Genomic DNA, 288,358 nt, shown 5'->3' with positions numbered 1-288,358 from the left:
ATAATTGCGCAAAACGTTTTCACACATCATGCAAAACCCACCATTAAAGTAGTCACAAAGAAGCCTTAACACACATCTTTTTTACTTTCGGGACTTCAGCAACAATGCATTTCTGATATCACTTGATTTGTGCAACCGCATGTGATGATCATTCACGCAATCACTTGCCATTTTCGCTTTATTTGCAGGATGCTTTAAATGCACTTTAATTGCCCTTGAATGCCAAAATTAGCCCCGGTGTGATAAACTGCATAGCTTGGAGTATCAGTATGTTAGTCTGGAATAGCAGTATGCCAATGGACCTGGTAGCCCCTTTGAGCACTCAATGAGCAAAAGAAGTTGCACAGTCGGCCCTCCACATTTGTGGCTTTGGCTTTTGCAGATTTTATGATTTGGCATTTTGAGTAACATGTCCTCCCTAGGAATTTCTAGTTCCTCCAGCACAACCAAGAGTTGATTATAGATTTATGCTGGATGAACTAGAAGTCCCTAGAGAAAACCCTTCTTTAGGCATTTGTAGGTCCTCCAGCATAATTCTATGGTCAACCTCTGGCAGATGCTGACCACAGAGTTGCACTGGAGGACCTGGAGAGTCCTCGAGGTAAAAATAATAGGGTTTTATTATTTATGGTTTTCCCACATTCATGGGGGTCCTTCACCTCTAACCCCAGTGAATGTGGAGGGACCATTGTAGTAGAAGCTTTCATAAACTTGGTCTGCTTCCTCAGATGCATAGAGTGCATCAGATGGCCAAGCAGAGAATCGAACCCTGGTCCCCAGAGTTGTAGTCCGATCATCAAACCAGTACACTACGTTGGCAATGCCCTCATTTTGCCTCCTCCCATAGCCACACATCCTGGTGGGGGATTCTGGGAGGTGTAATCCATAATCCCCCCCCCCCCCCCCCCCGTTCTTGGCTGACCCAGAGTCTTTGCTTTCCTGCAGTTCATCAGAATCGGAGGTTGGAAGAAGGGAAAGAACCGACACAAAGGTTTGGCGGTCCATCCTCAGGCCATGCGCTCTTTCCCCAGAACCTCTCCGCATTCCACAAACATCTGCTCCCTGCAGGTGTTGCACGATGGTGGAGTGGAGCCCCGTCAATCATCTTGCTGGTGGCGGTGAAAACCTGAAAGCTTTTCCATGCCTTTCTACCCTGCCCTGACAGCCTCATTTTCTGCAGCTGATGAAGAGAAGCCGGAAAGAAACGGTACACATCCCCAAATGTGTTGGAGCCCAAGCATCCATCAACTGATTCCCTGCAACACCTGGGCTCCGGTAAAGTGTTGGTCTGACTCCAAAACCTGCTTTTTTTCAGGAAGAAGAACTCTTAAGGATGTAAATCATGGGCCGCATTCCCACTTACAAATTAATTGCTTTGCGATATGAATTGATGGATCACTTCGGCGGCAGAGCATGGTTCGCACTACATTTGCCCCGATTGTATGTCCTTGCTGCAAAATGAAATAAAATAACCCACTTGTGGTTCACATTGACGAATGAATCCATTCAAAATGGACCTGCTGCAGCCAGCCAAAGGGCAAATTTAAATCGATTCTGACCCGCATCTGGTTATTTGCACGGAATTGATTTATCCAAAAGAACACAGAAAAAAAAATCAGCGCCAAAAAGATGTGGGTTAAATGAGTCTGGTGCATGCCCCCCTCCCCAAATCACTTCAGAGATTTGGTTCAAGTGCAAACCATGGTCATTTAAAGTGGTTCAAACTGATTTATGATCTGATTTAAACGGTAGTCAGAATGAGGCCATGGGTAAATTTCCTTCTGAGCAAGAATGAAATACCCTAAGTTGCCTAAACATCCTACATCCTGACTGATCTTAGAAGCTAAACAGAGTCAGCCCTGGTTAGTACTTGGATGGGAGTCCACCAACAAAGACCAGGTGCTGTAGGTTGTATTTCAGAGGAAGGAACTAGCAAAACCGCTTCTATTTCTTGCCTAAGAAAACCCTCTGAAATTCATGGGGTTGCCATAAGTCAACAGGCAACTTGAAGACACACACACACACACACACATATATATACACACACAAAATTACCCAAAGCCTAAGTGCACCAAAAGCACGATCAGTTGTAGTTGGCACTTGGATGGAAGTCCACCAATGAATCCCAGGTCCTGGAGGCTATGTTTCAGAGAAAAGAACTGGCCAAATCACCTCTGCGGATTCCTTTCAAAAAGAAACCCTATTAAATCCATGGGGTCACAATAAATGGAAAGGCTATTTGAAGGCACATGCACAAGGCACACATTGCAAAGCACACGATCCCATCGGATCTTAGAAGCTAAGCAAGGTCAGCCCTGGTTAGCACTTGGATGGGAGATTGCCGACAAAGACCAGATGCTGTAGGTTCGATTTCAGAGGAAGGAACCTTGCAAAACCAGCTCTGAAGATGCCTTGCTTAGAGAAACCTATGGAATTCATGGGGTCAGATCCAAAGCTGACTTGAAGGCTTGCAGGAAGCCAAAGTGGTGGAACTTATTTCCATGCGCCTGTCCTTTCATAGCTTTTCCTTGTGATACATGAATTCCTTTGCTGATGGAAGGCACCTCCAGGTGACAACCTCAGTGATGCACAAAGACCCAAGTTGTCATGTTTGGAGTCCATCATCCACAGCCGCTGGCAGACCTTGACATGCCTAGCGACTGGCTCAGGGCAGAGAGAAAAAAGCCATGGGGCAAAGGGAACGGCCAAAGTGGATTCCGCGAAGAAGGAAAGTGCAGAACCTTAAGCCAGGTATAAATGGGTGGAAGAGGGCAGGGACCGAAGGCGAATCCAACCTGGCATCCACTGACCTCTTAGTGAACCATTTCGAGGGAAAGAAGGGGGAGCAAAACCGCAGAGCTGCTATCTAACCTGTCATCGCCATAAACAGCAAGCTGCAAGGAGCGCTTGACAGGCTTCACCTCACCGCTTTGCAAAACTGTCAGTCTTCTAAATCTTTCTATTTTCAACTATCTTTTTTTAATTGAACAGCAGGACAAAAAAAGATATTCAAGAGAACAGGCGATGCTTCTCTCTCTTTCACTTGCAAGATTTAAACCTCAGAGATTTGGACACTCTTCCTCCTCATCTCAAATCAATCGAGAGTTTTATTGTGGTCAGTGACCACATCCCAAAATTCATATATGTATGTGAAAGACAGACACCTACCAACATTATTAAAGTATAATAATAATAATAAGTATTATTATTAGTTATATCAACAGCACAAATACATCAAGAATATACAAAACACATACATAACCAACACTGCAAAATCCCCGATCCTCCTTCCTTAAAACAAATCCAGCCACATTATCAATGTAAATGCAAATATAAGTCATACAAAATATGAAATATAACAAATGCATAAACTTATAATAAAAGCCTAAGCATTTACTAAGACCTTGTCGAGAAAACCCCGCAATAGCTTCTCCTTGTAACCCGCCTTGATTCCTTCGGGAAAAGGTGGGCTATAAATAAAGTATATTATTATTATTACTATTATTATTATTCTCCTTACGGTCGCCATGTGTTGGAAACGACTTGAAGGCACATAACACACACATACACAATGAGGAAGGATATTTTTAACATACATTAACAGAAAAATTGCACGGTCAAAGAGAGGGATAACTAAATTCCCATTGTTCTTCTCCGTGGAAAGAAAGAACTAGAGAGCATCGCATTGACTTGGCTTTTAAGACAACAGTTCAATTGTCTGTCAATAGAAGAGCCTTGCCCAGCCAAAACATTTTGACAGGCTCTCCCATTAATCCGTCCATGTCCCAAATATCTCAAACTTCGTGACCCAAAACAGCTCAGTTGTCCTGACAACTACCTGAAATTTTGGGGCGTCTGAGCCTTCTATTTTGAGGCCGGCCAAAATAGAACGGGATCTCGGTGGAAGTGGTTCGGATGCTACAATAACAGAAGGAGCAATGTTGAACGCACACGGGTTTTGATATAGAAAACAGCAATTTCTGCATAGGAAACAGTAATTTGTATAGAAATTTTTATTTGCTGAACATGCACCGCACAGAAAAAAAGGCAGGCAAATTTTGTGCGCTATCCGCTATACGTCTTGCAATGCTTTTCAAAAACTTCAGTTTCAGTTTCTATTGTGGTCACCTTGGTGTCTTCTTTCATTTTGTTATTTGTGCCTGATTTGTGGCACCATTTTTTGCAATGAAGTACAACTGCGACATCGGCCCATCCAATGTGCACAAGCAAAGCATTGCTGGGGCTTTTCGGTGCTACTGGTCCTTCGATTAAAAGTTTCCTCTTTGCAGCTTTTGCATTAAGTGTTTCCTTTCCAAGCCTACCTTTCTAAGGACTGGGAACCTGATTTTTTTTTTCCAAATGAAAAATTAAACCAGATGACCTCAAGTGTGTATTTTGTCTTCTTGCCACAAAAGGCCAAAACTCGCAGAATCCTCAATCCAAGCTTTCCTTGACATTGTATAGCAATCTGCTTTTCATTTATTTTTCTAAACACCCCACTCCTATCATTTGATCTTGCTGAAATTTGTTTGGCTGGTTTCTTTCTCCCTCTTCTCCATTTAAAACGGGGCTTCGGCTCCCCGAAAACCGAATCTTTAAAGCCTTTATTCTGATGTTAACGGACTTGATGGCAATTTTTTAAAGAGCAAAAACGGAAAGCCCTAACCTCTCCCAAGCCAAGAGCGGATAAGTTTCGAGACGGAGGCAACAGTACTCTTGGAACAAACACCTTCCTTCTCACTTTCAGGGACAAACTGTGAGAAGGTCTGGAAGCGGAAATGAACTTCCCTATGTTTAAATGAAAGTTTTGCTACCAAAGCAAACAGCAGCACAAAGTCGATCAGATAAGAACTCCGTCAGGCTACAAAGGAGCCATAAAGGACAGACATGTTTTTAAAAGGTGAAATGGCAGCTAAAGATATAAGCAGAAAGTCTGTGCTGTGGTCCATGCAATGGTGGCCACCATGGACTTTCAGCCGAGTTTCAAGATTTCATTGTTTAGTCACAGGATCACTGAGTTGTAAGCGACCCCAAGGAACATCTACTCCAACTTTCTGCCATGCAAGAATACATGAGTAAAGCACTCTGGAAACAGGAACATCCGACCTCCAGCCTCATTCCCACTGCCTTTTAAACTGGATTGTGAATTGGTTTGAACCCTGGTTCAAACAATCCTGGTTCCCTCTTAATCCAAATCACTGAAGCGATTCTGAGAGGGGAACCATGCTGTAGATCCATTTAACATGTGTCTTTCTGACACTGATTTTTTTCTGCATCTTTTTCAATAAATCGATTCTGCGCAAGTGTGAATCACTTGCGGATCAGAATCGATTTAAATATGCCCTTCAGACGGTTGGAGGGGGCCCATTTTGAATTGATTCATGCATGAATGTGAACCACAAGTGGGTGATTTTGGAGGGGGAAATGCAACCAGTGCAAATATAGTGGGAGCCATGCTCCGCTGCCAAAACGATCCATCGATTTGGATTGCACACCGATTTATCTGTAAGTGGGAATGAGGTCTCTGACAACCTCCAAAGAAGAAGATCGTCTCATCCTCTGAGGTGCTCCATTCTCCTGTCCAACAGCAGCTCTTGCAGTAAGGAAGAACCTCCTAATGTTCAGGTGTATCTCTTTTCTTGTCATCTGCCTGGCCCACAAAACTTGGAGATTTGGGACCAGCGATCTGGCAACCTTCTCCTACACCAAGGTGGCCAACTGTTAGAGGCTAGAAGGCCACATTTAGTCCCTCGAAACACCTTGGAGGACCACCACCACCCCATGAACACTCTGCAAAATAAACCATTTCCCCCCAAAATACCTTCTAATCGGGGTGGGGGAATTTTGCTATATTTTGGAGTGGGTATTTTAGGTCCCCAAAAGGCCCCCTTTTTTACAACAGGACATTTCTATTCACTTTCTGATTATTTTTAAGGCCTCTCTTGAGTGTGCTAAAACATGACATAAATTTCCCCTAAGCACTCTTTAGAGAGTTTTGGGGTGGCATTTGGGCACATATTTTGACCGCTTTGGGACCATCAGGGTGGCCAAAAATTGGTCTCACGGGCCACATGTGGCCTTCAGGCTACCTTTGCCTACTCCGTTCTATCAAACACAATTGCTTTGTAAAGGTTTGCACTGGTGTCATAGGGCTGGAGTAGGACACCACCTTTGCACAGTCTAAAGTGCAACTGTTTGCAGTGTTTACACACCAGTGTAAGCTCCCAGTTTTAATTTTGGCCAGTTTTGGGGAAGGAGGGGATTTCCTCGTAGATTTTCAAGATGAGGGGGTTGGAGAGCAAACCATTGTTTTGCAGCGGCATTGAACCATGAAAAAGGTGGTGGGGGGAATCATTACAAGGGCCACATTCTGCAAGCCATAACAAAGCAACAACTTTGATGCAAAGCAACAACTAGATTAGAAGAGCAAAGTTTTTTCTCGCCTCTAGTTACACCCGAACGCACCCAGACTACTTGATTGCGTCTCCTGAGTAATAAAAACAAAACCAGTCAACACATTGGGAGTTTCCGATCCTAGCACTTCCATTTCCACTTCACCCGGCGAATGTAGTCAATTAACTCTGAGGTTGCGCCGAGTTCAGGGTTGTAACCGAAGGATAACTGGCGATGAGCTAGCAGTTAACAATTTCGTCACTTTTGCTCCTCAGAGGACACACATCATGAAAAGGTATCCGGCTTCATCAAAACTTGGCACGGTTTCGACCGAAGACCGTATATGCATTCTTGCTCATTCCAGCCAGAAGCTGAGAAGGAAAGTGGTGCTATGATGGATAGAGCAGCCGATTGGATTTTCGCTCCGGTTGCGGCAGTCGTCAGACAAGGGCAAAAACATTCAGGCTCAAACTGAAAGAGAGAAGCCTCAATTCTTTTTGACAGCCCAAAGTTTAGTTTCCAGACCACTGGACGCCCGTTCTGTCATTGCCAATAGGAAGATGTCTCCAGTCAACCAAAACTGGGCTCCTCAGTTGGACCAACAGGTGATTCGTGAAGACTTTTCAATTAAGTAAAGCCCCAGGAGGTAAAGATTGGAAGCGGGGGGAAGATAGCAGGGGAAGCAGGTGGACTCCATCTCAGGCATCTATTTGGAGAAGAAACGGACTGTCTTGCAGTCTCTCCGGGGCAAAATGGGAGATTTGGGATTCCAGGAATGCTCAGGTCTGCAAGTGAGTTCAAATTTCAGGTCAATTGTTCTATCAGATGCTACAATGGTGCAATTGACAGTTGCGTATTTGACACTTACTGTCTGTTGTTTTGGCTAATTTTAATAACAAATTAATTTTAATCATTCTTGTTTGTTTGTTTATCTTGGTTAAGACAAGCATGGCGCAACTTTTCAAAGAATTAAAGAAAAGATGACACAGTATACACACACACACACACACCTCTTTCCCAGGAAAGCATTCTCTGAAGATGCCAGCCACAGATACCAGCGAAAGATCAAGAAGAAACTCTTCTAGAACATGGCCATATAGCCCGAAAAACCCACTTAAAATTAACAAAGGAAGAATAATTTAAAGTTCTAGGCTGGAATTCATGAACAAAGTTAGGAAGGCATAAGGTAGAGTTACACATCTGGAATTGATCCAGATTCATGATCCCTATGTATTCACATTTGTGGAAATAGTTTGGGGGATAAATATAGGATGGGGGATACCTGGCTGAATGAAACTACATGTGAAAGGGATCTAGGAGTCCAAGTAGACCACAAGTTGAACATGAGTGAACAGTATGATGCAGCAGCTAAAAAGGCCAATGTGACTTTAGTCTGCATCAATAGAAGTACAAAGTCTAGATCAGGGGAAGTAATAGTGCCAGTATATTCTGCTCTGGTTAGGCCCCACCTGGAATACTGTGTCCAGTTCTGGGCCCCACAATTCAAAAAGGATGTGGAGAAACTGGAGCCATCTGTCCAAAGAGGGGCAACTAAAATGGTGAAGGGTCTGGAAACCATGAAGCCCTATGAGGAAGGACTTAGGGAGCTGGGGATGTTTAGCCTGGAGAAGAGAAGGGTAAGAGGTGATATGATAGCCCTGTTTAAATACTTGAAGGATGTCATATTGAGGAGGGAGCAAGCTTGTTTTCTGCTGCTCCAGAGACTAGAACGTGGAACAATGGATGCAAGCTCCGCCTCAACATTAGGAGGAACTTCCTGAGAGTAAGGGCTGTTCGACAGTGGAATACACTCCTTCCTCAGAGATTATGGTGGAGTCTCCTTCCTTGAAGGTCTGTAAGCAGAGGCTGGATGGCTATCTGTCGGGGATGCTTTGATTTAGATTTCCTGCATGGCAAAATGGGGTTGGACTGGATGGCCCTTGTGGTCTCTTCCAACTCTACGATTCTAAGATTCTATGGCTATCATGTCAGCTCTTAACCTTCTCTTTTCCAGGCTAAACATACCCAGATCCCTAAGTTGCTCCACATAGGGTTTCTAAACCTTTCACCATTTTGGTTGCCCTCCTCTGGACATGCTCCATCTTGTCAACATCCTTTTTGGATATAGTTTTCTACCATGCTCTGCTGGGATCCTCCAGAAATCTTGCCAGAGGATGTCATTCGTCTGTGTCTGGCTATGAGGGCATGCATCTCTGATCCCCATTGCTCTCTGCCTCCCATTGAATTACTATGGGGAAGCTATCATAACTAACCAGTTTTGTATCATAACTAATCAGACTTTTGGTTGTTGCAGAGAATACTAACCTCCACAATGAGTAGAAAAAATGGCACATGTTGGACGTATGCTTGCTTATGTCGGTAATAAAATGCCAGTCGTGTTGTGTCCATTCTTCCTTTCATTTTAGGGCACATTTCTGTTGCAATTGCACACAGATGCCCGAGCTTGGAAAGAATTCGTTAAAATTAATGCATTATCTATTAATTCATTGAAACGTCCTGTTAGGATTCTAAAACAGTGATTTTTAAAATATATTTCAAAATCATAACGACAATTTGCCCTTGTAACAGATGGAATTTGGGAGCTGAGCACATCATTCCCAATCTTGAAGCAGTGCGCCATCCCAAACTCCGAGGGGATTCTGGGAGTCATAGTCCCCAAAAAGTAACTTCTTCAAGATCTGAATGGGAGAAAGGCAAATTAGTTTTGTTTGCTTCCAAAAAGGCAGACAAAATGAAGTTCTCTGCCATGCCTGCCAGAGGCCAAAAGCATTGCAAGAAAAATCTCCGTCTTGAGTGTGCAGGATTGTTAACTTTGGGTTGCATCAAAAAGTGTGTGCGTATCTTTATGAAAGAGGGAATTAGAGCCTCTGTAATCATGTTCATCTCAAATGAGAATGATTTGATTCCAGTATCATTAAAGTTAATCCATAATCATGTAAACAGCTACATTACCATCCGTCTTTGTATGACTCACAAAGCTTGCAAACCACAACCTAATCCTCTGCTCTCCAGGAGATCTTCCACATACATTAAGGCCTCGGGATCATAAATCTGCCTCATTTAGGGCCCAGGCTCTTAAGACAATCCTGAAGACCCTCGAGTTTTTATTGGAAAAACATGGAAGGATCAGCCTCAGGCGGCAAACAACTGATTAAGCCACCAAATAGTTTGGCTTGCAACGCAAATCATGAACAGTTTGGTAGTACCTCCAACCAGATGTTCATCTTCTAATCTCAGTCTTAATATACTCAAGTACGTTAACATCCAAAATCCACAAAATAGTGATACTTTTATTGGGACAACTGAAATGCACAAAATGTATATTGCAAGTTTTCGAAGCTCCGTTGGCTTCTTCATCAGGCAAAGGTGTTAAAAATCATGCAGGAGGGGGGAAATGTGGCAATGTTTTAACATGAAGAAGTCAACAGAGCTTCAAAAGCTTGCAAGGTGTAGTCCATATGAAAATGTACCCAAAAGCTTGCAAGATGTAGTCCATATGAAGATGTACCCAAAAGCTTGCAAGATGTAGTGCATATGAAAATGTACCCGAAAGCTTGCAAGATGTAGTGCATATGAAAATGTACCCAAAAGCTTGCAAGATATAGTGCATATGAAGATGTACCCAAAAGCGTGCAAGATGTAGTCCATATGAAGATGTACCCAAAAGCTTGCAAGATGTAGTGCATATGAAAATGTACCCAAAAGCTTGCAAGATGTAGTGCATATGAAGATGTATCCAAAAGCGTGCAAGATGTAGTCCATATGAAGATGTACCCGAAAGCTTGCAAGATGTAGTGCATATGAAAATGTACCCGAAAGCTTGCAAGATGTAGTGCATATGAAAATGTACCCAAAAGCTTGCAAGATGTAGTCCATATGAAGATGTACCCAAAAGCTTGCAAGATGTAGCGCATATGAAAATGTACCCGAAAGCTTGCAAGATGTAGTGCATATGAAAATGTACCCAAAAGCTTGCAAGATGTAGTGCATATGAAGATGTACCCAAAAGCGTGCAAGATGTAGTCCATATGAAAATAACCCAACCAATAGTAGTGAAAGCCACTCGCAGACACAGCTATGACTGCCAAAAGTGGCACAAACATCAGCACCTCCAGTTCCTTTATATTTTGTTACAATCTTTATTTTTCTGAGCTCTGGCATCTACTCTAGAGAAAGCAGGCGGGGGTAGTTCAGAAACCCCTTCCAGCTCCAACGGCTGGAAATAGGCCTTGGAGAGACTACGGGGGTTCTCCTCAATCGATCGCTTCAAATCCTTAAATTACATATCTTGACAGTCATTTCCTGAGGTCCTTGCCACAAAAGAACATAACAGGGATTTTTCCACATGATGCTGTTTTGGGGTTTGTTTGGTCTGAGGTGTCGGTTATTTAAAGGGGAAATCTGAGACGTTTGCTAACCCGAAAGAGCCAGGAACGCTGGCCTTCTCATGGATCCAGAATCGGCCTTCCAAGAGCCGCATTCCTCACAAGATATATGGGCTTAGGTATCCGACACTAATATCCAAAGATTTCAACTGAAATCCCCATTAAATTATGGGAAATGAGCATGACATCGCACTTAATGATTGTATTCTGGAGGTCATTTGTTCATGTCCTCTTCTGAGCATCGATAATACAGTGTGGTTCCATATCTACTGAACCCAAGCTTGACTCAGGCTTGGTCTTATCACCAACATCAAAAGCAGAGATAGTATGTGATGTCTTCAAATGGGGGGAAAAATCAGAGCAATTGAAGATGGCTGATATAGGAAGTTTTGACTTGGGGACAATGGTGGGCCCAACATGGACAATTTCCCTTTTGAACTACAGCTTCTAGAACCCTTAACTTTGGGAACCCATAGTCCAGAAGAAATAGCGCATACCTTCCAAATGTCCCAGTTGGGCAGGGACAGACCCGATTAACCCTCTGCTGTCCCACTTTCCCAGCTGCTTTTAAAATGTCCCAGTTTCTCTCTCCTCCTCCCACTTTCCCCTTTTGTCTTCAGTTGCTGCAAATTAAGCTCAAAGGGCAAAAGTCGTTTGCATTGAGTTACAGTAACTCAGCAAGATGGTAGCAAGGAGAGAGTGGATTGTTGCCCTTCCCAAACAGCTCAGGCAAAAGCAAACTGTTGCAGCCTCTCCTCTGTTCGTCCTCATTAATAGGGTTTGCTATTTGACCACAGGCTAATGTTGCTTGGCCACGTGTGTCCTGTTTTATATATGTAAAATGTTGCAGGGTATGGTACTATGCCAGGATGGCATAATGGTTTGAGCGTTGGACTACAATTCTGGAGACTGGGGTTTGATTTCTCACTCAGCCATGGAAACCAACACCCTCTCAGCCCCAGAAAACCTCATTATTGTTTGCTTTAGGGTCACCACAAGTCATAATCATACATGCCATTGTATTCCCTATTACATGGATTGATGTGAGAGCTGGACAGTCAAGAAAGAAAACAGGAGGAAAATCAACTCCTTGGAGATGTGTTGCTGCAGAAGAGTGCTGAGGATCCCATGGACAGCGAAAAGGACAAACAAATGGATCCTAGAGAAGATCAAGCCAGAAACCTCCCTGGAAGAAGCCAAGATGACAAAACTTCGATTGTCATACTTTGGACCCATCATGAGAAGACATGAATCATTGGGAAAGATAATAACGTTAGGAAAGGTAGGAGAAGAGGAAGGCCACATGCAAGATGGTTAGACTTTATTAAAGAGACCACAAATGTGAGTTTGCAGGAGCTGGGCAGAGCAGTAAAAGACTGTGGCCAGGAGATGTCTCATCCATAGGTTCGCCATGGGTCAAGATTGACGCAAAGGCAGTTAACAACAACAACATCATAGTGTTGAAGGCACACAACAACAACATGGTACTACCCTACCCTAAGCTCTGTTGGAAATACATAAGCTGCTTCTTGTGATGATGTATCCAACTTTGATTTGAAGGGATCTGCAAGAAGTGTAGTGTGGTGTAGTGGTTTGAGCATTGGACTATGACACTGGAGACCAGGGTTCAAGTCCTACTCAGCCATGAAACCCGCTGAGTTGGACAAGTCACAACACAATGGCAAAAACCTCCTTTGAACAAATCTTTCCAAGGAAACCCCATGATAAGTTTGCCTTGGAGACACACAATAACAACAGTGAGCAAGAAGCACAAGTTTCCTTCACATCCTCTGGGCAAAAAAGTGTGGCTTGGAACCACCAAGAACTGGACTTCAGTGGAGAGAGGATAATAATAGGCCCAAAGGAGAGGTCTTGACTTTTGCCCAAGGATGGTGGTCCGAGGCTTGGTTCTTTGGCTATTATACAGAAGAAAAGCAGCCAGGTTTTCTTACTGACTCAGTGGCTGATGCAAATTGCCACAGCAAAGTCACTTGCCAACAACTTTCCATACACCGAATAATGAATGCATAGACCACTCTGATGGCGGGTGGATGGCCAGATGCCATGGTCTCATCTTGACCAAACTCTCCACAGTGACATTGTTCCAGAATGGCATAAGCCTTTGAGTGACGCCACAGCATTCTTGGACGGCCAACAAAAACCCAACGCATGCAAGACCTAATGCTAGTGTACAGTTTACACTCGCTTTTCCTATGACTCATTTTCCATCCTTCCTGTCTGTCTCGGTAATATTTTTTTTTGTTATAGAAGTGTTTGTTTATCGGTTGAGGAGTCCTTCAATGCCGTTATTGACTGCAGGCAGCAAGGCCCTGAAACACACTACACACACACACACTATCACACAAACACCGGATCAGAATCTTCATCCTTAAACATATCCATCTGCTCCGGTGAAATTGGAAAGCATCTATAAAAAGAAGGAGAATCACGCATTCCCAAAAGGGGCCCAGGCTTAACTTGTTTTATACAAATGAAATTTTGGAAACCAGGCCAGGTGGGCACCGGGTGGCATGGCTAGAACCTGGGCAAAACCCACCCCAGCTGGGCATATAGCAACTCTACCTTAATCCTCCAATTTACTTTACATTACATGTTAAAAGTCAGCTGAAAACCAAAGAAAGCCAGCAGTGAAAAGCAGAGGTATTTTTGAACTCTTACAAAGCTTTCTGAATTTGGGGTTGTTGTTTTTCCCCATTGACTTACAACTGGCATGGTGTAGTGGTTTGAGCATTGGATGACAACTCTGAAGACCAGGGTTTGAATCTTTGCTCAGCCATGGAAAACCACTAGGAGACTGTGGGCAAGTCACAATCTCCCAGCCTCAAATTTGCCTTATGTTCCATCATGGTATAGTGGTTTGAGCGTTGGATTACGACTCTGGAGACTAGCATTTGATTCCTACTCTGCCATGGATCCCATTGGACAACCTTGGGCAAGAAGTCACACTCTCTCAGCCTCAGAGGAAGGCAATGGCAAAATCTCTGAACAAATCTTGCCAAGAAAACTCTACGATAAGCTCAACTTAGGGTCACCATAAGTCAGAATGGACTTGAAGACACACAACGCACACAAACACCCAACACAACTACTCTTGGATTTACAAGTTCTATTCAAGCGCTTCTAGTCAGAGGCAGCGAGTGTCGCCTTTCACCCTACTTAGCGGTTCAAAGGAAATTAAATGTAAAAATCCATCTGTCAAGGCAACATTAGGCTCTGCAAATCGCAGCCATAAATCAAAATCAGTCTGCGTAAATCAAAGATCTCTGGCATCTCCTGCTTTTCGAGACGTCTTTCCTTTTCAAGAGATGGAGCCAAGAATGGATGGTCCTACCTGCAGGAGCGGCAGCGTCTTCCTTGTTGCCGTTCCCTGGGGATATTTGCATTGGCTTCTGGTTTGCATGACATGAGAGTACAAGACTGGCACCAGCAGATGAGGCAAAGGGAAGAAATGGAAAAATGCAAGCGATGTCATAGCCGCTTTAGTTTTCTATACTCTCTGCAGCCTAGAAAAGCTTCATTCTTTGCACTCCCAGCATTTAACACCCAGAAAGCAACTTGGGGATCAGAATCTTAAACCAAAGTAAGACTTTTGTGCATCTGGGCATTTGTTGCAGTTTTAGTGTAGACCTAAAGTTAGGACAAGACCACTTTGAGCCTTGGACTATGACTACGGAGACCAGGGTCTGAATCATCATCAGCCTTTATTGTGGGTAACAAACCATAAGGCAAAAACAAATGCATTAAAATACATTGCAAAACACATTATACATCATTAAAGCAAAATTACATGGCTTTACGGAAAATCTTGCTCAGTCCTTTTTTTTTTATCAGAGTCTTCTGATAAAGACTCTCATGGGGTGACCTTGGGCAAAGTCACAATCTCTCAGCCTCAGACGAAAGCAAAGGCAAACCTCCTCCAAACAAACTTTGCCAGGAAAACCCCCATGATAAACTTCGCCTTAGGGTTGCCATAAGTCAGAAACGCATTGAAGGCACATAGCAACAAAAAATGAGAGGAGGGATGATACAATGTTCACAAGGTGGTTGGGGAAAGAGAAATGGGCAACTACCTTTGTACAGTCAGCCCTCCATATCCGCAAATTCTTTATCCACGGATTCAACCATCCATGGCTTGAAAATATTCCCAAAATGTATGCATTCCAAAAAGCAAGCCTTGATTTTGCTATTTTATATCAGGGACACCATTTTGCTATGCCATTGTATTTAGTAGGACTTGAGCATCCACAGATTTTGGTATCCACAGGGGGATCCTCAGCGGATACCAAGGATTCACTGTACTAGTGTAGCAAGCATTGGAAAGCCCATTGCCAAGGGTTGGCCTTTAAGACTGGAAACCCAGTTAATGGGCTGAGAACACTGCCTTCAATGTCTCCACAGACACCAGGGTTCCCATTGCATCTGCTTCCCATACATTTTCACACATTCTTGGAGGGCAATGTGCTTTCCGAAAAGGCCCCTGTTGTGCTCCAGACTCATCCCAGACTCTTTTCTCTCCACTCATTATTTTACTGGCGCATCCTCAAACAATTCAGCCTCGATGGCATCCTTTCCTCCAGCCTCCAGCTTCTTCTGCCCATGAGACAAGGACTGTCCCAACAGTCCTATATAAATCAATGTGTTGAAATGTCTATAGTAGGGCAATAATTCCCATTAAAGATCAGAGAGGATGGGCAAGTCCTCAGAGAAACAAAGGGGCTTTGTGGAGCGCTGTGGTTGTTGCTCCGGTTACATATGTGTGTGTGTGGGTTTGAATAGCATAACCAAATGTCTTCATTTGGCTGAATTCATTAATAATCTCATTATTTACAGGGCCCATGTGCTCCGTATTAGGCTCCATTTTCCGATATTGAAGAGACATCTGAGGATGGTTAGGCTGTTTGTATAAGGGTCCATCTTCAGTTTCGTGGAATTTCCTGGCTGGCATTCAGCCTTCGCTGGCACTCCGTCCTGAAAGCAATCCTTAAGCACCAAATTTTCATAGCAATCAGCTCTCTCTCTATATATATACCTCTTCTGGAAGGAGGAAAGTGTTCTGGGAGATCATTTTGGCTTATGAGAAAACCCCAGGGCTCCTTGGCTATCCTACAGAGCATTTGTCGGAGATAAGGATGGAAAGAACCTCATTTTTGGATTTGATCGTCTAAGATGAAAATAGAATTGCCACACTTCCCAAGACTTGTTGCAAGGAAATGGGTGCATTCCACCGCAAGAGTTTGTGCACTGATGAGGCTGAGCATGACCTTTATGAAAAATAAAGGCTAGGGTCCTCTTTGTGGCATGCATTGTTGGCGCTAAGTACACTTACAGCAGCTCTGCACATTTTTAGGTGCAGAGTCGCACCCAGATCACAATTGCAAAACCAGGTTTCTTCTGGTGTAATTGTTGGAAAAATGATAGAGATGGAAATATTGTATTTTAAGGGGGTGGGTGGAATTGGGGGGTATGTTATAGAATGTATATTTTAATGTTGTAATAAAATTTATTATTATTTATTATTGTTATAATGTTCACTGTTATTGATCACCCGGCTGAAACATTGGTTTTCTGACAATGGGAGAATCTAGGTTGCGTCTGTACTAGAGAAATAATGCAATCTGACAACACTTCAATTACCAGGGATTCTTGCTACTGAATTCTGGAATTTGTAGTTTCTTCTGGTACCAGAGCTCTCTATTTTAGAAAGCGGAAATAACTCACAAAACTACAAGTCCCAGAGTTCCATAGCATTGAGCCATGGCAGTTAAAGTGGTGTCAAATTGTGTTATTTCTACAGCGCAGGCGCAGACCTATCCAGAAATGACACATACATGAAAATTTTGCATCTTTTGTCTGGCACTTGCACATCCTGAAGTGTTTCAGGAAATGTACTTCCTTCCACAGCAGAGAAAGCAAAGTACAGAAATAATTCGTCCTTGCATGCAAGGATGAAATAGTTGAAGACATTACATTCCTAGTGAATAGTTGCACTTTCAGAGCATCGATTAACTAAACGCCTGCGACACATTTTGATTGTGCATTTATTAACTGTTGTCATTATGTTTTTTAAGGCACTGTGCAAGGTCTGCATCCTGATCATGGTAGCACAAGTAGGGCTCCTGAGGTGTAATTGTTGTGTGACTTGTGCAGTTCAAAGTTGTGTAAGTATACCTCCTATCACCCATTGACAGGTAACCTCCTTACCATTGGGACTATGCACTGGTATGGTGCAAGTCACACAGTGGGATCTGCAGTGGTGTTCCCAGTCTATGGGCAGAGCCAGGCATGCGTGGCATAGCCAAGACATTTCAACTTTAAGCCACACAATTCCTTTAGTAGGTCTTGGCCAACATACGCACAAAAAAGTGTGTATATTTTAAAATGGGTGTCAAGGTGGAAACTCCTTGAAGGCACACAACAACAACAACAACAACAACAACAACAACCACCTTGAGTCCCTGTATTGGGATAAAGGCGGGATATAAAAAAATAAAACAACAACAAGGGAGAAAGAAGAAGCTTTACTTCTTCCTCCGTGAGCATGTCCAAAACCACTGGAGACTTATTCATCACTATAGTGAAGCATCCTCCTCTTTATTAACAGCACAACCTTGTGGACAGTCTTGCCAGACTCACATCTTGTGTTTCCCAGTTATATTTTCAAGTTTTGTGCTTCTTTGTATGATGATTATAGCTGGAAAACACAAGATGTGAGTCCTTAAATCTGAGCCGTCCTGAATTTTAGCTCAAGGGTGAATACTTTTGCACGCCGTTGTTTGCAACCGTCTCCATCACGGCTGCAGCCATCTCCATCAGCACATGTTTAAGTTAGAAAAACTTACTCCTGTGATCATACCATTTTAATCTCATAATAGCCAAAGAAATGCTAATATACTTTTGCATGGGAAGGCGAGGTTTTAGTCTCTCTCCATTTTGCATCTGCTTCTTAAATTCACGGATGGTATTGGTGTACTAACATGGTTTAAAATGTTACAATGCCGTACAACTTTGTTTTCCACTTACCTTTAGAGGAGTCCATGGTTAGCATGAGAGGTTTAATCTTCTAGGTCTATATATGTTCTGGAGCACCTGTAAAAAAATACAATTATATTAATTTGAAAGAGGAATCATGGGTGGTGTGTACATTGTTATCCCATATTCTCAATGAATGAACAGATATTTCAGGGTTTTGCATTGCTGAAGCTTACAGAATCGGTTTAATCAGCAGTAAAAGTAGGACAGAGCCAGCATGGTGTAGTATGTTGAGTCTTGGACTACAAGTTTGGAGACCAGGGTTTGAATCCAGGCTCAGCCATGGAGTGTGACAAGTCACACTCTCTCAGCCTCAGAAGAAAGCCATGAACGAACCTTGCCAAGAAAACCCCGCGATAGCTTCACCTTTGGATTGCCATAAGTCAGAAACAACGTGAAGGCACGCAACAACAGCAGCAGCGACAACAACCTGATGCCTTCATGGGTTCAACGTTTCTTTTGTCCCTATTCAGCAGATGATTCTTAGAAGGATCCACATTTCTAATTTAAAAAAGGAAGGCTTCATGGGGATAAAAACTCCATTCAAACTCTGCCTTCTAGACTAAAGGATTCAAACTGGGATTCTTCCAGAGATAGATTTGGCCACATAATGACTTTGAATGGGAGTCCCAGCTCTTGTCCTTAGATGTCTCTCCTGAGTTTCTCCTCTCTTTCTCTCTCTCCTATCTACTAACGCTTTGCAGATTTCCCTCTTTTTGTCAGGAGCCAAGGATGCTGGAGTCAGGCAGTGACTGGGAGGGCCCTTTGTTCTGCCTCATGCATCATGCGCAGAGCCTCCTGGCCAAATCTGGAGTCCAGATTGAGACTCCTATTGCCAGGGCTGGATGGAGCATAGAAGCCATAAGTGGACTCGGGAATGCAACCAGGGTTGCCAGACCCAACTGGCAAAGTCAGGAACATCTCCTGCTGCCTCGTAAACCCAAAGGTGATGGAAGTCAATGACAAAGGCAGCAAGGTGCCCCCGTGCCAAAAGGAGTCAATGCACACTCTTGATCCAGTTCCAGGCTTTGCAGCTGAAACATCTTGTAGATGAAATAGAGGAAAAGAAGCAAACAACCTCCGGACGCCAGACTATCAGACTTGCTGAATACCCACCAGTCTTGTAAAGATGCCACTCGCTGTCTTTCATGGCTTGCAGGAATCTTCCTGTTCCCTCCCAGTCCCCAGATGTGGAAACTATGGACAGAGATGGTTCAGTTGCATGCACTCTTCAAGAGTGCCTTCCAAGTTTGTTCTTCTCAAGACAGACACTTCCCAGAAAAGGTCTATCTACATCAGTCATTTCCAAACTTTGGTCCTCCAGATGTTTTGGACTTCAGCTCCCAGAATTCCTGACGGTTGGTCAAGCTGCCTAGAGCTTCTGGATGCTGAAGTCCAAAATACTTGGAGGACCAAAGTCCAGGAATCACTGATCTACATATTCTGCAATATCAGGCCTCCAGTGATGGACGGTACTGAATGAGAGGAGCCACCATATGTTCCAACTGTCCCATTTTGGCAAGGAGAGTCCCAGTTGATCCCTTGCCATGCCACTTTTCAGCTGCATTTAGCAAGTCCCACTTTCTTTGCCCTCCTCCCACTTTCCCACTTTTGTCTTCAGCTTACTTCAATTGCTGCAAATTGCATCCAAAGTGCAAAAGTAGTTTGTACTCGGTTGGCTCAGCAAAGGAAAGAAGAGAGAAAGTGGTGGGATGCTGCCCTTCCCAAGAGTCTCAGGCAAAAGCAAGCTGCTGCAGCCTCTGCTGCCTTGTGCATTTTTTCCATTGATAAAATGTGCAGTCTTGACCATATTCTGAAGTTGCATAGCCACACGTCTCCTGGTTGTAATGTGTAATATTGATGGGCATGAGCCATGTGCTTCTCAGCCAATACTCCCAAGCAGCATAGCAAGGAGAATTACCATCCAGACCTTTGCAAGTTTACTTGTTCACACTATAACTCCCAGAATCCCCTAATGGACATGCTAACAGGGGATTCTGGGGGTTATTGTTATTATTAAAGATATTATTAGGAGGGAGTTGGGGCAGGGGATTAATTAGAAATGTGAATTTTAATTGTATATTGTATTTTATTATTATTCTGTTTGTCGTAACTCGCCTCAATCTGCAGGGAGAGGCAGGCTATACATAAAATATTATTATTGTGAGCCACTTTGGGTTCCCTTCCAGGAGGAAGATGCCATAGAAATAAAATGAATTAAAATACTAAGAAGACCCTGTAATAGGTTTGCCTTAGGGTCACCGTAAAAGAGAAACGTCTTGAAGGCACACAATGACAAAAACAACATGAAGCCATTGTCCGTTTGTACCTCTGCCAGTAGATCCTCCTTGTAGTTTCTAGGAGTAGGACTTTCTTCCCACTCCTTCTCGCCCTCTACTCACCCCATAACTGCATCTGCAACAAGGTGTTAAAGCAAAGCTTCCAGAAAGGGCTTGGAAAAGGCAAGACCACAAAGCCTGATAAGTCCATCATCGCTTCGTATCTGGAAACACAGCTGGCTGGCCAAAGGAATGGGGGAAACCGAGGCCATGGCCGCTGAGGAATTCATCTAGCATTGAAAGATTGCCTCCTCCCAGCCGCAAGCCAACCTAGCAGTGACCTATAACTTCCCAAATATAGGATCTGTTGAATTTTGTAGCTACCTAGTTTCAACAAGATAAGTCTCGCTTTGGAGAGCATCCCAAGCATGCGATACCCTTCACCATCCCGACCCACTGATTCTCCATCCATGGATGCAAACACCCACAGATTGAAAATAGAGCGGAGAGGGGAATATAAATTCTCAAAAGCAAACCTTAATTTTGCCATTTTATATAAGGGATACCATTTTACTACACCGTTGTATTTAATGGGACTTGAACGTCCGCGGATTTTGGCATCCACAGGGCGTCCTGGAACCAAACCAAAGCAGATACCAAGGGCCCACTGTGTATGTTTCTCAACCCCCCACACAACACTTTTGTGCATTTCATTGCTTTGAAAATGTGTTTTATGAGGCATGCCTGAGGTTGCATCTGCACTGCAGAATTAATGCAGTTTTGACACCACTTTAACTGCCATGGCTCAGTGCTATGGAAATCTGGGATGTGTAGCTAGATATTTAGCCTTCTCTTTCAGAGAGCTCTGGTGCCACAACAAACTACAAATCCCAGGATCCCATAGGATGAGGCCGTGGCAATTAAAGTGGTGTCAACCTGGATTATTTCGACAGTGTAGATGCAAAAGGCGGGTGCATGCATCCCCTTGCTCGCTCTTTCTCTCTGTGAAACAGTTGTCTGGCTTAACACAAGCCCAGGTTTCTCTCTCCAAAGTGGAGCAACTGGCCTGGAAGGTAGGAACAGCTGCCTAAAATCTGAGTCACACGAAAGGCCCATTTAGCTGAGTTCTGTCATTTTTATTTCCCCCAACAAGTCTCACCCATCGACAAGCCAGAGCCGCCTGCTCCATTCCAAAATTCAGCAATGATCGATGTCCAATGAACGCCCCAGCGGCCCCTTTCACAACTCTAAGAACCCAAGCTTGGAAATACTATTTGCGGGGACTGCAGTTCCACAAATCCCCCAGCTGTTGGTCTTGTAGTCCAAAAACAACAACAACAACCGAAGGACTGTTGCCGGTGTTCCCGAAACTATTTAGCGTTTTCACAACAATAACTATAGATGAAAAATGGAAGAATTATGCGCAACACATAACAAGTTTTGAAAAACAGATTCATTCATTCCATGGCCCCTTCATTCATACATACTCAACTTGCAATGAAACCATACTAAGATAAAGTATTTAAAAGCAAAAAAAGTATAAAATAGCATTAAAGTGGAAGACATTGCAAAGAAAAGAGGAGATTCTAAAATCAAGAAGTGGCATCAATGGCTGGAAGTTTGGCAAAACTATATTGGTTTTGGAAGAGCAAGGGAACCACGCAGGTGTTGTTGTGTGTGTTCAAGTCATCATCTCTGACTTATGGCAACCTTAAGGTGAAACTATGCAATAGAAACACACTGGGTAACCTTGGGCAAGTCACATACTCTCAGTCTTAGAGGAAGGCAAAAGTAAACCCCCTCTGAGCAAATGTTGCCAAGAAAAACCTAAAGGTCACCATAAGTGGGAACCATTTGAAAGCACACAACAACAACAAGGCAAACTTGTTTGAATCAATATTTTGTTTTAATCCATGTTGCAAGACGCTTTGGATTCCCCATTGGGAGAAAGGCAAAGTATAAATTAAATGCAGAAAGAGAAAGAAGGCCGATGTGCGTCTTTAGACTGGTGGTCCTACTAATTCCGCAAACACGCTAACAAGATATTCAAAGTCGGTTGCTCCGACCTCGGCGCATCTGGAGTCCCAGTTGCTAAACAATCCTCGGCATCAAAAAGATTGTGTTTGGCGTTTCGTCTTCAGCGAGGGCAGAGGGAAAACGTCGGCAGCCAAGAACCTGTCCAAAACAAACGATCAACAAATCCAGGCTGCAAAACTGACGGTATTGCAATTGTCAGAAAACTAACATGACTGCTAATAGGTTTATTTTGCATAGCCACACATTACCATAAAACGGTGCTTAAGGTTTCTGCTTTGAATTATAATCAAAAATTGACTTCCTTCCTCTTACCCTGTTTGTCTTTGTCCTAATTTTTTTTGGTATCTAAGATTTGGGCTTTTAGGGAGAACGCAGAATCTCTATTTGAGCCATTTGGGGGAGATTAAATAAATCCAATGATAGTCCCAAGTACAGCAGAGCTATTGGAATGAACCCAGCATGGGTTCCATTGATCTCAATGGGTCTGCTCCACTTGGAACAGACATTGGAGTTAATTTGGGGAAAGGCAAAGTGCGCCCTCCAAATGTTATTGGACTGCATCTCCCAGCATTGGAGATGCTGCCTTGGAAGGATGAAAGTTGTCATCCAACAACATCTGGAACACCAGGCTATTCCAAGTCTTAATTTAGCCCAATAATGGTCAGAAAATCAGGATTTATAAAAAGTACAGTAAATAGATAAATGTTAAACTGAGTCAGGACACAAACCACAAAGACAATGAGTGGACACACTCCAGTTTCTCAATATCCTTTTTGAATTGTGGTGCCCAGAACTGGACACAGTGTTGCAGAATAGAGTGGCACTATTACTTTCCTTGATCTAGACACTATACTTCTATTGATGCAGCTTAGAATCGCATTGGCCTTTTTAGCTGCCACATCACACTATTGGATCATGTTTAGCCTGTGGTCTTCTAAGACACCTAGGTCCCTTTTGCATGTACTGTTGTCAAGCCAGGTGTCACCCATCCTATATTTGTGCATTTCTCTTTTTCTGCTCAAGTGCCGTATCCTCCATTTCTCTCTGTTGAAATTCATTTTGTTCATAGTGCAACGAAGGGATTTATGCAAAGCATGGAGCCTACCCCACAGATATGACTGTCTCTAAGAAAGCATCCCATGCCAGTGGAGTGGTACATCCATTCCCTGTTTTCACATTTTTTTCAATGAGCTTTCCATGGTGCTGGACCTGTTTGAGAATACCTTGGAAAGCTAATTGAAAACCTGGATTTAAACTTGGTTTAATGCCTCACTGACACAAACCACCACTGCTTTAGAAACCTGTCATGCCTTGAGTGTACATTTATTCCAAGGAGAACATGGAAGGAAAAACAAGTGTATATGGTTTGGGATATTAGCAGCTCTCTCTTGCCGTCCAGCCAAAGCTGATGGAGCCTCTCCATCCCTTAAAGAGGAGGCTTCAGTGAGAATCCAAGAACAAAACAGCCAAGGTTGCAATATCCAAAAGGGAAGCAAGATGATGCCAAAGATCTTCCTTTGGCAAAAGGCTGTCATAATCACATGCGAACTAAGGTTCTGTTTTGGGGTTGTTAGTTGTTTTTAAGCAACGAGAGCCAGCTCCATAAATAAACCAAGATTAGGGACCGCAGCTCCCCCATCTCTCTCATTTGGGGGAATAATAATACTAACCAGACCCGGCTGCAAGAGGGGAGTTCTGCAGTCCATTAGCATCCTCCAAAGCGCCAGCTATAAACAACCATGAGTCACCCGCAGAAGAAGATGTGCCGGACTCTCCATCCCACGCTGGACGCAGGGCCACTCCAAGTGACCTTGCTGACCAGGCTTCTTCAGCCAGTGCCAAGGTCAGGAGGAGGAAATTTCATGGGATCAGTACCACCTCCCTCAGGTTTGGGATCCTGAAAGACCCCAAAATAACAAATGGCCATATAGTAAATCAAAACACCAAACAGCAATACCTTTACTGGTCAACCAAAATTCACAATTACATGTTGCACGCTTTCAAAGCTCCACTGGCTTCTTCATCAAGCAAGGTGTTCTCAGTTCTTTGCAACCCAACATCTTTTTTGTTTTGCATCTTTTTTATGTTTTGCAAATGGATGCTAAATTTCCTGGACTTTGAGAATCTCCCATTATCCACATCATGCCCGGAAGAAGGAGATGCCAGCCTGCAAGAAATACCTCTCCATACCATCTGAACTGAGAACAGAAACAGCAAAATGCAGACCAATGACTAACATCTTCAACGATGTGGTTTTTAACGCCTTGCCTGATGAAGAAGCCAGTGGAGTTTCAAATGCATGTAACATGTAAGTGTGCATTTTGGTCGGCCCAGTAAAGGTATCATTGGCGTGGGACAGACCATCCAAAAAGGATGGTTTCCCGGCACCTTGTTTTGCTCCGCAGGGAATCCACAGCCTCCGCAGGGAATCTGCAGTGGGTTCTTCTTGCGGTACGATTATGATGCTGCAATGCGCCAGTGGTGCACTCACAATGTCATAATGGTGCTGTGACATGTGGACACTACACATCCGGCACGTAATGATGGTGGCACCCATCTGTACAGGGCACCACCGTTTTGATGCCCTCGTCATGTGCGATGGGCGAGGTGCATCTAGAAGCACCGCCCCTCGCACATGACGAGGGCGTTCTATAGTGCTCATCTGTCCCGCGCCAGTGTTTGGTGGATTTTTATCTCGAATGTCAGCAAAGCTATGCAAAGCCATAAGATCTTCAGGAGAGGACTTTCGCCTGCTCCCATTGCCTTTAACAGCATACCATAGGAGAAGGCCATTTCTCCAGCATCTGTGGCTGGTACCTTCAGAGAATGCATTCTCTGAAGATGCCAGCCACAGATGCTGGTGAAATATCAGGAGCAAACTCTTCTAGAACATGGCCACATAGCCCAAAAAGCCAAAAAACCCACAAAAAAACTATGGATGCTGGCCATAAAAGCCTTCGATTTCACAGTCACAGATTTACTTCCCTATCTATACAGCCCAGGCAACTAGAAAATGCACAGTAGAAAATCTTAATTTATTAGCTACTCCAGGGATATGCTTTCTTTGACCTTCTTAGGATTCGACAATGGGCTGCCTTGTGTGGCCAAAGGCCCGCATTAAATATTCATTTTGCTCCTGTATGTAAACAAGGATGCAAGGAAATTGCATATCGTATAATTCCCTCCTTTGTACGTCTAATTGTTGCTGTGTCTTTCTCCTGCCTCCCTCATGCTTCAAGTGAAATCTCCCCAGATTCGGTCATTGTTGTGTCTACCTTTGACCAAACTGAAAAGTCAAAATTAACTGCAGAACGTCCCGGTATTAATGCACCAGACAGAAAAGAGGTTGAAAAGGGCCCAGGAGGATAAACATTTTGCTTGCACTTTACATGATGGAAGAACGAATTGTGTGACTATTTGGTGACAGAGCTAACCCGGTGCAATACAATGACCTAGATCCTATTGTTAGATAGCTGCAACTAGAGTTGACCCATTGAAACAATGGAATTTACCTACATGTTAACACATCATGCGTCAGTGGGATCGACTCTAGTGAGGACCAACCAAGAGGATTCAGAATGTAATATGTGGACAAGGAGATGTTTTAGGGTCATATTTCAAAGCAGGTGATCTTGGAATTAACACAGTAGTATAATAGAATGGGGACTTGTAGGGTGAAAAATCCAGGACTTTTTTATTACAGGATCGTGACGCAACCTATCACCCCCAAACTCTGCTTTGATTCTAGCTGTGATCCACACAGTAAATGGAGCGACACTCCCAGGGACAATGCCTTTTTATGAGCTATCCCTGTTGCAATCTGAAGTATTTTAGGATTTAGGCTGCATTTTAAGGGGGAAAGACTCATTAGATTTACAAAAGACTTGATTCTGATAGAGACAAAAAATGTTAAGAAATGATTGGGGATCAATCAATCGATCTATAAATAGATGATACATAGATAGATATGATAGATAGATAGATCTAGCTTGTTTCTATGAAGCGTTTCTCTCTGTTCTATCATGATATCTGGTCTGTCTGTACTATGAGATATGAATTGTAGATAACCAAATGGTTTACCCATTATATGACAGTGTTGTAAAGAGGGTATAGAAAAGTTACATTTCAAAAGCAAGTGAGGACCACATTACTTTATTGGTATAACGAGTGCCGTTTTCTGATTACTTTTGCAAACAGGTCAGTTCCTTAATGGAAGACAAGCTTCCTCTCTGGAAAGGAGCAGGATCTCTTCAAGTTCTCCATGACTATACAATACTGCCTTGAATTATTTAATTTCTAAGCTCTGCAAAGTGCTACTGGAGAACCACGAAGATTTGAGAGGAAGGAAGGAAGTTACTACCAACTTCCCAGCAGATTCCCAATGTTATATTAAAAATCTGAGCCAACAGGCAAACTAGAAGCAAGCAGGCAATAGAAGAGCAGACAGCTCCTTTGGAATAATGAATCCAGCCAAGTGCAAAAGAAGGAGACAGCAGACCAGGGTTCCCTCCATCCATGCCCACCTTGGCAATCGCTAAATAGGAGCCCGACAGCAATGCTAAAACCCAGTGGTTTTCTTTGTTGCTCCTAAGCATACCTTTAAAGAACTAGCATGGTCTCCATAACCAAGTTGTTGAATATTCAGAGCCCCTTGAATGCAAGGAAACGCCTGGCCTTGCTCTGACCCTGTGGCTCTGCATTATCCAGACCCTCTTTCTTTCCTTCCATTGCACCTTCCAGCAGCAGCCTCTCAGGAAGAGTTATTGACTTCATTAAAAACGAGAAAGCACTCTTTACGTGTCGGAAGCCCATCTTGAAACTGTTCAAAAAGCTCCTTTCTTTTCCCTTTCATTTCTCTCCCCCTCCTTTTGCTAGAAAGCCTGGGACCTCCGGGGAGAGCATTTACTTCTTGGACAAGTCAATTTTTCTGGAAAGATACGGAACCGAGAGTGCACTCGTGGCGCGAGAGCATATTTAGAAGGTGAATGCATGAGGGATATTGCGCTGAGTTCATTACTGGAAGAGCCAAGGAACGGATATTAGATCAAGATGAGGCTTGCGCGCATAGAGGACAGATGCGCCAGCTGGGTCCAGGAAGCAGCCTTCCCCATAGGAGAGCTTGCGGACAATTAGGTGCATTATGGAAAGCTTACATGTTCCTCTGACGTGAACAACATCATCCGCAAGCTGGATCAGAGAGACATTCTCTATCTCTTCCATGGCATCGTTGATGTCCTAACTCCACAGTGATAAGAAGGATAGGGAAGCCTGACCATCCTCTGGAGCGTTTCCTTGAGGGACCTTCTCTCCATGCCAGCCGTGCCTCCAGAGTTTGTTGCCATCAAGTCATTTCCAACATACGGTGACCTTAAGGCAAACCTGTTATGGAGTCTTCTGGGGCTGAGAGTCTGTGACTAGCCCAAGTGTGTTTCCATGGCCGAGCATGGAAGTGAACCCTAATGTCCAGCATCATAGTCCAAGCTCAAACCACTGCATCATTCCCTGAATTAAACAGTCCCTAAAATGTCCCTAAAATCATGCCCTAATTTTCTTCTCAAAGGAAGTCATGGGTCATTTTAGCAAGCTTCTTCCCACTGTGAGAAGAATGTGCCATTTTCAAATACACTTATCCCTCCATATTTGTGGCTTTGATATTTGCAGCTTTGATTATTCACAAATTTGATTAATATGTTCTCTCTAGGAATATCTAGGTCCTCCTCCAGTGCAACTCTATGGTCAAACTTTAACTAAAAGTCACACTGAAGGACCTAGAGATTCCTAGAGAGAACACTCTACTAGGTCTTTGCAGCTCCTCCAGCGCAGGTCTGTGGTCAGTGTCTGTCAGACATTGACCACAGAGTTGCACTGGAGGACCTAGAGATTCCTAGAGAGGTGTCCTCTCGGGTAAGAACACAGTGTTTTTTGTTATTTGTGGTTTTTCCATATTCATGGGGGTCTTGTGCCCCTAACCCTAGCGAATATGGAGGGACAAGTGTATTATGCACCTTTCAAGATGTGTCCAAAGTCTTTGCTCTGGGGCAAAATTCAAAGGCAAAATATTCAGCTGAATGGCAGAGGTGCTATGAAAACCTGCTAGTGAATTGTGAAGATCTGTTGGAAATTTGGCAATGTCCAATATGCATTGGTGTCTGATATACATTGGTCCCATTGTGCATCAATTCCATTTTACAGCGGTCACATTGCTGGCTCTTCTACATAGTAACATAACAGCTGCCCACTACTGGATACGGACATTATGGAACTTTCCCATTCTAATTCTTGCATCCACAAGTCTGCTTACAAAGACATAATTTCCAAACAGGATTCTGGGCTTATTTATTTAGTAATTTCATACACTTTTTCTTTTTTAAATAGAGTGAAATGGAGAAAGGATGAGCACCAAAACGGTGATTAAGAATTGACAGATTAGCTTTTTAAGCCCTTGAGATGGAAGTTCAGGGGCCCACCCTAGTTGCACACACATATTTCAGCGAAAATTATTCAGATCATGACAATTTAAGTTATTTTTCACGTGGCTAGAGGAGAAGGGAGGCATATTTTGCAAACGCTCCAACATTTCACAGACGAAAACCAAGAGATGCGAGGCTAAGCACTGTCCACAGTTACTGGGAGATACTGGGAGTTACAGACCTCCAAAAAGCTTACTTCTCCAAGTTCTACTTCCATTCCAACAATGATATCCTGTCTCATATTTTTAAAATATGGAAACATTTCTCCCGAAACCATTCAGCACCCAAACAAAACACATTGTTGGAACAAACACATCTTTTCTTTTTTCCTTTCTTTGGTCGACTTCCTGGCTGGAAACAGCACCAAGTCTGGTTCTCCATAAATTTCGATTCTGAGCACCGGAAGCTCCAGATGCTTCCAAACCGTCTGTACATCTTTCATTCACAACAAAGACATCCAGAGCTGCAGATATCAGTAAAAAAAACCAAAAATGCTTCTGGGATAAGTAGAAGTGTGTGCGTGTTTGTGTGCAAGAGAGAAAAAAACTAGGCATACGCACATGTTGTTGTTTCTGATATATGGCGACCCTAAGGCAAACCTATCATGGGTTTTTCTTGGCAAGATTTGTTCAGAGGGGTTTGCCATTGCAGAAACTGTGACTTGACTAAGGTCACCCAGTGGGTTTTTGTGGCTAAGTCAGGATTTGAACCCTGGTTGCCTTTTAAACCAGATCACAGTTCAGTTTGAACCGGTTCAAATGACCCCGGTTCCCACTTGAACTGAATCGCTCAAATGATTTGGAAAGGGGAACCACATGCTAGATCCATTTAACCCACGTCTTTTTTGATAAATCGATTCCGCACAAGTGTGAACAAGATGCGGTATGAAAACGATTTAAATTTGCCCTTTGGCTGGCTGGAGTGGGTACATTTTGAATCGATTCATTCATCAATGTGAACCACATTGTGCAGTGCACCCGTGTCATACGTGGATGTGTTTTACACGGCTTTCAGCTTACTCTGAAAGCCACGTGGGGAGGAAGGGGTGGCGTGTCCCATGGGGATGAATGGGGCGTGTGCCCATGGCGTGCACATGCACCACCGCACCACCACCACGCCGCCGTGTGCATGAGCCCCATTCATTTAAATGGGGATCAAGCATATGCGTTATTTGCTTTACGCGGGGGAGTCCAGAATGGATCCTTTACGTAAAGAAAGGGCGCACTGTGGGTTATTTTATTTTGCAGCAAGAAAATGCGATCGGAGCAAATTGATTTATAGCAAAAGACACAGGATAAATGTGTCAAAAAGATGCATGTTAAATGGGTCTAGCACAGGGCCTCCTTCGCCAAACCGCTTCAGTGATTCGGCTCAAGTGTGAATATGGGTCATTTAAATCACTTTAAACCAGTTTGTAAAGTTGTTTATAACACTGGAAATGAGGCCCTGGTATTCGTTGGCGGTCTCCCATCCAGATACTAAACAGGGCTGACTCTGTTTAGCTTCTAAGACCAGACAGGATCTGGTGCTTTGCACATGTGCGTATATGTGCCTTCAAACTGCCTGTCGATGTATGGCAATTCAAAGATTTCCATAGGGTTTTCTTAGCCAAGGAATCCTCAGAGGTGGTTTAGCCAGTCCCTTCCTCTGAAAAATCACCTACAGAACCAGGTATTCCCATCCAAGTACTAACCAGGGCTGAGCCTGCTTCACTTCCAAGATCAGAGGGGATTGGGTGCCTTGAGGGTCTTTCGGCCCCACTATTAACTCTACACCTAGCGCAAATTTTGCTCACCGCTAAGAATCCCCTCCATCTGCAACATCTCAGAGCGTCGCCAGAGAGGCCTCCAAGTTGGACCACAGTGAGACATTCCCAAGCAAAACCACCTCTTTCCGAGTTGAGTGCAAGAGATAAGCTCTCTGGGAGGTCATTGGCACTGCATCCCGGTTTGCTCCAAGCCTGGTTCCAGGATCCATCTCAAGGCTTTCCCCTTTGCAAACCTTTCCCCCCACCTCCGGGCTCCTCTGGCCAAACACGCCTGTTCATTGGCAGCCCCGAGATCCCAGCAGATCCATAAATAATTCAGCAGCTTGCTGAGCATGGCAATCCATCACATTCTATGGTCCTGAAGCGCACAGCCAGAGAAGGGCGAGGAGAAAGGCAAGGGGGAGGAAAAAGTCAGGAACCTTCTGAGCACCAGGGATGAGTCGGAGGCAAACCAAGAGGATGCGATTTGGAAAAAGAGAGAGAAGAGAAAGGCTCCTTGGGGACTCTAAGTAGTAAGGCTGAGTGGGAGGAAAGCCCTTGCAAGACATATGTAAGTTCTCCTTATTCCAGACAAGGGTCTTTCCAAAGCCAGGGGTTCCAACTGGTGTAAGAGGATTGTACAACATCAAGTATGGTATATATATTAAATATATATATTTAAAAGGGGGGGGGGGGGGACACAATAGGCAGATTGGGTTTTTTTTAATTGGCAAATCTGAGATGACCACAAATACATCTACCCTTCTTTAATCTCTCTTTAATGCCAAAATTAGCCCCAGTGTGATAAACTCCCTAGACTTGGTGGAGCTGAGTACTCAAACCCTTCTGTGGATAGACAAAAATGATCCGTTCCACCTTCTCTTGCATTTGACATTTTTCAAAACTTGCAAGGAACTTTTGAGAAAGTCTGGACACCGCTTTGACTCCAGCGTCCGTTCCCATTTGCTGTGCCAACAACAGGGCAAAGTTCAGCCTCCTTTTTTCCTTTTCACAGACACCATCCCAATCTCTCAAGCGGCGGGAACCCCATAACAGCTTGGGACCTTGCCCAGGTTGCTAAGGTTCTGTTTTGTTTTCACTTTCTTCCTTTCCCTGGCTGCTTTGCTGGACGGATTTTGTGAGAAGGGGCTCCAAAGAGGGGAGGGGGTCTAGCATTACAAGAAAGCCGGGTGCCAAAATTCCTAATCTCATTAGTCACCCATGTTACCGAACGGCCTCTTCCATAAACATGGCAAGCCGTGTGATTCTGTTGCACCGCAGACCCAAAGAAGAGTGCAAACCGAAGACCAGAAGAAAATTCCCAATATGCAATGCTGTCATATACATATATACACACTCCAAACATGACCCTAAGAGATCGCGCCAGCTACATATTTCCAGCAACACTAGATCGGCAACTCCTCCTCGCTTCCAAATTTCCAGGGGAGGAAAACACTGCACCAGCCATTGGAGTGACAGAACATTTGTCCTAAAACTTTCTCCATAAAAGCAATTGGTTCATTCCAAGATGTTTTGGCAGCTGAAGTTGAGTGTGTGTTTTGTATTGTGTGCCTTCAAGGCATTTCTGACTTATGGCAACCCTAAGGCAAAGCTATCCTGGGGTTTCCTTTGCAATATTTGTTCGGAGAGGTTATACCAAGGCCTTCCTCTGAGGCTGAGAGTATGTGACTTGCCAAAGGCCACCCAGTGGGTTTCATGGCCAGGCAGGAATCGAACCCTGGTCTCAAGAGTCACAGTCCAACACTCAAAACATTGGACCAGACCTTGGAGTGAGAGAATATTTGTCCTAAAAGTGTCTCAGAAACAGACCACCAATTTATACCAAACCAACTCCTTGTTGGGTTGGCATTAAGCAGCTGTACAGACCAGCACTTTTGTGCTGGCCTGTGCGTGGGGTGAGGGTTGATCGTCCGCATGCTCCAAGCCCTAACAATGACACCTAGGCGCCATTGTGGTGCGCACCGGTCTACATGGTGCGCGCCATGATGATGCACCTCTGGTGCAGTGCCCAAATGGCGCAGCGTGGAAGGGGCATCATCATGGTGCACCACCGCATCTATGAAACCCCTTTGAGGGAGCAAAACAAACCCACTTTTTGTGGCTTCTTTTTCCTCCCTGTGGTTTCCATAGCCTCAATCCAGGACGAAAAGGGGCAGCGTCCCGTCGCCCATCTGTCCAGCCCCAAAATATCTTACAAACTCCAATGGACATTTCAAAAACCCAAATGTTTGTGTTTTGTGACATTACAATACCATCAATCACTGTTGCAATTTCTTGAAAAGTCCTTCGCATATATCGCTGGTCTAAATTGTGTAGAAGAGACAACATGTGGAGACAACAAAACCTAAAACTCTCTCCACAAAAGCAATTGGTTCCTTCCAAGGTATTTTGGCATCTGGAGTTACCAAAGAATAAAATATGTGGCAGCTAAGTAATTAATACAGAGTACTTCTTGGCACCATAAAATCTTTTACAACTGATGTTTCCTATCCCATATCGCTTTCAGTTTATTCCCATGATGGAACTCCCAGCAATTCCAGAAGTAGGCAGTCTTACGCATTAAGGGAAAACCAATGATATCATGATCAATTTTGCAGTCCAGACACTCAAAATCTGAACCATGGTCTTAAGGAGATTCCAAGAACAGGTGGCTGTATTGATCCCTCCCAACAAAGCAGCCCACATCTCCAGCAAGAGCGGGCCTTTTGCAAAGCTAATGGCTCATGATGTTGCATCCAAGACCAAGCAGTGATCCTTGAATTAATGCACAAACCGGCCACATCCTACTGACGAAAACGCCATCCCATCCATCCCTCTCCCAGACCTGCTGTTGCTTTGCTTTCTTTCCTCCGCCTGCAATTTTCTCTTGGCTGCTCTCATCCATTTGCATTAGCGGCGTGACAAAAACAATAAACACAGGCTATGGCTTTCTTATGTGAGTTATTAAGGGGCCTTTTTTTTATGGGGTTGCTCTCAAAACAAGGGTCCCGTAAAAGGCGAGAGGAATCTCACAAGGAAGGAAGGAAGCTTAGCAAAATAAAGTAAAATAAAATAAAAGGGGAAACGGCATCACCTGCCAAACTGACTCAGCTAATCAGCTTTTGGGGTGTCTGGGTGCGATGTGGGCGTTGAATCGAAGAAGAGATGAGCAGTGCAGGTTGCAAGAGAGAAGGGAAAAAATAACACCAAATTAAAGCATTTCCTTGAGGCCTCTGATATCATCCTTCATCTCCTTTCTCGCCTCCCGGCAGAAAAGAACAGAAGCCAGCAACTCAGCGCCAGAGGAAGGTCGCTTTGTCTTTTCTCGCCAAAGTCCCAAAAACTTCTTTCAAGCGCCTGCCAAATGTGACGGAAAACCTGCACAGAAGCAACCTGAGATCCTCGCAGGCTTGGCTTGGAGTTTGCATTACATGATCTCCCCATCCCCAGATAAAAGTCCTTCATCAGATGTTTCCCTTCTATATTGCTCCCAGTGGGATGCCATATATACATCACACACACATATACAAATGTAGGTGATTTCTTGCTTCCAGTGAGGAAACGGCCTCTTTGAATTTATGACTTATGGGACCTGAAGTGCCAACGGTTTATTGATTTAACTTATTTAAAAATAATCATAGAGTTGGAAGGGAGCACAAGAGCCAACCAGTCCAACCTTTGGCCATGCAGAACTAGACAAGATATTTTCTTGAGCTCCTATAGTCGCCTTGAGTCTCTATATTGGGAGAAAGGCAAGATATAAATTGGATCTCAAAGGATACAAACTGGATATTAAGGGCAGTAGCTTTTAGTTTTGCTAAAGGAATTTAAAGTGTATTTCCTGGACTTTAAGAATGGCCAAGACTCTCATGGCCAGGAGGAGGAACGACCCACCTGCATGAATATCAGTATCAATAATAATAATAATAATAATAATAATAATAATAATAATAATACTATCGAGTAAAACACAGTATAAAATACTGTCAATCAATCAATTATCTATCTATCATCTTTCTTTCTTCCATATGATTTTTTTAACACCTTTGCCTGATGAAGAAGCCAGTTGGGCTTCAAATGCTTGCAACATGTATAATGTGCATTTTGGTTGGCCCAATAAAAGTATCACTTTGTGGGTTTGGGATGATACTGTACATTTATCCTTATTATCATTACTATCATTCTATCTCCCAATGTGCATTAGAAATGCCCAGTGCCCATCAGAGATCGCATTCCCACTTACAAATAAATCGCTTTGCGATCCAAATTGATGGTTCAGCTCGGCAGCAGAGTGTGGTTCACACTACATTTGCCCCAATCTCATTTTCTTGCTGAAAAATAAAATAAAAGAACCCACTTGTGGTTCTCATTGACAAATGAATCAGTTCAAAATGGACCTGCTCCAGCTGGCCGAAGGGCAAATTTAAATCAATTCCAATCCGCATCTGGTTCACACTTGCGCAGAATCAATTTATCCAAAAAGACGCTGAAAAAAATCAGCGTCAAACAGGCATGGGTTAAATGGGTCTAGCGCATGCCCCTCCGAATCGCTTCTGCAGTTCAGTTCAAGTGCGAACCAGAGTCATTTACACTGGTTCAAACCGATTTGCAGTCTGATTTAAAAGGTAGTGGGAATGAGGCCAGAAATGTCCATTGTGCATTGAAGCATCCTTACTGGTGCCTTTGATATATGCATCTTCGCAATTCCGTAACAGATTTTCAATGCGCCTCTGCAACAGAGCTAAGGATTCATAACATTGCACAACACTGTGCAAAATCTCAGCCCACATCAAAAGAATTCAAATGAGTGCACATACTAAGAAACATGAATGTTTCTTAGTTTGCACTCATGAAAGACAAACCAAGATGGCATTTCTTTTGGGGAAACCCCTTCCATCTGAGCAAATGTTGCTGAAGCTGCAAATTAATTAACATACATGTGCCTCATTTGTCAAGTTTAACAAATTTAGCATCTGCACGAAGCTTTCATGTCATCAAGAAAAAGGGAGGGTGGCTGGGCAGGAATGAATCAATTTCCTCCCGATTTTAAAAGACGACAAACCAAAAATAGTCACACAAGCAAGTTAGGCCTTGCTTAGCAAACAAGAAAAGGTAATAAATATGATCCTGATTTCATGAGATAGGCAAGCTGCAGATGCTTTCCCCCTTTGTTTTCTTTGGGAGGGAGACGCATGACGGGCGCATGATTGATTTCTAATATAGTTTGGTATCTAGCTGAGGTTCGCTTAAAGAGAGACAGAGTGGAAGTCGAGGGAGGGATCAGATGAAAGCTTCGGCTTTAATCATTCTCTCGGCTTCACTGATATACGATTGATCATCTCACTAACATAATTGCTTCCCCAAATCTATTTTTCAGTTCAGCATAAAGGTTTGGATCCTTGTTGCTATTCTGGCCCATTGCGCCAGCTTCAACTTATGGTGACCCTATGAACAAAGGACCTCCAAGAGACCCTTGTTATAAATAGCCATGGTCCAGTCTCATCCATTAATGGCCACAGCGTCCCTGTTTGAATCTGTCCATCTGCGACATGGACTTTTCTCTCTTCCTATTGCCTTTCACTTCAATGTGCGTTGTCGAGTTTTCCAATGAGTAATGGAAAGAGCAGCTATGAAATATCTAGGAAAGATCCTGAAGATTAAAGCTATACAACTGAGCACCAAAGTTAGAAATGAAGGCTTTCATGGACAGCATCCATAGTTTTTTGTGGGTTTTTTGGGCTATGGGGCCATGTTCTAAAAGAGTTTCTTCCTGATGTTTTGCCAGCATCTGTGGCTGGCATGTTCAGAGAATGCTGGCATGGAAGAGAGAGAGAGAGAGAGAGAGTGTGTGTGTAGTGTGACCCTGGGTCGGGAAGAGTGGTTTACATGTTAATCTGTGTATTGTTGAATGGTAGGATATACAAGGAGGATTTGTGTCTGTTTAATTGGTGATCCATTGTCTGCTGGGAAAAATCCTGATCCTGGGTGGTTTTCATTTGCATTTTGCTGGGTCTTAACTTTAGTCCTGAAAAATACCAAAATTAAGACCCAGCAAAATACAAATAAAAACCATCCAGGGTCAGGTTTTTCCCCAGCAGACAATGGATCACTAAATAAAGAGACACAAATCTTCCTTGCCTATCCTCCCACCCTGAGGCCTTGCCATTCGACAACAGAACAATACACAGATGAACATATAAGTCACTCTTCCCAACCTAGGATCACACTCTCACTCTCACTATATATATATGCCCCACTCTCTTCCATGACAGCATTCTCTGAAGATGCCAGCCACAGATGCTGGCAAAACGTCAGGAATAAACTCTTCTAGAACACAGCCACGTGGCCCGAAAAACCCACAAAAAACTAGAGTTAGAATCATCCAAGCCATCTTATTCCCCTTCACTATCTACAGGTGTAAGAGCTGGACAGTGGAGATGGCAGATAAGAAGAAAATAAACTCATTTGAGGTGCGTTGCTGGAGAAGAGTGCTGAGGATACAGTGGACATCCAAAAGGACAAACAAATGGGTCTTGGAACAGAACGACCCAGAGGTTTGCTTAGAAGACAAGATGATCAAACTGAGGCTGTCGTACTTTGACCACATTGTGAAAAGGCATGGATCATTGGAAAAGACAATAATGCTAGGAAAGGTGGAGGGTAAGAGAAAGAGAGGAAGAGCATAGGCCAGATGGATGGACTCAACCAGGGTGGAAAAAAGCATGAGTTTACAGGACCTAAGTGGTAGAAGATAGGGGTATTTGGAGATGTCTCATCCATAGCATCACCAGGAGTAGAAATAGACTTGAGGGTAACTAACAACAACAGCAGCAACAACAACAACAATGGCATCTCATGCTATATTCAAAGTAAAACAGCCTCCATTTAGTCATCTTCACTAAGGGGGAGTTCAGACATGAGTTGGTCTAGGACCCATTTGTTTGCCTTTTTGCAGTCCATAGTATCTGCAGAACTCTCTTCCAGCGCCACACTTTAAATGATTTAATTCTCTTCCCATCCGTTTTCTTTACTGTCAAGTATCTGAAACCATACATAGAGAAATCAGAAACTCAGTGCCACGGATGTCAAAATGAATAATGACTCCCTACAGATGTTGACTTCCAACCTCAAAAACAGGGAGATTGTCGCTGTTGGAAATGGCGCCCCGGAGGACCATTACCAACCAGACTGGGCCAAATGGACCATCAAAAGGGCAGCTTCCAGCATTCCTAGATCCCCAGATCTTTTGCACAAGGATCCAGGTTATGGAATCTGACTCTCTCCTTGGCACCCGAAAACGTCAGTCGACTCCAGTTATGGCGTTCAGGCTAGATCAGCCAAATGTTTACAGATTTTTGTAATTCAAAAATGACGACATTTCAGAAACCCGTTTCTCCCCAGAGCCGGAGCTGCTGAAAGCTCTCATGGAAAGAAGACAAATGTCAAAAACTCAGACCCAAAACAAAAACTGAGCTGGCATGCCAAAGCAAGATGTTTCTCCATCTTGATATTCTTAAAAGTTGCTTACAAAGAAGGGAAAGAGAGGAATTCGCAATTTATGAGGGGCTGCTCATAACGGAAGGTTTTTTCCCCCAACAGTAATAATGAAGGAATGTCTTCATTGGATCACATCTAGGGCCCAGCCATCTGTCTTCAATGGTGGCCAGCCAAATGCTGTTGAACATCACAACAGAGAACAACATCTCTTGTATCTACCTCCATGGTGTAGTGGTTAGTAGGTTGGACTCAAGCTTGGGAGACCCAGTTTCTAATCCTTACATAAACCTCTGAAACTCACCAAGTGACCATGAACTAATAGTTCGCTCTCAGCGTAACCTAATTCACAGCAGAGATGGAAGGAATATTCACAGCTATTGAAAAACGATTGACAAATGTGTTCCTCTAGTGTTGGGAAATCCAGATTCAGAGAACCATGGACTGATGAGAATCTAGGACCGGCACAACATTTGCATGCATTTGTTCTGCGGAGGGAAATGCAGAGGAAATTTTCTGTGCAAAGAAGAGCAGAAAAAATTATTTCTCTGCAGAAATAGGGATCTCTAGGCTGCTTCTCTGCAAACGTCCACATGTGAATTTTGCACCAAGTAAGTCTCCAACTGCAGCATTCTTTGCAATGGAAGAAGTATTTTTGGTACACAAAGTAACTTCGCTACACAGAAATATTATTTTCTACATTAAAAATGTCATTTCCATCGTGGGGAAAAGAAATTGCTGCTTCCCGACCAAAACAACCACATGACTCTTGCACAAAATTTTGCAAGCATTGAAAAACTGCCCCTGAACTTAGAAACCCATAAAATGCACAAATGAAGCAGATCTTTGTTGATCTGAAGCCATCATGGTGTAACGGATTCAAGTGGAGGACTAGGATTGTGGGAGACCAGGGTTTGAATGCTTGCTTAGCCATGGAAGCCCTTGGGTCAGTCACAGTCTCTCAACCTCAGAGGAAGGCCATGGGAAACCTCCTGTGAAAGATCGTTTCCAAGAAAATCCTAGGATAGGGCCGTCGTAAATCAGAGTCAACTTGAAGGCCCACAACAGCAAATGCAAGATTTCTCCCATGGCTACATACTATGTATTTTATTTGATTTTGATTGGAATAGTCAGTATATAACACAGCCTGGAGCTAAGTGTATACACACATCCTAAACAGATCAAGGCCCGAATCCATCCAGTTTAACCAAGCAATTTGCTTGGGTCACCGAAAAGTTCCCACACATTTCGTGTTGCGGCAAAAAAACAAATGAGCTGAAAGCAAGAGGGTTTGCTTTGGAAGCGCATCAAGGAAAGGGTCGAAGTTCATTAGGAATTTTAGTTGCGGCTGCTTCTTTGAAACATGCAAAATAAAAAAAGAACAGAAAAGCTATCCAAACAGCAATGGGGAATAATACGTATTTAAGGATGATAAATGGTATCCCAAATCCAAAAGAAAAACCCAGCCCTTGTGGTCGCTCAGCACTTTCAGTGGAACACTAATTGATCAATTGAGCCCTGATGGGAAAGTTGGCAACATTCCTTTGTTTGTGGATGACAGTCTCCAAATCCCAGCCAGCATTGACTATACTCACAAGGGGACAATGGGAATTACGGTCCAAAAAAGCCTCGCTGGAACACTTACTTCTGCTTTGCTAAGTCATCTGCATTGCATAAATTATGTGGTTTGACACCACTTCAACTGTCGTGACTCCACACTATGGAATCCTGGGATTTGTAATTTGGAGAGATAGTTAACCTTCTCTGTCAGAGAGCTCTGGTATTACAAATCCCAGGATTTCATAGTTAAAGACGTGTCAAGCTGCATTAATTCTGCAGCCTGAGTTAGCAAGGCAAAAATAAGCGTTTCCCTATATCAGAGTGGGGAAATTTGACTTTTAGGGGCCTGCAATTTGCATTGCAAAAGCAGTGTCAACCTGCATTACTTCTGCAGTGCAGATGCAGCCTCAGTTCTTTCTTTCTGCAAAAGAAGCACATCTCATTCAGCTTCTCCGTCTCTCAGATTCCTTCCAAGCAGCAGAGGGAAATCAGAGACTCTAAAAACCATGGAGTGGATTTATGGATGTCAACCTCTAAGTAGCTTCACATGACAGTTTCCATCTTTCAGGGAGTGATTTCCCCTTATTCCTGGCCCCAGTCACTTTCACAGTAAGCTCCACCGGGAACCAGGACCGGCTGCTGCGTAAGATGACAAATCCAAGACAAATACAACTCAATACTCCATCGAGGGTCATTGGGATGGAGTCAATTGACCAGGCAGGCTCTTGTCCTGGTGCAGGTGGAATAACATGTTGTGTCTGGGCTTGGATTGCTTTTTTGGATGCTACGCCGCATGACCTTGCATGACGGATGGGGTTTTAATGCAATGTAACTTGGACTGTTGAGCTCTTGCTGGGTCAAAGACTTGGCTTGCATGTTTTCCACTGTTTTGCAAAGCGTTGGGATACGGACATTAATCAACTGCACACCCGCCGACTAGCATCCTACACTCGTTTGCTCTGTACATTTGCTGCGGGCGACTGGAGGGAACCAATTTCACCCCCTCTCCAACATTATTCTCATTGATAGTTAATCCAAGATCTTCATCATATTCAGTTTTTTGTTTTTCAAAGAATCATCCAAAGTGGCTTACAAGATATAAAAATCATTTTAAAAATCAAGTAGTATCAATGAAAAGCTGGAGGTGGCAGCAAAGAGAAAAGCACAAAAAGCGAAATTTTACAATGGGTTCTTGGTGTGGTTTGGTTCCAAAACCTGCTGTGAGTAACAAAATCCATGGATGCTCAAGTCCTATTATAGACAATGTTTCCAGAACCACACTCTGGATTCCAAAACCCATAGATGCTCAAGTCCCATTAGATACAATGGCATAGTAAAACGGTGTCCCTTATATCAAATGGCAAAATCAAGGTTTGTTTTTGGGAATATTTTCAAGCCGTGAATGGTGGAATCTTTGGATGCAGAATCCATGGATAAGGAAGGCCGACTGCACCAGTCAATAAACCTAAGCCGCAACATGGAAAATGGATTATTTAGAGCAATAGTTATCGAGACTTTGGTCATTCACGTATCTGGGATTTGATTTCCCATAATTCTTTACCATGAGCCATGTTGGCTGAGGAATCTGGGAGCTGAAATATCTGGACCAGAGTTTGAGAAAACATTGCTTTAGAGAGAAATTAGTTGAATTGGTTAACTTCTTGAGACAGGGAGCTCCATAGATCTTGTGGAAATGACTTGTTTTGAACTACTGTCCATCAGACCAGGGTCATCCGGAAACATCCACTCCAAGTTCTCTTCCAGACTTTAAAAATACTACTATCCGCGTTGCTGAACCCTATCCCCTTAAAATGGATTTAGCACCTTGGATGACTCTTTTAAAGTTGGGAACCAAACCTAGAACAGATTTATTGGATCACAATATAGACAATGGCTAGAATATATCAAAACGTCGACACTCTCAGGACAGATCATCTTCTTCCTCCTTGCATTTGTTAAAAATAAAATTTGAAAATTAATACTGGAGACGAACCAAAAACCCTCTTATCCAGCCAATGATATTGGCAATGCTCAACATTGTTCCTTCTGGTCTCAGCAATGCCCCATTCTCATCCGAATAACATGAGTCCCACACTTCCCAGTCTTCACTAGGGAAACTGAACAATTTACACGCGGTGTAAATCTCAGAGCTTGAAGCTATTTTGGATGGGAAGTTTTTTTACAAACCCGGGTGGTTCACACCAAGCATTTTTTGGGTCCTTGGAGCAAACCCAGCGTGCAGCTGGGAGCTAGTTCCCATCTGGTTCTGAGCTTCCAGCGAGTTCAAGAACTGGGCTCTTGGTGCCATTCCACGTCCAAAAATTTTACAGCCTCACAATCACAATTTGACTCCCGGGATTAGGTGGATGCGTCCCATCTCATCTTCGGTCCTGTCTGCACAAACTGGAAATCAGTGGAAACACAATTTTATGCTCAATCCAGAATTGGGTTCCATGAAAGTCACGGTGAGTTATGGCAACCAAGCCTTGCCAAGAGAATCAGTGGACACAATAACATCGATCTGGGCCAAACCAGGAAAAAATAATCTTAATGTGCTTCCCATCCTTTGCCTGTTTTTGCCAGCAGCTATTTTATTTTATTTTACTGCCTTGCAAAAGTCGTACTCTTCTTCCTCCTCTTCTTTCCCCCTTCCAGGACGAAAGATGCACAGTTATTCTCTCTTTCGTATCCAAATGGCACTTTCCCTCCCACCCCACTTGGCAGCCGCTGGCCGTCCATCTGCACAGTTTTGTGCAAAACGGAGCAAGCGGTTGTGTTTTGATAGCTGGGAATTGGCAGCTTCCAGCCAGGTAACCCGCTGTGTGTTGGCAGCTTCTGATTTACAGCTCTTTCTGGGTTGAACCACATTTCTGAGGACACAAGTTCACAGGTAGAGAGATGTGCGTGAGCTAAAATATATTAAAATGCCAACACCCCTCTGGGTAGATCGTCTTTTCCCTCCTTGCATTTGTTTAAAAAAAGTAGAAATAGAAAAGCAATATTGAATAAGAGCCAAAAACCCTCTTAACTGCAAGGAGCAGAATCAACTATGCAGAATTCTTGCTGCACCCTGATCCAATAAAAAATGCATTCTTCCAAGTCAAGTTTTATTCTGATTCAGGCCCGTGATCTTCCCTGATTGAATCTATCCATCTGCCATACAGTCTTCCTTTCTTTCTGCTACCTTCTACCTTTCCTAGCATTAATGTCTTCAATGAGTCATGATGGGGTCAAAGTATCAGCCTCAAGTTGGTCATCTTGGCTTCCAGGGAGATTTCAGGCTTGATCTGTTCTAGGACCCATTTGTCTCTTTGGCTGTCCATGGGATCCTCAGCACACTTCTCCAGCATCACAGCTCCAAAGCATTGATTATCTTCTTATCTCCTTTCTTCACTGTCCAACTTTTGCATCTGTACATGGTGATGGGGAACACCAAGACTTGTTGATGTTCCTTCCTCTTGTTTTCCCTCCTCCTTCTTCTGAGTCCAGACCTGCTCTTAGCTATAATTTCAGCCAACTCCCAAGAGCACCCCATTCCAAGATATGAGACAAGATCATGGATGGGAATCATCTCCACCTTCCAGATGTTGTTGGACGACAATGTCCAACCTTCCTCCCCATCACTGCGGCATCTGGAAGGCCTCACGATTCTCACCCCGAAGATGGATGAAAATATCAATGACTGGATCTAAAACAAGCAAAGTCATTTTTTGCAGGGCCTGTTCTTTAGAGAAGGGCATCCAGTGACTCACTGACACCTTGCTCTCCAAGTTATTGTTTTGAGAGGAAGCTGCTTCAAGAGGAGGAGGGGAAAAAGGAGCGCAGTTTGGAGCCTTAAAAATATGAACTCTCCAGTGATCCCACATTAGTCAAGCATTGGACTGCATTTCTCCAGAAATCTGAATCCGTTCATCTTGAGCTTAACTCCCTAAGTGAAGCAAACCTTATGTGTGATATATAGATATATATATATATATATATATATATATATATATATATAGAGAGAGAGAGAGAGAGAGAGAGAGAGAGAGAGAGAGAGAGACTGATGCTGACCATATGGATGAGAGACCCATATTTAAGAATCCCAGCCATCAACTGTCCTGATCAGATCTTGCAAACTCAGGGCAGCCATGATTAAAGCTGCACATCTGCACTGTAGAAATAATGCAATTCAACAGCACTTTAACTGCCATGGTTCCATCCTATGGAGTCCTGGGATCTGTAGTTTGGTGAGACACCAGCACTCTGGCAGAGAAGGCTAAAGATCTCATAAAACTATAAATTCCAGGATTCTATAGGATGAAGTTACAGCACTTAAAGTGATGTCAAAAAGCATTATTTCTACAGTGAAGGTGTACCAGGTTAGGGTCCAAGGGAAGGCCTGGTGGGTCCTTTAAATGCAACATCTTAGGAATCACAAAGCCCTCAAGTGGACCAGATGTTCATTCGGGCATAATGCACATCAGGAATTCATTGTCACCAAAAGTGTTCAAGCCAAGGACTAGATTTCTCCATGTCCTGGTTCAGCAAACACCCAAACAGACTGGCTGGGAGGGAACCCAGCCTCCCCCCCCCCCAATCCTGTGGATTTTGCAGACTACAAACCCCATCATCCCCAGATAGGACCTAGTTTAGTGTATACTTTAGTATATAATTTCTAAAAACACACAACAGAGATTTCAGGAACTGCGTATACAGTGGCCCCTTGTGGGGTTTGGTTCCAGGACGCCCCTGTGGATAACAAAATCCATGGATGCTCAAGTCCCATACAATCCAATGTCATCACAAAATGGTGTCGCTTATATAAAATGGAAAATCAAGATTTGCTATTTGGAATTTAGGCATTTTCTGAATATTTTCAAGCCATGAATGCTTGAATCCATGGATAAAAAAAATCCATGGATAAGGAGGGCCGTCTGTAAGTCAAAACCAGCATAGCATAGGTCCGATTCCCGGCTCAGCCATGAAACCCACTGGATAATCTTGGGAAAGTCACACTTTCTCAGTCTCAAGGCAATGGCAAACCTCCGCTGAACAAATCTGGCAAAGAAAACCCCATGGTAGTTTCGCCTTATGGTTGCCATAATTCGGAAATGACTTGAAGGCACACAACAAGAAAACCATATAAGTCCAAACACAAATGCCAATGGAACTGGGGTTTTGGTCAGAAGATTCCTTTGGGGGCCCTGGAAGCATTAAGAAAAACCACAAATAAATTCCTCTTAAAAGGCTTTGTGCCTGAGAAAAGATTTTGGTGGCCCAGACCCACATGTTCTCCAGCTGTGTTTAGTCACCCTGTGGTCACAACCCATGGGTGCTTGTACCATTCCTTCCCAGGCGTTCTGTGAAAACTCAACAGGTCTCCTTTGTGTAACAAGAGATGGAGACAATAAACCCAGCAACCCAGACTAAAATGACTCATGGAAGAGAAGGATGCAATCTGACGGAACCAAAAACCCATCTTTTTCAACAGTTAAGAAATGGGTTTTAGTCATCCCCGACACTCGGATTCATCGACAAATCCCAAGGGTGTGTTTCAAACCATTCAGGGCAGAGTTTTGCATTTTGATTCACATCTTATTCATCACAGAGGAAAACAAGAAATGACAAAGGTTATACTGTACAAAAGGGTCCAGACTATAAGGAAAAAAAGTATAACCCCAAACTCTGGATGCTCTCAGATCTTTTCCAAAATTACTATCCTGTTGATCTTAAAAAGTGAACTTCAAATGATGTCTTTCATCTCGCAAAGCATTGGTGCACAAGAATATCACCCTGCCAAAGCCCTTCTGCAGGAACGCAACAAGTCAATCTCTCTGCAGAAGTTGTGGCAGGGGAGAGAACAGAGGGATTCGGTAGCTTCCAAACATATGTAATCTTCCAAAGTAGACATTTATAGGGTTTCACACATAACTTCATGACACACTTAACTGATTGGCAGCGGCGTTCGGAACAAGACACAAGGAAGGAAGTCGGCACAAAGTGCAAGACTTGAAGTGCCTTTGGGGGATTTGCTAGAAGGAATTGCAACCATTGATGGTTTTTCCAGTAGGGAGAGGAAGGCCTGATTCCCACTACCTTTTAAACTGGATCGCAAATCAGTTTAAACCGGTTCAAATGACCCTGGTTCCCACTTGAACTGAATTGTTGAATCAATTCGGAGAGGGGGGCCATGCATTAGACCCATTTAACCCACGCCTTTTTGACGCTGATGTTTTCCACGTCTTTTTAGATAAATCGATTCTGCGCAAGTGTGAACCAGATGTGGACTGGAATCTATTTAAATTTGCCCTTCGGCCGGCTGGAGCGGGACCATTTTGAACCTATTAGTTCATGAATGTGAACCACAAGTGGCTTATTTTACAGGGAAAAAAATGCAATCAGGGCAAATGCACTGTGAACCACGTTCTGCTGTTGAATCGATCCATCGATTTGGATCACAAACGGATTTATTTGTAAGTGGGAATGAGGCCAAAAGGTTGTACATGGAGAAAGGTGAGGAAAGTGTGCCCACATGTGCCCCTAGAACCCTTCGGTGCCCTTTCCCAAATGGGAAAATTTTTAAAATACCCCCAAATGGAGCAAAACAAATACATGCATTTGGCAATAATTTTGCTACCTGAAGTTAAACCTATGTAGCATTTTTGCCATCTATGCAGCATCATATGTCTTGTTGCGCCTTTTAAACATCTACTTATCTTTACCTGTACCTAGTAGCTTCTTGCTGCATGGCAGAGACAACTTTATGTGGCTTAGATGTGCTTGTGACATTACCAATATTAATAATTTTATGGCAGGTCAGTTGATACCTGAGGTCCAAATATCCCAATGGAACTGGTCCGGTTTGATCTTGGAAGCTAAGCAGAGTCAGATCTGGTTAGTACATGGATGGTACATAAAATTATTAGTAGATAAAAAAATATTTTTAAAGAATTCCATCATCATCATCATCATCATCATCATCATCATCAGATAAGACTTTCTGTTTCACAAAACAGGGTTTCATGCATATGAATGCAAAGCAACTAAGTTGACAAAGAAAGCTGTTAGCAAAGAGGTTGAAAAGCAGGAGAGGAGAACAAGGTGTTCCTTCTTCAAACTGATTTCTGTTCCTGTTCCCAGTAAGCATAAACGACTTTTGGTGTGAAACTGGCAAACCTCGAACCTAGGACTCATCCGTTTTTTTGCAGGAGACCATGAGAAAAGGAAGTGTTTTGATTTCTTGGGAGGAAAGCACAGACCACCAAAAGTTTATAGGCAAAATCCCAGCTCCTTTTGCAGAGTGAAAAATAATTAAGAGGGGGGAAAGGAGAAAACAATCCCAGCAAGTGGCCAAGAGTTCTCCCATCTCCCACTCATGTTCCTCTCCCTCCAGACCAAGCGCGAAGATTAGGCTGGCCGGCAGAAAGGGAGCTGTGACCCTGTTGGCATGGCTCCCTTCTCCCATGGTTTCAAGGGACTGGGTGGGATGCTGAAAGAGGAGAGGAAGCAGGAAGGATGCCGGCTCCAGGATGCTTTTTGCATGCCTTTTGAGCATGGAGTCCAGCTCCTTGGTTTTTGTTAACTGCCCTCGAGTCGATCTGGACCCATGGGACCCTATGGATGAGACATCTCCAAGACCCTCGGTCCTCCATTGTTCAGCTCAACTCCTGCAAACTCAGACTCAAAGTGATCTCTTTAATAGAGTCCATCCGTCTTGCATGCGGCCTTCCTCTCTTTCTACCTCCCTCTACCTTTCCTAACATTATTGTTTTTTCCAATGATTCATGCCATCTCATGTCCAAAGTATGACAACTTGAGTTTTGTCATCTAGGCTTCCAGAGATATTTCTGGCTTGATCTACTCCAGGACCCATTTGTTGGTCTTTTTGGCTCTTCTCCACATTTTGAATGAGTTGATTTTCCTCCTATCCTCATCCTTAACTGTCCAGCTCTCAGATCCATCCATGGCAATAGGGAAAGCAATGGCTTGTACCATTCTAACTTTTGTGCTCAGTTGTATCTCCTTGCATTTTATGATCTTCTTTACTTCTTTCATAGCTGTCCTTCCCATTCTTAATCTTCCAATTTCCTGACTGCAGTCCTTGTTTCTATTAATGTTTGATCTCAGGTATGGGAATTCTTTTACTATTTCTATTACTTCGTTGTCTAATTCAAATTTGTTTAGGTTCTCTGTGGTCATTATTTTTAGTGCACAGCTGCAACTCAGACTGATGCAGGTTGAGCATCAATGGCACAGATGTGTGGCATGCCTAGTCCTACACAGAAATGTAGTTACTGAGCGGGGGGCAAAATGAAGGCCTTGTCCTGACCCCCAATAATCCTTCTGCACCCCTCAAAGACATTTTCTTGGGGGGTCCTCAAATTTCTTAGCATTGTAAAAATTTAATACTTCAGTCGAGCGTCGAGAGAAATTGTGCATCCAAAGAAAAAGGGGCAAGCAGAGTGGATAAGGGAAAGCAAACACAGCAAAGAGATGATCTCTGCGTCTAAATACCCTAAGGGCACCAGATCCTGTATGATCTTAGATGCTAAGCAGAGCCAGTTCTGGTTAGTACTTGGATGGGAGACTGCCAAGGGCTTTAGGCTGTATTTCTATTCTGCATTTCTGTAGGCTGTAACTTTCCCAAGCTCAGCCCTTAATATAGCCATGCCAAGGGCCTGCCATTCATTTCGCACATCTGGCCCTCCCTCTTTATCAGGCTCACATCTCCTGGAAGGAATTAAGAATGTATTAATAGATTTCCAGCGCAGAGCCCCTTGTTTATCCCTCCTACGCCACCTCCAACGGTCCTGGCAACTGAAAAAGCCCCAATCAGCTCAGCGTTTTATCTGATTGGAAAGCGGATTTAATTACCACCGCGGAGGGCTTGCAAACAGCTTCATCTGTGGATGCAAAATGTAAGCATCCCGGGTTGCTGATTCCTAGGAAACCTTTAAAAGGGAAGGAAGCCTTTAAAAAAACAACACACACATACACATTCTTCAAAGGCCAGGAACCACAAAAGAAAACCACACATGCAGCTGTATTCGGCAAACAATGCTCCCTCTTCCATTTTGTGGAATGGCCCTTATCCATGATGGATGTATGTTTAATATAAGAGACAGTACACTGGGAACACAAGGAGAAGCTATTGCATGTATGCCTTGGTGAGAATTTTCATGGGGTTTTTTGCCTCTTTGGAAAGGTGTTTGGATATGTGAGCATGTATGCCCAGCGTGGACATGACATTGTTCACTATGGGGACAGGACACTGGACTACAGACCTTCAGTCTCATCCAGCTTCCAGCCATTGGCACCTGGTGGCTCCCAGGTTTAACCCAAAGTTATATACCTAGATAGGTAGATGATAGATAGAACACATCAAGCCTGAACTCTCTCGAAGCAAGGATGAGCAAACGGAGAGGGTTGTACTTTGGCCACATTTTGAGAAGGCACGATCCATTAGAAAAGACAATGATGATGGGATGAAAAAAGGTAGAAAGATGTAGAAAGAGAAGAAGACCACATGGAAGATGGGTAGACTTGATCAAGAAGGTCACAGACCTGAATTTATGGGATCTAAGCAAAGCAGTGGAGGACCCATGATAGGGTCACCTTGGGTTGCCAAAGCTGGAAATAACTTGAAGGCACACACACATAAAGAAGGTACTAGGGAGCCAACATGTTTTAGTGGTTTGAGTGGAGGACCAAGGCTCAAGAAGACCAGGGTTCAAATCCCTGTCTGGACATGGAAGCCCAATGGGTAACCTTAGGCTGGTCACAGTCCATCAGCCTCAGAGGAAGGCAATGGCAAACCTCTTCTGAACAATTCTTTCTGAGAAAACCTTGTGACAAGGTCACCATAAGTCACAGTCAACTTGAAGGCGCATAACAACAAACCACTGAATACAGCATGTTCTCAGATATAATGCGGTGTTGGCTGTACCGATTTGGAAAGCATCTAGAAGGGGATTTGACACATTCATGGAGGATAAAGATGTCAACGGTTATTAGTGGTGATGAATATTGTTCTTATGTTAGCTGGGAGTTTTACTTATACAGAATACTCTAATTCTCCAACCCACAAGGGCATGTTGGCTGAAGAAATCTTGGCACTATGCTCTCCAAAAGGGCATTTTTCCAAGCTCTGAAATGCTCCAGGACCAGAGGTGATATGACTCTTAATATATCCATTGCTGGAAATGCGAGGGGTGTTACTGTCTTCACAACCCATTTGTCAGCTTTGCATTAGTGGCTGGTTGGCCTCCAGAATAGCATACCCTCCAACATTTTACAAATGACACTAGGACATACGTGGCCAAGCAACAGCAGAGTATGGTCAAGATGGCAAAAGTTATTGATAAGAAAGAACACACAAGTTTGGACAGGCTGCAGTAGTTTGCTTTTGCCTGAGAGCACCATTGCTGAATTAACTGAGTCCAAGGTTCGAGTCCCTGTTCAACCACAGGAAGCTACTAGCTAACCTTGAGTAAGTTGCAGGCCCAGTACATACCTTTGAAAAGGGCTGGACTTGACGCAGCCTGTTTTCCCGCGAAGTCGCAGCAGCCAAACTGCCTGGCGTCCCTCCATCCCAAAAAGAACCCAGAAAAAATGGGTTCTTTTTGGCTCATTGAGCCGACGTCACGAGGGCACCAATGCATGTCACTTACGTCAAGATGGTGGCGGCCATGTAGACGGGACACCGCCATGATGCCGCCACTGTGCCATTTGGGTTAGGGACCATGCGGCTGGTGCGCAGTCCCTAACCCTAGTATCACTGGCGGCACGCCACTTCGGGACCATCTGTCCCAGACCGTAGTCTCTCCGCCTGCAAAGAAGGCAATACATACCTCCTCTGGATAAATCTTGCCAAGGAAACCCTAGGAGATGGTCACCATAAGTCTGAGTTGACCTGAAGGCACATAACAGTAACAACAAATTTAGAGCAGGTGCACAATTACAAATTATTTTCATGACTTTTAGAGTTCCTTGATGGAGGCAAACTGTGACTGCGTGACGCGTTCCTGCTGAACCTTCTGTCGAAGCTGCTAACTTCTGTACTGATTTCCATCTCTCCATAAGGTTCTTTCTCTTTGCACTAGAAAGCCTTCTCATTTTGGACGAGAAAGTCTATACTGTATTGGGAAGAGGACACCTTCCAAACAAAGGACTGCACTCAGTAAAAGAAAACGCATAGCTACCCTGGCCAAAATATTCCATCACAGCGCATCTAGGACATTATTGTTATGAAATGAATAAAAATGATATTAAGTGTACATATATATATTCCACCGCAGCCCATCCTGGACATTCTGCGAAGGCGGCTGAATCCTTCAGAAAGCAAGATCCAAGCCGCAGATCAAAAGAGCCACTTGTGCAATAAATTTAAATAACTCGCCCCATCTGCAAGGATGTTATTTCCTCCAGCAATACCCAGAAACTCATTTGACCAACACACTCTTTGGCAGCAGCCGGCAGCACGTAATCTTAATTTGTTTCTGCTATCCAAGATGGATCTCTTGATTCCTCCTCGGAATTAGAATTTTAATTGAAAACGGCTCTTTGAGAGAGACTTGCTGCTCGGGGAAGTCAGAATCACCAAAAAACAGTTTACCACTGACCTTTCCACCAAGATCTTAGGAAGTTCAGGGCTTTGCAGTGACTATTTGGGGTTTGCGTGAACTTTTGCAGCTCTTCCTCTACAACAAAACAGTGGGGAAGAGTTTCAATGGGTACCCTGTGAGTCAACAGTGGCTCCGTTCACAGATCAGATGAACTCAAGAGAAAGGAACTCAGGGCCAGATTACCTCTTAGGTTAATACTCCAGAGATAAAAAGCCTTATTCAAAGAGCAAGAACCCTATGGACAGATGGAGATCAGGATGGATGTCCATCATCCACAGATGTTAGCAGCTTTGACAGAAGGTTCAGCAGGAGCGCAAGTCATACAGTCACAATTTGCCTCCAACAAGGAACTCTAAAAGTCATGAAAATATCGTCAAATATGGGATGATGGGGATGATGGAGAAGTTGTTCCCAATTATTTGGAATCGTCTCTTATGAGGGTAAAAAGAGGACACCACACCAAATGTTCTCCTTGTTGTGAGTCTTTGGCCCCATACAGACATGCCAAAATAAAGCTGCTTCAGGTCACTTTGGATGTATGCTGTTTAAATGAAGCATGAATCCTAAGAGTCCAGAAGCCACACCAAAGCTGCGCTCCAGTCCTTAGAACTGGATCGTGGCTTTGGTGTGGCTTCCGGACTCTTAGGATTCAGGCATCATTTAAACAGCATACCTCCAAAGTGACCTGAAGCAGCTTTATTTTGGCCTGTCTGTATGGGGCCTTTAAGTCCTTTCTCACTTACGGCGATCCTAAGGCGAACCAATGATGAGGTTTTCTTGGCAGGGTTTGTTCAGAGGAGGTTTGCCTTTGCCTCCCTCTGAGGCTGAGAGAGTGTGACTTGCCCAAAACCACCCAGCGTTTGGGGATTTGAACCCTGGATCCTAAGCTTCACTTTATGGATGCTGTACGTCGGAAACACAACGACAACAACATCTTGGAAGAAGCAACTTTTTGAGAGTATAATCCCCCTAAATCCTTCAGATATCGTGGCCAAACGCTGACTAAGAGTTCTGGGATTCTCTGGAAAAGCCTCCCAAAGTCTGACAAGAAGTCTAGAAAGTGGAGTTGATGAGTCTGTTTCGCCTCCAAATTATGATTCAGGGTAATCTCCCAAATCCTCCACTTTGGCCAGAGGGCATTATTGGCAACCTCCTGCTGCTGAAATTTATGGGCCAACCATGGTCACAGACACAAGGGATAGAGTTACACACAGTTTATCCTTGGTGTTTCCATTCCAAAACAGCTTGCTAAAGGGAGCCAAATAACATGCCCACGGTTGGACCAGGATTGCTCATCTTTTATAATGACAACTGCTTCGTTGTTTTGGAGGCTGAGATTTCGCTCTTGTAACCGGATCGGCATTTAGAGCTTTGAGGTCCTTTCGCACCCCCATTTTGGGGAAGGATTTAAAGTAGCATCTTTCTTGCCAAGGGTAGATGCTCATACTTAATATTGCAACCCCATAAAAGAAGTTCCATGGAGTACAAGTCGTGGGGTGTGCGCACACATTTTTTTTCTTTAAAAGCCACAGAGTTTTGTTGGCTGCGTTCCTGGAGAGGTTTTCGGTGTCTCAATTACACCGAATGCAATTACCGACATGCGATCACTATGTTGTGAATAAATATGTTATTAATTCGGGCACCTTATGGGAAAAGCGATACCACTCTGTGCGCACATATATGTGAGAGTGCGTTTTAAGAGGATCTGTTCTTGATCTTTAGGAGGAAATATAACAGGGTCGGAGGAGGATCAGCCACTTGTCCAAAGCCTATGTGTTGAGTTCTAGCTACCCATGCTCATAGCAGTAAACATAATGTGCAAGATAAGTTCACATATCCTCATGCTTTCCAGTCATCCAAAGCTGGAAATGTTACTCCTTCTCAGCTAAGACTCCCATAACCTTGGCCGCTGTAGTTCTCAAGAGCAGCTTTTCTTCTAGCACCGCAAAGAAATTACAGTGCACCCTTGCCTTCCGTGGGGGAATCCATTCTGGACTCTCCTGCGCATAAGACAAATTCCGCACATACTGAAGCCCCATTCGCATTAATGGGGCTCAAGCATGCAGTGGCGCGGCAGCACACACGCGCCACAAGTGCACACCCCATTTGTGTGAATGGGATGCACCACCCCTTGCGCCCAGCGCACTCCCTCCCAGCTTTGAGCATATGCTCAAAGCTGCATATGACGCGGGCGCACTGTACTTGGGACTTGGGACTTTATCACACACCAGGCTTGAAAAGTGGATTTAGGAGCAGGATAGGAGCATCTGTAGTTGCACCTTATCACACAACATTGTGTCTGTTCAGCAACTGGTCTGCAGTCCATCCGCTGCTGGAGTGTCCCTTTTCATTGATGGGCAAAACCTGTCAATGCCTCCCAATCATGCTGGTTTTTCACTATTGAGAAAGTGTGACCAGTTCCTTCCGAAGCAGTTCTGATATTCAGGCAGTTTCATGGTGTGAGTGGCCATGTTTCTGCTCCTCTCCTTCTGTCCCTCTTTGCAGGCTGTTTTTCTTCAGTTTCTTTTCTTTATCTGTACCTAATGGATTGCCACGATCGTGCAATTGTGCTAAAATTAAATACAAAACAAATACACACTCAAAGGCATGCCGGAAAGGGGTAAGGGCAGGGAGGCAGGTTATAGACATTGGGTTATAGGCAGAGTGGATTATTGCATGGGAAAAGAAAGCTGGGATGGAGCAGGAGAGTAGTGGCTTTCTCTGTGCCTCTCTGCAAGCCATTATAGCACTTCTGTGATTTTCCTGAAGAAGGCAGTCATAAAAGTGAGCCTTTTGTCATGCTGGAAAAATCCGTTTGACAAAAGGCATCCTTTTACAACCGTAAAGAAAGAATGGAACTCTTCTGTTCCTTTTTAGCTTTCTTTTCTCATGCAATTAGGCTCAGAGGCAGGGACAGAAGTAGCACCATTGCACACTGAAGAGCGGCGCAATAATAATGGTCCCCAACTCGATACGTTTGCACTGACTAGACTAATGTGATGGAGGCACATTACAAGCCCGGTGTGATAAAGTCCTGGGCTGGTAGGACATCCTTCATTGCTGCTGTTTTTGCAGCCAAGTTGAATATGTCTAGAAATGATTGATTCTACTTACTTTTGGGGAAATCAGGAAGTTCTAACTATAACTGTAACTATTTCGATTTGGGTGCCTTGGGATGAAGGGACCCCCGGCTTCCCATCGTTCTGCTGTCATTTTAATCATTGGTTATCATTTTATCCTTGAATTGTTTATTTGTGAACTTTAAGTTACTGTGATGGAGGGAGGGATAATGGGTTTCATTCTGCATTTTATCTTATTCTTTAATACGTATTTTATTCATATTGTAAGCCGCCTCAATCCATTTGGAGAGGTGGGATATAAATAAATAAATTGTTGTTGTTGTTGTTGTTGTTGTTGTTATTATTATTATTATTATTATTATTATTATTATCCCGCCTCTCCAAATGGATCGAAGTGGCTTACAATATGAATTATTATTATTATTATTATTATTATTATTATTATTAAGTATTTTTCAACTAATTCCCTTTTTAACTATCCATCAAACCATTTCAGCCAATAGCAAAGATGCATATTGAGAGGCTGACCAGGGTAAAGCATTCTGGGAAGAGAAAGAAATTAAAGCATGAGTAAGATGCTCTTATAGCCCAGGTCTTGTGGCCAAACAAAGGATCCTTCAGTTGCAGGGATGACATTCGTAGACATAGAAATTTCCACTCTGTGTACAAAAATAACAGTTGCACAAAAGCGCTCCCATTTTCGGTTTAATTCAGCTGACACTTGACTTCTGGACACATCTGGAGCCCCGACCGTCGGGAACAAAACCACAGCTGGGTCAGGAAACGAAGGAAGGAAGGGAAAAGAGAAAAGATGCAGAATGTTAATACTGCGCTGGGATCTTTTTGTGCCTTTTGTGAACATGTCTTCTTTCCGGAACACAGATAAAAACGGGGCAGAGAGACGAAAAGCGTAGCATTGTCTGCAGCCCTCCAGAGACAAAAAATCTCCCGTCTTATCAAAGGAGAAGACTTGCAAACACGCTGCCCCTCGAAAACAATGAGGGATGACAGGAAAAGATGAGACAGTGGGTTCAGTGGTGCATTGCAGGCCCAGTGAATGATGGCCATGGACGCATCATGCGTTGCGCATGTGTTTGTGCCAAAATCGGCATTAAAAGTCAAACCTCAGGAAAGAGGAGAAGCCACAGATCATGTCCCGTTCCCCCAAAAATGCTACAACAGCAGCAATGGAAGCCCCTTTAGATGCCAACTGGCGAGAGATGAATGGGAAGGCAGGCCCACTTTGGACACCCCTTGGTTCTTCCCTTCTACAATTGTCAATCTCGTCTGGAGGAGAAAGGATTTCTTTCCTCCCAAGACAAGGTTCTTTCAAATGCAAAATAAAAACTAATCAAGATGAAGAGCATTTTGGGGCTGCTTTGCTGTTCAGTCCAGACCAAAGGTCCCAGGCCCCAATTCCGGTGCAAACTCTCCAGACCAGGAGTCCTCAAACTCTGGCCCTCCAGATGTTTTGGACTTCAGCTCCCAGAACACCAGATCATTGGCCAAGCTGTCAGGGAGGGCATTATGAAGTAGGAAGGAAATTTGCATGCTGGCAGTGATTGGCTGAGGGACTAAGAGGAAGGAGGAGCCTTTGGGGGGGCTCCGAAGTCTCTTCAGATTGGCTGTGGAATCCTGAGGGAGGAAGGAAATTTGCATGTGGGCTTTGATTGGCTGAGGGACTAAGAGGAAGGAGGAGCCTTTGGGGGGCTCCGAAGTCTCTTCAGATTGGCTGTGGAATCCTGAGGGAGGAAGGAAATTTGCATGTGGGCTTTGATTGGCTGAGGGACTAAGAGGAAGGAGGAGCCTTTGGGGGGCTCCGAAGTCTCTTCAGATTGGCTGTGGAATCCTGAGGGAGGAAGGAAATTTGCATGTGGGCGGTGATTGGCTGAGGGACTAAGAGAAAGGAGGAGCCTTTGGGGGGCTCCGAAGTCTCTTCAGATTGGCTGTGGAATCCTGAGGGAAGAAGGAAATTTGCATGTGGGCTTTGATTGGCTGAGGGACTAAGAGGAAGGAGGAGCCTTTGGGGGGCTCCGAAGTCTCTTCAGATTGGCTGTGGAATCCTGAGGGAGGAAGGAAATTTGCATGTGGGCTTTGATTGGCTGAGGGACTAAGAGGAAGGAGGAGCCTTTGGGGGGGCTCCGAAGTCTCTTCAGATTGGCTGTGGAATCCTGAGGGAAGAAGGAAATTTGCATGTGGGCTTTGATTGGCTGAGGGACTAAGAGGAAGGAGGAGCCTTTGGGGGGCTCCGAAGTCTCTTCAGATTGGCTGTGGAATCCTGAGGGAAGAAGGAAATTTGCATGTGGGCTTTGATTGGCTGAGGGACTAAGAGGAAGGAGGAGCCTTTGGGGGGCTCCGAAGTCTCTTCAGATTGGCTGTGGAATCCTGAGGGAGGGAGGAAATTTGCATGTGGGCGGTGATTGGCTGAGGGACTAAGAGGAAGGAGGAGCCTTTGGGGGGCTCCGAAGTCTCTTCAGATTGGCTGTGGAATCCTGAGGGAGGAAGGAAATTTGCATGTGGGCTTTGATTGGCTGAGGGACTAAGAGGAAGGAGGAGCCTTTGGGGGGCTCCGAAGTCTCTTCAGATTGGCTGTGGAATCCTGAGGGAGGAAGGAAATTTGCATGTGGGCTTTGATTGGCTGAGGGACTAAGAGGAAGGAAGAGCCTTTGGGGGGCTCAGAAGTCTCTTCAGATTGGCTGTGGAATCCTGAGGGAGGGAGGAAATTTGCATGTGGGCTTTGATTGGCTGAGGGACTAAGAGGAAGGAGGAGCCTTTGGGGGGGCTCCGAAGTCTCTTCAGATTGGCTGTGGAATCCTGAGGGAGGAAGGAAATTTGCATGTGGGCTTTGATTGGCTGAGGGACTAAGAGGAAGGAGGAGCCTTTGGGGGGCTCCGAAGTCTCTTCAGATTGGCTGTGGAATCCTGAGGGAGGAAGGAAATTTGCATGTGGGCTTTGATTGGCTGAGGGACTAAGAGGAAGGAAGAGCCTTTGGGGGGCTCAGAAGTCTCTTCAGATTGGCTGTGGAATCCTGAGGGAGGGAGGAAATTTGCATGTGGGCTTTGATTGGCTGAGGGACTAAGAGGAAGGAGGAGCCTTTGGGGGGGCTCCGAAGTCTCTTCAGATTGGCTGTGGAATCCTGAGGGAGGAAGGAAATTTGCATGTGGGCTTTGATTGGCTGAGGGACTAAGAGGAAGGAGGAGCCTTTGGGGGGCTCCGAAGTCTCTTCAGATTGGCTGTGGAATCCTGAGGGAGGAAGGAAATTTGCATGTGGGCTTTGATTGGCTGAGGGACTAAGAGGAAGGAGGAGCCTTTGGGGGGGCTCCGAAGTCTCTTCAGATTGGCTGTGGAATCCTGAGGGAGGAAGGAAATTTGCATGTGGGCTTTGATTGGCTGAGGGACTAAGAGGAAGGAGGAGCCTTTGGGGGGGCTCCGAAGTCTCTTCAGATTGGCTGTGGAATCCTGAGGGAGGAAGGAAATTTGCATGTGGGCTTTGATTGGCTGAGGGACTAAGAGGAAGGAGGAGCCTTTGGGGGGCTCCGAAGTCTCTTCAGATTGGCTGTGGAATCCTGAGGGAGGAAGGAAATTTGCATGTGGGCTTTGATTGGCTGAGGGACTAAGAGGAAGGAGGAGCCTTTGGGGGGCCCCGAAGTCTCTTCAGATTGGCTGTGGAATCCTGAGGGAGGAAGGAAATTTGCATGTGGGCGGTGATTGGCTGAGGCTTCTGGGAGGAGAAGTCAAAAACATCTGGAGGGCCTGAGTTTGAGGACCCCTGGCCCAGATGATGTACAGCAATTTAGGCACTGAACCCACAATACACCTTCCTTAACACAGATTGTTCACATGTTGCTCTGGAGTGATGCCAGGTGGCTGTGTGCAATGCGTCCCACTGCGCTGTCCACCATTGGCTCAAGTGGCTCCCTCGACAGTCAAAATGGGGTGCTCTGCTGTGGGATGAACACCAGGCACCTCAACCTTAGCCTCAAAGGGAGTGACTCGCAGTGGGCAATACAATGGGATGTGTGTGCAAACCCATTGCCTTGCCTTCATGCAGTGGGTCCTTGGTATCCACTGGGGTTTGGTTCTAGAACCCCCCCCCCTCACCCAATGGATGCCAAAATCCATGGATATTCAAGTCCCAGTAAATCCAGTGGCATAGCAAAATGCTGTCCCTTATATAAAATGGCAATATAAAGGTTTGATTATTGGGATTTATATATTTTAATAACATTTTCAAGCCGTAGATGCTTGAATCCATGGATAATAAATCCATGGATAAGGAGAGCCAACTGTATTTGGACTAGAAAGCCCAGGAATAAAAGATGTTCTTCCATAACATGGTGGGCAACTCTGGAGGCCTTATCTTTTATCCCCAGATCCCACACTGGATCATTTTTATTGGGGCGCTGGGGGAGATTCCAACCTTTTTCATGTATTATGTTTGCTTTGCGGGGAGCGAAGAGTCCTTCTCCACGTCTGAGGAGATTAACTTTGGAGATAGTAACTTATACATTTGGGTTGTTGTTGTTGTTGTTGTTGTTGTTTTATCCCAGCTGGAAAATCTGAGAGCTGTAAGGATCTTTTGGAGAATTGGCCAAAATTGGGTTGGAGCCATAGAATAATAACAACAATAATAATTTATACCCTGCTCTTTAGCCCAAATGCTATCGGAGCGGCTTAGAAATGGTTAATTAGGCATTTCCCTGCCCTCAGGCTTACAATCAGGGCTCATAGCGGAGTCTGCAAGGATTGTATATGAGTAATCCTAGAAGTATGTCAGGTGTTCTACCACTGAACTATGGCTGTCCCTCTAGTAAGTGTGGTTGTGGTTGGTGTTGTGTGCTTTCAGGGTTTTTTTCTACGTATGGTGACCCTAAGACAACATTTGGCAAGATCTGTTCAGAGAAGGTTTGCCGCTGCCTTCCACTGAGGCTGAGAGCGCATGACTTGCCCAACGTCAGCCACTGGGTTTCATGGCCAAGTGAGGATTCAAACCCTGGTGTCCAAAGTTATCATCCAGCACTCAAACCACTTCGTCACACTGACTTGTTAAAGTCCAACCAATTCCAACATTTCCACTTCTTCCACAGAAGGGTCCAGTCTTTCTACCTTACCTTGTTAGGACAGCATTGCAGGGACCACAAGCATCTTTCCACTGGGCTGCAACAGATGGGAAATGAAACTGGATGCCCTTTCTCTTGGCTTGGCCGCTGAAGAGCCACATTAATTCAAGCATTGGCCGATGCGTGGCCAAGCCAGAGAAATGTCTATCATCCATGATGTGGCCTACAATTATTCAAACATGATGACTATTATTATTATGTTCAAAGCTGCTCAACTGCTGTGCGCAGATGGTACATGGGACTTCAAACTGTCAAGGCTGGGATTGATGTGGCCGGGGAGAGAATTTGCTGAATGCTTTCTCTGGATTATGGACAAGAAGTAATATTAATAATGGACACCTACAACCCTTTGTTTTTCTTTCCGTTTAGACCTCTCCTCTTTCTATACCTTTGCAAGCATTGAGGTTCTCAATACTTGTCTGCTTGGGCTACTTAAAGCACACTTTGGCCATTCCTTTAGATAAAACACTGCCAAACTGATGCAGTTCGGTAACGCTTTAATTGCCACGGCTCAATGCTATGGAATCCTGGGATTTGTACTTCATTGTGCCTCCAAAATCTGGTTGCCCAACTAAGACACTACAGCCTCCATCCCAAACATGTCAACTTCTAGCGATGATAAGACAACAGTTCACAAGATATGATCTTGAGATAAGCGCCTGCGTGAACAACACTGTTAAGGCTGCAAGGTGAAAGACAAAGAAAGAAAGAAAGAAAGAAAGAAAGAAAGAGGAACAGAGAGGGTGAAAGCAAAGATAACGCATGAGTCTGAAATGCACATTAGCGATATGCAATCTGTCAGTTATTGGAACCGACTCCTGTTACGTCATCCGAGGCCCTTCTTCTTGCGACTCCATCGGGTTTCTCTTCTCAGGCTTTGAACGATCCTGCGCCATCCAAGTTCCTTTGGCTGAAATCCCTGGTTATTTATCCTTGGTTTACAAGAGAATTCACATAAATGGGTTCTCTGTATGCAAAGTTATACGCCAATTTATCTTATCAGCCTTTTATATCATCTGAGAAGTGGATCCAAAGGGTGTTTTCCCAACTGCGCTTGTTGTTTGCACTCTCTGATCCCTCCACCGCCAGAAGTGAAAAATGACAGTTCAAGTTGCAGTTCTCATCGAAAACATTTTGGCTTAATACTGTTTAAGCAACTAGCCTTAAGGTCGGATGAGATTATATCCTTAGTTTGCAGTGATAAAAGGTGTTTGTCCCAGCATGAGTTTATCCCAGCTACTATAGTCTTGCAAATTAGCTTGTTTTTGGTTTGCAAAATAGGTAAATAAGAGCTAGAGTTTAATCCCAGAGAAGTCCATTGCTGGGATAAAAATGTGCTAAATGCACCAAATATTCCCTTAAAATGTCTACTTTGATCTTCAGTCTTTCATATCCAATGGATTTTGGGTGGGAAAAGGGAATTTAGGGTGCAAAGCTACCAATGCTGAACCTACATACGTCATTTATCTGTTTCGATATCACCAGATTAGTGGTTTCTCTGGTACAGACAATCTGTCATTCCCTTGCTTTCTTCCCAGTTCTTTTCCAGATTTCGCAACTGATCGGCTCACATCTGAGTCCACAAACCACTTTCCAAATTCCAAAAGATATCAGTGACTTGCCCAAATACCAACAGCGTCAGCCAGAGATATAGAACAAAGCATGGAAAAGTTGCATTTTTTAAAGACAAAAACTTCCCAGGCTCTTCTCAGGCTGGACGCTTCATCCAAAACAATCCCTTTCTCAGGCTCCGGTGATGTAGTTACAGGCTAAAAGCATACTTACTCTGCAAGAATTGAGAGGCAGAGCCATGTTAGTCTGGAATATCAGTATGCAAAGGGGTCTTGCAAGCATCTGAGGAAGGAGCAGACCAAGCCTATGAAAGCTAATGCTACAACTTCTTTCGCTCAAGTTATTCTGCAAGCGGAGTCTCCTTATGCTGACAATGAATGGGAATGTTCAGCAAGCCTCGGAAACCTTAAGGTTTGAACAAGCACCAAAAAAGAAAACTTTAAGGTGGGACTCTAGACCCCAAAGCATGAGAACTGAGTGTGTTCAGTTCATAGAGATGGCTAACTGTCAATAGCCTCCGGTGGCATCTGTGTGTTAGATGGATGCAAATCTGGTTAGGGTTTCGGGTTGAACTTTAAAGGAGTGATCCAAAGTGCTTAAGGTCCTTGAGAGAGATAAGGCTCAACATCTCGAACAGTTCCTTTAAAATTCGGGCTGAATCCCGGAGCGGATTTACTACCCTACTGACCTGGACCCAACCAGCCCATACTGGTAAATGTTGGGGAAGTGGTTGGAAAACCAGAGAGAGATGTAATGATGGATCAGAGTATCTAGAAAGAAGACAAAGCCAGCTGGGACTTCAGACAGCACCCTCCATTATGGGTCTCATGTATAATTCCCTTTTCTAGGGCTGCATCTGCACTGCAGAATTAATGCAGTTTGACATCGCTTTAACTGCCAGGGCTCAAGGCTATGGAAATCTGGGATTTATAGTTTTGTGGTACATTCAGCCTTCTCTGTCAGAGAGCTCTGGTGCCACAACAAACTGTAGTTGACCCTCCTTTTTCACAGGTGATCTGTTCAGGTGATCACCAAAATGGAGTTTTGTCTATATTCAAGCCCCATTGGTCTGAATATGGGCATGGGTGTACGAGTGCGCAGCCCATTCATTCTTCCTCCGTTCGTCCCTCACGCATAAGCAAGGATCCGAAGACTGCGAGAATGGAGGGAGGACTGCACATGTCCCTGGATTCTATGGCATAGTTGGACACATAATGTCCAACTGCATTGTTTCTGCCGCATAGATGCATTTGCTTCCACACCACACACTTATAACGCTCTGGTTCTACTTGAACTGCCTTGGCTCCATTCCATGGAATCCTGGGATTTGTATTTTTGGGTGACACTTGGAATTCTTGGCCAAAGAGCCCTATTGCCTCCGCAGTCTACAAATCTATTGGATGGAGCTATAAATATCTAGTGTGGAAGAGCCCTAAAAATTCTTCCTAGCCGACTCCAAGACAAGCAAACACACCACTGCACTGATGCAACACACACACAAAACACACAAACCTAATATAATCAGGTGGCGAATCAAAGAGTTGAGTCAGATTCTTTCCTTCCCTCTCCATTGTGGTTTTGTGGTTAGATATCTGGATATTTTCTTTAAAATTTTAAACGCCTTCGAATTTTTTTCCAGCTCTCTTTCTCTCTTCAAGCCAGGAAGTTTCCAGTAAATTTTACCATGTAATCCGGGCAAAGAAGGCACATTCCCTCCTTGCAAATGGACCACTTCGCTTCTAGCAGCCCTAATCCCAGGAAAACGATCCGCTTCTTTTAAGCCCCGCACTCTCAGTCGTGTTTTTTAAAGAACCTGGGACACTTTGAACGTTATAAATAATAAGAATTGGCGCGCGCCGAGGTTATTTTGGAAAAGGGCAGCATCGCACACTCCAGGTCCTGAGATTCTCAGCGTCTCGCCTGCCAGTCCCGAAAGTGGAAACTCCGCTAATGCAATGAGCAAAGAATATTACAGTCTCTTTCTCTGTCCTCCTTCCATACATACACACACTCTTCCAATATTGCTTCACATAACATACAGATCCAGTTTTTGGAGTGACACTGAGAAGCTGCAGAAGCTGTTCTGTTTTGGAGCTCCCTCGCAGGCCCTTGTGCAAAGGCTGCGCAGAAGGTGATCCAGGAAAATCAAAACGCTTTAACTTCATCCCACTTTCCAAGGTTGCTGACATGCTTGGATTGTGACTCTTTGCTTCTATCTTCTTTCCAGATGCCCACCTTTGAGACCCAAAGTCATGGGTTGGACATGTATGGACTCCAACTGGTTCTCTCTCAACTTATCCCAAGAGGCATCCTGTCTATTTTTGGGACTGTTTTAAGGATGGAGGGGGTGTCTCAACATTGGCAGGCCCCTTGTTATTCACGTTGTCTATTTGCAGGTACTTTTGGACGCAAGGAGGCAAGTTATTTCTCCCATCGTTAACCCATCCTTAAGTATGAAGACTGTCCCAAGCGCAATATGTATTCAGAAACAACCTCCCTGCATTCATTGCGCCTTATTCCCAACTAAGAGGTTTATCACACAGAGGAGATCGGGAGTTTATCCTGTGAATAACCAGGAAAAACCGTGTTATTACGCGAAACAATTTCACACGTCGTCGCACAAAACCCGCCATTAAAGTGGTCACAAAGAAGCATTAATGTGCATCTTTTTACTTTCAGGATTTCAGCAACTAATGCATTTCCAGTATCTTTATTCACGCCATTACAAGATGTGCAATTTTGTCTTTGCAAGATCGGTAGCCAGACCAGGGCCTCATTCCTACTATATTATAAACCAGTTTGCTAATTGGTTTAAAGTGGTTTAAATTACCCTTGTTCGCACTTGAGCCGAATTGCTGAAGCAGCTTGGCAAGGGTGGGCCCTGCGCTAGACCCATTTAACATGTGTCTTTTTGACACTCATTTATCCTGTGTCTTTTGCAATAAATGGATTCAGCGCAAGTGTGAACGAGATGCGGATCCGAATCGATTTCCTACGACGTGATCAGCGATCAGCGACCTGCTGAAGAGAGTGCATTTTGAATCAATTCATCAGTCAATGTGAACGACGAGTGGGTTATTTTACAAGAAAATGCAACCAGGACAAATGTAGTGTGAACCATGCTCCACTGTCAAACCGATCCATCCATTTGGATCACAAACTGATTTATTTGTAATTGGGAATGAGGCCCAGGAAACATCCCTTCCCTACTCCCATGTGAAGGAGCATTGCTACCAAGACTTAGGACACATGCTTTCTTGCAGTACATGTTCTCCACTACTATCAGTTGGTACAACAACATTTCTGCTGCACTCAGCAAATCACACACATAAACACACACATACACACACCCTGTAATCTGCCTGTGACAAACAAAGAAACCCAATTCCCCTCGCATGGCTTGCGGATCTAAGTTTCTAACGCTGCTGGCGATGGTGGCGGCGGAGAGCATGTGGTTTCGCTCCAGATGTGTTCTTGCTGGGATGATCCCAGGCAGCTTTTGTGTACAATGCTTTCTGATGGCTGGTGGCTTTTCAAGCTATGAAGCATCTGGTGAGGGAGATGAAGGATAGAAGACAGAGGCCCAAACATTTGGCTAGCCACAGCTCTGTGTGGCTTCGGTTCCCCACATCTCCTCCCTTTGCCAAAAAGACAAAAGACCCAACCATTCATATCTTCGCCTAGGCTCACCTCCCAGCATCAGCTGCATGCCTGCTTCCAAAAAGTAATGGGGACCATCTGCACCATTAAGTTATATAGCAGTTTGGTCCCACTTGAACTGTCATGGCTCCATCTAATGGAATCCTTGGATTTGTAGTTTGGATGGGAGCCTCATACTTCTCATCGTTGTTGTTGTGTGCCTTCAAGTTGTGCATGATTTACAGTGATCCAAAGGAGACCCTAGCACAGGGTTTTCCTGGCAAGATTTGTTCAGAGGGGTTTGGGATTGCCTTCTTCTGAGGCTAGGACTGCATCTGCACTGCAGAAATAATGCAGCTTGACACTGCTTCAACTGCCATGGCTCACTGCTATGGAATCCTGGGATTGTGGGACCGGAGCTCTCTGACAAAGAAGGCCACGTATCTCACAAAACTACAAATTCCAGGATTCTGCAGCATGGAGCCATGGGAATTAAAGTGGTGTCAACCTGGATTATTTCTGCAGTATGGACGCAGCCTAGGTCTTTTTTCATTCCCACCTCCTAAAACCTGGACATTATTTCAAGGGTTCCTCCAAGGTGCAAAGGCTGAGAAGGGCCGTTTTAAACACTGCAACAAGGAACAACAGACTAAACTCCCGACACGCTATATGAGAAACAGATCCCTTTTAAAAAGTAACTTTCCAACCTTTGGCTCCTGCCATTCACAATTAGTGGTTGCAAAGAGGGTACAAATCTCTGAATTAAAAGGCTGATCTTATGTCCTCTCTTTGGAGACGCCTGGTCTCAGCTCCTTCCAGGGCCTGCATTTGCAACGCCTGATAACACCATTGAAAAAGACCAAATTTCCGATGCATCATTTGTTCCCAGCAAGCTGAAACCAGAAACAACATGGGCTCAGATTGCTAAAGGGAACCATCCCGCCCCATAAATCCTAATTCCTAGTTACTGGTTCGGAGCCGTTTCATTTCACGCTCGGCGGGCATGGCTTCTCTTTGTCTATAATAAAGTCAAAAGGTGCCCGTTTTCCAGACGGTTCACAAGCTGCCAACATTATCCTGGGCTTGTGTCATCTGCTTTTAAAACTAATTTTTCTTACTGACAAATAGCTGGGTTTTATGAACAACAGAAGAAAAGGAAGAAGGGGGGACCCAACCATAACAAGAAGGGAAATAACCAAGGCCCAAGCCTGAATGGAAAGACCGATGGTGCCTGTGGACATCTCCAAATCTGCTTCTTCCTTGCCCAAGCAAAAACCTGGAGTATTATTATTATTATTATTATTATTATTATTATTATTATTTGTATCCCGCCTCTCCCTGTATTGGATCGAGGCAGGTAACAACAAACAAAAGAACAATAAAAATGCCACACAGCAAGTCACAAGTAAAAACATAGCATGAATATCCCAGAAAAAATGCATAATTACGCGAAACGATTTCATAAAATGTGGTACAAAACCCACCATTAAAGTGGTCACAAAGAAGCATTAACGTGCATCTTTTTTACTTTCGGGATTTCACCATTCTGGTCAGCCTCTTCCAATAGATAAGGGTGGCTTTCTCCAAGGGTGGCATTCAGATTTGTTGGACCAGGAGCCACGAGAGTATGTTCCTGCTCTGTGTTATCAAAGACCAGGAGATTGAAAGGGAATTGCAAATGAAGTCCATTTATACAGAAGCCGAGGGAAGATGCCAATGGATTTCCTGGCCTTTCAGAGCCGTCAACTACAAAGCACTGAATGTGCTGCCAGTACAATAGATGCACATGTTAACATGGATGCTGCATGACCTTTTGGCTCTTGCGGATGGACGGCAGAAGAAAGGGAAGAGCATTCCTCCATGCGATTAATGATACTTGCAAGCAGCTGTATCTCCCATTTTCATTGCATCCACCAGATTATTGGGGGGACCTAAACGTCCTGCAGGGTCTCAAATGTCATCTGTTAATTTCTCGGAGTGAAAAAAGGTGCAGTAATTCAGCTACACTTTGGAGTTTTATCACACTGGGGATAATTTCGGCATTAAAGAGAGGTTAAAGCACATTTAAAGCATCCTGCAAATAAAGTGAAAATGGAGAGTAATTGTGTGAATGATATTGACAACCCAATTGCCTGAGAAGCAAAACTGCAATGGGAGGCTTTCATCGCACGGAAATCCATAGTGGAAAGGTTGCACGATTGGAAAACAATGACAGGTTTTCCCCATCAGTGAAAAGGAACACTCCAAGAACACATGAAATGCAATGCAAGTAGCAGGACAGACACAACGTTGTGTGATAAGCACCAGCCAAAGCCACCTTGACCCTGTAGAAATCCCACTTTGCTAGCCTTGTGAGATAAGGTCCAGAGACTCAATTTCCTGGCCTCTGGAATCCAGTTCCATGATCCCTAAATTGAATCCAACAGTTTGGTGCTTTGCAAAACTATGGCCCAATACAGACTGGCGCAAACCATTGCCCTGGTGCCAAGTTTAGGGCTTGGGAGAACGGAGTGTCTGCATGCTCCCTAGCCCTACCGCACTGTCCGGGTGCCATTTTGATGTGTGCGTGTTCATACGCCGCGCATGCCAACATGCCTTGTGCGCTGCATCCTAACGGCGCAGTGCAAAAGGGACATCACCGCGCCACTCCAGGGCACTAATGGTGCCTTGCAGCGGCAAAAAAAGAAGCCATGTTTCGTGGCTCCTTTTTCATGGCGCATCGTTGCCGCGACATTTGGTTGGCGCGGCTACAATCCAGGGGAGAACACGAAAAGTAACTTTAATTCCATAGTAATGTACCATGTTTCTATGTTTTTAATTGTACTGTTCTTTTAATATTGTGAGCCGCTTTGAGTCCCAGTTCTGGGGAAAAAGCAGGATACAAATAAAGATAATGATGATGATGATGATGATGATGATGATGATGATGATGATGATGACGATGATGACAGCTTTTCTCTGCTGAATTGGGTCCTTCCTTGCAGCTATTCAAGAAAAGCTGAAGTTCTTCCCAAGGAAGAAATGCATCTGTTCCGAAAGAAAGAGGCCCCTAAATCTACATTTGAAAGAAAGTAAATTAGCGATGGGATGGAGGCAAGCGGACCAGAAAGTCTCCATATAGATATCTATTAATAAAGTCCCTTCGTCTGGTTCCAATTGCACAGATGTTGGAAATGTATACAGTCTGGAATGAAGCGCTGCTAAATCGAAACCGTGTTTACAAACCACCGTTTGGATGCATTCAGCTCCTCGTCCCAATTCCTGTGTTCAATTTGCAGCTCATTTTCCTGATGGTAATCCAATGTGCCTCCAATAATGCTCTCAGGAAGGGAAAAAGAGGTTTTGTTCGCGTCTAATGTAATTTAGGATTAAATCAGTCCTCACATGAACTGAAACAAAATTCAATTTAGTCCCTTTGCAAAGAAAAAGACGTAAAATAAAGGTGTTTATATATATTTTCCCAGTGAAAAAAATTCAGTAACAGAGACCTCCCTTCTTTCCAAACTAATCTGCTTATATGTTTAAAAGATTTTAATGTTAGTTGAAGGATCCATGGCTGCATTTACACTAAATAAGTGCAATCCCTTGCGACTCCACTTTCTTTCTAAAGAGGCAGGGATTTCCAATGCAAGCCTGCCTTTCATTGTTTTTAAACAGTACGTTTCTTTTAAAGCCATAAATGTATCTTAAGATGGCGGTGTTTCTATTTTTATAAGATGGCATTTTTATTATATGGTTTGAAAAGAACAAAAGGCTGCAACTGTTTAAGTCCATAGGCAACGCTGAAATCCAGGGAAAATAATGTGTTTGCCAGAAATGTGAACAACAAAAAAATAATTCTTATATTTATTTTATGGTATTGAAAGTATACAAATAAAAATCCATTCTTGGAAACAGAAAAGGTGAGCGTGCAAAATAGAGTAGCCAATAGAAATTACAAGGAAGAGAGGGAGGAAGACAAAGAAAAAGGAAGGAAGGAAGGAAGGAAGGAAGGAAGGAAGGAAGGAAGGAGAGAGAGAGAGCGAAAGAAAGAAAGAAGGTAGGTAGTTAGGTAGGTTGGATGGATGGAGGGAGAGAGAGAGAGAGAGAAGGAAGGAAAGAAGGAGAAAGCGAGAAAGAAAGAAAGGCTGGATGGATGGATGGAGGGAGGGAGGGAGGGAGGGAGGGGCAGGCAGGGAAGGAAGGAAGGAAGGAAGGAAGAGGAAGGAAGGAAGGAGAGAGAGAGAGAGAGAGAGAGAGGAAGGCAGGCAAGGATAGAAGGAGAGAGAAAGAAAGAAAGAAAGAAAGAAAGAAAGAAAGAAAGAAAGAAAGAAAGAGGCAGGCAGGCAAGGAAGGAAGGAAGGAAAACAAACCACAGTTATATGGGGTAGAAATATTTGAGGAAATGGTAGATTCAGAAGCCTAGCCAACGTGGGGCACTGGTTTTGAGTATTGGATTAAAATTCTGGGAGATCAAATGTCAACTCCTCCATGGAAACCCAGTGGGTGACCTTAAACAAGTCACACTTTCTCAGCTTCAGAGGATGGCAGCAGAAAACCGTTTCTGAAGAAATCTTGCCAATGAGAGCCAATGTGGTGTAGCTTTTAATGTCAGACCCAGGCTCTGCAAGACTAAGATTCGAATCCCCACTCAGTGCCCTGGTGACTTTGGCAAGTCCCGCTCTCTCAGCCTCAGAAGGAAGCCGTGGCAGGAAACCTCGCCATCGGTTCACCTTAGGGTTGCCGTAAGTCAGAAAACCCACAGTAGAGATCCAAAAGCAGAGAACGGACACACAAACAAACCCAAGACTGATGGCTGAGGAAATTCACACTCTTTCAATATTATCTAGAGATCGTGTTTTGGAATTTCGACCTTGTGTGTATAAACGCCGGTGCCAAGTCTTCCTGTAATAAAAAGAGCCAGACTTTGAATCTAGGACACATATTCTCCAGAGTTCAATCAGTTGGAGCTGAAAACTCGGAGTTTGCGTTGATCCTTAAGACTCCCATTTCTGCATCTTTTCTCCTTTCCTGGGAAACAATGCTTCAAGACCCGAACCTTGTTTACTTGACTTTAGTCTTCAAGATATGATGGGGAAGACCTCAGTCTGGCCTGTTTAAAAGTACTGGAACCCCATTCCAAAAAATTAAAATTAAGCCCGTTCCAGAAATTAAAGGGCTTATCCGTCTTCCCTTTCGAAGGAGCAAACGCTGGCTTTGCTTTTGTCCAAACAAAGATATTCTCATGAAACTCTTCCATTTCTACTTCCTCCCATTATTATTATTATTCTCTTTTGATCGAAGAGGGAAAATAAAACGGAAGAAGAGCCCACCCAGCTTCTTGTCCAAAAGATTTTGCAACAAACTCGGTTTGACGGAGGTGTGACCGAAAAAGTATAGCCAAGGCATTGGTGGTCCCTGGCTTGCTGTAGCCCAAAACACATATAGCGCCGTGAGACGGTTCGCGTTCCATCCAGCCAAAGTCCACTATGATATTACCAATCCCTGCAAGCATCAGCATTCCTGAAAGAATAAAGAATATACGGCGTCTGGGTTTCCTGAGGGTCCTGGAAAGTTCAGCCGCTCTGTAAGTTTATTTGTCCTCGGTCATAAATCAGTATGGCATCGTCAACCTCTGCTGGGATTTTGGAAAGGGTTATTCTGCATATGCCGCTCGAAACAACAGGATATACCATTCACAAGCCACGTTCTCAAGACCTTTCCTCGGAGCTATACTGGGATCGGACTGGTCTTCTTTCATTATAATATAAATAACCAGTATGCTCCATCAATCCCCAGCTCAGCGATGAAACTCTTGGGCAAGTCACACTCTCTCAGTCTCAGTGGAAGGCAAGGGCAAACCACCGCTGAACAAGTCATGCCAAGTTCGCCTTAGGGTTGCCATAAGTCGGAAATGACTTCAAGGCACACAACAAATTGACCAAGGGAATGAAAAGACCATAAACCATTGGGTTTTCTTGGCCAGGTTTGTTCAGAGGAGGTTCGCCATGGCCTTCCCCTGAAGCTGAGAGAGTGTGACTTGCCCAAAACCACCCATTGGGTTTTCATGGCTAAATTGGGAACTGAACCCTGGTCTCCAGAGTCATAATCCACCATTCAAACCACTGTTCCATGCTGGCTCTTGCTGGCCATATAGCAAAGTACTATAGCAAAGTACAATAACATCCAAAATCCACAAAACAGCGATAGCTGTTGTAGGTTCTTTGACATGGTTTTGCTTTGCTTCATCCTTCAGATCCTTTGCTATATGCAAAGGTTTTACCCTTGACTTATCCATAGCCAAATCCATAATTTTGGCCCCAAAACTTGTCCTTGACTTATACATGAGATCGACTTACAGTCGAGTATATACGGTATTCCTTGCCTAAAACCTTGCAAAATTAATGGGGTCCCTATAAGTTAACAGACGACTTGAAGGCACATGTTTCTCCTTCTCCATAGAACAGTGGTTCCCAAACGTTGGTCCTCCAGATGTTTTGGACTTCAACTCCCAGAAGCCCCAGGCAGCTTGGCCAACTGTCAGGAATTCTGGGAGCTGAAGTTCAAAATTTCTGGAGGGCAAAGTTTGGGAACCACTGCTTTAGAAGGAGAATGCACTGGTCCATGCAAAACTGCATCCATGCATCCACCAGAGGGTGGTGTGTTTTAGTTCAATGGGAGAGAGAAGAAACATGCGCCGGTTATCTGTGGTTCCAAAAAAGCAAAGAGCAAACGCCAGAGCAAAGCAGCCAAGATTTCCCACATCTTTGTGTCTGAGATGATTATCTTCCACTTCAGATAACCGGCTCTCCTCAAAGGCATTTCCCATCCAGGGAGCCAAATCCTGCTATCTTGCTACTTCTATCCGCTTCCATCGTTGTTTCAGCATTCGTTTTGGCGACACAGGCTCGACACCCGAAAATTATAACCTGGGTAGGAGCCAGATTAGAAACTTCTTGCTGGAGGACACTTTTTGATGAGCCAGAATCCAAGCGTCAAAAACATGTTGCGGGTTTGGGAAAACAAAACGTCTCCGCTGCATTTAGGCCAAGCGGTCCAAAGTCTCTGCTGCTTATTTGAACCTTAACCAAACAGTCTTGGTTCAGGCTCAAATTCAATGCAAAGAGTTTTATGCCGGAGGCGACAGAATGGCAAGAGGGAGGAACCGCTGTGAAAAACAGGTGTCTCCTCTCGGCTGCATCAGATTTGTCCTCAGCTGACATTTTGCGGCTGCAGAAAAATTAAGAGCACATAATATAAAAATACTTGTCCGAATGTGTAAGCTTCCTTCCTCGCTCTGGACCAAAGCCCTCCACGTTCAGCGCCCAAATGAATCCGGTGAATGTACTCCTTTTGCATTTTTTCCCTACCCCTAAAATATAAATAAATAAAGATGGCTCAGTTGCATGTGTGCGTTATTAGATATTTTGTGGGTTTGGAGTGGTTTATTTTGCTTTATTAGGAGAAGCAACACGAAAGGTCAGGAGGAGGGAAAGGATGGTTCATAAGAAGTCCCTATTTGCCAAAAGGTTGCAAGTGAAAATGGGGACATACTTGTTACAGCCCAGATCTTATAACAGGACTCACATTCCTTCCCACACATTGAGCATTGCAAAAGGTTTTACGCTCCTTTCTGTACATTGTATTTATTTAACTTGCAGTTCCTCCTTTTGGATCTGTTTAATAGGAGAGAGACACACACTGGAAAAGCACATGATCTTATAAGTCAAACTATACAGATTCTAGAAAACACACTAGTCTACAATGTTAGACACAGGATGGGGGTCACACATTTTTCGATGCACATCTCCAGACCTTTCCAAAAGGCAGTTGCAAGCAGTAACATCTTGCGCACTTCTAATGAAATGGACCCCAGCCAATTGGTTTGGTTGTATGCAATAGAATCAGATTATCCCCATTTCAGTGCAAATAGGGAAAGAACGGTCATAATTTAAAGACCAGATGTCTCTTCATAGTACAGAAACGCATGCAGAACAATCTCTCGAGGCATTCGGGGAAGTGAAAATACCAGGAGAAACCTGTGCCAAAATCACACTACTGAGTTATTATTCTTATCGGTGATGTTTCTTGCAATGTACTTTCACACCTCTTTCACTTCTATGGCTTCATGCAATGGTTTTCTGGGATTTGTAGTTTGGTGGAACACCAGAGCTGTTGACAGGGAAGGCGAAACAACTCACAAAAGTACACATCCCAGAATTGCACAGCACTAAGCCATGTGTGTGATAATGGGAGCTGTGAAGTCGAAGGCTTTCATGGCTGGCATCCATAGTTTTTGGTGGTTTTTTCAGGCTATGTGGCCATGTTCTAGAAGAGTTTATTCCTGACGTTTCACCGGCATCTGTGGTTGGCATCTTCAGAGAAATGCGTGGCTGACATCTCTGAAGATGCCAAAGTCACAGATGCTGACGAAACGTCAGGAATAAACTCTTCTAGAACATGGCCACAATGCCTGAAAAACCCACAAAAAACTATAATGGGAGCTGTTGTTCAAAAGGACGGGAGTGGTACCAACACACACACCACATCTTAAAGTTGCAATGGGATGTCCATTTTACTGCTAAATGTGATGCATCTCACTCTGGACCTAATTCTCCATGCCAAAACCCCAGCCTCGTTGCTACACAACACACACACACACACACACACACACACTGGAGCTTGTGTTTGTACCCTCCTTCCCTTCCCAAAGCTCAGCTGGGGTTGGACAACCCAACATGCATGTGCTGTTCCATTCTTGACCCGCAACATTCCAGCATAATCTGCCAGAACCGCTTTTTGGCTCCGTTGAAATAAAATAAAATACAAAAATACCCTTGCATGTCAATAAAGACATGCCATGAAAGCTCGCGCTGTCCTTAAGCGGCCCATGGATGTCATGTTCCCTTCCAAGATTGCAAAGACGGAGTCCTGCGCTGCATTCCCCATCCACCGGAAGATTCATATCTCCCTGGCCGCTGCTTGAAAGCGATTACCACAGAGTTGTTATTCCACCCTGTGTATATATCATGAGGATGTCTCCAACATCTGCTTACATTTAACAGCTGAGGGGCTTAGCATATGGGGAGGGAGAGGGGAAGAAGAAGAAGAGCAGAGGCCCACAAAATCAGACATTTCGCAGGACTCGCGTTCCTCCAAGCCCAAACGCCAGGACCGATGGCTATCGGCCATGTCCAACCGATGGCAGGAGTCACGGAACGATAGTCACCGCTTGCTGAGATGCCATTTCTCCACCGCATGCGGCTCTGCACCTGGGACATCTTCCCACAGCTAAATCCAAAGTCCCAAACTGGACCCACACAATGCAAGTCCAAGGCAAGTTGTTATGTTCAGCTAGGAACACAAGGAAGCCCCCTCAGTGCATTTTCCTTGGCTTACTGTATATACTCGACTATAGGTCAACCTCAAATATAAGTCAAGGGCAGGTTTGGAGGGGCCAAAAGTATGGATTAGGATCTGACCATGGATACGTCGAGGGTAAAACTTAGGGGCATGTAACAAAGGATGTAAAGGATGGTGCCAAGGGAAATGATGCCAAAGAACTTAGAAAATTCTGGCAGACATAACTGGTGCTCATCCTAAAGGCTGGATGGATGAAAGAGTAGAGGGAATCCGTACTTGTTTTTGGTGCTCCCAGGATGGACTAAGTTCTTGCCGTTTACCACTCTATTCAAAGAAAGGGGATGGCTCCATATATATATATATATATACACACACACATATATATATATAAGTTAAAATACAGTACTTACTTTGACCCGTGGGTAAGTCGACCCAGGTTTGTTGGATCAATTTTTTGACTAAAATTTCTAGACTTATACATGAGTACAGTATATACAGTAGTTGGGGAGTGAAGAACTGGCAAGCCAGGACAGGGAAAGAGTGGTCACTTAGCTCTGAAAGCATGGGTGCAACCTTGCTATTTTGCTCTGCAAAATGGGCACAAGTGCTCATGCCAGTAACTCTAGACGTTCATCCCTATCAATGCCCACCATCTTCTATGGTGGTTCTTGTAGCAATAGGTGCCTTGGAACTGCCATAGCATTGGAATGAAATTACCATTGACAGGATCACAAAAGCACAGTTGTGAAAAGTAAAACCACTTGCAAAACGTCACATTATCCGACAACTCTTCTCTGATTCTTAGATGCTTGGGCAGAATTGTTTGGGGCCCAAAACTCCAAACCGCTAACACCTGGCAGGCTATAAAACCGACAATAAGAAACCATATTTGTATTTCTTATTAAAACTCATCATTAAATCGCGTTCCATTTCTGCTTTGCTGAGTTCTGTCATTTCCTGAACAGAGCTCCTCTGCCTTTTTTGCAAATCTCCGCACACAGAGAACCCATTGCCACGACCTGAGAAAAAGCCAATCCGAAACTAGAGTCCCTTTTCTACCATTATTCTGAAAGCAGGATTTGGATCAAAAGGAGCAAGGCAGCAGGGAAAGGAGGTTGTCGCTCTCGGAAACTTCCACAAAGTCTGTTAAATATCTTCCTAGCCCATGGATCTGATTAACCGATTAGACCCTCATTTGTCAGACATGCTTTGCAATGATCCCCCGGCTTTGCCTGGCATTTTAATTCTCCTTCCCACAGATATCCCTCCAGCTGAAAGCTTTCACAGTGGACGATGGAGGAGAAACACGGGATGCAATCTGCACTACAGAAATAATCCAGTTTGACACCACTTTAACTGCCATGGCTCAATGCTATGGAATTCTGGGAACTGTAATTTGTTGCAAGCAACAAGCAAACTCTGGTGCTGCAACAATAGCACTGAGCCATGGCTGTTAAAGTGGTGCCAAACCGGAATATTTCTGCAGTGCGGAAGCAGCCACAGACAGCAATGAAGCAGATTGCAGATATTCTTTGGAAATGGGTCATCGCACTGGCCATTCCTGGGCCTCTGCATGACCTGGGGATGATGGAATCCCTCTAGATTATTGGACTACACAAACCATCAGTTAGGAGTGTTGATATAGGAAGTGAGCCAAAGGAAGGCATGGCCATTCCTAAAAGAATTCTGCTCCCTGCATTAAATTTTCATCCCATCTCCACATTTCTAACATTGCAGAGTAAGTTAGTGAAAAGCAACCATGCTTAGAACGCTTCTCATTCCCTTGATCAGTTTCTTGTGGGCCTTATTTTCCAAGCTATGGTGACCCTAAGGGGAACCTATTGTGGGGTTTTCCTGGCAAGATTTGTTTGGAGGAGGTTTGCTATTGCCTTCCCTTGAGGCTGAGAGTGTGTGACTTGCCCAAGGCCACTCAATGGGCTTCATGGCCAAACAGGACATCTCCAGAATCGTAGTCCAACACTCAAAACCACTACACCGCACTTGGACAATTTACCTGCCTCTTCATTTGGATATCTAAATGCTCATGTTGGATGATGACTCTGGAGACCAGGGTTCGAAGCCTGGCTCTGCCATGGAAACCCACTGGATGACCTTCTCAGGTCACACTCTCTCAGCCTCAGACAATGGCCATGGCAAACCCCCTCTGAAGAAACATGCCAAGAAAACCCCATTATAGATTCACCACCTTAGGGTTGCCATAAGTCAGAAGCGACTTGAAGGCACGCAACAAGAGCAATAAATATAGATATGGATGTGATAGGTCATGCTCTCTCAGCTTCAGAGGAAGGCAATGGCAAACCCCCTTCTGAAAAAACGTGCCAAGAAACCCTATGATAGGTTTGCTTTAGGGTCACCATAAGTCCGAAATGACCTGAAGGCACACATAACAACAAGAGGCCTTTCCAAAGCTCATCTCTTTGCTCCAAGCCCCAGCGCACCTTTCCCAAGCAAAGACGTTTATCAATAAGGGTTCAAAAAGTGTCAGGAGCAACCAGCAAGTGTCATGCGGCATCACATAAACATCAATGATGCAAGGAACCCATCAACATCTAGGGTCGCAATGCAGCCAAAACTGCTCCAGTTGTGTCCCCAGGGCGTTGCGGTCCTTTCTCGGTGATGCAATGCAGTTGTGGTGTGAACCCAATCCAAGAGGGATTCCACCAGAGCTGAGAAAGCATCACAGGCATGTCAGAAATGCAGAATCTCTCACAGTGCATGGAAAGGAAGCAACAGGGGAGGTTTTTCCCTCTTGCACAAATTTGGCATGCGACAACAGAAAACATCTGGAACGTGAAAAGTCCCAGGGGTCACAACAAGTCCCTCCTCAAGAGGAAAGCCATAAAGCAACCCAACAGGAGGACAATAAATAGGGCTGCAATGGCTGGCTATGCTCTTCCTTCCCTTATCACTTATTCTGTGCTTGCACTGAAATAAGAATGTTAATATCACTCCAACTTTGCTCCCGATCCTTGCTTTGAAAGCTCACCAGACTCAGCAAATTTCCCTATCCAGACTCAAGAAATAGGCCAAAGGCATAAAGATGCTGACTTGGAACAGTTAGAATATATTTAGTAATTGAAATTAAAATATGTTTATTTTAATTAATTTTAATCTGAATTTTATACCGTGGTTGGTTTTGATTTTGTTTTGTTTTAAGGAAGGGGGGGCTATGGGGTTATGCAGTGTCAGTTTTATAAGTATGATGCATTTTCTTGATGTATTTTATTGCTGTATTGCGCTATTGTAACCCGCCTCGATCCAAAGGGAGAGGAGGGATATTATTATTATTATTATTATTATTATTATTATTATTATTACATTAACACAGGTAGCGGGTTCTGGGCATTGTAGTCCAAACAGTAAGCTTGGCATGGTTACTGGGGAAAAAGTATATATTAATACAGGCAGTGGATTCTGGGGATCGTAGTGCAAAACGTAAGCTTCTCCCAAGCTTGGAACAGGAACTGGGAGCAGAATATATTTAGTAGTTGAAAATATATATTAACACAAGGCATTGCAGTCCAAAAAGCAAGATCTGCTCCAAGCTTGGAACTGGGAGCAGAGTTTATTAAGTCATGAAAGGGGTGTGTGTGTGTGTATATATAAACAAGTAGGGGGTTCTGGGCATTGTAGTCCAAAAGGTAAATAGTTAGCTAATAACATTTGCAATCTTTGGCAAAGATATATTGTTATCAGTCCATCCTTGGTTCTGCTAGACAAGCTGACCTAGCAAATGCTGGAACTAAGTAGTAGTTCCAGCATTTGCTAGGCCAGTTTATCTAGCAGAACTGAGACTAGACTATTATGATATACCTTTTCCAAAGATTGCAAATGTGCCGTTATTAGCTAATCATTTCCAAAAGCCAAATAACAAACAATTCAGGGGAGGACAGACAAGAAGGAAGAGATCCATTGCTTGAAGAATACTGAACGCTAGAAAGGAAGAAGCTGGGAGGAATATAGGATTCTATTTAAAAAGGGCATCTGGCTCTTCTATGATTTGGGCTGCATGGTGAATAGCTCATCTACGAAAAGGGCAGTTTAAAGTATCAGATGTTCAAATTCATTTGCAAGCGTCGAGAAAGATGACCTTTTTCTTTGCAAAGAGTTTCCTGGAAGGAAGGGAACTGAAGCAAATCTCCAAGTAATTGCCCTTTTTCGCTGGGCATTCACTGGCGATACTGTTTCATCCATCTTTTGCAAAAGAGCCAGGGACCATTGATCGGCCCAAAGGCACTTGCATTAAATCACCGGCCGCCCCAGTATCCGGTTTTATTCTTCCCTTTATTCCATGGGCTCCATTAGGAGGATTATTAGGGATAATGAACTCAGTGGCCGTCTCATTGTTGAGAGCGGGAGATTAAACACATGGAGCATTAGCAATGCAATCTCACCGTTTCGCCTCCTTCCCTCGGTGCGTTGGGTTTCCATTCAAAACATCCCAGCACCGCATAGTGGTTCGAGGGTTGGACCAGGACTTTGGAGACCAGGGTTCGATTCCCAGCTCAGCCATGAAACCAACTGGGTGGCTTTAAGGGACTCTCTCTCTCTCATCCTTATAGGATAGCCATGGCAAACCTACTCTGGACAAACCTTGCCAAGTAATGGGGTTAGAGTCACCATAAGGGTCACCATGGGCCCAAACAGACAGGCCAAAATAAAGCTGTTTTGGGTCACTTTGGAAGTATACTGTTTAAAAGATGCATGTGTCCTAAGAGTCCAAAAGCCGCACCAAAGCAGCTTTGGCGCAACTTCTGGCCTTTTTAAGATGCATTTAAACAGCATGCCTCCAAAGTGACCTGAAGCAGCTTTATTTTGTCCTGTCTGTTCAGGCCCCATAAGTTGCAAAGCCTAAGTCATGGCCTTAGGGTTGCCACAAGTCAGAAATGACTTGAAGGCACACAACAACAACAACAGCATCACATTCCACTACAGAGAACACCAGCCTCAAAATCATAGAGCAATGCATCTGCAAAACATTAGCCCATAAGCCAACGGCATCTAATCCCTAGTCAGTATAATAGACCCTACTACCAAGAGAGTATGAAAAAGTATACCTTCTGGGATTACACCTCCCAGAATTCCCCATCCATTAACCGTGTTGAATGGGAGATTCTGAGAATCTTTGTCCCCCAAAAGACCATTCTCCCCTAGTTTTGTGCAGTTGGTGGAAACCATCCAAGGCACTTGCTCAGCTGGTATAGTGCAAGGAAAAGAAAGATAACTTTCATCAGATTGTTTTATTTACTTAGGATATTAAAATCTAAATTTTATTGAATTAGAATTTAAAAATCTAAGGTGATCAACCAGCAAGATGATGATGATGATGATGATGATGAATTAGAAAGGTGCCCAGATCATAGGTGATAACATAACTGAAAGGCTGTTGCAACCACCAGGGTTGGTGGGTTGCCACAGTGGGCTTCCATGGCTGGGCAGGGATTCAACTCTGGTCTCCAGAGTCATAGTCCGACGCTTAAACCACTACTCCATGCTGTCTCTTCTATTCCGATATATGAACAGCATATAAGCAGAAGAGAAAGAAACAAAAGAGATGGGAGAGCCAACATTTTTCATTCCCAACACAGAGGATCTGGAATATCATGGAAGGAAGCAGCTGCCTCAGCCCTTCATCGGGGGTCTCTGGGAGTAGTGGGGAAGGCAATGGAAAGTCCCTAAGGGGCTAAGGTCAGGATCCACACAATGCCCAATTTCATTAGGCTATAAATCAGGAGCCATAAAAACAAACCAATTCCAGATATGGATAGGTGTGTGTGTGTGTGTGTGTGTGTGTGTGTGTGTGTGTATGAGAGATGTTGCACCATGGCCTACAAAGCTGGCCATGTGCCAGTCGAACAACAGAGCTGCATTCTGCTTTTCAAAGTCAAGCTATAACACAAAGGGCCCCAGCGTTGTTTTTGTTTGTTGCAACTCGGCTTTGGTTCATTACGGCGATTCGGTGAAACAGGTCTTGCAAAGTATAAAATGGAGTCAATCCACCTGTAATTTGGTCCTCCTCTTTTCCTGCTGCCTTCCAACTAACCAAGCATCATTGCCTTTTCTCGTGAGTCATACTGGCCGCATCCGCACTGCAGAAATAATCCCGGTTGATTCGACTTTAACTGCCACGGCTCAATGCTATGAAATTCTGGGCATTGTAGTTTTGTGAGACATGTAGCCTTCTCTTTCAGAGAGCTCTGGGGCCACAACAAACTCCATAGCGTTGAGCCATTATAGTGGTGTCAAACTGGATTATTCCTGCAGGGCAGATGCAACCTTTAAAATTTAGAGTCTTTGTTATTTGTGTTCAGTGTGACTTTGGAAAGCAACAGGACATAGGCACAGGAATGAAGGTTGTCGCTTTTGTGTTTGTTTTGTTCACACATTACCAATTTGATAATAATAACTCAAATCATTTTATCTTGTTCTTCCTTTATTGACATCCTGCTTTTCCCCCGAATGCTGGGATTCGAGGCAGTTTGCCAAAAATTAAATACAAACAGAGATAACAGCTTGGGTCCTCCAAACCATGAAGAGGTTAATATATAATTAACCTATCAATAGAATTAAAAATGAAAGCCAACGTGGCACATTGGTATGAGCATTGGACTACAGCTCTGGTGACCTGGGTTCAATTCCCAATTCATTCATGAAGCCCACTGGGACACTTTGGGAGAGTCACACTCTCTCAGCCTCAAGGGAAGGCAATGGCAAACCCCCTTTGAGCAAACCATGCCAAGAAAACCCCAGGACAGGTCCACCTTAGGGTCGCCATAAGCCAAGAACGACTTGAAGGCACACACCAATAAGAATTAAAAGCAACCTAAAAGCATACCCATTAAAAACCAAGCATTATAAGGACAATGCACAGCCCATTATTAAAAGCCCTTTTTCCGTAAGCGGTCAGTTTCCAAAGGTTTGTTGAAATGTAGACATCTTCATTGGCGTCCAGAAGGAAACTACGCATGGAGCCAGGCTAGTCTTTCCAGGGAGAGAATTGCAAAACCTATGGCCAACCACCAAAAAGGCCTTGCTCCATGTTCGCATCAGTTGCATCTATGGGGATGATGGGACATGGAGAAAGATATCTCTTGGAAGATCTCAAATCCTGGACAGATAATGTGTTTCTACATTAATAGCCATGGCCTGCTTTTGTTTAGATGCAACGTTGGAAGAGACACCTTCTTTTTCCATCCTCCATTCAACCACAATAGCATTTTGATTTTATAAAGGAACCGTGGCTTGCAGACCCAGCTCTGCATGATGGATGTCTCAGAGCAGCCCTTCTGTTGGAGATAAATGGCAAAGATTTATCCAGATTCATCCGTGCACCGATTGTATCCAAGGACCACTGTGAGCCAAGGCCTTAATGGCGCATCCAGGCTGCAATCCTGGCAAATCCAAAAGAAACCAGGCGCCAAGGCAAGTCAATTTGCCCCTCGGGAAATCAGTGCACATTCTTACATAAAGCAATGTGCCCGTTCGAGCGCAAACTCACAAAACTGAGGGATGGAGGGAAGATAAAGCTTTTCGATGGAGGAAAGAGCAAGCAGAGCTGTTCTGTTTCTTGGCAAAGGATGGGCCTCGCTCTTGTGAGAAAGGAAGCAGAGATTGGCAAGCTGGTAATAACAATAGATCGGCTTCCGTTGCCTAACAGATAAGGAGGGAATTGGAAGGAAAGAGGACTTTTTGTATGCAAAAAGATAATGCGTTCAGTGTATTAAGGCTTCCCATCCCAAACTCCCATCTCACTTTTTGGGGGTCATGAAATCCTATGACAGAATCATGGAAACTAAGAGTTGGAAGGGACCCCAAGGGCCATCTATTCTGCATCTATCTATCTGCCATGCAGGAATACACAATTAATATACTCCTGAAAGATGCCCATCGAAGGCCTCCAAAGGAGGAGACGCCGCTGCCCTCCAAAGCAGCGTCTTCCACTGTCAAACAGCTCTTCCTAATGTTTAGTGGAATCTCTTTTCTTGCAATGTGAATCCATTGGTTCATGCTCCAAATAAAATACACACAGCTCAAAATACATATATAAGACTGTGAGTATCATTGAGCATTCTCACACTGGCAAGAACATTTTTTTTGCAGGAATTGCACAAAACCCTCCATTCATCCGGTGCAACTAATACACAGCCAGGGCATAAGGCCTATTGCAGAAGCAGCAAATTGGGTAACTTTGCAATGAATGATGACATCTCACGGTTGTTTCAAAGTTCCTGTTTCCAAAACCTTCCGATTTGTGAAATTAGCCATGCTTTGGCATTTGCAAGGGGCAAAGATGGAGACGCTCAATTGCAAAGGGGCAGCAGGGTACGTCGGGGGGAGGAAATCTTTGCGATCGAGGAATAAAATTAAACTCAGAAAAGATTTTGAAACTTTGGCATCACTCTCATCGGCTTTGCCATCTGTCCTTGAGCGCCAAGCGATAGCAAAATGCTATTTAGAATAAGAACAAATATTTAAAACACAATATAAATATTGTCGACGCAGCCTGCGATATCTCACTCACTGGGGCAAATACATTTCATTAATCATCTTATGCTCTTTTAAAGGCGATAATCTTATCAGGGGATCGCCCGCCCCACGCAGCTCACCCCATCGGACATCGCAGAGCTCTGGTTGTGCCACTAAAATATGGATTAAGCATTATTAATATTTAATCGACAGGCACAAAAAAGCACGTATCCCAGGAATTGGAGTCCTGCTGCAATTTGTTGGAAATGCACTCTTTGATCGGAAACATTTGCTCCCCGCAAAGGAAACTAAAGTGGGTTACAGACCGCCCAAAAAGGGTGGTCTCCCGGCACCCTGGTTTGCTCTGCAGCAAAGCCGCAGCCTCCAGACCGCGGGGCTTCCCTGCGGAGCAAAAAGAACCCGCAAAAAGCAGGTTCTTCTTGCGGCGCACTTGCGGCGTCACAATGACGCCGGGTCGTGTGGACGCTAAGCGTCCATCATGTCAAAATGGCAGCACCCATGTGTACAGGGCACTGCCATTTTGACGCCCTTGTCACATGCAAGGTGTGGATGATCATAGCCCTCATAGCGCCTGCCTGGAACAGGCCTATAGTACCCTGAAGGAGCAAGGTTTGGGTACAACTCTATGGAAAAGCAGGTGCAATGCACAGTCCAGGTCTGAAACCTGGGAATGTCCAGATATTAAAAGGACTACAAGTTCCTGTGCTCAAAAAACATATCTGAGTCCTCATTCCCATTACCTTTTAAACCAGATCGCAATTCATTTTGAACCAGTTCAAATCACCCTGGTTCCCATTTAATCTGAATCGCTGAAGTGATTCGGAGAGGGGGGGCATGCACTAGACCCATTTAACCCGCCTCTTTTTGACACTGATTTTTTTCTGTATCTTTTTCGATAAACCGATTCTGTGCAAGTGTGAACGAGATGTGGATCAGAATCGATTTAAATTTGTCCTTCAGCTGGCTGGAGCGGGTCCATTTTGAACTGATTCATGCATGAATGTGAACCACAAGTGGAAGTGTGAACCACAAGGGAAAAAATGCGATCGGGGCAAATGTAGTGGGAACCACGCTCTGCTGTTGAATTGATCCACTGATTGGAATCGCATACCGATTTACCTGTAAGCAGGAATGAAGCCTGAAATCCTTGAGATTTGTTGCCAAATCAAGAAATAACCAGAACCCAGTGAGTGTGTTAGATGGACCCATAGGCTTGAATCTTGTTGGTTAGTCTAACCTAGGAGAGCCAGCATGGTGTTGTGGTTTGAGTTTAGGATTGTGACTCTAGAGACCAGGGTTCGAATCCCCTCTCGGCCATTGAAAGTCAGAGTGGTCTTGGGCATTCAGGTGAAGGCTGAAGGCAAAGGCAAGACCCCTCTGAACAAATCTTGCCAAAACAACCCTGTGATAGTGTCACCATAAGTTAGAAATGACTTGAAGGCACACAACAAAGTCTAAACTAGAATATGCTCATTGAATCAATGGCTGGCTAGTCAATGCCTAGGTAAATCTATTAAATGAATGGCTCTATTCTAGTATGGGCTAACAATAGTATTTGGGCCACCGTTTGGTTTTGTATGATGCCATACCAAAGTCAGGATCATCTGTGCTGTTGTGTTTCCAATTTCTATGTATGGTTATGAAAGCAGGACAATGAAGAAGATCCATCCATTTGAATTGTGTTGCTGGAGGAGAGTTCAACAGATAGAAAGGACTGCCAAAAAGACAAACCAATGGCTCCCAGAGCAAATCAGGCTTACAAATCAGACTTGAAGACCTATAGCATGCATGTGCACACACATTCAGAAGAACAGGCGAGGAACAGTTTCAAAATTTCTGAACAAATCCAAGATTTGCAGCTGGAAGAGAGAGTGAAATAGAAAAGATTTCCAATTATTTTTAGATCCCCCGTCCCTATATTTGGGTTGCGACTGGAAGCGTTTGCAACAAAGGCTCCCAAAAGCAGGCACTACTTTTGCGAAGCCTTCCACTTCTTGGCTTTTGTGATATAATATTTTATTTCCTTGAGTGAGGAGATGGTGCGCAATTGAAACCATCAAAACATTGGGGTAATGATTATAAACTGTTAGGCCGCAAATCACCAGCAACCCCTTGTTTAAATAAACACGGGAAACAATCATACCATCAAGCCCTTGCCTGTTTTTAATATTCGCCTCGTGGCCGGAGAGCCACCGGTGCTCTTTTTCTGGGCTTTGGGAAGTACAGTTGTCCCCATTTTGATGGTGCTCAACCCTCCAGATGTTTTGGACTTCAACTCACATCTGCCCAAACCAATGCAAGGGACTATGGGCTATGAAGTCGTCCAAAACATCTGGAGAGTGCAAACGTTGGAGAGGAATGGTTTACATCCATGGCGTCTACAACTGTGGCCCAAAACAGGGACATAATTATCATTGGAGATGGAGATAGATGCTTCTACCAGCTTCCATCCCATGCAAGTCCTCTCTTCTACTGTCCACCTGATAAAAAAGATGGCTGCATCCGCCATGTCTATTTATCCTTCTAGTCACTGGGCTTCACCTAGATCGGTGATCCCCAAACTTTGGTCCTCCAAATGTTTTGGACTTCAGCTCCCAGGATACTCTGACCGCTTGGACCAGCATGGTGGGGTGTCTGGAAGATGGAGTCCAAAACACCTGGAGGACCAAAGTTTGGGAACCACTGACCTAGACTCATGAGAACCGCTCTCTAGTTTAGAGGGAAAGGAGGGATAGAGGTAATCATAAATTCAGGAACAGCTGCTGAGTGGCAAGGACCGAGGAGGGCTTTACAAAATGCATCCACCACCATCATCATCATTATTATTATTATTATTATTATTATTCAGCTCTATGTATATAGCGCTGTAAATTTACACATTGCTGTACATACAATCAATTAAAATAGATAAAATAAGCCTGCCTGTGGCATACATTCCATCAAAATAACTGAATATAATACATATTAATACATGTTAACATTCAAGCAATAAAATGTCTTTCTTGCTGTCCTCCTGACCACAGTTGGATACTTACGTGAACCTATGCTCGAGATTTCCCACTGCAAAGACTGTCATGTTACGCATGCTTTAATACCATGCATGGAATCAAAGAGTTGAAAGAAGCCTCATGGGCTATTGAGTCCAATTCCCTAGAAGTTTGCCATTGCCTTCCTCAAATGTTGAATGTGACTTGCCTAAAGTTACCGAGGGGGTTTCCATGGCATGAGATTTGAATTCTGGTCTCCCTAAGTCCCAGTCTGACACTCACACCACTACATTAAATCATACTGGCTCTAATATATATACACACATACCTACCTACAGTGGGCCCTTGGTATCCGCTGGGGTTTGGTTCCAGGACCTTCTGTAGATAACAAAATCCGTGGATGCTCAAGTCCCATTAAATATGATGGCAGAACAAAATGGTGTCCCTTATATAAAATGGAAAATCAAGCTTTGCTATTTGGAATTTACACTTTTTTTGAATATTTTGAAGCCATGGATGCTTGAATCCGTGAATAAAAAATGCATGGATATGGTGGCCTTATCTGTGTGTGTGTGTGTGTATCATACATTTTTCTTGGCATGATTTTTTCATAAGAGGTTTGCCAATGAGACCGAGAGATTGTGACATGCCCAAGGACACCCAAATGGGTTTCCATGGCCAAGCTGAGATTCGAACCCTAGTCTCCCAGCATCCTAGTCCAAATACTCAAACCATTTCACTATGCTGGCCCTCATGTCTCTTAAAATCTGTCCCATCTAGTTTGGTGAAGATTTCTGCAGAATCCAAAAGTGTGGCTACCTGCATGAGATTTGCCATGGTCTCAACAAAAGCGTTTACCACAGCTCTAGCTTTTTAATGTTATGGACCAAGGTGGGGAACAGTGAATTTTAATAGTGCCAAAATGAAAAAGGTGAACTGCTTAAGGCTGGGCTGAAGCTGTGGTTACAAACCACAGCCAAATCTGCACACCAGTGATCCGTCACAACAACACTGCAGGCAAGTTGTGTGCTAAAAGTCAAGTCAAACCCTGCAAATGCCACTTGGCAACAGGATTTCCACTTGCTGTCATTGGAGCAGATGATGGAGAACGGCATATTTATTTAACAGCCGAAAGGCGACTCAGTGTTGGAAAGGGGAGCCATCAACATTCATGAAGTATTGACCTTCCCGTCCCCATGTCTCATGAGTTATAGCTTTTCTCTGACCATTTCCACCCGTTGCTTCACTGGGGTATAAACTTAAGCAATGATTTATTTGCATCCAGCAAAGGAAAAACAAATGGGATGTTTTACATATTTATATATCGTAAGATAAACTGATGCCGGAGCTGATCAAAGCCGTGGAGCGGAAGATCTGGAGGCGATTACAAGGGCGATTTGCTTAGCAGAGGTCGCAGCGTCACACATGGAGCCGGCGCATCGGCTGGTTTGCTGAACACGTCTTGGTGGATCGGGTTGGAAGGACGGAGAGGTGGCAAGGGCCAGATTTGATGTCGGAGCAAAGGGAAAACCTGGGGCTGACCCTTTTAGGAACCTAAGGGCTTCAACTAAGGGAAGGTTCTTGGGCAAAGAAATGTTGGGCAAAAGAGATACTAGAGGATCTCAGCAGCTTTTGGAGGAGTGCTGGTGGACCGTCAACACCTAAAAAATAGTCCTAGGGTTGCATGTGGCCATGGACCATGTTTCATCCAGCCCTATTCCAGCAAAGTTTTGCCTGCTTTCACTTGAAAGTCTCTCTCCACCCTTCTTTGTGAGGCTCCTCATCTAGTGAATTCATGAAGACGACGACTTTTCCCACTATTTGCAACCTTTTAAACCTAAAGATGCCCGAGAATGAAAGATTCTGCACAGAAATACAGGCTTAGTCTCCCTTATCTGAAATGCCCAAGACTAGAAATATTTGGGATTTTGTATTTTTTCATATGCATATAGATCTCTTGCAGATGGGACCCAGGTCTAAACAAATAATTCCATTATGCTCCATATACACCTTAAGCACATAGCCTGAAGTCATTTTTATACACGATACACAATACGTACATCGAACCATCGGGATGCAAAGGTGTCACTCTCTCAGCTGCCAGACCATTTTAGATTTTGGAATATTTCGGATTTCAGAATTTGGGATAAGGGAGGCTCAACCTGTTTTGGTTTCTGCAAAGAAAACGCCGCTTCCTGAGCAGAAAATGTTGTGTTCTGCACAAAAATACCATCCGCCTCCTTGAATCCCAACTTGGGAGAATGGCAGGATATAAATCCCACAAATACATAATAAATTAATAGATCTGCAAACCTGACATGGACTCAGGCCCAAGAATCTGCCAAGATGCTTATCAGTCCAGGACTTTCCTTGTCAAGATCCCATGAATCAAGAAACATATTTTGGGTCATTTTTGGAATATTTCCATGTATCCCTGCTTCCAGTCTCAAAGCAGACAGGATCTTGTCAATGAAGGGTGGCCCCTTCTAGTTTGCATCCATCTTCTTGTGTTCCAGGTTCCTCTGGATTTTTCTTGAAGGCTGTTAAATGACATTGAAGCAGACAGGTTCCAAGACTTCTGCAAAAAGACTTTGCACCTGCAGCATCCCCAAGAGCACCAAGATCAAATATTCAGACAACGGCAGTCATCTGGCAAAGGTAATAATAATAATAATAATAATAATAATAATAATAATAATATGTTTTATTTATATACTGCCCAATCACTGGGAATCCGAGCGGTTTAGAATAGAGGGGATAACAGACAGTTCCCTGCCCACAGGCTTACAATCTAAAAGACACGACACAAAAGGAGAAGGGAATGGTGAGGGGGGAGGGAATCAGGTCCAGCATTCTTCTCTCCCTCTGAGGCCTGGACCAAGGCAGATGGACCGGAGGGAGGGCTCTTCTTCTTCAGGCTAGCCCCTGATGGAACTGGGCCAGCCTTCTCTCTCCCTCAGAGGCCGAAAGATGACAGTTAGGGAGGGAGGAGCCTCTTTCTTCAGGCTAGCCCCTGGTGGTGCTGGGCCAGCCTTCTCTCTCCCTCAGAGGCCGAAAGATGACAGTTAGGGAGGGAGGAGCCTCTTTCTTCAGGCTAGCCCCTGATGGAACTGGGCCAGCCTTCTCTCTCCCTCAGAGGCCGAAAGATGACAGTTAGGGAGGGAGGAGCCTCCTTCTTCAGGCTAGCCCCTGATGGAACTGGGCCAGCCTTCTCTCTCCCTCAGAGGCCGAAAGATGACAGTTAGGGAGGGAGGAGCCTCTTTCTTCAGGCTAGCCCCTGGTGGTGCTGGGCCAGCCTTCTCTCTCCCTCAGAGGCCGAAAGATGACAGTTAGGGAGGGAGGAGCCTCTTTCTTCAGGCTAGCCCCTGGTGGTGCTGGGCCAGCCTTCTCTCTCCCTCAGAGGCCGAAAGATGACAGTTAGGGAGGGAGGAGCCTCTTTCTTCAGGCTAGCCCCTGATGGAACTGGGCCAGCCTTCTCTCTCCCTCAGAGGCCGAAAGATGACAGTTAGGGAGGGAGGAGCCTCCTTCTTCAGGCTAGCCCCTGATGGAACTGGGCCAGCCTTCTCTCTCCCTCAGAGGCCGAAAGATGACAGTTAGGGAGGGAGGAGCCTCTTTCTTCAGGCCAGCCCCTGATGGAACTGGACCAGCCTTCTCTCTCCCTCAGAGGCCGAAAGATGACAGTTAGGGAGGGAGGAGCCTCCTTCTTCAGGCTAGCCCCTGATGGAACTGGACCAGCCTTCTCTGTCCCTCAGAGGCCGACAGATGACAGTTAGGGAGGGAGGAGCCTCTTTCTTCAGGCTAGCCCCTGATGGAACTGGACCAGCCTTCTCTGTCCCTCAGAGGCCGACAGATGACAGTTAGGGAGGGAGGAGCCTCTTTCTTCAGGCCAGCCCCTGATGGAACTGGACCAGCCTTCTCTCTCCCTCAGAGGCCGAAAGATGACAGTTAGGGAGGGAGGAGCCTCTTTCTTCAGGCTAGCCCCTGATGGAACTGGACCAGCCTTCTCTCTCCCTCAGAGGCCGAAAGATGACAGTTAGGGAGGGAGGAGCCTCTTTCTTCAGGCCAGCCCCTGATGGAACTGGACCAGCCTTCTCTCTCCCTCAGAGGCCGAAAGATGACAGTTAGGGAGGGAGGAGCCTCCTTCTTCAGGCTAGCCCCTGATGGAACTGGGCCAGCCTTCTCTCTCCCTCAGAGGCCGACAGATGACAGTTAGGGAGGGAGGAGCCTCTTTCTTCAGGCTAGCCCCTGATGGAACTGGACCAGCCTTCTCTGTCCCTCAGAGGCCGACAGATGACAGTTAGGGAGGGAGGAGCCTCTTTCTTCAGGCCAGCCCCTGATGGAACTGGACCAGCCTTCTCTGTCCCTCAGAGGCCGACAGATGACAGTTAGGGAGGGAGGAGCCTCCTTCTTCAGGCTAGCCCCTGATGGAACTGGACCAGCCTTCTCTGTCCCTCAGAGGCCGACAGATGACAGTTAGGGAGGGAGGAGCCTCTTTCTTCAGGCTAGCCCCTGATGGAACTGGACCAGCCTTCTCTGTCCCTCAGAGGCCGACAGATGACAGTTAGGGAGGGAGGAGCCTCTTTCTTCAGGCCAGCCCCTGATGGAACTGGACCAGCCTTCTCTGTCCCTCAGAGGCCGACAGATGACAGTTAGGGAGGGAGGAGCCTCTTTCTTCAGGCTAGCCCCTGATGGAACTGGACCAGCCTTCTCTGTCCCTCAGAGGCCGACAGATGACAGTTAGGGAGGGAGGAGCCTCTTTCTTCAGGCCAGCCCCTGATGGAACTGGACCAGCCTTCTCTGTCCCTCAGAGGCCGACAGATGACAGTTAGGGAGGGAGGAGCCTCCTTCTTCAGGCTAGCCCCTGATGGAACTGGACCAGCCTTCTCTGTCCCTCAGAGGCCGACAGATGACAGTTAGGGAGGGAGGAGCCTCTTTCTTCAGGCTAGCCCCTGATGGAACTGGACCAGCCTTCTCTGTCCCTCAGAGGCCGACAGATGACAGTTAGGGAGGGAGGAGCCTCTTTCTTCAGGCCAGCCCCTGATGGAACTGGACCAGCCTTCTCTGTCCCTCAGAGGCCGACAGATGACAGTTAGGGAGGGAGGAGCCTCTTTCTTCAGGCCAGCCCCTGATGGAACTGGACCAGCCTTCTCTGTCCCTCAGAGGCCGACAGATGACAGTTAGGGAGGGAGGAGCCTCTTTCTTCAGGCCAGCCCCTGATGGAACTGGACCAGCCTTCTCTGTCCCTCAGAGGCCGACAGATGACAGTTAGGGAGGGAGGAGCCTCTTTCTTCAGGCTAGCCCCTGATGGTACTGGGCCAGCCTTCTCTCTCCCTCAGAGGCCGAAAGATGACAGTTGGGGAGGGAGGAGCCTCTTTCTTCAGGCTAGCCCCTGATGGTACAGGTAGCCTTTGGTTGGAGGAGAGCCTGGCTGGGAAGGAACTCCACCCTGTGGGGAGCGCAAGAAAAGGTGCATGAATGCTCCAAAAGGATTCCTGATACACTACATTAAAAAATCCACATCACACACATATCCAAGGAAGCAACAGAAGCTAATGAAACAGGTGCCAGACTCAGGGATGGAGACCAGGCGCCTCTGTTTTAGCCAGAAAACGTGAGCCACAATTGCTGGATGGACTTCTTTTTTTATGGGGCAAAGGAGACTTCAGCTCCAGCTGCAAACATCTGTAATCTCTGAATTGATGGATCCGCCACACCTACAATTCAGACGTTCCCATTTCTGGTATTGGAGACACAGTGCAATGCAGTGTAGTGGTTTGAGTGATGGACTAGGACTCAGGGAGAGCAGGGTTCAAATCCAAACTCAAACATGGAACCTGGCCTAGGGCAACTTACACTCTCTCAGCCTAAACGGGAAGGGAAGCCAATTGCAAGGTTTGTGGTTGTGTGCCTGCAAGTCATTTCCAACTTATGCTGACCCTAGTGGTTTGAATGTTGGACAAATGGAATTCCCTCTTTTACATAAGACTTACGGGTCCAAGACCTAATGGTCTGAGTGTTGGACTATGACTCTGAAGACCAGGGTTCGAATCCTAACTCAGCCATGGGAACCCACTGGGTGATCTTGGGCAAGTCTCACTCTTTTAGCCTCAGGGGAAGGCAATGGCAAGCCTCCACTAAACAAATCTTGCCCCAAGATAGGGTTGACATATGTCATGAACAACTTGAAGGCACACAGCAACAACGACAACAACAACAAAACAACAGGTGTTTTCTAGGCCAAAACATTTTTGGGTTTGTCTTTGCCTTCCTCGGAGGATGAGAGTGGAACTTGTGCAAGATCACCCATAAGTCAGAAACAACTTGAAGGCACAAAACAACAGATGAACCAAGGATCTCTGTAGCTGACAGCCTTCTCCATTTCTCCATGAGGGAGATAAGCAACTACCACTGGTTTCATGGCTAGGCTGGGATTCGAACTCTGCTCTCCAGTCGTAGTCCAACACTCAGACCACTACATCATACTGGCTATCTTGCTTGAGAACAAGGAGGGTTAATTTTATGTTTGGACAATTCCAATGTGTCCTATGTTTCTGTGTTTTGACCTATGGGTTTCAATGGTGTTTACGTGTTTTAATCTATGATGTACCCCTCCTTGAGCCTTGGGGATCTTTGGGAAAGAAATGACATTTATTCTCAGATTTATTATTATTATTAAAAAGGGACACAGCAAAGTCGTAAATAGTAGCAGCAGGAGGAAAGATGGATTAAGAGCGGACATGTTTTCGACCAAGATTTGTGCAAAGATGGAGAGATAACGCTAAAAGCTCTTCCAGATGGCAGGAGAAGAAGCAGCGGAGGGATTGCCTTCTGCCAAACAGATGGTCACCTGCTGTTGGGACCAGAGAGGCAGCCATGGCCGAACTGTGGACAGAGTGGACATGGAAGAGTCAATGCAAACCAAAGCTTAGAACCTGGTTAGTGTTGCTGTGATGCTCATTCACAGAGGGATGCCAAAGTAGGATTAAGATGGACTGAGATGCCTTAGGACTGTCTTAGGCGTTATCCACACTGCAGAAATGGCATTCGCTGGAAGGGGTGACATCATGGTGCGTGCCTAGAATGTCTCCTTTTTAGAGAGCGTGTTGGTGCCGTGCTGTGCGGCTGGCAGGGCAACGACCAGGGGCAAAGACAGGCGCATGGAGCCGCCCTTCTGTATCCTCCCATTATTTCTACAGTGTGGATGCAGCCAAAGTCTCCAGCTTGCATTTTCCTTCTGGATTCCCTGCTATGGGAGGGTGGGGGAGAAGTCCTTATTGTCTGCAAGGGGGGGGGGCTCATCCTCCCCACACAGGTGGCTACCCCATCCCATCTTCCTGAGGCATTTGCTTCACTCCTTCCAAGGAGAAGCCTCCTCTCTTCGGGGACCCATCGAGAGTAGAGGAAAAACAGCCCAGAGAGGCAAGCAAAGGCCATCTGGATCCTTCCAGAAGAGGCCGGTCGCTCCGTTGAAAGCAGCAGGTGGGGAACTTGCGTGCAGAGCCTGGGCAGCTCTGAAGGGTCTCCGGGGACCCCTTGGAAAGAAGAGAGCCAAGAAAACCTTTCCTTCTCCACTTTGCTCTCAGGTTTGGAAGGATGATGCAAAAGGCAGGGGAGGAAGAAAAGTCTTGCTCGCTTGCCAGCCCTGAAGTAAAAAATCTCAAGGTTGCTTTTGCAAGCGAAACACACAATCGGACCCCGCCAAGAGGTCGCTCCTCTTGTCACGTTTGTGATGATGCACTCTTCTGGACAAGAACAAGAAGATCTCATATAATCTATCAAAAGGCACTCTCAGGACTGATACTGACTCACTTCTGGACAGGGTTGCCAGTCCAGAACGGTCCCAAGCCCTGGAGTTTTGGAGTGAAAACCTGAGACTGAAGAATGGCCGCTAGTGATTTCCTTAAGCATGATGCATTAAACACCAACCACTGCTCCTTACAGCTTGTCATTCAGACATGGGGGGGGGGGGGAGATATATTTTCCTGTTTGAAAATTAAGTCATAGCTAACTAAATACATAAATTTGGGAGATTACCGCACAAGGCTGTAGTGATGGAACTGAAATGAAATCACAATCTATGATTCCTCTCCTTTCGCACAACGTCTTCATTCATTTGTTGCTGATCTGTCATTATACTGTTATTATTGCACAATATTGCATTAATGAGAGATATCTGTCAATGCGATATTGCATGATAATAACACTATAACAACGGATCGGCAATGGATGAATGACGGCGTCATATGAAAAGGACCTTTCCTAACAATATTGTCTTTTCCAACGATTCATACCTTCTCATGATGTGCCCAAAGTATGACAGTCTAAGTCTTGTCATCTAGGCTTCTAGGGAGATTTCTGGCTTGATCTGTTCAAGGACCCATTTATTTGTATTTTTGGCGGCCCATGGGATCCTCAGCACTCTTCCCCAGCATCTCAAATGAATTCATTTTCTTCCTATCTTGTTTCATAATTGCCCATCTCTCACATCCATCCATGGCAATGGGGAATACAATGGCTTGTATGATTGTAACTAGTGCTCAGTTGTACATTTTTGCATTTTAGGATCCTTTCTAGTTCTTTCATAGCTGCCCTTCCCATTCTTAACCTTCTTCTAATTTCCTGGCTGCAACCCTGTTGCTATCAGTGTTGGATCCCAGGTATGGGAATTCCTTAACTATATTTCTATTTCCTCATTGTCTGGGTTGAATTTGTCTAGAATCTCTGTGGTCATCATTTTTGTTTCCTTTATGTTCAACATTAAGCCTGCCTTTGCATTTTCTTGCTCAATTTTCCTTAGTGGTTGTTCCAGGTCTTTGAGGTTTTCTGTAAGGATTACGGTGTCGTATGCGTATCTTAGGCTGTAGATATCCCTTCCTCCTATTTTCGTTCCTTCTTCTGTCTCCAAGCTAGGGCCTTGCCCCATGTTTAAAGCCTTCCACCAACCCTACTTCTCCAAAAGTGCACAGTTCCCTTCAGGTGGAAGCAATGCACTCCAAGGCACCAACGTGAGAGTCGCTTGCACCTTGCCGCCATTAATGGTAATTAATGCTTTCCGATCCAAAGATGGAGAAGTGAGGCTGCCTCCCAATCGCTCACAGCTGTCTCTAGTTAACAGGGCACTTCCAGAGTCATTTTTAAATATAATCCCCCCACCCCACCTCACCAGCCAAAATGCATATATCCCAAAGGAAAGGCGCTGATGCAATTGTGTGTCGGGGAAAAGAATTGTGTACCCCATGCACAAACTCATCCATCATCTGCTCCAGGCTTAATGGGTGTCCTCTGCAGAAATGCTGTCAGGGAAGAGGACAAGCCCATCTTTGCAAATAACCATCTCAAAGGCAGCCAAGATGATGCTGAAACAGATGTTACCCCCCTCCTGCCCCACTGTTATCTAAGCAGAATATTTATTTTATTGTCTTTATTACAACATTTCTCTCCTGTCCTCTATCACGAGTCGCCCTAGCCGCAAGCAACACAATCCAAACTGATTTGTTTAAGCCAAATAATTTTTAACTGTTTTAAGATTGTACTATTTTGTTGTTGTTGTTGTTGTTGTTCATGATGATGTGTTTAAGCATCTTTTGTGAGCTGAAATAAAATAGATAAATTAAATATAGATATAAAAATATAGGTAAAATAGATAAATTTAAGCAATTAAACAAACTATCAGGGTTAAACAGCAGATAAGGCTTTTTTAAAAGTTAAAACCATGTACATGGGGTGGTTTCTCCTTCTCTGGAGGTCTTCAAACAGAGGTTCATAGAATCCTAGAGTTGAAAGAGACCCCAACTGCCATACAGTCCAACCGCATTCTTTCATGTGGGAATACTCAATCCAAGTACTCCTGAAAGATGGCTTTCCAGCCTGTTTAAAAACCTCCAAAAAAATAAGGAGACCCAACCGTCCTCCAAGGCAGCATATTCCACTGTCGAACAGATTTACCATCAAGGAGTTCTTCCTAATATTGAGGTGGAATCTCTTTTTCTGGAGCTTGCATCCATTGCTCCAGGTCCTATTCTTTGGAGCAGCAGAAAACAAGCTTGCTCCATCCTCAATATGTCAACCCGTTAAATACTTATACAGAGCTATCATACCAACTCTTAACCATCACTTCTCCAGGCTAAGCATCCCCCGTTCCCTAAGTCTCTCCTCATAGGGCTTTATGGTTTCCTGACTTTTCACCATTTTGGTGGCCCTCCTTTGGACACACTCCAGCTTCTCAACATCCTTTCTGAATTGTGGTACCCAGGTTTATTCCAGATGAGGCCTGACCAAAGCAGAACAGAGTGGCACTATGATTTCCCTCGATCCAGTGGTTCTCAACTTTTGGCCCTCCAAATGTTCTGAACGTCAGATCCCATAATTCTTGATTATTGGCCAAGTTGGCTGAGGCTTCTGGGACCTGAAGTCCAAAACAAATGGAGGACCAAAAGTTGAGAACGACTGATTATACTCCTGTTGATGCATCCTAGGATTGTATTGGCTTTTTTAGGTGCGGCATCACACTGCTGACTCTTTGGTTGGATTGGTTATCTTTCAGGAGCGCTTTAGTTGTGTATTCCTGAATGGCCAAGGGTTAAACTAGATGGTCTTCCACCTCTAGGTTCCTGTCTATGAAATGTCAAAGGGTATATTGTCACTCTGCGCAGGTTTCAAAACACATCCCTCTTAGGCGCCACCGCTGAACATTTTTGTGTTATGGAGTGCAGCTCTGGCACCGAGCAGCCGCTGTGCAAGGAACCAATTCTGCATTTCAGAAAGGGGAAAGGAAACAATTTCGAGGCTGGACCATCCAAGCGTGCCCAACTTCTTTCTCGCAGGAAGCAATTTAGAAGAGCCAGCCGTGAGGCAAGAGGCCAAAAAGGGAAAACAAGAAAAATGCCCAGCTTCTCAGAACCGACCCGTGTATCCAAACTGATCGGGCGCGGAGAATGTTTTTGGGAGAACAGAAAGGTAAATATCCTGACAAGCCCAGACAATTAAGCTCTTCCTTAGCTCTGTTTACACTGACCCCTTTTTTAAATGGAGGGAAAAATATGAGCGTTTAACACTCAGCCAGAGAACAGAGCCAACCCCAAATGGAAGGGAAAAACAAAAACTGGCCGCTTTCCAACATGGCCAGTTGATCTAGATAAAAATTTGTCTCTAGTTGGAAACATCCTAGAAATCATGGGGGAGGAATAATGCCATTGGTGCTGGAGTGGCTAAATGGAGATGGGAAGGAGTATAATTCAGAGCATGGAGAAGATAGCGACATAGGAAGGTGTCACAGATCCTCAATCCATCTAGACCAGTACTATCTTAGGGACCCCAAGGGCCATCCAGTCCAACCCCATTCTGCCATGCAGGAAATCACAATCAAAGCACCCCCGACAGATGGCCATCCAGCCTCTGTTTAAAAGCATCCAAAGATGGAGACTCCACCACTATCCAAGGCATCCCACTGCACAGTCCAACAGCTCTTACCATCATGAAGGTCTTCCTAATGTTGAGCTGGAATCTCCTTTCCTCTAGCTTGCATCCATTCCTCTGGAACTTATTCTCTGGAGCAGCAGAAAACAAGCTTGCTCCATCCTCAATATGACACCCCTCCAAATATTGAAACATGACTATCATGTCCACTCTTAACCTTCTCTTCTCCAGGCTAAACATACCCAACTCCCATAGCTGCTCCTCATATGGCACAGTTTCCAGGAGATAGCTGGTCTCCTATTCAAGAATTACTGAAAGCAAAGAGGCATCAATGCTTACAAAGTGGCTTGGAAGAGAGTCTAAATAATGTCTGCCATTTCCTTCATCCTTTTGTATCTTTCTTTGGTCCATGGACTCAAGCCTTTTGCATCCTTCTTTACCTGAAGATGTACGTCACTTCTATCAAGGAGTTACTTGGTCATTTTGTTTTCCTTGTGCAAAAGGCTCTTGGGAGTTTGTGCAAAAGAAGTTGTAGCAGAAGCCTTCTTGGGAGTTTATCACACAGAGGAGATTGGGAGTTTATCCCGTGAATATCCTGGAAAAATTGTGTAATAACACAAAACGATTTCACATAACATCGCACAAAACCCACCATTAAAGCGGTCTCAAAGGAGCATTAACATGCATCTTTTTCCTTTGGGGTTTCAACGACAATGCATTTCCAATATCACTTTATTTGCGCAATTGTGTGTGATAATCATTCGCGCGATTACTCGCCATTTCCGCTCTGTTTGTAGGATGCTTTAAATGTGCTTTAATCTCTCTTTAATGCTGAAATTAGCCCCAGTGTGATAAACTCCTTAAACTTGGTCTGCTTCCTCAGGTGCACGGATGAAGTAGAGAAGGTCTATGAAAGCTGATGCTACAATTTCTTTTGCACAGTTGGTCTCAGAGGTGCTACAAGATCCCTTTGCATACTGATATTGCAGACTTACACAACTATGTCTTTGCTTTCCCTTGTTTTAAGAAAGGAGCATCCATGCAACTCCAACAATGGATGCTCGCTTACACAAAACCTGAGAGCCAGCTTTTAGGGGCTTTTGTAAGCTCTACTTCTTTGGTCTCCTTTCCTATCCAAAAATGAGTTTCCTGAGACAATAAACACGAGCGTTTCTTTTTTACCTTACAAGAGCCTCCAGTCTCATTTCTCCTGTTGCCTCCTCAAACTCAAGTTGCACCAGCCCCAACACACTTAATATAGATACCGAATATCCCTCCATCAGCTTCCAAAATGTAGTTATTATTTATGTATCTATGGTTATTTATATTTCACTTCCCAGCCGGCCAGGGCTTCCAAGGCGATGGACAACAAATAAAAGCCACTCCAAGAGCACAAAGATTAAAATGTTAAAAACACATTAACATACTTTTTAGCGACCCTTAAAAACAGTCTAAAAACAATCCCCAAGCATAATTTTAAAGCAAACAAACAGAACGGAGCAGCTTCAAACACCAAAGGGCCATGCGGAACAGGACTTTGTTTTAGCCAGAAGCTCAAAACAGATGGAAGCAACTCCACTTCCTTTGGCAAGCAGGGAATCCCCTAATATGAAATGCCAGAAAACGCTATAATATAAATCTCATCCTGATCAGGTGTGCTCAGGAAAGGTATTGGTGATGTGTGCTCCTCTTTTTTTGGACTACATATCCCAGACTCCCCTAGGCAGCATAGGGCTCTGTGCAGATGCATGGTCCAAAGAGGCAAAGGTCAAGTTGCAGAGCAGAAGCTATGGATCAAAACTGCAAAACCACACAGTCAAGTCAAAGTAAAGAGAGCTCAGGTTTCAGCAGTGCCCTTACACCAGAGATCAATTCCTCGGATGAAATGGCATGCCTTTCAACTGTCTTGATTTGGCAGGAATAATCCTGATTCATCCTCTGCCATCCCACTTTTCCAGCTGCTTTGAAAATGTCCCAGTTTCCTTCTCCTCCTGCCACTCTCCCCCTTTGTCCTCATCTTATTCCAATGCTGCAAATTAAGTGCAAGAGTACATTGTAATCCATTAATTCAGCAGCGGGGAGAGGAGAAAATGGGGTGGAAATATGCACTTCACAGGAAGGTCAGGCAAAAGCAAATTGCTGCAGTCTCTCATAGCTTGCATGTGATGCAATGGGAGTGAGGGGCAGTTATCTGACCCAGGACTGTCCCAGGGGCTGCATGAACTGCAAAAAGGCCAGGGATAGGGAAGATGCAATAGAACCCCAGAAATGACCAGAACTCCATGACTGATCATAGAGAAATGGGCATTTAAAAATCAAGCAATGTGAAGGGGCTGCTAACCTATTTCAAAGGGAAGTTCCCACTCCTGGAGCCTTTCCACGGGGTCAATTCCTTTCAGGAAGGATAGAAATACAGTAGACCCTTGATATTCGCTGGGGTTTGGTTCTAGGACCCTCCATGGATAACAAAATCTGTGGATGCTCAAGTCCCATTATATACAATGGGGTGGTATATTATGGGGTGGTATTATTAATAATATCATCATCATCATCATCATCATCATCATCATCATCATCATCATCATCATCATCATCATCATCATCATCATGTCATTATAGTGGGCCCTTGGTTTCTGCTGGGGCTCGGTTCCAGGACCCTTCATGGATACCAAAATCCATGGATGCTCAGGTATTATTACTATCACTATCATCATCATCATCATCATCATCACCACCACCACCACCACTACAGTGAGCCCTTTTATTTGCTGTTTGTTTGTTTCCAGGACCCCCTCCACCCACATACCAAAAACCATTATTTACAATATACAATAGTGTATTATTATTATTATTATTATTATTATTCCTTGGTATCCGCTGGGGTTTGGTTCCAGGACCAAAATCCGTGGATGCTCGAGTCCCATTAAATATAATGGCATACTAAAATGGTGTCCTTTATATAAAAGGGCAAAATCAAGCTTTGCTTTTTGGAATTCGTGGTTTTTTAAAATATATATTTCAAGCCATGGATGGTTGAATCTGTGGATAAAGAATCTGTGGATACAGAGGGCCGACGGTACAACAAGCAAAACCTAGAGGATTTGGGGGTGCCAAAGAGATCTTGCTGCAGCCCCTGGAAAGTCACCATAGATGGTACCCGAAGCTGGCCATGCCATTCTGCATCAGGGGAAGAAGAAATTCCACCATGACCTCTCCATCCGTGGAAACGGTGGTGGTATTTGCTGATGACAACCATGAAGAAAATGGCCTGCTTCTTTTCCTGACCTCTCCAAACGTCACCTTTTGATGCTTCCTTCATTTGGGATTTATCCGTCATCTTTATGACTGTGTCCCCCGATAATTTCTTTAAGGATTTTGGAGGTTAAAAACAAAGGTTCCTCAGTGAGAGAGAAACGAAATGATTGAAAGGCAAAGGGAAACTCTTAGATTAGCTGGCGTTGTTGGAAAGGGTTACCAAGGAGTGGGATTAAAGAGCCCAGCCGTGATAACATTTATAGATAGGGCTGCCTTGCTAGATGCAAAATTTCATCATCCTGCATCCTCCCCATCCCAAATATACATCGCACCATGACCGCCATCTTATCGGCTTCTAATACCCAACCATTGATAATCGCTTGCATGCTGCATAATCATTAGCCATGCTTTTTAATGTGATTTTTCCCTCCCCCTCCCATTCATGAGCAGCCATAAAATCTGATAACAATTTCCACCATGACTAACCCATGAAATGGATTCATTTTGCCCGCTCCGCATGTACACAAGCCTTGAGCATTGTGTTTTCTTTAAAAACCAAAAAACAACAGAAAAGCCAGAAAGGCAGCAACTTAAAACGTGGAGATGGCTGGAATAACCCCATCCTTATACTGCATAGCTCTCTGTGGATCACTCCGGATCCAATGGGACACTCAGGGATCACTAAGCTCAACCCTTGAACTGATCAAGTTCTTCCAAACAGACTGTGATAATCGCACACTTTGTCGATTCCAAACAAAATACAAAGCAGTGAACAACTCGGAAGAAACATGCCAAGAAAACCCTATGATAGGTTTGCCTTAGGGTCACCATACATCAACAATGACTTGAAGGCACACAACAACAACAACAACAACAGATGATAGATGGATGGACATATTCCAAAATACATAATAATGATGATGATCTGTCTGTCTGTCTGTCTATCTGTCTATCAACATCCTCATCCAAAATCTCAAACACCTCTGGAAGATGCAACCCAATAGACAGGTAATAGATAGATAGATACTGTAGATAGATAGATAGATAGATAGATAGATAGATAGATAGATAGATAGATTTTGTATGGTGAGGATATCAGAGGCAGTCCAAAAGGTAAGCTACTGTGCAGCAGCAGTATTGGGTGGTGTGTGTGTGTGTGTTTGTGTAACACTGGTGGAGGATCGATCTCTCGGAGACAACAGCAAAGGGCCCTTTAGGTAACCCTTGGGATTGCTGTGCAGAAGGAGAGTCGACCAGTTGAGACAAGATAAACCATGTGTCCATAAACCCACCTGAGTCCCTATGCAACCAAAATTTATGGTTTCCATGAAGATGAAGAGGGGAAGAGATATTTGTGCTAGTAAAATGTAACTGTCCTATTATTCTGTCTGGAAGTTTTGTAATGGAAAACAGGCACTTCCCAAGAGCAGCATTTTCAGTTTGGTGGGGGAAGGAAATCAAAAACACGACACATACACACATACACACACACGTCAGTTCTTGAAACAAACTAACAAACAAACAAAAATAATAAAAGAGGCCTTTCATAGACTCCAAAACTAAATCTTGTTGGTCAGGATCAAGAGTAGATCTTGTAGGAATCTTTGGTATCTATGGCTGCATCTATACCATAGAAACAATGCAGTCTGACACCACTTTAAACCCCATCCAACAGAATCCTGGGATTTATAGTTTGGTAAGGCAACAGCATTCTTAGGCAGAGAAGCCTCAAGACCTTGTAAAACTACAAATCCTAGGATTGCATAGGATGGAGCTACAGCCCTTGAAGTGGTGTCAAACTGCATTATTTTTACAGTGTAGATGCACTCTCTGTCAGCCTGAGAGATGAGCCATGGATGACTCTGAAGTAATCCTGCTAAGAAAACCCTACAATAGGGTTGCCGCAACTCAAAATCGACCTGCAGGCGCATAACAACAAACTGCCCACTTTCTTGCAAGCCTCCTAAAGGGCTTGACATTTGCTTTATTTTACAAAAAGGAAAGAAAGCTGATAGTCATCAGGATGCAGGACTGTTTTCCCAGACCCACTTCTTGCGCAGCAAAACAACAGAATCCGCACCGTCTGTGAAACATTATGCATCATGTGAGTCAACATGATGAACTGATTCATAAAAGATGTTTATTTTCCTACAAACAGAGACACAGGATCAACCCATACAGACTGGGAGGAAGAGGGAAAGGAAGAAGAACCTCTCTGCAAACTCGAAAACTTGTACACCTTTCTTGGTCCAAAGGAACGACGCTCTCTGCCTTCCACACCTTGGGAGACGCACAAAAATAAGAACACACTTCTGTGGCATCCTTTTACATTGACATAACCCTCTAAGTGAAAATCCAGTGTTCCTTCATTTATGATAACTTCATCCTTGTGCGCAGGAGAGGGTTGTACATCGAAAGGATATTCCTGAGGACCATTTTGTCCAATCGGGCTGCGCAAAAGCCTTCTCAGCTGCGGATGTCGTCTCCGCTCCAAATAAGAATTCTGACCCTTCTGTCCAAATTTTTGGCATTGCAAAGATGTTGAAATTGATCTCACTTAGAAGTTTCTTTATTTGCTGCGTCCGCATTCTGCTTAAACTGTATTGCTAAAGGCATGGGTGACATTTTTAAGTTTCTGCATTGCTAGAACTTTGGGGACTGGAGGAAAATTTCATTGCAGGGCTGACATCTTATTTGGAGAGAGACATGTTCTCATTTTTGTTTCCCCACTAGTTACACCTCTATTTCTCTCCCTCCTACAACACAACAAGCATTACATTCCCCATGTCCACACTAAAAGGTGTCTAAACTGTATTACTAAAGGCTCAACTTACATGTTAAGTTTCTGCAATGCTAGAAATTTGGAGAGTGGCGAAAAATTTCATTGCGGGGCAGAAATCTCATTTGGGGGTAGCCATGCTCTCATTTTGCTCCCTGAGACTTAGTTATGCCTTTGCTTCTCTCCTTTGTCCAACAACACAACAAGCATTATTTTTCCCATGTCCACACAAACTGTATTGTTAAAGGCTCAGCTAAAGTGTTATGTTTCTACAATGCTAGAAATTCGGAGGAAATTTTCATTCTTATTTGCAGGGAGACATGTTCTCACTTTTGCTTCCCCCCGCTAGTTATATACCCTTGCTTCCCTCCTCCAACAAGGGAGCAAGCATTATCTTTCCCATGTCTTTGCAAAGAGGCTGGGCTTGGACCTTGGTCAAGATCCCACCTTCAGAGGAAACAGACCAGATGTCGAAAGATCATCATATAAGCAAAGCAGCCGGGAGGATTTCGCCAAAGCAGGCAGCCAGGCGACACAAACCAAATCCAGAACACCCTGTTAAAAGAAGACGTCCGGCTATTCAGGGCACACTGTTTCCAATTTCTTGGGTAGTCACATTACACAGTGGACAAGGGGCCTTTCTTTTAATAGGTCCTTAAGAGTATTTGCACAACCTGTTGCTGCCGAGCCGGTGAGGGTACCAAACCAGCTTGGTGGAAGATGTTCCCTTCCATGCTTTCCATTTCTCAGATTGGCTGTGAAAGGAGCATTTCATAACCTCTGCAAGACTTTTAAAATGATGACGTTGAGTATTATTGTTATTATACTTATTATTCTAAAGAGCGACTAGTGGTCTCTACTCACCGGAGTCGGAAGTGATGATGGCATGACATCTCTATTCTCTCTATCCTCAGAGGCACGGGAGGGAGTCCTCGGTGCTCTTCCCTGGACTTCCTTTGACATGGGAACCGAGCGCAGCAAGGAGGACAGTGACGTCTGCCTGCGTCCCCCTCGCTCAGCTGGGAAGTCTCAAGTTCCAAGAGAGGGATTCCCTTCCCTTCCCACCCGCTTTCCCTGCTTGCATGCTTTAACCCTCCGCCTGCCTACGGGAACCAAGGAGGAGGAGAAGCATGCTCTCTGCTTGCTGCAGATTCTCACAGGCGAGGAGGAGGAGGATAGACTTTACAATATTGTGAAGGCTTTTTCTGCAGGGACAAATTGTGCAAAAAAGCACACACACTGCAAAACAACTCTGCACAACACACACACACACACTCTCTCTCTCTCTCTGAGTGTGCCTTCAAGTCACTTGTCAGCTTATGGTGACCTATGAATTTCATAGAGTTTTCTGAGGCAATGGATCCTCAGCGGTGGTTTTGCCAGTCCCTTCCTCTGAAAGAAAAGACACACAGATTTTACCCCCAGGGTTTAGAAAACTTACTTTTAAAAAGAAACTACAGTAATAGGGCTTCTGCCAAAGTAGTAGTAGTAGTAGCAGGGAATTTCAGCAGGTGCCCTTTGCACAGCAATTAAAACCTTTGTGTTCCCTACACCTGAGATTGTCAAACAAGCTGCACCTGGACTATGTATGCAAAAGCCATCCTGACACATGGAATTCCCTCTTTCACATAAGACTTAAGGGTCCAGGACCTAGTGGTCTGAGGGTTGGAGACCAAGGTTTAATTCCCCACCTGGCCATGAAACCCATTGGGGTACCTTGGGCAAGTCACATACTCTCAGCCTCAGGGGATGGCAATGGCAAAGGCAAACCTCCTTTGAACAAATCTTGCCAGGAAAACCCCAGGATAGGTTTCCCTTAGGAGCTGGAAAGGACATGAAGGCACACAACTCACCCAGTTACTCATTGTATAAGCTATTCTTTTCATCTTCCGAGGATTAAGAGAAAGGAATACCATCTGATCAAAACGCCTCTAAAAACTACCCTTTAAAAGCAACAGACAAATAATTAGGTAGTAATTTTTGCATCATATTTGGAACAAAACAAAACCTGGGTGGTTCCTACCCTGTCACTTTTGAAACTTGGTTTGTTTGAGTCACAGGTGGGCCAAATAAAGTCAGCCCTTTGGATCTACGGATTCTTTATCCACAGATTCCACCATCCACTGTTGAAAATGTTTTTTTTAAAATATACACTCCAAAATGCAAGCCTTGATTTTGCTGTTTAACATAAGGCACTCCCTTTTGCTACCACCTTGTACTTCATGGGACTTGAGCATCTACAGATTTTGGTATCCATGAGGGCTCCTGCAACCAAACCTCAGCAAATACCAAGGGTCCACTGTAATGACAATAATAATGCTAATAATAATAATACCTCATTGCATACAATATGACTTGAATGTCCCTGGATTTTGGTATCTATGCAGGGAGCTGCAATCAAACCCCAGCCAAACCAAGGGCCTACTGTACAGTCCATGAGCCGCAAGCGTTTCATAATGCTCCAAAATGACCCCTAAAGAGTGTGCAGGCCATTTCCATTGTGTCGAGTGGCTACCAAAAACCAAAACATTACCATCATTATTAATTCCTTACCTTTATGAAATAGCAGCCGTTTTCAGGGTAAACCACTGTGTGCTTCAGAAAGGATGATCTTCCTTTTCAAATAATGTATAAGAATATTAATGAAATATATCACAAGTGAAAATGGATAACTCTATCAGACACAGATGTATAAATTAAAAAAAAAAACAGGGAAAGGAAACAGTAGTATTAATAAGCAAGAAGAGAAAGCGTCTGTCGGATAATTATAGATTTGGTATCCCTGGCTTTCCATACCTTCTTTTGCAGCCTGGCTACTTTCAACAAGGTTTTCCAACTGCTTCTGTTTTTAGGGGTGAAATTTTTTTATTTCGTCCAAAGGGGTGGTTTGTGAAAGCAATAGTTTCTAGCTGAAGTTGTGGGGAACGTCTGCCCCGTCTTGCCACTGAGCCTTATAATCTTTTTGGGCACACAAACAATTATTTTTGCCCGCCTGCCTTGAAACAAGAGAATCTCCTTTCCGACTGCAATTTCTCTGCATCAGCAAATAAATGCAAAGTTTTGAATTTACCTAATTTAGCCTAATGGTTGCAAGATCTGGGTTTTCTTGGCACGGAAGACGGAATTTCTAAAGCCAGTCTTGCATTCATTTTTACAGAAGGGGACTCAGAGGCAAGGAACGAATTCAAGGCCATGCAGGGGATGGCTGGCAAAATCTCGACATTTTCCTTCTTTCGGATAAGGGATTCTAGCACACTGTCAAGATTATTCCTTAATTTATTATTAAGCCTGTCTGGAAAAGGAAGAACTCCACAACAAAACTGTCAAGACCGCAATACATCCTTGCTTCCATCAAATAGTCATTCCTCTCGATTGGAACTTTCCCATGTCTATTTGTAGCAAAGTGTTCTTTTCTTTCTTTTGCTTTTTTAAAAAAACCAATCTATTCCAGACAAATTTATGAGACCGCAAGAAAAAACCCCATTACTGGATGTTCCCCAAATGGTATTGTACAAGAATAAGGGTGTTAACCTTGGACTTCTTGCCAGGTTGTATATGGCCGATTGCACTGAATCTTCTCCGCGACTCTTGGTGCGTATGGAGTATGGCCAATTCATGGATCTATTGCTGAAGAATCAGTCAAACATCCTTGCCTGGATAAATATACATCCGATGTATGATGTGCTTGGCAACTTGATCCCTTGCAGGATGAGCAGGGATTGAAGTTCTGTTTAGCCATGATTGACACTAAATGCATTTGCTGGGATAAAACCAGTCACAACATTTATTGATTAGAGGCTGTAGAGGCTTGGCTTCAGCATGGGTCCAGATCCAGGCATTGGTCTGGCCTTCCAACAAAGAGGAACTGATCATCCATCCTGCTTGCTGACTATAGCTATGGGATGACAGGCTTGGGATTTCCCATGGGATTTAGCCACTGCCTGATTTCCCTGCCACCTGGGTATGGGGCAAACCACCAGCCCCCAAACTAGGCATGACTCTGGTTACCTACATCCCAAAGTCTCATATCAGGACCCCAACAGGGTCTGATGGGAACCTACACTTTATTGACCACTAGAATCATAGGCCTGTTACAGACTGCCAAAATAAAGCTGCTTCGGGTCTCTTTGGAGGTATGCTGTTTAAATGATGCATGGGTCCTAAGAGTCCGGAGGTCGCGCCAAAGCCACACTCCATTCCTAAGCACTGGAGCGCAGCTTTGGTGCAGCTTCCGGATTCTTAGGACCCATGCATCATTTAAACAGCATACCTCCAAAGAGACCCCAAGCAGCTTTATTTTGGCAGTCTGTAACAGGCCATAGAATCATCCTTCTGCCATGCAGGAACTCTTAATCAAAGCATAACCAACAGATGGCCATCCAGCCTCTGCCTAAAGACCTCCAAGGAAGGAGACTCCTCTAACTGGATCCAGGTTGCATGCTAAGAACCACCCAAAGCTGTGACAAGATTAATAATAATAATAATAATAATAATAATAATAAATGTATTTATAGCTCGCCTCTTCCTGAAGGATCGAAGCGGGTTACAACCATAAAATGAAACAATAACAATTATAAAACAAACATAAGTAAAAATCACATCATTCCCTTACTCACTTATTAAGAACTTAAAACATAATTATAATGACAATTAAATTAATAAATTAAATATAGTTAAAATGAGGCACCATGTAGTTCATGGGACCCTTGGTATCCATTGGCTTTTGGTTCCAGGATTCAAAATCTGGGGATGCTCATGTCCCATTATATGCAACTGGGGAGTGAAATGGTGTCCCATATATAAAACAGCAAAATCAAGGTTTGCTTTTTGGGATTTTGATCTTGTTAGAATATTCTCAAGCCATAGATGGTGGAGTCGGTGGATGCAGAATCAATGGGCCGACTGTATAAAAATTCATCTATGCCACAAGCAAGGCCACAAAAACCATGAAAAGGAAAATGGAAGAAGGAAAGACAAAACTCTGTGATAACTACGAGCGGAGCAGATTGGATTTAAACCTCTGGAGTTTAAACCTCAGAGATGGGAAGAATACTCAAACATATTCAGTAAATGGTAAAGAAAAAACTCTGAGGAGATGAATCCTGGACTAACAAGAATCTCTGCAGTTAAGTACTTATTTTACACAAAATTCACATGTGATTGTTGTGTGCGAGAAACAGCATTTTCTGTGTAGAAAATAATATTTCGGAGAAGGGATGCTACTTTCTGTACAGAAAGCTCTCTTTCTTTTGCAATCCTGTACAGTTTATAACCCAACTACCTGAAGGCTCACTTACTTAATATAGTCAACAATATCTCTGGAGTTTCTTCTCCAGAGGCAAGGCCGGTTGCAATGAAAGGAAGAGTACCTACTCGGTTGTGAAACCTTGGTTATGCTTTCCTCTAGGATGTAAGAAAGCTTATGTGGCACTAACCAGCATGGTAGCATTCAATGAAAACCTTTCGATGCTCCTAAGCATTTGCATTCACTCTCAACCCTCAATAGAATTAGTCTTCTACCAGTTTTACTGTTGTGTTTTCTAAATACAGATGCTCTTTTTTATTCATTATATTTGTATGTTTGCATTTGCAAAGGCACTCTGGGGGGGGGGGGTGGAATTGTGGAAAACAAAAATCCCTAAATTGCAAACATCTAAAAATATACACTCCATGGGTGCCATAGACAACATCAGTGGGCAGAAGCGAGAAGAAACATGGCGGTTTTATCTCCCTTGAAGAGGCACTGCAAACGCTATCAAAGCGAAGCCAAACGTGAGAGGAAAGTGCCATTTCTTAACAGGTCCCTCAAAACAGTCCTAATCCAGAGGCGAGCGAAAAGAAAGATGGTCTTCATAAATACACCTTTATTTCTTTAGAAATGCATAATTACAAGGTTGGATAGTAGGGTTTTTTTTCTCTTTAGAAAAGTAGTTAAGCAACAAAACAAAAAGGCAAAGGTTGGTTGTGTGTATACGATGGGGATACTTTTTTTCTCTCCTTTTCCTCTTTTTTTGCAAATATTTGATAATTATACTGGAACAGAACAACAACAAAAAAAATACCTGCAGCAAAACAAGAGATAACTTTTGTAATAATGGTCTGCCCCACCCATCCCCAGTTCATTTCTTAAATACATCTTTCTCTCTCATTCTCTCTCTCTCTTTTGATATAAACACAGCAAATTAAAAATATACTTGCATTCTTGATTCTCCCTCTTGTGATAAAGTGTGTGCCGCTAGAAAGCGGGTGTCTGATAAGGTATGTACAGACACCGATGAGAGATGAAGTGGTGGTACTTTGATTCATTTGTTATGTTTTCAATTAATTAGGATTAGTGAGGGTTTGGGTTTTTTTTGCCTTTCAGCAAGGTCTGGGTTAGTTTCTTCAGGAGTGGCTAAACCATGGCCTTTGCTCTGGACTGAACAAAGCGGCGTCTCCAACAGCATGCGCATGAGGTGCCTGGGACATGAAGGACTTCCTTTGTGTTTGTGTGTTGGGTCCAAACCATGAGACCAATGGAGGTGGGTCCACGCACATATGTACGGGAGAAGTCAAAGGAGAACATCCACGTCCGGGCTGAGGAGCTACATACTTGCTTTTCTGCTTGAGTGTTGGATGAAATCTTTAGCTGCCAAAGCCAAGGGGAGTGGAGCCACCATGGCTGCTCCTCCTCGTCCTGCGGCCTTCGTCTCACTGGATCTGAATGGCTCCGTGGTCTATTTGCATTTCTGGCTGGATCGCCGATGGAAGAGAATCTGCATTCTGTAGAAGAGAGAGAAAAAGAGGCTAACACAGCACAGTTTAATGTCAGCAGAACCTGGCCGCCCATTTGGAGGTGGCTGACTTAAAATAACAGAATAAAAAAGCTGGAAGGGACCACAAGGACTATGGAGTCCAATGATCCTGCCATGCAGGAATATACAACTAAAGCATTCCCAAAAGATGACCATCCAACTTCTCTTTAAAGACCTCCAAAGGAGGAGAGTCCACCATTCTCTAAGGCAGCCCATTCCACTATCAAACAGCTCTTACAGTCAAGAAGTTCTTCCTAACATTTATGTGGAATCTCTTTTCTTGTACTGTGAGTCCACCAGTTTGTGTTCAGGTCTCCAGAGCAGCAAAAACCAAGCTCCTTCCATCTTCTGCATGAGATACCTTCAGATATTTAATTATGGCTATCATATTACCAGAAATCCAAGTGTAGTGTATTGGTTTGAATGCTGGATTATGACTCTGGAGACCAGGATTCGAATCCCTAGTCATCCACGGAAACCCACTGGGTGAGCTTGGGGCAAGTCACACTGGAAAGAAAGCGGGGAAGTGAATCTCGGTGCCAAAGGTGCACAAAAGTTGGAAGCCTGCCTGACTGTTTTCCTCCCTGACATCTTTGTATTAGTGGTAAATGATAGCTTATTAATAAGGAGCCGCTGCAAACTTCAAAAACGGCAAGGCTTTGTTTCAAAATGAAGGTCAAACACTTTGAAATGAGTTACTGCCTCATTCTGTTTGTTCTTCTGCCAGGAATAACATGTTGCTACAGACGCCCCCAGCATCCGGTGGCCTCCTATCCCCCCAACAACCATTTTATAGGTCACTTCCCCTTGTGTTGAATATGCACAATTCACCACCACCAACATTCACATTAGTAATTTGTCTGGAGCCGAAGCAGCTCTCCGAACACCTGGAAAAAGAAGCCGCTAAAAGGAACAGCTAACTTTTTTTTTTGCAAGCCCTGGGTTAATTATTCCAGCATTTAGCCAGATGCAGAAGGCTCTGGAGAAGCTGGTTTTTAAGTGGAAGCCATTTCCCCTCACACAGGGTTTCAGCGGAGAGAAGGAAAAACAAATCTTGTGTGGTACTCCAATGTTATTGCTGTAATTTAACATGTCAGGAACCATTAGGACTTCTGTAAGGAAAGAACGCAATCAGCACACAAAAATAAACAAGGGGGGGTCTAAGGGAGCGGAGCGGGCAAGCTGGCATCTGTTCATGCCTGAAGCAATCTTGTTCTGCACCGTGTCACAAGCCTGTTCCCCGTTAGCTGCCCAAATGCCTCATCTGTGGGCACCAATTCCAGTTCTTGGGTGGATGGCTGCTAATACCTATGCTTTGCGGAGGATCTGGAAAGCACTAAGCCTGGAGAATCCGAAACCAGCCTGGAATGTTTTGGACACAGCCAGCTGTCGCTTTTGTTGCCTCTGAGCAAGTCACAGGTGACACTGGCCAACGAAAGGGGAAAACACAAAAATCTGGGGAGTTACCGTATATACGCCATGATAAGTGGAGGGTTTTGGGGGCAATATTATGGATTTTGATATGATCCGTGGATAGGTCGAGGGTAAAACCTATGATGGAAAGGAAAACAACGTCAAAGAATTTGCAAAATTCCAGCAGGCATAACCATTTGTGTTCCTACTAAAGGTTGGATGGATGAGACAAGAGGGTGCCTCCAGGGCAGATTATGCTCTTGCATAATCTTTTACCACGGGATGGTTTCTTTTTTGTAAGAGTTAATGTACAGTACTTAACTGACCCGTGCATAAGTCAGCCTAGAATTTTTGGACTAAAATTCCTAGACTTATATGTGAGTATATACAGTAAGCAAGCATTTCCTGAAGATTTCACCATGACTAGTTATTCTGACAATGCTGCTTTTCTGTGTTTCTGGGCTGATCCATCGTGTTAAGATAGAAGAATACGAGGAAAGGGTTAAAACAGGGGGTGCATCTGCATAAATAATGCAGTTGGACACCACTTTTGCTGCCTCCTGCAGAATCCTGGGATTTGTCGTTTTATGAGGAACCAGCACTCTTTGGCAAAAAAGGATCAAAAGTTTGTAAAAACTACTAATCCCAGGATTCCATAGGATGGAGCTACAGCATCTAAAGTGCTGTCTAACTGCATTATTTCTACAGTGTGCATACACCCTCGTAGATATAACATCCCCATACCTGTGCCACCCCGGACATATTCTATTTTCAGCATCCACCTTGCCAAGACCCCCTACTTATCTTGCCACTATCCGAGGGTCTGCAAATGGCCCCACAAATACCAGTAAACCTATTCCTAACCTTGTCTGCATTTTTACATACACCTCCCTCCTTCCCTTTTAAGTTTCCACATTCCTTTCAGTTTATCTGCAGCATGGTATAAATCTTTGTGGTTAACCACAATATTAAAAGCTAACACGGCGCAAAGTGTCTGAAAGAGAGCAATTCCACTCTCTCTGCCAATGGGGTGGGAGACAGATGTAGAGATTTATCGCTGGGTTCAAAAAAAAAAAAACCCCGGCAGACTCTTGTCAAAATCTAAGCAGCCAAGAGGGAGAGATGAAGTCACAGGGAATGCGAACCTTCCCAGCTCCCTACATCTCAGTTTGGATTCAAGGGAAGGTAATTTATGGAAACATTTGGAGGCCAATAACCAGGAGAGCCGTTTGCTAAAAGGGAACACTTCTGATTATATGATGCGTGAACGCTTCATCATTTCGGAGGTGTCAGATGCCAAAAAGCAAACAGGAGGAGAGCAGAGTCTCCTGCCATGAAGATAGCAGTCTACAGCATCACTTTGGGTGACAGGGAGTGTCTCTGTCTTCATCTAAGGAAAATTTTAAAGGACCCCTTAGAGGAAAGGGGGAAAGCTACCCTCATAGGGCCTCTCCCATGCTTTGTACCAAAGGCCAGGGCAGTTCCCCCTTCCATGGTACAGACAACCTGCCAAAGGAAAGCGGGTGGTGAATGCAATTCCGATACTTCAATTGCATGTAAAGAGAAATGTGCATCAAGTGCAGTTCTAACCAGTTTCAAGGTAAACCTGAAAGCATTGAAATTAAAAAACATTCATTTAATATACATAGGCCTTGGTCCAATTGTTAGTTCCAAATAGAACAGATGTACTGGAAAAAAATGGAACTTAGATAGTTGTTGGTTTACCAAGTTTTCATTGATCCAATGGATCGATCACAAGATCACAAGACAGGAAAAGTTGGATTTAGGTCATAAAATCACAAGACAGGCATGTTATCTTCTACAGAATCAGGTTTGACATGACTGGTCTCCACACGAGAAGGTTCCTTGAAATAAGGTTTGAATATTTTACAGGGAAAGATTGTACAGTCAGCTCTCCACATTTGTGGCTTTGACTTCTGCGGATCTGATTGTTCGCAGATTTGATTAATATGTTCACTCTAAGAATCTCTAGGTCCTCCAGCATGACTCTGTGGCCAACTTTTGCCAGGAGTTACACTGGAGGACCTAGAGATTCATAAAGATAACACTTCTCTAGGCATTTGTAGGTCCTCCAGCACAGTTCTATGGTTAACTTCCAGCAGATGTTGACTGCAGAATTGCGCTGGAGAATGTAAAGATTCCTAGAGAGGTCTTTCAGGTTTAAAAAAAGTGTTGAGTTGTGTGTACGTGTGTTTGGTTTTTCCACTTTCACGGAGGCCCTGCATCCCTAACCCCAACGCATGTGGAGAGCTCACTGTACATAGACAGAAAGCATGACCTGGTGGTTTGAATGTTGGACTAAGACTCTGGAAGACTGTGGTCTGCATTCCTGCTCAAACTCACTGAGCAAATTTGGGTAAGTCACACTCTCTCAGAGGAAGGCAATGAAATCTCCTCTGAAGAAATCTAGAAAACCCTACAACTATATGACAGGATTGCCATATGTTGAGGTCAACTTGAAGGCATATCTCAACAATAGATTTTACTGAAGACACGGTGTCCCTTTCCCAGGCCTTAAACCTGATATAATATCTGTTTTATGTGTGTTAGTGCTTCCAAATGTTTTATAGGGAAAGGTGCAACAGATATGCCTGACAGTGGCAAGTCACCTGGACATGACCCTCTCCCTGCTCTGTGTCTCACTGAGAAAGGGACTGTGCCAAAGCGAACCATGTATGCTGGCCATTCCAAGCTGCTATACTGCCCCTTACCAGAAATTTCACACGGAGATGCAAAATTCCCAAAAGGAGGGCCAGGAGACACAAGGCTTTTGGCTGCTCTTCCCGCTCCCCCTCATGTCTGATCAACTCAAACATTGCAAAGTTATAATTTACAGAGAGAGGCACCTCAGGTTGGCAAACAACACAAGCTGTGTGTTAAGTAGAGGGGAACCATTCTAACTTAAATAATGGAACACGCTGTTCTGAGCCAATGGTCGCAGCCAGGTTAGAAATAGCAACAAAACGGGCTGGGAATGGAAAAGTCGACTGGGCCTGACCTCTAGGAATGGAAGTACTGTATGCGGCAATACTGTATCAGTAGCACAACCGCTGGGCAAGGTGTCTGTGACTTGCTGCTGCTGTGTTGTCTCCCCAGCCAGATCACCTTGTGCCATGACTGCAGAGCTTGTTCCAGAACATCACAGTTCCAGAAAGATTTAGAAGGAGATACTGGGGCTATATCGCCTCTGATTCTGAAGCCAAACCTTTCCTCCTACTTGGCCAAAGAAAGAGTACAGACAGTTCTTGGGATGGAGACTTGCCAAGCCCCAGAGTGACTCACCTTGGGCTGACTTGGTTTTCTGGCTCTGACCCTTGGCACTCTTGACCCTGTCTCTGGCTCACCCTTGGGGAGGGAAAGCAGCTCATGCAGCTTTGCCTGGGCTAGTCCTCCTGCTGCTTTCTTCAAGCTTAGCCTCCATATCACTTCCAAAGCCACACACTCTGGTGCACAGCCAAAGATGCTGGGGCAGCAGTGGCCACCCATGACGAATGCACCGCATGCTGAGGACAAGGGAAGGTGTTGGCACTATCATCTTCTGCACATGGGAAGATGTCCCTCATTCACACCTCTTGGAGAGCCATAGGGTAAGCCACACAGAAGCTCATCCCTTGCTTGAATCAGGACAACAAGCTGGATGGCCATCTGTCGGGGATGCTTTGATTGAGAGTTCCTGCATGGCAGATTGGGGTTGGACTGGATGGCCCTTGTAGTCTCTTCCAACTCTATGATTCTATGACTCTATCTGCTTGAGATGTTGTGGTTTTTGAATGTTGTTTCCAAAAACTCTGAAGCTCAGCCTCTGACTCAGAGATTCTCATCCACTGATCCCCCAGATGTTTTGGACATCTCCAGAATCCTCGTCTTATGAGCCATACTTGGGGGGACTTCGGGGAGCTGACGTCCAAAACATCTGGAAGACCAAAGGCTGACAACTACCATTCTAACTCATCAGTATAAGAGTCATCAGTAAAAGGCTTAAAGGGAGGGAGCCTCAGATTCTGACATGATCATCTATGGGTGTAACTACACTGTAGAAATAATGTAGTGTGACACCACTTTAAGTGCTGCAGCTCCATCCTCTGAAATCTTGGGATTTGTAGTCTTACAAGGTCTTTAGCCTTCTCTGACAAAGAATGCCAGTGCTTCACAAAACTAACAATCCCATGATTCTGTGAGACAGAGCCAGGGAAGTTAAAGTGGTATCGAACTGCATTATTTCTACTGTGTAGATGCACCTTAGGTCACTTCATTCATGAATGTTGTCAATTTCCAGGTATTTTTGTTGCTTCCACCTCAAGGAATTCATGACGGAGTAAAGCCTAAAAAGAAGTCTCTGGGTGATTGTAAGGAACATGGAATTAAGTTTCCTGAGATTATCAGCTTCTTTAAACATATAAAATATTTGTATCTGGCACCGATGGTTGTAAAAAGCTTGAAAATATAAGAGTGGTGTCTGAGGAAATCTTAGGAAGTGAAGAGAAGTGATATTGAGTGGGGGCTTCAGTGTTTTTAAAGCACGATAACTTCTGCAAAAGAAGCAAATGTACGCAAGTGGTATTTGAGTTATAGACTTCAGAGTTCAGATTTCCAGCCCTGATCACAGCCATTCAGCATTACATCATAGTCTAAGTCCACCATGCTCAAGATGGGATGGAGAAACGTATGCAGTAAAATGACTGAATTTATAATCTGAGATATTTTAGACAAGAACGACTGAGAACTACAGGCCCAGAAGGAGCTGGATGCTTCCGGATGGCATCCCAGCTGCCCTGACGGTTCTCATGCATCCTCGCCTTTTGAGCAGTGCAAAGCTCTACGCACTTGGTTAGCGGCCGAGTGGTCTGTCACGGGCGCCAGCTGGACGTACTGGACTTGGATATCGCTCCCTTGGAGTGGAGATCCGTCAACGCCACCAGCTGCGGGATCAGAAGAGGCGACGGCAATCAACTGCGCACCCTGAAGCACCTGCAGGCAAAACCAACAGAGAGAGAACATCCAGTGTAAGAAGACTTCATTGCAAAGGCATCATGGAACATCTGTAAAACCACAAACAGATGTGAGAACCCAAAATCCCAACTATCTTTTCATCTAATGCAGCAATTAAGTTAGACCACAAGAGCTCCCACAAGGTTGGGGATGGGGTGGGAACGACACAGGCTGATAGACCATTAGTCCCAGGTGAAAAATAAATTCTTCCCATCTCAACAGCCATTTCAAACTTGGTCCTCTTATGGTCCAAAACTCATAATGTTTGGCATTTTATGCAAACATTGTAACTTTTGTACTTGGTGAGGCCATCAATTCTCAATCATTCTGGTACTCCAGATGTTTTGGACGCCAGATCCCAGATGCCCCAACCAGCCTAGCCAATGATAAGGGATTCTGGGAGTTGACAACCCATAACATGTGGTATTTTATGCAAACATTGTCATTTTTGTTCTTGGCTAGGGCAGCAGTTCTCCGTCTTTTTGGTACTCCAGATGTTTTAAACTCCAGCTCCCAGAAGCCCCAAACAGCACAGTCAATTGATCAGGGATTTTGGGAGTTGACATCCAAACCATCTGGTTCAGAACCATTGGTCGCTAGAACGGGGAGATTCTTAAAGTAAGTGACTTAAAACTATCACTTTTTATCTTTGATGCACATACACCTTTTTAATTTCTTTCTTCTGTTTTTGTTAGTTTGAATCGTATTTGATTTAATTTTTGTAAGTCGCCCTGAGCCCCAGAATTGGGGGAAAGGCAGGGTATAAATGGATAAATCATAATAACGTAGTCGGTCTAGTTTTGGCTGAAAATGCTGCTACTATGTGAAATATAAGACATCAAGATGTTGAAATGTGGCGGTTGTTTCATTTCTTACATTTTTTGTGTGTCTTTTAGAAAAAGAGCCAGAATCACAACCTTTAACAATTCATAAAGTCTTGGAATTTGGAATACCTTTTCATGCAAGTCAGCACAAAAGCGCTCCTAAAACAGAACTCCCTTTCTTTTCTTTTCTGTCATTACGGCTGCACAATGTCTCAATGAATGCCCCAAAAAAGAAAACCTCTCACATAAAACCTTTTGTTTCCACGCTCTGAAACCTCAGTCCAAACCTTGAAATAAGCGAACGGTCAAAGACATCTGGGTAAACAGGCTTTACGGCAAACTACTGGCGCTCCAGAAAATAATGCCACAGTTTTTCCATTGACTCCTTCTCTGCGGGTAGAGATGCTGATTCTATCCATTCAACTCTGATTTAAATTCCAAAGACTCGGGCAATGATTGAAACAAGAAACAAGGCTTGATTTCTTTTTTAAATATTTTTTTTAGCAAAAGAAAGCAAATGTGTTAAATTCTGGGAGGGAAAAAAAGATACCTTGGTTGCATCCAGGCCCCATTCCCAGTCGGATTATTGGAAGCAAAGGATAAAAATAGAGTTCCTTTGTTTGCTGAGCTGAATTTTGTAAGCTGACTAAAGACTGCACAGGAATTACATTAGGATCAGAGGTTTGGGATCATAATGTTAGAACACTATTGCCTCTGATCATGATAGAATAAGGGTTCATAATGGTTGAAGAAAGCCTAGCATAGAGACTGGAAAATTTACCATTTGGACTATGACTCTCAGTCTTGTCATAGCCAAGAGCTATGATGGCTAAGGAATTCTGGTTTTAAAAAGTATTTTTCCAAGCTCAGCCCTAACGTCCATTCACTGTTTAAAATATAGTTGCCCCTCTGTATCCATTGATTTTTTTTTTTATCCATGGATTCAAGCTTCCATGGCTTGAAAATATTTAAATATATATATAGGTTCCCAAAAGCAAACCTTGCTTTTGCCATTTTGTAGAAGGAACAACATTTCACAATGCCACTGTATTTAATGGGATTTGAGCATCTATGGATTTGGTATGGATGGGATCCTCAGAGGATACCAAGGTCCCATTGCAATGCTCTTTGCACTACTCTGAAGACGAACCTGATCTTTCATGGCAATGCCATTATCTACAGTAGGGGCCAGTGATCATTTTCATGTACCTTATAAGTCAACAGCCGACTTAAGGGCACACAGATATACGCACACACACAATCACAGGTTGTAATAGCGCCTCCAATACTATATACACTCCTTCCACTTTGGAGATTTGTATGAATCTGCCACGCTGAACGGATGAGATATTTTGTTTACAGTAGAAATACCAGACTTGTTTGTAAGTAAACTGAAGACATAACAAGTGGAATGCTGGGGGTGATTTATGGAGCCCCCCCCAGCTCTGTCCGCCCGGTAAAATGTATTATTTATTGGCCTGGAATGTTTAAAAGATAGTTCCTTGCGGTTTAAGAGATTAAGAATACATGCAAGCGAACCCTCCCTGGACAAATGGAGGGCGCAGGGAAGGGGATGCCTCTTCATTAAAACATTTGTCCACGGTGCTGTTAGAAAGCAAGTTCAGAGAGTACAGATTATAATCTAATTTATTTTATAGCTACCATTCAAAACTACTGCCGTGCCTGTGGAATTATTACTGAAAACAGATAAAAACACTGGGAGAAAATATACTACTCCCCCCCCCCCCCACAACCCCAGAACTCATCTTTTTACCGCAGAAGAATTTGGAAAGGAAGCCAATACAGCATCGCAGTGTATTATTTTTAAATTGGCCGAGCCAAAGCATGGGCCAACTCAGACTCAGTCACAGCTCAGTACATTTGATTCCTCTCCAGTTGGCACAAGACCTCCTTCTTTTTCTGTTATCAACTGACAAAGAGGACCAACCCTACGGTCCAAAAGCATCACCGACCAACCAGCCATACTGTCTCTAGCAGACAATGCAAACAACTACTGAACTCTCCACCAAAGATCACATTCTTCATTTATTTCCTCATCAGGACTGCAGAGAGGGTTTTCTTGGGATGTGCTTTTGTAAGCAATGAAATATTGCCACAGCTGTGCTGAATCCCTAAATCTTTTATAGGGTACCTGGAAGGTGCCAAGGACACCTTCAGAGAAAGATGGCTGCATTGAATGGCAAGATAACCTGGGAGCTGGTTGTTGTTGTTAACTGCCCTTGAGTCGGCCCCAACTCATGGTGACCAAGTCGATGAAACATCTCCAAGACTTCCTACCCTCCACTACTTAGTTCCTGCAAATCCATGCCCATGATTTCTCTGGTAGAGTCTATGCATCGGGTGTGTGGTCTTCCTCTCTTTCTGCTGCCCTCTACTTTCCTAGCATCACTGTCTTTCCCAGTGATTCATGCTTTCTCATGATGTGGCCAAAGTACAACAGCCTCAATTGGATCATCTTGGCTCCCAAGGAAAATTCAGGCATTATCTGCTCAAGGACGCATTTGTTTGTCTTTGTGGTTGTCCAACATATCCTCAACCCTCTTCTCTGGGACCACATCTCAAATGTGTTGGTTTTCTTCTTATCTGCCTTCCTCACTGTACAGTTTTCGCATCCGTACATGATGATGGGCAATACAATGGTTTGGAGGATTCTAACTTTAGTGCTCGGCTGTCTACCTTTGCTCAGTATCAGTATCAGTAGAAGTTTATTCGGTCGTTGACCAGTATAAAATATATAAAACAATGTCAAAGAATTGACAAAATTCCGGCAGATGTAACTCTTTGCGCTTATTCTTAAGGATGGATGGATGAGAGAGTAGAAGGGGTCAGTGCTTCCAGGACAGGTTATATCTACTCTTGCTTTTCACCAGAGCATGGTTTCTTCTTTTAAATAAGAGTTAAGATACAGTACTTACATTGACCAGTGGCTAAGTCAACTCAGGGTTTTTTGGGTCAATTTTTTGACCTAGATTTCTAGAATTATACAGGAGTATATACAGTAGACCCTCTATGGTCATTATTTTTGTTTTATGTTTGGCAACAGGCCTGCCTTTGTGCTTTCTTCCCTCCTCAGCAATTGCTCCAGGTCTGTGATGTTTTCTGCTAGTATTATGGTGTCATCCGCGTACCTAAGTCTGTTGATGTTCCTTCCTCCTCACTTCTCCTTCCTCTGTCTAAACCTGCTCTTCTTGTTATATTTTCTGCATACAGGTTGAACAAATAGGGCAACAGGATGCAGGAAGCTGCACTTCTGGGTAAATGTGAAGTTTCTACACATTGCATTTGTGTCCTCCCTTCCCCTTGCCTTTAAATTTTTTGGTATCAGAGCTGTAGAAAACAGATAGCTAAAGTGCCAAAGAGTTGGCACAAGTGGTGATTGCTTCTGTGCTTTTGTGAGGAAAACAACATCTGATACAGCAGAAGGACTCAAATGCATCCAGACCAAGATTTTACATTGTGGTCAAACTTTATGCCCGCAGAGCTACAACCCAATTACACGATGCAATCTCATTACAGGATTGTGATGTTGCCCAACCAATGAGTATTGTGCATAGATGCAAAAGCATGCAACTGGTGCACAATTCACACACTCTAAATCTAGATGAAAGAGCACACAGTACGCAACTAGGAACTGTGGAGGGAGTGTCTACTCCGCTTGGAAGTTTATGGGCTATGGACTGTTTTGTTTTGTTTAAAAGTTCCATTCCTTTTCAGAAGTTTCCAAAAATATTTAAAGTACACAAGGAAAAGGTAATAGATAAATACTAATAACCCGGGCTTAGTTATACTAGGGCTCCAGATGCAAGGCAGTCTTTGTTCTCCTGCAGCAAAATGCTGGGAGATATATGTGAAAAAATTGGCAAGTGATTCTGGAGCAAGAATGCTCCCTTTGTTTGGCCTTTCATAGGATATCTAGACCACCAGTTCAGTTCTGTATTTCTTACCTGCCACTGACCCTAAGAAATAAAAGGAATGTTTCGACGCAAATGTTCTAAATAAACAGTTTGCCCCAAAGCTGAACTTTCTTTCGCAGCTCCAGAGGGCTTCCCAAACTCCTTGCATACTGATAGAGAACAGGTTAGAGCTGGCCAATAAACCAAAAAAGCAGAAATGCCTTCCCAGGTAAATAGATGATTTCAGGTAAGGGGCATGCATCCCAAAACCAAAGACAGATTTAGTAATTTGGCTTAAAATGCAAGGGGGAATCACATGAACCTCCAGATCCTATTAACCTAAAACTGCTAGCATTTACCCCACTGGCTAGGCTAGCTAGGGCTGATGGGAATTGCACTCCAACAACATCAGGAAGGAATTGCCTGATCAAAGTGGACTGTAGATTTGCTAGATTGTTTTGTTCTCGTTCGGTCTCAAAGATGCTACAGGATCCCTTTGTGACCCTGGACATGTTCCACTCTCTTAGCCTTAGAAGAAGACAAGTAAAATGGTAGAATAGGGTCACCGCAAGTCAGAGTCAACTTGAAGGAACTTAACAACAAGAATAATCTTCACCACTCTAAAGATCCAGTGAGTCCCATCATCACACACAGACACCCAAAATATACAGCTTTTCCAGGGGAGTGGCATGGTCCCAGTTAAAAATCACTGGTCCAGCATGACTAGCATTATCTACGTTTCAGCCAGGGCTCTTTCCCAGACTCAGAGTTGTAATTGGTTGAACCTGGAACCATCTCAATGCAAAGCGGATCCTCACCCGCTCAGCAATGGCCTTTCCTCTACAGCCCTGTATTCCAAAACTGTGCATGCCAGACCATGCATCTTTCTCTGTCTCTCTGCTCCATTTCATTCCATTTAAAAATAGCTCTCATCTCCAGCAAATCGCTCCCAATTAGCGTTTAACTGTCCGACGGGGGGAAGTATTAAAGGGTAATGCATGTTCCTTCTCTCTCTCCCGCCTCCCCAATTTTGCCTCTGAAGATACAGCTTCAGATCCCATACTTGGTTCATTAATGTTTATTGCCTGAAATTATTCTTCAGGGTATAATGTTGACTCTTGACATCAAATATTTCCGCCCGGGAAGATGCTTTAAAAAAGCAAAACAGAACAGACCACTTGGTCAAGCTCTCCGCTAGTAGATACAACCAATGCTAAAATTGACAAAAGAGATGCTCAAGTGATCTTGTACATTTGTGTAGTGTTATTTTGGGTGGGGTATTTTGTTTGCTTTTAATTTGGTTGGACAAATGCTAAATTTTCCACTATTTTTTATATATATTGAGGAGCATTCAGCAACACACTGCAAGATGGGAATGGGTTCCCCAACCAACCCATTCCTGCCTCATTGTTCCTTCCTGTCTCCTAGTTCAGGATGCAATGAAATAAATTGCTCCTTTCACATATCAGGTCTTGATTCTTTAGAGTTTGGCTATTTATAAACCATTTGCAACTGAAAGAGCCCACAGAACAAATAACAGCACTGAGAACTTCTGTGCGAAAACTGAATAAATGGAAGGGAAAGGAAGCAAAATGGTGTCAAAGATGTCAAAGGTTGCAAAGCAAACCTTTAGGGATTACCAGCAAAAGGGCATTTTCCTTGTCACTGACTAATATCGCTTTGAATCCCATACAGCTTGCTGTGACTGGTCACCATCACAGCACTTGACTGGTAGAACAGCCTTCCCATGTCAACTGTTGTTGTTGCCGCCTTTATTTCCAACTTTATCACAGTGTTTTCTTGGCATGATTTGTCCAAAGGAGGTTTGCCATTGCGTTTTTCCAAAGGTGAGAGAGAGCGACTTGCCCAAGATCACTTCATGAGTTTTCATGGTCAAGTGGGGATTCAAACCCTAGATTCCAAGAGCCCTGGCAGCACTCAAGCCATTACACCACACTGTCTCTCGTATCAGCTTATACTTTATGGATCAGAATTGGATGTACCATTATTAAGACAGAAATCTTTGTCAGACAAGATGATCACTTGCCTTGAGTCCCAATTTGGGAGGGAAAGACAGGGTATAAATAATGATAAAAAGGAGGAGAGGGGAAGGAAGGAAGAATATTAAGAGACGGGGGAAGAAATTGAAGGACCCATATTCTGGCTGCACATTTGGCCATTTTGTGTGTCTAGCTAGACTGAATCCCAAGATGACGTCTGCAGTAAATTCAGAGAAGATTTAGGTATGAAGGTATCCGAGACAATAATGTCTGATAAAGAGGAGGGCATTAGAAAGAGAAAGATTACATTACAGGTGGACTGTCTCATTCAGGGAAACCATGGCCCTAAATTTGTAAAACCACAACAGGGTTTTTCATCATATCGTCTCTCGGAGGTCTCTCATTTATATGGCCACCATCAGTCGAAGCACATAACAACAACAATAGTAAGGTCAAGAACAACCAGATCTGTCCAAAATAAAAGTCGGTGATCCACAATTTTCCTTTCAGCAGTTTAAAAAGCTTTGAAGCCAGGCATGCTCAAACTATGTTGGATACCTTTGTCACCATCTTTATTTGTACCTGTATTTTTTGTTTATTTAATTGTTTTGCAAAGACAGGGATTTCAAAGTGGCTTACAAATTAAAAGGATGACAGCATAGTTAAAAAATATACCAAATGTCGATATTAAAATAGCATCAAACTACTAATGATGCTAAAACAACTTAAGACATACACTGAAAAAAGGATGAAAAGCACTTAATATATTACAACTCCTTGAAAGTTTTGGAAGAAGCAGCATCATTTTTGAGCCCTCTGTCTAATTCCTGGTGAAATCAGGAGATTGTCTCTGCTTAATCGTCAGGGCAGCTTGACATTAAAGAGAAAAGGAAAAGGGGGAAAAACCCCACAGCAAACAAACACTGAAGGACAAGACAAAGCAAAGTGGTGGAAATCAGACTGGAAAATTGGCACTGATACAAAGGCACATTTTCTAATGAATCAATGATTAAAGGTTTTAGGGATATTATCTTCTCGCTGGAGGAAGAGTTACCTCATCTAGTTCCCTTCTCTGTAAACTATTACAGAGGCTATTCTGGGGGGAAGAGCTCTGCATCCAAGTTGCATTAGTACCATCCAATTCAAATATATGTTGGCATCTCCTAAGAAGCTGATACATTATTCTGACTGTGAAGAGGGAAATGGTATTGTAGAGTCAGGGTGATATAGTGGTTTGAGTACTGGATTACAACTTTGGAAACAGCGTTCGAATCCCCACTCCGCCATGGAAACCCACTGGGTGACCCTGGGCAAGTCATACCCTCTCAACCTCATAGGAAGGCAATGATAAACCCCTTCTGAACAAATCCTATCCAGAAAACCCCATGGTAGAGACATCCCGGGGTCACCATAGTTGGAAATGACTTGAAGGTACACAACACCAAGTTGAATGTAAACAATGTTCCAAAGGGCTTTTGGCCCTTATAAATAAGATTATTTGAGTGTCTGCTAGTGGGCACATGAAAACCAGTGTCCACTCTCCCACTGGAAATACTCCAGCATTAGCTGCACTGCTAATAACAAGTTTGGCTACTTCCATAATGCAGAATCAATGGAGGCGCAGCCTTAATGTCAGAATCGTTCAGGCCACTGTATTCCCAATGACCATGTACAGATATGAGAGCTGGGTAGTGAAGGAAGCAGGGTAGTGAAGGGGCTGGAGAAGAGGACGTAGGATGATGCCACAGACAGCCAAGAAGACAAACAAAAAGGGTTCTTGAACATATCAGCCCAGGGCTCTCCCTGGAAGCTATGATGATCAAGTTGAGACGATCGTACTTTGGCCACATCATGAGAAGGCACTGATCACTAGAAACAACAATAATGCTAGGAAAGGTAGAGGGAAGAAGAAAGAGAGGAAGACCACAAACCAAATGGACAGACTCAATCTGGGGGTTATTATGGGCAAGGGCTTGCAAGATCTGGGCAAGACTGCAGTGGAAGATAGGGATTCTTGGAGATGTTTCATCCACAGGGTCACCGTGAGTTGGAACCGACTTGAGGGCACTAACAACAAACAACAAGCCTTCATGAGACCCTTCCTAGCAGTGCCCATGAGTTATTAGTTATGCCAATCCTTTCTAAGAAAAAGCATTCTACATAGAAGAAGAATGAGGAATGAGGCTCTCCTGGTCAGTGAAGGAAAATCTGACATCACTACTTCAAGCACTGCAAACCATTGTGGATATTGGAGACTGTGTCTTCCAAAGCTTTTTACTTTCTTCTGTTTGTAAAGTTGTTTTGCTTGGAGCCACTGCAAAAAGCTAATTTGCCGGTCATAGTTCAGGCTTAAATTGGCTTAAGGAGTTAAGGAGACATTGCCTACTCTGGCTTCAGGAGACTGGCAGATGCACTCATTTACCGAGAGGAACAGATGTTTTATGGACCGCTTCTTACTCCAGGAGGATGTTTCACCGAACTCTCAGGCCATCACCACAAAGGAGCCAAACAACCGTACTTGAAACAGAACTAGCGAGTACCGTGGCCAACAGTTTCAAAGAAAAGAAGCCAAAAAGCATAGAAGAACCACCCTCTGTCTTCCACTTTAGGAATACGGTATGAGCCAGATGCTACAGGTCTAATCTGCACTGCAGAAGTAATGCAGTTTGACACTGCTTTAATTATCACGGCTCCATCCTATGGATTCCCAGGGATTTGTAGTTTGTGGGGGGCACCAGAGTTCTCTGACACAGAAAGCTAAATATCTCACTAAACTACAAATCACCAAATCCCATAGCATTATAAGCCATGGCAGTGAAAGCAGTGTAAAAATGCATTATTTCTACAATATAAATGCATGCAAAGATGACCATGAATGCTAAGCTAAATGGCTATCATGGTTTTTGCAAAGGAGTTCTGTGAGCCGTAGCTTTTTGAATATATTTGGAATCCACTAATAATTTTATAGACCAAAGCTGTGTTTTTCTTGCAAAGTCCACTAGCACAACTCAGGACATAAAAATCATACGCTGTAGTGCTTCGGTTTATACTCAAAACACAAGGTCTGCACCAAATTCCACCGGGGGAGAAAAAAAAGCAGAACCAAGTAGTAAAAGTTAGTTAACTTTACAAATGTTTTAATTTACATCATAACTGGCAGTCAGAGTTTAAAAAAAAATAACATAAAAATAGAACTACAAGCAAAACAGCATATAAAATATGGCCTTTGTTGCCAAGGTAGAAAAACATTTTTTCCACCAGCGTCTTGCAGAAGCTGTTTGTAGTTGGTAGAGACAGCGAAAGCGGATGGTCATAGCAAGAAAAGCATGAGGCAACCACCGTTGTGCTTCCATTGCTCATTCCATAGAAAATTATTAATTATTATTAATTAAAAATTAAATAAGACTACCACCCCAACTTTATATAAAGAAGGAAACTCCACCACCTTCCAAGGGAGTCTATTCCATGGATGAACCGCTCTTACAGTAAAGAGGTTTCTCCTAATGTTTAGGTGGAATCTATTGTAATTTGAGTCAATTGGTTCATGTCCTAGTCTCTGGAGAAGCAGAACACAAGCTGGCCTCATCTTCTACATGGTATCCCTTCATATATTTGAAGGTGGTTCTTCCAGTCTTCTCTCGTATAAGCTAAACACATCTGACTCCTTAACTCATTCCTCATAAGGCTTGATTTCCACACCTTCGATCACCTTGATCACTCTTCTCTGGACACATTCCAGGTTATCAATAACCTTCTTGAGCCGTGGTGCCCAAAACTAGACATAGGACTCCAAGTGAGATCTGACCAAAGCAAAACAGAGTGGTGCTATGACTTCCCTCAAACTGGACCCTGTGCTCCTGTTGATGCATCCCAGAATTGTACTAGGGCTTTTTGGCCACTGCATCACATTGTTACATTCAACTTGCAGTCTACTATGACCCCTACAGTAGCTCTTTTCCACATATACATTTGGCCCTCCTCATTCGCTGGGATCGCCATGAAAGTGGGAAAATGTTTTTACCTCTCTAGCAAATCTCTAGATCTTCCAGCGCAACTCTATGGTCAACATCTGGCAGAAGGTGACCACAGAATCCCACTGGAGAACCTACAAATGCCTAGAGAAGTGTTTTCTCTAGTAATCTCTAAGTCCTCCAGTGCAACTGTATGGTCAATTTCCAGCAGAGTTGCATCGGTGGGCTTTGAGATTCCTAGATAAAACATATTGATCAAATTCACAAATAATCAAATACGCAAAAGTCAAAGCCGCAAATGTGGAAGGACGATTTTCAAGCCAAGTGTCACCAATCCAATATTTGTATATTTCATTTTTGGGCCGCCAGGTATAGAAGCCAACACTTATCCCTTATGTTGAAATTCATTTTGTTATTTTCGGTTGAAAAGGATTTTAAATTATTAATCTAACCAGTTAAATAATTGAAAGCTGAAGCCTATTCTCTAGATGAAAGAAAGGAAAGCAGTATTCTCATACTTATTTATTTGCCCCAAGAAAGGACTTTTATCAAAACTAGTGATACTACAAGAATAATCCTTTCCTTTGGGGTGAGCCTCACATCTCCAGACCTCTTAAGACTTTCATTTGGCAACCGCATCACTTCCATTACATTTTTCGACAGCAGAGCCTGCTATAAATGCATAACACATCTGCTTGCTCTTTAATCGCAGCAAAGACTTGATATATGTTTATTATTCCCCAGTGAAGACAGAAAGGATGCTTCTTCCACACTGGACTTTCTAATGATCCAAACATGCAGTTTTCTTGCTTTAAAGCCTTAAAGACTGAATCAACCCTAGCAGGCTGTCAAATTGTTTGGCTGTGTCATATCCTAAACATTAAGGTTATGCAGATGATGGTTTCCCATTTGTGAAAGTCTTGGTGGTTGAAGACATATTCTCTCCTTCCCCGTTCCCCACCAACGAGATTTCTCCGACTTGGTGCCAATAACCTGACATGTTAGCATTATACAACGCCTTAAAAATGTGAGTTGGGACTCCGTTAAACTTCACCCTGGGAAAAATCAAATAGAAATACACTTGTTCTGGTAAAGATTTTAGAATTCAATATGTTCATTGCATTAGACAGATGGGATCCAAAATGGTTAAGGGAGATACTGCGAACTTAGGCTCACTGTGTTGGTGATACATTGGTTTCTTGGATAACGTGAGTTTGTTATTTGCCCCAACCTTTCCAACCTTTCTGGACTTTGGACTCTTTCTTGAAGACTCACATAGTTGCTACCCTTGAGACACAAGATATTTGTTTATGCACTGTTTTTTGTCCTGGTATCACATCGTGCGAATTAACATGAGTAACCATGTCGTGAAAACCATATTATGATCATCTTGGCTGTGGTGATATTTCTGATCTCAGAGCCATGTGTTTCCTCTCCTTTATTTCTGATTTTATTTATTTGTTGCTAGACAATAACTATTGCATGCTGTCTGCTGCAAAATTGTTTTAATGAAATGTGAAAACCTGATGCTGGTTTAATACGAAAACAGGAACAGCAAGAGCTAAATCTCATAGGTGGTTTCAACTGGAACAGACCCACTGCAAACAATGACATTTATATCTGTGTTAACTCAGTAATCAGTCATTGGTTTAATGGGTCTACTCTAGTTGGGAGCAACAAAAGGATTTGGGCCTGTGTTTCCATATGAGCTCAAGGGAATTTATCTTCGGTTAGACGGGGTTTAGGCAAGCCATATAAAGGTAACACCTTTGTACTTGGATAAAGGAGCATGTCTATCAAAAGTCCTGTCTTATGAGTGATGCATCCCTCGATGGAAGAACATTTGCTTTTGCACATCTGATGACCTCAGTTCTATTTTTCAAAAGGGTCCAAAAACAAGCATCTCCCATAGAGCTCTGAAGTAGTGCCTGTTGACGGAAGACTGTAATTTTGTTGGAGGGACCATTTGTTGAAGGCAAACGTAGACACAAGCTGCAGGAGACCCTAAAATATGAACGGTCCCCTTGTGACTTGTCAGAAGTGCTGAGAAGCGCATAGCTCCATCTCACTTCTCAGGAGGGCTTTGCACTGACCTAAATGATGCTTTGAGCCAGTTCTTCCTGGCCTGCGGCTGACATTGAGACAATCTCCGCTATACAGCAATATATTTTGCTGCCAACTAACTGGCTGGGCCAGCCAAGGTCCTCTTCTCTCTGATGTCTTACCCTAATAGAGTCCTGTATGCATGTTAAGTTTTCCAATGAGTAGAATTTTTTTTCAATTTTGGGGGGAAGCCGAGAGCAATATGGGGTGCGAATCCAAAGCAGACGTCCATGAAACTTCTGGAGCTGAGACTATTGTTTTCTTACAGTTCACATCTGGCGTTCCCAATACGCTGCCAGTTCTGTAACTCAGTTGAATACCCAACTGGGAGAATATAGAAGTAGTATTCAACCAAAAAAAGAAAGTCAGGGAGTGTTTCTTTGGGTTCTAACAAGGCCTTTAAGTATTTCGCCAATGTAAATAGATGTCCCTTCGCCCACGTTCAAAAAGGCTGACCCCAAAATAAGTAAAGGTGCCTCTTCTTATGCAGAAAAGTAGCTCACAAGCTTCAAAAAGGTAGACATTTCCTTTTCTCTTGGAGTCTAAACAACAACAAAACTTTGAGAAAAGTAGTCCTCTTGCAATTAGAAGATAAAAATCTGTATATTATCAATGAATTTTTTAAAAATTATCTTCTTGTTGGGAGTGAGAACTTCCTCTCTGTCAGCCAAACATGTCTTTTCTATATACAGGAAAGCAAATGACCAATAAGGAGCAATATTCTTAGTTATGTGAGCGTAATAAAGAAATCTCCCAATGAACCAGTAAACGCCGAAGAAACGCAATCCTTCTCTTCTTTTGTACATACACAATTCAGATGCGCTGCACACCACACAACTCTTCTTTGCATACGCACCATATGCTTCAAAATTAAGAAAGAAAATCAATTTCAAGTTGGATGGGAAAGCTGGACTGAGTGCCATATTCAACAAAAACACAAAATCAGATAAAGATCAAGAATGCTACAGCTGGTATATTTTACACTCCCTTTTCCAGCTTGAGTTTAAATTTAGTCATTTAAATTTGTAAACTAACAAAGCCGTTTCAAGTCAGCTCCTACACATAACCTTTCAATGCAGAGCTATTCAGCCGGCGGGTCTGAACCCCTTTAAATAGATTAAGTGTTTCAGAAAGTGGGGAGAGGAACTCATCTGGAGTGGATAAAATCTGGTCTTCATACAAATTATAGCACAATTAGATTTGCAGCTATCATATAGTTTCTGCAACTGCACTGGGAATGAAAAATGCCAAGACTCGATTCATGTAAAGAATCCATATTGCATGTGGTAATAAAAAGCATTTTTCTTCTCCATGCGCCGCAGAGAACATGTTACATCTGGGTGGAAAAACCGCAGACCCATTTCAAGTTTCCAAGCAAAGAAATTATTAAGGATTTCATGCTCCCACCCGTGTTGAAACTGGGCATTTGCCAGTGTGCCCAAGAAAAGTGCGCTGGGTGGGTAAAGCGGACGAATATTGCCATACATTTACAATAAGGCACAGAAAAAGAGTGTTTGGGTGTTTCTCAGTTCTAATTTGCCTTTCCTTCCAAATACGAGAGAATTCCCAGAAGCCTTGCTGGGAGCAATTTATTATTATTATTATTATTATTATTATTATTATTATTGCCAGGCTACCTCTTGCTATATAAAGTATGACAGCTATGAAAACCAGATTTCATGCAACCACAGCTTTACACAACTCCAGCGGACCTGCTCTCCAGTTACAACTTGCAGAACTTAATACATGGAATGATGGCAATTTCAGGTTGCAAGGACATTCCAAGTCCTAACCTTGCGGATGAGGCGGCATATAAATAAGATTTATTATTTATTATTATTATTATTATAACCTATCCTAGGTTATTAAAGTATAGCTATTTCCCAGAGTTTATAAAGGGAGCACAAAACGAATACAATCCTCCAGGAAGGTTGTTTAATGCAAACCCTACCAAACAGTGGTTGTGAAAGAGCTGATGGGATTTTTGAATCTGGAGAAACTACGGCTTGCGTTCTTGCCTCGGGCGATGTTTTATGACGCTGGGGTTTGGGTGTGTGTGTGTGTGTTGGTCAGTGTGCTTTTTACTATTCTGTCTGGATTGTGAACTGTTCAGAGGCCTTTGCTGTGAACTGGAATGGAAATTGTATAAATGCTATCAATAAAATAAAACCTTCCATGTTGGATGCACCAGAGAACCCCTCCTTTGGGTTGTCCTCCAAACTGGAAGCCTGAACATCCATGGAGCATCATGAATTGCCACTCCCTGAGACATCTTTTACTGTAACCCGCCTCGATCCGTAGGAAGAGGTGGGATATAAATAAATTTTTATTATATATTATATATTATAATGATTATTATCTCAGTTCACTGTATTGCTCTGGAGAGAAAGGGAATTGCTCTCCATTGGGATCCAGTGGAGTTTTTGGAATTTGAAGTCTCCCAGTTATCACATCCGCTACAAGCAAGTTACAATCCTGTGATGCCCAGCTACTCGTTTTATAGGGAAATAATTTTTCTGCAAGTTGTAAATGTTAACTGAATACATCCATCAATCAAAGCTTTATTCTCTACCTTGGTGAGAGCTAATATTAATTGATGGGCCAGAGATGAAGAGCCAAATTTCCTTTTCTTAACACTAAGGTTGTTTGCATGTCACAAAACAAGAGATTGGAAAAGACAATATTTTAAGACAGTACTTCCTTTAAATACATTAGTGGTGATTTTGGTTTATTTAGATTATTTCACATTGCTGTCACTGTCTGAAGTTTTTGAAGTGTTGCATGCCTGTTTTACCACCTACGCTTTTTCAAAAATCAATTTCACGTAGTAAAGTATTATTGATTTCTACTGCAAACATTTACAGCTTGCAGCAGTATCTGATTCTCCTCATCTGGCGCCTCCTATGGAGGGATAGCAGCCCACCTCACAGGGTTGTAAAGACAAATACAACACATAGTAAAAAAGGCTATAGGAATTGTGTATGGTAGTAATCAAGCGCCTGACTCCCGAGGAAATTCCCACTTTATAAAAAACCCTCCTTCCAGACAACTGTGTCATTACTAAGGCTGTTCAAATTTTTTATGATTATTTAACATATGGGACTGTCTATGAGATTTTGATATTTTTATAATACATTTCGTCTGCTTCATGTTTGGCTTCTGCCTTCATCTCTCTACATGGATTGAGGACTGCCCTTTGGCTCCTTTCTCCTTTGTGTGCATACTCTTTGTCACAGACCCCTCCACCAAAGGCAGCGCAAGAACCCCTTGACATGTATCCGTAGCAAATCTCAATATATTTAAAAAATGAAACGCTCAGCACAATCCAGCAAGTCAAAGAAACGTACGCATGAATGCATCTTTGACAAAGCTGACACAAATCTCATTTTTGAAAGAAACCACATACTAGATTGTCTAACACAGTATTCTGAGTTGTAACAGGGGCCAATATGGTGACAGAAGGAGGCAGTGTGTCCAGAGCAGAGTTTGGACATGTTCCTTTATGGGCTACAGCTTGCAAAATCTTCCAGCCAGCGGAGCCTATAATTGTTCCAAGTTCTCATCTGGTGAATAGCTTTTGAGCAGCAGAAACAGGCAGGAGCGATAAAGCAATACTGTGTGAATAGGCAAACTGTGGCCCATGGGCCACATGTGGCTCCCAGAGGCTTTTTTGATGGCCCTCAGACCCTTCACTAGACCCAAGTTGGCAAGTCCCATCCTGGTGAATCCTCTGCCATCCCACTTTTTCAGCAGCATTTAAAATGCCCCAGTTTCTCTCACTTCCTCCCGCTTTCCCCTGTTATTCCCAGCTTACTTCAATTGCAGCAAACCAAGTTCAAAGTGAAAAAGCAGTTTGTTCTCCATTATCTCAGCAGAAGAGAGAGGTGTGTTCTCCCTCATGAATCACAGATGAAACGAGAACTTCACTATTTTTAATGCTGATTTGTACTCTTTCGAAGGTTTCTCGCTGTGCATTACGGTTGCTGAATGCAGGGAAAACAAACAACGCTGTTGCACCTACCTCTCTTTTGCATTTATTTGGCATTAGTACAATGTTACTGAAGCAACTCAAATTTCACCACTGGAAACTGCTTGCAGCAATCTATGGCATACGATAAGGGTACCTATTTTCTCCTGCTGAAAGCTATGGGAAGTGCCATCTCTTATGTTAAGAAATGCATGCCTTTGAGCGGCAGAAAAACCAAGTGGTGAGCAATGTTTACAAAGCGCACACTATGGAATGAACCTTTGACGACCCTTGGCATTTCTGTATTGAGTTCAACATTTGCCACAGTGTTAATTCCCACCAATACGCAAACATTCGGTCATTCTGCAGAGATAATTGTGCTTTGCTCCTAATGACATTTGCTATGTTCTTTCCAGGGCCGCCCTCCACTCATTACATGCTTTATTTACAAAGAATGCCTTTGATTGCAGGGCCAAGTTCTGCGGAGATTGATGCCCTTCATGAAATGATCACAAACTAGTGGAGTTTTGCGATAGATGGAAGTGCTGAGCTGTTGCCTTTGACATTCAAGGATTAATAGTTAGCCTATCAAGACGGGTCGAGATGGATTGGAGGTGGTACTGGAGGATACAGAAACATATAACGTTACCAAGCAGGCATGAAGAAACTTGGATCACTCTACCATTGGTGCGGATAATGTAGCACACATGTTCATGACATTTTATTTTTCAAGTAAGCATGAAAATCCACTGGCGCAGACAAAAGACACAATTCTACTAATGGAATTTTACCACAAAATGTTTGGGAACCGTCATATTCTATGACATGGACTGATATATCATCATAGGAGCTTATACAACTCAACCCATGGAAGGGAATCCCATCATCTGCAACTCCTGCAATGCAATTTAAACATACTGTAGCTTTCAGCAGAGTAAAATAGGTGTCCTTATTCTATGTTACTAGACAGAGAATTCTTCAACTAGTGATATGCAGTGATATTTCATTGACTTCTTCAGTATTGTGGTAGACAAATACTGTATGCCAAAAAAGCAGACAGGCTCCTATGCATGGTATAAATCGCATATAACCAGCAACTGTTCTGCGACTTCACATGGGGCCCTCTGTTTGTGGAATTGCAACTCCTAGCAGTGCTAGCCAGCCCATCCTACACTGAGGGATGATGGGAGTGGCAATCCAACAACATCTGGAGGGCCATACATTCCTCTTCCTTGGCATGAGGAAGTTTTTTTCTTAACAGAAAAAGGCTGCTGCGGAAGAGAAGCCAAGCCTCAAGCGCATCCAAGCATCCTTTGTTCTCTACTCACAGGAAGTGCAATGAGTAACAGCTGTGCATGCGCCGTGCATTTTTAATCCCCCCATTCCGCCTTTAATTTTCCAAAACAGTTACTATGACAACCAATCTCACTGAAGAGAAAAAGAAGCTTCTGCACAGACAATTTAGTGAACCACAATAGCATGCTAATGGGAATATCATTTCCCAAACCACTGCATTCTGATTAAGTTCCTTTCTGTATACATTACGTTCTGCATAAGTAACTACAGTCCAGTTTCTATCTGCAGGTGTGAAAGCCGGACAGTGAAGAAAGCTAATAGGAAGAGGTTGAATTCATTTGAAATGTGGTCCAGGAGGAGAGTTCTGCAGATTCCTAAAAATACAAATGAATGGATCTTACGGATCTTTAGAGCAAACTAAGCTTGAACTCTCCCTAGAAGCCAAGATGCTTCAACTGGGACTGTCATACTTTGGGCATTCCACAGGAAGATGTGATTCATTAGAAAAAGACATCAATGCTAAGAAAAGTAGGCGACTGGGAAAAATGGAAGCCCACATTGCAGATGGGAAGACTCAACCAACACAGCCAAGGCCCTGAGTTTGCAAGACCTGAGAAGACTGTTGATAAAAGAATAACTTGGAGGTCTCTCATTCATAGCATCAACGTGTTTTTAATTTGTTGCTTGCATATTTTATCTAACACTATCTTATGTTATTAGCTATTGTTTTATATGTATTTGTTATTATCCTCTAGAATGTACGCCTTTGGCAAGTTTTATTTTCATTGATTTTTTAATTGTATGTACAGCGCTGTGTAAATCTACAGCTCTATATAAATGAAGTTTAATAATAATGATAATAATAAGTCGAAGTCGACTTGACAGCAATTATCAGCAATGCCTTCTCCATTGAGTTTTGGCTCAATGCTAGTTGCTCTGCACAAATTATTTGGAGGACACTATGGCCTCATTCCCACTGCCTTTTAAACCAGATCGCAATTTGGTTTGAATCGGTTCAAATGATCCCGGTTCCTACTTAAATCGAATCACTTATGTGATTCGGCGAGGGGGGCCATGCGCTAGACCCATTTAACCCATGTCTTTTTGACTCTGATGCTTTCCGCACCTTTTTGGATAAATCGATTCCGTGCAAGTGTGGACCAGATGTGGATCGGAATTGGTTTAAATGTGCCTTTTGGCTGGCTGGAGCGGGTCCATTTCAAATCGAATGTGAACCACAAGTGGGTTATTTTACAGGGAAGAAATGCAATTGGGGCAAATGTAGTAGGAACCATGCTCCGCTGTTGAATCGGTCCATCGATTCAGATCACAAGTGGGAATGAGGCCTATATCTTTATTTACTGGGGAATATTTTAAAGAGGTATGCATAACACATCGTTATAAATCAATCAATAAACCACAAGCCACCTGGATTTGTAGGAGGATGCTTTGCACCTGTACTTTAGCTGCGGCGACATTTGGCCCAAAAGGAGTTAACCAAGGAACTGGGCTGGGAAGACTGGACAGTCCCTCCTTCTGCTGGACGAGTGACCTTTTGTGCCGTCCATGGCTCTGCTCTGCATCTACAATCTGCAAACTCGAGTTGATTGCCCAAGAGGGAAGGAAAGCCTTTTTCAAGCTCACTCTAAAAGATGAAGCTCTATTTATTTGCTGACATGATTGCAGCGTTAGGCTCCCGGCCAAGGGAAACACGGCAATGAGACTGACCCATTAAACCAAGAAGTGCGAGAGGATTCCAGTCTGGGTTACTGAAGATGAAGCTCTTGCTAAATTATGTGCTATTAAACAGACATCCAATGGGCGTGACGGTCCAAAAATGTTCTCAGAAACTACAAATTAGGCAGAGCTGAGATATAAATGATCAGGGTGAAAGAGCCACTAGGAAAAAAGAAAGAGGGAATAACTGGAGTGTTAGCTTTTTAAAAAGAAATTATACGCATGGTTGTCTCACCCCCGTTATATCCATCAATCTCTGCTTCTCCAAGAGAGTGCATGACATTAGGAGTAACCCAAACAAATTTGATAGGGAATGGGAGATGCACTTTTAAGAGCTGGTTTTGTTTTGAATTCTGTTAGATAACGCACAGAACAGACCACCAACGTGCCAAGACAAAGGAGCAAGAGGCTGACCCTTCTGCACATTTCTCCCCATTGACTCATGCTGCGTAAAGCAAAGGGAAGGAAACGCTTCCAAGCTGGTTGTGCTTTCTCAGCAGCAGCTGAAGCACTTTCTGGACATGGCAGCAGGTTGTGTGGCTGAACCATCAAAGCACATACATCCCCTCATGGCCAGGGGCCCCAGAAGTCTTTTTTTTTAAGTATGGGGATCTCAGCATGGCATAGTAGTTTGGGTGTTGGACTACATCTCCAGAGACCACGGTTCGATTCTCCGCTCAGCCATGAAACCCATTGCGGTGACCATGGGCAAGTCACCCAGGGGAAGGCAATGGCGAACCTTCTCAACAAATCTTGCAAGAAAACCCCATGATGGGGGTCATCATAGGTTTGCCTTAAGTCAGAAACAACTTTAAGGCACACAGAAACAACAACAAAGCTCAGCAATGGAAGACAGGTTATTAATTTTGCCTAGTTAGAGGTAAAAGAGAGCAAGTTACTTTTCCCATGCATTATAACTGAAACATCTGTGATAGTGAAGACTCTCATGCATACTTTGACATTCCTTCAGTATGTTCAGGGGAACTTACTCCCAAGTAAGTGCGCACAGGATAGCAATAGCATTAGCATTTACATTTCTATTCCTCTTATCAGTGAACTCAGAACTCTCTAGGCAACCTTTATTATCTCTGGAAGGGCTCAACAAAAGGTGTCTTAACTACTATTTGTGCTCAATCATTTATTACACTTCTGATTGGCAATTCCTGGAGGAGGCTCAATTCCACGGGACTCTTCTTGATGGTCTAAGTTTGCAACATTTGGGGGGCACCTTCCCATTTCAGGGTCCATAACCGATGTCATTTATATGCCAAGCTAGGAGAATGAGGTATCTCCAAAGGAGGCCACGACATTTCCAAAGACACGTCCTGAGCTCCAAGGTAGCTCCAAGTCCAACATGAAGTTGTCGGCTCCAAGGTTCCCAATAAAGTCACGGGAATGGAAAGAAGAAGAAAAACTATTTTAACACTGCCCAGTGCTGTTTTGTAAGGTTTTTATATAGTCTTTGAATGAATGTTGATCTTTTTAATGTTTAATGTTTGAACTTTATAGATAGTTTAATCTCTCTTTTTTAAATAACTCTTGTATTTAGACTTTTATGAATGACTTTGTCCAGCTTTAATCTGTGTTGTTTTTAAATATGTTCTTAGCTGCCTTACTGAGAGAAAGGCAAGACATAAACGGAAGGAAGGAAGGAAGGAAGGAAGGAAGGAAGGAAGGAAGGAAGGAAGGAGATGCTAATGGAAAGTGCTTTTAGGAAAAATATAAAGACTAGAATCCTGTTGGGTAGCTATATCAGCATAGATGCAACAGAAGGAAAAAGACTACAAGGAGGAAAAGAGTATGCAAAGACTTTGCAAAAAGGAACTTCTTTGTCAGATGCTTTGTTAACTTTTTATGCCTGTATTGAATTCCTACTTTTTTTTGCTCTGGAAGAATAGTGATCACGTTGGAGCTCCTGTATCTATACCATTTTGCTGCTTTCTGTGTTGGACTTATTCAACTGCAACCTCCCCACGATTAGGCAATTTCCTAATATATATTTAAGAATCTAAAGTGCAGATACTGGCAGAACTGGAGCAGACTTGTCAGTGGCTTTTAAATCAAGGACAATTAAAGAAGCCCAGGAGAATTTGAGGATTAAAACCACTAGTGTGCCGTTGCTTTCACTAGATCTCCAGGATTATTCATTTTTCTTTTAACACCAGCGCGGGACATTTTGCAAAGCTACTTGACCATTGCAAGGCAAGTTATAATGACCCAACTGCTTCTGGTGTAAACCTCTTGCGCTGGCCAAGGTTGCCGCTGTAAAACAAATGCTGCATAAATCAAAACATACTCATAAACCCCACAGAAGGTTGGCTTGAGAAAAAATTGGTCCTCACCCACACGAATGATGTTTATTAACTGCCTGTGGTCAAGTTTCTCTGCGCAGCATTGGGGTTTGCCGTTGTCGGTTTGGACAGTGGCTTCCACACAGTTTGGGACATGGGAGCTTTTGCAAGGAAGAGCTGGACCCTCCACACTCATTTAGGGATGGGAGAGAAACTATATTGAAAAGGTTTTTGCTTATGAAGCCAATGACTCTCATTCCTATAATCCCTCACTCGTTTTAGCCTCGAACCGGCTCCAAATCCCACTCAGCCTTCATTTCCTTCTGACTGTTCCTCTCGCTCTCTAACTGGGCTGTAAAAGCACTTTCCCACATCTTCGTGGCTTGTAAATCCCAATTCTCAGACTCAAATGCTATTTTTCTCTCTGATACCTGTTGAATCCGACTTCCAACCGGGATTTTTCTCTATTCCCCACAGTGGAGACGACAGACAGAAAAACCCAATACAGTGTGGCAGAGACAGTTCTGTGTGTTTAAACACAAAAAACACTCTATACTGTATATATCTTATCGAAAGAGCAGGCAGGGATGTCTGCCTGCTCTTAAGAGGAAAAAAGGGAGATTTTATTTTCATTAAAACTTTTTGAAACCGCTCTTCATCTTTGCAGGTATTAGGAGCATATAATTATGATTCAAATAAAACATTGCGCATTGTTTTTTTAAAAAAACAGAGAAGGGAGCATGCAACCATTTGTTGTTATTATTTGCTGTTAAGTTGGCTTTAGCCACCGGTCACCTCTAACAGAATTGAAGATAAGGAGTAGGTAAAGGGGAGCTTTCTCATGTATTGGTGCCCCAATTGGGGAATGCCCTCTTCTTGGGAGACCAAACTGGCAACAACAATGTTGGCATACTACTATTTTGACTTTGATAGTTAATGATACGGTATACCTTTTCCTTTCAGGATCTTACCTACTTCCCTTATAGCTGTCTTTCCAACTCTCAGCATCCTTCTGATTTCTTGACTATAGCCCCTACTTGGATTATTGACTGAACTAAGGCATAGAAACTATAGAACAAACAAAATTAATTCAAATTCATGGGCTGTCAAAGAAAAATCTGTTGCCCAAATACTGACCTTGTCCAATCTTCTAGGAATTCCTCCTGAACATTGACTTGGGCAGGAATTATGTGTGAGCACTGTCACAAGCAGAGCCAGTGCGGTGTAGTGCTTTGAACATAGGACTAGGACTTTGGAGATCCGGGTTCGATTCCCAGCTGAGCCATGAAACCCACTGGGTGACATTCTCTCAGCCTCAGGGGAAGGCAAGAACAAACGTCCTCTGAACAAATCTTGCCAAGAAAACCCCATGATAGCTTTGCCTTTAGGTCACCATAAGTCAGAAGCAACTTGACAGCACACAACAAGAACAACAGTCACTCTACACAGAGTCCATTCATTTCAATGGGGCTTCAGTGAAGAGGTTCGCAGCAGTGTGAGCCCAGCAATGCTTAAGAGAGAGGTTGTGTATGTGTGTAACAAGCTCGATTTAGTTCATAAGTCACACTTACTCATCCTCTTTCCTCTGTCTCTTCAAATGGGACATACTGGTAATAGTCCAAGTATCCCAGATAAGCTTCTCAGTTTTGGCACCAGAGGCACACTACCCAATCACTCTATCTGTATTCGATGCTATCCAAGGAAGTCCCTCTGCAAATTTGCATTCTTCCCACACTTTTTCTTCTTACACACAAACTGCTGCCAGATGTGAATACATTATGGGCTGGGGGCAAAGCCACTGCCTTGAGCTAATATATGGACTGGACAAAATTTTGGCAACATGTTCGAAAGAATCATCTTGTTGTGACCATGGGGTTGACCTCTTGTTCTGGTGGGCAATTTCCTCTACCAGTAAGATTCAGTGAAACGTAATGGAGGCTCCTGGAAAACTATGAAAAGCTGGTTCCTAACTGGAGTTTGGTCTTTGCTATCTGTACTTCACAGGTACGTCTCCATCCCTTTTTTCTTTGTTACCTTCTTTTGATTTGGCCAGGCATGTCTCTGGCCTTACTTTGCTCTCTCCTGTTCTCTTCTCAGCTTCTAACTCACTGTTATTCAAGTAGAGAGAATAATACAAATGTAAGAAAAACCACGTTGGATCAGACCTAAATCTATCTAGTCCAGCACTTTGTTTCCACAGTGCCTAAGGAAAGCCTGCCAACAGGATAAGAATGAAGCTGTGCCCTCCTTTTAACATTTCCAAGCAACTAATAAAGTTAGAAGGGGTGATATACAGCCATCCTGATAAGTAACCATAGATGGCCTTAATCCATGTATTTCTCTAACCTCTTTTCAAAGCTGCCCAATTTGGCAGCCATCACTCCATTTTGTGACCATGTTTGCCTGTGTTAAGATGTATTTCACAATGAATATACAGTCAGATCTCCTTATTCACGGATTCTTTATCCATGGATTCAACCATCTGTGGCTTGAAAATATATTTTTAAAAAAATACAAATCTGAAGAGGCAAATCTTGATTTTGCCATATTATAGAAGGGTCACCATTTTACTATGCCGCTGTATTTAATGAGACTTGAGCACTCATGGATTTTGGTATCCACAGAGGGTCCTGGAACCAAGCCCTGGAGAGGTAGCTGGAAAGCATGTGTATTTGAGAATGCTGTTGACCCTTCACATTTGAAGCTTTGACTTTTGCAGGTTGATTAGTATGTTCTTCTCTCTAGGAATGTCTAGGTCCTCCAGCGCAGGTCTGCCAGAGGTTGACCATGGAGTTGTGCTGGAGGACCTAGAGGTTCCTAGAAAAAACATTTCTTTAGGCATTTGAAGGTCCTCCAGCATGATTCTACGGTCAACTTTTGGCAGATGTTGATCACAGAGTTGCACTGGAGGACCTGGAGATTCCTAGAGAGGTGTTTTCTCAGGTAAAAAAGATAGTGGGGTTTTTATTTGCAATGTTTCCACTTTTGAGGGGGTCCTTCACCCCTAACCCCAGCGAATGCAGAGGGACCACTGTAAAAAACTAAATGTAGATGATCATAATAAAAGAGATGCTTGAGCTACAGAGCAACGTCAGAGAGAACCTGAGAACGAAATGGCCAAATTCCCTATGAATTTGTAATAATGCATGGTTATGTATGAGAACAAATCAAGGAGTGCTGTCTATTCTAACAATATCCATGAGATCAAATGCATTGCATAATATAGCATGTGCTGAGTTTGTTTGCCTGCAATGAAGTTTCTGAATTTCCACGAAGCAATCGATGCATGCGCATGTACGTCTGAAAAGAAACCAATATTACACACCATGTTCTCCACTGCCTCATGATTTTATCATAATCTAAAGGATAATATATCTTTCCGAGGGCCAGGCGGAGAACGCCAGAAGCACTTAGGCTGCACACGCTCACACAACAGATGAAAGCACCTTACAAAGCCCGCTCACGTCCCCCATTTATCAAGCGGCGACCTCCTGAAACGCAGCCAAGGCAAACCTAAAAATTGCTCACGCTACCTAAACAGCCACATGCAGGGAATATTTTAGCCCAGCTGACAAGGCATGTCCACGAGATTTCAACAGTTTCGGGAGCAAGGAGCAGGGAGGGAGGTGGGAATGTGGACTCGCACCCGCGCAGCATTGCGAGGGAAAAGAAATCACAAACTTGGGTGGGTCGGTTTTTAAAAAATAATAAACTGCCTTGGTAATCTTTGTAGTAAAAGATGGTAGAGAAATCTAACACATAACGCAGGTAAACATGTTTTCGTTTCTCTTGGAGCAAGTTAAGGCCCTTCCCAAAGTCCAGGAATACGTGGGAGGAGTAGGCTGTTGCTTTTTTTGCCAAATGAAAAACAGAAATTGCTGTTAGAAGAGATTAAACTACCCTGGAGCAACTAAAGGCAGAGGCCAGGGGTGCAGTATGTAAATAAAAGTTATCTTATTTCAGTGTACCGTCCCACAGAAAATTCTTCTGCTTTAGTATTTTATTTTTTTGAAAAGGTGCCATATCACAGGCTTAGCGTCTTCTTCACCTTCCTGCATTCATCCGTCTGACAGTTTTTTCATATTGAAAGAAAAGCTAAGGTTGCCATAGGTTGAAAATGACTTGAAGGCACACGACAACCAACAACAGGCAAATAGGGTCCAGCATCTCTCTTGACCACTGTGAGAAACCCCTTTACTCGTAATTCAGTCTTTCAAAAGAACCCCTTGCATCATTCCACCAATGCAAAAGATTTAAAATAGGGCTGGACTTGCTTAAATAGGGGGGCAAGCCTTTGGCTTCTGCAAAGGACCCTGTGCTTTTGGCAGAAGGAAGAGAAAAGGCTGAGCATGGTGCTTCAGCAGAGGCTATGCCAGCTAGCTTCATGGATGGCACATCCATGTGGCCACCATTTCATCCTACCCTTCATATCAGAGGCCATTTTTTGCCTCTTACAGGTTATGAGAAAACTACTCCCAAACTATGGAATGGCCTGTCGGAAGATCCGACATATCAATAATTTTGGTGGCTTTAAAAAGGCCACTAAGACGGATCTTTTCCGACAGACCTTCCCTGAATAATTCACTCGGTCCCCTGCTGATATAGACCATCGATATAGACCATCCACTAACCATCCCAAGATGCCCGTTGTCCCATCTCTCATTGTTTTAATGATTTAATATTGGATTTTATTACTGTTATGTAAGATTTATTGTGTTGTTGTTGGGGAGGGAGGGAATGGTGGGATCATTTTTATATTGTATTTTATTATTAATGTAAGCCGCCTCGATCCATTGGAGAGGCGGGATAGAAATAAATTATTATTATTGTTAGTACTACAACACTTTAATATACTCCGCAAGATCTATATCAGCTGTAAGATTTTCATAGCAAAGGGCAAGCAGAGTATACTCTATTTTCCCTTCCAAAAGAAAGAAAGAAAGAAAGAAAGAAGGAAAGAAAGAAAGAGTGCCCGCACAATAAGCTGCAGTGATCCTTGTCTATTTGTCAGGCTCACTCTGTCCTGGGCCTCTTTTGGCCAGGCTTTCCCATTTGGCCAACCTACATTCGATGTGCAGTTCTTGGTCTTTTTTTGTAACTTCTCTGGGACACTTCTTGGAAGCGGTCAACCCCAAAGCCCTCTCGCCTTCCACCCTTTTATAGCTACGGTGATATTTTCCACTCGTCTGAGCAAGGAAAGGGTTCCTCATGTGGGATCGATTCCCCGTCCTACCTTAGGCATTCCAAGATTCCTGTTTTCGCTCTGGCATCCCACAAAGGAACACTTTTATTAGGAGGAAAGTGACACGGTGTGCTGTCTGCAAAACTGAGCATATTTTCCCTGCTGTGACAATCTCCCGAAGGTCAAATATATTTGGAGGGAAGGGGGGAAAAACCTCCCCACTCCCCTAACTGCAGACGATCCAAAACATAAAAATCTCCGACCCATTCCCATTTCTCCTAACATTTTTCCCACTCTGCTTCCAAGGAATTATTTAATGGGAAAGATTTTTTAAAAGAGTTATGAAAAATGGTTTTGTTTTGTTTTTTAATAGAGCAAGGGCACAAGATTTAAGGATGCCAAAGATATTCTTGGCAAGGTGATTGCAACGATCTGAACAGAGAGAATGAAAAGATCTCTTTTGGAAGAAAGACCCAGATTTCAGCAGAACTGCAGGAGCTTAAAGCCGGAGCTATTCAGTGTCTATTTTGTGCCCCTTCTTCAAAGAAAGGCCATATTCAAATGTTCAAGTCTCAGCTCAAGATGCCAAGATATGCACAAGTGTCAGGCAGGCATCGGCTTGGCTTCTTCTGCCACACAGGCCAGAGATGGCCATAGGTTGCTGTTACCCCTGAACCAAGAACCATGGCTAATATTTTCCATACAAGCCGGGATACAGAAGTGGAATTCCATGATATGGACTCCACTAGCCATACACAGCTTTCTGGTTTGGATGACTTACAGGAAGTTTCTGAGGCCTGTTTCTATGCTTGGGCAACAACACAATGTCGATTTGCCTGCACACATTTTTTAATACTACAGACCAAACTTTCATATGCTCTCAAGGAAAGAAGTCAGGCACCAAGCGCCAAAGAACGTGGGTACGTTGGTGGCAACCAGTTCTCAGAAACAGACACTCATGGACCACAAGTCAACCTTTTCTTTCAAATGGCAAAAACATTCTCGATACCTTTCCGCACCGGTCCTTGAAAAGCTTTGTGAGCTAACCAGCAGAAAAACCATCACCGCTGGCTCAAAGCTTGGAAAAACTAACTTTTGTACTACAATGCTTGGATTTCGCAGCCAGCCTGTCTAGGATGGTTCTGAGAACAGTAATACAAACAAGGAACATTTCCAGGTCCTTTACTGAAATGGCTCTGGCATAATGGCACCATGAGTTGGAAGGTAAACCATTGGGAAATGACTTTGAAGCAAAGGTTGAATGCATAGGAGACGCGGCAGCCTTCGGCGGGTTACCTCCTGAGCGTTACCAAGAACCAGTCATACATTCCAGGACTGGAGCGGGAACTTTACGAATATAATTTACTTTAACTCAAGTTAATCCAATTTATGGTGACATTTCCCTTTTTATTTCTGGGCAGAGATTAAGAGGAATTTGGGATTTTTCCCCCCTAGAAGCAAAGTAGTAAAAACAAATTAGGCTCCATTTACTACTCCAGTGGTCACTCCAACCCTCTGGCCCAGAAAGTCACATTTATGCATTTTACTATAAAGCATAAAGCATAATACGCAGACTCTTTGTCACATGCAAACTAATTTTTCCTGCTAGGAAGCGTTTAAGTTAAAACAAAACAAAACCTCATCCTCTCAATTAGATGAATAAAGACGAAACAATGAGGTTTCTTTTTCTTTCTTTTTGAGAGTAACTACTCAAAGCGAATTTGGGATGTGATATTTATATCTGGTTCTGAATTCAAACTGTAGGGCTGCTTTACTAGAGGAGGCCAGTCCATGGCACCCTTGTGGTTGGGGTAGGCCCTTTGCCGACTCTATTTGGTCTACATTACCGGATGCTTTCCTTGGAACTGGGACAGGTGGGGATTTTGGAGTCAACAAGTTTATTCTTCAAGCAAAAAAATAAAACAAAATTCTGAGCAATCTTTCTGGCACCAAACCGGAGAGCTCAAGCCCTCATTCCTCTGGCCAGCTTATTGCCATCTAAATCACAAAACTGTAATCAGTCAACAGCATTTTGAAAATATTTATTAAGTTATTCCTACTGAGTGTAATTTATTGTTACTGAGACAAGAAGCCAAGGAAAAGTGAAAGGGAACGATCCCTGAGGGTCAGCTTCTTCTCAAGGCTCACTGAAATGAAGAAGAGATGCAAAATTGCAATTTTCCCTCTCTCTCTCTCTCTCTCTCTTTTGGATCACATATTGCATGTGGAACTTGGGCTGCGGGAGTTCCCCGGGGACGCAATCTCGTGGGTCCCTTTGCGCATGAACATAAACAGTAACCTTAGATTTACTCCACTGTGGATTCGTGTTGAAACCACACTGCACGATGTTGGGGCCAACTGGAGCTTTCTGGGGTGTGTCTTCATGAGAAATGTGCATGCCATGACTCCAGCCCACAGTGATTTGGAATAAGGGGCCTTGAGGGATGAGAGTTGGTCAGCCTGCGCATAACCTGGAGGCTGTGGCCAAAGGAAAGAACTACAGGGAAAGTACTGAGATTTCAGAAACAGCAGGCCATGGGGTGGGGTGGGATGGGGGAATCATAGGGCATCGTTTTGCATCCTAACACATGCTTCCAAGCTTGCTGGTATCATGGGTAGATTCTAGCTACTGTTTTCTCAGATAATCCATCTTCTGCCTCCATCCAGCCTGGCAAGAGCCAGTTCTGGCAAAGAAGCTGAACTACATCACCGCTCCAAAATGTTACCTTGGACTATGTCCCCAGAAATCCCAGCTGACAGTGGGTTCTGGGACCTTTAGCCCCTAAAGTAGCTTTCCAAGATCAGATCCCGATCAGAACTGTTTAGCCCTCCAGATGTTGTTGGACTGCAACACTCAACAGCCCTAGAAAGCAAGAGGGATGAGGGGAGTTGTAGTTGAAGAACATGTAGGGAGATTCCCACCTGTGATCCGCCTCTTCTTTTTTCATCATAATCCAGTGGGCTCAATACTTCTGTTAGCTGGTGAGGTAGCCTGCTAAGACAGCATCTGACTTGCAAGCGGCCTCTTTCAGCATTCCAATGAGAGAGAAGCAGAAAAGATTCAAAATAAACCAATCGGAGTCTGCTAATCCAAGACAAATATGATTGTTAGAAGAGGGTCCCTGCAGAGCTTTCTTCAGACACCTTAATGGTTGCAAGCGGTAGAAACAACCGTGCGTGTTGACAAGGCAGCTGGATTTCAACTCTGAAACTCAGCAGGTCCCCTGTTTTAGGTACACTTAAAAATGGCTTCTCATGTGAACACCCAGCAATCTCTAATAAAATGCATTGCAGGACTAGCCTATTTTGCGCAGTAAAAATATTTGCACAACTTTTGTGCAGCGACTCTGACCCAAGAAAATGTTTTTACAGTGAAAACGTTTGAATTTCCATGGGCCAAGCTGCTACTAAGGCTGGCGAAGCAGGGGTCATTGTGAGCTTCCACTACAAACAAGCTACCAGTTCCCAGGGGAAATGCACAAACTCTTGGTGCCTCCTCTTGGAAAGGGTGGCCAAGGGGGTGATACCGTAACATACCTCTTCACCAAGCAGATGGGGTGCTGCTTACGTACATACATATACTAGCAATAAAGTTCTGGTGGTCTATGGAAGATGGATTTGGTGGCTGTCTTCCACTCCCACATCTTCTCCGCTGACTCCAGTTTTGGGACTGACCTTGCTCTAACATCAAAGGCAACTGGACAACGCTGTAAGACTGTTCAAGCTGGGCATTTAACAACTAAAACCTGCAGCTTGCTAAAAGCCAACTTCTGCAATGTATGTATGTATGTATGTATGTATGTATATAGTTGTTTCTTTCCCCCTATTTCCCCCTCTTGTCTTTGCTTATTCAGGAGTTCAACAACCCAGCTGGATCACAATCTGTCATCAAAGAAGCATTCTACAGCCAGCCAGTAGCTGATGCCAATTGTCTAAAAATAAATGAAGAATTTGCCGCTGGGGGATAATTTCTAGGACCTTGCAATGGATAGAAGCTTTTTATATAAAAAAAAATTGAAGAAATTGAATGCTCCGGTTTGAAGACCACACATTTCTTTTAAAGCAACAGTTTGCTTGTCTCAAACAAATTAAAGTCAAGACTCTGGTTAGGTAAAAGACTTCCACCTTCTAAAGGATCTGACACACATTCAATATTAACATTGACACGCCTGAACACAACTTAAATGTCATCATTTGAGCTGGACGGGTTAAACAGCTAACTCTTAAGAAGATGTCAAGAGATATGTTGGACAGGGCCAAAGGCCTATCGTGGCAAACCTTCACAAAGTGGGCAAACAGTTGCCAATGGGAAGCCCACCAACAGGACATAAAATGCAACTGGACCCTCCAGAGGTGCAAACATTGAAAAATCGGCTAGTCACAAAAAGAGATGAGGACAACCTCATCGCTGTGACCTATGTCATCACTGATTCCATAAGAATCCCATCTCCACAACATCTCATTATATTCATATATGCTAATAAAGAAATTCCAAAATCCAGAAACAAAACCTCACAATCCAAAATACCCCTGGTCCCAAACATTTCACGACCTGTATATTACTTCCAGTATCTTCAGTACCCAGTTACTGGGGAATGTGAGATGGAGGGTGCAGTCATGTTTTGTTCATGATGTTCTCTAACCATCTGGCTGGCTTCTACAAGAATAGAATGGTTGACTAGATGGTCCTTTCGCCTAATCTTGTGTGGCTTTTCTTCTCAGGTTTGCTTCAACAGACTTTGCTGAGCTGTGTCAGGCTTAATGTGTAGCATATAACATTTAGATTATTGGTTGTCTGTTGTTAACCACTGTCGAGTTGATCCTGATTCATGGTGACCCTATGGATGAGACATCTCCAAGACCTCCTGTCCTCGATTGCTCTGCTTAGGTCCTGTAAATTCAAACCTGTGGCCTCCCTAATAGAATCCATCCATCTGGCATGTCATCTTCCTCTCTTTCTACATCTCTCCTCCTTTCCTAGCATTATTGGTTTTTCAGTGATTCATGCTTTCTTATGATGTGGCCAAAGTACGACAGCCACAACTTGACCATCTTGGCTTCCAGGCAGATTTCAGGCTTGATCTGTTCAGTGATCGATTTGTTTGTCTTTTTGGCTGTCCATGGTATCCTCAGCTTTAGGGGTTAAAATAAGGATGGAAGGACAGTTTTACATATGCTTCATTGCCTCCTCAACCAAAACACTGGAGATACATAACACTGTAAGTAAGATGAGGAGTAAGTAAGATCACACCTACTTATCGGAGGGAAAGGTGACATTTTCCACTACTATGGAACTTACATGACGTGGTGATGACATGATAGTCCTTGATGAAGAGTATGATGACGGCAAAATTGTACAAAGTGGCCAATTGAAAAAGAATTGAAATAGTTTTGTAATTGTTTCACACATCCAGGGTATCCATTGAGGGGCTACTTTATCCTGAGCTCAGGTACAGATATTCCAGTACAAAAAGGATCATGCCTGCTACAATGGGTACATAACTATTAAGCACTTCCATTCAAAACACTGAAGTGAAGGGCCTGTAGTTTATCGCCTTTGTGCTTTACTGACGCTAACTGCTTACTCTCAGAAATAATGCTGGCCCTGCAGACGTTCTATTTTTGTTCGCTTTTCTGACTTTTGCACATTATGACAGATAACCTCAAGAAAAGACCCACACTTCCCTCCAAAGTTTGCCAGTAGAATCCCTCACTGAAACTCATCCAAGCTGCCGAAGCAAGAGGCAAGCCAAAACTGTTTTCTTTCAAGGCAAACAGTGAGACAGGGCTAAAAGAGTGCGCTATGTGCTAATATAGATTCCTTTTTTGCCTAATGTACACTTGGCACGCACATCAACCTTAACGCTAGCCTTTGAAAAGCAAAAGAATCTGTCCTGCAAGTCTGCATGTGATTCAACTGTTTTGCCTGAATATTTAAAGAATCACACATATCTCACTCTTGTGTGTGCGTCCTGAAATCGTTTCCAACATTTGGTGACCATAAGGTGAACCTATCACAGGGTTTTCTTGGTCGGATTTCTTCAGAGGAGGTTTGCCATGGCCTTCTTCTTCTGAGGCTGAGAGACTGTGACTTGCCCAGTGTCACCCAGTGGCTTTCCATGGCTGGTTCATATCCTAGTCTCCTGGGATCCTAGACCAACACTCCACACAATGCTGACTCTCATACATAGCCATGGAAAACCTATACATCGGAAACCACTTGAAGGTACACAACAACAAACTTTCTCATTTCTTGTGCTTAAAAAGCAGGCCATTGTGATTACGTGTCACACTGTTTAAAAAATAATTGGTTGTGTTGCTCATTTTTATTGAATAATGAGACGATAGCGTTAGATTCAAATGATTTCTCTCTCAAAAAAACCCCAAAATATATGCTGGAAGCTATATACAGGTCCATTCAACAGAAGTGCAATCTGGAGCTCACAATGCCACATGGCTCATGTCTTTGCCACTCTTTCTCCAGCCTGCTCTTCCCAAGGGAAAGAAGAGAAGCTGGCGCACGGGTGATGGGAATAGGGAGAAGAACTGCTCATGTGCTCTGGAACTGGCAACCCAACCTAATCCTCATGATGTTGGCACAAGGACTCACCTATGACATCCTCACTGCATTTGGTGGTGGGCAACCTGACCCAACCCTAATGTTGTTTGGGTTCTGTTATACTGGAGAGGATTGGGATCTGTTCAGTAATGAGAAAGGGGACTTTATGGAGAATCCAAACTCTGCTTCATTGCTGGTAGAGGATCGGGATGGAGGTCAGAAGGACCAAGTAGCCCTTTCCTGTGCATAAGATCTAAATAACGGCCTGCTGCTCCACTTGAGATGCCCTGGAGGCCCTCAAGAAGTCAAAGGAGAATCAGATCTCTACAGCCAGAAAGAACACTCTTCTTGATAGCCATTCCCAATGCCGTCTTTCAGGGGCAGGAAGCCAGCAGTTAGTCCTCCCATCCCACAATTTGATTAATACAGAAATAATGTGTGGGTTAGAAGCTCATCCCATATCACTAAGATCAGTGATCTTCCATGCACAGCTGACACACTGCAACACCCTGAGAAACCAAGGAAATAATGCAAGACTCCCAATATAGTATCAAGCAGCCCTTTGACTTCCCAACCATTAAAGCAGAAAACCGTGCCAACAACCATTTGACAGTTTGCCTGCGCAAAGTGTACATCCTAGAAACTCATCATTTTGACTGTATCCTGGATGAACTTTCAGTGCTGTCTATGAAGCATGCCTAATGAAATATTTCTTTCTAACCCCTTTAAAAAAATAGAGCCCTGCCTATAGCTTTGCAGGTGTTAATGCAGGAATCTAAACATCTTAGCTTATTCAATATGACAAAAAAGCACCTCATTCACACAACAGCCTTGGGAAGCCAGGGGAGAGAAGAAGGAAGAGAAGAAAAGAACTGGATTTTGCATTTTTTGCACATCAGGTTTGGGTCCTGTTTTTTCTTTAAGTAGTTCCAAAAAAGAAATGATTCACACACACGCTCATCTCCCTCTCCCTTTCCCCCCAACATTTAATGCTGAAACATTTATGGTGTCTTCCATATGAAGGCTGACTGCTCCAACAAGCCTGCAAGCAATGGGAATTAAAAGCCACAATAATGATGAGAACGTGAATCCAATAACTCCCAGCCTTGCTGGGAGAACATGTCAGATACTTACGACCGCAGAGTTGTCTTTGTTTACTCTCTTGTGCAATCCTTCATATGCTCCCATCAGCTCTGCAGCCTAATGTGGCTTAATGAATAAAATCTGCAGAAGAAGTAGCCGACTGAAGACCGGCTGGAGCATTAAGGTTTGGGAAGGACAACTCATTCCGCTGAGACAATCAAAATACACACAATTCAAGTTAAAGCTTTGCTGGAGGAGGAAATGCTGATAATATAGCCAAACCAGAGCATGTCCAGAGGAGGGCAACCAAAATGGTGAAAAGTCTGGAAACCACCAAGGACTATGAGGAATCGTTTAGGAAGCAGGATATGTTTAGCCTAGAGAAGGGATGGTTAAGGGGTGACATGATAGCCATGTTTAAATACTTGAAGGGATGTCATATTGAGGATAGAGCAAGCTTGCTTTCTGCTACTCCAGAGATTAGGGCATGGAGCAATGGATTCCACCTAAACATTAGGAAGAACCACATTTCAAATGAGTTGATTTTCTTCCCATTGGATTCCTTCACTGTCCAGCTTTCATAACCATACATAGAAATCAGAAATACAACAGCACATATAAGGGCCATCCAATCCAACTCCCTTCTGCCATGCAGAAAGACACAATCCAAGTACTCCTGATATGTGGGCAACTAGCCTCCGTTTAAGAACCTCCAAAGGAGGAGACTCCACAACTCTTCCACTGTCGAACAGCTCTTACTGCCAGGAAGTTCTTCCTAATGTTTAGGTGGAATCTCTTCCTGTTGTTTGAACTCATTGCCTCATGTCCTAGTCACTGGAGCAGCAGAAAACAAGCTCACTCCATCCTCAATATTTGCCCTTCAAATATGTAACATGGCTATCATGTCACCACTTAACCTTCTCTTCTCCAGATCCTTCAGACATTCCTCATAAGGCTTGGTGGTTACCAGACCTTTCACCATTTTTGGTTGCCCTCCTCTGGACGCTCTCCAGCTTGTCCACATCCTTCTTGATTTGTGGCACCCAGAACTGGACACAGTATTCCTTACTTTCTATAGGTTTGGATCTTAGGCTGGAATACATCATTGCCTCCAAGAAAGTGGACTGTCATCCATGAAAGCTCAGGCTAAAATACATCCCTAAGGATCCTTTTACAGTACACAATCTTAGCCTCATATTCCATTTAACTGCCATGTGTCCATCCTATGTGTAGTTGTGTAGTTTAGGAAAGTAACAGCATTCCCTAGCAGAAAATCCTAAAAGCGACTCCCCAATCTACAAATCCCCAGATTCCAGAGCCTAAGAGCCATATAATCAAAGTACAACACTTATATGGTGTGAAAGGCCCCACACTTCCCCTTTCCTTCTAGACTTTTTTTTTAAATAGAGGGGGAAGTTGTCCTTAAATACATCAATTTGTTGGGGACAAGCCTTGTTTGTGGCAGAAGATCATAAAACAGCGAGAGTTCCTTTACAAACAGATAGGCAATTACACTGGAAGCGTGGTGCCATCTTAGAATTATTCTCTTGTAAAACACTTAAAGTGTGAAAATGCAAATCATGAGTGCTGTCCTGTTCACACACACACCCAATTCTCCAGGCAAATGTCAAGCAGGAACATATGGTGCAAAACAAGCCTACACTTTATTAGAACACCCACAGAGTGCATTGCAAAGAGGAAAGGGCAGAATTAATGCAATCAAACCCAGATTACATTTCGCACAGACCAGAGGGAAATGAGGAAGAAACTGACCCTCTGCCCCAAAATGATGCTCCCAGGCCTGTCAAGGATTATTAATCCTCTCTAAGAAACTCCATGGAGGTATCAAGAGTATTCTACCTTGGGGCAAGACCTTGTCCTATTATAGCAATTGTCATTTCCTTCTTCCTCACATGTGGTACAGAGGAAAAGTAAGAAAAGAAAGGAGTTCTCCAAGACCCCAAGGACACATTTGTATTTAGCAATCTGACAACAAATTTTGTCCTCCTTCATGAAAGGTACTAGATAGAACTTTAGCCAAACTGCTCAGAAAAAAGGATGCAGTTCCTGAGCCACAATTTTAACTGAGTCTAATGATGAAGCAGAAGATCCAATGATGTCGGGCCCACATAAAATAAAAATTAAGATATTGAACTTTATAGCAAGTCAAAACAATTGAAAGCATGTGCAAGTTGAGTCTCCCTTATCCAAAACGCTTGGGACCAGAAGCATTTTAGATTTTGGATTATTTTATTTTATTGGATTTTGGAATATTTGCAATTACATAAAGGGATTATCTTGGAGATGTGACCCAATTCTAAAGATGAAATCCATTTATGTTTCATATACATATGATGCACACAGCCTGAAGGTAATTCTACACACAAGATTTTTTTAATAATTTTGTGCATGAAACAAAGTTTGGGTGCATTGAACCATCTGAAAGCAAAGGTGCCATTAACTCATCCAACCATGTGGACACATTTGGATTTTGGAGTACTTTGGATTTTGGAATTCCGGATCAGGGAAACTCAACCTGTATGTGTGGAAATCTGATAAAAAGCATTTAGACAGCGACGGCTTTAATCATAGGCCATGTTTTAACTTTGGCACCGAAACTAAGCCAATGTTGGCACCAGTCAGGCTTCCAAGAGAATGGGTATTCGATCTTGTTGGAGAGGCAGGGTAGAAATAATAATAATAATAATAATAATAATAATAATAATAATAATAATTCCAGAACTGGGACACTACAGCAAAGAAGGCCCACTTTCACCTCATCCTGTAATGTATTGATCTCACTATAGTTTTTTGTGGGTTTTTCAGGCTATGTTGTGGCCGTGTTCTACAAGAGTTTATTCCTGACGTTTTGCCAGCATCTGTGGTTGGCATCTTCAAAGATGCTAGCCACAGTACTGATCTCACTGTTGGGACACAGAGAAGGTCTGCCAGCAGATCTCAGTTGTTGGGCAGGCAGATAGAAGGAGACACGCTTGAGGTCCCACGTCGATTAAGAGAGTATGGAATAACTACATGTAGGGGAAACTACAGCTTCCGACATGGTCACTGGCAAAAGTATGGAAGCCTTAGTCCAAAGGCTCCCAAACTCTGTTGATCAGCTAGCCCTCTTCCAAAGCTGTGGGAAGGCTATCTGCATTTTTAGAAGAAGAAAGAAAGAGAGGGACTCTAGCTCCAAAACCGCCCGCAGTCTATAGACAAAGGGCTCCTTGCAGCTAAGGAAGGAGGCAGGGCTCCGTTTTCCAGCACATCCTGATCTTCTCTGAAGTCGCTGGCCATCTGGACAAACAGCTGGGGATGCTAATGAATGCAGTCCTTCCTTTGGCGCTCCCCAAAGTGACACGGCTGTACTTCCTAGAGCTCAACCTGCTCCTAAAGTTCACGAAAGTTATACAACTTCAGAACCTTCGCAGAGAGAGGGCTGTATAATAAGCGCACAGAAACAATGGCTCATGGTTAGTGAAAGTCATTTCACAGCCAGAATCCTTTTTTAATGAAAAATGGGGGGATGCAAATTTTGTGCAGCTCCTTAAACCAATTCTCCACCCAAACATGCCCCATGGCTCTCTTTTTATGAGGCTATAAAACTTCACGTTCATTGAAAATATTGTCATTTAGCAGAAGGCTTCCCTAGCAATACAAGTTCCTACTCAGAAATCGGGGTGCGACCCAGGTTTAAAGACACCACATTGAATAAAACATGTGCCGTTCAAAGACACTACACCGGGGCCAGGAGTGCCTCTTGCATCCCTCAAACCTCTACTTTTGTGTATGTCAACTCCAGTCTGCCATCCATTGCTGGAGCTCACTATGGTACGGCACGCCATGGGTACCAAAAGGATGTGGCTTTGGATCAGAGCTTGGAAATTTTTCCTTTTTCCTTCTGTCTTTTGGGACTACCACATGCAGGAACCTCAGCATTGGCCACTGGATCTTCCAAACTCTCAATTTATTTTTATTTTATTTCTTTTTTAAACTAAATATATCTTTAATATATAGTATTACTGACACACTATATATACATGGTTCACAAAGGAATAATTTCCAATGAGTACTTCAGAGAGTTGGTGCTACCTAACATAAACTTGGCTTTCATTCCTATCAGCTCTTTTCATCCTTTACCTATTAACCGAATATCCTAACTGATAGCCTATACCTCTGTATTAAAATTTTATAGTTAACTAACTGAACAGTCAATAAATTTCCATAAACTATCTGTTTTACTGTCACTAAATTCTCATATACAGTTGGGCTCTTTGTATCCGCAGGGGGTCTGTTCCAGATCCTCTGCGGATAACAAGAAATGAAGGACTTCAATCCCATTGTTCCCAATTGCAGTGTGTTGCATGCGCGCATTGCCACTGAAATGAATGGGGTGGGGCCACCTGTGGATGCTCAAATCTGCAGATGGCAAGCATGCAGATGGCAAGAGCCAACTGCATTTATAAAATGAATTTTGCATTATTTTCCAAACTCTTGATTTAATAGGCATTTGAACTGTTCTGATCTGAAGGGCACAAACTCTTAAAACAAGTTTGCTGTTGCCTTCTTCTGAGGCTGAGAGTTGGCCCAGATCACCCCAGTGGGTTTCCACAGCCGACCAGGGATTTGAACCCTGGTCTCCTGAGGTCCTAGTCCTATACTCAGACCTAGACATCACTTTGACTCTTTAAAGAACTAAGCATAGCCTGTGCATTCTTGGAGGGCTTTTTCAATGGGACAAGAGAGATGAACTGCCTTGAAAGGTAGACTCACTTTGAGCAAGTTTGTAAAAGCTGAAATATTCTCTCCATGCAGTTCCAACCAATCAGTTTGGAAAATCACTGGGGTGGAGCAAAACTTTGGGCAGACGCTTCACTTTTTTTCTGTTCTGCAGCATGGGTTCTTTTAAACACAGTGTATGTTGTGGCATTCAGGGAGAGCAGGAGAATCACACAATATGGTGATGAGATGAGCTAAAAGCCATTTCCACCACCCTGCAAAGAAAGGAATGTTGTCACTTTGCCTTCTTTTGACCATTTTAAAAAAACAACCAAGAGTAACAGAAAGAATTAAGTAAATGAACAACAGAAAGTCAATTAACTTGATCCAAGTCTGTCTGCCTTGCCAAATGGAGGGAAGAGTCATGCCCAACAGCCAATTTCTCTTCCCCTCTCAAGACGAGTGTGTTCTTCATTTGCAGAATGTTCTATTATATTTTAATTAACAAGAAAGTATTTCCTGTGCCTTGTGGAACCTCCCCTGCTCCAAAAAACAAAACAAAACCCAACAATTGAATCCCAATTGTTTTATGAGAAACACTAGCACAAGAATACCACTGTAGTTGTAACAAGCTTCAGAAGGGGTCGCCTTCCTAGTTCAACAATTAAATCGGTGAATTAAAAAGAATTAGAATGCAATTCTAATTGCAACTAGAATACCTATCATGAAATACCAAAGTCGGATTCAGCCAATATTTCAGATTTCTATGCACAGTTGTGAAAGGTGGACCATGAAGGAAGAGGATAGGAAGAAAATCAGCTCATTGGAAATGTGGTGCTGGAGGAGAATTTTATGCTGGAGGAGAATTTTTACCCTGAACTGCTAAAAAGAAAAATAAATGGGTTGCCAAGAAAGCCCCATGACAGGGTTGCCATATGTCAGAAGTGACTTGAAGTTACACAACATCATCATCATTAACCACAACAGGACAAACCAAGCACTGAACTCTCACTAGAAGCGGCTAACTAAACCGAGGCTGTCGCTCTTTGGACATATCATGAGATGATGGGACTCACTAGAAAAGATGGCCATGCTTGGTAAAGTGGAAGGTTGTAGAAAAAGAGGGAGACTGCACTAAAAGGAAGCTACCCATACTTTGCAAGACCTGAGCATGAGGTTCTTGGGAGACTCTCATCCACAGGGTCACTATAAGTCGAAGTTGACTTTATGGCAAATAATAGCAGCAGCATCAATTCTTCTCATGGGATCTCCTAACAACTAGATTTGATAGGTTCTCACCAAGACCTCAGTCCCTCAAATCAATGACTGTTTGGGGATGTTGCCCATTAATCTTTTTGTGTATGTGGATATACCTTAATACAGGGGACAGTATGCAAAGGGATCTTGTAGAACCTTTGAGACTAACTGTACAAAAGAAGTTGTAGCATAAGCTTTCGTAGACTTGGTCTGCTTCCTCAAATGCATGGAGTGGAGTGGTGCCCAGGAATGACTCCTATAATCTGACTGTATGAATAGCCATGAAAATGCAAAACTCTGGGTATGGTGATGTGGTGACAAGTTCAATTTTAAAAATGGTCATTGAGGGACTAAGGTAGGAGGAAGGATGTTGCCTATGGCCAGAGTAGATGGATGACCCTAGGAATGGTGGAGGGAGCTTAGGAATGTGGTGTGTGAAGGCTGGGAACCAGAACAGAGATATGTACACTGGACAAGTGTGCATATGAAGAAAGAATCCATTTGTGAGGTTTGGTTCAAACAGCTGCACGTGCCCATATTACCAGACAGATGCGTTTGGTGCAACTGAATATGTATGCTAGGCTTTCTCTTCTTTTGGGACCACACTCCTCACGCTGTGCTTTATTGCTCATCTGCTAAATCTCTTCTCACCCTTCTCTCTCTTTACAATGGTTCACATGCACACAGAAAATACAAAATAAGAACTACTAGTGAGGACAGGAACATTAGTCTGTTACAGTAACCAAGACCCTTAATGCACCTTCCTTAAAAGTTAAACTTATTGGTTGTGGCCTAAGCATTCATGGACTAGAGTCAAGTTACCCTAAACTGGGCCATCCAGCCAGATTTTGATTTCTGAATGGGCAAAATGAGATAGCACTCGGCCAAGTGTTCAAAAGCGTGATGGGAGCGGTCTCATCAGATAATCGCAAATAAAGAACTTTTTTCTTGAAAGGGGAGAATCATTTCCATAGATTAAGGACAGATTTCCCTAGAAAGATAGCTTTGTAATCGCTGCTATTCCACACAGAGGACAGCTATTATTATTATTACCCCACCGCCACTGGAAAATAATGTAATGAGATGAAACCTAGGCACAGACACTACCTTTGAAGGCAAAGAAAATTATTTCTCCCTTCATTTTAAAAGATTACCCTGTCTTATCGCATCTCCCTTTATTCAGTTTACGGCAATATTAAAACAAGATTTGGGTGAATAAAGAACATAATATACTCCAACCGAAGAATGGATTCTTTAAAGAGCTGTAAATACTCCCGGCGATGTGGATGGAATTTTAATGGAGCAAGCCGTTCTCCGCAGAGGAAGCCCAAAAGATGACAAAAGGAATTCATTTCTTCCAGAAAGCTCATTAAAGCCACCCCCAGAGACTGTCCCAGGGACTTTGTCACCGAGGAACTCCACCCAGAAGAACCACCTGCAGGATATGAGATGTGTATTTCCACTCCGCTGTCCACAAATACCCTTGGAGGTACAGATGCTCCTGCGTGCATGGTGGAGCCCATGCAGACAGACTTCATGCTCCTTTCAAAGGGAGAGGTTCTTGTGTGCATAAATGTCAGAAACCAAAAAGAATGCAGGGCAGACTCAAAGGTTGTAAATCAGAGCAATGACATTGCGACTTGGAACAACTATTGTTAAAAATGTTCCAGAAGAGCCACATAACGAATGGCAACTTGTTTCCTGTCATCGTAGGGTAATGGTTCTCAGTTTCTGGTTCCTCTTGTTTTGGACCTCAGCTCCCGAAATCTAGATTACTGGTTTCCCATGGCAAGCAGTTCTATAATACGGTTGCTGCTACAGAGAAAGCCCTGTTAGGTGTGTACACCAGACTAAGCAGTAATAATTGTAAGGCGTTGGACCTTACAACAAGGCCTTTGCTGAAGATCTCCATGAGCCTTCATAAAATATGAGATCTTCGGTGAGGACATCATTGTAAATCCCAACATCCTACAAGCTTAGTCTGGTAGGTACACCTAACAAGGCTTTCTCTATAGCGGCAGCTTGATTAGACCCAAGCCATATAGGGGTTTGCGGTGTAGTGGTTTGAGCACTGGACTAAGACTCTGGAGACCCTCCATCCATCCCAACTACTACTGTCCTGGCAGCAGATGGAGAGAAGAAAGGGCAGGCACATTTCCACCTAACCTGAGCCCAGAAAGAGAGGAGAGCCCCTCTCATCCACTGCCCTGGTCACTGAAGGAGAGAAGAAGCAGTATCCCCATTCCCTTTTCCTTTTGGGCCATGACTTAATCTGATTGTAAGATGGAGGGCGAAGAACTGTTTTTTATTTTCCTTTTACAGAGGGCCCTTGATATTGGATGGGGTTCGGTTGCAGGACCCCTCATGGATACCAAAATCAGTGGATGCTCAAATCCTATTAAATGCAATGACATAGGAATGGTGCCCCTTATGTAAAATTACAAAATCAAGTTTGCTTTCAGGAACACACACACACACACACACACACACACACACCAACCATGGATGGTTGAATCTATGGACAGGGAATCTGTGGATACAGAGGGCTGATTCTACTTGTAAAGCACCATGTACAGTGATGACACTATATAAATAGATGATTGATGAAGATGATGACGACACCAGGGCTCAAATCCCCCGTTGACCACAGAAAACCACTAGGTGACTTTGGGCAAGTTACACTCTCTCAGCCTCAGAGGAAGGCACTGTCAAGCCCCCTCTGAACAAATTTTACCAACAAAGGCCTGTTTTCACAGCCTCCATATTCAACACACTTAGGAATTTCCACTCCAAACTGAAGAGCAGCCCAAATCTGGTTGCATATTTCTGAAGGTGTGCCTGGCTGCTTAACTGCCCTCCAACACTAGGATCTGTCCTAATTTATTAAAGTGTCAGTCACTTTCTTGTGTTGGAATCTACAATCATCACTCATTCACCCTTTCCATTAAAGACTGAAGAATTTTCCAGCACAGCCATCAAGTTTTATAACCTGTAGTTGACATTTTACATTCAACTTAATATCACAAGCCATTATACGGCACCCAGAGCTGTTCTTCCAAAGCAATAACTGAGGGGGAAGATGGTGCTTTCACTGCTTGGCCTGGTATGATAAATAGAGTGTAAAAGAGTAAAAATAAATAAATTAAGCCCTTACTGGGCAGAAATCTCCACATTTGAGAAGCCTCCCAAAACTGATATTTTTTTTAAAAGAAAAAGACAAAAATGCAGATGAACTTTTTGTTACTGAAGCACAACTACAGTTTTATTTTTGTTCTAAAATGGAAACGGCTAGGGAGCTTTATAAATGGCTTTAAAAGCTTGTAAAATGTTGGTGCTAAGAGCAGCCTGCTATTTCTACAATGATTACCACAAACATTTGAGTAAGAAAAGGGACTGCACAGATATTCAGGATTATCTTTGCCATATGTGTGTTGTGTGCCTTCAAGTCGTTTCCAGCTTAGGCTGACCATAAGGCCAGATTTGTACCAAGACGGTTTGCCATAGCCTACTTCTAAGGCTGAGAGATTGTGACTTGCCCAATGGCTTTCCATGGCTAACTGGGGGTTCGAAATTTGGTCTCCTGGAGTCCTAGTCCAACACTCAAACAACTAAACCAACTACTCTCTCTTTCACTTATATGCCTACATGCAAAATTTTATATGAAACATTCCCCAGCCCTTCTAAACTTGGATTACCAACTATGCAGTGAAATCATGCAAAATTCTAGGTTCCAACATGTACATGCCAAAAGGAGATGATGGTACAAAAATAACTGCATCTCAAGAATGAAAGAAGAAGATAGCTCCCTAAACTGGGCAAAACTAAAGCCAGTCAGGTTTGCTTTTTGCACCAACTGTCTTCGAGAATAAGAACTTCAGAGCCTTCCAAGTGAAAAGGATGCTGTCTGCTAAACCTCCACAGGCTCCTTTTAGTGTCCTTCCTTTCCAAATCATATTTTAATTCCTGAAAACAAGGGCAAATCCATTAAGACCCGTTTGCCGTAGTTCATCAACGAACTGTCCATTGCAATGCTCACTGTTCTTTAATTCGAGAAGAGTGCTAACCGTTTCTAACTTCCAGCTGCAGCACTTTCATTTCTTCGTTTTTGTTGTTTTTCCTCCTAACAATCTTGTTTGTTTCTCTGCCTTGGTTATTCAAAGCAGATGTGTTCAAATAGGAACACAGCCTTCTCCAGTCCAGCTGCTGCAGAAGTTGAAAGCTTTGGAGACACAAAAGGCAGAAAAGAGTCTCCGTCCGGAAGACACCTGGGACTGCTACCTTCTGAATATCTGTGTGCTCATAATGGATGTTCGCTTACAAAAGGGATGCAGGAGATGAGCAGGATCTGCCATTCGAATTGCCAGACTTTTTGGGAAAGGTCCAACCAAGATTTTACCAGCAGTGCCCTCTGTCGGTCACACACACAAGGAAGAGCGAGAGGTCCATGGGAGATTCGTAGCGTTCCTACGACACTAAAGAACTTTGGCACCGATGACAAAAGGCAAGGAACGTTCTTACATTCCTAGGCTACAATAAACATTTATTACCCAGAATGGGTGTCAAGATATAACTTACAAAATAAATATTATTGAACTGGCATAGATTGAAGGCACTCGCCTACCTCTGTCCTGGCAAGCAACCAGACTTGTGTTATTGAGAAGAGGGAATTAAAACATCCATTAGGCATGGAAGTTGAGCAACATTACTTTTCTTAACAATCTCGCTACTTGCTTATGCATCGAGTTTCGTTTTTTCTGAACACCCTCATTAAGAAAGCATGAGAGCAAGTTTTAGAAATGAATCCATACAAGAGGTAAATTTCTGCAAGTTTCCAATTTTGAAATCAGCAGATGGTCTAAAATGCTAACATACAGACATCAAAAACATAAACAAAAACATATACTGTAACTAAAATAGGCTCGTCTCTGGTTGCCAGCTTATCAAAGGTGTCTGGGTACAAAAGGGGTTTTGCATTATTTGTGGAGCAATACTCAGAGCCTATCAAATCATGCATGCCATATTATTTCCAGCTTTTATGTATGGCTGTGAAAGAAAGTGGACAGGAAAAGGAAAAAGTTGCTGTCCATAAATTACAATGTGTAAAACAAATGTATGTCCTCAGTGCTTAGTTTTCTGGACATTATGAAGGTTGGAATTCTGTCCCAATTGTCAGGGACCAAAATCTTTTCACAAAAATGTTCCTAAAATGCAGCGAATGCCCTCCCTCTCTGGCCATTGCCATGTTGCTATTTATTTATTTTTATTTATTTAGCATATTTAAATTCTGCTCTTCGGCTACAAAGGCTCTCAAAGCAGCAATGATGTGTTTAGCCATTTGACTGTTGCTGGAAACACTGGAAGGAGGTCATTTGCACAGTATCCCCAAGGACACCCAGAGGTCTCTGCGGATGGAAAAGTAGTGCATCTCACTACTGGAAAATAGTCAGACGTGTCCCTACATAGCGCCCCCCCTCCCCCATAGAAATGGTCATGCCAGAATTGGGGAGGGGGGATGTGTCACTTACAAGGTAAGTTGGGAGACTAGCAATAAGAGATGCAACTGCTGAGATGGCGCAATGTGATATGTGTACATATAGGACCTCTGTCAATGTTTCAAATAAGGTGCTGGCAGAGAATCCTCTGGATGCCAAATACCACGGAATCTGTGGAGACCAAATTTAGCACCGAAAGACAAACAAATGGGTTGGAGAGCAAACCAATCCTGAAATCTCCCTAGAAATCAAAATGACTAAACCGGGGCTGTTGTACTTTTGGCATCTGACGAGATGGCTTCACTCACTGGAAAAGGGAGACATGATCAGTAAGGTGGAAGCCTAAAATCCCTGAAGTTCTGAGATATTGTCTGACCTTGGAAGCTAAGCAGGGATTTATGGTTGGCACCTAAGAATTAAAAATATTTGCTAGCCCTCTGCAGAGCTGGCAATGAAAGAGGTGACCTGGACCCTCAGTATACAGATTGCTTTCCCATTCTGAGGAAGGATGCATATCTGTGTCCAGTAGAAGCCAGATTTTATATGGGAGTTGTAAAGACGGAGCTTGTTCTTGGGGGAGGAGAAAGGGGGCAGGCATAGTTTTTACCTAAACTGCCTGACTGGTCATTTGTTACCTTAATTTTTGTCCACTGGAACCAACCATCATTTATATACAGCTGCTTCATTCCGATCACTCACCACAAGTGTCTTCCTACTTAAAGAATCATTTATGATTTATAAAGTTTAAAAAGTGCAAAGTGCCAAAAGCTTTTAAGCAATGTAACTTTCTGAAAATCAGTATATGCTTTTTAATGTCTCAGAGGAACATAAGAAGAGGAGGTCACAATTACTTCTTTAAGTAGAAAAAGTGCACAAACATTCCCATTTTGGTGCACATAATTCATTTCAGAAATTTGGGGTGGAGTAGAGTTCTGTGAATTAAGAAGGAACAGTGTAAACACAGGATGCAACAGCTAGGATTTTTTATGCGCCGATTAACTCTGCCATGAGGTCCCTATGTGACATAAATCAAAGAAGCCTTTTTTTATTCCTGTTGGGACATTGTATTTAATCCTGGAAGTCAGATACAAGTGAATAAACAAACAAAAAAAACATATATTTAAACTTGGGTTGTTATTTCAGCGAGAAAAAAAAATGAAAGCTGAATGGCTTTTTCATTCTTTTTTAACCAGAGTTAGAAGATTTAGCTGTTTTACTACTGATATCAAGCTTTTTTGGTCTTATAGTTCAGCCAATCAGTGCAAGGTTCAATGAAAGATTTTTATTTCTAGCAAATGCAACATGGTGTTATGGATCATACTGGTTTGCAACCAGACTCCAATCAATCAATCAATCAATCAATCCGTAAAAAAATTATTAGGTGCAAACAGTATAATTTAGAGTAGAAAAAGGACAAAGAGCATGAAACACTAATATTAAAATGAAGATAGCTTTGAGACTTTCCCATGAGAAGTAACCAAGTGCACCTGCCTCTTGGCATGAGCTAATCAGAAATAAATAATGTCTCAAATGCATTCCGCAGCGACTGGCAGAGATATTAAGATATCCTTGCAAGGAGGAGGGTTCTCCCCTCCGTCTTTTGTCTTCCCCTAAGATGTACAGATTGTCCTCCGGCAGATGTTCCAGTGGTTCGTTCCAAACAGGGCTGTGAGGTCACTGGGACACACACACGCTCCTCTGCACTGAAGCCGCATCCAGCACTCTATGGGCAGAACACACTGGGAACAGATGAAATCAATCCAGCTCTGTTACAAGGCAGGGAGGCCCCAAATGTCACCCAATCCACAGAAACAAACCAGGGGCCATGTCAAGGAAGGGGACGTGTTGCTTCTTCATTAAAATAAGAAAGTGGGAAAGAAGTCGTACAGTTCTTCTTTCGGCACAACCAACACCTGTCTTTGCAACAGACCGGGATTTGGATAGGGAGAACAAAGTTACCCCTCGCCCTACAATGCCTTGTGAAATGTACCCAGCTTGTTGGGGGGGGGGGGGGCAATTGGGTTCCAGATTATAAACTGCTTAGAGAGTGCTGAGTTCACTGATAAGCGGTATAGAGATGTAAATGCTATTGCTATTGCTGTGTGTGTGATCCTGAGAGCAAAAACCTCAGGAGCAGAACCAGGTTTCCCTTTATCCTCTGTGTTCACAGCATGTCATTTACGGCTTCTGGAAAGTCAGAATTTGAGCCTACGGTTGCAGAAGGCTGGAAAATAAAAATAAAAATACTCGATCCAGATGCTATTTTTTTTTAAAAAAAAAACGTTCGCATTTAAACGCTTTCCGTATTAAAAGTGGAGGGGTGATGCTGTGGTGCACAAAGGAGACAGCAGAGAAAATGAGAGATAGGTGTTGACGAACAGGATGTGAACTCTCCTTTCTCACAGCTAGCGCTGATCTCCCCCTAAGCTCCATGGGTCTAACGTTGGATCCATCCCATACCTGTCAGGACCAGGCACTCCCTGAAGTTCACCATCAGGATAAAGAGCTGGGAGTGGGAGGAAGAGTACGTAGCTGGGGATCGGAGGAGAGCAAAGACAGACAATAAGGAAACCTCTGGGAATCTGCCCCCGCTGCCAAGAACTAAACCCTCCCATTGTTCTGAGGCCTTGCGTACAGCCCATTAGTTAAAATAGAATGCCTAATTATTTCTGCAGTTTGGTATTTCTATTAAACATGCACTGAAATATGAAACGTCAAGCTAATAGAACACATGTGGAGGTAGAGAGAGAAAGAGAGAGCGTTCTTTTTGGCAGGATTTTGTCGGTTCCATGGACTATCATGCCAGAAAAACAAGACCTAAATCCAATGCAACTACCAGGACAAAAAAAATATCCAAAAGGGTAGAAGGAGGGGAAGAACAGGGGAGGAAGACACACAGCGGGTGACATATTGCAAGAGACACTGAAGCTGCAAGCTATTAAGGCAAGCCGACATTTGGGAAACCCAGAGGAACGGTATTTTATAGGTAGGACTCGCCAGTAGCCTGGAAGTACTCTGCCTTGCGCTTTATGTGATCTTAAGACAAGCCCCTGGTAGTAATGTGAGAGTATGTTAACACTTTGGTCCATTATTTCCCCAATAACTGGAAGTTAAAAGACACACACGCACCAGGGGGATGGGGGATCAGAGAATAAATGCAAAACCTGTGTTCCAATATTAAGGTTCTGACCTGGAACACAGAAAGCTTTAAGAAAAGACTTCCTTCAGCATGTGCAGAGTGCCCCATGATCAGTAACCCTAGCTAGCTCTCCAGAGAATGCAACCAAAAACATAGTTTGCAGTTGCTGGGTTAAATTTAAAGCAGATGTCGAAAGCTTCCCATTCTCACAATGAGGATTAAGTCAAGTGACTGTTATCATCTTCGCATCACACATCCCCATGTCTGCAAAGTTTGTTGACCACATCTGGCCATGCTAACAGCCAATGATAAGAAAAGAGGAACATCCTTCCCATTTAGCTCAACGACAAGGGAGCCAAAATTCAGGGAAGCTTAATGTAAACGCACACAAGGATGTCAGATAGGCCACATTTGCTACACATTGGCTTAACTTACACATCTGCTTACATTAAAAACACTGAAAGAGAAAACATAATATTCTGCCCAGTCTTCTGAGTGTGCAGACAGCTTGTGCTTCCTAAGAGCAGACAACTGGAACCTAAGAGCTGCATCCCTACCTGTCCATCTTGTCCGACGTGAACCTGGTGGATCTGCAAGTTACCCTGTAAAATAAAATAAAAATGTGTGTTTAATGTCAGGATGAACTCCACAAAGGGATGTATGTCTGGACTCTTCCACAATAATATCTTAATATCCTTCCACAATAAAATTCACTTGCTGTTAGGTAGTCTCCGACACAGAGAGACATTTTTTTAATCTTCTGAATATGAATGGGAAACCTAGCATTTGCTTTAAGCATACTCCACACTGTAAGTAAATCCAGAGTATACCTAGAAGGATACAATCTAATCGAATAGGTAATTGTGACTGCTTTCCCTCCCTCTCTCTATTTGTTTACTGAGTTTATATCAAGCTTACTAAAGCTTTAAAATGTTATTTTAACTTCTTATCTTTCTCCCCTCCTCTTTGCTCAGATGGGCCCTGATTCCATCTCAGACCTTCTCTTCCCAAAACACACACCATTTTACCATTCCATTACAAACTGCTATTGGCAAGCGTATCTGCACATCCCAAAATGGTCTGTACTCCTCGGCACCAGCTTTTGGCTGGTCTGAATTCTGTAGCCAGTTTTCTTATCATTTCAAACTTCACTGTGCACAGATAAGAACTAGAAACTTTCTTGCTGGTTTGGGATTCCCAGCTTGCTAAATCTTGTAAACTACCCCACACAGTTAACTCTGGACTTATGCTGTGTAAAGTTGACACAAGGCTTGCCATAGGTTCTCTGGAAGACAAAGTCTATTTCATGCACAATTGCATTTACTGGTTTTGTTCACTTGTCATCAGTGCGGTGCAGTCTTTTGTGTACTAGACTAGGACAGTGGCAGACTAAGGTTCAAATTCTCCCTCAGCCATGGAAACCATGGCCTTGTGAAAATCACACTCTCTCAGCCTCAGAGGAAAGCAACGATGGAGAAATCTCGCCAAGACAATCCCGTGATAGGTTCATCTTAGGGTTGCTATAAATCAGAAATAAATCGAAAGCACACAATGACGACAACGTGTATATCCTGCCTTTCTTCCAAGGAGTTCCTCCTTGCTTCCTTCGCACAACAACCTTGGTGAGAAGAGAAAAAGGGGGATAGAGCCCAATAGCATCCTTTCCCCATTGGAGTAATGTTTTAGAATTTGCTAACTGGTAAATAAAGCAGCTCTCTTGCTTCTCAATTTTTAAACCACAGCACCTTTCACTTCCTTGCTCTGAGGTACAGTACAAATCTACAGACATATCTTAAATCAACATTACAAAAATTAGTAGAGCAACAAGGTAAGGCTTTGGTTGGCACAGTATGTGACTTTCCCAATGTCTCCTCAATCGGTGCTGTCATTTTTCCTAGCCGCCATTTCTTTTCTTTTATCGAAAAACCCTGTGCCACAGGCAGACAAGGGCTTCATTATGGAAACCACAAAAGGCATCCGTTGCAAAAGATTGTGAATGCCGTAGCTGATTTTGGAGAAGCCTCTGAGTCTAGAAACATAAAAGAAGAAATAAAGCACAGGAAGAAATTTCTATTTTTGCAATTAAGCCCTTAGAAACTGGCTGAATGGAGGGAAGGGCAGGAAAGGTAACTTTCCATAGATTGTTCACATACAAGAGGCAAAATGAGTCTCCCTCCAAGAGCGGAGAAAGCCAGCTTTCATCGCTTTTGATGCTCTTTCTCCTGTCAGCAGCTATCCACTTTCTTCCAAAGGAGCATAAACTGGAACCAATTCAAAACCAGATGTTTTCTATCCATACAGATGAAAGATGGACCTGATCCTGCTTTCCTTCATGTCCAAGGTTACTCCCTCTGAAGTCATATGGGCGTGCAAAAACAGATTCTTCCTTTATTTCGTTAGCATCTCAAGAGGCCAAACCTCACTGGAGTTGCTTTGACGCCACACGAAATGCTTAGGGTTTGCAAAAGGTCCTCTTTTAGACCATCACTTCCAGCATCCCTCCCATGGACAGGCTGATTGGACATAATTCTGAAAGCTGAAAGTACGAAACTGTATGTTTTCCAGTCTCTAGTCAAGTGTCATTAGCTCCCCCACAACATCAATCTGATTTTCAAACTCCTACATCTTACATCTTCAGAGGTTATGCATTGATTCCCCCCCACCTTTAAGCCAAAATAACTGATGTTGCTGAATAAAAACCAGAGAAGAGAAACCCCAACATGACTGCTCACTATAAATTATAGTTGTTGCTGTGTGCGTTCAAGTCATTTCCAAATTATGGCAGCGCTAAGCCGAACCTATCATGGGGTTTTCTTAGCAAGATTTGTTCACTGGGGTGCGCCTTCACCTCCCTCTGAAGCTGAGAGTGTGTGACTTTCCCAAGGTCACCCAGTGGGTTTCTATGGCTGAATGGAGATTCGAACCCTGGTCTCCAGATGCATGGGCTGCATCTGCACCACAGAAATAATGAGGTTTGACACCGTTTTAACTGCCACAGTGCAATGCGATAGGATTCTGGGATTTGTAGTTTTGTGAGATATTTAACCTTCTCTGTCAGCTTTGGGTGCCACAACAAATTACAAATTCCATAATTCCATAGCATTGAGCCACAGCAGTGTCAAACTGCAGGACTTTTGCAGTGCAGATGCAGCCTCAGTCCAATGCTCAAACCATTACACCATGCTGGCTCTCTCACTATAATATATATATAAAAAGAAATGTATATTGGCATACATGAGACGGTAACATTGGACATGGTCCTTAGTCTATCTGCTACATGGGAACAAGGAAAAAGAGGAAACTCAGTGGGTTTGAGAGCAAATTAAGTCTAAACTTTCCCTTAAAATCAGAATAACTGAACTGAAGCTACAGGACTCTGGCTCCTAAACATCTTCCATTTCATTCAACGATGCATGTCTTCACATCTCCATTAGGTTTTGCCCAGTCTGTTTTAAGCTCACCTCGCTGTCTTGCGTGATCTGGACTTGCTCGCCTTGCGGCACCTGCGCAATGTGAAGGTGACCCTGTGGGATTGAAAGGGAAGGGAGAGAAAAAAACATAAGACACATCGGTCAAAACCAGAGGCATAAAATAAGCTCAATGCAGTTTGACTCAGCAGTTTAAAAACCAGAAACAAGAAGTCAACAGGACTCATGTTTCAGAATACTCGCTGCACCTATATTCTGATGTAATTCCTTTTTTTAAAGTGTATTGAATCCTGGGAGGTATATGGCTCACTTATCCAAACCTCCTCCTCCTGCCCTGTTCTTGGTATCGAGGGATTTTCTGACTCTGGTGGTAACAAGAAAAGCATGATTAAAATACTTGTAGAGTATTACAACTGGTCTCTTGACGCACAGCCTGGAAACCATCAACCGGAGCACAACTCAGTTAAAAATTGCAGGGTCAAACTCTTTAACAAAGCCCTGAGGAACCCTCTCCAAGATCAAGAGTAAGCTCCTGACCCTTCCCAGGATGTGATCTATGGGACAAGCTTCCTAACATACACTCATCCTGTATCAAAATAAGACCTTCAGTGGATTTTTCAGCACAAGAACCGATCTGGTTCTCTCCCCCAGTAATGCACTTCAAGGCTGAAGACCTACAAAATCCTCATTTCATAAAGATGCCTCTACATAAAGAACTCCCTCCAGCCAACCAGTAAACCTAAAACAGAGCTGCGATTAAAGACTGCTGGACATTTGCTGGACATTTACAGAGATCTAGCTAACTATCTAACTAACTAACTACCATAAACTGAAAAGGATGGTGACAAACAGGAGAGGTCCTGTGACGTATTTTCACCTAGGGAGAAATGCATTCAAGTTGAACCAATGCCCATACGCATGTGTGTCTTACTTATTTTATATCTCCCTTTTCTCTCATACGAGACCCAAAGCAGCTTGTGTGTTAAAACCTTAAAACAGTGCCTTAAAACATTATAGCCAACTTGTAATACAGAAACTGAAAAAGCAATCAACAACCATCCACTTAAAAATGTTAATTTAGGCCAGATAAAAACATATTAAAACCTCTTACATGTTAAGAACCCACACACTCGTTGCACTGCTTGTGTACTTCTGAAAGTAGTAAGATCGAAAGAAAGCCCTGCCCTGAAGATCGTAAAACTCAGGTAGTCTCATAGAGAGAGACGCAGTCTTTCAGACACAGGTTGAGTATTCCAAAATCAGAAGTACTCCATTATCCAATATCCAAAACCTTTTGAGCTGTAGCACTAGAAGTGTTGTATGTGTGTCTGTGCATGTGCTATGCGGTTTGAAGTCATTCCCAATTTACGGAAACCCTAACACAAACCTATCGTGGAGTTTTCTTGGCAAAATTTGTTCACAGGAATTGTGTCGCATTTTGTATTTTCAGCCCTATCCTGCAAAAATTGTATCACTACTAAGCACAGACATGTCATACGGTATACTACTATAGATGCGGCACTTGTGAGATGAATTGTCTATGCTCTTTGCTCTCAATTTCAACTCCAGTGGAACAACTATCCCCCGCTAAAGGACAAAGTTTCCAATGAGGTGGAAAGGCAGTCTGCCAATCGCTCTCTACTGAAGCTGTGCCAGTTGACAATGGCAGAGAATTCAGCCTGAAGAGCTTTTTCAAGATACACACACACACACACACACACAAAACTATACCTGTACAACAACCAGGGAAGAGGAATGAAGTAGTGTATAATGCTTGGTTTTAAAAGAGAGAGAAAGGAGGAGGAGGAGGAGGACAAAAGAGAAGAGGAAGGCGAAGAATTCTGTGCACAATTCAAAATGGATGTTGAGAAGCTGGAGCATGTCCAGAGGAGGACAACCAAAATGGTGAAGGGTCTGGAAATCATAAAGCCCTCTGAGGAGAGACTTAGGGAGCTGGGTAGGTTTATCCTGGAGAAGTGACAGTTAAAAGGTGATATGATAGCCCTGTTTCAATATTTGAAAGAGTGTTATATTGTAGATGGAGCAAGCTTGTTTTCTGGTGCTCCGGAGACTGGAACACAGAGCAATAGATATAAATTACACAAAAAGTGATTCTACCTAAACATTAGGAAGAACTTCCTGACAGTAAGACACTGCCTTGGAGAGTGGTGGAGCTGCCTTCTTTGGAGGTCTTTAAACAGAGGCTGGATGGCCATCTGTCGGAGGTGCTTTAATTGTGATTTCCTGCATGGCAGAAGGGGCTGGACTGGATGGCCCTTTGGGTCTCTTCCAACTCTATGAATCTAAGATAGTACTGGTCTAGATGGACCGAGGATCTGTGACACCTTCCTATGTTGCTATCTTCTCCATGCTCTGAATTATACTCCTTCCCATCTCCATTTAGCCACTCCAGCACCAATGGCATTATTCCTCCCCCATGATTTCTAGGATGCTTCCAACTAGAGACAAATTTTTTATCTAGATCAACTGGCCATTATTTTGTCTCTACGATTAAACTCTAAGGGGAAGAAGAGGAGGAGAGGAAAGGAGAAGAAAAGGAAGAAGACAAGGAGAAGGAGGACAAAGAAGAAAAGGAGGAGGAGGTGGGAAACGAGGAAGAGGAGGAGGAAGAAAAGAGGAGGAGGAAGAGTCAGAAGAGGAAGAGCAGGAAGAAGAAGAGGAGGCAGAGGCGGAAGAAAAACAGCAGGAGAGAAAACTGATTAAAGAAAGCAAGAGAAACTTCCTTGTGCATCTTAACTGGCCCTTTGCTAAGAGCGATTTTACCTGCCGGCAAACTGGCTGCTACTTTTGTTTTTTAAAAGTCCTTTGTGTCCATTCTCATATGCCTGTGTATGAAACCAAGATTAAAGATATCCATGTGGAATCCCGTCAAAGGCCTCCCTTATATTACAACGCACCAACAATCGCACATGAATTTCAAAGCAACACAGATCCTTCTATTTCAAACAGTTTCATTTCCTTTGGAAGGAAACGCTCTATTTATAGGGGAAAGTGGCATGCTGAATGTATCAAAAACGACAATAGGAACTGTATATAAAATTAGACCACAGATCCAATCCATGTTGAGATTAGAATCTCCTTCTCTTCGCAATGTTAAAACTCTCACTGGGCTTCCAGGGGGGCAGAAAGCGCTCAAAACGTGGGCGTTTTGTAAAAAATCTGATGAGCTGTTTGCAAGTCAAGTAAGTTTTACAGAGACAGTGAGAAGAAGCTGGCTCTTAGAATCATTGAATCACAGAACTGGAAGATGCATCAAGGGCCTTGATCCAGTCCAACCCCCTTCTGCCATGCAGGAACTCACAATCAAAGCACCTCCGACAGATGGCCATCCAGCCTCTGTTTAAAAGCCTCCAAAGAAGGAGACTCCACCACTTTTTAAAGCAGTGTCTTCCATTGTCAAACAGCTCTTACTGTCAGGTGGAATCTCTTTCCCTGTAGTTTGCATCCATTGCTGCATGTCCTAGTTTCTGCAGCAGCAGAAAACAAGCTTGCTCCATCCTCAATATGACATCCCTTCAAATATTTAAACATTTCTTGTACCTGTATGGGACTACCTTTAAGTGCCTTCAAGTCGTCTGTCAGCTTCTGGCAACCCCATGAATTTCACAGGGTTTTCTTTGACAACCCACCTCTAAAATGAAAAACTATGATGGGGTGGATTTAATGGAGGGAGTGGGGAGAAGCAGGGAAACTGTGTAAGGTTTGTATAGAGTTTTTAATATATAGTTGGCTCTCCATATCCACGGATTTTTTTATCCACGGCTTCAAGCATTCATGGATTGAAAATATTCCAAATATTCCAAAATGATGATGATGACCACCATCATCATCATTACAATGGGCCCTTGGTATCCACTGGGATTTGGTTCCAGGAGCCCCCATGGATACCAAAATCTGTGGATAGTCAAGTCCTATTAAATACATTGTTGTTTGTTGTCATGTTTTGTTTTAGAATGTATTAATAAAAATGTAATTAAAAAAAATACATGTTGTTGTTGTTGTTACAGTGGACCCTTGGTATCTGCTGGGATTTGGTTCCAGGACCCCTATGGACACCAAAATCCATGGATGCTCAAGTCCCATTATATGCAATGGCATAGTGAAATGGTGTCCCTTAAATAAAACAGCAATATCAATGTTTACATTTGCAACACACACACACACACACACACATACATTTACATATACACATAGAATATTTTCTATCTGTGGATAGTTGACTCTGTGGATACAGAGGGCCAACTGTATTTGGAAACTTCTGAAAATATCAGTAGCAAACAAATGCATTCCCTCCTAGGAAACACGTTTAGGTTGCACGCAACACTGCCCTTTATTTAATGAAATGAAATGAAGACAGAGAAGCCAACGCAAGCGTTTCGTGGCCCACATTGCCATTAACGCTCCAAGTGACGGCAGAAGTGTCGTGCTTAACTTTTAAACTTCCTGCCTTTTGCGGGTTTTGGGGTCAAAGTGTTAACTTTATTTAAACTTTTTCTTTTTTGGTGGTGGTGGGGGGGAATTTAATGTCAGTGTTTATAAGCTTTGCTTATATACATGAATTTAAATGGATACACATGTAAGGAATTCAGCTAACAGATGTCACCAAAAAAAAAAAAAAAAAACCCAAAAACATAAGAACGCACTTTGGAAAAAATGAGGATAAATGAATCACAAATGGATTTCCAGATTGCAAGGGCTGGGTGGGGGGTGCAAATGCATAACCCACCACGACTGCGTCCTCCATGTCGATGGAAGAACTCAAAAGCTTAAGTAATCATTTGCAAGTGAGTTCATACATCCCAACTAAATTAATGCAGTTATTCATGTAACCCATGACATGCACCCAGCACCAAGAAACAACTGTTTTCCCCAGACAGAGGCACAGGATTTAAAAAGTCATAGTGGATCATAGTTTTGGAACAAAGGCAAGGTTGCTTTGGAACTACCACCAGACAAAAGTGAAAGCTGCTTTGGAGAATAGAAGAGACTGCAAAGAATGAGTACGTACTACTTGGACTTGGCCATCTTCTCCTATTTGGTGGATCTGGACTTGCTGCGCATTGGCCAAAGCGTAGTGAAGGGCTTGCGGCTGGCTGGCTTGTATTTCATTCGGGGCTGATGTCGTACTTTGAGTACTCTCTGGAAAGACACAAAACCACACCAGAATCTCAGCATCATTTGTTAAGAGACTATTTGTGGCCATGCAGAAGAATTAGACACTACAGGAAAACACATACAAGAGGTTTTTAAAGAAGTAGCTGTATTAGCCTCTCGTAGCTTAAAAAGGAGGAAGGGAGGAGGAGAAAAAAATATGGCATGAAATATGTTAATCTTTTATGTATCATCATCATCATCATCATCATCATCATCATCATCATCATCATCATCCCACCCTTTCCCAAAAGTGGGACTCATAACAGTTTACAATATTAAAAAAAAAGTACAATTAAAAACATATAAAATTGCTATCTTAAAATAGAATTTTATATGCCACCTTTCTCCCAAAATTGGATTCGAGGCGGCTGACAAAAGACACTTTTCAAAAGCAAAATAAGAACGGAATGAAAAACATCACATCAATAAAACAAATGACCAATACAAGATCATTAAAAAATATCCTCAGCTAAAAGTATAAAACCATTAAAAACCAGCACCCCAATAAGAAATCTCCCTGGTCACACTTACATATAAAAACCTGCTTTAAAAGAAAAGGTTTTGGCTCATGGTGGAAAGGAGAGCAAGCCAGTGTCCAGCCTAGCATCTACATTGCAGACTTAAAGCAGTTTGACACTGCTTTAATTTCAGAATGCTGGGATTTGTAGTTTGGTGGGGCATCCAGCCTGGTTTGTCAGAAAGCTCTGGTGCCTCACCAAACTACAAATCCCAGGATTTTGCAGAATAGGGTCCCAGCAGTTAAAGTGGTCTCAATCTGCTTTAATTCTGCAGTACGGAAGGCTTAAAAGTGCTGCCACATTTCTTTTTTTCCCCTGCTCTACTTCCCTTCATCCTTTTTACACACAGAGGAAGGTGATATCCATTATTTCCACCTCTTGGAAGTTTCTTTTTTAGAGAATCCCCTGCTGGAAAGGGAATTCTAGGAGCTGAAAAGTAAAATAAAAAGGTGATTTCTTCACAAGCTGCAATTAGTCCTCAATGGGTATCATCAAAATGCAATGGATCCCTGGTTTCCTGCAAACAAATTGCTGCCCAAAGTGCGAGCGAGGCCTGAAATACAGCTTTTTTAAATTATCAAACTATAACGATATTTTTTAAGTTGACAAAACTGAAAACATTTCCAAGGGAGGAATATATATATATATATATATATATATATATATATATGCGCGCACATATCGGCACCTTTCTGCCCAGCTGCATGGACTGCAGTTTCCAATACGCTCACGTAACTCATTTCCACCAGCTCTGTTTTATTAACCTATAAATGGTTCCAGATTAATTAGTGCGGTTTCCAATTTGGAAAGCAAGTTTTATAATCCCATCCCCACACGCCCCTCATTGCCTTGCCCCAGCAACTTTTTCAACGCACCGATTGCTTTGAGTCCATCCAGTTGTGACTTCATGTTTCCAACAAATGGTTCAAATCCACTCTTCAGCTCAGCAGCTGGTCAGCCCATGGGTTCAAATCCATAATCCCAAAATGTTCCCTTTCCCCTTCCCCAGACCCTGCAGGCGCCAACTCACAACAGATCAAAATGACAGCATAAAGAGACGAGGCTCACGCATTAAATTATTACCGTTTTCCAAGTACCCAATTATTTTAATGCCTAATTATTTCATAACAAATATGGAGGGAGAAGGCACGCTTGAGACTGCAGCCTGTAGGCGATGCATGAGATGCTTTAAAGTGCCCTACTGGGACGTATTAAATTCTGGATTTTCATTAAAAGGGGCTTTTAAACATAAACACAAGCCCAAATTTCACAAAAAGAAAAAGGGACTGCGAGATCTCCGTGTCTCTTAAGTCTTGGAAGAATACGCTTTGATGACAAATCCACTTTTTCTTCATATTTTTTGATAGTTACGATCTCAAAAATATATTCGCCATGAGGACTGGAATCAAAGCCAGAGCGGGGAACGGACTCCTGCCTCCGCAGCTGCTGCCACTCTGCAGAATTAATGCAGTCTGACACCACTTTAACTGTCACGGCTGGACTCCTAGGAGTTGTCATTTGTTGTGTACACCAGAGCTCTTTGACAGAGAAGGCTAAATGATCTCGCACAACTAGAAATCTCCGAATTCCACAGCACTGAGTCATGACAGTTAAAGCAATATTAAACTGCATTGAATTCTACAGTGTAGATGCAGCCCACATCTCTGTCTGAAGTCAAGCACAAGCGTTCAAGTGAGTTGGTGCAGGCAGCCTAGGACCGTAAGGAAAGATATGAGATATAGTGCTCCACAGTACTGATGCAAAGCTGTCCTCTTTAGCTAGGAAAGAGATCAAAGCTAAATAGTATTCTTAAAAATACATGTTTTATCCACATGTCTGTCTTCACTTAGGACTTTCTCACACAGGGAAAACTGGAAGGTTAACCAAATGTTAATCTGGGGTCATCCAAGGTATTTCAGGTAATTTCACAAAAGATTTTCAATCGATGTCACACGCAAACGGAAGGCAATCCGAACACAATCGCGAGACATCCCAGGAATAGCTGGATTTGGAAAAATATTGAATTTATAAATCCTTTTCCACTGCGAGTTCACAGTCAATTCGCATTTGTGTTTGTATGAAATGCATCTCAAGTTCAGCCATGGGATTACTGTTGGCCATGGGATCCTGTCCTCCCTGAGCATGCGCAAAGACGCTAATTCGAAATCAAGAAGCTGATAGGTATGTACTAATGTGATAAGTTCATTTGCATTTGCACTGCTTTCTCTTTCTCTGTTCGTCTGTGCGTGTGATAATCTACTACATAATTTCTTGCATTTCCAGATTGTCCTCCTCCCTTTCTTCTTCTTTCGGGATGGTGATACATTCCTCTGTGTGAAAAAGTCCTTAGAGAATACCATTGTTAAGACTTCATTCCTTACCTTGATGCTCAGGGATGAGCTAAAGATAAAGCATGGAAAATTACTCTTTAAAGGTCCCATTACTCATTGCATCGTGGAAAAACTACTTCATTGTCTTTACGGGTTACTGTATGGAAAGGATGCCAGACTACCTTGTCCGTTATGACACTCATTGCTTTCCAAAGCAAAATGACATACAACTTGGACAATTGCTATTAAAACACACCTAAAAATGACCTGGTGAAAGTATAACTAGAAAACATTGCTTTGGGGGCCAATAAAACAACATGGCTCCTGCTTCTCCGATTACATTTTTGAAATGTAATTTAATCATGTCCTTTTTACGCGGCAGGAGCGCAATTTGTTACAGGTAACTCCATTACGCCTAATGTGCTCCTTCCAAGCCTTGAGACAAGATGGGTCTAAATAAAAATAAAAATACATAAAGCAAGACAAAAGAAGACTTTCTCAGCAAAAAATATAATTCGTTCTGTGTTCCATTTCCATTTCCTGGCAAACAGAGCTCCTGAGAAAAGATACTCTCAACAGGTTTACTTGCTGACCCTCAAAATGTCCTGTTAATCTATGGATGCTCTTGAGGAACAAGATCTACAGCACATTACGGAGGTGCTGAAAGTTGTTTGTAATGGAACAACACACAGAGACCCATATTTGTCGCTGGCCAGCTGCTTTATTACAGATGTTTAAAAGCCTATTTTTACATCCCCTGGGTTAAAAAGCAGGGAATCGAGGAAGGCTGCAAACATAACACTCAGACAAACGCTATGTATTCACAGCCACATCTCCTGAGAAGCAAGTTTGCTTATAAACAGAAATTTCCGCATCTGGTTGCAATGCTGCGGCCCTAGATAGGAAGGGGAAGGAGAGGTCAGGTAAGCCTTGCATAACTAAACCGAAACGTTTCAAACCTTTTATGCCACTTGCAGGCTTCTTATAAAGAACCCTCTCTATGCCACTTGTAGGCTTCTTCCAAATGGGATGACTTTGTCTTTCATTGTCCTCCAGTTTTCTTTCCGTTTCCATTTTGGCGACCAAACTTTCAGATCTATCTTCTTTTAAAGGTTGAGGGTAGCTGGTGAGGCCAGCTTATCTATTTCTCCCTTTTCTCCTTGTTTTGCTGTTCATGCATTTTCAGTAAGGGATGGTGCTGTTTACCTTGTAGGCAGGCACACACATCTCCAGTAGAATCAGCTATGGAAAAACTCACTTTTTTCTCAACTCAGGTTCATTTTTTTTTTTTTGCATTGTTTATTGCATACAAGACAAAGCAACCCAATAATGGAAGTCTCTCCAGCTTGGTTTCACCATCCCCACCAATGCAGGGCTAAAAAGCTTCTAGCTAGACAGAGGGCAAGGAGGAAAAGGGGGCTGGATAAGTTTAAAAAGTATTTGTAAAAGCGAGTTTTGCTGTCCGAGGGTTTGCTATGATATGCCTGTACAAGATATAAATCAAGGTAAGGAGGTCTTCTTTCTCCTTCATGGTACCCATTTAGTAAATTTTATTGAACGCTTTGCAAAAATGTCCTACATAAACACAGGTTCCACTCCTCCAGACTGTTTCCTAAAAGTAGAGCTTCTTGTAGAAAACGGGACAGAAAAGATTGGTCGGGCAAAAGCAATCCACGACGGTTTCGAAAGCTCGGTGTTTTTCAACTTTCAAAACTGTGAAAACATGAACATTTTTCACCCAACAGACAAAACCACTTGGCTGTCACCACCTCACTTTTTCCATTTTTACATCTCTTCATGGCCTCTTAAAATAATCTAGCCCTAATCCTTCGAAGGTTTACAGAGGAGCTGCTAGAACCCCATAAAAATCTAAAGGTTAGAAGTTGCCTTCCAAGGGCCATCTGACATTAATCAGCCTCTTTAAAACAATGGCAAACCTCATGTTGGTTCAAAGTCATCTTTTAGCAAACAGGGTAAATCAGTTTTTCCGGGCCAAAGGGTGGTTTGTGCTTAAAGTAATTTAGTTGTCTTTGGCAGAAAATGAGCGTGGCAGCTGACAATTTCCCTGTACCAATGTGGATATTTTATAAGAAGGAAATTTTATAAGATCCACCACTGAACTGACCTTTGTACATTTCCCTTGACCATCACATCTACTTTGGGATGCCACTTTTTTCTCCTCTCTTACAATTCTGCCTCTCTGTTAAATCAGGAGACAGAGTCAGCTACTATGCCCTCTAATCCATCCTTTCATAGTTCAACATGACCACACTGCACCAGTCTGATACCACTTTAATTGTCATTGTTCCATCCTGGCTACAGGGAACACACACTATGTAATACTCAACCAGAAACTGACCTCATGTATAAGTCAAGGGAAGGTTTAGGGCCTAAATTGTGGATTTTGATATCACCCGTGGATAAGTCGAGGGTAAAACTTAGGGGCATGTAACAAACAATCTAAAGGACGAAGCAGAGCAAAATCGTGCCAAAGAACTTGCAAAATTCCAGCACACATAAAAGTCAGTGCTCACACTAAAGGCTGGATGGGTGAGCCGCTTTTCTCCATGGATCATCTAAATTGCACCCAGTGTGCCAGATCTATCAGCGCTCAGAAAAAGGTGTGCTCAGAACCGACTCAAGAGGCAACAAGAGATGGGGACTTACACCACTATCACTTTCCTTTTGTGGTGTAAAAGTCTCTCCATATTTTCTCCTGGGAAGGGATGGAGATTGCAGCTCAGCTAAAAGTATATGGAGAAACACTGAGTGACCATGCTGGACAGGGATTCTGGGAGCCGTAGTCCAAAAAGGTAACGTTTCCAAGTCTGGGGTTAAAAAGTAGTGGCTTTTTGGGAATGCCTGCAATAGCAAAGCCATGTCCAAGTCAGCTCTGTTCCCAGCTTGGTTTTTTATGTTCTCTCTCTCTAAAAAATGAAAGCCGCTCTTGGACCAGGAATCTGTCAAAACAGTTCCAGCAGCCCGGCTTGCCACCCTTGTCAGGAAAAAACACGAAACCAAAACAGACGCATGGGCAACAAGTCTGAAGCTTGGTTCTGGGAAGCACAGCCCAGACCGCGGCAATCCATACCTCGAGCACAAGAGGCAACTTAGCTTTCTCTTTCTTTTTGTTTTTCGAGAGGGAGCCTGCCAAATTTTTTAAAAATGCAAGGAAAGCACCAAGCCCAGCCGGCCCTCTGCTCTGGTTACTGCGAGAAACTAGTAAATCCTGTGACAGTTGTAAACTTGAGCAGTCAATTAAATGAGAACAACCTTAATTAACATCCAGGGACAGTGGGAAAGGAGCAGGAAAAGAACCAGAGCAGCAACGCAGGCAAGGCAAGTTGTGTCCTACTTCACACATTGCTGTTTCATTTTGTTTTGTTTGCACCTGGCATTTTATTTTTAATTTTTTTAATGCCCAAATTAACTTTTGTTGACTCCAGCTCCATGGATCGTAGCTGCCAACTGGGGCTAGTCTCTTCCAATGAGGACCAGAAGTATGGAGGCGTCATTCAGAACTATTTGTTCTCTTTATAAACTTTATGCATCAACTGCATACAGCAAGGGGCTATATTTTTGCAATCACGGTGGCTTGTGTTACCACAATTTTGGATGAAATCTGATTTCCTAGGTTTTCTTTTTTGCAGGGAAGCATTTTAAAGCTAATGTCCAGGAGCAGTGATTAACCTTTTTCAAGTGTTTTGGCATGGTATCCAAACAAGCATGCCTTTTGTCCATGTGAAAGGGATCCAGGAGTCCCAGTAGACCACAAGTTGAACATGAGTCAACAGTGTGATACTGTAGCTAAAGAAGCCAATAGGATTCTGGGCTGCATCAATAAAAGTATAGTGTCTAGATCAAGGGAAGTAATAATGCCACTCTATTCTGCTTTGGTCAGGCCTCACCTGGAATACTGCACCCAGTTCTGGGCACCACAATTTAGAAAGGATGTTAAGCTGGAGCGTGTCCAAAGGAGGGTGACTAAAATAGAAGGTCTGGAAATCATGCCTTGTGAGAAGAGACTTATGGAGCTGGTTATGTTTAGCCTGGAGAAGAGAAAGTTAAGAGGTGATATGCTAGCCCTGTTTAAATATTTGAAGTGGTGTCATATTGAGGAGGGCACAAGCTTGTTTTCTGCTGCTCCAGAGAATAGGACCCAGAGCCATGGATGTAAGCTACAGGAAAATAGATTCCACCCAAATATTAGGAAGAATTTCCTGACCATAAGAGCTATTCAATAGTGGAATAACCTGCCTTGGAAGGTGATGGAGTCTCCTTCTTTGAAGGATTTTAAACAGCGGCTGGATAGTCATTGATCAGGAGTGCTTTGATTCTGTGTTCCTGAACAGCAGAATGGATTTAGACTAAATGGACCTTACGGTTTCTTGCAACTCTATGATTCTAAGCCTTGGGGCTTAGCCTCCGAAAATCTCTCAAAAAAGGGGTCTTGGCCCATAGGTCACCTTGGTCTATAGGGAAGGGCCTGAATGGAAATATCCAGAGAGAAGTCTTGAGGCAACCTTGAAGGCTCTCCCTTTTAAGTGAAATGGCATGGAGAGCATGGCACAGGTACTGAAAAACCTTACAAGTCCGATATTCAGTCTCTGTCGTGAGCTTTGCCATCATGCCTTTACACAAGTTGGGACACACTCAAGCTGACCCTCCTTTCCACCACTCAACAGAATAGGATCTGCAGAGAATTTAGAGTTCAACATAAGAGTACACAAGGCCAGGTCCACACAATGGAGGAATGGCAGAGAATTAAAATCCTGGCAGCAGCCCCATTTGGCTGGGGCCCAGTCCAACCGTTTCCCCTCTACCTCATGAAGAGAAAAGGGAGCTGGACTAACTATATTCATTTATTACTTTCATTTATGTATTTTGATTTTTAAAACTGCTCTGTGGATTGGATTGCTACCAGATCCTTTGTTCTCCCGCAAGCACATCTTGGGGACTGTGTGATATTTCCAAAACATGTGCTTGCTTCAACTATGATTTTCCATACCAAAACTGGACACAGAAAGTGAGTGCCGTGCAACCATGTTCAGCCACTTTCCCCTTATCTTGCGTGTCCATCGGAAGGACAAGTTCGTTGGCTAGAAGATAAAAGCTGAGCCTAAAACAACACATGGACAGAGTCAGCAACAATTTCACCAACCTGCTAGTGTTGCTATAAAGTAGATTATAACAGAAGATCTGAAGCAAACGGTGACTTAGGGCCTGAAAAGACAGGTTAAAATAAAGCTGCTTTGGCTCACTTTGGAAGTACACCGTTTAAATGACACAAATATCTTAAGAGGCCAGAAGCTGCACCAAACCTGCATTCTAGTCCTTAAGACTAGAGCATGGCTTTGGCACGGCTTTCAGCCTCTTAGGATGCATCATTTAAACAGCATACCTCCAAAGTGACCCGAAGCAGTTTTATTTTGGCCAGTCTGTTTGGGCCCTTATTTTACATCATGGGGGGGGGGGGACATACCTTGGGGTTCAGTGCTGAACTGGTTGGATGCTCTACAGACAGTTTGCACCAGGACAGAGGATTGCGCCTGTGGTATCCAGACCGCTTGCTGGGAAAATGGGGGAAGATGCTTTATTTGACCCATGTGGGCAACCCCTAGGAAGCCCACAAATGGGGTAAGAAGGACATAATGCTCCCCTACTGGTTCCACACATACAGAGAGAGACACACAATGAAGAGGAACTAAAGGTGCATTGCCTCTGACCCTGGAGATGCCAGGAACAACTCCCAATGCATTTCATGCTGCAAAAAAATCAGGACAAATAAAACCACATTGAGCAATCCAAACCTCCTCCTGAGTCTGTGGCCTTAACTCCAGCCAACGTCCTCCCAGCAACTAAAAGTGAATCAGTCCAACAAAGAACCCCTTGAAGGCAGACAAAAGTATAACTGCATAAGCTTTCATGGGCTGCAGCTCTCTTGAAGTGAGCTAAATAAAGCTCATGCAATCATCGCTGTGTTTATGAAGTCGAAGGCTTTCATGGACAGCATCCATAGATTTTTGTGGGTTTTTTGGGTGTTTGTTTTCAAGTTGCCACAGGACTGTGTTGCTTTTGTGGCAACAGACTAACGTGGCTACCTCTTGAAATTGGAACAGTCCACCTGATCAATCCAGACGGCATCTCAGCCACAGAGAAAGAAAACATGGGGTGAGGTGGGAGAGTATTCCTCTAAAATATCTTGATCCCAGTTCAATCCTAAGCGTCACTTGAGCTGCCCCCAGAAACAAATGTTATTGCAGAAAAACTGCCTGGGGTTTCCAAGGAACACGTTTTAAAGCCATAGTTGACAGCTTTGTTATCATAAGCACGAAATGCAGGTCTCCAATCCCTTCGGAGCCAAGAAATATTACCTACTTTTGCTTGCTACCTAGCAGCGAGAATGTTGTGAGATTTATTGTTTGGTGGATATGAGAGCTTACATATAGCTATGACTTACGGGGCTGTAATTCCAATCAAACATTTCCAAGCAAAGAATCAAAGCCAGAGTGGTTCCTGTAGCTACTTGAAGGTAGAGGCAGAATTACAGATAGCATCTTTTCTCCTTTCCTTCCCCACAGTTCCAAGTGTTTATATCTTCTGTCCTCTTTCCTTCTTTTTCCTCCTCCCTACCTCGATTTTCATTCTCTTCCTTATTGCTTCTGGACTGACTGGTGGGATAGTCAGCACCAAACCACTATATTTCTTGAAAGCTTGCAAGATGGTCCTAAATAACTTGTCCAGCCCCGCCAACTTTTCCTACCTTCATGGTGCCCAGTGATGCCAAATGCCAGTCAGCTCTTTGCTAGACAAGTAGGATACAAGGTACCCCAGGATCCAAAAACAATCAAGAATTTCACTTTTGTACAGTAATTTCCTGTTCCTCCTGTATGCTTCACAGAAAAAGCAAAAAAGAAATACCTTCTCCCATGTCAACCTGCCAATACTGCAAGATGGATCAGCCAATGGCTTTCTTTAAACAACACCGCTATCACAAGTAAAGTGGATGGCAACTCAAAAGAGTTGCTTATTGTTGCAAGGCAATTATGGAATGCCCTACCCAAAGAGGTCCCCTTCAGACACTCAGAAATTTTGCAATTGCTTTTAAAATCCTTTTTTATAATCCATAGTGAGCATCATCATCATCATCATCATCATCATCATCATCATCATCATCATCATCATCATCATATCTTACCCACCTCCCGCATGGATCAAGATGAGGAACGGCAACAGATTAAAGTACAACATGTATCAGTTAAAAACATATAACCAGCAGTTAAAACACAAAAAAGGAAGGAAGGAAGGAAGGAAGGAAGGAAGGAAGGAAAGAAGGAAGTCAAAAAATAAGCAGGAGAAGAAGTAAAAACTTATCCATCCTAGTCCGAAACCGTCTGCCATGGCACTGCCAGTGCTCAGTGTGTTTGGTAGAAACTCAACAGCAGCACCTCCACCATATGGATGGAAGTCTTCTCATTGTGTGCTGCAGTCATGCACAGATACCTTCGAATATGCCTCTAGCAGGGCTAGGCAGACAGATGAGATGTACTTTGTTTTTGTCTTTTTAACTATGGCCCCTGAGATCCTCCAGGAAGAGCCAAGAGCTAAATTTCATGTGGTGGCAGACTGAGAAACACTGAAAATTAAGGAACCAGGTGCATCTGAGTGCTCACTCAGTCCAGGGCTTTATTTTAAGCACCGGAGCTGAGCTCTCAGAGTCTTTTCACTTCGATGGCCACTCTGATTTCCACTCCCAAACATTTCTCCGCTTTGCAGCTGAAATTTAGGCAATTAAACTGGCTATGGTTTTACTAGTTTGTATAGCAACCTTTTCCGATCTACTACAAATCACCCAGAGATCTACCAGTACATCCTGATCTGTCCCCTTGGCCTATAGGATGCACAGACGAAAACAACCAAATTAAAGTTCGGGGAGGGGGGATCCAGACTGTAGATACAGTCATACTAACTGTTGTTTTGGTAAGCGCTATCAAGTTAAGCATATAAAATTTTCCAGCAAGAAAGCAGATTTTGTCATTCCTTGCCTATGGTACAGTGGTTAGTATTAACATGCAACCCAAACCTTCATGTGGGCAATATAAACTTATTTCCCCTCTCTTTTTTGGCCTCCTCTCAAGCCCCTGCTTTTAATATATGACATGCAATTGTCCCACAGCCCTGCTTTTAATATAAATATGAGCCAGAAGGATCCCAAAAGGACATTCTTTGGGTCAACCTTTTGCCATTTATTATTTGTGCTTAATCCTATGGAGAAAAGCAAAACCACTCACTATGTTTTCTGATAGTGTGAACATTCCTTTGGGGTGAAAAATATGGGGCTTTTTTAAAAAGTGTATCCTGATAAGTGGAATCAATACACAGCATAGCTTTTTCCTTTATTTCAGAATATGTATTCAACCCTTATGAACTCTTCCGTTACGAAACTGCAAAGAAACTGTACTACCGTAAAGATTTATAAGAGTTATAATGGCCAAAGCTGCCATGGCCTAGGTGTGCTAATGAACTATTAGCAATAATAAGTGCATTTTTCTACACATATGAAGGGCCCCTTCATGAAGAAAATAAACCCAACCTGACTTCCAAATCTGGCACAGCGATAAGCCAAATAAAACACATCTGAATATGCTTCTTTATTTTGCTTCTTGTTGCTTTCAAGAGCCAGGCTTCCCAAGAATTTCAGTCTTTCTTCTCCAAGGCAAGAGACAAGGGCTAGAGGAGAGCAGCCACAGACAAAAGGCCACAGGACTGCACAAGGTACAAAAGTCTGTAGTTTGTGACTCTCCATCACACATCTTTGTTTTGTCTCTTTCCGGATCAAGAAACCATGTGTTTGTTATTATCCCCATTGCAATGTATTTCCTATTTCACTGTGGTTATTTGCTATGTTATTTGCTATGTTCCCATTAGCTACTTTGAGCTTTGCTGCAAAAGGTAGGGCACTTTTTCAAGGGTGCATACATATACATACATTGGGCCCTCCACATTTGCTGGGATTAGGAGTACAGGACCCCCATGAAAATGGGAAAGTGGCAAATTCTACACACACACACACACACACACACACACACACACACACACACACATATAAAACCTCTCTAGAAATCTCTAGGTTCTCCAATGCAACTTCTTGTGGACACTGACAATAAGAGCAGTGCTGGAGGACCTAGAGATTACCAGAGATAACATATTTATCAAATCTGTGAATAATCAAATCCATTGGACTGGATGGCCCTTGAGGTCTCTTCCAATTCTTTGATTCTATGAAAAGTCAAAGTTGCAAATGTGGAGGGCCAACTGTATATATACTTACACTCACTCTCTCCCCCACAAAGAATATATACATATAATGAAATAAAGGGGACTGGAACAGGTGTGAGAAATGTATGATTATCCAGCCATTGCTGAACTGCAACTCCCATGAGCTCTAGCGAGCAATGCAAATGTTGAGGAATAGTGGGACCTACAGTCCAACACCAACTAGAGAGCCACACTCTGCTTACCCTGAAGACAGAAGCTTGCTTATTTACAGTAGAGAAGAATGATTTTTTACCAGAGCCGCTATAAGAGGAGGAAGAAGGTGTCCGTCTTGAAAAGCTTTTCACCGCAAGGCTCTGGCCTCGTTGCTTTCGCCGCCAAGCCGTCCGACATTTGGAGTCTATGCTCTGTTTGATCCGGTACCAGTCAGATTCGGTGATGCCAAACTTATAGAAAAGATGACCTGAAAAGCAAAGGAAATCTACCATATAAAATCCACAGTCTGTGAGCTTCAATCAGTGGCACTGCTGACGTAGAAGCGCATGGAAGCCATTGAATCCGAGTCCTACAACTTTCCTCCCACATCCATTATTTCACACCCACAATTATAGACATGGAAGATGTCATTGTCATCATCATCATCATCCTCATCTGCCTTTATGCCAACAGTGGTACTCAAGGAGGCTTCTAAATTATTAAAACCAGTACAGATTAAAAACATATAATATATATCTTACACACACACACACACACACACACACACACACACACACACACGTAAATATATGCGTTGCATGTGTTATTTAAAAACAATCTACAGAGTTAAAACTATTTAAAATCCATTGAAAGAGAGGATATTAAGCCAGGATGCCTTCAAGCCTGGCAGAACAACACACACAGTCTCTTCTTTTAAAAAAACTCCAGAGAAAGACATTTCACTACACTTCTGGACAACCTGATAGCTCAATGACAGAAGGTTTGTTCTGCATCAATAAATGTCCCCAGCTCAAGTCCACTTAAGAGGACAGTAGATGCAAATCAAAGCAATGGGGTTAACTGGCCTGACTGGTAAAGGAGACAGCTTCTGAGATCCTCATAAAGGTCCTGTACCCAAATACCTTCCCAGAGACAACACTTTGGTGACTTTAAAAGCACTTCACCATATCCAACCTAAGGGTTAGCAGATGGAGGGCATATTAAATTGTTCCCCATGGCAGCCTCTCTCCACATGGACAGCTATTTGTGTGGAGAAAAGGGGGTCTTCCTCATGCCCTCCCTGAACTAGAGATTCTCAATCCCTTGAATATTAAATTTCCCAAGACTGACACTTGTCAACATGCTCTAATCCGCTAAGAGGGAAAGTTGTGTTTGTTTTCTATACTTTTCAGAAGCAGACCTTCCTCTATTCCATCCCGATTCTTGAGTATGGGGTGGCTGGGAACCGAGACGCAGGAGGATTTCATATTAAAATGGGGCGACACTTGCTTTGGCTGGAGTTTGCAGTAAGCTCCTGCAAGGCTTAAATAAAGACTGGGCTTAAAATGAGAGCAAACAACAGCTGATACATGAGTGATTTGAAATGTGGTAGAAACCTGTGGTTTGAGATTGTAGGAGTAGGGTTAAAAACACAATACTAATAGCTGGAAAAGCTAACACATGGTACAGAGTCAGCATTTCAGAAGTCCCCATTTAAACCCATCTTGCTACTTTAAGGGAAAGCTCACACCAGAGTACCCACAAGCGGACCAATTTCTTGTTTCAAATTACAGTGGGGCACTTCTTGGCTAGGAGAATCCAGACTATGGGTGGCAGAGCATTACCAGAACCATACCAAGAGATGCAGAACCAGGAGTGGATCTCTCATGCTGCACACAGGGAAAGTTAAGTTTCTTTTAAACCTGCAACGCTAATCTTGCTGGCAGCTAGAGGAGAAGACAGTTTTGCTAAAGATTTTTTAAACATACTGGAGAGGCTGCATGGACCTTCTGAGGAGGGAAAAGTGAACCCAAGCCTTCCAAGGTAGGCTGATAACTCCATAGTGGAGGACCTGCTTGACTTGCTGAAGATCCCCTTTCCACCTCTAACATCTCCAGCGAGAAGAATCAGGCAGCATATGATTTAAAAAAGACCTCCATCTGCTTAAGATTGTGTGGTTCAGAGTAGATAACACTGGACAACACCCAAGAATGATCCATGCCAAAGTAGCTCCAGTTTCTATGTACAGCTGGACAGCGAAGAAAGCTGACAGGAGGAGAACCAACTCAACTGAAATTCAATGCTGGAGGAGAGTTCTATGGACTCTCAAAAAGGTGAATCAATGGGTTGTAGAGCAAATCAAGCCTAAACTCTCCCTAGAGGCCAAGGTAATAAGTTGAATCAATAGATCCTAGAACAAATAAAGCCTAAACTCTCCCTAGAAGCCAAAGTAGCTGAGTTTTTTGTGGGTTTTTCAAGCTATGTGGCCATGTTCTAGAAGAGTTTATTCCTGACGTTTCTCCAGCATCTGTGGCTGGCATCTTCAGAGAATGCCAGCCACAGATGCTGGCAAAATGTCAGGTATAAACTCTTCTAGAACATGGCCACATAGCCTGAAAAACCCACAAAAATCTATGGATGCTGGCTATGAAAGCCTTCGACTTCACAACTTAGCTGAGCCTGCCATATTTTGGACATGTTATGAGAAGACATGATTCAGTGGAAACAATTATAATGCTTGGTAAAGGAGGAGGCAACAGAAAAAGAGGGAGACAGCACTGCAGGTGGATATTGTTGTGGCTTGTGTGCTGCGCCCATAACCCTTGTTGGGACCTATGGAAATGATGCGCAGTGTCCACCGCGACCACCTGCAGAGTTCAACCACATCGACAGGACGCCAAGAAGAAGGAATCTGTGAAGATGTCTTCAACTAATAATGACTCTTATAAGTCTTCACTCTAAACGAGGGCTTTACTCTTCCTTTGCAGTATTTACAACATAGATATACACAGTGTATTGGACATCTGTCTCTAATACACACTATTTACACCAACCAACAATAACACAACCTCTGAGGCAGCTACATTAACACACAACCATCTCACTGCCTCTCTGTCACAAACACAGCCCACTCTCTGAGGCACCAACTGTCTCTCTCTCCATCAGTGACAGTTGAGAACTGACAGTTGACAGTTGCATCAACATTCCGATGATGCCGTTTGAATGCTGACACATTAGCTGCCACTGGAACTGTAAATTATCTGCACAACAGCTCCCCCTAGTGGCCGCACCAATGTCATTTCCTGACAGATATATCCCCAGCAAAGAAGCCACACCTGAGTATGCAAAACCTGATGATCTAGGCTCTTGGAAGTCTCTGATTCATAGAGCTGCCATAAGTTGAACTTGACTTAACAGCAAATACTGACACCAAGGTGGAGAAAGATTCCAGTTAACATAAGGTTGTTTCTGGTATTGCACTTGATTACCTTTTATTATTCTTACCAAAGAGTGTAAACTAAGAACCAGTATGTAGTGGTTTACATGTTGGGTGGCCTTGGGCAAGTCCCACTCTCTCTGCCTCACTGACAGAAGGTTTGTTCTGCATAAATAAATGTCCCCAGTTCAGTGGGTTTGCCTTGAGTTCACCGTAAGTGAGAAACCACTTGAACACACACAACAACAGTGAAGGTAAACCATTCTAAGCATCTAGGTCATAAACCCAGCTTAGAAACACTGGTTTTAATTAACCCCCAGAATCCCCTAGCCATCATGGCCACTGCTCTGTATTCAGAAAGCTGGCCATTTGGACTGCAAAGTAAAAGGCTCACTAACACAACGCTGCATCAATGCTCATCACCCTATTCTATTTCTTAATAGGCCGAGTCGTCCCAGAAGCTGCTGTTTGCAACAACTGTTGTTAAACAAAATATTGCATTAAAAAAAACCCCGAAACATACACGGCAAAAATATTTTCAACAAATGCCCACAGTTTTATGTAAATCCAATCATTTTTGAAAACAGAATTTAGAGTTAGAATAGCTAACCTAAGAGAAAAGTAAACAGCTCTCGTGCTCGAGTGTGCTTGCTTGTTGTTTTGCCTTTAGGCTTCACTTCTTCCCTGCCAAACAGTGGTCATGCACAATTCTCAAACTGAAATCATTCAGAGTCATTGTTGGTCCATCGCAAACCCTTATTGCATCATTCTTAGTTTGCATTGCAGGAGTCACAGTTGGTCCCTTTCAAATCCTGATTGAAAACTAACCTCCGTGTGTGCCACTGCATGCATTTGCGGATGTGTGAAGCCTCATTTCTCTCTCAAAGAATCCCAAAAGCATTCTAGGTGGAACACAGGATCAAATCAAGAGAAAACAGCATGGATGGAGGGTTGGGATGGCACTGGCATATTGTCAGGCCAAGCATGTGGCCCAGAAAATGCCCACCGTCAGCCACCCAATTTTGCATCGCTTGCTGATGATCCAAACAAGTAGGACAGAGGTTTTAAAAGAAAGAAAGCACGCCACAGAATAAGGCTGCTCAGAGGCATCGACCACCTGCAACAATGGGACGATAAAAATATCTGCCATCCCCAAAATCGGGGCAAAGAGGAGGAGCCAGGCGTTTCAGCAAAACCACAGAGAGATTCCAGATGTTGCTGCATACAGGAGCACTGAACCAAGAAGGCCAGAAAGGAAGTCCAAGAAGGGAAAGGAGGAAGAGCCAAGGAGTTTCACATCTGCCAGTTTCAAAATGAGATTGAGATGGGGGGAGCAGGCGAGGAGACTCATAAAACCTCTCAGCACTCCTTCTTCGACCACTCATGCTCAAGGGAACAGGAATTCTACAGAGGTGATACAAATGTTATGGCCTATCTGTCCAAAATCACACTCTTCTCTAATGACAACGATGGTGCCAGCGATCCATTGGGTCCAGGCTGTGACATGTGGAACTGTCGTCCAGCCAGTGTGGATTATCATCCCAAACTCTTCTCCGGCCCAATTCTATCTAAATGTGCAGAAATTAGCAAAGAGGGAGGCAGACGGACAGAAGCCAGATGTGCAACCAATTTACAGCTGAGCATAAACGCCTGTCAACACTGTGCCACTCTCAATGGAACGTGTATATATCAGTGTGCATTCCCACCCATAACTACAGCTGGATGAATATGGGCAAAGTCTAATGTAATAGGTTTTTTTGTAGGTTTTCCAGGCTATGAGGCCATGTTCTAGAAGAGTTTATTCCTGATGTTTCGCCAGCAGCTGTGACTGGCATCTTCATTTCTCTGAAGATGCCAGTCACAGCTGCTGGCGAAACACCAGGAATAAACTCTTCCAGAACAAAGCCTCATACCCTGAGAAACCCACAAAAAAACTATGGATGCTGGCTGTGAAAGCCTTGGCTTCACATCTAATGTAATATATAAGCCAGCACTATGTTTATGAAGCACACAGTCCTCACTTTCCAGGATGGCCTAGGCACACTGCTTTTCTTCCCTTCACAAACTGGAAAAAAAGCTTGCAGATTTCAAGAGTCAACTGGAATGGAAATGGATGGTGCTTTAACTTGTCATGGCTCCATGCTATGGAATCCTGGGACTTGTAGTTTGTCGTGCCACTACGGAGCTCTCTGACAGAAAAGGCTAAATATCTCACAAGACTAGGAATGCCAGGATGTCATAGCATTGAGCAATGACAGTTAAAAGAGTGTCAAACTACATTACTTCTGCAGTGCAGATGCACCCAAGGAAAGGACTGCGAGAACAGCAGCCTGACAATGTTTGGAGACCCACATATTCCCCATCCCTGATGCGAAAAGTCACCAGATCTGAAAAAGAATAGATACAAGATGAAGTAATTTCTATTATGACACTTGATGGGGGCCAATGAAGTCACAGAGGTTTCCTATATCAGATTAAAACTACGGCACAAAAGAAAGGAGTTGTTACATCTTTGTCCCAATGCCTTTTTCCTGACCCAAAATCCTCCGCTGCCACCAATCCAGTTATTTGCCTCACAGGCAAAACATACAGATACATGATACTCAGAATCCGAAGGGAGAGGCGGGAAATATAAATAATTTTTTATTATTATGATATCCACACAAACATATGATCCAATTTCAGCATATCAGAATGTTTAGATGGAAAGAACTGACAAAGAGATTTCCATCCAAACCTCGTCTGATAATTTGTGTGCATACACACAAACACAAACACACTCCCTGTGTGTGTGTGTGTGTGTGTGTGTGTGTGTGTGTGTGTGTGTGTAAAAGCCTTCCTGAGACATCCTGTTACATAAGCTCTTTTCCACAGTATCACAAAATTCTGGCTGGATGGCAAACGCCACCATGTGTGCCGCCAAGAAAAGCTAACTTAGGAATCAACAATGAAAATTTCTCCCCTTCCAAAGGAGCTTGTGGCTTTGGAAAGCTCTGATGCGACAGGATACCCGACAGCTGTGTGCCTTTATTTACATTTTGCCAGCAATGGCATGGTCAGCAGCGCCAGTCCTTGATGGTTTTGACTCCTTCTGAAGAGCTGAAAGAGACAAAGAATGCACAAGAGTGTGTGTCTGAAAAGGACTGGCCACGCAACTTTCTGGAATTCAATTTATGAGTGTTCATGAACTCATCACTTTCCTTGAATCATGCAATGCCTTTTCCAGATGAGCTGTGCATTAATTCTCACGCAAAGCAACAGCTTGCGTTCAGCGGTGAGGCTGTTTTTCCTCTCTCAGTGACAACGGGGATTAAGTGATTCCAGGGATACCTTCTGACTTCTAAAACCTCTTAAGAGAAAAATCATGTGCCAGATGCTACATTCTGGAGGAAAGCAGGTTGCAAACAAATTCAGCCACTACTCCTTGCTTTCCCACTTGATCTTCCAGAGGAAGAGAGGCATATCTTGTCAAATTCCTACCAGAATGGCAGCTTAGGATATCTCTCTTATTATTATATGAGCAGACTGGGCCAGAAGATGGAAGCAAGATGAGGACTGAATCTTATGTTATTTGCTTCCTATTCATGTGCCACAGGCTTAACTCAGATATGAGCAAAAATGACAGCTGGACACATTGGCGTAAAAAGGACAGGACCAAAAAATTAAATAAATACCGCCATATTTTAGCATCAAGAACCGACTCTCAGTAACTAAACCTTCAGAAGGGCATAAAAACCCCATACAAAAACTGGGAAATTACCAAACCATGGTGTCATGGGGGAATGAGGTGTGGCCATTTGGCAAAATTTAGCAGGCTAAACTGGGAACCCAGTAAGACTGGATTCAGCCCCACGATCTCAGGTTCCCCACCCCTGTTTTTAAAAGGAACTGCCTTGAAGCTGAAGGCATTTGACAATGACCCAAATAATGTGTCTTGGAGTGAATCCATACCATGCTTGTATGATGCTCAAGGGAGGAAAATGATACAGCTACCAACTACTTGGTGCCTTTCAAGCTAAAACTCTGTCTGTGCCACCAAGGACATTTCACTACTTGGCTGTACAAGTGTTTCACTGTAAATAAAAAGGCAGACAGTCAGTGGCTGGGTCAAGATTCATATATGGCAAAACCAAGCAAAAAACAGCAGGTCTGTTTTCAGACTTAGATAGAAGCTGTATGACTTGTTAGCAGACGATACCATAATAAGATGCATGGGACATATCTCTGGCTAAATCCAAGGGGAAAGTGGGGAGGGTGCCAAAAGCAGAGTTGAGACAGGAAAGCAAACAGTGCAAAAAAGATGAGATTCTGAGCTACTAACAAGAGAAAGGGAGGCTGGTCTGCCTATATTTCATAGCACTAGCTCAGTGGATCAGAGAGAAAACAGCAATAACAACAATAATGAGCTCTCTGGGAAGTTTACAAGTAAAACAAAAACCTGCTATAAAATACAAAATTAAATGAAAATAAAATTTGAAACAGAATAAAGGAAGCAGCAGAAAATATCAGTACATCAACTCTTGCAAGGGTTGGAGAATCACCGTACCAAGATCCAAGGTGACATATAAGTGGGAGACGGCAAACCTTCTGACAGTCTCAAGACACTTATGGCCTTATAAAGCTTTAGACTGGGTCCAGGATTTGCAGTGGACCCAGAATTTAATTAATTTATTATGCCACATAAGATACAGTGGGGCCCTTGGTATCTGCTGGGTTTTGGTACCAGGACCCTCCAGAGATACCAAAATCCATGGATACTGAAGTCCCATTAAATACAATGGCACAGTAAAATGGTATCACTTTTATAAAATGGCAAAATCAAGGTTTGATTCCTGCAATGTATGTATTTTTAATATATATATAAAAAATCTATGGTTATGGAGGGCTGCCTGTGGTTGTCTTTCTCTGCCTAACAGCAGGACCAGCCTTTTGCAATTGGCCAACGGCAGCAAATACATACAGCTACATTAAAAACCAGTTGGTAGTTACAAAGATGTGGGAGGAGGAATGAGAGCAAATAAAAATTCTGCCCTTCAAATGTCATATTCCTTCAATTTCCACCAAGGCAGTTAAAGTGGTGTCACACTGCATTTTTTCTACAGTGTGGTCAGCCTTGGAAGACTGTTTGGAGATGGAGTTCACGCATCCAAAGGAAAGGGGAAAGCAAAGTAACCAAGGGAATGCAAACACCACAAACAGAAGAGTTCTAGGTGTGAACAATTTTTAGTGACTCACTCTCAGCAATGTTAGGCATTTGGGGAGCGAAGGAAAATTTCCAGTGTTGCCAATTTCCAGGGAATTTTTTTTTTGGGGGGGGTGTTAATTAATTTATTTCCAGGGATTTTGACTGAGTAATAATAATAAATATTGGGGAATTCTGGGGATTTTGGTAAAACATTCCAGGGAATATCTTCGAGGCTTGTTGGCAACACTGAAAATTTCATTTATGGGGGGCAATGCCCTCATTCCCCCATCCCAAAGTAAAACCATCATGCCAGAAGGCTTTGCCTTTGAATTCCAGTTGGAGAAGTGGAGCCCCTTTTCTCAGATGCAAAAAATGTTGGATCCGGCAGGTTTCTGGCAAGCCAAGGACTGTAGCCTTCAGCACTTACATCTGTCTTTTGCCCACTATCACCTCTCTCTCTATGGTAGAAAACAAAACAAAAACCAGAATTGATTTACAAAGAGCAGGTTTGAAATCAATGCCAGGCTTTGGAAAGTCCAATAAGGAGAAGAAGGGGTTTGGAGAGAGGTCCAGTAGCAGCAACTTAAGTCTGCTCTTTCCATTTTTGTGGCGGCTTTTCATGCCTTGCTTTGAAGACATTTTTCTGAACATATTTCTTTTACATGTGCAAGGGTCTACAAATCTTGGCTGGCTTGAGAGCCAACAGCCTTCCCCACCCATCCCACCCCGACCAAGAGACACATCTTGCCTTGATCTGTGAAAGTCTGGGGCCAAGCCAGTGACAATCTGCTTTTACTCTCCCTAGCTCTAAGTCTGGGAAGCAGAGCCTTGATTCCATTGCAAATTCCATAATGTGGAAACACAATGGCAAAGCATGCCCCAGCTGCCTCTGAAGCTAAGAGCGCCAAGTACCTGAGAGGCATGTTATTGTTGCTGTAGTACAATATTTGCAGGATAGGGCTGAAAATATGAAGCACGGCAAACTTCTTCTGAACAAATTATGCCAAGAAAACCCCACAATGGGTTCCCCTTAGGGTCAGCGTAAATCAGAAATGACTTGAAGACACACACAACAAATTGACCAAGGGAATGAAGGCACACAACAAACTGACCTAAGGTGAAGCTATCAAAGGGTTTTCTTGGCAAGGTCTGTTCAGATGTTTGCCATTGCCACTGGGAGGAATAGCACCAATACAATCCACAGACACCTGGCCCAATTTGGAAATGGAAAAGGGTCTGGAGAAGGAGAAAGGGAAGGGACTGTTCCCAGGATTGTACTCAAATGCTTAAAAGCACAGTCCAACAACAGCAAGAGTGGCCAAAGCACAGCCTTCCCAATCTTGTGAGACTGTGTACCCCAACATTTCTCACTATTGGCCGTGCAACCTAGGGATGATGGGAACTCCAGTACAACAGCACATGGAAAGCCACTCTCTGCCCATCCCTGAATTACAGGGACCATCCATTTCTTGCTCTCTTGCTCCAAAGCAGATAGGAGCGTGACTTGCCAAATATCACCCAGTGGGTTTCAATGGCCGAGCCAGGATTCAAACCTGGTCTCCAGAGTCAAAGTCCAATGCTCAAACCAGTATACTGACTCTCTACTACTTATCATCAATAAAGCTTATCTAACAGCAGTAAAGAGTGCCAGCGTTTGACACCAAAAGAACTTCTGGAACTACACTTATTTCTGGAGCAGAAGAACAGGTTTCGACAGCCATATTCCAGAGGAACCCAGGTTTAATTTTAAGCGTTCCTGTTCCCGGAGGAACATTTTGCTTTGCTTTTCAGCCCAAATTTAAAACAGCTCATCTAGTGAGAGCAAAACAGACTTGCTTGACAAGTCGGCTAAGGCCGCTTAATGAGCATTTGATTCAAAGAAGACAGCAGGTTCAGCATGAGAACACTTTCATTTTTGGTTTTGCCGACAGGATCCAAGTATTCTGTGCATGGCTTTATGAGCAGCCGGGCTCAGAAATAGCACGAAGGGCTGTTTCTTCTGGCTCGGCTCGGCTTCTCATTACAGTTCATCATGCAGAGACTGTTATGGTGAACCTCGTCCGTTTCCAGATTTAACACCTGGACCAGGGATTCTTTGTGGAAAATGAGGGAGTAGGCAATAGGAGCATTAAAATTTACAGTCTGTGCATCAAGAGCATTTTATGAGCAGTACGCTGGTTGAGGGGAATGTGCAACCAATGTTTTGGGTTTAATACAAACGACATTTAAATAGAAAACAACGCAGGCCAAGAAGAAAAATGAAGCTGGTATCACATTCTTAAAATTTGTGCTCCTGATCTGAGGATTTTCTCTCAGGCTCTGCTCCAATCTGGCCAGCTTCTTCTTCTCCCAAACAAACAAAAGAGCACTGGCCATGCACACTGCTTCAAGAATTGGATCAAGTGCTTTATAATGTAGCCTTTAGTGAAGCAAGCACAATTTGGGGGATGAAGCAAGCTCTGCAGAACCTGTGCGGCTAAACTAAGAGACACCTTTTCAAGACTTCAGCAGTGTTTTACACATTAAGGCTGCAGACTGAATGTCAACCACTTGGAAATCAAACCCGCTGAGAATCTGATACACATAAAAGGCAATGATGGAGAAGCAGGCAGTGTTGGGTCAAATGAATATTCCTTTGCAAAGGCAACTGCACTGACATCTCATGCTCACATATCACCACCTACTCACCATCTTGGCTCATAAATCCTCAATTCTGACATTACAAGAAGCCTAGATTATAGGCAAATAGAGGGGGTCATTTTCACAACCAGGGAAAGAACACAGAAGGGAACGTTTTTGGGGGTAAAAACACAGCAATCTAGCAGGATTCCAATGTGTTTTCCATTAAATCTGTTTGGGTGGTCCGCCTCTCCATCTTAAACTCAACCAAGTAGAGGGATATGTCATTGTTATCCAAGAGCTCCTTGCACTTCTTTTGAAGAAGGCTCACACCTCATTTCGCCACACATTGTTTTCCTGCCTATGACAGCTAGCCTATCCATAACATGCCTTTATCTCTTGCGCTATCAAGGTTGCAATTTGGCATCATGCAGTTCAATCCTCAAGGATTTTCCTTCTCCTCCTCTTTCTCCTCATCTCTGCTATCCTGATCTCTTAGAAGGAGATATTTTTACAGTACCTGCAAATCAAATACCCCAAGATGAAGTTCATCTCGACTTAGCAGGAAAAGAGCTCAAAGCTTATTTTCCTTTTTCTGTTTTGATAGGTTGGCGTAATCTGCGCTCCAGGTTGCAGTCATCCGTCTGCGCTACTTTAAACATTGATGGGTTCCAGATGAAACACACCCAAATGGCAGACGAATCAGGCCGATAGCAGGTTCAGTGCGCTTAGAGAGCCAGACGGAGTTACATTCTAACATTATTATGAAGATTATTATTAATAATAATTCCATAAAGATGTGTTTTAAAATTAGCAAATTCTTCCAGCTGCGTTGACAAGGGCTGTTCTGTGCTTCTGGTGTCTGTTTCTGCCATTTTCCAGCAGCGTTGCCAAAAAGAGTTCAACCTTGTGCAAAAGGTTCCAAGGCCAAGCAGTTTCGAGATTTCCAGGACCAGCTTGACTATCATGGCCTCCTCCTTTTTTGCTTCTAGCCATGCTCCTTCTTACTACCCATTGCTGCTGCATCAGACAGAATAATGCCTGCTTTTTTCACACCTCCAGGTAAAAACAAACAAGTTTTCATAGGATGCTTTGAATCTCGAAGCACACACAATCTGACACCACAGGATTTGGGGACCAGAAAAGGGATGGAGATGTCTTATGTATTTATTCAAGGAGCAGCACAGACTTTTCAAGCTCAGACTAAATACCCTAAAGGCACCAGATCCCATCTGATCTTGGAAGCTAATAAATAAAAAAGGTTTATCCCATGAATATCCCAGAAAAATCATGTAATTATGTGAAATGATTTTACACGACAACCCGCCATTAAAGTGGCCACAAAGAAGCATTAACACGCATCTTTTTACTTTCGGGATTTCAGCAACAATGCATTTCCGATATCACTTTATTTGCGCAACTGCGTGTGATAATCATTCACGCAATTACTTGCCGTTTTCGCTTTATTTGCGGGATGCTTTAAATGCGCTTTAATCTCTCTTTAATGCTGAAATTAGCCCCAGTGTGATAAACTCCCTAGAGATGGCAAATGCAAAAACAGGACTGTCATCTGGCAATCCCCCAGCAGAGAACTGCCCTCTCTGAAACACTCTTGGCTAAAATAAGGTATGATCTCCCATACTTTCCTTTAGCCCTCTCCCCCGCATAGTTTGGGAGAATTACCATTCCCATTTGTAATACAGTGGGTCTTTGGTATCTGCTCAGGTTTGATTCCAGAAGCCCCTGTAAACACCAAAATCCATGGATGCTCAAGTCTCATTAAATACCATGCCATAGTAAAATGGTGTCCTTTGTATAAAATAGCAAAATCAAGGTTTGTTTTTTGAAGCTGACATCTTTTCTGAATATTTTCTAACCATGGATGATGGTTGAACCTGTGGATATGGAGGGACCACTGTACATCAGTGCATCATTCGCCCCTTTTCACTCGCTGCCCCTCACTCCTGGAACCTTCTTCCCCCACAAGCAAGAGCCATCACTTCTTTAACCAGCTTCAAAACAGAGTTGAAGACTATCCTGTTCAGAGAAGCGTTCCCAGGCATTGCATAATTGTCACTTGCTATTTGATGTTCCTTTGTTGCCTGTTTTATTGAATCATTTCCTGTACTGCTATGTCCTCCCTCCAGTCCTTCTCCCCTGATCCAGGCCTCGGAGGTAGAGAAGAACTGTTGGCCCTCATCCCCTTCCCCTTCTCCTTTTGTGTTGTGTCTTTTTAGATTGTAAGCCTTAGGGCAGGGAACCGTCCAATTAAAAAGATTGTATGTACAGCGCTGTGTAAATTTACAGCGCTTTATAAATAAAAGTTAATAATAATAATAATAATAATAATAATAATAATAATAATGCAATGCACATCTCTCCAATCCTCTAAACACCTATGAAAGAACAACCAGCTAAGGGCATCAAAATGATTTTATGAGCTAAGTCCCTTCCAATTTTACCACGAAGGGCTAGTACAGCCTGCACCAGATCTCACTGTAAATGGCTGGGTGCATTTCTTTGGCAAAAGGCCTCCCAAACCCGCCACAGTCTATCCAATTCATCCTGAAATAAGGTAGACTGATACCTCAATCCCAAACCAAATAGACAATGTATCATGGTATATTTCAAATGCAGTTTTAAAACTTCTGAGATAAACATTTTAAGGCACATATTTGCAGTTGTTACTATAAAATATTGCAATAACCAAACCTAATTTTTTTTCAGTTATAAAGAATTCCCTAACCGTTGCCTATCAGTTTTCACATACACACCCCACCAACTCAACTACCATAAACTACTGTAGTGAGTTACTTAAAAATGCACATTTTGCCTGAATTTGATTAATTGGCCAAGTTTTTTCTCCATGAAGTCCTCTGCCATTACAGCAAAGCAACCGAATGAAAATATGTACCTCAAAAGATAAATGGTTTGTGGGAAAGCTTATGCAGTATATCAAGAATTTTTAATAAGCATATTCCCCTCCATTTGGAAAGTGTGGCTTCAGAATACTATATACTTTTCAAAATATTTTTCTATTAAATACAGATTTGGTTGGGATTGGGGGCTCTCTTCCACGAAGGAGGAAAGGGACAAAAAATCTTTCCACTGACGCGCTGAAAGAAGAGACTCGACTAAAGGCGACTTTGGCAATCCCAGAGTGTGGCTGGCATATGGCGACATCCACTGAGCCTCCAAGCTGAACATAAAACCACAGTTCCACTCTGGATATACTAGATATACTTGTGTGTAAGTCTAGAAATTGTAGTCAAAAAATTGACCCAAAAAATCTGGGTCAATGTAAGTACAGCACCTTAACTGTTATCAAAAAAGGAATCATCATCCCCATCTCTGAATAGGGTGGTAAAAGGTGAGAACCTAGTCCACCCCAGGAGAGTCTACTAAAAGCACTGATCCCCTCTACATTATTGGTGCTCCTTTGAGGAGAAGCGCCAAAGGGCCATTGCTGCCGCCATTTTCCACCCAGGCATCTGAAAAAGCCAGAGGTCATGCCGCAGCAAAGAAAGTAGAGGGGGTCAATGCTTCTTTTAGGTTCTCCCAGATTCACAGTGGTTCCCTAACTTTGGTCTTCCAGAAGTTTTGGACTTTAACTCCCAGAAGCCCCAGCCAGCTTGACCAACTGTCAGGAATTCTGGGAGCTGAAGTCCAAAACATCTGGAGAGGCAAAGTTTGGGAATCACTGTCCCAGAAAGACTAAGCTCTTCCCTGTTGCCACTCTACTCAGAGAAGGAGATGGTTCCTTTTTTGATAAGTGTTAATACTGTACCTTAACTTTTACCAAAAAAGTAACCATGCCCTTCTCTGAGTAGAGCAACAAAAGGTTTTTCTGAATGCCTGGGTAGGAAAATCATGGTAGCCCCTAGGTTCTACCCTTGACTTATCCACAGGTCCTTATCAAAATCCAGAATGTTGGCCCCAAAACCTGCCCTTGACTTATACAAGAGGTCAACGTATATATGAGTATATACAGTCAATGCCTGGCTGACCTATATTCAATACAATTCAAGAACTTGGGAATGTTACATTTTTGGACCAAACTCCCAGAAAGCTGGCTGAGCGAACTGTAGAAGTTAGACTCTAAAAAAATAATCCTTTTGAGAATCCAGTTACAAGAGTAATTCACAACAATTATTCAAAGCTCAGGAAGCTCAACCCTCTATTCCTACTATATTCCAGCAACATCAGGGCTGCAAGCGGTTCTCAAGAGGCCTTAAAGAAGGGAATGCCAACTGCCAGTTGCCTCAAGAAGCTCTCCAGAATTAGCTGCCAGGTCTCTTCTGGAAGCTGGCACTCCTATCTTATTCCCAAACACAGCATGCACACAACTTCATAAGTCAAGTGAGAATGGCGGAGGTGGGAGCCAACGTACTATATACTCAGATTCAGACACCACATCAAACATGGCTTGCCCATACTGTAATTTAGAATTCAAACCATACTCTGACCTTACAAACACTCAAGAGGAAGAAGCTGTGGCTCACAGCTACTATTCTTCCTTTAATGCCCACCTTTTTACCGTTCACCTTCCTAAATTCATTTCCATCCTCATGGTTAGCAGTTTCTGAAAGTAGAGAAGTGGTTCTGCTAGATTCTAGCTATCAGATAGCCAGTCAAATCCCATTAGCAAAAAACATGGCTGGCAAACCCACTTCAAGTCATGGTCTCGGATTCTGGTTTGCTGGACAATAATAAAGAATTGTTTATTCATCAAGAAATCATGTCAAGCTAGAATGAGGCCCCCTTAATTGTGGATTTGAGGCTCATGCAAGCTGAACTAGTGACTTCCCTCTTTCCATGGGATATGAAAGAACCCTTGATAACTTGTATTCCTCCTTCCAAAATTCAGGAACACAGAATACAGTGAACAGAGGGATAAGAAATAAATGCAATATACCAATATTGAGCATAATGAAGAGCTCTGAGCTCTTGAAATGGACTCCCTTAACACTTAGATTGCCGTGATGCTTTACCAGGAAATGGCTGCTTTTAGTGATCTCAGATCATTCCTATCTCTTGACTCTCTGAGAACAACGCAGGAACCCCTGTAAACCTGAACCTACCTTCTGAATTGACCTTTGCCTTAGCAGAAATCAGCTCTCTTTCAAGATCCATCCCAAGCAGGTTCAAAACCATGGACTTTAGCCATTTGGGATATGAAAAGATGGCCAACATTCAATCACACAGTGACCACATATTTGCCTATAAGAAGCAAACAGGTAGAAAGACACAAGAGCAACTATATCTAGTACAGTGAAGAGGAAATAACTGAAGCTGTATCTCAGTCTTACGTTCTTCCTTCAGTGGAGTGCTCTCTCTAATGTGTTCTCTCTATATGTGTATTTACAGCTGCAAAAATTTCTCAAGCTCTGTGCATTTCAACATGAGCAAGATCCAGCCTTTGAAATGATGTACATGGAAAACAAATATGAAATGTGCTTATCCTGCTTAGGAACAGCAGCCAACCCAGCCAGATACATTCCCTGTGTTGAGTTGATCAGAAACAGAGACCCGATCTGTGGCTATCCTGAATGCTTGCACAACATCTGTGCTTCGAGATGTGGCTAGTATTACTACTAAATTGTATTATTTCAGTCTCTTTCTCCATCAGGAATGTGTGTTACACCTGGATATGTTCCCTACTAACAGGCTAATGTGAATTCAGAGTGACACCTTGAGCTGAAAACAGCGCTTGGGATGCTTCATACAGGGGAAACATAGAGAACATTACAACTTTAATTGGTCCTCAAGGAAATTGTCTTAAAATAGAAGCTTTAAAAAATCTGCCTGGAAGTAAGAGAAAACAAATCAGCTTCCAACATCTGCAGAACTGTAAGGCTGGAATCCGATCATTTGGGGCAGCTGAACATCCTTTGCATGTAATTTCCACCAGTGCTGGACTCACAAAGTAAACCTGTTGCACAGTCACTGATTTCGGACACTTTACGCTGAAGCAAATGGGAAAGCGATACCCCAGGTTTCCCAGACTGGTGAAATCTTTGATCTAGACTCCAGCTGTGAAAATGCTAAACCTATGGGGCAAACATAACAGCAACAGACACAGTTGGCCACAAATTTCCTCCCAGTAAAGTCAAAATGAACTTCCAATCTGATTACTGTGGGAGTGATAGATATGTCAAGATGTCAAAGCAATTGTGGGAGGCAACAACCACATTACACCACTAATTAATAGAGGATTGATGGAAAAGATCCTCTGTAAGCTTGCACTCTATATAACACTTGGCAAGAACGCACTGAGTGATATATATACTGGGTGGGAATTTTAATCTATACATGTTATATGTTGTTGTTGTTGTGTGTCTTCAAGTCCTTTCTGACTTATGGTAATCCTAAAGCAAAATCATCATCGGGTTATCTTGGCAGAATTTGTTCAAGGGAGGATGCCTTTGCCTTCCTCTGAGGCTGAGAGAGTGTGCCTTGACTGAGTAATGCATAATCTGATCTCCAAGTGTCCTAGTCCAACACTCAAACCATTACACCACACTGGTTCTCTATTTTTTGCCTCCAAGAACAAAGTTTCTTCATTCATTTGATTTACGTCCCCCTTTTCTCCCAAATGGGAACCAAGTTTATTTTATTATTTATTTACCTGCCAGCAGTTTAAAATAGTTTAAAACAGGGTAAGGGGTTATCAAAACAGCCTTGAAGGAGCCTCATACAGCCTATGCTTGATACTTTTCCTACCTCAGTATAAAATCAGTGTGTGAATGGCACAAAATGGAAGCTCCTAGGGGACATATACTCACAACGGATGCCGTATATCATGAGAGGATCTAGCTGCTTCTTCCCGTGCTTTCCCTGCCCTGAAAGGTTGGAGATGGCCTGGATTTCCCGATGAAAGAGATAATCCAGCAATGTCAATGCCATTTTCTCAGCGGTCCGGCAGTTGGTGCTGATGTGGAGCATGTCTGCTGGTGTGATGGGACAACGCACCCGCATCTCAGGGTTGTTCTCATCTCCGAGCCACGTCCCAGTGGGATAGTCCTCTGAAACGCACAGAATAGGTATTCTATATATCACATGTGGAGATAAGCAGAGATTTCCAATGTTTAGAGTAACTTGCCAAAAAAGAAGTGGTTATCCCCTTAGTCATAAAATGCAAGGGATGAGTCACAACAGTTGTGGGAATGAGACAGTTGATTCAGCAAATGCTGGGAATAACTTGGAAAGTGCATCACATAAGCAGTGGAGGGTAGCAATTTATTTGATTAATTACTTACCAAGTTTATTAAGGTAATTCTCTCAACGAGAACCACAGCTCCAGAACGGAAATGGATTTCCGCTCTCTTTCAGACTCTCACCATATGAGAGTCTGTGTTGTTTCCTAAACATGTCATTTGCCAAACTGGTGGACCCAGTGCTGAAAATGACTCACCACCTCTCATCCCCCAAGTGCATCTTCCCACTAAGGCCTGAGGTCACCATAAGGAGCAAGATGGGCACTTTGGCCTGTTACAGACTGCCAAAATAAAGCTGCTTCGGGTCTCTTTGGAGGTATGCTGTTTAAATGATGCATGCATCCTAAGAATCCGGAAGCTGCACCAAAGCCGCACTCCAGTGCTTAGGAATGGAGTGTGGCTTTGGCGCGACCTCCGGACTCTTAGGACCCATGCATCATTTAAATAGCATACCTCCAAACAGACCCAAAGCAGCTTTATTTTGGCAGTCTGTAACAGGCCTTTATTACACTGGTATTTAATGCTCTCAACAGGCCAAATATTGCAAAACAGTTTATAGTATCATAAACAAGGGAAGAGCATTAACTCTTTTAAGCCAAAATCCTATTAGTGACCTCCAGTTAGAGCATACTCTTTGAGTCAATTATTGATCGGTGAGAGAATAGGTAAATTCCCTTGATTCAAGCTCCAAAGAAGACAGTTTGAATTTACCACCAATTTCCAGGGGCTCCTTGCTTAGGGTGGTCTTTATTTAGGGAAGGATCCTCCTCTTGGGCAACTTGGTAGGGCTCCCTGCAAGATGGGAGCTCCTAGATCCGTGGTGGCGAACCTATGGCACACATGCCCTCTCTGGCACGTGAAGCCATCTCTGAGGGCATGCGGAGACAGCTGAAGGCACAGAAGGGCAGGGGAAGAGGAGGAACAGGTGTGTGCCTTTAACTGTCCCCAGGTAAGTCCTGCTCCCCCTGGCACTGGGTTAAATCTGATGCAGGAACACCACTGAGTTGGGCACTCGGTCTCTAAAAGGTTCCCTGTCACTGAAGAAGGGTCCTACACTTTTCTTCCTATTTGTCTATCTGTCTAGGAATTTATATATAGAAAAGCACTCAACAATTTAACTGCCCTAAAAATATGCTGAACAAAAGGAAACATACAAGTTTTGACTAGACTCAGAGTATGTAATCTGGATGCTAGTAATTCACATAGTTCAAAATAAGAAATCAGAGGTAACCGGCTCCAGTTACCAGATTTTTGCTCGCTCACTCTCTCTCTCTCTCTCTCTCTCTCTCTACACACACACACACACACACACACACACACACACACACACACACTTCTCTTTGTGAACTAAATACAGGTGGGAAGACCATTCCACCACAGAACACCTGAGAATGGCAATTCATAGTAAATTTTCTCCATAATTCTGGGTTGGGCCAGTCTTTACTCCTCCCAGACACAGCTCTCTTTTTGCTCCCTTCATCATTTTACTGGACTACACTTTTGGCCACAGCCACTGGCTGGAGGATCCTAGTTCCATAAAGTGACTTTTTCAAGCTTTGCTACAGGATTGGCTTTAAAAAACGATTAGGAAAGTGAATGGTGGTGGTGGGGGAGAAAGAAAGGGCAGCAGCAGCAATGGGAATAAGAGATCCCACTGACAGATATTGTTCACAACTGCTAAATAGTCTGTGAAAATACCAGTTGCCTACAGAGCCAAATACCTAGCAAGGGCTATGGCTTTCATACCCTGTTAGTAGACCTCCAAGAAACATCTGGTTCGAACTGTGCTCTTCTCCTGAAACAGATGCAAGTCACTAATTCATACACACACACACACAGGTTTTCATTTGGAGGCCCTAAGCCATGCAGAGTTCAAATAGGGAGCCTTCTCTAAACTGAATGCATTTCCATGACCCCAGAAAACGCACGATCTCCGTTTCCTGCCATTGGCCCACAGTAAATGGCCCATGTTCCATTAGATAAGATGCCAAGAAGAAAAGCAATAAAAGTTGAGCCCCAGAGGCAGCTCCAGTGCTCAGGATCACTTGTCAAACACCTCATCAAAGGCGCACTGACGTAACCATCAGAGGATGCAGGCTTAACTTAGGTGAACTACGATAACATGAAATGTTAAATTGAAAAGAGCTTTTGAAGCTATCCATGAGATTTTTTTACAGAAATTGCTTTCGGGAAGGAGAAACGTGTCTTTCTCCGTATGAACTTTCATAGCCAGCATAGGGAGAGTGCTGGGCTCGACTTCCCATTTGTCTAGGAACTATGTGATAAAAATCATGTTGGTTTCCTGCATCTGACAACGAGAACAGCATTAACCTAACTTGTAGTGTTGCCGCAATGTTTTGTTTAGCCAACCAGCCAAAGAAAAAGCACACCTGAAATATTACTGATGCCTATGAGGAAGAGTTAATCCTGCTACCTGTTCCAAATACCCCTCTAAGAGTGACTCCAGTTGCTGATGTCACAGACTGGGAAGGGTCCACCTAAGCTACTGGTTCACCATTGTCCGTCTTTCCCCAAAGCCTCTCTTCCAAGAATAAGAATTATCATTACCTCTAGCCCAATAAAGGTGTCCGCTAAGCAGTCTTCTGTAAAATAATACACTTCTTGGGAGTTCAAAGATAAGAAATGAACCATGCCATCGGGTTCTGTTATCTTGTTGAGTGCCTTCAAGTTGTTTCTGGCTTACAGAAGTAACCCAATCTTGGTGTTTTCTTGGCAAGGTTTGTTCAGAGGGGGTTTGCCTTTGCCTTCCTCTGAGGCTGGAAGAGTGTGACTTGCCCAGGGTCACCCGTTGGGTTTCCATGGTTGAGAGGGGACTCGAAGCCTGGTCTCCTAGAGTCCTAGTCCCGCACTCAAATCACTAGCTATGCTGGCTCCTTATATCTATTTATCCCTCCCCAAAAGAAAAAAAATATCCATGAATTCTGCAACTTTATCAAATGCAGTCACCCCACCACTATTCCATACCACCCACCCACCCATGAATCTTGCACACTGAAATTCAGACATTTTACTTTTGACCCTTGCCACATCGCACCTCGAGAAAAGTCACAGTTACTCCACAACTTACAAGCCAAAGGCCACCTGCCTTTGTGATCCTTTGTGGAGTGTGTCTGTGACGGTAGGAGAGGGACAGGCGCATTAGACAAACAATTGTTACTGTGGAAATGGAAGAGAAACAGAATCTAATCTTTGGATAGACAGAAATCTCATTTGACAAGAAACACTTCAATAAAGCCCAGAGATAAATCGGGCATGCCATCACTTCATCCGCTTCTCTGATTCATGGATGTGTGTGTTTTCTCTCTTCCTAGGGAGACAACTGACCCTTGGCTTCTACTTGCTTAATACCAGTGGGAAACATTCCCTTAATGTGCCTGACATATGAGCACTAGCTAGGAGTCGAGAAGCAAACTCCCAGTGCCCCTTTCTCGCTAGGTGCCATCAATCAATCCTTTAAAACAAAGGGAAAGCCAATGAAACACCTGCCCGGGTAAATATTTTGAGAATTAACTGGTTCCCCTCATCAGAACCATTTCATTTATTTGACAAACTAAAGCTGGGCACAAGTTCGGAACTTAAGCCATGAGGCAGCCTGGGTAGCTGCACCGAAAAAGGCAGAATACGGACATAATCTTAAATAAATAAACCGCTTAAAATATAATTCCTCCTCCCACTGGAGCAGTTAAGGAGTATCTTGGCAAACGTCGGCACGGATCTTTCTAGAAAGGTAAAAGACACCATCATCGGTTCACTTAGGTTTTCCCACTAGAAAAACTGAAAACATTGACAACTATTGAACAGGACAGATTGGGGAAGAATGGCTCAACTCCAACCAGCAAGATCTTGATCTGAAGGTTTTAATGGGCATTATTGGTGCCGATTCTCAATCAAGGTTATTAATCTGACTCTGAACTTGCCCTGCCAGACACCGAGAGAATCCTCTATCCATTCCTATTAAGACTTTTCAGTTTTCATGGAAAGGTCCAGAATCATGTTTAGAAACTCCCATGTGGAATCTTCTTCTGAAGAAATGGAGATTGGAACAGCTATCAAGTCTGTCATTACATAATCAAACACCCTTTCTTCTTTAACTTACCTCTTCAATATTGGGATACAATTTTCTGTTAGAACCTAAGGACAAGTTTGAATATCTGGGTAAGCCACACTCTCTCAGCCTCAGGGGAAGGCAATGTCAAACCACCTCTGAGCAAATCTTGCCAAGAAAACCCCATGATAGGTTTGCCCTAGGGGTGCATAAGTCAGAAATGACTTGAAGGCACACAGCAACAACAACAAAAATCCCTAGTTCCATTATGTTTCACTCTGGAAACAATTCAGAGCCCGCAGAACTGAAAACTAAATTCTGTTATATTTTCTCTCCACTTGGCCCCTTTTCAAATGGCGCTGGGGATGGAAATGTGGCATTGTTCACTTTAAGCACATCCATTTCACGTTCCGTGCCATCTTCCTTTGAGATATGAAAGTCCTTTCCGTTTGGTTTTTTTTAAAAAAATCTGCTTAGACTTTTGTTTTCCCCCAAAACTACTTTTAAACAAGCATAACAGAACTAACAAAAAGAGACTTTCCTTTGGGACCCTTATGTGGCATAAACAGGATAGGTCATGCTGGGTTTTATCCCTCATCTGCAAGGGAACAAGAAGTCCATTTACTGTCAGTAGAACAGATTCATGATGGACTCCAGCCTTTTCAAGAGCATCAAGTTTAGCATTAGGGTTTCATGAAATGGTACACTGCAGCCAAAAACGTTTTAGTGGATGTAAAAAAAGAAACAGAAAGACAGAGAGAGAAATGTGCATTCTCTCACCAAAGGGGGTATCATAATTGTTTCCAAAGCACAAAGAAAGATGACACTGACGAAAAAAGCACAGTCTGAAACATCCAAATTATTTTTTATATATATAAAAATATTGAAAACAGAATGCTTTTGGCTCTTCTCTCCCTTGAAACTTGGGATTGTAAGTCTGCTTAATAAGAATATATCTGGCATTGCAACATAGATGAGCTTGGTTATTGAGCAGAGCTCCAAACTCGCCCCAGATTTAAGGTAGCCATTTCTAGGGACTGCCAGCAGTACTGCTATGGTATTCCTGGTATTTACTAGTAGAGAAGTAAGCTAATCTAATTCAGCCACATTTGGTTTAAAAAGAAAAAGAAATAAATCTTAACAAATACTTACATTTACAAAGGAAGAAACGTAGGATCTCTTTACAGTCAAGGCATCATAGCCAGGGTTATGATAATGGGCATGCACACTTCCTTGAGAAGATAAGGACTCTATGGCTGACCAAGCCAAGGTTTGCTAAACCCCAACAAAGAGATACACCAGAAATGGCTGGGAGTCCAGTACTTTATCGTCTACCCATCTCTAAACTCAAAATACTATCTATAATATGAAAGCAATGGCCCTTAAGTAGATCCTAATTTCTGAAATTGTTGTTGTGTGCCTTCAAGTTGTTTCTGATTCACGGAGACCCCAAGGCAAACTTATCATGGGGTGTTCTTGGCAAGATTTGTTCAGAGGGGTTGGTTTTTGTCTTCCTCTGAAGCCGAGAGGGTATGACTTGCCTATGGTCACCCAGTGAGTTTGCAAGACTGAGTGAGAATCCGAACCCAGGGTCACAGAGCAACGGCCAAACCACTACACCATTCTCGCTCATTTCCAAAGTACTATGAGAAAATTATTTCCAGATCATATGCCAAGTTAAGCATGGCATACGCCGCCATCCTCATTGTAATGAAGAGCACCTCATGCAGCAGAGGATATCAGGCCACTTACTGACCTTATGTCCCATCAAGAGGTGAGAGGACACTGAGTACTGCAAAACCCATACTCCTATTGTGCGTTGTGTGCCTTCAAGTCATTTTCGACTTATGGCAACCCTAAGGCAAGCCTATCATGGGGTTTCCTTGGCAACATCTGTTCAGAGGAGGTTTGCCATTGCCTTCCCCTGAGGCTGAGAGAGTGTGATGGATGACCATTGCCCAAAGTCATCCAACCGGTTTCATGGCTGAGTGAGGAATCGAACCTTACTCTCCAGAGTTGTAGTCCAGCACTTTAGTCCTAACTTCAACAGACACATTGAATCAATGGAACACACATTAAGTGTTGGCTTACCAAGTTCCCATTGTTTCAATGAGTCTTACATCAGTTGGGCAGAGAGTGGATAGACATGGTCAGAAAGGCCAGGCCTGTAACTGGACTCAGAAAAACCCTCCATGGGTCCGGTTCCAACCCTCTAAAGGAGTCTCATCAACTGAGATTGCTGCCTATTCATTATGAGCTTGCAGGTCAGCCAGGGGTTGCAGTTTGGAACACAGTCTAGGAACTTTTTTCCACTAGTTTTCTCCCACTGATGTCATCCATCTAACTGGAAGCCAGGAAGACATAAACACTACCCAAGGAACCTAATTTGTAAGCTATTAGCATCGCAACAAGGGATTTGTTCGATGGGAAGGATGATCAAAACACCTCTGAACGGGGAGGATACAGGTAGGTGCTCCAAGAGCAGACAGACTATTCAGACAAATACAGACACCTGCCAAAAAAAAGACCCAAACTCTCAACGGAGAATCAACATAAGCAAAATATATCCAAGCTTTTTTTCCCTGATAAATAAGCAAGCGTCTTTACACTTCATAAAGTTGTGAGTTATCTTCCCATGTTGTCTCCTTCCCATGCTTGGCGCGCCAGGATATAGAAACGCTTATGTGGAAGATAACCACACAAAAGCATAGCGTGTGAAAGTCGTTCTGACTCACTAGCCGTTGCTAAGTGCTTAGAGCACTTGATGTTCCCTATCTCCGTTTCTGAAGATCGCTATCAGTGACCATCTTGGAAAGATAGCACAGGGGTTGTTATTAACTACCCTCAAGTTGACTCTGACTTATGGTGATCCTGTGAATGAGAGACCTCCAAGTTATCCTATCATCAATAGCCCAGCTCAGGTTTTGCAAACTCAAGGTGACCATAGCTTGCCTGATGCAGTCTATCCATCTGGAATGTGGTCTTCCTCTCTTCCTACTGCCTTCGAACTTACCAAGCATATCATCTTATGATATGGCCAAAGTACAACAGCCTCAGTTTATTCATCTTGGCTTCTAGGGAGAGTTCAGACTTGAGATCATGGTTGAACCACCCCGTTTATTTCTAGATCCATTATTATATGGATACTAGATGCATAATTGTCTTGATTAGTGCAGTCAATGATTTATAGGTGTTAGGAACATAAAAACAGTGCTGCAGCTCCTAAATCTGCCTCGTGCAGTAGCTAACCCCATGCCTTGTGGAAATAGGGCACAAAAGCAGTGGCAGCCTTCCCCCATTTTAACTCTTCAGTAACTGACAATCTGAGATGAAAGGAACCATGCTTAACCATAAACTTGGTGGTAGAATTCAAAGGCCTACCCATATTAGTCTGTAAAATCAGTATGCAAAGGGATCTTGTAGCGCCTTTGAGACCAACTGAAAGAAAGAAGTTGGTAGCATGAGCCTTTTGTAGACTTGAGTCTACATCTGAGGAAGCAGTCTCAAGTCTTTGAAAGCTCATGTTACCAACTTCTTTCTTTCAGTTAGTCTCAATGGTGCTACAAGATCCCTTGGCACAGCCATCTGCTATCTGGTATTGATTTAGAAGATGGCTGCTGAACTGCTATTTATGTACAGTGGACCCTTGGTATCTAGTGGGGTTTGGTTCCAGGACACACACACACGGCGTGGATACCAAAATCCGTGGTTGCTGAGGTCCTATCAAATACAATGGCATAGTAAAATGGTATCCCTTACATGAAATGGTAAAATCAAGGTTTGCTTTTTGCCATTTATATTTTTCAGTTTTTCAAGCCATGAATGGTGGAATTCGTGGATAAAGAGGGCTGACTGTATATGTCCAAGAATTCTTGTAAACTGGGATCTGTTTGTCCCCCCCCCCCCGTATTCTGTTTATGTTCTTTTAATAGCAATAGCAAGTATATTTCTACACCCCTTATCAGTGATTTAACACTCCCTAAGCAGTTTACAATGTGTAAGCTAATTGCCCCCAACAAGCTGGGTACTCATTTTAGCGACCTACGCAAGGATGCAAGGCTGAGTCAACCCTGGAACCTTGCTTGGGATCCAACTCACAACCTTGTGGCTGTGAGTGGCTGCAGTACTGGAATTTAACCACTGTACCACCAGGACTCCTTTATGATTGATCTGTGATTGTAATAAAATTGATTACCCATTTGGTGCTGCTTTAAATATGCATTTTATACAGTGTTTCTCGGGCTATCTGATGGGGGGACTAGCAATTACTATTTTTCCAGTGTCTTGGGGACGGGTACCATATTTCTACACATCAGTCACAGGTGTTTTTTTTCTCTCCTGGAAACTCCCCACGGACTTACAGCCACCATTTTGAGTAGCACTGGTGTAATGTACCGTGTCAATTCCTAATCTGCACAAGGCTACCAAGATGCCATCACAATCACCCAAGCAAAGTGCTAAGTGTGAAAGAATTAACTCTGAAGTCTCATTCCTTCATTAACTTGCCTGGATGTTCATCGTGAAGAAGGCACGCACAGCCCCTTCCGTGATTTCCAACCAAGCGCCTTTTCCAAGTTCTACTGTAACACTGGCTGCTCATCTCTTTGACGTATTATCTTTGGCCAAGACAAATGAATTGCTAGTGACTTAATTGTTTTTTCCCCCTTCCATTACAGGAGATTTATGAAACTGACAAACTCTTCAAAAATGATCAAGAAAACAAATCCAAGGAAAATGATCTCAACCTCTGGATACTGGGAACAAAAATTATTTTGGCAAAACAATATCACCCAAAGGGGTTCTAAAACATATGGAATAAGTTACCACCAAAAGTCCACTGGAAGGAACGCCACGGCACTCTTGGGACAACGGGATTCATTTGCAGTACACATATCAAGGATACATAGGCTAAGAGTCAGAAAAACTACAAGTGCCCGGAGATCCATTCATGATCTTCATCTTCAATGTTCTCCTGGGCCCTATTAAAAAACCTCACACGATAGAAAATGAAATAGAGAAGAGTGGGGCAGGGAGGAACCGAGGCAAAAGATTTCTGATGAGACAAATTAAGTGTCTAGTAAAATAAATCTCATTTAAAAAAAAACAATTAGCTGTTGTTTTCCCCAATGTACCATTTTACTAAATCATCATCTATAAGGAGATTTGTACGAAGATAAGTGCTGTGTTCTCTCTTTCTTTCTTGGTGGCCAATAACTGCATCCAAAGAAATGGAAGCGTGGGTTAAGCAATGCTCAGATAACCAAGTTCTCAACTGTTGCTCGGCTGTGGTGGGCTTCCGTTTGGCAAAAGCTATTTACCTCGCTCAAAAATACAGAGAGAGGTTCCCTGATGGCTGAAACATCAGCCTTATTATTCATTTGTGCAACACTTGATGATATGGGGAACTATGTTCTTGTCGCCTACTCCTCTATTGGATGCTCCTATGTATTTTTTAAAACAACTCAGCTACATCTGAATTCTTTTTAATTCAACTATGTTTTAATAAGATAATTTGTTGAACTGTGGTTTAATATTACATCTTTTTATCTTCTCAGGTGTACCTTTTTAGGTTAAATTGTTGTGAGCTGTCCTGAATCCCAGCTTTGGGAGAAGGATAGGTTATAAATCAAATTAATGCATGCAATATTCAAGAGAAAGGGCTCCATGATTGGAGGTTAAAAGGAAGAAAAGCCAAAGTAGTCCCCATGAGTGCCAGGTGAGATGTAAGGCATCAAACCCCAAACTGCAAAGAGCACATAAACTCAGAGATCAGTTTTCTACCTCCTCCTTCAAGAGCAATTTCCCCAGTTCCACAAACAGCTTCCTCGGGTATCTTTTCCTTTCAGAAATTAAGGTTTAAATCCAAGTAGAGATGAACTGCTGAATCAACCAAGTAAAGTACAGTGTGCTCTTGGTATCCACTGGAGTTTAGTTCCAGAACCTGCTGTTGATACCAAAATCCGTGGATGTTCCAAATTTCATTATAAATAATGGCACAGTATATATAATATAATGACCTCAATCCCACAGTCCAAGAGAGAGGGGTGAAAAACCATGTCTGTTTCGCTCTCATTCACTTTTCTGCTACAAAATTTGATTTTTCTGCAAATCGCACCAAGACCCTTCAAACCTTCTCCCAGTTTTTAGCTGCCTGAACTCTTACTCAATGTTCCCATGGACAGTGCTGAGCACTTAAAAATCCAACAAGAGAGGAAAGGATGTCATAGTTCCACAAACCTCTTTGCTGTCTTTGTGGGAGGGAAACAAAACGTGAAAGCTGCCATGGCTGAGACAGAAAGATTTTCTCCCTTTGCTAACAATTGCTTTTTTCAAGTACTGTAAAATCCCATGCAGATGGACTGTTCAATTGCACAAGTCTACTTTCATGCACACATGCTTACACAATTGTCAGCTCTGTCATTTGTGTGTCTGGAACCAATCTGGAAGTCCAATGCTATTGACTTAATGAGCTGAACAATGGTGACCAAGGATAGTCCCACAAAGGCTAATAACTTTCCTTACTTCATTAAAGTTTTCTCTGACCGCTTCTGAAAAAATTTAGACTGATCTGCATTTGCTTATTTTTATGACTCTAACTGCCAACTAAAAAAATGAAAACTGCAAAGCTCACAGCAGTTTCTCCAATTTCTAAAATACAAAAAGAAGGTACTGGCAGATACTTATACAGATCTGAAGGGGGTTTTATTAGAAATAAAGAGCCACCCAGAGTGTTTCTGTTTAGGAAATCTATCTAACTAAGCCTTCATTGTAACTGGAAATGATTTGCCCATTCCAGGCCATGATAATATCCCAAAAACCATATAACCTTACCTAGATGCCAGTTTTTCTGGAAGACCATAAGGGACAAGAGATAGATGATGACGGATCAAGTTCCCAATTCTCACTCCCCAAATTTGACTTGCAGAAAGTATCACAAGGACAGTTGCTGTTTTCTCCATCACCACACACTTCAGAAAGCTGGATGTGACCAACTACAAGTCTCTCCAATATGAAATCTCAAGTATGGCTGTATTGTGGATTTTGGATATTATTGTACTCTGCTGTATAGCCAATGCAGCTACCCCAAGATATGTAAGCAGGAGGAATGTTATTTTATGGGTGGAAAAGGTAGCGTTTTATGTTTAAAGGGCATTTTTAGATGCCATTTTCTCAACAAAGCCATCGTCTCATCAATCGGAAGGGTGTGAAGTTTCTGAAGGAATGAGAAGAAAGTCTCATATGCTATCATTTAACACGTGGGACTTTGTCTCCACTCATTCTTCCACTGCGAATACGTGCTTCCCTGTTTTTGTTTTCTGTTCCTGGAGTTTCTGAAAACAAGGAACAATAGCAGAAAACTAATGGACAACAGAAACAGTAAAGCAGCAGGCTATTTATTAAAGCCAATAAATGACTAACCGCAGTGCTTCACTTTCTAAACTCTATAATAAGTAGCTGAAACACAGCACTTGCAAAAAAACACAAAGCCTTCCTTAGCTCTGCTCCTGTCTTCTTGGGCTCTTGAATTGTTCTTTCACAAATTCCAATTCTGTTAGTCTGCTATGCATGAACATGCCTGAAAGGGCTTGTTCATGTGTTTTAATTCATGTATATATTTCTGTACAGTCCTTACTGAATGACCTGTCTGGATTCCAGTCATCCATGTAAACCAACTTGTGGCTAAAAGGAGTATATTGAGGACGCACGGATAAACATGATCCTTAGACCAGTCCCATGAGTCTACAATTTCCCTTTCCAAATTTCTGCAAGACATGCATATATCCATAGCCATATATCCCCATGCTCCGTCTTGAACTTTTGATTTCTCTGGAGTATAGAAAAATGTTATCTCCTTGCAAAAAAAGTCTGCATGTTTATTCTGTTCTGATCCCACCAAAACCTCTGAGAAGCCCAGCCTCTATCTACACTGATAAATGTTGGCATGACAAAACACCCTGCTAAAATATTTGACAGGTTGTGCATAGCTTGCAAGAATCATTTTTCTAAAAAAACAAACATTTACACTAAAATAAAAAAGTGTTTATATAAGCAAAGAATGAGCAAATTTCCAAAGCGCAGCAAAAGCAAATGGGAGCCCCACACACATGGAAGCAGTTGAATGATATGTCAATCTAGGAAAAGTGTCCTTTGCAAGGGGGGAAAAAGTGGCACTGGAAGAACACTTAATGGTGAATTTGAAAAATATTCTAACCGTTACCACCATCACTTTCTTGAAAGCACTTCAGAGGATGTAGATATTTCATTGCTTGGTTTTCCGCCATGGAAACGCAAGCGCAGGTACCGGTTTCTCGAACTATGATCTTCCAGTTTGGCCTCAATATGCCCAAGCAATGACCTCTCCCCTGTTATCCCACTCTTTAAAAATCCTGAGCAGTTTCCAAAAAAAACACCTCTTAACCGTCGTGTCAGAAGGGCTGCAAAGAAGCTTTCTTGGTGGCAACCCCAAAGCTACAGAAACCCTTTGCAAAAACCCAAAGGGCTTTTTGCGATGCTTGGAAGACCTTTCATCCTTTTTGTTATAGTTGGGCTTAAGCTGGTATTGATGTTCCAGCTCTACTGCATTTCAGGATAATCCACTGAAGCTAACGGATTATATCTTGGACGTTTTGTATATGAAGCTAACTGCTGCAGGAGTTCAGAGGAGGAGAGATTCAAACAGGACTCGATCGTCCTATCTAGAAAGCTAATTAAAAAGAGGAATCCCTTTTACAGTGAGCCGACTTGTCTGAATGTTAAGATCATATTGTGAGCTCCTTACCTTCTGAGCCGAAGTGAAAGTAAGTAAAAGCTGGCACCTTGTTGGCAGAACTCTCTTTATGGAGAAGGTTTCCTGAGAAGGTCCACCAAAGCTTCAACACTTTCCAGAAGCAAGCACTGTAAGTGTCACTGTCCAAATATCAGGACTCATATTTTGCCCAAAGGTAGAATAATGTGCTTTAGTTTTTCGAAAACACTTATGTTTTCCTAGGTTGCAACCAAAAACCTACCTACTTGGAAGTAACACCCGCTGAAGTCAACAGAATTTACTTCTGGGTAGAGAGAGAACTGCAGACTATTTTTGGCTTCTGGTGAGCCTTTTAAGGAAAACTGTGTCCAAAAGATCCCTCGATGCAGCAGGATATAAATGTATTAAATAAATGAAATTGAAATGAATTAGTAAAGGAAGCGATGGCTACAAATGGAAACATACGGAAATTATTTAATGTGATTTTGAGGGATTGAGCTGTGCCATGCTGCAGGAAATCCTGTAGTCAAAACAATGGGAGCTGGAGGCTGACTGGGCAGGTCTACAAACATTAATATACTGACATCATCTCACAGGTTTCAAAGAGGTGAAGAAAGTGACCTACTTATCTGTAAAATACCATGCTCACCCCTGTGCGCAAGCATCGCACATAATTGAGAAGGCTTTCCATTTCAGTTGACCCAGAGCTCCCTCTACAGTATCAAAGGGCACTAATAAAATCTTTTTTTCTAAGAAAGAAAGAAAGAAAGAAAGAAAGAAAGAAAGAAAAGGAGAGGAGAGGGTTCATACTGACAAATATTATTAACTATATTAAGACATATTATTCTCATCTATTTCCAGCTCAGTTAAGCCTTGGTCTGCCTCTTAATAGCTGCAGATTCAGGGGATTGTAGTCCAAAAAAGGTAACATTTCCAAATTCCAAATTTACTTTGGCTTCCTTCTTTATGCTACATCTTTGTTTTTACCCGTGTAGCAACAAAACATTTTATGACAAATTCAGGGCTTTATGACACCACCATTTTGACTCAATGTCTTCTCCGCTGCAGACCTGCAAACTGCATCTTTCAACTCCCGTAACATTTAAAAGTCAGCATGGTAAGGTGGTTCGAGCAGAACAGGGTTCGAATCCTCTTCAGCCATTTAAACCCAGCTGGGTGAACCTGAGTAAGTTACACTCTCTCAGGCTCAGAGGAAGGCAAAGGCAAACCCCCTCTGAACAAATCTTGCCAAGAAAATGCAGTGATAGGTTCACCTTGTGTATGTGTTGTTTGCTTTTAAGTCTGACTTACAGCAAGCCTAAGGTGAACCTATCACAGGATTTCCTTGGCAGGTTTCTTCAGAGGGCGTTTGCCATGACCATCCTCTGAGGCTGAGAGAGTGTGACTTGCCCAGGGTCACCCAGTACTTTTTCATGGCCGAGCAAAGATTTAAATCCTGTTTTCCAGAGTTATAGTCCAATGCCCAAACCATTACGCCACATTGGCTCTCTATAAGTTGGAAACTACTTGAAGGCACACAACAACAATGAAAATGTGAAAGCAACTTGTGACACAGTATGGAAGCCAATGCAGGACAATGCAGACATCCACACAATTATTATTGTTATTGTTATTGACTTATTTCCCGCCTTTCTCCCAATACAGGGGCTCCAAGGGGCTCTCCTGCTTCTGTTTCTTCGATTGCTGTTCTCCGCAGTCCAAGGAGCCTTGAAAAGCTTCTGCTGGACCGTTTCCTTTCTGAATAATGGCTCCAGCCATTCTTCCTTCAGAGATCTGTTGTGACAGGCACTATAAAGCACAGTGCAAATGTTTAAAAGCGTTAAAACTGCAGGCGGTAATTTGATGTGGAGCGGCTATATTTTCCAATCCTTCTCCCTAGCTGAGTAAAGTCACCTCTCCTCTTCTAAAGCAGGAAGCCGAAGGCTGGGACCAAGGAGATGGCCAAGGGGCAATTCGTATTACTAATCTCCATCCTCCAAGCTTTCATAAATCTCAAAGAACGTTTTACTGGATGGCTCTCCCCAAGGCACTTTTCGCCAGCCTTTATGTATGCAATAATCCTATTTAAAGGCCAACATCTGTCTGCGTGAAAACCCGTTGCCAAAGAATCGCGTTGAAAAGGTCAAAAAGCGACAACCTCTTCTTTCTCCGTCAGAAACTGCTTCACTTAAATAAACAGTTGAGAGGATTACTCAAAATTATTGCCTTTTCTGATATATACTGGTGGGAGAAAGGTTTTAAATGTTGCCGGCTGGTTAGAAAATTTGACCACAACACACAAACATAGTTCAGTTCTCACTGGCAGCGGGAAACCCCATTCACATCTGAACTTTTGCAAAGAACTTTGAAGGTGGAAGGCATAGACACGAACGGCACAAACACAGAATCAATGCTGATGAATATTAATCCCTGCTTAGGCTTTTTTGAAAAGGGCTCCAAAACTGGAATGAAAATGAGTGTTGCTTCTACAGTTAACACTTTCTTTAATAGAGAGAAAAGGAGGGAAATAAAAATTTAGATTCAGCTCACTGATTCATTTGCTGACGGAAAGACAGCAAAGTAGGCACCGTTCTTGTCTTCCTAGGGAGGGATTTCCAAAGCGTGGGAGCAACCACTGAGAAGACCCTGTCTCTCACGTGCCCACCAAACGTGTCTGGAAAGGTGGTGAGACCAAGAAAAAGACCGCCAGCATGGTGTAGTGCTTTGAGTGTTGGACTTTGACTCTTCACCTTAGGGTCGCCATAAGTTGGAAATGACTTGAGGGTACACAACAACAACAACAAACAACGAAGATTTTAAAGCCCAGGCGCACTCACACAGACTTCACACCATGTTTCCCTGAGCAAGTTCTCACAAAGGATAAAACTACCCATGGACAACACCAAGTAAGAGAACAGTGGAAGGATCCCTTCCTACAAAGTATCCCCTCCATTCAGAAAACCAGCATGTCAGACAGAATTGTACTAACTAGTAGACCTTTCTTGTTTACATATGAGTTTTCTATATGAAGGAAATGGGAGAGAGGGGGATATCCAGAGAAGAAATGCCAACCGTTCCTCCACCATGCAATTGTAAACCAAAGCATTCCAACCCAGGCATAGATGAACCATCTCAGTTAGAATCCGGTCTCTATGCCTTTGTTTTGCCATGCTGTCTACTCTTTTCTCCATCCGTTGCTCAACTGATCGTTGCACCTATTTTTAATTTTGCAATATATACAAACACAATATGCACTACACAAAAAAGGGGGATTATTAGAGACATATTGAAAAGTTGATTTCCCAAACACCGTCAACGATTGGATGGGCAGAACTTAAAGTGGGGGGTAGGTTGTTTTTTTGGGAAATGGAAAAATTGCTGACAAGGCTCTCCTATCAACAATATGTTTTTATGGGAATTTCCTGTTTTTAAAAAATATTGTTTAGAGTTGCCAAAAGTCCGTTTACTTTCAAAAGCCTTCCACATTAACAGAAGGGCATAATGAGTTACAGGAGCTGCATGCTGGTACATTATGTTGCTTCCTAGAGGAACGAGGCTGTTTTCATAGGGCCAGGTTTCAACTCTGAGGCGCAACCGCAGAATTAGGTCACAGTTTTGAAAGCCATATATATATACATACATATACATATACATATGCATACATACACACACACACACACACACACACATATATATATATATATATATATATATGAAATTGAAATCAAGTGCTCTTGATCTGCAAGACTACCAGGGTCTCTGGGGGGGGGGGGGATTCTCTTCTGGGTGTGTTCCAGGAATGCAAGGACTGTTTGGACCAATAAGAACAAGTAATGAAAGAAAGATGGTCACTTAAGTGGGATATTGCTTTGAGTAGGCTGCACTACTTCTACCGTCTGCTGCTTCAAAATCTATGGGATGCAATGTTTGAGTGACACTAAGCCATAACAGGAAGGGGCATTTTATGGGCATTTGGGAAGCCATCCCATGCCCATCACTCATTAGTTCAGTGGCGGCAACACAGGAGAGGATGGGGGCCAATCTTCACCACAAGACCACACTGGCATGCCAAAGCCCCCAGAGCTGCTAATAAAAAAAAAAATCAGAGGCATTTTTGCCCCCAAACAGCTCAAAAATGCTGCAACGTGCTGCAACATATAACATGCAGAAGTTCTGCCAGTCCACTCCATGCCTTAGAAACCTGCCAAAATCTGATCAAAATCAGCCAAAGTTGAAACGGGAACTGAGCAACATCTCTCTTGGTTTCAATTCTGGCCAATTCTGGAGGGATTCTATTGGGTTATTAAAGCATCTTGGGAGCAAAAAGTTGTGTCTCACAGGCATTTTGGCAACCCTGGGGTGAAAAATTACCCAGAATTATTTTATTGTTGTCTTTTAGAGTTTGTGGGAGCTTAGGAGCTGCACATTGAGACCCTAAAGGCTGAATGCAACCCGTGGAGTGAACTCTGTCTTCCTCTGCCTTAATTCTTTAACTGAAAGCAAAGCAACACAGTTTAGGAAATAATGAAAGAACGCTTCAATGTACTTCAGTGCTGTCCAGTTAATGCCAAGACTCTTTGAACAATGCCAGAAAGACTTGGAGACAAAACATCTATCAGATGATGGAGGCATTTTAAGAAGTCTTAGAAGCAACTTAGATATAGCATTTCTGAATACCAGAAGCAAATCAAGCCAACTATAAGGTTTTTGTCACTTGAGAGAAAACTACGACACATGTATCTGCACGAAAATGGTGATATCACTACATCTTACAGAAGGAGTCCAAATATTTAAGCACTTAGTTTTATGCTTTTGGGCTACAATGTCCATTACAAAACAATAGTATATACCTACAATATATCTGGTACAACAAATCCTCTACTACTAACACTTATCAATGTGTGCCAAAAGAATTAAAAAGAACTTAAAGAATGAAAGAGTTAATCAGAAGTTACTTTCTGAAATGTCAGACCAACAGTAATAAAAGCAACTACAACAAGTGGTCTCCTCTGCAATCCACTGCTAATGCCTTTAAGAATTTGCAGCAGATTTTTTGAGCTATGAAGGGTGGCAACCTTGAGTGTACTGGATTTAGAATGATCTATCAACAGGCCATAAATAATATGAGGCAATATCCAACCTGCCCTTGCACCGAAGAGGTCTCCCAAAAAATGCATCCTAGGCTCACTATAAAATAGACAATGTAATAAATAAGGAACACACAGCCGTTGTGCACAAGGAATACTTTCATACTTTCCCTCCAGGTGAGCTGATGGCATGGTCTGAAAATGGAAGGCATTAAAAGTTTGTCTAAGGGCAACACAGGTTAAGTCTTGGAAATACTGTTGAAAATATTGTTCTCTCTTCAGATGGCGGTTACTTTCATTTTTACCAGACTGCAGATTTTCAGGCAAGAAAGGGAAGAACGCTTGCTATCCGTTACCAATCATATTCTCATAAGAATCAACCTCAATAATTCCGTCTCAAATAAAATATTTGTCCATACGGAATAAAAAGGCCTGGACATCCTCAAAGTGAGACTGGGACAATGATGTCCATTAATGAGTCCATCTACCTTGAGCACATTGCTCAGTGAAAGTCGAAATATTATTCTGACACCAACTTTCAAACAAACCGGCCCAAGATCTCAAACAACTATATGCTTACCTTCAGCATTCAGCGTGATGAGCGTCACATTGTTCCCGATATTCTGGCTTCCTAACTGACCACTGTTGGAAACCGAGTCACTGGCTTCAGAACCACTCTCTCCATCTTCATTGTGACTGTCTTCGTGCCCCGGGACTTTCACCACAATTGTGTTCTGCCTCCGCCCAGGAACAGCACTGGAGAGTATGGAATGAGAGAAGGGAAAAGGTGAATAACTCTATAAACCTAAAATGATGTCACATCATGCATATGGCCTCAAACAACACAGAAAACCAGTACAGAAATGAAGGCTAAGAAAGTGAGTAAAATAACTTTAGCACAATGGAACTGAGGGCTAAATCCAATTAGTTACTCCCAATTAAAGAAGACTCATAGAAACAACTGGGACTGAGGTACGATGAGACTAACAAGTCCCAGTTTATTTCAATTGAACTAACACTGGATTTAGTCCTGAGTTGCCAAGGTCTGCCCCACATCTCTTCCACTGTATCATCCTCATAACTGCTCAATCCCTGACCCATGGTGAAAGAGTGGACTCTTCAGATAGGCTTCCCCTTTCCTTGTAGCATTACAACCATTGATTTTGCTGGTTAGAGAGGCTGGCAGCTTCAGTCCAACATTTAGAGGGATGAAAGTGACCCATCTCTGATCTAAAGGATGCTCCTGAGAAAATGGCCACACATGTTTTACACCTTGGAACCCATTCCTTACATGCTCTCAAGCCTCTCCCCTCAAAACCCTAACCTCACAGGTCCCAGGTTGTATTTCTAAGCCCCAGCAAGTTTCTCCAAGTTGGAGAAAATTTCCTAGTGGAAACTCTGGAGAACCTCTCCCAGGCAATACAATCAAACGGTAAGCTAGAGGCTGCAACAGTCTGACAGTGTAACAGGGATGGGTACAGGGCAGCCTATGCCCCTGGACCTCATCTCTGTAACTCCTGAAAACCCCCATCAGTTCCCCCAAAGTCCCTCAACCCCAACCAAAAATCTTTTTAAAGCAATGTTTCAGCATGATTTTAGGCAATGTTTGACCTTCAGACAAACAGAACCCTCCCAGAGTGTGAAAACATGTGAAAACTCTAACCCCCATAAGCACCCGCAGAACCCCACACTCCTCTAAATAGCTACTTTTTCCTTTGTAGCCCCTCTCAAAATGGCAACAGAAAGTGACATGACATCACATTTTGTCACTGTTTTGAGATGGACTGCAGAGAAATGGAAATATTTGGACCTGGCATGGGAGGAAGTGTGGTCTATATACATAGGAGGATAAGACTATTGAGTTGTTACTAACGTGTTCAGGATATTTTCCAATGAATCTGCCGCTCTGTTCAATGGCTCTTCCTGTCCTACCATCTTGGCCACAATGGAGTTCTGACGATCGTTGTTGAGTATTACTGTGGTCTGGGGAACGACGCTGCAAAGACAATAAAGCAGAGAGAGGAGTGACAGCACGGAAAGGATTAAAAGCCCTTCATTCATTCATTAACCCACTTTTGGAATTTTGGCATGCCCTTCCATGAAATACGAAACCAGCACAGATGTTCCCCCCTCCCTGCTCCACTTTTCTTGGTTTCAAGGCTGTTTACTTATGTATCATACACTAAAGCTTGTAATCTATCATCTTATGATCTTTGTACCATTCCAAGAACTCATAACTCCTTCAAGGAGCTGACTGCTCCAGTAGAATTATGTAACGCCCTTTGACCCTTGGCAAAATTAGGATTCCCCTCCTCAAAAAAACACCAACGCAAAGCATACAGAAGGAGAAGAAAAAGTCTGCTAGCCCCAAAATCTAACAATGCCTCATGTTGCCAACTCCAAAAAGGAGCTCAAATTGCGTGCCTGTTTTATCAGCAGAAAAGGGAAGAGGGGAAGAGATGAAGTATTTGTAAGATATAATAGAGATGTATACAGTTATGCATGTTGTAGAGAATACAGACAGTGAGAAGCTTTTCTCTTTCCCTCGCTCCTAATACTAGAAGGATACTAGAAGGATACTGACAAGTTGGAACAAGTCCAGAGGAAGGTAACTAAGACAGTGCAAGGCCTGGAAACTAAGCCCTATGAGGAGCAGCTTAGGGAGCCGAGTACGTTTATCTTAAAGAAGGTTGAAAGGTGATATAGTAGAGATCTTAAAATATTTGAAGGGCTGTCGTGTGGATGATGCAGCAAGCTTGTTTTCTGCTGCTCCAGAGAAGCGGGCAAACCAATGGATTAGATTTCTAAGAATAAAGATTCCATCTAAATATTTGAAAGAACTTTCTGCTGGTCAAAGCTGCTCAAGAGTGGAAGAGATTGCTTCAGAAAGTGGTGGGCTGTACTTCTTGCATGGTTTTCAACTAACGTAGTCATTTGGAAATGCTTTAATGGTGTATTCTTACATGGCAGGAGGTTAGACTATATAATAATAATAACAACAACAACAACAACAACATTAATAATATCCTGCTCCTCCCAGGATACATTAAAATACGGCTTACATTAAAATATGGCCCTTCCAACTCTAAAATTCTAAGATGCTACTATAGCCTGGGGTCACCCCCTGAAGCTGAATGGTGTGAGAATCAGGACAGATGACAGAACCACGTGTAGAGTTAATACTGTGGAATTCATTGTCACAAAATGTAGTGATGGTTGCTAACACAGACAGTTTAAAAAGGGGTCTAGACAATTTCTTGGAGGTTGGGATCATCAGAGGTAGGATATAGCGTGTGCTATGGATGGTATCCCCCTCTATGCAGTGGACCCTTGGTATCTGTTGGGATTTGGTTGCAGGACCACCCATGGATACAAAAATCCATGGATGTTCAAATCCCATTAAATCCAGTGCCGTAGTAAAATTGGGTCCCTTGTATAAAAGAGCAAAATCAAGGTTTGCTTTTTGGAATTTATATCTTTTTGAAATCCATGGATGAAGAATCCATGGATATGGAGGGCCAACTGTGTATCAGTGGCAGTGGGATGTGAGAGAGATGTTACACTCATGTCCTGCTGGTAAGTTTCCTACAGGCTACTGGTTGGCCAGTGTATGAACAGAATGTTATGCTAGATAGGCTTTGACTTTGAAACAGCAAGGCTCTTCTAATCATTTTAGAACAATAGTATTCAGGGAATATTGGATAAAGAACGTACACTCTGCACTGTCAAGTAATCCACAGCATGCACTGTTATAATAATATTTCTGCAAGAACAGGTTTCTGTATTCATTTCAGCTAAAGGTCAGCCCTGCATATGCATCTATTTGCATGCATAGAGAAAGCAGCACTCCAATTAAAATGGGCCAAAGAGAGGGTCCCACAATGGAGACCAGGCTAATCTGGACTCTTTCATGTTTTCCCCCCAAAAAAACCATTTCAGGTGTCTAACATTCCACTTGTGAATTTCAAATGGCATTATGAACCTCCATTCAGATACTTTATTGCTGTCCTCCTGGATGTCCAATTCTTTTATCGCCCAGATCCCTCAATTTCAATAAACTCGGAATGCCTGTTTAAAAAGTGTCACTTACCAAGACTGTAATTTTAATGAACACTCTGAATAATTAATTGCAGCCATAGAGATAAATGCAATAAAATTAAGCTTCCGTTTATGGAGACCTCAGGCTTTTGCTCATTCTGTAGTTTCCTTTGAATAGAAAGTCTTTTTTTAAAATGAAAATTGATATAAAAATCAGAAAGTCCTCCTTTTTTTTTCTTCCAAAAAAGAACTAATTCATTTTTGTAGAGGATTTTAAAGTGTGCCTGATGGCATTTAATTAACTTAAAACAACTTTAAAATGAAAGGAAAGGAAATGTCCTGATATAAGCCATTAGTAATTAATTTAATGAGCGCAAAGGGCTATGGTTCCTCTGCATTGCAGGGAATCTGACTCTGTCGAGCTCCTCTTGTCATCCTTTCCTCCCCCCCCCCCCAAAAAAAAACAACTTTAGCGTTCCCTTTCCAAAGTGACACTGAATTAGGCCACACGTATCCTCCTTCAGCTCAGTAAAATTTCTGGCAAAAAGCAATTCTAACTGACTGGAGCTACGTGCGTGATGCATTCGCTCGCCGCTTCATTTGTACAAACAAGAGGTGCCAAGATCCAAGCCGTAATACTGAAGCCCCGTGAACGGGTGAACTTCTAAATGCAGCCATTGATACGGCATGTGCTGGATTCATTAAGAAACCTGGAGGAAAAATCTTGCAGCTGAAATGGCTCTTCACATATGGCATATGAATGTGCTATTCAAAAGGAAGCTAAGAGTGACTGAGCAAGTGGGATGCGGAAGATGCGTTTGGCTGCCGGTGCGCACAGGTGCCAATCTATACTGTCCTGCAGGTGAGGGTGAAAGGAGAGCATGAGTGCATGTCCCATGAGGAGAGACTCAGGGAGCTGCTTATATTTAGCCCTGGAGAAGAGAAGGTTAAGAGGTGATATGATAGCCCTGTTTAAGTATCTGAAAGAGTATCATATCAAGGATGGAGCAAGCTTGTTTTCTGCTGCTGCAGAGAATAGGACCAGGAGCAATGAATTCAAACTACAGGAAAAGAGATTCCACCTAAACATTAGGAGGAACCTCCTGACAGTAAGAGTTGTACGACAGTGGAATATACTCCCTCACAGAGTCTCCTTCTTTAAATGTCTTTAAACAGAGGCTGGATGGCCAACTGTAAGGGATGCTTTGATTGTGAATTCCTGCATGGCAGGGGATTGGACTGGATGGCCCTTGCAGTCTCTACCGATTCTACTCTATGATTCTACAAAGATGCTTTTTAAAATGCAGCGGCCCCCTCCACAGTCATTGGTGTTAGGAGTACAAGACTCCCATGAAAGTGAGAAAACGACAAATAAAAAACCACTATATTTTAACCTGAGCGAACAACCTATCTAGGAATTTCCACGTCCTCCAGGGCAACTCAATGGGCAACATCCACTGGATGTTGACCACAGATTCACAGTGGAGGACTTACAAATACTAGACCAGTGCTTTCTCTAGGAATCTCTAGATCCTTCATCATGGGTCTATGGTCAACTTCCAGCAGAGTAATGCTAGAGGACCTATAGATTTCTAGAGAGAACATATTACTCAAATCAGCAAATAATAAAATCTGCAAAAGTCAAAGCTGCAAATGAGGAGGGTTGGCTATATATCATCTGATTTCCAGCAAAGAATCTCTCTGGCATAACTTAAATAAAGCCCATGCATACATACATACATACATATATATGCATGGGCCTTATTTAAGTTATGCCAGAGGGATCCTTTGCTCTCTCTCTCTCTCTCTTTGAAATACATATATATGGTGCACACCAGGATTGGGAAGCTCCTAATCCTGGTTTATGGCGTTTCTGTATGTGACATTCAGCCTTGGATGAACATCACATCTGAACCACCCTGTTGATGACTCTGTTGCCTTCCCAATCCTGGTGTGCACCAAACCATCATTTTCAGGTTTGGATAAGACAACAACCTATGGCTTGCTACAAGCAAAAAATTGTAGGCCACTAATCAAAGCTTGCCAAGGATGGAGAAAGCTATGAAGGAGAAGAAGCACCATTCTTAAATCTTCTTTTAAAGCATGTTTCAAGATTGTACAGTCACAGGAAAGTTTACAATAAAATGTATTATCCAAGCTAACCCTCATCAATGAGTGATACAGGCTGAGTCTTCCTTATCCGGAATTTTGAAATCCAAATTATTCCAAAAACCAACTTTCTTCATGGGTGGCTGAGAGTGACACCTTTGCTTTCTGATGGTTCAGTGCACACAAAATATACTTTATGCACAATATCATTAAAAATAATGTGTATAAAATTACTTTTAGGCTATGTGTATAAGGTGTATATGAAACATAGGTGAATTTTGTGTTGAGACCTGGGTCTCATCCTCAAGATATCTCATTATGTATATGCACATATTTCAAGATCGCAGAAATGCCAAAATCTAAAACACTTTTGGTCCCAAGCATTTTGAATAAGGGAGACACAACCTGTGTTTTTGGATGTTCACATCCAAAGGGTGAAGGAAGGAAGGAAGGAAGGAGAGAAAGAGGGGCATAAAACTCAATTCAGACACTTCTTGGATAGATTGGGAATGCAGAGACCCTTCTGTCTTCTGGGGTTGTTGATCATACGAACATTCAGAATTAGCCATTTCGCCATCTCAATATGGGAGAAGAAGAGGGAATACAAAAATAACTTAGATGTTTTTAAAGACAATAAACCTGAACCGTTACTTAAGATATTAATAAAGCAACAGGTTTAGATTTTTCAGGCAGTCATAATATTGGCCTCTGCTTTCAGGGGAGGAAAAACGCGTTTGTATTTTGCAAACAAGTTCCTGCCAGAGGCAACTTTTAACATGGAAAAGTGTATGTGTGACTCACAGCCATCTCTATTCGCTTGCGGCTTTTGTGGCCAATAACCTGTCACTCATCCAAAAGACGGCCAATAAAAAGAAGAGGGCTTTTGGCACCCTTCAAATGGCATCACTCTCCTCGGCTTCCTTGAGATGACTTTTAATAGTCTGGCAGGAAAGGGGAAAGGGTGGGCGGAAGATCTCAGAAGGAATCCACTGACATTTCGCCCCCCGCAAGCTAGGCGTTCAAAGAAGTCGGATATGATGGGAAAGGAGGTTTAAGGAAAAACCCATACAGGAACAATTTGAACAAAAGTTGATTCTTGCAGAGTAGCGGCCTATTTATAGAACTACTTGGGTGGATGGAGGAATTGTGAGATTTTTAGGATCAGGGTTGAAACTGTCAAAAATGCAGTTTTGGGAACAGATGACTTTTATCAAATATGGTTGATGGTACCTTGAATTTTTGAAAATACTGATTCTCTAGACCAGTGTTTTTCAACCTTTGGTCCTCTAGATTTTTGAGACTCCAACGCCCAGAATTCCTGAACAATGAGCATGCTGACTGGGATTTCTGGGAACTGAAGTCCAAAACATCTGGAGGCCCAAAGGCTGACATCCACTGCTCTAGACCAATGTCAAAGATTAGCCAGTGAGACCATTTCAGCACCTGCCCTGGAAGTAGATCCAATTAGCAGATTTGTGCCACTGCTTCTAAATGTATGGAACAGTTGCTGCTGCATTCATCTGTATCTTGTTTTTGTTAACTGCACTCAAGTCGACCCCAATTCATGGTGACCCTATGGATGAGACATCTCCAAGACCTCCTGTCCTCCACTGCTTTGCTTAGGCCCTGTAGTTTGATGGCATGTCTTCCCGGTTGAGTCTATTCATCTAGAGGATGGTCTTCTTCTCTCTCTCCAACCTTCCTCCTTTCCCAGCATTATTGTCTTGAGTCAAGTCTTCTCATGATGTGCTCAAAGTACGACAACTTCAATTTGATCATCTTGGCTTCCAGGGAGAGTTCGGGCTTGATCTGTTCAAGGACCCATTTGTTTAGTTGAAGACTTTCATGCCAGCATCCACAGATTTTTGTGGGTGTTTCGGGCTATGTGGCCATGTTCTAGAAGAGTTTATTCCTGATGTTTCGCCAGCATATGTGGCTGGCATCTTCAGAGATAGATCTTCAGGAGATTGTAGACAATATGTGTTACAGAGCTAACATAGGATGGTGGTTTGCATGTTGGACAGATTCTGGGACAACAACGTTCAAATCCTTGCTCAGCCATGGAAACCCAGTGGGTGAACTTGGGCAAATCTCTCAGCCTTAAAGGAAAGCAATGGCAAGCCTCCTTGCAAAATAAATCTTGTAGAAAACCCCAGGAGAGGATCGCTGTAAGTCAAAGAGGAGGTGAAAGCACAAGTTACACTCTCTCAACCTCACGGGATGGCAATGGTTAAACTGCTCTGAAGAAACTTGCTAAGAAAACCCTATGACAGATTCACCTTTCATAAGTTAATATCACCATAAGTTGAAATCGACTTGAAGGCACACAACAACAACACAATTAATTTATAACCCACTTTGCTCTCATATGGGACCCAAAGCGACTTGCACCATGAAACAATGCAGCTAAAAACCACCCAGGATACAAAACTTTAAAAAGCTGACTGGAAAATGTACACAAAACTATATACAGAGAGAAAGAGAGAATCCATGGAGCTCTTAATTTCACACCTAGAAAATTCTCTTTGCTTCACTGGCGTCTGGAGCATCTGGACAACAAGCCAGACATTATAATGATGCCCTCTGTGGTTATTATGCCCTTTATGGTCGGAAGCCAAAACATACCAGCTGTCCACCCAATGTGACTCACGGACTTGAAAGCTTTATGCAGTTGTGGTCAGTTTTGCAAAACTGAACAGTCAGAAAAGAGTAGCATTTATTAAAACATTCTAAGTATGTTGTTTTTTTCTCCCTCCCCAAAAAATTTCGGCTCAGCTATGCAGCAAAACTTGTGGCTTTCTCTCAGCTACAGAAGACATTTATGTTGGGGTTTATCCCCTCAGCTCTAGCTCTACAAAGACCCCCTTTGAATGCAACAGACATGTAGATGGGAATGATTTACAGATTTCAAACCCCAACTTCACCAACCAAACTGGAAAACCCCTATTTAAACAAAGTCTGTCATGGTTTGTTCCCCTCCAGGGAGGCCATTTAATACAGAGCTGTAATACAGAGGCATTACCTACCATAACCATCAATTGGATAAAAGGGGCACAGAAAGGACATGTTCAACTGCAAAAGTTTTCTCTATAGACCAATTAGTCAGAAACACCTTGAAGGCAAACAACAACTGTGTTTTTTAAAGATGTACAGTCACCTTGAATCCCATTGCTGGGAGAAAACATTGTTGTGTGCCTTCAAATCATTTCAAATCATATGTAATGATTGTGTCTTAACTATGTTGTAACCCACCTGGAGCCGTGAGGAAAGGTGAGTAAGAAATAAAATTATTACAGTGCGCCCGCATCATATGTGCGGGCCATATATGTGGCTTTCAGGATATGCTGAAAGCCGCGCCGGAAAAAGCCTTGGCATGCCTGGAAGAAGTAATGGGGTGCGCATCTGCAGTGTGGGCACAACCTTGTTACTTTTAATGGGGTGCCAGCCTACGTAAGATTTCCCTTACACGAGGGGGGGGGGTCCAGAATGGATCCCCCACGTAAGGGAAGGGCCCACTGTATTATTATTATTATTATTATTATTATTATTATTATTATTATTTCTGACAGAACATATTTCTGACAGAACAACTCTAAGGCAGAACCTATCATGGGGTTTTCTGGGTGCGATTTATCCAAAGTCACCCAGCAGATTTCCATAGACGAGTGGGGGAATTGAACCCTGGTCTCCAGGGTCATGGTCCAATGGTCAAACCACTATACCACACTGGGAGAAAGGCATGGTATGAAAGAAATAAACTTCCATCTACAAATGAGGCCACTGTGTCATCCATACATAAAAAGCAGGAAGGGAGGGTGTGCAGACAGAAGCTATGTAAAGCCTTCCTAAAATAAAACATTTTTTAATTAAGATTGTGACAGAGGGGAAAAAAGATCAGAAACCCACCAGAAGACAGATGGATGATGGGCTGGATGACACAATCCCCAAATCTTCTTTGCTGGAAACGAGGCCAACCCAACTTATTCATCTTCTGGGTTCTGCTTAACTTCTCCCAAATGAACTAAGTGGGATTCAGAAATTAACAGCCTTCCCAATGCTATATTTAACTTTTGAAAGTACACTGTACGAGCATTTACTACTGTAGACAAGGACATTCTTTTTTCTACCAGACATTCAGAATGGAGGACATGTGCTACATATTCAGATTCATATGGTGCGTGATAAACCATCAGACTTATTTATGGCTCAAATGTTTTCTGTATACCAGGGGGATTCTGCCCATCCATTCTTTCTAGTCACACTTTACCTACAGGCTCTTGTCCGCCTCTTGATTTTTAAAAAGGACACCCTGAGTGTCACATTGCTTGATTTATAGCCACATCATATGGAAGATGGCTTTTAAAGCTTGGACTGCCAACCCAATTCCCATGTGCAAAGACTACACTTGCCAAGCATTTTCAGTTCTCAAAGCCAAAGGTTCAGCTTTATATATAATGCTTTTCTGCCCCCTTCTGTTTACTGTTAACCAGGAAACATCTTGCAGTTCTTCCAATCTGATGGCAAAGTGAGTCTACTCACATCTACTAAGACCTTCAGAATTCTGCAAGTGATGGTTGCTCCTTTTTTCACTCAGATTACAATCCATCAGAAGCTTCTGCTGGTAGCAAATGTACAGAAATGAGCACAAATTTCCCAAGAGCAATAAGATCTGCATGCAAAGTTTCCATTATACATTCTATTTATCAGGAGGAGACAATAAGAGTAGGAATTACTGTACTGCCTGGGCTCCCCTATTTCATTACTTGTTGTAAAAATCTTCTCAGTAGAAACCAACCAAAAAGTGTCTATTACCCTATTAATGGTAGAATTCAAAGATATATCCAAAGATATAGCTGTGTTAGTCTGTAGAATTAGTATGTAGAGAGATCTTGTCGCACCTTTGAGACTAACTGAAAGAACAAAGTTGGCAGCATGAGCTTTCGTAGACAAAGTCTACTTACTTCACCAGATGCATAATTCATAATTCAGTTCATCTCAAAGGTGCTACAAGATCTCTATACATTGCCCTATTAAGTTAGTCATTCAGCTGGCAATGGAATGATCTGGAAACACAAACACGCATCTGCTTGAGATGGTCACAGGAGGCAACAGTCAGCTTAAATAGTCTCAGTCCTTGAGCACCAAGGCTAGATAGAGATCTGCTGCAGCCTCCTGTTATGTTAAGCTTTAGGAATAAGATCTCAGAGGCCAATCTGGAGGTTACACAAGGCTACTAACCAACTGCAAATATCCTAAAATCCTACCTAGTCCAGTGAGATCCTCCAAAGCCTCCAAATCACAAAATGCAAGTACAGTCGGCCCTTCTTATACACAGATTTTTTATACACGGATTCAAGCACACTGATATACTTCCTTAGAGGAGTATATCAATGAGTCCGTTGTTCCTGAAGAATAAGCCCAGAAAAAATGTGTATGGTGGTCACACAAACAGAGACCCAATCCATCTGGTTTATGAAGGTGCGACTCTTTCTGTCCCCCATCTAAGCATTTGTTATGTCTAACTGGTTAGAATGAAAGACAAACCTTCTAACGCAACACAAAATCTCAAATGTCCTCCCTTTGAAGCTTTTATATTTGTTCCATTTCTGGTTAGGGTTATCACTTTGTTAATTTTTTGTTCTTTGAAAATCTTTTATGAAGTTTTTTGGCTTGCGGAGATTTTGAGATTTTTACAAGATCTTTTTGCCATAATCTCCTGCAACATGAAACTTGTTATTGTTCTTTGCCCCAAGAGATGTGATTAAAAATTCAAATGCACTAACTTCAGCCCCCCGCCCCCAAGACACATATTAAAACAAGCAAGTTCTATTTGATCTTATTATTTATCTATCGATTGCCCAAAGCACTCAACTTGCTACACGAAGCCTTCAACAATTTAAAAACAAATGGCTCATTAGAAACCATTTAGCTAATAGCAGCTGGCTTTGGAAACGTGAAGTGAATGTGGTTCATATCTCGGTCAGTTCAAGAAGGTTTGACAAATCTAATTCTGCAATATGTTTGCGTGAATAATTGTACTCTGTTCTCAGTCCCATAAACTGTGTTGGCTTTAAGCGGCTATTCTTAATTCTATAAACTGACCTTGTGAAACCCAAGAACCAAATGCTCATATTGGAAGAGGCTACATTTCTTCCAGGAATTGTAATACCTCGACACTAAATTACGGCATGCTTGGCTCTTTCGCTCCTAAGTGCAACAAATGCAAAATTCCAAAGAGAACAAGCACTGAACAAGCCGTGGAATTGAAAGAGGCAAATCCGCTCTTGTGTCATCAAGGCTTACAATCTTTACTTGAGATGCCTCGCCAGGGACCTTGCCTTGGCAAGTCAGCATATGATGAAGGTCTCCAAGGTGCATTGGGAACAAGTGTTATATCCAAAGATGTAGGCTCAAGTCAATGAAAGATCATGCTACCAACTTCTTTCTTTCAGTTAATTTCAAAGGTGCTTCGCAGGTGACTTCCTATGGTTTCTCTAGGAATCACGCCTTATACTGAGTCAAACCATGGTCTAACTAGCACAGTAAAGTATACACCAGCAGCAACTTTTTAGGATTTCCAACTTACAATCAGCCATGTTAGATCAGACCAAAGGCCAATCTAGTCCAGAATTATTAATTAATCAAGTAAAAAAACAAAAAGGAATACTGGCCTCTAGCAAAACAATACAGAACATAATTATTATCAAGGTAATTACAGACCTAGAGCCACAATATAGTTTCCCCTCCTTTCTTGTGGACTTGAATCCATGCTCTTGAATATTTATGGAGGGGTGATCTCCATTATTCTTAATGGGGTGCGTCCCCGTGGCGCACACCTCGTGCATGCTCATGGGCACATGCCCCATTCAAGCCTATGGGGCTTGAATATCTGCGAGTGTCCATTTCACGAGGGGTTTGGAACGGATCCCCGCAAAAACAGAGGGCCGACTATATATCTACCCTTCATAACATTAGGCAATTATTCTGAGTGAGATGATCGGATGATGTCTCACATGTTGATTGCCATGATTATGCCACAAGCAGAGCAACATGGACCAATACAGTTGATCAATCTGGGGATGGGACAGATTATGGGAGGATACACTTATGGATAAAATTATATTCTTTAAATTGGTATAGAGCAATAAACCAAATGCTATCTAATCCCTTAGTCACTGAAGTACCACTCCTTCAAGCAGACTTAGGGGATGCTCCTTTTCAGCAAGATCGGGGCCGCAGCAACTGCACGCTGCTCCTTTTTGTGCCCTGGAAAGGTTGTGATAGCTGCAGCGCTGTGGCTATACGGCGCTCCTTCGGCACTGCATCATCTTGACCCAGTGCCACTGGAGTGGCGTGATGCCATGCGCTGTGTAGAGTGGTGTGTGGCACCCTGGGGGCCCAGCTGGGGCGTGCATCATGTGGACGCAACGCCCCGACTCCGTCCCCCAGCTGGCCTTTCAAGCCGGTCTGTACAGGGCCTTAGTTTTCAACCTTAAAAGGGACCCATAGCAAGTGCTGTAGGCAATATTTCAGAGGAAGCAACTGACAAAACCACTTCTGAGTAACACTTGCCTAAGAAAACCCTACGAAATTAATAGGGTGGCCATAAGTTGATAGGAGACTCGAAGGCTCATACACACTTTCACACTACACAGTTAGAACTCTATGGTTAACTGCAATCAATGGCAACTTCCTATGTTATCCTGGGATTTGCAGTTTAGGGAGTGGGTACTTAGAATTCTCAGCCAGAGAAGTGTAGTGCCTCATCAAACTACAAACTCCAGGATTGCACAGGATATAGCCATGGCAGTTAAAAGTGGAATCACAACACTGTAATTGTATTATGTAAAAGGGCTCCAGATGTCAGGTTGCACATTTGGAGTTGTGTTAACCCCACAGACAGACAAATAATGTTCCAAATATACCAAATATACCAAGATAACAAGGGTGGAATAAAGTTCCTACCATATATGACACAGAAAGCCCCCATCTGCATGCTTTAGACATGGGAGGAGGTATAGGAAGGAGAAAGAATTCAGATGTAAACCAAACATTTGAGTGGAAAGTATATTATCGGGTGAATTATCACATCTGCTACCCTAAGTGTAGGAAACAGAGGATTACCGCATACCCCAGAGATGAAGCCATTGAAGTTTTTGCGATTAAAACTGACAAAACCATTTTCCTTTTCAAAAGCACTTGGCCAATGCTGCGCGATGGTTTATGGTGATCAGTGAACATCTTTGCAATTCAAATATAAAGAAAAGGAATTGGGAGGGGGTCACCCACCCAGCTTTGCTGCTGACAGCCAGAAGATAGGCCTGCTAACATATTGGTGCCAGTGACAAATGTATATATGTATAACTTCATTACTTTCCCCTTAAAGTTTTCATTAATTCCATTTATTGAGTCTATATTTCTGTTCGGATTTGCGCATAGCTTTCCTAAGGGCAATATATGTAACCACAGTAGGTCTTTTTCACACATCCCGTGTTACTAAATTACAAGGCTACAATAACTCCCTTCTCTGGGTCTTTTTTTGGAAACTCTTTCTCAAGTTTCTCTTCCTATAGTGTGCATCACAAAAGACTGAACTTCTATAACCAGAGTTGCAGAGGGGTGTGTGTGTGTGTGTGTGTGTGTGTGTGTGTGTGTGTAGCAGGATCTAGAGCAAAAAGCATTCCAGCTGACCTAACAGAGATGTAATACAGGCTGTATCTCATTAGCATCACAACATCACACACCCCAACCTGGTAGATCTTAAAAACAAGTTGCACCTCACATCACTCAGCTACATCTACAGAACACACACACACACACACCAAGGTCTCTTACAGTTACAAACAGCAGACTCATATTACAGCCCCTCTGTTATGCAACTCAGTGACTGACTTTAAAGGAGAATGGAGGGAAGAACTGAGTGAAAGTAGCAAAGCCCAGAACCTGAAGTAAGTGGGTATTCAATTGTGGAAGAGGCTGCAATTCCAGGGCACCCCAAGACGTCAGCACCAAATACCGACACACATCACTGCTGTAAGATAAGCCTTACTGGTGGTAAATGATGCAGCAGATGGTATAAAACAGAGAAGTATTCCAGATCCAGCATCCCCTCACAGCCAGAGGTAGAGCTGGACCCCTAAACAAATAATTCTATCTGTACTATCACTGGTTTGTGATCCAATTCCTTATGTCTGGCTATAAGGCGACCTGGTCTGGGCTGGACCTCAAAGGAAGATAAATTGTCAAGAGTTAGATAGTGCAGAAGCAAATAAAGCAAATCAAAATGTGCAACTGTGACCCATCTCCCCCCACTCACAGCTATGAGAACGGGTTGTTTCAAGAGAAAATTCACTCCCCCAGTCCATTCCCCGCCTGCGTATTTCTTCCCAGCCACAACTGCCAAGTCAGTGCAAAAAGGCATCTAACCAAGTCAGTAATACAAATTAATCTTTTCATGCCTTTGGACAGCTGTTAATGCTAAAGACTCCAAAGCCCATCTGCCACATGGCAGAGGCTAAACTTACTACACTGAGAACAAGTACAGGTTATGAAGCCCTATAAGGATTGAGTCTAGGATACCTAATGAACTCCTAGAAGAGCCTGCTCTGGTGCTAAGATCTTCAGGGGAGTCTCTTCTCTTCATCCCATTTTCCCAGGCAATCTTTAATGGGAACATGGGACAGGGTCTCCTTGGGGGTCTGTTTCTAAAAAATGTTTTGGTAGGTGAAAGAAATGCATTAGAGGCTCCAATGAATTCCAGAACAATGTGAAGTTGGAGGCTTTCATGGCCAGCATCCATAGTTTTTTGTGGGTTTTTCGGGCTATCTGGCCATGTTCTAGAAGAGTTTATTCTTGATGTTTTGCCAGCATCTGTGGCTGGCATCTGCTCCTGGCAAAAAGCTGCTGGCAAAAACTCAGGAATAAACTCTTCTAGAACATGTCCACATAGCCCAAAAAACCCACATAAAACTAATTTCAGAACATCTCAGCAAAGTTGCAATTTGGTAGTGAAACCCAAAGAGTCTCAGGGGCTGCCATGTTATTCTCAGAATCTAAGGCATATGGATCTAAACATACTTTCTAAAAAGTAAGCCCTGTAGAAAATGGTGAGACTTGCTTCCAAGTAAGCAAGCCCAATGGGGAACAAATGAGAAAGCCTTTCACCAAACAATCTTAACAAACAAGTTTTCATCTTACAATGTGTTCCTCTGAAAGTTGAAAAGCTCCTTCACCTCCTGAGGTTGGTAACCTTTGGCTTGAAAAGGACAGCGAACTTACCACAACCAGGAGCTGCATGTCAAGTACTGAATATAAATCTGAGCTGGTGTTTATTATGGCAGAACACAAGATCATCAAGGAGAGCCTAGCAATCCGCCGAGTCAAGAGCTAAACATTTTAACGTTCGAACTGAGAAATGCACTGGCAGGCCTTAAAAGGTTGTGGATGCAAGTGTCTCGCCTTTCTAACCTCACCAGGAAAGTGATGAACTTTCCTTGTTCCTCAGATTAACAACAACAGATGATGGCCAGGGAAACAGTGAGACGCGTCTGTAGAAGATCTGAATCCAGCATGTGAGTGTGAAAGATACCTATGTGAATGTTCAAAGCCTGATGCAACTTGGTCAAGTTTATGAAATGCCAGCTGGTTAGGCATATGGACCTAGCTGCGCAGCTCTTTGGATTGAAGCGTCAATGTTAAAAAATATATTTAAAGTAGAAGGAACGCATGCTTCATCTGAGGAAGCAGGCTTGTGCCTAAAAAAAGCTTAGGGCACAAGTAATGTGTTCATCTCCAAGATGTCGCAAAACCCTTTCTTGTTGCTGCTGCCACATTTCGCATTTATAAACTATTCTCTCCAAAGAAAAGGTATACAGTTCTTATCTGATGTAAGGCTCCATGGTAAAACACAAATGTGAAAACAGCACCCCTTCTATTATATTAATTTAGCAACAAAAATAAATAGGAGCAGATGTAAACGTCCACACCGTCTTAGAGAAAGATAAGCCTGGCTTTGTAGATAAGGGTAAAAACTACATATTTGTTTCCTATCTATTTTTAATCACTACTACAACTTACTTATGGGACCTTATGGCGCTATTTTTTTAAAGGGGAATGCATGAGAGGGGGAATGGGTGACAAACACATACATGGGGATGTGAGTTTTTAAACATCTCTCACTTTGTACTTTGAAAAGCTATAACTATGTTCTCTGGACTGAGAATTCTGACATTGTGAGAGAATTGCCAAGTACAGTCAGCCCTTCTTATACACGGATTTTTCATACATGGATTCAAGCATCCATGGTTTGAAATTGTTCAAAAAAAGTATACATTTCAAATATTTTTTATAAGGGACCCCATTTTGCTATGTCATTATATTTAATGGGCCTTGAACATCCACAGATTTTGTTATCCACGGGGGATCTTGGAACCAAACCCCAGCGGATAACAAGGGTCCACTGTTCAATCGGCCCTCCATATCTATGGGGGAATGCATTCCAGACTCCCCTCCCACGGATAAGAACAAACATGGGACATCAAATCCTCAATGGCACACATGTGCCTCCACTGAAAACAGCAGGGCTTGCTGTCTGCGGATGCTCAGATCCGCAGGTGGGAAGAGCCCACTGTTTAGGGAATAAACAAGGAGAACTGGAACTCCTAGAACAGGAGGGCAAATGGTTTAAGGCAGTGGTTCTCAAATGATGGAGCAGGACTGCCAGGAGTGACGCGAAAGAGTTGCTCAAGGGGGGCAGGAGATTTAGAGGCCCTCATTCCTCCTCCTCCTCATTCTCCCAAACTTTTTAATGTGTAAAACTTACACAGGCATTGAGTTAAATACTGAATTTACTTCAATAAAACTGTTCTAATTTGATCACTGTTATTTCCTTATAAAATGCTGAAATATGAATATACAGTACTTGAAATGTGTGAATTAAAATATACACACTAAGAAAGCAAAATATTTTTATTTATATACTAAGTCAAGGGGGGGCAACATCTGCATATAGATATAAAGGGGGGATTCCCAAGGATAAAAAGTTTGAGGACCACTAGTACAGTCCACTCTTGGCTTACACAGGGGATCCGTTCCGGACACCCCCCCCCCCACATAAGCCAAATACCACACATGCTCAAGCCTCATTCAAGTGCATGGGGTTTATGCATGCGGTGGTGCGTGTGCACCACGGCCGCACACCACATTCATCCGAATGGGACGCACTGCCCCTTGTGCTCCGCGCACTCCTGCACAGCTTTCAGCATATGCTGAAAGCCACGTATGACGTGGGCACACTGTATAAGTGATACATTACAAGTATTCTGGCCATTATTCATTGTATTTTTACATTCCTGTGTGGCATCATGGATGAACTGCAGACAACAGCGGTCCTAAGCTCTAATCAAAAGTCCAATTACTCTATCAGAAAGTGATTCCTATATCATCTCCTCCCAATGCACCAAGTCACTGGGCTGCAGTTATCATTTTCACCAGAGAAACAGAGTCTTCAAACACCTCTATGATGAACTCAACACAAGAGAAAATGTAATGATTCCAGAAAAGCAGAGCACTGAACACAGTATAACCATTCTTTATTTGCTTTCAAACTCCTGAGGCTAGTTTGGGACTGGAAGCAGGGAGTGACATAAGACACCTCTTACTTGTATTTCATAAATAGAGGCTGCAAAAGAAATATGACTGATACATAGAAGAGAAATGCCTCCCAGGAGGGGGAATCCCAAACCAGTTTTGCTTTAAACCCAAAGGGCAAAGTAATTTAGGAAAGCACACAAATCTAATGAAAGGCTCTTAAATATAAGTCAAGCGATAACAACCTTCCCCTGCTCTTTTCTACCTACAGCATTTCTGCGCTCTCTTATGGAAGCTGATATTTATGGGAACCCATAAAACAGAAAGGCTCATTTTGCTGGCATTTAATGACAGAGCAGAACTGTTCATCACTGCTGTATAACATAGAGGTCATCTTCGATCCGCCTGGGGGGAAATTGTTTTCAACAAAAGTACTTCCCCAGGTGAGAGAGAAACTGCTAAACTGCCTTGGAATGCCTCTCAAAGACTTCCCAAGTTAAAATACTACCAAGGGACGCATGTGAAAACTATCAAAGAGGAGTTAGATTCTAGGCAATAAAAAGAGGTGACGGATGACAATCACTGGACATGCTTTCCTGGGTTTCTAATCAAGTTATCTGGCTGCAGAAATCTTCTTTAAAGTTTATTTTCAGCAAAAGGGACCAACACAAAGAGGAAAGGTTGAAGATTACACACTTCACTGGAAACGGATATCATATAAATAACTGTCTCTTACAAGTGCATCATGGATATGATGGCTGACCTAAATTCTGCTTCCCACCCAAGCTAGGAAGGAGAACATTTTTAGATTTTAGGGCTTATCCTCAAGTAGTAATGAAGCAACCCCAAACTCTAGAATATGTAGTCCTGTGAGAAGCAAAATCCCTTCACAATCTCCAAAGGTAGATATAAGATTGCTAATACCACATTCATAAAATAGCCAGGGATTGGAATCTTAGATTGATACACCTGAGACAATCAGTACTTTATAAATCCAGTAATAAGGTCAGAATATATGCATTTAAAAAAAGAAGCAAAGATTTTAACTGTACACTGACATCCCTGACTATCATCCCCCCAAAAATGTTTTAAAACTGGGCATGAAAGAGGAGCAGTTTTGGAAAGAAACCAAGGAAGAAGCCATCCAGGAGAGGATTAAGGCTAAACACGGATGCCAAATCAGATACGAGAGGGATTTATGTCAACAAAAGATGTTCTGTGCTACGGATGTGCAAGGCTGTCATGACGGAGTCAAAAGAGAACAGCTTCTTTCTGTATGTATCCAGGGCACCTGCAATACTGAAATCACTTTCTAGCAGCACATAACAGAAAAAATATTCAGTAAACTTGCAGAGAGCTTGCCAATAACTGTCTAACACACGCACAAATATCACTAAGACTGTGGATACAGCAAGGTGAAAAGGAGATGTTCCAATGGAGGACTGTGTAACTGAGAATAAAGCACACAAGGTACAGCCAGAGTAATTATTCCATTAGAAAAAAGGCAAGAGAAGAGAAGAGAACCCTCCAATCAAAGCAAAGAGAAGCCTGTTCAGCAACTACTGTAACACATTTTGTACCATCAGACTATGTGTGAGAACCAGCAACACCTTTCTAGATTTCACTTGTTTTATGTGTACTGTATCTTGCATGCTCTGATTACACTGTGCTAAATCCTGACTCATTGGAAGCAGGTTTGCTAAACTAGCAAAACAAATGCCATCAAGAAGAATCTATTTCTCATTCTAAACTGCACATCAACCCCCTGACAGTTAGCCAGAAAGGTTCCCTAATTTGCCAGTGCCAGACAAATGCCTCGGAGGCAGCATATGCCATCTTCAGTCGCAATCTGGTCTTACCATCTCACTTTGTTGCATGTTTGGGTAGCGCCAAGTGGGGAGCCCGCAACCATGGGGACTTGAATGGGACTGTGCTGCTTGTTCATGACAAGATCCAGTTTCTCTTCCAGAGATTTGCAGGTGGCATCCAGGGCAAGGAGTTTGGCTTCAATGCTGTCCAATCGCAGGCATATTGTTTGATTGATGGAATACAGAAACGACTACGGAGGAGAAGCAACCAAATAAACAAGAGTTAAGAACCTACAAACCAAACAACACGTAATGCATCAAATGCTAAATACTACAAGCATTCCAGGCAACGTCAGGTTACCCAGACAATAAATGCAAACATTTGCAAAACAGATGGGATAACTTATAGGTGGATTACCTATAAGTTTCATTCTGATTTTTTTTTATTTGTTATCCTGGACCTCTCCCCAAATTGAATTTATCAATTATTCTAGCTTCCATCAAAAAAAGAAAGAAAGAAAGAAAGAAAGAGCCCAACACGGTATTTTTTAAATGAAGCTATCTTAAGAGCATATTGGGTGCTTTCGGAAACAAAATGCAACAGTAAGATAGAAAGTTGGTTTGCATCTGAAGCAAAGCAAATGTACTTATATACCTCTTTTCTGCAATCACTGCATTCAAAGCAGTAGCCTTAAAGAAATCACTGAAGAGAAGCACTGTGGGGGGAAAGAGCCTTTTTCCTACTTATAGTAAAAATAATATCCTGTTTCGATTATCGCTTAATTTCTATTTTTAGTGTGCCCTCTGGCGGACTGAGATTAAAACTAATGTAGAGAAAGTAAGCTGGGCTAAAGTTAGAAGCACTAGCTGTGTTTTGTGAACAACCACAAAAACAAAGAAACATAGACACAACCTTAATGGAGGGATCTTGGCAATTAATTTCTATCCGCTGCCGTTTTAAAGGTGGGTCTACATCTTCATCTGTCACTTCATGGTTTTCCAACACAACTGTGAAACAAAACAGAGAGAGCAATTCTCAGAATTTCAATAAACGGCATCAAGGCACAAGAGCTAATCCGAAAGCAACAAAATGGATAGCACCTGAAAAGGAAGCATTCTAGCTTTTCCTGCAAAGGAAAGTCCAGATTTGTTTTCTTAACCAGAGCTGCTTTCCCCTCAGTCTTTTTATTAAACATTTCCAAACCCATATTCTGAATTAAGCATATCAAACAATAAACACACATAATGAAATATGATCACAATACTATAAGAGGGTTAAAATAAATAAACATATACATATAAACATATACACACAGAGGAGTTACACTAACCTTACAAACAAAACATTTTTGATTTCCAGCTTTCCTCTCCTTGACGTTCTTTAGATACTGAGATTTTCCTCCCGCTTAACAACATATAGAAATACAACTAACTTCAATGTATTACTTTCAAAATAAATAATGAATTTTCCAGATTCGTAAATATCATCTCTCAATTTCACTCCCACATAAACTGAAGGAAGGAACCACATTTCAGTATCAATGGAAATTCTCAAAGGAAGGCCATGAACATAGTAAAGCATATAATGCAGGAGATACGCACAGTAACTGGAGAAAGAGTTTGGGAAAGTTATACTTTGGACTATAAAGTCCAGAATCCTCCAGTGTCCATGGCTATTGACCATGCTGGGTGGGGGATTCTGGGAGCTTGTTGTGCGCCTTCAAGTCATTTCCAACTTATGGCAACCCTAAGGCAACCCCATCATGGGGTTTTCTTGGCAAGGTGTGTTCATAGGAGGTTTGCCATTGCCATCCTTTGAGGCTGAGAGTATGTGACTTGCCCAAGGTCATCCAGTGGCTTTCATGGCTGAGCCAGGAATCGAACCCTGATCTCCAGAGTCATAGTCCAACACTCAAACCACTGTAGCACACTCCAAGGGGAAATGACATTCCTGTGATTAGTGCACCCTCCTGCATTTGTAACAATGCACATAATGAAATACACGCACACATAACCACCAGCAACACAAGGGTGCTGTTGCATTTATTACTCTTTGAATCACCCTTCCCACTGTGTATCCCTCCAGCAACATACCTGGATGATCTGGGTTCAAGTCCTCCACAGCAATCTGAACCACATCTGCTAAATCCTGTTCTGTCATCATTCAGAAACAGGTCGCAGTGTTTGACCCAAGGAGATCCGTTAATTCATGCAGATCTGATTCTACAAAACATCATAAAGCAAAGTTAGTGTCGCCACATGTCAAAACTCTTGAGAGGCCAGCTGGTGTATTGTTCGACAAATGTCATATAGGTAAAGAGTGCATTCAAACCATATCCATGAGCCTTTTCAAAAATATCTATCAATTGCTGTTCATTTTGAAAGGAAACACCCATTTGTAATAAAAAGATTTTAAATGGTCATTTATCACAGCACAGCCTCGGACAACCTTCTCGTAGCCTCTAGAACCTTCTCAGCATAATGTTCACACTCATTAAATGCTAATGTCTAAATTCCCCATTCCATTAATAAGGATGCAATGGAAGAGGAAGTAAAACTGGACCCCTTTATCACTCTCACTGTGAGCAGAAACTCAAAAGCTCTTATATCTTGAGTCTGGGTACTCATGACTTTGGTGGAATCACCTACAAACAAGCAGAAGGTGTGTACAGACAGTGACACCAAGATGGGTTTTCTACATCACTCCAATGCTTCTTTGCTAGGAGTGGCAGTCAGTTTCCACCCACTAACTTTTTAAACTGAGCACTGTAATTCAATGTTTCCCCCAGTCTATTGAGGATTTTGGTTCCATTGTGGTTTAGTCACAGGTAAGTGGGAATAGGATGGCTTAGGGCTTAGTCAATAAAATTTGCAGTTATACAGTTGGCCCTCTGCATCCACAGATTCTGCATCCATGGATTGAAAATATTACCTATACAGTGTGTGTATATTATATAACACACACACATTCCAAAAAGCAAACCTTGATTTTACCATTTTATATAAGGGGCACCATTTTATTATAGCATTGTATATAATGGGACTTGGGAAAGAGCACTTGTTATCTCTGCCTTGCACTGCAGGCAAGAAATCCCATGGAGATCAGGAATTCCTTATAGGTGTTGATCCGCGGTAACAAGATGGCCTTTGCCTTGAGGAGAATTAAATAACTAAAGAGGTTTCTTCTAATTCCTAGCTTCCATGCAACCTTGGCATATATACCACAATACCAAAACTCTGATCAGGGCTTATAGGAGATTGTGGAGATTGCATAAATATACAACTCACCTTCTATGTGGGAAACTGCAAGGGCCAGTAGTAGTACTATCTTCAAGAGTAATACAGTAATTGCTTTTGAGCACTCCAAAGTCTATGGGACTTAAGTGTGTATAAACTGGACTAGCTTGTGTCCCACTTTTAGCATCTTAGCTCACATCTCACATTCAAGTTTCAAGTCACTCAGAGCCTTCATAACCAATCTATTTATCTATATGCTCACATAGGAAGAATAACACCTGGAAGTGATGCGCTCTTGTAGGATCTCTTTGTCAGTGCAAAATGAGATTTGGAAGCTTCTTTCGGCTGAACTGAATCAGGTTTCGCTCTCTGGTCTCCAGAGTTTCCACAATTCAGCTCCTGCAGTATTGCATTCCAGCTCTCAGTCCCAGTTCTAGAGCCAAGTATTTTTCAACACTGTCCCTCCGGAGTTCCCTGTCAAGGATGGTTAGAGGTCTTATTAAGGGAAATCTCCCGCATCCAAAAGCCGAATTAAAACCACTGGAGCAATTCACATCTGCATTTCCCACAGTTTGAGGATGGAGGTGGGGGACAGAGAGAAATATTAGAGGAGAGACACACACAAATATAAGGACAGGCAGACCGATCTTAATTTTTAAAAAATGCCTGGAATAAAAAATATTGGCAAGGTAATATTGGTTTGTCAGTGGAAATGGCAACCCATTGCTAACCACTGGCGCTGACGCAAAGCCAGCTACACAAAATGGTTTCCTCCGTCTCATCCCTCCTTCCCAAACGCAGGAATGCAATTAAAAGAGGCAGGTGGAGTACAACTTGACAAGATGCACAAACACACCAGAGCATCACCAAGGCCTCTGGACCAGCCTAGGCAGCAGCTGCTGATTCAAAAATGAAAAAAGAAAAAGGGAGGAAAAATGCATGCTAAATCCTTCCAAATGAGGACACCACACGGTATCAGGGCTGTTTACTCAAAACACTTCCGCTGCCAAGAGAGATTCATTTGAAATTCGGATCTCCCGTGAAAACTATTATGATTGCATTTGTGGTGGCAAGGTGCCCGAGCAATCTGGCAAGAGACGCAGGGCATGTGGTTGCCATTTCTATCATTTTGGCAAATTAAGTTTGCCATTTCTCAGAAGTCCTGGGAATCGGCCAGTGTTAACATAATAAAACAGCTGTGCTAGGATTACTGTTTCATAATGTCACTAACTGCAAATGCTACGGAAAGCCCTGCCCTGTGCTTGAAGAGAATTAATCTTCCAGCCCATAAGGATGAAGAAAGGGACAAAACCAAGGCAAGTTCATCTTCCCTGCCACCTTACTCTCCTCCAAAAATCAAAATCGCACAGAGATGAAATCAGTACAGCAACCCAGATTTGAAATAGTGTTGGTGTATGCATCTGTATTTGAAACCACCATGCAATGCGTTCTCATGACGAATCCAGAATTGTATAAATACAGTAAAACTAAACAAAATCCACTTCAAATATTTCCCCCTGAAGTCATGACAAATTTTCATCACATCGCAACAACTTGGTTTTTGAAGCTTGCAATCTTGACTATCCTGGGTGTTTATACAGTATATGTTAAAATATAAAGTGAGCTATGGCTTGCTAGCATTGATGTGCTCTTCCTACACTGCATTCCAGCCTATCAAAGGCCTTCTCCACATCTATGGATGCCGCTGGGTTGTTATTATTTTAGTTTAGAAAGCTTGCAAAAGCCCAGTTTAATCTGTATGAATGATGCTTTATTTAATCTCCAAGCCAACACAGAGGTTAGCATTTTGTCATCTACGCGGAGATGAGATACAGGCAGATAGGTCTCAAGTAATGTTGGATCTTTATCGGATTTAGGAATCCACGTTGCGTCCTGCCAAGGAAGAGGAATTCAGTCTAGTCTCTTACATTTCCTCTTTCTTTTTCCAAATTGAGAAGCTTGCATCATATGAAGCTTATTCCAGACCTCCATATAAAGATGGCTGGCTGGCCCTGCTCCTTTATTTAGTTTATGATGGGGCGCTTTGTCATGGCAGGTACTTTCTGCACTTTTCATAGAGACATAATGTTTGGAACATAGAGTTTCTGGAATAGACAGTTTCTTGGAGGATGCTTGGGCTCTCCTTATCTCAACACCACTTCCATCAGAACCTAAGGAAATAAAACCGAACTGATTCAGAGCTTGGAAACGTTACTTTATTTGGACCACAACTCACACAACCAGGTAGCCCATCCAAGGACCTGGTTGGTTAGCTGCACATTTCTGGGAATAGGAAGTCCAAAACATTAACTTTCCCAAGCTCTGATACAGGTTGCAATGTCCAACACCTTGTTTCCACAAACACCAACCAGATGCCTTGGAAAGAACGAACCAACAAACAGGGCATGAAGATAGTAGTCCAGCCTGGTAAAATAAGCCCACAAAAGCCCTACATGGTTCCAGTCTAGGTTATCTGAAGGACCATATTCTCTCTTCCGAATCTGCTTGTGTTTTGAAATCTGCTGGGAAAGCCCTTCTTTCTGTCTCACCGCCTTCACAGGTACATCTGGTAGGAGCATGGCCCTTCCCAATGGTTACCTTAAGGCTCCAGAAGTCCTTACATAGGGAGGTTAGATTGGCATCTTAGATTGACTGCTTAGATATTAAGGGAAACAGTAAATCTCAGGGTGTAGGACTTACTCCTGATAAAACATGGACTGTCAGACAAAAAGAGGATCAAGTCCACAAAATCTTCAGTCGCTTTTGTCACAAATACAGAAAAGTCGGGACACTCTGGGCATCTTTCTGAACTGGCATTGGGACAAAAGATAAAACCATGACTAGAGAGGAGCTCTGGGCAGCAAGTTGCCCAAATGCTGACATTTTGTCCTTTCTTCGAAGGGCAGGCTTATATATATTTGATTATGGCAACTAGTTTTTATACTGCTTTTAGGAGTTTCAAAGGAGTATTTTAATGGGTTTTTAAAATGTCTCTCTCCTTGTATTGTTTTCATTGGTTTTTATTTGTCTGTCACCTATGGAGCCCTTCTTGCGGGGCTGGGAGGAGATACAGAAATGCTTTAAATAAATAACGCAATTATTTTCCAGTCCCATGTTGGGAATGAGCTTTGTCCCAGAACTCATTCCTCTTCAAAAACAGAACTGTCCAAACATTTGCAAGAGATAAAAACAAAACAAAAAACGGAACAATCTTTAATATTTGTTCCAGGAATTTCAACACTTTAGTCCAAAAATCTGCACTCAGCATGGGAAGGCTGTCACTGTTGCTCTAAAAACGTATAAAACGAAGTAAAACTAATTAAACCAGGACACCTGTCAAGGCGCAAGGAAGGGTTTTCTTCCAGCACTCAAAGGGCATTTGCTCGAAATGTCATTCTTGGCTGTTTTAGTCTTCTGAAACAATTTGCTTCTATCGCAGCATGTTTGTGGTGCTGTAGTAATTTACTGTACCAATACAAATCCTTTCCTAGTATTAAAAAAAGAAATCACTGGATGAAGAACAAGCCTTTTCCAAAGGAGAGAAGAATAAACCCAGAGAAAAGTGAACAGTTATTAACATACACAGTTGTCATGGTTATTTCATGCACCACATTTCCTTGCTGGAGCACCAAATGGCAGCCAAGCCTTCCATCCTTTAGTAGCCCAATGTCCTCCATCCAACTCTGACGTGAACGGCTAACCATGCGCTTTTGCAAACCCTCACCTCTTGCGATTTGCTCTGACTTTACAAACCCTGGACTTGGCTCCAGGCTCCAGACCCATTGGCAGCGAGATCTTAGTCATCTTTGCGCTAGCCCATTCCTCCCAAACCAAATTACATCATATGTCAACGTATTGTAACCCTGATTAATAAGAATAACATAATAAAGAGAAAGCAGCCCTTCAGCCAGAGAAAGTCAATCACATTGTGAGTCTAATTCCCCGAGGACCACTTTTAAGGCGAGCGTAATTCATCAAAACACAGTAAGTCTCAGAAGGCTTTTGGAAAGTTAGATTTCGTCCGCTGCAAAGAAAGGTATAAAGGGAGTCTTATGTGTGTGCTGCTCTTGTCATGTTTTTATTTTGATTCATGTCCCAAAAGGTACTTTAAAATTACTTGCATTAGGGGGGAAAACCCTAAGCTTCTCATCATGCAAGCACCAAACCCAATAAACTTAGCATCTGAGAAATGTTAGTATCTTCAGCCTTATTCATATATTGGTCAAAAAGGGGCCAGACTAACAGCAACGTAACCTAGATCTATAATTATATAACCAAAAATAATCTCCGGTGTTGTAACCTAAACTGATAATTTCATGTAAACTTCCTGTATTTTTATGTAACTTTTCTATTTTATATGGTTTTAAGAGATATATATATATATATATATATATATATATATCTTTCCGTATGGTTTTAAGTTACAGCATGTCTTGTCAGGTCTACTGACTGTAAATAAAGATGGATGGATGGATGGATGGATGGATGGATGGATGGATAGATAGGTCATAGATCATGCTAGTTTTCTTTTTTCTTTTTATTTCTGTTCCTCACGGCAATTCCTCCTAAATGTTAGAGGCTGTCTTCTCTTCTCGGATGATCTTCCAGTTCTGAATTGCATACTATACATTCTTGCAAATATTAAACTAATGGACAAAAAATGCTATATTATAAAATAAAAAGCCAGTCCCTAGTACAAAACATCAATTAGCATCTGTTCCCATGACTGCTGCTGCTACTCTTTGGGAATTTCAGTTTATATCTAAGCACAAAGAGGTTCATAAACCTAAAAGGTACCAAAAGGAAGCTATCAATGTTTTCTTTGCCTTAAATGCATGCATCCCACATGGATGTAAATTCCACAGAGGCCATTCCCAAGCAAGCCCTTCCCTAAGCAAGTATTTCATCAGCAGATTTACTGAGATCTCCTAAACACAATAAGCCAATATTTAGATTTGTGACTAACGTTTCGGGCGAACAGCACAGTGCTGACTCTGGCTTAGGGAAATTTTATCACAAGTGTTTTCTTGGGAAGATGTATTCTAAGGTTTGCCATTGCCTTCCTCTGATGCTGAGAGAGCACAACTTGCCCAAAGCCACCCAGAGCCACAATTTGTTGCACAATCCACACTGAAACAGACCTACAATGTTGTGCAGCCTTTACAGCTGTAAACACTGGCTTCACATTTCAGCCACTTGCAACAAATGGAGTATTTTTAAGGCAAATCTATTGTGGGGTTTTCTAGGGCTGAGAGTGTGTGACTTGTGACTTGTCCATGGCTGAACCGGGAACTGAACCTTGGTCTCCAGGGCCATAGTCCAATGCACAAACTACTAGACCACATTGGCTCTCATAATACATACATACATACAGGCATAGTTGACAAGGACAACAGTTGGGTAAGTAATGTGTTTGGGCACAATTCCATTAAATTAAAGTGGCATTCAGTATGCAATGGAGGCCATAAGGCATGACAGGGGTTTGGACTGGATGGCCCTTGTGGTCCCTTCCAACTCTATGCTTCTATGAGTCTTTCATTCTATGATATATGCATTTGTTCAAGTGTAAACACGTATCACTAAATACTGATGTCAGAAATCATGCAGGCCGTATTATTTCTAATACTTATGTGTGGACGTGAAACCGGGACAATAAAGAAAGATGAAAGGAGGAGACTCAATTCATTTGGAATGTGGTGATGGGAGGATACCATGATATTCTATGGATACCATAGAATGGAGAAGAGACGGTTAAGGGGTGATATGATAGCCCTGTTTAGGTATTTGAAGGGGTGGCATATTGAGGAAAGAGCAAGCTTGTTTTCTGTTGCTCCAGAGACTAGGGCCCAGAGCAATGGATGCAAGCTAAAAGAAAAGAGATTCCACCTAAACATTAAGAGGAACTTCCTGACAGTAAAAACTGTTAGACAGTGGAACACTCTCCTTCGGAGATTTTGGTGGAATCTCCTTCTTTGGGGGTTTTTAAACAGAGGCTGGATGGCTATCTATTGGGGATGCTTTGATTTTCTGCATGGCAGAAGTTGGACTGGAAGATGCTTGTAGTCTCTACCAACTCTATGGTTCTATGACTGCCCAAAAGACAAATGAATGGATTCAAGACCTCTCCCTAGAAGCCAAAATGACTACAATGAGACTACTGAAAAACACAATAGCAGCCTTGAGAGAGTAAATCCGAGACTGGTTTCAGTCTCTTATTAGTTTACATTAGGGCAGCAAACCATACAGCTGTCCAGGTGTTGTTGAACTGCAACTCCCAGCATTCCTAGCCATGCTATCTAAGGTTGAGGTTTTCCCTATTTACCTCCCGATACATTGCTTTAATCCACCAACATCAACATTGTACAGCAAAAAATACAGTGTTGTCTGCTGCGCTCAGGTGCAGAATAAATGATGCTATACCAACACTGTATTTTTGCTGTACGATGTTGAGGCTGATGGATTAAAGCAATGGATCGAGATGTAAATAGGGAAAACCCTACCAGAAATCTGCTCAGTCTTTTTCCTGGTGTTTGCAGACTCAGATACCTGTCTCTTATATGGGACTGGGAATTCACAACATCCAGCTCAGGGTTAGGAATCAAGGAGGTTTCCAGATGTTGACGGGTGCATTGGCTAGTACTAGTCTTACAACATCGAAAGTGCCGAATGTCAAGCCAGGGAAATTCTCCACTCTACTTTCCTCCTTTTGAGAAGAGAACAAGAGAGTCATCCCCTCCTGCAAGGAACCTTATGGGATTGGATCTCAGCCCCACATGGAAAGAAAAGTGGGGAAAGATTTGACTTTCGGTTTTCTAACTCAGAACCTACTGCCATCTAAAATAAACCCAAGGACTAGATGCAATAACTGCACTAGGCTGCCAAGGGTGTGCTCTCATACACTTCCAATATACTGTTTCAAATGCTGCGCAAACCATCTGCTTAACCTTTTCTCACCCTGAGTTAATAAACAGGACGGAGAGAAAAGAAATGAAGAAAAGGCTCCAGTCCTCGGCACACCTAGAGGGAATTCTTTCGCTCGCCAAGACTTGCGTATGAGTAAACACGGACATGGCCGGATTGCAAGAGTCACGCTTGGACTCTTGCACCGTTATTGTGACAATCCAAAAAAGACAGCCAGGGGAACGAAATCGCTTGGACCGAGGACTGCCCTGGATTGTCTGTAATCCGCTTCAGGGGATCTGAACGCAGATTATGGCGCAACTTTGTCAAACTGTTTTGAGTGACGTTGTCAAAACAAATTACACAGCAGAACAATTCTGAGTTTAAATATTTATTTTAAGTGAAGGTTGTGTTTTAACTCTCCTTCAGAGGATGTCCAGCAGTTTTCAAACAAAACGGGATGGGGGTGGAAAGAATCAAAATCCACAACGACAACAAAAGATACTTGGATGGGACCAATGGCTAAAAAGACTGAAGTAGCAGGGATGTCAAATTGGTACTGAATGAGCAAAGAGTAACTAAGCCAGTAGTAACTTGCAAGTGTAGAGCGCCATCTGGTGAAGAAGATGCATCATTTGTAAGTGTGCTGAGTGGTGAAAACAAAGTGAAGGAGCCAGGTGAGCTTTGCTGCGGCTTCTACTAAAGCAAACTCATTTGGTTTGCTGTTCCCGATTGAAATGGGAAAGATGGAATGATATACAGTGGTCCCTCCACATTCAATACAGTTAGAGGTGAAGGACCTGCGTGAATGTGGAAAAACTGCAATTAAAATAAGAAAACCATTCTTTTTACCTGAGAGAACACCTCTCCAGTGCATCTCCAGTGCATCTCTGTGGTCAACATCTGCCAGAGGATGATCATAGAATCATGCTGGAAGACCTACAAATGCCCAGAGAAGTGTTTTCTCTAGGAACATGTAGGTTCTCCAGCACAACTCTATGGCCAGCTTCTGGCAGAGTTGCGCTGGATGGCCCAGGGATTCCTAGAGAGAGCATATGAATCAAGACCGTAAATAATTAAATTCGCAAAAGCCAAAGCCACAAAGGTGGGGGGCCAACTGCACTGCTGAGAACAGAAAGCAGCAGTGAAGAAAATGTCAACAGGGGGGTGACACTTTGAATGACAACAAGGAAAAGCAGGGATGCATACCATCAGAGAGAAACAGGAATGGCTTCAGATATATTTCAAGATATATTGATTCACTGTTCTGCTCTTGTATCCATACATGCGGAAAGGAAATGATATGACCTGGACCAGCAGTTCCCAAACTTTGGTCCTCCAGATATTTTGGACCTCTGCTTCGAGAATTCCTGCTTGCTGGCCATGTTGGCTGGGACTTCTGGGAGTTGAAGTCCAAAGCACCTGGAGGACCAAAATTTGGGAATCACTGGCCTAGTTGACCTACACTTTAGTGTTCAGTCATGTCTTTACGTTTTATGGTCTTGTCTAGTTCTTTCATAGCAGCCCTCCACAATCCTAGTCGATCCTATCGGAAAGGCGGGATAAAAATATATTATTATTATTATTATTATTATTATTATTATCTGGCTTGGGCGATCATCACTTTAATGTTCACTGTTATGTCCTTACATTTTATAATCTTGCCCAGTTCTTTCGCACCAGCCCCCCCAATCCTAGTCTTATTCCAGTTTCTTGACTGCAGTCTCTGTTCTGATCAATATATGATCCCAGGTATGTGAACTCTTGGACTATTTCCATTTCCTTTGTGGCTAGAGCGAATTCTTGTAGATCTTCCATGGTCATTATTTTTGAGGGTTTCTTATGCTCAGCATTGGCACTTTCCTCCTTACCCTTCTTCAGGCATTATTTCCCCATAATCTGCTACCTGATCCTTTTTAACTTGGGATAAAACCTGGGACTTTCAGCATGCAAAGCATATGTTCTGTCACTAAATTATGATATTTCAATACTATTGACTTCTCTCTGTGGTGTGTATAATTTGTAGATAAGTATCATGGTCCCTTTAAAACTGCCAAAGGTCCCATTCAGGATCCAGCAGCCTATGTTCAAGGCATCCCATGAGCAGGTCATTCCTAAACCCATAACATAATAATCCCCAGCAGCTCCAGTGACTTTCCCTTCTCTCCTCTCTTTCCATTGCTTTCCCTGCCCTGACTGACTGAACCTTCAATAAAACACTACATTTCCATACCATGCACAAAAGAGAGGTGTAATGTATCAGCCAACTATGCTTGGCATCACTTTACCAACTAAAATCTTGATGTCTTTGAGTGCGCTGGCATCTAACTTAACCTATTCCAACAGTAAGGGATGACTAGAACAGGTACTGCCTCATTGTTTGTGCTAAAGCAACGCTGGCTCAGAGTCCTGCATTTTCTTCAGAAGGCCAAACCTAACGCAAAACAAAAGCGTACATTTATATAAACAGCTCTGGTTTGGCCAGAAGTGCATACAGCTGTAGGGTATTAAATGTACTTCATATTTTTCATATGTGGCTTTTCTTTGCGTCACGTGCAAACCAAACAAGGCATCCAGGTTTGTGGGCTTGGGCTGGTAGCTCCAACATGTTCGTATTACTCAAGTTCTAAAAACACAAAACAGCTTTCTGACAACCTTTATAGAAATGTTTGATTCTTGCCAGATCAAAGGAGGTGCAATTTGTCCTTATTCGCTGTGCTGCTGTGTCCCCAAGGCAAGCCCTTTTTCTGTCAAGAGTGAAACTAGGAGTTAAATAATTGACTACAAACGCAGGCATTTTTCTCCATGCCTGTTTCCAAAGGTGACTCCACTGTGTATTTCAAGAACAACCATAAGCCTATGGTTGCATTACAAACTAGCTCCGAATAAATACGATTATGCAAAAGCAAAAGTCTTCTGGCACCTTAAGGACTAACAAATTCCATGAGATGCAAGCTTATCAGATGCAGATTCTGTAAGATGCAAGACCGAGCCTGACTCCATCAAATGCAATGCATCAAAGTGGGCTACAAGCCAAGAGTGTGTGCCAAATAAAATGTGTTCACCTTTAAGGTACCACAAGGTATTTTGAAGCGAGGGGGGGGGGGTTCTGCAATAGACTAAAAAGGCTGTACTACCCACCAGAAACCATTTTGTACGTTCAAGTTGGCCAACTACCCTGCCATCAGTTATGGTTCCAACTGCAGTACTGTAATTTATTTGCCCTTTTGCAGGATGGTAGCTCCTGTCATGAATCACATAGCTTAAAAGAAAAGAGAATTAGCTTTTCCCCATTAAAATACTCAAATGCACAAGCGCAAGCTACAGCACAACGCTCAGTATACCCCACTGTGAGCCACAAAGTCGGTTCCCCCAACTAAGTGTAAACAGGAGGCACCTTTCAGGTGGTTGTTGTCTGCCTTCGAGTTGTTTCCAACGTACGGTGATCCAAAGACAAGCCTATCATGGGGTTTTCTTGGCAAGATTTGTTCGGAGGACAGTTGCCATTGCCTTCCCCTGACTCTATGAAAGAATATGACTTGCTCAAAGTCAGCCAGTGGGTTTCTATGATAGAGTGGGGATTCGAACCCAGAGATGTAGTCCAACACTAAAGCCACTACACAATGTAGTTGTTATCCACCCTCATGTTGGCCCTGACTCATGGAGACCCTATGGGTGAGACAACTCCAAGACTCCCTGTCCTCCGCTGCTTTGCTTCGGTCCTGCAAATTCAGACCCCTGATCTCCTTTTATGCTCAGTTGTGTATCTTTACACTTCAGAATCTTCTCTAGTTCTTTCATGGCTGCTCTTCCCATTCCTAGTCTTCTTCTGACTTCATGGCTGCTGTCTCCATTCGGATCAATGCCTGATCCAAGGTAGGGAACTCTTTCTGGGTCACTACACTAGTGAGCGAGAACTAAGAGCTGCGCACCAGAGAAGTGTTTCCATCTCTTTGTTTGTTGTACAAGCAAGCCATGTTTTAACCTCCCTGTTGTGAAAGCACACCATGGCTTTCTAAACAAGCTGTTGGTGTGCTTCAGATCTTAGTGGCTCACTTCAATAAAGGTCCCAGGAACTAACCATGCATGCAGTGCTAGCGAATACTGTTTCTGACACACCTCTCAATCTGCAAACTACAAATCCCAAAACTGTGTAAAAAGGAGCCCTGGCAGCTAAAGCGGTACGAAACTGGATTAATCCTGCAGTGCTAGCGAATACTGAGCCTGACACCCCCTCAGTCTGCAAACTGCAAATCCCAAAACTGTATTGTTATAAATAATAATAATGATAATAGATAATGTAAGTGTATTTTATTACAGTATTATTATTGATAGGAGGGTTAGGGAGGAGTAGGGTTGCAATGTTATTACTGTATATTGCTATTAAGTTTTATTGGTTTATTTTAATGCAAGCCGCTTCAATCATTTGGAGGAGCAGATGGAGCCCTGGCAGTTAAAGCAGCGTCAAGATGGATTGAGCCTCACACACACAAATCTGCAAACTACAAATCCCAGGATTGTGTAGGATGCAGCCCTGGGAGTTAAAGCACTATGAAACTGGCTTAATCCTCCATGTACTAGTAATTATTGAGCCTGACACCCCTGCAATCTGCAAACTACAGATCCCAAAACCCTGTAAAGCGGGCCCCTGGCACTTAAAAGCGGTATGAAACTGGATTAATTCTGCAGTGCTAGTGATTGTGGGGCCTGAAATCCCCAAATCTGCAAACTAGAAATCCCAAAACTGTATAAAATGGGAGTCCTGGCAGTTAAAGTGTTATGAAACTGGATTAACCCTCCATTGCTAGTGATTATTGAGCCTGACATCCCCCCCCCAAAAAATCTGCAAACTACAACTCCCAATTGCAGAGGACATTATGAATGTTATCATCTGTAGATTAGGAAATATTAAGACTGTAGTAGATCTATGATAATATATTTTGTGATTGTAACAGTATAATAACAGAACAGCTGGGTTTTTGTATTTTATATTCAGATATATACACACACACATACTACAAATCCCAAAACTGTGTAAAATGGAGCCCTGCCAGTTAAAGCGGTATGAAAGTGGATTAACCCTGCAGTGCAGAGGCTGAAGAGGAGGAAAGAATTCCCAGCTAAGAAAGGGGCGGGGCCAATAGAGAAGGGGCGGGGCCAGTGCATCGCAGCCCCGCCCTCTTGTGCTCCCCCTCCCTCCCTCTCCGCTTCTGAGAAGCGAAACCGAGCGAGGGCGTCTGGCGTCGTGAGGAACCGGGCCGAAAGCGCCCCTTCCCGGCCGCTCCAACCCTTCCCGGCCTCCGCCTGAAGGGAGAAGCGAGGTTACCGTTTGCCTTGCCGAATTCTCGTGGTGTTTGGGATCCTCGGGCGGCTGCGATAATGGCGTCCTTCCTCGCGAGAGATCCTTCCCGGAGTCGCCACTGCGCATGCGCCAACGACACACTTGCTCGCTCGCGCATTCCCTCGCCTCAGCCTCTTCCCTTCTGCACAGACCCAGCCGCCGCGCATGCGCACTGGGACCCCAGCAGTCCCTCCGCGCGCCCGGACTACCACTCCCGGCGTGCCTCGCGCCCGACAAACCTGTGTTCTAAACTCCCTTTGCATTATGGGAGTTGTGGTTAGAATGTGTGGTGGTTTTTAAAAATTACAAAGGGCCGCAGGGCGCGCTGGGAATTGAAGTCCTTAAAACTGAAATGTGTGGATTAAGTGTGTTCTCATTCTACACTGTAGAAATAATCCAGTTTGAGGCCGTTTTAACTGCCCTGACTCAGTGTTAGGGAATCCTGGGAACTGTAAATTATTGTGGCACTAGAGCTCTTTCTGACAGAGGCTAAACGTCTCACAGAACTACAGTTCCCAGAATTCCCTAGAATTGAGATAGAACAGTTAAAGCGGTCTCAAAGTGGATTATTTCTGTGGTGTGCTTTGGACCACAAGAGGACTTTCTTTGGAGATAGGAACAGAGGTCCAATCCACACTGCAGAAATACTCTGGTTTGAGGTCACTTTAAATGCCCTGGCTCAGTGCTATGGAATCCTGGGAATTCTAGTTTGTTGGGGCTCCAGAGCTCCCTGACAGAGAAGGCTAAATGTCTCACAAAACTACAATCCCCAGAACAAGTCTTGAACAAGTCTTGCCAAGAAAACCGCACAATAGCTTCACTTTAGAATTGCAATCGCTTCAACCGCCTTGGCCCAATGCTAAGGAATTCTGGGAATTGTTGTTTTGTGAGACATTTAACCTTCTCTGTCAGACTGCTCTTGGGCCACAATAAACTACAATTCCCAGGATTCCAGGGCAGTTAAAGTGGTCTCAAAGTGGATTATTTCTGCTGTGTGTTTTGGACCGAAGCACTTTATTTCTGCAGTGTGGATACACCCAAAGTCTCAAGGATTAGAAAACTGCATTACACTCATCCCTCCATATTTGCGGCTTTGATATTCACGGATTTGATTAATATGTTCTTCTCTAGGAATATCTAGGTCCTCCAACGCAACTCTGTGGTCAGCTTCAACTAAAAATTGCATTGAAAGACCTAGAGAGGACACTCTACTAGGCATTTGTAGCGCCTCTGGTGCAGTCCTATGGTCAGCGTCTGTCGGACGTTGACCCCAGAGTTGCCCTAGAAGACCTAGAGATTCCTGGAGAGATTTCCTCTCAGGTCTAAAAACTTGGGGGTTTTGTTATTTGTGGTTTTTCCATATTCGTAAGGATCTTGTGCCCCTACTCCTAGCGAATATGGAGGGACAAGTGTATATATCTGTGCTCTGATAAGGCTTTCTCATCTGTTCTGAATGCCATAGAACAGCTAAATAAATGTACTTATAGAGTGCGTTTTGGACCTGAGTCTGCAGCAATGGAAGTAAGCTAAGAACAAAGAGGGAAAAAAGCAAGAGGAAAGAAGAGAGAAGAGCTGCGACATTTTAAAAACAGCTGGAAAAGTGTGACAGCAGAGAATTAAACAGGACTGTCCACCAAACCGGACAGTTGAAAGGTATGTCCAGCGGCATACAGGGCCTCCAGTGTGGACACAACCTTTGCCTTCCTCCCCTGCCAATATTGCAACAGAGACCATTCGCACCCAGTCCCCTCTTTTCTTTACAAGCTTGACCTTCCTTTTGGCTGTTTACCGTCCATAAAGAGCTTAGCATGGACACCAAAAGCCACCCCATCCCTCTTGCTTTCCTTTGTCACCAGCAGGAGAAAAACAAGTCCTACAAGAATACCAAAGCATCATGGAGGACTCCAAAGCCACGTCAAGACTGACAAACCATTTCTCAGGGGCAAATGTTGTATCCCAAACTCGGAGAAGAAGAGCTATGGGGCTCAGCCGGTTTCTCCTGCCCCTCCACCAAAACTCAGAACCAGTCAAAAATGCTGCAAAGGGTTAGGTTGAATTTTAACTATTTGTTTGGCTTTTTTCTTCCCCTGAATGGGTGTGCCCTTGCATGATCGGAATAGTTCATAAATAGGACCGGTAATCCCCAAACACTCTTGAGACTGATTATTTGTATTGAAGTGCTGAACACTCGGAGCGTTTGTGGCCATAGAGCCACCAGCCAGAGGTCTTGGTGCTGGTCCAAAATGGTCCTCCTTCTGTTGAGGAAAACAAGCATGGCACAGTGGAGCCAGCGGCTGAAAAGTGTATGGCAGCAGCAGCGGACGCCAGCGAGGCAATGCACCCTGGTCACTGCTTGTCATAAAAACAGATACGCTTCATGTAAGTATCCATGCCTCTTATCCTGCCTAGTCAAACAGCCAGTACTGGCACCTATGTGAATGGGAGGCTTGGGCATGAAAGAGCCATTGCTGGCATTGGGAGGTATCAACAGAGTTTTCTTGTTAAGAGTGGTACATATACTTGACTATAAGTTGACCTCATGCATAAATCGAGGGCAAGTTTTGGGGGTCAAAATTATGGATTTTGCTATGACCCGTGGATAAGCCGAGGGTAAAATTTAGGGGAATATAGCAAAGGATCTAAAGGTTGAAGCAAAGCAAAACAATGTCAAAGAACTTACTAAATTCTAGCAGACATAACTCTTTGTGCTTAATCTTAAGGCTGGATGGATGATGCTTCCAGGACAGTTTGTACTCTTGCTTTTCAGGGGATGGTTCATTCTTTTAAATAAGAGTTAAGATACAGTACTTGCACTGACCCATGGATAAGTCGACTCAGTTTTTTTGCATCCATTTTTGACCTAAATTTCTAGACTTAAATATGAGTATGTACAGCAATTAAGCATGAGTTAGTGGTTTGATAGCTTCATCTTAGGGTCATCATAAGTCAAAAATGACTTGGAGGCACCAAAATAACAAAATGGTTTGCATTTTGGACTATGACTCTGGAGACCAGGGTCCAGTTCCCAACTCGGTCACAAAACCCACTGGGTGACCTTAGGCAAGCCACACTCTCTCAGCCTCAAGGGAAGACAATGGCAAACCTCCTCTATGAACCTGAGGAAGTTGACAAAAGCTTATGCTGCCAATTTCTTTCTTTCATTTAGTCTCAAAGGTGCTACAAGATCTCTCTACGTACTGATTCTATAGACTAACATGGCTATATCTTTGAATCCCTCCTCTGAACTATCCTTGCCAAACTCCATCGTAGGTTTGCCTTCGGGTTGCCATCAGTTGGAAATGACTTGGCGGCACCCAACACAACAGTAGGATGAGAAAAGACAGAGACCCTTAAAGACTAATAGGTTTTGTTTGGCAGAAGCTTTTATGAATTGCAGCCTTTTTCACCAGTGGCATGGAGCGTTGCCCAGTGGTCAGACATTTACGCACAAGGAGGAAGAGGGAGGTTTTTCTAAGCAGCAACTTGTACTGGCACATGCGAACGGCACAGATTCTTCCCACATTCTTCCAGGATTATTTTTACTGTCTAGACAACCCCTGGGTCTCCTTGAGGGAAGTAATCCTTTGCCAGCCTAAGCTGAGCAGTCTTTAACACTGCAAGATGCAGGACCCCAGTTTTGCCATGCAAAGGAGTGAGCTGATGGTTGTAAAATACTTTGCTCACGGAGCGGCACCAAGGAAGTGACAGGCAGTCCTTAAAGCCCATCTAGAATGGGATGCTTTGAAGGAAGGGTCTGCCTGTGGAATAACGGCTGTGCGAACGATACAGCAAATTAGAGAGATACCTGGCAAATGATACAGACACTTGTACATTAAGACTGTGGTTTTTCACCCGGTTCAAACACATGGAAAGTGGCTTGGAATAAGAGCCACCACACTCAGTGGCCATGCCAGCTGAAGGAATCTGGGAGATGTGGTCCAAAAACTTAAAACATCTCAATTGTTGCAGTAAACCCTGTTCTGTTTGTACACTGTGACAATGAACCAAATTTTGTTGTCTTGTACCAGTCAGAGTAGACAAGAATATTTGTTGAGAAGAAGCCCTGCAATAATCACAAATAGGCTCTGAACAAATCTTCTGCCGCTGCCTGTTTGGTATTTCAATAAGCGACTGACGTCAGGGGATGGTCCAATTTCAGCAATAAAGTGTATTGCTGAAATTGGAGCATCTGACATCACCGATTTATTGAAATGTTAGGCAGAAGCAGTAGCAAAGGGTTTGCTGAGGCAGAGGATATAGCCTTTTTTCCAAGACTGGAAAACTTTCCTACCAAATATCAAAGAAAACCTCTTGGCGCTCTCCCAGTATATTGAGAATGATTCATCCAAGTTCGTCGCAGGTTGGCCAAGGCATCATTCGTTGGAAAGGAAACTGCCTTTGCAACCTGCCCAACAAAGATTTGGAGTCTTTTGTGTCTCCACTGTGAAAGAAAAGAAGAGTTCAATCTGACCAGTTTGCATTTCTGAAATGCAAAGGAAAGCCACATTAATCCCAGGAACAGAACCTAGGACTTTGCAATCCGTCTGGATGCACCCGTCATCTGGTTGCTTAAAAAAAGCTGGAGATCTTGAGCAATAGATAGAGGAACAAACATACAGGAACATATCCTCTGTCTGTTTTCTCCCTCTATAAATTCTGAAGCTGGGCCAGAGATTCCTTTGAGACTGGGCTGTTCGGTATCATGAGGATGATTGCATGGCTTCAGAATAAAGGATTTAAAGGCAGTGGGTTTTTTGGTAGATTTGGCTGCCTTCCTCAATTGTAGCTTTTGGGTTTTCCAGAGCTGTTAAGGAGAGCTGATAAGCAGGAGATTGGGGCAAGAAGAGAAGGAAGACTGGTGTGATGGTGAAGCCACAAAGTCTGCATTTGAAGTAAAGGAGGATGTAAACTTAATGGGATTAGGGTCTGCCAGGTACTGTGTACGTTTCAGGTTTCACTGCTGGAACAAAGCAAACACAACTATTATAATAACATCCTGACTTGGAGCCAAGACATCTGAAAGATTGCCTCCTCCCATATGAGCCTGTCTAAAGTCTAAGATCATAAGGGGAAGCCCTGTTTTAAAATTAAAATCCATCTCACTAAGCCATCAGTCACCTCAAAGTTGACTGTGAGGTGGCTGCCCAGTGAGTTCCATGGCAAACCTATCACAGGGGTTTCTGGGGCTGAGAGTGTGCGACTCTCCCAAGGTCACCCAATGGGTTTCCATGGCTGAGCAGGGTATCGAACCCTGGTCTCTAGTCATAGTCCAGTGCTATGCCACACTGGCTGACTGCAACTCCCTAAATCCCACAAGAGTCATGCTGCTGGGGGATTTGGGGAGCTGTAGCCCCAACCGTAAGATCACCAAACTCTGTCCTGAGTTGGCTTCTGCATGAGGCCGGGAGGCATACCACACCTCATGAATCACCCCACACCCCACCCTCTTTTCGGATTTCAGAACCAGCTCCAAATGGCTCAACATCTTCTCTTGCTCCTGCAGCATTAAGACGTTTTGCACGCACCATTCACTCCGGATTCTTTGCAAGGGTGGGGACAGGAGCTAATAGGAAAACAAAAACAATTGCCTTTCTATTTATACTTTTTATGTTGCATGAAAGGGATGAAGGTTTCAGCGAACTGGAAACTGACAATTTCCTGGTTCAAAAGAGTGACATTCAGGCAGAAGAACTCTGCCAAGCAAACCGATGATGTTGAAGATGGCAAGGTGGCCATTGGCCTTCATTCTCTAAAGATGCCAGCCACAGATGCCAGCAAAATGTCAGGAATAAACTCTTCTAGAACATGGCTTTCATAGACTTCAGTCTACTTCCTCAGATGATTTCTAGTTCAGCAGTTCCATGCTGGCCTCTCCTTTGGGGTTCCTTTTTCAGGACAGCAAAGTCATCCATCACGCATGTATTTCACCTTACAGTACCATGTTATGTTACGAATGCACCCATCCATTCAGCTAGGGTTAACCACAGCTCTTTTGCAACTTGGAGACACCATGTGAAACTCAAGAAGTTGCACTATACAGTGGGCCTTTGGTATCTTCTGGGGTTTGGCTACAGCCTACAGGACCCACCATGGATTCCAAAATCCTTGATTGCTCAAGTCCCATTATGTTCAGTGGTGCAGTCAAATTGTGTTCCTTATATAAAATGGCAAAATTGAGATTTGCTTTTTGAAATTTATATATATAATAGGAATATATATTGGAATATTTTCAAGTCACGGATGCTTGAATCCATGAATAGGTATTTCCCAATTCATGTGTTCAGGGGAAGTGTGAAAGAACCACTCCTAATGATGCACAATAGTGTCTCAGGGGCTGTGCATATTGGCCATTAAGGCCAGCCTGGGAGCGGAATCGGGGCATGGCATCCACATGATGCACGACTGAGATCGCGCAGCCACCGTTCAGGAAATGTAGGTGCCTCCATTTTGATCCGGAACGGTGGCGAATGGGAACTTCAGACTTTAAATGCCAGAGAGAGCTTCGCTGGCTTAAAACGGGTAGTGAGGATGGCAAATCGATTTTGAATCGATTCAAAGATGCAAATCTCTCTGTACAAAAACATAAGTGTGACTGGCCTCTTAAGGAGCTGGGTAGGTTTAGCCTGGAGAAGAGACAGTTATGGTGATATGACAGCCCTGTTTTAGTTTTTTGAAAAGGCATCATATTGAGGATGGAGCAAGCTTGTTTTCTGCTGCTCCCGAGAACAGGATGCAGAACAATGGATTGAAGCTATAGGAAAAGAGAAGTACAGCGTCTAGGGAAGTCATAGTGCCACTCTATTCTGCTTTGGTCAGGCCTCACCTGGAATAATATTGTGCCCATTTCTGGGCACCACAATTCAAAAAGGATGTTGAGAGGCTGGAGAGTGTCCAAAGGAGGGTGACCAAAAAGGTGAATAGTCTGGAAACCATGCCATATGAGGAAAGACTTAGGGAGCTGGGTATGTTTATCCTGGAGAAGCGAAGGCTAAGAGGTGACATGATAGCCCTGTTTAAGTATTTGAAGGGATGTCATATTGAGGATGTAGCAAGGATGTTTTCTGCTGCTCCAGAGAATGAACAATTACATGTTGCAAGCTACAGGAAAAGAGATTCCACCAAAACATTAGGAAGAACTTCCTGATGCTAAGACAGTGGGAGATGCTGCCTTGGAGAGTGTTGGAGTCTCCTTCTTTAGCCGTCGCAGGGGAATCCTATGGAAAGAGCCAGCACACTGGGACCTTGCCATCGGAGGCTTCGGCCTCCAACAAAGCAATTTCCCCTAATATTGGGACTGACTAGCATGCTTTGCCTCTAGACCAGATAAAGTTTTCCTGATGCAGAACATGAAGATTTCTTGAGATGTTCAGTGTTCTCTACCTACATAGGAGCCTGTGGCTTCACAAAGAAAGGAAACATGATGGATTCCAAGGAAACATCTTCTTTGAATTGCAAATGAACATTAAATTTCCTTGACCTCGAGGTGCCAGCCTGCAGATAGTCCTCCCTAACATCTGAACTAAGATCAGAAGCAGAAAATGCCAGCCTATGACTAACATCTTCAATTCCATTCTCCTCTTTGAGTGCTGAAGAAGCCAGCATGACTTTTGGAAAGCTTGCAACATGTAATTGTGTGTTTTGGTTGGTCCAATAAAGATTATAATTGTTTGATTTCTTTCTTTGGATGTCATTGAACAGAAGCTGGATGGCCATCTGTTGAAGTGCTTGGACTGTGTATTCCTGCATGACATGGCTTGGATTAGCTGGCCTTTGGGGTCTCTTCCAGCTCTATGATGCTATGATTCTCAGCATCTCTTGGAATCTCTCTTTTTGTTAGCTTTGGACCAGCTTTCTCCTGATACTTTTCCTACACTGTCTTTTTGGTGCATGGAAACATACATCTGTTAGTAGTATCTGTTAATGTCAGCTCCACCGTGGAAGGGAAATTTGGAGAGATGCTATGTCCTCCACGACTGTTTACACAGATAAAGAAGAACGCAATGTCTCTTATAGGTTTAATGATAATCTTGCCCTTTTCCCTAATTTACTTTGGGCAAACATTATGGAGGATGCTCTTTCTGCAACAGCCAAGCATGCCTGCCCTTTCTAAAAACTGCACACACACACACACACACACACACATATATATATATACCCCCTTACAATAGAAAAAAATCCTATAATAACTTTGAAAAGTCTCGCCGCTCCATGTTTTGTCAAACTGAGATTCCAATGCAAGAAGAAAAACAAAACAAAACACAAAGACACGATTGATAATATAAAAATATAACTAGTAATGAAAGTTATATATAACAATTATTATTATTATTTATATCCCGTCTCTGTGTGCAACACAACCGGGGCAGCTTACAATAATAATAATAATAATAATAATAATAATAATATTTATACCCCGCCTCTCCATTAAGATCGAGGCGGCTAACAACATTAAAACATTAAAATGCAATAAACCCAGTGCCCCAGAACCCCTCTGACCCCCCAGAGCCAATAAATCACAATTATAAACAGTAACAATAAAACAAAACTGTTAAAATAATTGAAACGGACAATGCGTCGTCAATACAGATATATAGTGATATATCTCTCTCTATATATATATAGTGTGTGTGTGTATGCATAGAGATATATGCACAATATAAAAGTGGGAAAGGAGTTGAAGGCATGCAACAATATATATAAGTGCATAAACACATATACACAAATATATATACACACACAAATATATGTTTATATACTCATTTATATTGTTGTATGCTTTCAACTCCTTCCCAACTTTTATATATATATATATATATATACACACACACACACACACACACCAAACATGTGTGTGTGTGTGTATGTGTCTATCTATCTATCTATCTATCTATCTATCTATCTAAGTTGGGAAGGAGTTGAAGGCCTCCAACAACATAAATGAGTCTATAAACCCACATAGGCCACACTCTCTAGTACCTCCCTGGGGAAGACTTGTTGGCATTTCGCTTTATGTTTCCTAGCTAGTGTTGGCCGCCTTGGGTCCCACTTTGGGAGCAAGGCGGGATTTGTAAAAGAAAGAGATAAACCTTTCGTCTTCTCTTTTTCCTGGCGCTGGAGGCAATGATGGTGAATGTGAGCCATGAAGCCCCACCATCCGTCATCAGGAACAAAATGCTAGCCCTGAAGAAGGGCGTCCCTCCTTTTCTTCTTCTGAAGCCTTGCCCTGGAAGGCAGGCAGGCACTGCAGGCCGGGCTTTGGGTGGGGAAGAAAGAGCTGGCCAGGAGGAGGCCGAGGAGGGAGTGGCGGCGGGGCTGAGAAGGGAGGAAGGACGGAGGGCGCCATGGCGGCTCTCTTGACCCGCTCCCTCCGCCTGAGGCCGGCTTTGGGAGGCAGGCGAGGCCCCAGGCTTTGGCTCGGGCTTAGGCCCTGGTGCAGTTTGGGGGCCTGCGCCTCGTACCGGCTCCGGGAGGGAGGTGAGTCTGGCTCAGGGACCCCCCTCCCCAGAGACCCCAAAGGAATTGGGAGGAGGAAAGACCCCCCTCCCCAAATGAAGAAAACCCTTGGGAAGAGAAAGACCCCTCCCCAGAATGCCCCCAGGGACCCCTAGCAGCCTTCCCTCCCCCAAAGAAGTAGAAGCCCCTTTGGGGAGAAGAAGACCCCCTCCACAAAAGAATGAGAGCCTTGGGGAGAAGACCCCCCCAATAAAGACCCCATAGGGAAGGACCCCTCCCCAGACCCCTAGTACCCCTTCCCCAAAATGACTATATTAAGCCCTTGGGGGGAAGAAGACCCCTCCCCACAATAATATAGAAAAGACCCCTCCCCAGACTCTCCTCCTGGAGATCCCTAGGGATCCCTAATACCCCTCCCCAGAAGAAGTATAAGCCCCTTGGGGAGAAGAAGACCCCTCCCCAGAATGCCCACAGGGACCCCTGGTAGCCCTCCCCCAAATAATCAGAAGCTCCTTTGGGGAAAGACGCTCTCCCAGAATGAATAAGACCCTTGGGAAGGGACCCTTCCCCAAGAGAAACACCAGGCTAAGGCTCTCTAAAGCTTAGAGAAAGACCTCTGCCCAGAGACTGCCCCAGGGACCCCTAGCAGCCCTCCCCCAAATGTATACGCCCCTTGGGAAGAGACCCCTCCCCAAAATAAACACCTTAGAGAGAGACCCTTCCCCAGACTGCCCCACAGACCCCTAGCACCCCTCCTCAAAGGAATTAGAAGCTCCTTTGCGGAAAGACCCCCTCCCAAATGAAGAAGACCCTTGGGAAAAGGCCCTTCTTCCCCAGACTCTCCCCCTAGAGACCCCCACAGGAACCCTATCACCCTTCCCCCAAAAGAATTGGAAGCCCCTCAGGGAGAAGACCCCCCCCCATAAACCCCTTAGGAAAAGACTTTTGCCAAGACTGCCCCAGAAGCCCCTAGCATCCCTCCCCAGAATAAGTAGAAGCCCCTTGGGGAGAAGTAGACCCCCTCCCCAAAAGAATGAGATTCTTCCAAAAAATAAACACCTTTCAGAAACACCCTTCCCCAGACTGCCCCATGGACCCCTAGCACCTCTCCCCAAAGTAATTAGAAGCCCCTTGGGGAGAAGACCCCCCCCCCAAATAATAAACCCCTTGGGGAAAGACCACCCCAATAAAGATCCCTTAGAAAAAGGACACCTCACCAGACCACTGTAAGTCCTCCCCAGAATAAGCCACTTGGGGAGAAGACCCCCTCCCCACAGTAATAAACCCCTGGAAAAAGACCCCCCCAATAAACACTTTAGAAAAAGACCTTTCCCCAGACCCCCATGGACCCCTAAAAGCTCTCCCCAAAATGAACCCCTTGGGAAAAAGCCCTTCCCCAAAGACCCCTGCCAAATAATCATCCCCATATTAATGATGACCCCATTAATTTTGTAGGGTTTTCTTTAGTGTGTCTGTGCGCCTTCAAGTCACTTCTCATGGTGACCCCATAAATGTTCATAGCATTTCCTTAGGCAAGGAATACTCTGGTGGTTTTGCCTGTTCCTTCCTCTGGAATAGAGCCTCCAGAATTTGATATTCCTTGGCAGACTGCCATCCAAGTACTAACCAGAGCAGGCCCTGCTTAGCCTCCCAGATCAGATCAGATCTGGTCCAAGTTTTATTATTATTATTTATTTAGGGCATCCAGGGTTTTTTAGGCAAGGGATACTTAGAGGTGTATTGCTATTACTTTCCTCCAAAATATCACCTACAGCACTTGGCATTGTGAATAACACTGTCCATGTCCTCTTCTTGCAGTGCATCCGTTGTGGCAGAGTCCGATCACCATTCCTGGGGGCAGTCGGCAATCTCCGATCAATATCCAGTGGAGAGACAGTGTTTACGACCCTCACCTGAAGCCCCTTGAAATACGCTACGATCCCGCCACTTGCCTCCACATGTGGAACAACGGGTACTCGTTCCTGGTGGAGTTTGAGGACACCGCAGACAAATCAAGTAAGCCCAGCTAACACAACTTGTGTTGCGATTTCCTCTGGACACACCTGAGTCCTCTTGTCGCCTGTGCAAATGCTGAGCTTAGAGACTACTGGCATCTCAGAGAACTGAGTCCTCTGTCATAAAATGCCAGCAATTACGTGTTGCATGAATGATCTCTTTTGTATCACGCTGTACATAAATACTTAGGAGTTGAGCTACATATTTTGTACAAACAAAACGTAACAGTTGACTTGTTAGCTTGCAAGAGGGAGCATGATGTTATTGATAACACAAGTGCTGAATTTGGAAATCCACAGTCAAGTTCCTGATTTTCCAGCAAACTCTCTTTTTGGCTTCAGCCTTTCTATTCCAGACCCAAAAACTACTGTATTCCGTTTTGGTTCAGATAAGAAAACCACATGATAGGTTTTCCTTGGAGTCACCATAAGTCAGAAACAACTTGAAGACACACAGCAAGAACTTGAAAATGTCTTTTAGCCTGAGGTGGGCAATTGAGGTTTTGGCTGCGACTGTTCTGACCTTTTACCATTTGCTATGCTAGCTAGGGCCAATGTAGGCCAAAACAAATATTCCTGTTTGTATCCGTTCTTGTAAGAATGGTTAAATACTGCAATTTTAAACAAATCTTCTCTCTGAACTAATTAATACTTAGCATTTATGTTCAGAGTCTTCAAGTCACTTTCACTATGGATTAGGAATGAAAATCAAGTAGCCCTCCATATGTTGGACTGAGAATCTCAGCAACCCTAGCCAGCATAACCAGGAGACAAAACCAGGAATGGGTAGCTATCTTGCATTAGCAAGGCAGAAGAAACAAGCCACAGAATAAAGCTCAATGGTCAATTTAGCATTGTTAATTGTGCACAGTAAGCTAGTTCTCCCATGGATCCCTGGCTTGTTGTGTCTCAGGAATTCACCCACTGACTCCAGCATTCACTAGCTATTGCTCTTTTGACATAGGTCCACACTGCAGAAATAATCCAGTTTGACACCGCTAGGGAATCCTAGGAATTGTTGTTTCCGAAGCACCAGAGCTCTCTGAAAGAGCAGGCTAAATGTCTCACAAAATGACAACTCCCAGAATTCCCTAGCATTGAGCCAGGGCAGTTAAAGCGGCCTCAAACTGGATTATTTCCACAAAGTGGATTGAACCATAGATAAAGAACAGTTGACGTTTGGCATGCTGGGATGGAGAGCAGTCGACCCTGACACCTTTCCCTCACGATTGACCTGTCCATTTTCAGGAAAGGAAACGCAACGACGCTTGCACATGAGTAAATTTTATGCTTTCGTCTTCTCAAGTGAAAAGTATAACGCCATCATTAAATGTTAATGAAATAAAAGGTTGCTTATCATGTTGGCTGTTGTTAACAGATAAGCTTTTGAATAATGCTCTTGAAAACACCTAGAAGGCAAGATAAGCTTTCACTTTTTAGCTAAGCTTGTTCTGCTCTTATTCTCTTTGGAATTATTTAAACCCGATGGGAATTGAGTGCAACTGAACCCATAGCACTGTAACAGCTCCCTTTTTGGAAAAAAGCACAGCAACCCCTCTATTCTTCCAATAAAGTTTGAATTTATTCTAAAGAGCTATATTAGCTCATTGAAGCAAAGTTCTCTCTCTGCATGTAATGCTGCAGTGACTGTGAACTATTTAAGCAAGTAGGATGTGACCTCAAAAAACCATTCACTGAAAAGTTGTCTGGCCCCAAAGTGAATCGTTTTAGCACATGGGTTATTTTTGGCACTAGTAAGTTGTAAGTGGCACAGCTTTTTGCTTGGATCCAGTTAGCTAGGTGACCACCGGTCTCCGCATTCATGCGTGTAGGTTTCTCAGTCAGGCTTCTCATTTGTTATAAATGGAGAAAAATATGGAGAAAGGTTGACAGTTGGTTTAACAGAAATAACTGGTCTTGTTTCATAGAGGTAGCCTCTCTGGGCAACCTGATGTTGCTCAATTTCCCTGTCATCCTACACCTTTGTACATTGTTCTTCAGTATCTGCAAAGAGAAATGGCACAGTGGGCTATTATTAACAAGTCCCATCCGATGATTATCGCAACTGTGGCTGGCTTCAAGGGCGGTCTGTCCCTCCGGTTCCTCCGCATTCTCTGTCCAAACACTCTCTGGCTCAAGTTTCTAAGCATAACATGGAGATACCTTTGCTCTGGAGACTTTCAGTTGCTTTCACAGGTTCTTTGTGGTTTTCCTCTTTTGGATACTGCCAGTCTTTATGCTTGTTCTAAAATCAGTACCAGTCCATGGTACTATTATAAACAATTTAATTTTGTGGTGCCTAACAACCCTCTTTTCCTTTTCATTATCTAGATACTTATTTATGAGACTAACTAAAGAAAGAAGTTGGCACCGTGAGCCGGCAACAACTTCTTTCTTTGAGTTAGTCTCAAAGGTGCTACAAGACTTCTCTACGTACTGATTCTACAGACTAACACAGCTGTATCTTTGAATTCTAGATATATTAATGTGCTATATAAAGTTGTGTTACATCCAAAGGTGCATCTAAGTTGTAGAAATAATGCAGTTTGACACCACTTTAACTGCCATGGCTCCATCCTACAGAATCCTGGGGTTTGCAGTTTTGGCAGAGAAGGCTTGTAAAACTACAAATGATTCCATAGGATGGAGCGACAACATTTAAAGTGGTGTCAAACTGCATTATTTCTACACTGTAGATGCACCCCAAGTGGTGTAGCATTCTTTAGAATTAGAAGTAAAATTAACAAATGCTTCTTGTTTTCTTACATCCTTTCATTTTGTGTTTTTTCTGAGTCCTTAATGCCTAATTTACTCTTCTTTCTCATTTGCCTCTGGTGCTCTCTTCTTCCTTTGTTTTCTCTCTCCCTGCTTCTGCATTCAGCAAAAATAGAAACAGATACAGATAGAGAAGAGGAAAAAAGCAAAACAAGAATGGCTTAAAGCTAAAAGTTAAAGAAGAACAATGCAGGAAGCTTGAATAGAGGAATATGAGATTTATAAGATGCAGAAATGCTGCATTCAACACAAGATCCAAATCAGATTCATGCCAAAGGTGAGGTTAGTTTTGCTGGGGGACATAGTATGAAAGTAAAGCAAAATAGAAATTGAGAAATCAAAGTTCTGGGCAGACAATAATAATGGTCATGTTGCATGTAAACGGTTGCCATCTACTGATTGATACTATGCTTATAGTGTTGTTATAATCTTAGGGTCAATCTAGACTGTAGAAAGAATGCAGTTTGACACCACTAACTGCCCTGACTCCATTCTGCATAATCTTGGGATTTGTAGTTTTGTGAGGCACCAGCACTCTTTGGTATTTTTCTCTTTATCAATACTTTTTTGTGTGAACTGGGAGACTGTGCCACAAAAGAAGCTACATTCTAAATCCTGTCTCTTTTTAATGAAAAGTTTAGGAACTACTCATTGTCTTTAAGGCCAGAATCTCAGTTACATTATGGTTGCCCATACACTTTTCTGGTCATTGCAGAAAGGAGGAATCCAGTACCTTCTTTGTGATAGTGACCACTGTCCTGGACATTTAGCTGCAGGGGTTGGGCAGGGATCAATAAGGCAAAAGCCAGCTATGTTTTTGGAGTTAGACTCATGCAAAAGAAGGCATTCTCTTGGACTTTGCAGGGGTATTGCAGAGGTTTGGAACAATTATGTTGTTTTAATGAACCCAGCTGCAGGAAATCAGCCAAAAGATCCCCTGTTCATTTTTCCTCAACCACTGAATGGACATTGAGGGGCTTCCTAATGGCAGAAAGGTAAGTTGCACATGAAGGGAGTGGAGGATCGAGCAGATCTACATCTAGCAAAGCTTTACCCTCCGTCAAAGCTCAGACGTCATCTCTGTTTGCGTTCAGCCGAACATTGTGAACTATCATATTAAAATGCACGCTTTAGTAAAAACATACCTTAATGCATATTAATGTATCTAAGACAGATCAATTATTTGTAAAAATAGTACATTGAACATCATAACAACCAGACAGCCGTCAGTGAGAATAGCAAAATTCAAAAGCCTAGGCACTGTCTCAGCAGCTGACGCCTTAGACCCCTGGGGCTAAGTGAAATAAAATGAAATGATCAAAGGAGACTCGAGAGTAGGCCGATAATAGCTGTATCGTAGGATGTATTGCTTCTTTTCAATTCCCTTGTTAATAACATCAAGGAAAGGAAACATGCAAAATTGACTCTACTTTCTTAGGCTAGCGTAATGGAATGAGGACTGGCAAGACTCTCAAGTATTCTGCCTTGACATACATACATGAACATTTGTTCAAATGGCACTTTCAGTTGTTGGTCACATACAAAAGAAAATAGTGCTAAATAATTAAGAAATAATAGCCGCCATGAGCACTGGACTATGACTCTGGGGACCAGGGTTCGAATCCCTACTTTGTCATGGAAACCCACTGGGTGATCTTGGGCAAGTCAGCTTCAGATGATGGCAAAGGCAAACCCCCTCTGAACAAATCTTGCCAAGAAAAGCCCATCATAATTTTGCCTTAGGGTCGTGATAAATCAGAAATGACTTGAAGGCATAGAACAACAACATGCACTGTGTGTGTCTATGTGCCTAGAAGTTGCTTACCAACTTACTGTGCTTCCATGATTATCACTGGTTTTTCTTAGGCAAGAGATACTCAGAGGTGGTTTTATCAGTTCCTTTCTCTGAAAAGCACTACTACCTTTAAAAAATGATATGCACACATTAGTTAGTTGTACAAGTGCCTTTTCATCACAAGAGGGCAGTCATATGCAGCCCTTTTCTCTGCTGTGTTTTTCCTCTCCCTGCAAATACTTAAAAATATGTTTCTGTGCTTACCCTGGAAAAGAAGTGGAGAAGTAAAAGAGATACTATCCTTTGTAGATGAGTTCGTGTCCACTTTGATGAATAGGTGGAAAGAACATGACGCTAGAAAATTATTAAAGTCTCCTTGCACTTTCCTTAGGGCAATGTAAAAATCTGATTGGGTTATTCATAATCTGCCATGAAAATGGTACAGCTGCCATCCTAGCAATAAAAACATACTGTATTTGTGGGAGATGTAAGATGGTGTTTCCATAAGGATTTGTCTAGATGAGGCAATTGAGCTGGTGGGGAAACCTTGAGACAAAATATTTGCCATGCTTGGATTCTGTGTCTTCTCTTAAATAGTTGTGGGAATCATGTGGCCCTCCAGATGTGGATGAACTGCAACTCCCAGCATTCCTTAGCATTGTCTGTGCTAGGATTTGCAGTCCAACAGCACCTGGAGCGCAGCATGAATCCCACCTTTGGCTGAAATGTATCCAGCAGATGCACTTGGCATTTGGGATAAATCTGTTACCAGCCTCAGTGTCAAAGGAAGGAATAGCAGAGAAGGACAAGTGTTGCCATTATAGCAACAATTATTTAATTGATATCCTTGAAATCTTTATATAGAATTTAACATTTCCTAAGCAGAATAGTCAAAAGGATGCATGTGTTGCCGAGCCAGTAATTGGTCTGTAGTTGTGAATCAAAACGATCATCTATGAACCTGAGGATCCTAAATTAGATAGAGATAGAGTTGTAATCTGTGTGCCTGCCTTCCATGTAAGCATGCAAGATGTGTGTTTGTGCAATAAGAACTCCCAAGAATAGCTGTGGCTTTTGTGGCAGATGATGGTATCAGCATGGAGAGGAGACTATGTTTGGGTAATGTGGATGTAAGCACCCAGTAATATCACAGTGAGCCAGCTCAGAGGCACTTGCTAGCAAAAGCAGAGGCGTACTGTCTACCCAAGTCCTGAGTTTTCAAGCCTTGCTGGTTTTCCTCCCCATAAAACATAGATCAGTGTTTCTTCAACCTGCTGACCTTCAACTGTGCTGTGTAACACAGTGCTCCTAGAGCTGTCTGATGTGGGAGACCAGCAGTTTTTCCCCAGTGTGCCAGGGAGTGGTACCATATTTGTGCCTCTTGGCTAGCATTGTTTTTTTCTTTCTGTTCTAGAGATTGGCATCCGATGGCTCATAGATTGGCACTAGTCCATGACCACCATTTTGAGTAGACAAGAGTGCCAGGCTGCAGTAGACGTTAGTTTTAGTTGGCAGTCAGAGTCATGCAGCTGATGGGCACACATGGCCCCAGGGCTGTATTTGCACTCTTGCGTCCCCCTTCACTCTTTCTCCCAACGTCCCTCCTGAAGAAAATGGGCTAACAAATTAGAAATGCCAAGTCCAAGTGATCTGCATTTTGCCTGCCACAAACTCCTTCAAAGGGCTTTTACATAAATAGATGCAGACTTCTGGTTTTGTTTGGGAGGCTGGTATGACCTCCGGCCATCCTGGGAACTGAAAATTGGGCCCTGGACGCCTGGAGTTTTAATTACCCTGGAATTAGAAGCATGTGGATATGACATTCCTGTCAGTCTCATAGCATCCTCCTTCCTTCCACCAGCTCACAGTCCACTTCAAAACCATACTGTCTGCCTTTGTGCTGTTACTGTTGGCACCATCCATGCTCTTTCTACCAAATCTGTATCGTTTCAGGAAAGCCAAAGATTCTGCCCCTATCTTTGCCCCACTTGTCAGATGCTTCTGAACTAAGGGGCCGGTTCACTTGCATTGATTCTGGACTGTGTTGCTTTTAGCCTAGGGAGTGCATATGTATGTGTAACAGCACAGTCCTTATAGATGTCTCCATTCAGAAGTAAGTCTTATCAGGTTCAGCGAGACTTATTTGTATATACAGAATTGTAACCTAAGCCTCAGTCTCCTAATGCATTTCTTTTTTTCATGGTCAGTTATTACCGGAGGCCCTTTGGAAAACAATTACCGACTAAAGCAATTCCACTTCCATTGGGGGGCCATCAACGAATGGGGCTCAGAACACACCATTGACTGCAAGGTCTTCCCAGCAGAGGTAAGAGGAAGAACCAGGAGGGTTGGGCCTCTCTTGAAACGTCGCAGAAACTCGATCCTAGGCTATTGGATCGCAGTGAGACGTGGCAGGACAGGGCAAAGTGTGGCCCTTGGCTTCTCCGGGCTCCTTGGCCCACCCTTTTACTGGTCAAAGAAAAAACATGGCTTTGCTTCTCCCATAGGACCTGAGAGCGGGGGTTCACCTTTAAGTAAGTTGATGTTAAACGGCTTGATGCACCGTGTGACATAAAATATGTATGTGTATATTGAGATACAGATATATTTTCAAAATCAGAATACCTGGCCACTGCTGTGTTTGGTTTCTTTTTCGGTTTCTTCTTTTTTGGCTTTCTTCCCGGTCTGTATGGTCTTTGGAGGCTGCCAGCGGCAGAAAGTCAGCCCCTAGACCCACTGCACTTGCCCACCCCTTTAGTAATAGTCATTTCAATTCCTGGGGTGAAATACACCAGCTGTGTTCAGTTATTATTTATTATTTATTTATGGTATTTATACACCACCCTTCAACCCTAGAGGCTCTCAGAGCGGCTTACAATTATTATTTTAATTAGACGGTTCCCTGCCCTCAGGCTTACAATCTAAAAAGACACAAAAGGAGAAGGGAAGGGTGGTGGGGAAGGGGACCAGGTCCAGCAGTTCTTCTCTCCCTCTGAGGTCTGGACCAAGGCAGATGGACTGGAAGGAGGACTCTGCTTCTTAATCGAGACCGGGCATACGTTATGCCACTGTCTTCAGTTATACCAATGTTGTGCTGGTGGTTCCACATTTTCAAAGTCAGTGCCAGGACAGTATCCAATAGTTTGCTTTGCACAACCACTTTTTGCAAATCTGCAAACCAGCCCAACTGAGCTAGTGAGGTAATTTCCGCTCCACTAACATTAAATTCGATTTGTGCCTGTATATCTAATGCAGTTCCCAGGAACCGTGTGGCTATGCAAACATCTAGTCTTGTGTCCAGTCAGCATGCAGACAGATTTGGCTAGTTGCTGTCTTTAATGGTCATCATAGTCCTGGGAATCCTTTTGTGAGATCTTTGAGGGTTATACTGAATTCATTACACTCTGTAAAAAAATAATGTGTTTCCTTTGTGTCTTCCAGCTACATTTAGTACACTGGAATTGTTGCAAATATGAAAGTTTTGAGGAAGCTTTAATGGAGGATAATGGCTTGGCAGTGATTGGAGTCTTTCTGAAGGTACGACGGTTGTGAAATTGAAATATCGATTCTCAACAGTTGTTTTTAAAATGTAGAGACCAAAAAAAAAATACAGTTTAAATAATCCTGTTTTGACGTGGAAAATTTGTGAGAACAAACCCATTTAGGGTACCAACAGACATTTCACTTCTTCTTCCTTAAACATAATAATACTGTAATAGTATTGTGTGGGCTTTAGCAAAACCTTAAATCTCTGGATATACCAAGTAAAAATGTACTGTTTCTGTCTTTGCCTGAACAGCTTGGAGCCAATCACAGTGGGCTGCAGAAGTTAGTAGATGCCCTGCCATCAATTAAACACAAGGTAGTATCAAGTTTTACTGTGAACTGTCTGAATATGCATTATTTCCCTGTCTTTCTCCAAGAAGTCCTAGAAATGGGGGTGAACCAATGTGGGGTGATTTTTTCCCTCTTTCCCTCACCTCTTTCCCATAAACATGCATATATGTATATTGGCAAATACACAGTTAGGTATATATTGTCTGACTGCCAATCCCTCCATCTTTTTTGTGAGAGCTGATGGTACAGAAAGATGTGTCATGGAAGGGGAAGGGAACCAGGGGCTGCCCAAAATAAGGCCAAGGGCTGACTCAGACCTCTATATACTTACACGCAAACCCTGCAAGGTGAGCTTTCTAATCATAGAGAGGAGAGTAAGCAGTGGGAACTCTACGTATTTTCTCTTCACATTTGCTGGTTAAAATTTAAGAAGGCTAGTGTTGCAAGCAGACGAACACACTGTAAATAACCCAGACTAATCTTGGCCCTGATGATTGAATTTGCTAGGATGATCTTGTCGAATTTGATGAATTTGACCCATCCTGCTTGCTGCCGTCGTGCCCAGATTATTGGACGTATTCAGGGTCTTTGACCACCCCGCCGCTTTCAGAGTCTGTCACGTGGATCATCAAGAAGAAGGCAATTGAGGTTGATGAAGATCAGGTACATTAAATGGAAAGTTACCATCTATACTTGCAAAATACAATAACATTCAAAATTCTCAAAACGATACCTTTATTGGGACAACCAAAAGTGCACAAAATACATTGTGCAAGCTTTTGGAACTCCACTGGCTTCTTCATTAGGGAAAGGTATCAAAAATCAGGAGAAGGAGAAAAAATATGATGACAAGCCTACATTTTGTTAAGGTGTTTTTGTTGTCAGTTAATCCTTTTCTTGGCAGTATAGCAAGGGCTTGTTTGTGCAGCTAGATTGCACATCTTTCTTTTTACAAACAAAATGCTGACTCTCAGCTTGGTTTCCTGAGCCACAGATAAGTACTGTACCTCAGTAATCAAACCAGGCCTCAGAACTGGTCACAAATCAGAATGTGAAACCATAACTTGTGCTTAATTTCTTCCTTCATATGTTCTTTTAAGTAAAAAAAAAAAAAATAGAGGCCAAAATCCAATAGTTGTTTGGAGTCCAATGCCTATGGAAATAGGATGTTCTTTCCCTTTTCCTCCTGCTGCAGTCCTGTATGACAACATAAACCTGCTCCAGAGGCTCTCCCAGTCCTCCAAAATAGGTTGTGAGACTGTGAAGTTGAAGGCTTTCATGGATGGCATCCATAGTTTTTTGTGGGTTTTCGGGCTCTGCGGCCATGTTCTAGAAGAGTTTATTCCTGACGTTTTGCTGGCATCTGTGGCTGGCATCTTCAGAGAAATAATGCCAGCCACAGATGATGGCAAAACGTCAGGAATAAACTCTTCTGGAACATGGCCACATATCCTGAAAAACCGACCAAAAACTTAAGGTTGTTAGATTGTTTTTAGGGCTGGAGGGGGCAAGATTGCTGGTTCAGGGAGAAGAAAGGAGAGCTAACAATCCGATCCTGGCCTTCCATGCCTGCTTTCTCACATTAAAAAAAAAGATTTGAACTGGCTAATAGAATCCAAGCTGACACAAATATAGAGCAAGAGAGAAGACTACAGAGCAAGTCCCGTTTAAGTTTCTTTCCGGGATATAACAACAGAGTCATAGATACCCTGGGATGTGGCAGGGCTTATCTGAATAAACTAAACCATTCTTTTGCTGTACTCTTAGGATCTTTAGAGTTACGGTAACAGGCTCCACTTACTGCTTATCTGTGATTTAAGCATTATGGTAGCACTGAGCCTTTAGTTTACAAAGCCAGGAAACTGACATTTGAAGCAGGTGAAGAATGCAGAGGGATTGGCTTAGGGATGGGATATCACTATCTTGTGAAAGTTTAGGACTCATCACATTCTCAGCAATGACCAGCTGGGAATGATACGGACAGGTATTTGTCTCCAGATGGCAAAGAACAGCTAGTCTTTCTTATTCATCTGTGGATGAGATTTGTCATTAATTGCTATCTCAAGTCAGCTTTGACTTATGGGGACTCTCTGAATGAGAGACCTCCAAGATATTCTGATATTAGCAGCCCTGCAAAGGCCTTGCAAACTCAGGGCAGCCGTAGCTTCCTTGACTTTGTCAATCCACCAGTACAGTGGTCTCCCTCTTTTCCTACTGCTTTCACTATGGGTGATCATTTGCAATGAATCGTGTCATTTCATGATATGCTCAGAGTACCATTGCCTCAGAAAGCAAATATGTATTAATGATTAATGAGTATTGGACTAGGATTCTGGGGGACCAGGATTTGAATCTTTGTTCAGCCATGAAATCGCACTTGGTGACTTTGAGGAAAGCAATGGCAAACCTCTGAACAAATTTTCAGGAAGAAATCTCATGATATGTTTGCCTTAGGGCTGCTATGAGTTGGAAATGAGGCACACAACAACTAAATACAGCTTGATTTTAGTCATTTTGACTCCTAGGGAGAGGTTCAGGCTAGATTTGCTCTGAAACCCACTTGTCTTTGTGGCAGTCCATGGTGTCCATAGATGCAGGACCACATCAAAAGAGTTGTTGTTGTTGTTGTTGTTATTATTATTATTATTATTAAGCTTTATTTATAGAGTGCTGTAAATTTACACAGTGCTTTACATATAATCAGTTAAAAATAGAATAAAATTAAATAAAATAAGCCTGCCTATGGCATACATTCTATAAAAATACTTTAACATAATACACATTAATACATATGAACATTAAATAATAAAATATAGCAGGTCACAAATAAAAAATAAACCTACAATAACAGTTGATTCTTTTCCTATCAGCTTCCTGTCTGGATGAGAACCAAACCATTATTCCTTTATTATTTATTTCTTCTGTTCGTTTCTATCCCACCTTTCTCCCCAATATTGGGGCTCAAGGTGGCTTCTTACAACATTTTAAAAACAATACAGATTTCTTTAAAAAAACCATGCAAGAACATCAATAAATCATACAGATATAAAAATTATTTAAAAGGCAAAACATCTAAAGTCCATTAAAAGACTCTATACAACCCACAGCATAGCATAGCATTAAAAGCCCATCTCACTCGGTTTCTAAAAAGCTGTCAGCATAAGAATGTTTTGACTTGAAATCATTAAGATTTGAGGGAAAGAGGGGGAGTAACCAATCTGAGTTCTTGCCCACGTCTCTCCTGATTTTATATTATTTTATGATGGTGATGATGATGATGATGATTATGTTGCTGTTTCTCCCTGGCAGCTTGAGGTGTTTCGAATGTTGCTCTTCACACCTGTCGGAGAGGAAGAGCAGAGGATGGTGGACAACTTCCGTCCTCTTCAACCCATCATGGATCGTACCGTGCGCGCGTCGTTTCCAACCCAGCACCGGCTGAACCTTCTGTCAAGATCGAAGGACCCAATCTACCAGACCCATGAGCAAGTCCCCCATAAAGAGACTGTGTATCTTTAAAGCTGTGGACTAGGGGAGGGAAGGGATGACAAAAGTTATCTTCACCCCATGTGTAACACAGAGTAGCTCTGGAAGCCTAACTAGAAACTTGGGGTCATTCACTTTAAAGGGAAGTGGAGGTTTTCCAGTCCTTTACCATTCTAGTTGTCTGTCTCTTCTGTACTACAAGGACTTGCTTTGACTAAATCTTTTCTCCCAGGAGTAATTGAAAACTTGTGTCACTTAGAATTCCTAGCCTTGTTCACCATGGAGACTTCTCTGTATCTCCTTTTCTTTCTCCCGGCAACTCCTCTGCTCCACAAGCTGAGTAGCGGCAAAAGATGTGCCCAGAAGGATGTATTCAAAGAAAGAAGATCAACAAAGCATAGCTTTCTTTTAGGAAATATGGCATTGTTTTACTTTTGTGAACGATCTGGTCTTTATCTTGGCCCATGTGGCCCAGTACTATCTACCTCTGAACTGTGTCAGCTCTAACATTATAGCAGTTATCTTCCTGTTCGCTTTATCTTTGGTGCACAGCAGAGCTGTTTTGTTGTAGATACTTTGGATCCAGACAACACACTAAAAGTGCCTTCTTCCCTGAATCAGTGGATTTAAGGAGATGTCAGAGGATGATCATAAGTATGCTTACTTGGAAACAATTTCATAACAGGATCAGGTTCAACAGAAAGGTATACAATAGGGCTCTTAGTGTGCACATATAGTATATATACTGAAGTGGTTAGGACTTGCACATGTGCACTTTATTAGGAGACAAAAAACCAGATCTTTTTTCAGTCTGTTAAGTCACACTTTAAATAAGAGCATTTATGCGCATGTACTGTCGATAACACGCCTGTATGTCTCTTCTGCTGAGGCTGCTCTGAAATCTGGTATGTGCCAGAATCAATCGGTAGCTTTTTGCATTAAAGTCTTGTTCAGATTTGCTCAAATATAGCATAATAGGATTGGGAAGCTCTCTGTTAACAGCTTTGTGTTTTTTTAAGCTGGTACTTGAAGTGCATTGTAAACTTTATGGGAACAGTTACATAACGGATATGTAAACACTTCACAGATAACATTTTTACAAAATGACAGGGTAACATGGAAAGCATTTTCTGCCAGCTTTGCTTGCTATGACTGTTTCTGTTTACATATGTGTAATTGTTTACATGTGTGTCGTTGCATACATCTCACATTCTTCCCAATATGACTGTTTGGTTCTGACTCATTTTTTGCCCCAGCTTTGGGCATTTATTCCATTGGAGAAGCACAGAGCTTCTATTCTGCGAGGATATGGGCCAGCGGACTTTCATGCCAAATATAACTTGAGCTTGGCAGACGTTAGAATATAGCTGATGCCAACACAGATGTCTTCAGACTAATTTTCTTTTGAGAGACTGTGTTAAGGCAAGGCTAGGAATTAGAATATGGCTGATGTCATTGCGGAGGTCTTCAGAATAATTTATTTTGGGAGGCTCTTTGAGGCAGGGCTAGGAATCATGTAGCCTTCCAAATGCTATTGGGCTGCAGCTCCCAGCATTGGCTGTTTTAGCTAGGGCTGCTGGGACTTGTGATCCAACAGTTTCTGGGGGGCCACATGATTCTCACTTCTTATGGAAGGAGATGAGCTTGGTTTGGTGCACATAATGGTTTTGTTACATTATAGGAAATAACAGCTTTCTTTGTTTCACCTGGGATGGTGTTGGGTGATCCACCCAGGGTTGAAAACACACTGCAGAAATAATCCAGTTCGAGACCGCTTTATCTGTCCTTTCTCAGTGCTAGGAAATCCTGGGAATTGTAGTTTATTGTGGCACCAGAGCTCTCTCTGACAGAGAAGGCTCAGTGTCTCACAAAACTACAGTTCCCAGAAATCCTTAGCATTGAACCAGGGCAGTTAAAGTAGTCTTAAACTGGATTATTTCTGCAGTGTCTTTTGAACCCAGGTTAGCACATGGAATACATTTCAACGACGGGCTCAACTTCTGTCCTTCAGGCTTGTGTCTCTGACTCGCCTTTATCTTAATGAAGCTTATTTCTCGGCTAGTTCTTGTGCCTATGTATTTATAATTTATACCTTTATGCACTCTGTATTCCTGCTTCTAATACGTTAAACATGTTAAATGTGCTTCAGATTAGATAATAGGGCAATGTTGGGATTTTGGTGGGATTAATATATTTCCCCACCCCACCCCCAGGTTTAGAATACTAGGCAAAAAGAATATACAAGCTGTTACACTTTAAAACACTTTGAGATAGTGAATTGGTTAAACACAATTCATATTAGTGAACATCTGCCTTCTGTTGTTAGAAGTCATTTCATGGGGGAAAATGGACTGTTTCGTTGTATGGAGAGAGCCTTTGACTAGATAAAAATTCTCCTGAATTGCATTGGCACGGAAGAACACTAGCTCACTGTGTCGAGAGCCGTATTCACTAAAGAATAATGTAACGGTTCATTATGCTCTTGGACGGCACGAAACATGTACTCCAAAAGCAAACGCTGTTTTGAATACCATTGTATTTGCCTGTTCGCTTGAGCAGCAACTATAAAAAGTACCAAGCAAACTGTCTACTGAGCATATTTTACACTACAAATTGCTGGTTATTTAAAAGTGTTGAGGGGCCTTCTGAGGGAAGATCCGGACGGTTGCTGGATTGCCTGGGCCAAAACTTGGTCTTTCTTTCTCTCTTCTTCCCATTGGAATTTCTGAGTTTGGATCAGAAGGCAACACGTTGAGACCATGGTGTGATATCTTGCTGTGGGGTCTGTGAGCCAAGTCATGGCTTTCCATTGCACATGTCTTCATAGAGACCCCAAGAGCCATCCAGTCCAAACCCATTCTGCCAGGTAGGAATACACAAAGCACTTGCTGTGACAGATGGCCTTCCAGCCTCTGTTTAAAAACCTCCAAAGGAGACTTTATCACTCCCTGAGGCAGTGTATTCCACTGTCGAACATCTCTTAGTGTCAGGAACTTCCTCCTAATGTTGAGGTGGAATCTCTTTTCCTATAGTTGCATCCATTGCTCTGGAGCAGCAGAAAACAAGCTAGCTCCATCTTCAACATGACATCCCTTCAAACATTTAAACATGGCCATCATGTTTAACCATCTCATCTCCTAGTTAAACATACCCATTTCCCGAAGCTGCTCCTCATAGGTGGTTTCCAGACCTTTCACTATTTTGGTTTGGCTGGCTCCTCTGGATCCTCTCCGGCTTGCCAATATCTTTCTTGGATCCTGCCTCGGTGTATTGGCCTGAGCAGGGTCACTCCAGCAGATCTCAAAGCTCAGGAAAACCCTTAGGGGAGCTCCAATCCAACAATATCTGGTGAGGGACATGATTCCCACCATTAATGGGAATGGTGCTGAGCTTTTGTGTGTTTGTGAAACCCTCACAGACATCCCTGCTTTCCAACTAATCTGTGCCTCACAAAGATAAGGATCGAGCTGGAAGTTTTATTTTATGTTTTCACATCATTTGTATCCCACCTTTTCCCAAGTGGGACTCAAACATCTAAAACAATGTGAAGTATGACAGTTAAAAACATTAAAATATGCCATGTTATATTTCAAAAGGCAGGGACAGAGTCACCCAGTTGGTGAATAATTTTTTATTTCCTTTATTCAAATTACTTCTCGGGGGAAATTTATAGAGTAATTGGGCAAGAATTTGCCATTCGCTTACCAATCCCAAGTCTCTTTGGGGGGGAAATAATGAAAATAACATAGAAGACAACAAGTCAATATTGAAACACTGCAATGAGTAAAGCCAACCTGTGACTTCTCCAACAGTGTCATGAGTTTTAGGAACAATTTATTTTTTAAAAACACACACCTTTACAAGCACTAAACAGATAACTTTCAAAACTAAAGATACTTTGGGATCAGGAAAAAGTGTCCTTAGTTCCATGAAAACCGTCTGCTGTAGGATTAGGTCTTAAAACAAATCTCTTGCAGGTTAGTCTGCTCCAGATGTAAGATAGAAGAAGAGACCTTGTATTTGAGTGTAGTAAATACATTTTGGAACAAGCAACCACAAGTTGCTTCTGCATTATCTTTCAGCCCTGGGTCCACTTTACGTTGAAGTGTAGTTGTGCCACAGGGAAGAAAGGAGTCCCTTTGATATGACAAACTCCACTTGTCTGAGCATTAGCACATGGAGCACTCATTTTTATAATCAAATCCCCTTCAAAGGTTCGGTGGCTTGAATGCAGAGGTAATAGAGGACGAGGAGTCAAGAGCTGCTATTTTCTACCTTTTGCATTATGACTTCAAAGCTCCCTGTGAGAAATAATCCCCTAACCCTTTTCTGTGAAAGGGACAAATGAAACGGGCCGGTTGAAAAACAGGCAGAATTTTACAGTGAGAGCATTAGATCTGAGTCTGAATTGTCCCTGTTCAGCCATGAAATGCACTGGATGACATTAGGCAAGTTACAGGCTATCGCTCTCAGAGGAAGGCAATGGCAAACCCCCTCTGAAGAAACTTGCCAAGTAAAACCCAGAATAGTTTGGCCTTAGGGACGCCACAAGTCAGAAACGACTTGAAGGCACACAGCAACAACAAAATGAACGAGGGTCAAAGGGCCTGAAGATCTGGTAGCCATATGTTGTTGTGTGCCTTCAAATTGCTTCCGACTTTTGGCAACCCTAAGGTGAACCTGTCATGGGGTTTTCTTGGCACATTTCCTCATAGGGGTTTGCCATTGCCACCCTCTGAGGCTGAGAGAATGTGACTTGCTAAAGTCACCCAGTGTGTTTTTTGGCCAAGCTCGGAATCTAACTCTGAAAGCATCCTTTAATGGTGCCATATACAGCAAAACCAGAGGCCACTGCAATCCAAAGTCCATGGAGAATCCTGAAAGTGTTGTTGGCATGGCTCTGCCCCTTGAGAACAGCTGGCAGGAATGCTAACTCTTGGGAGGCTGGGCGCTCTTCTGTAGCCTCCTGTGCCAAAAGCAAAGTTGGCGGTTCATGTGCCGCAGCATGGTACAAGGAAGAGAAATGGAGAGGGCTGCAACTTGGAAGGGATGTTCTCTGGAGCTCAAGAGCCACCGGAATCATGCCAACTCCCAAGGGACCTCTGCCCTTTCGGCATCTGCTGCTGCAATCAGACAAGGACAGTGCTTTGAGGAAATATTTTTGGGGACTACAACCCAGTATCCATTCTGGCTGGGGGATTCTGAGAAATGGACTGTCTTTTGGAAGCTATTCATGGGGCTCCCATTTTCCTCTTTCAGAAAGGAAAGAATACACCGATCACCCCTTACAGCGTTCCACAGCTGAGGCTGGAAGAGAGAAAACCCTTCTTCATTATGCAACACATTGAATCATAGAGTTGGAAGAGACCCCAAGAGGCTATCCAATCCAACCCCATTCTGCCATGCAGGAACACACAGTCAAAGCACTCCCTGCGACAGATGGCCATCCAATCTCTGTCTAAAAACTTCCAAAGAAGGAGACCCCACCACCCTTTGAGGCAGCCAATTCCACTACTGAACACCAGGACGTTACCATCAGGACATTCTTCCTAATGTTTAGGTGGAATCACTGTTTGCATGATTAATATGGGCAAATAATTTATGGAACGTACCACGTAAAGGCTGTGCCTTTAGGAGTATGCTGCCTTTTCCCCAGAGGCTTACGAAAATTAACCCAGATAAAAATACACACATGTAAGCGAAAACATATGGCAGTTCTCAAAACATTTGAGTTTACAGGAAGAGTCACTAGAGGGCAGAATCTGATCACAGAAAACCCCATAAAACTGGTTTAGAAAAATGACAGATTAAAAGAACCCCATAAATTCACTTCTAGGGCTTTGATGCAAAGTCACAGAGTCCCCCCCAAACCCAAATTCCCAAGCTATATACATGTCTTTCTCCAGTAACAAATCACACCAAATCTCCAAAATACAGAGGAGGTATGCCATGGCTGAGTTTGCAAGATGTGAGTAGAGCAGTGGATATGAGGGGCTTTTGGAGATCACTCATCCTGATAAATTGCCATAAATTGAAGTTAACTAAAGGCCAGAACACACTGCAGAAATAATCCAGTTTGGGACCACTATAGCTGCCTTGGATCACTGCTAGGGAATCCTGGGATTGTAGTTTGTTGTGCCACCAGAGCGCTCTCTGATAGAGAAGGTTAAATGTCTCACAAAACTATAGTTCCCAGAATTTCCTAGCATTGAACCAGAGCGGTTAAAGCGGTCTCAAACTGGTTGATTTCTGCAGTGTGTTTTGGACCTGAATGACAAACAGCATTGTGGGCTATTACTTCCTTAGGCAATTTCAAGTCCGGATTGAAGACGCATTTGTTTATGGAAGCGTTTCAGTTTACAGCCCGATATCTCAGGACAGTTCAGGTTAAGACTGTATTGCTTTCCCATAGTTTATAGTTTTAGAG

General features: G+C 43.0%; 2 protein-coding genes across 7 annotated transcripts; one reads left to right on the top strand and one right to left on the bottom strand.

The window, feature by feature from the left end:
• Positions 1-90,555: 90,555 nt before the first annotated feature.
• LOC149305798 (protein BANP-like) lies at positions 90,556-267,682 on the bottom strand. 5 transcript variants are annotated; one of them, XR_016271701.1, is made up of 15 exons: positions 258,556-258,653; positions 245,187-245,315; positions 244,006-244,100; positions 243,144-243,343; positions 224,423-224,545; positions 223,130-223,305; positions 204,219-204,458; positions 186,513-186,680; positions 173,948-174,078; positions 168,952-169,014; positions 166,048-166,092; positions 115,792-115,935; positions 109,332-109,501; positions 105,293-105,354; positions 90,556-90,736 (listed from the first exon to the last, which is right to left on the bottom strand). XR_016271701.1 is itself a non-coding variant. In XM_089476709.1 (14 exons), the coding sequence occupies exons 3-14, from the start codon at positions 245,254-245,256 to the stop codon at positions 109,430-109,432; spliced, it is 1,527 nt and encodes a 508-aa protein (XP_089332835.1). In that variant the 5' UTR covers positions 245,257-245,315; positions 246,592-246,803; positions 258,556-258,661; the 3' UTR covers positions 108,584-109,429. The 5 variants fall into 5 exon arrangements, 4 of the variants coding, with proteins under 4 accessions (XP_089332835.1, XP_089332837.1, XP_089332834.1 ...); XM_089476709.1 differs by lacking the exons at positions 90,556-90,736; positions 105,293-105,354 and adding an exon at positions 246,592-246,803 and having other exon boundaries at positions 108,584-109,501; positions 258,556-258,661; XM_089476711.1 differs by lacking the exons at positions 90,556-90,736; positions 105,293-105,354; positions 258,556-258,653 and adding an exon at positions 267,657-267,682 and having other exon boundaries at positions 108,584-109,501.
• Positions 260,814-284,514, top strand: LOC149305797 (carbonic anhydrase 5B, mitochondrial-like). 2 transcript variants are annotated; one of them, XM_089476712.1, is made up of 7 exons: positions 260,814-260,949; positions 269,842-270,039; positions 276,816-276,934; positions 278,050-278,145; positions 278,408-278,470; positions 278,953-279,108; positions 281,755-284,514. In XM_089476712.1, exons 1-7 carry the CDS (start codon positions 260,814-260,816, stop codon positions 281,962-281,964), a joined length of 978 nt encoding a protein of 325 aa, XP_089332838.1. In that variant the 3' UTR covers positions 281,965-284,514. The 2 variants fall into 2 exon arrangements, with proteins under 2 accessions (XP_089332838.1, XP_089332839.1); XM_089476713.1 differs by lacking the exon at positions 260,814-260,949 and adding an exon at positions 267,878-268,044.
• The last annotated feature ends 3,844 nt before the right edge of the window (positions 284,515-288,358 follow it).

Source organism: Sceloporus occidentalis, unplaced genomic scaffold, assembly GCF_023333645.1.
Source record: "Sceloporus occidentalis isolate IW3139 unplaced genomic scaffold, rSceOcc1.0.p SCAF_10, whole genome shotgun sequence".
In the NCBI taxonomy this organism is placed as follows: domain Eukaryota; kingdom Metazoa; phylum Chordata; class Lepidosauria; order Squamata; family Phrynosomatidae; genus Sceloporus; species Sceloporus occidentalis.
This window is presented reverse-complemented; position numbering and strand designations above follow the sequence as displayed.

Bases quoted from the DNA above. Each gene is read 5' to 3' on its own strand.
- LOC149305797 (XM_089476712.1), top strand. From the start codon at position 260,814: ATGGTCCTCCTTCTGTTGAGGAAAACAAGCATGGCACAGTGGAGCCAG. The intron at 260,950-269,841 runs GTAAGTATCCAT...CTCTTCTTGCAG, and splicing joins TAAAAACAGATACGCTTCAT to TGCATCCGTTGTGGCAGAGT. The intron at 279,109-281,754 runs GTACATTAAATG...TCTCCCTGGCAG, and splicing joins TTGAGGTTGATGAAGATCAG to CTTGAGGTGTTTCGAATGTT.
- LOC149305798 (XM_089476711.1), bottom strand. From the start codon at position 245,256: ATGATGACAGAACAGGATTTAGCAGATGTGGTTCAGATTGCTGTGGAG. The intron at 174,079-186,512 runs GTAAAAAATCAT...GTGTCTTTCCAG, and splicing joins CTCCTCTTATAGCGGCTCTG to AGAGTACTCAAAGTACGACA. The intron at 115,936-166,047 runs GTAGGGATGCAG...TTTTGCCTGCAG, and splicing joins ACGTCGGACAAGATGGACAG to GTGCTTCAGGGTGCGCAGTT.